Raw genomic sequence first — 251,386 nt, 5'->3', positions numbered from 1 at the left:
AGGCTGGCAGGGAACGATGGAGAGATTAGCAAAGAGGATGGTATTGTTACCAAAGCAAATAGCGTTGGGGCACGCGCCTAAAGCAGTCCAAGGCCCCAAGCTCCGGCGCCCCACCAAGCGGGGAGAGAGGAGGAAGAAAGAAGGATACCTGATCCTAGGGGACAAACAAAGTCAGGGTGGAAAGAGGACATAAGCTTGTAAAAAAATTGGAAAGAATTGAGTGAGATGAGGGAAGAGAGGTACCAATCAGGTCTGGCCAGTCTTTCTGGTGACAGCGATTCAGTTCCCGACTTTAGCTCTAAGTCAGATTCTTGGCCTCGAAAGCCTTCCGCTCCCCATTCCCACCCCCATCCACTGCCTCCATAACCCCCAGTTTTTTACAGAGGGGGAGTGGGTCGAATGTAAGGCTCAACTATCCAACACTAGGCGCCTGGGCTTAAACGCTGCTGGCCCATACTTCTGATGGCCCACGTCTCAGACAGTAGGAATTGCCTGGATTTGACAGCCTTCCATTGGACTCATGAACTATTAATCCTATGAATTAATGCACAAGTCCTGCCAAGAGAGACTTAATCAGAGAGAGATGATGTTTCTGAAAATTTATTACCTGAGCATTTGCTTTAATATTTAAATGCTATTTTTAGTCAAATGTAGATGGTTATTATAACGCTATTAATGGCCCAAGACTAGAATCAAATAAAAACTTGCCTGACGTACAGAACATTGCATGGTCTTCTGATCCCAGATGTCTGGTCTTACCTCACACTACTGCTCTCTTCCTACTCCACCTTTCAGCCGTTTACACTCTAACAACCCTGAACAGGTAGTTTCCCAACAGGTCCAACGTTCTCAAATCTTTTGCACATATTGTTTGCTCTTTGGGGAATCCCCACCCCATCTCTGCTTAAATGCTACTTCTTGGGGAAAACCCGTTTCGTCTTCCCCCAGAGAGGCTGGAGGACAGTCATTAACCTCTCATTCTTTGAGCTGCCTCCTTTAAAGCAATATGCTTCAATATTTTATGATTTTTTAATATGTTTCCCTACAAAGCTAAGTTTCTTGAGAGTAGAACAAGTCTTTGCATACCCAACACCTGGTATAAACTCTAGCACAAAGTAAGGGATCAAAAATGTTTTTGAAGGAGTGAAAAAAGTCATATGTTCTTAGCAGAATTGACTTTCTATGGCTGGTTATCTGATCAAATGAGCAAAGGGCTTTCCAGCTTTTCTTAGAGGGAAAAAGATGCCATTTTAGCATGTGTTCGGAAAAGATGAAAACGCTAATTCAAAAAGATACATGCACCCCAATGTTCATTGCAGCACTATTTACAATAGCCAAAGCATGGAAGCAGCCTAAATGTCCACTGACAGATACATGGATAAAGAAGATGTGGTATATACATATACAATGGAATACTACTCAGCCATAAAAAGGAATGAAATAAGGCCATTTGCAGCAACATGGATGGTCCTATAGATTATCAAACTAAGTGAAGTCAGACAAAGACAAATATCACTTATACGTGGAATCTAAAAAAATGATATAAATGAGCTTATTTACAAAACAGAAATAGACTCACAGACATAGAAAACAGCCTATGGTTACCAAAGGGGAAATGGGGGGAGGGATAAATTAGGATTTGAGAATTAACATATACACACTACTATATATAAAATAGATAACCAACAAGGACCTACTGTATGGCACAGGGAACTATATTCAATAACTTGTAATAACCTATAACAGAAAAGAATCTGAGAAAGAATATATATAGGGCTTCCCTGGTGGCGCAGAGGTTGAAAGTCCACCTGCCAATGCAAGGGACACGGGTTTGTGCCCCGGTCCGGGAAGATCCCACATGCCGCGGAGCGGCTGGGCCCGTGAGCCATGGCCGCTGAGCCTGCGCGTCCGGAGCCTGTGCTCTGTAATGGGAGAGGCCACAACAGTGAGAGTCCCACGTACCGCAAAAAAAAAAAAAAGAAGAATATATATATATATATATAACTGAATATACATATAAAACTGAATCACTTTGCTGTACACCTGAAACTAACACAACATTGTAAACCAACTATACGTCAATAAAAAGTTGTTTGTTTTCAAAAAAACAAGAGAGAAAGAAAAAGATGCCCTTTTATAGGTGTCCTGAAAGAAAGAAAGGAAAATGTCACATTTAACTAATGAAAGTACTCACCTGCAAGCCCTTTAATATTTCAGGCCCTTAAACAGGTTCCTAAATTACCCAGAGCAAAGTTAAAAACCAGTGAATTGTTTGTTACTAGACAACACATTTTTTAATTCAAGAGGCAAAAAAAAGTCTCTGTGTGTGTATGTGTTAGCCTCAGAACCCTCATCTAAGAGGTTCTGGTAGAACCTTAGTGATATTGCCAAGAAGTGAAGGTATGATTCCAAAGTTTGAACAATACTTTTGTGCATCACCAGAAAACTTGTTGATGGAACAAAGAAAATGTTAGTGGTATCACCAAAGTGCTCATGCTCAAACTGTAATAATCTATGAACCCTTACTTTCCTCTTCTGCTTTCTACTCCATCATGACTATCAATTTGTCTTGTCCACCTCCATTCTACAGCTATTTCGGAAGGTGCTTATGCACCAGTTTCAAGGAAGAAACTTTGAAGGTCAATATTTTCCCAGCCCAAGCTTGAACAACCTCACCCACTGCAACAAAGAGCCTTTGTAAACATGTGCCAATCAAGACACTGATACGGAAGAACTTTGTCTGACCTCCATCTATACATAGCTTTGCTTTAGCTGGACCTTTGGGGATAAGGGCTGGAGGAGAAGAAAATAAATGTCCTATGAAGGAAAGGAGACATCTGGGTCTGATTCAAACATCCAAGGAAATGGAAAAGATTTTCTCTCCTGAACAAAAGTTCTGAACTAATAATAATAATAATGATGGTAACGGGGTGTAATTCATTGTCTTTTTATGTAAGTCCATTTCCCTGTTCATGGGATTAGTCCTGTTGAATATGATGGTTCTCAGCCTTCTCCCTGCCATGCAGCCTGAAGGCCATCAGGGATTCCATTGCCATTGCTAAAGAAACGAAGAACCATAATTGAAATAGCTTTATAAGATTTTTAAATGCCCCCATATTTGTGATTTTTGTTATCCCTTATCTGGATTACAATAATAACTATTGATAGCAATACAATTATTAAAAAGGCCTCGGTACAAACTTCCAGTTATAAAATAAATAAGTCCTGGGGACGTAATGTACAGGATGGTGACTATAATTAATGATACTGTATTGTATATTTGAAAGTTGCTAAGAGAGTAGATCTTAAAAGTTCTCCTCACTATGTGTGGTGATGGATGTTAACTAGACTTAGTGTGGTGATCATTTTGCAATATATACATCAATCATGCTGTACATCTGAAACTAATATAATGTTATATGTCAATTATCTCATTTTAATATACATACATTTTATCTCATATATCTCTCATAATATACATACATATCTCATTTTAATATACATACATACATACATCTCATTTTAATTATACATACATACATACATCTCATTTTAATTATACATACATTTTAAAAGCCCTGTGCATTACAAGAATATGGGAAGCAGGGGCATATATATCCCACATCTTATGGAGTTATATGGAGAAGTGTACTTCAGTGGACAGAGAAGATGTCAAAGGAAAAAGAAGTAGGTTGAGCCACGAAGGCCTTTGAGAAGGAAGCAATGAACAGGAGAAGGCACCAGTCAGGGCCTCAGAAAGACCCCTTAAGTAAACCCCTTTGATTCCACCACTACCCCAGTTCATCCTAGACACTTTCACACCAGAGTGATTTTTCAAAAACACAGATCAGATCCTGTTTCTCCCTGCTTCCAATTCAGTGGGTATCCTTCACCTGAAGGATTAAGTCCAGACTCCTATGCACACACCCTTGGTAATTCAGATCTCACTCCTGCCGGTTTTATCAGCATCATCTCCCATCACTGTATTCAAGCATTTAACGGTCTAGCTATACTTTAACCTATTGGCAGTTCCCTAAAGAAGAATCCTATCTTAAACTTTGCATCTGTGTATTTGCCCTTTTTAAAAGGAAGCATTAAGAAGGGAATCAAATGTTAAATAGTTAGGGCTTGACTATAGAGGACTAGTCACTCACAAAATAGGATTATAAGGGAACCAGAAAGTTCCCTTGTGCAAAATTACCTCCACTCCTTCCCTATCACATTGCCTAAACTCCACCTGTACATATATATTTAAGGCAGAACACCTCTCTCTCCCCAAGGAGATCTACATTAAGTCATTATCATCTATTACACTTTAGAGCGTAACTATGAGACTATTTTCATTTGGATACCAGGTGTGAAAAAGTCACTGAGGAAATGCAAGCTTTGATGGGGATAAAATAAAGATAATTCTGAAATTAGAAGGAAGGCAGACCTGGACAGATTACCTTGGTTGATGACACTGGTCAAGAAAGGGACAATATAAGGGCATGTGGAACTAAGTATGGTAATGCCAGAGAAAGGAGGCCAAATTATGGAAGCAGGAATCAGAAATAAGTTGGTGCTGAAGGCAAACTTTACCCACTGTGATGGCTGATTTTATGGGTCAATTTGGCTGCACTAGAGTGCCCAGATATTTGGTCAAATATTATATTCTGGATGTTTCTGTGAGGATGCTTTCAGATGAGGTTAACATTTAAATCAGTGGACTCAGTAAAGCACAATGAGCTCCATTACATGGATGGGCCTCATCTAGTCAACTAAAAGTTTGAATAGAACAAAAGACTGACCTCCCCAGAGCTAGAAGGAATTCCCCAGCCAAACTGGACTTGGACTGCAACGTCAGCTCTTCCCTGTCTCCACCCTGACAGCCCATCCTGCAGATTTTGGACTTGGTAGCCCCCATGATTGCATGAGCGAATTCCTTAAAATGAATTTCTCTCTCCCTCTCTCCCCTCTACTAGTTCTGTTTCTCTAGAAAGCCTGACTAACACATCCATCGAAGGGTGATCTTATTGACTTCCTCAATGTGAATATATGTATTTATTTTAAATTTCTAGAGGATAGAGCTTTCAACGACAAATAATAGAAAGTTACTCAAACTAGCTGAAGAGGGGGTATTGGCTAATAAATTGGAAAGGACAGAGATACAAACAGCTTCAGATACATCTATATCCAGGCACACAAAAAATGTTGTCAGAACTCTCTTTGCTTCTCTCTCTGACCTCATGGACAGGGAAAAGACCCTAAAACAGCTCTGGAATCACATCTTTACAGCTTGCAGTCCAAGGGGAGAGAGACTATTCCTCCATCCTCACTTTTTATATTTAGGCAAGGATTCTGATGGGTCTAGTGAGTTGTATGCCCCACTCTGGTGGCAAAGGTAGGACACGGTGACTGGACAGTTCCACCAGAGCCACATAGAGTCAGGAATAGGTAGAAGTTCTTCAAAGGAAAGGGCTAAAAGAATGAAGGGACACCAAGAAAACACTAACAAAAGATGTTCACTCCTCAGGCTTGAGAACAAAGGGTGCTGACTCCAACTAGAATTAATACATTCCCCAATACTCGCCTCCAGGGTGGCTCCAAATTTCCCCAGTAGGCAGAACCTGGGGCAGAGTTTTCTACCTCTGCTAGAAAGAAACTCATTCTACTGCCAAGAAATTGTCAACAAATTGGAAACCGTGAGATTAACTGGTCCTATCTACTATTTCTATCCTGTAGGATGTGATCAGAGCCAAAATAGAGGTGGACCATTCAGGGAGCTGCCTAGAGTTGAAAGATGACTCCAAATGTAAGGAGACAGAAGAATACTGTTTTCTAGAGTTTCTTTCAAAAGTCGATTCTGCAGACTGCAAGCACCCTGTGGAATTATTATTGATAACTCTAATGTGGAGAAGCAGAGTATAAGGCTAGGGTTTCCCAAAGGGATGATGTAAATTCCCACTGGACTGGAGAGCAGCCAGCTTCATATTCCTGCATGAAAAAAATGTACACATATGCACACAGATGTGTACAAATGTACACATTTGGCCCATGATGGTCTGAAGCAAGTAAAAGATGGTCCACTAGGAAGCAGCACCTATGAAGACAAGGAAAGCTTTTCCCTTTCCTGAGGTAGGAATACTCAGGAAAGGTACGAGAGTTCAATTCCCTAATGGCAATGTGCACAGGCTCTGCACCCAGAATGTCAGGGTCCATGTTCCTGGCTTTTCCACTTAATTTCTATGGCAATGGAATATGTACTTCTCCTCTCTGTGCCTCATGGGGACAATAATAGTTACCCATCTCATAGGATTAAATGACTTCATAAATATAAGGTGCTGAGAACAGGGTCATAGTGAATGCTCAATGAAAGTCTATTTTTATATATTTTGCTCCTTATCATTCTGTATTAGGGCTTGGTGGGGCTCATGGCAGGCACCCCAAAATATGCCTCAACGTCATATTATTTTGAATTAAAGTTACTTAAGAAATGGCTGATACAAGAGGGACTCTGACCCTCCTGTCTCCCTGAAAGCAGGAAATAAATCTTCCATGTGACAGGTGCCCTCCCTGTACTGGGAGATATAGGAAGACATCCTTATCACCAGAGATAGGGAATTCAGGCCAAAAGACTACCTAAACAAACCTTGTTATTTCTTTCCTAACTCACTACCCAAGTCCAAACTGTTTAAATTCCTTACTAATTAGCACCCAAACCTAAATTTCTTTGTTCTGTCAATTCCTCTCAAATTAATTTTGTCTAAAAATATAAAAGCTAATGCTTTGGCCACTTCTTGGGTCCCATTACTATGAGACCTCTGTGTGCAAGAATTAAAATTTGTTTCTTTTTCTCCTGTTAATCTATTTTGTGTCAATTTTATTGTTAGTCCAGTCACAAGAACTCAAAAGGGGTAGAGGGGGAAATTACCCACTCCTTGACAGGCTTCACCCTAATTTTGTTTAGTAAAAAACCCTCCAGGTGCTTTGGCCAATAATCTCAGTTTCAAATACACATTGAAATGTCCCATAGTGGTTTTTTGTTTTGTTTTTTTAATTTCTATTGTTTAAGACAACCAGTTTTTGTTTTTGTTTTTTTAGTTTATTTATTTTGCCTGCGCTGGGTCTTCGTTGCGGCACGTGGGCTTCTCTACTTGTGGCACGCGGGCTTAGTTGTGTTATGTGGAATCTTATTTCCCTGACCAGGGGTCGAACCCGGGCCCCCTGTGTTGGGAGTGTGGAGTCTTAACTACTGGCCCACCAGGGAAGTTCCAACAAGCTCCCTTTTGTAGAAAATCTTTCCAATAACTTGGCCTCTCTGTTCTGTGACTTCCTCTTCCAGTAACTAAATCCCCCACTCACCTCAGCCACTTATTTCGTGGCCAGACCCAAGACTTGTCATTAACTGCATCTCCTCCACAATCTCAATTTCCTGTAGCTTCAGCAAGTTAATGTGCCTACCTTACGCAGTAATTCCCATAGTCTAACCTGAATTCATCTATAACGGCTCAGGAAACAAATTCTCCAACCGCAATGCCTGGTTCTGTGAACCAAAAGAAGAAAAATTAAAACTTCTCTCCCCAGCATTCACAACTGCTGGAGTTCTTTCTGTTTCCATCCCTATTTTAATCTCAGTACTTTCGGGGAACAGAATTCCAAAGATGCAATGTACCTATCTTTCCTTTCCTGATATTGCCTGTGAACTGTTGACTCTGAATTCCTATAGAAAAACAAGAGAGAAGGATAATTTGCTACTTGGGCTATCTGAAAAAGCTGTACACATATGGTAGAAAGATAACTGTCCAAATTTTTGGCACGGTACAGATTATAGATCTCTGAGTCAGGAGAAGCCAGTAGAAGGACCAAGCAGTTTCACATCTTTTTTTTCAGACAGATTTTGTATCATAAGGTAAAGCCTGAGCATACTAAGGCAGTTTTTCTCAATTCAGCCTGCTCTGTCTTGTAATCAATGGAAATTTTGTCTACATTCTAGAACTTGGTTCTTCATCAGTTTTCAGCATTATGATTTTTCTTTTTTTCTTTTTTTGGTCTTTCAGTGGGAAGTTATGTGATACTACATTGGGGGCTACTAGGCAGATACCATTTTAAAACTAAAAATTGTTTAGTGTTTTTTTTTAACAAGGTAAAAATTCAGTAAACATAGTTTCAAACATCTCATAAAAAGCTAAGCCATTTTAGAAAATCTTAAAAAGATTCTCCCTATTTACTTCTGTATTAAAAAAGTAAATAAATTAGATTGGGGGGATGTATTTGAAAATGCTTCACACATTATGCAAAGAAGGAACCATGAGAAATGAAGAACAAAAATAAAAATATCCCTGGATAAAATCCACGTGTACAGAAGATGATTCAGCATGTTATAAATAACTCATATGAGGTAAAGCAAACATGCAATATTTATATATCATTCTCTGAAGAAAGGGTATATTTTATTAATCCTCAAGTTCCTAAGCAGATTAATAATAAAAGCTTAGTATATATATCAACAAGTCCAACTGCTGGGCCCAAAGAAAACTCAAATTAATTTAAGGTGAGTTTGCTTCTTTTTCATCTGATTCATCATCCATAACCTAAAACAAAAGAACAAAGAGAATTTAAGAATTAAGGATTAGAAATTGCTATTTTCCTGATTTTAATATTACTTGCTTACCTGAAATACTCTAATCTATAACAATGCGTGTCAATCCAATAAGAATAAATCTACCAACAGCCCCCAAAGCACAAGGTTTGCATCATAACCTGATATTCTAAAAACATAAAAGCAAATTGAATATTAGCAAATTAATTAAAACACTGGTGTCTTTTCCTTGTCCCAAAGGAGGCTTCCAATAGCAGAGTCTCAGCTGGACAGAGAAGACTATAATGATAACTGGTATTTCCTAGCTGTATGACTAATATATATAACTGACATTCCTGCTTTTTTTTCCAAAAGCACCTTATTTCCTTAAATATATTCTAGGGAGCTATACCAAATTGTTACTGTAAAAATATATATTAGAAAAACGAATCACTAAAAGAGGTAAAGAAACAAAATATCATACTAGCAACTAATTATTTTGGTCTTACTGACATAAACGTTCATTTTAAACCTTAGAAGTATGTGAAGATTTTCATTTCAAGTAAGTTAAGAAAGATACTAATGAATACTTGAAGAAAAAAAAGAACAGATTAGTATCTTTTCATGAGTTAATATATTACTCAGATACTAAAAACCAACTCCTTTGGAAAGGAAAAGAGTTATATAAACCTAAGACTATTTTTTCTCCTCACCATATCTACTATAATTATATGCCAATTCAGGTTTATAATCCAACTGCCAATTCATCACCCACCCTGGACAAGTGAATAAAAACCTTCCTTTGTCAATCGACCAAAGTGTTAACTACTGTAATTTAAAAAAAAGGCATGTAGAGAGGCTTCCCTGGTGATGCAGTGGTTAAAAATCCGCCTGCCAATGCAGGGGACATGGGTTCGAGCCCTGGTCCGGGAAGATCCCACATGCCGTGGAGCAACTAAGCCCGTGCGCCACAACTATTGAGCCTGCACTCCAGAGCCCATGCTCTGCAGCAAGAGAAGCCACCGCAATGAGAAGCCCACACACCACAACGAAGAGAAGCCCCGCTCACCGCAACTAGAGAAAGCCTGTGCACAGCGAAGAAGACCCAATGCACCCAAAAATAAATAAATTTATTTTAAAAAAGGCATATAGAGGATAATGGAACAAAAATTAATTTTAAAAAATCCAGATGAATCTGGCTCTGATCTGAAACAATCAATGGAAAAACAATTCCCTCATAGTTTCTTCTGGGTTCAGTAAAAAATGGATATTTACTTCCAAGGAACTGATATTTTTATATCTAATCTCAGCAGCACCCAATCCAAAAAATTTTGTCAATCAACTTCTATTTTAGGAAAAAATATTATTTGGAATGTTTCTAAATATTTAATACAAACTATGTAAACAACATTTACAATACACAAGGCTAAGTGTTGAAGAACACAAAGACCTAGATACGATTACAAACCTCTCAAGGAGATTAACCGTGAACAGAAAACTGAAACAGAAACACAGAAGCTTTGCACAGAAGTACAGCTTAATTCCAAGTGAAAGACTGATAAGAATTTCAGAGAGGAGACGGCATGTATTGTACCAAAAGGACAGGTCTAAATACTACCCAGAGATGAGTGAGTCTCACAGGAGCTGAGAGGAGATGATGCCCTCTCCTTAAAGGCACAGAATTACCTGAAGAGTTTTTTCAAATTTCTAATTTCCACACGCTCTTTCCTTACTTGATAATCTCTCTCCATAAGGCCATGCCTCTTGTTTGAGAATTACTGCAGTGAACGTCACTATCACTGCTGAGAAAGTACTGTACTATATTCCTTAGATACCTTGGGGCGCAAAAAATGTTGACATCAGGCTATAGATAAAGCTCTATTACTCTACTCAGTAGTCTGTTTACTGTACAACAAAGTATGATTTCTTGATGAGCTTCCTGCCTGCACATTTAAGAACAAGAAGTGTTTAAATACGAAGTAGTGGAGCTCTTCCACTAAAGACTTCTAAACCTCATCTATAAAATTTCATCATGTTTTGAATCCCCTTTTCATAACTTTTCTAGAGCAGCAGTATGCCCTCTGAGTCTCAGTTTCCCATGTACAAAATGGAAATGAGTTACTTAGTATTAATACACTGTGTCATTAGAAGATAAATGAGGTAATACTTGTAAAAACGCTGGGCACATAGTAGGTAATTCATAATACTAAACTTAATTCTTAAATAAGGAGCCTGCAAGTCTGATAAAATGGTAACACAACGATATAACCCTGGAAGAAAATGTCAGGTCATGAATTTCTTTTCTTTTTAAAAAATTCATTTTAATATTAAATCTAAACTGTCATACAATATTGGCATACCTGTTCTACACCTTCTACTTCTGGAATATAAAACTGCAGCATGTTCTGAATTCCATTTTTCAGAGTAATGATTGAACTGGGGCAGCTGGTACAAGAACCTTGGAGTTTCAGCTGCACAATGCCATCTTCAAAGCCTTTATAGATTACATCTCCTCCATCTTCCTGCACAGTTGGCCTGCAGCCATAGAATATTTGTGATATATTTAAAATAATAGAAGTTTTTGTCAAAAAAATTTAATAAAACTTAGAGCTTAGATTTTCTATTAATAAATGCACAGTTAGAGCTACTTTTATAATCAAGAACAGTAACTGTAGCTAGTCTCATTTGTAATTTTTTTAACTTTCAGATAAAATGCCAAAATTCATTCATACAAATACTTTATCTGCTTATTACATTTTAATCTTGCTTATTAATAATCTTTCTTAAGCATTTAAGATTTCAAATTTCCTAAAAATTATACTGATTACCTAAGATATACTCATTCACTTCTTTTAAGTGAACAGAGTGAGACTGACATGTGCTGGCTTTTTTTTTTCTAGTTAAACTTTTCATTGAAATATAAATACAGTAAAATGCATAAATCATGTATGATCAGTTCAGTGAATTTTCACAAAGTGAACATACATTTGTTCTAGACCAAGAAACAGACACTACAACCCCAAAAGTCACCCTGTTCTTCCTTCTAATCACTCCTCCCAACCAATGGTAACCATTATCCTCCCTGCTATCACCCCTGATTAATTCTGCCTATTTTTTAACTTTATAATTTATAACTATAAATTCCGTTTAGAAAACACGAAGTATTAACTCTTTTTTAATCTGGCTTCTTTTGCTCTTTGTGAGATTCATCCACATTGTGGCATATAGTAATAGTTCATTCAATCTCACTGCTGCACAGTATTCCATTAAGTGAATACGCCAGAATTTATCCATTCTATTGCTGATGGACATTTGGGTTAACAGCAGTTTTTTGCTTTTACAAATCGTGCAGCTGTGGAGATTCTTGCAAATGTCCTTTGGTATACATATATATTACAGCTGGGAATGTACCTGAGAGTAGAACTGCTCATCAAGAATACGCATATGTCCAGATTTAGCAGATACTGCCAAATAGTTTCCCAAAGTTATATAAACTTATATTCCCACCAGCAGTACATGAGAATTTCTGTTGCTCCACACATCCTTACCACCAATTGGTGCTGTCAATCTTAATAATTTTAACCATTCCAGTGGATCTGCAGTGGTATTTCATTGTAGTTTTAATTTGAATATTCATAATGACTAATGCGGATGAGCACTTTTTCATGTTTAGTGGTCATTTGGTTATTGTCTGTTGTGAATTATTACTCCAGTGTTTTTGTGAAGCGACTGCTCCAGTCTCTATTTGTTTGTCTTTTTCTTAACAACTTGTAAGAGATTTTAAATATATTCTGCCATATATATATAAATATCTTCTAATCTGTGCTTTGCTTCTTCACTGTAAATGATGCCTTTTGATGAAGAAGTCACAATTTTATTATAGTCCAATTTATGTCTTTCCCTTAGTTTGTCTTGTCTTGTCAAATAAAATTTGCCTACCCAAAGGTCATGCAGATATTCTATTTTGAATTTCCTTTGTGATTTCTTTGTTGACCATGGGTCTTTTTGAAGACCATTGTTTAGTTTTCAAATACATAGAGATTCTGTATATACCTTTTTGGAAATTGACATCTAGCTTAATCTCACTGTAGAAAACAATATTCTCAATGATTTCAATCCTTAAAATATGTTCAGCGTTAAGACTCAGAATACAGCTTCTTTTAGTAAATCTTCCATGTACACTTGAAGAAAATAAATATTTTGTTCTTGTTGGGTGCAATGTCCTATGTGTGTCAATTTAGTCAACTTTGTTAATCATGTGTATAACTCATATGTTATGAGAGTCATTTTATATGTTTGCTCTATTTGTTATTGAGAGAGATGTGTTGGTCTCCCATTATAATTGTGGATTATCTAATTCTCCTTTTAGTTCTCTCAAATAGTCTTCATTTATTTTGAAACTGTTATTAGATGCATACAAGTTTAAAATTGGTATATATTCCTCATAGAAATTACCCTTTTATTATTATGAAAGATTTCTCTTTATTGCTAGTAATGTCTTTAGCTATAAAGTATATTTTGTCTGATATCTGTATAACTACATCAGCTTTCTCTTATTCATTTTTTGCATGCTATATATTTCTCTATCTTTTTACTTTCAACCTTTCTGTGTCCTTATATTTAAGGTGTATACCTCTTACAAGCAGCATGTAGGTTTTTTTTTAATAGCCGATCTGACAATCTTATTTTGTTAATCAACCCACGTACATTAAAATATAACTACTAATATGTTTGGGTTTATAGTACCATCTTATTATTTATCATTTTGCATTACTTTGGATTAAACAAGTATTGTTTTTTATATTTATTTACTTATTTGGTTGCGCTGGGTCTTAGTTGTGGCAGGTAGGCTCCTTAGTTGCAGCTCGCAGGCTCCTTAGTTGTGGCAGGCGGGCTCCTTAGATGTGGCTCACCAGCTCCTTGTTTGCAGCTTGCTGGCTCCTTAGTTGTGGCACGTGAACTTTTAGTTGTGGCATGAGAACTCTTAGTTGCGGCACGCATGTGGGATCTAGTTCCCTGACCGGGGATCAAACCCAGGCCTCCTGATTTGGAAGTGTGGAGTCTTAACCACTGTGCCACCAGGGAAGTCCCCGTATTGTTTTTTATTATTCCATTTTCCCCCTCTATTGGCTTGGTTATACACAGTCTTTTACTGTTGATTTAGTGTTTATTACACAAGATGCCCATTTGATTTCTTAAACTCTAATATAAATTAGTACTTTTATCAATTCCCAGATAATGCCAAGAATGAAGAATACTTACTCTTTTTTTTATTATTTTTTTAAAAGATTTTTTGATGTAGACCATTTTTAAAGTCTTTATTGTATTTGTTACATTATTGCTTCTGTTTTATGTTTTGGTTTTTTTGGCCCTGAGGCATGTGGGATCTTAGCTTACTGATCAGGGATCGAACCCACACCCCCTGAATTGGAAGGCGAAGTCTTAACCACTGGACTGCCAGGGAAGTCCCAAAGAACACTTACTCTTATACTTATCACCACCTTTTATATCTTTGTCATGTATTTTTGTTTTTAGTAGGTTAACCCTTCTTTTAAAAAATTTGTTTCGGCTGCGCCAGGTCTTAGTTGTGGCACACAGGATCTTCGTTGTGGCATGCGGACTCCTTAGTTGCAGCATGCATGTGGGATCTAGTTCCCTGACCAGGGATCGAACCTCAGGCCCCCTGCATTGGGAGCTTGGAGTCCTACCCACTGGACCACCAGGGAAGTCCCCTTTGTCATGCATTTTAATTCCAGATATATTAAAAACCCTATAGGACATTGTGAGACCCTTTTTGCCATATATTCTACGTCTCTCATACTTTTTTGCTGTATTTTCCATTCTCTTTTCTGTGCTTCAGCTGGATATTTTCTATTGACTTATATTCCAGTACACTAATCTTCTCTCCAACAGTATCCAATGTGATGTTCAACTAACCTAATGAGTTCTTAAGTTTAGCTATTATATATTTTAGTTCCAGAATTACTTTTTCTTTTTTTATAGATTCCAGTTTTCTGATGAAATTCTTCATCTCACTTTCTATTTTCTCAATCATTTTATTCAGTTATTTTAAAGATCATGTCTGATAACTCTCACATCTAGGTTATCTATGGATTTGTTTTATTTTCTCTTGGTCCAGTTTCCAAATTCCATGCCTAGTAATTTTTGGACAATGAATGATGAACAATGTACATGAAAAACTGAAGTGACTCAGGATTACATTACATCAGAAAGGATTCACCCTATCTTTTGGCAGTAGCTCAACCTGCTGTGGAATTAGGTTCACTCAATACTGGACTACAGTTTTGTAAGGCTTGGTCTACCTCTGGTTTGTCCACTTTCAAGGGGATAGTCCTCTCGAGAGTCCGACTAAAAGCCTGGGTGTTCCTTGAGGCCCCACACTCCTTGACAGATCCTAAACTCCAATTTTTGTCACCACCCCCAGCACCATAAAACTGCCAAAACTCTGCTCAGCTTTTCAACTGCTTTTTGTTTGACTTCTTAGTCTCTTCCCCTCCATAGCTAAGAACAAGTAAGTGCCATGTGGGGAGAACTTCTGAGTATTAAGGCTTATTTTTTTCTTTTCTCTGGGATCTTGCCCTTTAAAGTCAAAGCTTCATTGGAAACCCAGAATTTTAGTTTTTGTCTTCCCATCTCTACAAATTGGCTGAAAGCAACATAGTTTCTCTGATTCTTAGCGACTGCCCTTTGCCCAGCTCCTCATATTCTAACCTCACATCAAGAATCAGCGAATGCCCCGAGGGAAGTTTCAATGTGCTTCCCTTCTCTACAGGACGTTATTTGCTTTGGCAGCTATCTAATACTGTCCAACAACAAAAAAATTTTTTTGTGTATTTTATCTAGCTTTTTTGGGAATTGTCAGCAGGACCATTGGTCTGCTACAAGCAAAAGTGGAACCCTATGGTTCTCTACTCATTTAAATTTATTCTTTTGGGGTAGCAGCCTGAAAAGAGGTGCTCCTCTCCTCACAATTCTCCCAAACACTGTTAAGCCATTTTTTTCTTACTAAGAAATTTGGTATTATAACAATATCAAACCCAAATGGTGACCATGAAAGATAAATTATTATGTCTAGACAGAGTGTTATAAATTGTGAGTGAATATAGAGAATGTACAGGCTTTAAATTCAATTGTCATGGTTACCTAATTTTGGTTTACATTAACTCATACTTATTTTGTTAACTCTACTACAACCTCAGAGACAAACCAAAAGTATACTGCTACAATGAAAATTGGCTCTGTAGTATTGATATATCTGATCTCAGGTAGAAAGATGAGCACATACCGTATTCTAGTATCTAACAATTCCTTAATCATTGCCACAACTTCATCATCATCTTCAGATCCTAGAAACAATTACGAATAAAACATATCAACAGTAGAAATTTTATATCCATGCAAGTACAAACATTAAAACAGAGTGATTTTAACTTAGGGGAAATGTAAAGGTCATTCATTTGATTATCTGAAGAAAAATTAAGGAGCAATGATCAACATTTGGTGATAAATGTGAATACTGAATAATCTGATCTACTAATTATGTTAGGATTTGAATTTTTTGGCCAATATATTTGTAAACTTTCATCCTTCTCAAGAATTGAAAAGTAGCAGAGAAAAGATATTGTCTGAATTTTGATGAAAACTTTGAGACAAAACAGCACACCTGCTTTGTAAGTTAAGTTATACTTTCAATTTCTCAATTTAGTGGTTTTCAAAATGACAATCATACTAAATACAGATGTAAGCCTTATGGAAACTCTAAAATGTTTTACAAATCTGAGCAAAAACTTGGTTTTTTCATTTTGTTTCATTTTTGTTTTTCTTTTACTTTGTAAGGTCGTATACCGATCTTCACGTATGCCTATTTTTATGGGTTTTTTATTTTTTTGAAAAATTTCTTTACCATTGGGAAAATTAAAATGCAGCTAATTCAAATTACACTGTGACAAACACTAGAGTTCTGGCAACAATATAAGTATCAACATATTAATATTAAATTATATCAACTTTGAATTTTTTAATAAAAGAAATAAAATATAATAAAGTTAAAATTCTCTTACATCAGCAAACCTACATTCCATTCCACACCATCACTTCCACAGGCAACCACTATCATGACTTTAGTGTCTATCCTTCGAGTACATGTTAACATTTACAAGTCTATATTTATACACACTATACACACTGTTCTATACCTTGTTTTATTTCTATTTAATATAACTAAAAGGTTTTTCCGTATCAGCATATAAAGATATGCCTCAATTTAAAAATTAGGTGCATAGGGCTTTCCTGGTGGCGCAGTGGTTGAGAGTTCGCCTGCCCATGCAGGGGACACGGGTTCACGCCCCAGTCCGGGAAGATCCCACATGCCGCGGAGCGACTAGGCCCGTGAGCCATGGCCGCTGAGCCTGCGCGTCTGGAGCCTGTGCTCCACAACGGGAGAGGCCACAACAGTGAGAGGCCCGCGTACCGCAAAAAAAAAAAAAAAAAAAAAAAAAAAAATAGGTGCATAGTAATTTTTGTATGGCTTTGTCTTCATTTGGCTAGTTTTTATATTATTTCAGTTGTTTCTAGTTTGCTATTTCTAACAATCCTGCAGTATACATGCTTACGTAAAGTATATATCGGTGTATTTTTGCATATATATCTAAGAGATAAATTCCTAGTTCTGCTGGACTTCCTTAGTGGCACAAAGAATCTGCCTGTCGATGCAGGGGACATGGGTTCGAGCGCTGGTCTGGTAAGATCCCACATGCCTTGGAGCAACTAAGCCCGTGGGCCACAACTACTGAGCCTGTGCTCTACAGCCTGCAAGCCACAACTACTAAGCCTGCGTGCCACAACTACTGAAGCCCGCACACCTAGAGCCCATGCCCCACAACAAGAGAAGCCACCGCAGTGAGAAGCCCACACACCACAAGGAAGAGTAGCCCCCGCTCACCACAACAAAGACCTAACGCAGCCAAAAATAAAATGTAAATAAATAAATAAATTTATATAAAAAAAAAGAAAGTACTCTTTATATAAAAAAAAATTCCTAGTGCTGGGTCAATAGGCTTGTGTATTTTTAAGTTTTGGTAGATGTCAAATGGCTCTCAAAACGTTATATCAATTTTACATACATGTCCATCAAGAACACATATAATTTAAAATTTGTATTATTATTTAAAATTTGCATAAATGGTATATATGTAAGAACATATAAATAAACTCTTCAGTTTTCCTTTGTCACTTAATATTTTTTATATCTTTCCACATTGATATCTCCTAATCAAGTTCACTCCTTTTAACTGCTAACGTATTTTAAAAATATTTCAATGAACATGTTTCCACATGGTGCCTTGTGTACATTTATCACTCATTTAGAATATATATTATCTAGAAGTGAAACTGATTCATTTAAAGGTGATTATACAAATGTTTGTGTGTGTGTAGATATACGTATACATACACACACACACACACACACACACACACACACACACAGAAAACAGTATCTGTACGATATTGGAGAAAGGAAAAATTTCATCAACAACAAATATAATAATCACAGCTAGCATTTGAGATCCACGTGACGTTACTCTTCCAAGTGCTTTACATACAATAACTTATTAAAACAATGTACACAAAACAGAAACCACAAAGGATAAGATGAAAATATGCGACTCCATTAAAAAGAAAAACTTCTGTGCTTGCTTCAGCAGCACAAATACTAAAACTGAAATGATACAGAGAAGATTAGCATGGTCCCTTCGCAAAGATGATACACAAATTTGTGAAACGTTCCATATTTTAAAATAAGAAAAAATTTCTTTCTTGTTTTCTTACATGGGACTTTTGTTTGTTTTTAGTTTTGGCTGTGTTGGGTCTTCGTTGCTGTGCGCAGGCTTTCTCTAGTTGCGGTGAGCGGGGGGCTACTCTTCGTTGCAGTGCGCAGGCTTCTCATTGTTGTGGCTTCTCTTGCTGTGGAGCACAGGCTCTAGGCACATGGGCTTCAGTAGCTGTTGCACGCGGGCTCTAGAGTGGAGGCTCAGTACTTGTGGCGTACAGGCTTAGTTGCTCCATGGCATGTGGGATCTTCCCAGGCCAGGGATCAAACCCATGTCCCCTGCCTTGGCAGGCGGATTCTTAACCACTGCGTCACCAGGTAAGCCCAAGAAAAAATTTCTCAATGACAAAAGACAACTTAAATATAGTGAAAATATAAGGCATAGTTAGGGAGAAGTTATTTGCTATGAATATGCTTAATTTATATATAGTATATTCAGGATTTATACTCAGAATATTTTTTAAAAACTTGCTAGGGCTTCCCTGGTGGCGCAGTGGTTAAGAATCCGCCTGCCAATGAGGGTTCAAGCCCTGGTCCGGGAAGATCCCACATGCCGCGGAGCAGCTAAGCCCGTGCGCCACAACTACTGAGCCTGTGCTCTAGAGCCCGTGAGACACAACTACTGAGCCCCCGTGCCACAGCTTCTGAAGGCCACGCCCCTAGAGCCCATGCTCTGTAACGAGAAGCCACCGCAGTGAGAAGCCCGCGCACCGCAACAAAGAGTGGCTCCTGCGCACCGCAACTAGAGAAAGCCCGCGCACAGCAACGAAGACCCAACGCGGCCAAATATAAACAAATAAATAAATAAATTTATTAAAAAAAACAACTTGCTAAAGCCAATACAAAAAAGACACATAATTCAATTTTTTAAAAAATCAGCAAAGTTGATGAACAGGAAATTTACTGAAAAGGAAAATATTGGCCAGTCATATGAATATTGGCCATATGTTTGTATATATGAAAACCTTCAGGCTCAATATTAATCAAGGAAATGCAATTAAAACAAGACACCATTTTACCCCTAACATATTGGTTAAAAAAAAAAAGTAAACACAAAGTGATGATGAAGATATAAGAAAGTTGAAATTCTTATACACTGCTAATTTGCATGTAAATTAGAACAATTTACGATACAGCAATTCTGCTTTTAGGAATATACTCTAAAAGTACCCTAAAGCAGGTTTCCACAAATGCACAAAGAGACTTGTACAAGAACACCCAATGCAGCAATGTTTGTAACAGAAATTAGCACATACAATTTACTTGGATATAAGTAAAGGAAAAAATTAATTAACTGTAATTTAGTCATATAATGGAATACTATGCAGCACTTAAAATAAATAAATGGGTGTATTTCAAAATATGTGAAAAAAGGAAAGTTGCATATAACACAAGTTATTTAAAGTTTAAGAACAAAAACCAATACTATAAATTCCCTGCAGAGACTTACATGTGTAGTAAAAGTTTAAAAACAAACTAAATTTACATACATTTCTGTAATAGAAAGGGAAAAGGGATGGGAGTTCTGGGTCTTTGGCTATGTCTTTAATATTTTATTTAGAAATGAGTCTAAAGCAATTAAGGTAGAGAGTTAACCTTTGTTAAATCTGAGAAGAGGGCAAATTGGTGAGCATTATAATACTATTTTCTATATGCTTGAAAATTTTTATAATTGAAAATTTTAGTTTTGTATAATATATTCAATTTATACACAAGTTTTATAAAATGATGGATGAAACAACTACACATGAAATTTTGTCCCCTCTGAGATTGGTTCCAGAGCTAAATATAGTATAATGATAAAAATCTGTAGTCCCATGACTTCTGAAATCAAGACAAATGTGAAGAAAATAGAACAGTTTAAAAAAAAAAGATAAATACTAATTACCCAACACATTACCTGCTTCTCCTGAAGGTGTTTCCTCAGTAACTAAAGGTAAGCCAGATGCAAAGAAATCCATAATTGTAGCATAGATATCTGGTTTCAGTAAATTCCAGTCTAACTCTTCATTTTCCTGTAAATATTTGAAGGAAAACGTTACATTCTCAACCAAGGGCAAAGACAAATACAAAACAATACCTTTAAGAATCTTTCCCTATATATATTCTATAGCACTCATTTCTGGAAAATATATGTCAGTTACTGTTCCTAAAGGAGCTGGCTTATAATGACTTTCAGAAGATACAATCTTAGAACGTCCCCCAATTCATTCATTCATCAAATAAGTGTGCTGTATGTACATGCCCTATAGAGGGGATACCAAAATGACTAAAAGATATTTTTTCATGAGGTGAAGAGAGTTAAAATACTGAATGGATTCTGTGTTTAAAGAGGGTAATAAAGAGACTTCCCATTCTTTTAATAAAATAGGATATAACTGCTTGATGAACTATACAGGATATTTCACGACTATTCAAAAAAATTCAACTTACGTATATTACTTAATAGTATTGAAGAAACCCAATGACATAACTGTTGAACCATAAGTATAACGTGTCTTATCTACGGCTATTGTACTAGAGGACTTGTGGACTGTCAACTAGACTGGTATCCGTAAGAAAGAATCCATAACTATTTCACTTCTAATTCTGGCCAACTAGTTGATTCCATTAAAAAAAAAGAGACAGATAGTACCCAAATAGTACTAACATCTAAAATGAGAAAGGCAGAATGTTTTAATTTTTTAAAGGAGAGCTCTTTAGGCGAAAAACTATTAGAGGCAGTCTAGATTCTCAGGAGGCTGTTAGCTAGGGTCTATGCTTAAATACTACTAAAAAGTACGTCTTCGTATACAAACGGGTCTATTTTTGTCACGGATTAAGAACCAATTTAGAGACAGTACACAGAAGGTAAAACAGGCACTACTACGAATACAAAAACAAAATTAGTGAGACGTCTTAGTGATTGGTAACGAGTACTATTTCTAGGTAACATTTTAATAAATTATTTGGAAGATGGATCAGAAGGCTACCTTAGAGCTTCAGTAAGTAGTGGGCTCTACTGAATAGGGAAATATTGGTATTAAAAGAAAATAAATATTATGAAGTTATCTGAATGAGAAAAAGGCAGCATATAAGCTGCAAATATACATTTAGGAAAAAAAAAAACCGATGCATAAAGAAGCCTGTGAATTATCAATTACAAGTTAGAAAGGGAAACAGGCAATCACTGAAGCTATCAGGTAAATGGGATAGTCCATGATGAGGAAGGTAATTGGAAGAAAGCACATCAATCTACCAGTCTATCTATTAAATATCAATGTGTGCCCTAACTTGGAATATTATTTATTGGTTATATCATTTCATTAAGAAAAAATAATGGAGCTGGAGAAATTTCAAAAAGGGTAACTAAATTACAAAGGGAAAGGGAAATAAAAGATGATTTACCAAAATTAAATCAAGAAAAAAAAACCCTTTGTAAGCTATAATCACGTTTTCATCCCCCCCCAAAAATTTATATAACATAGGCTATATGTAAAAGAAATAAAAACTTCTTAAAATACATAATTTCCTATTTGTAAAATGAAGACAAGAAAAACTAGTTATAAGAATTAAATTTTTAAAAAGTAAAAATAAAGGGCTTCCCTGGTGGCGCAGTGGTTGACAGTCTGCCTGCCGATGCAGGGGACACGGGTTCGTGTCCCAGTCTGGGAAGATCCCACATGCCGCGGAGCGGCTGGGCCCGTGAGCCATGGCCGCTGAGCCTGCGCGTCCGGAGCCTGTGCTCCGCAAGGGGAGAGGCCACAACAGTGAGAGGCCCGCGTACAGCAAAAAAAAAAAAAAAGTAAAAATAAAAACCACGGTAAATTAACTATACTTCAATTTAAAAATGGTTTAAAAAGAAGAATTAAATTAGATAATGTATGTAAAGCACTAGTGCCACATCAAACATGTTGGCAATGCTAGTCCTTTTTTCTCCTTCAAAAAACATCAAAGAAAGAAAATTGGGGGGGCTTCCCTGGTGGCGCAGTGGTTGAGAATCTGCCTGCCAATGCAGGAGACACGGGTTCGAGCCCTGGTCTGGGAAGGTCCCACATGCCGTGGAGCAACTAGGCCCGTGAGCCACAGCTACTGAGCCTGCGCGTCTGGAGCCCGTGCTCTGCAACAAGAGAGGCCGCGACAGTGAGAGGCCCGCACACCGCGATGAAGAGTAGCCCCCGCTCGCCGCAACTAGAGAAAGCCCTCGCACAGAAACGAAGACCCAACACAGCCAAAAATAAAAATAAAATAAAATAAAAAAAGAAGAAAAATTGAAGAATAACAAAGATAGGTCAAATGTCTATAAACAAGTAAAAACTAGAGATTGGTGAGCACACATTTGCTCACCACAATCCTACATTTGGGGGAAACCACTTGAAACCTGAAAATTCAATTTAGGAAATTTTACATCATTGTTTCCTTCTACAAAAATTTCTTTGAATGCATACTATGTGCTAAGCATTGTTGTAGGTGAGCTTAACAAGATGGACTATCTTTATCTTCATGGAGTTTACATTCTAGTGCCGGAAAGAGAGGTAATAAAAATAAACAATATCATTAAGAGATAAGTGTAATGAAGAAAATAAGGTAATAAGTGCCTGGGGGGAGTTCCCACTTTCAGTTATATGGTCAAGAAAGGGTTTTCTGAGAATTTAGAAAAAATAACACGTTAAACAACCAGGAAGAACATTTTATAATCCGGATATTTGTGTGAACAACCATAGCCACTGGGATTGCCAGCATGGAAGAAAATCCTAATTCTCCTCCTCATATAAACAGCTGCAAGAGAGTACTAGACTAGATGTAACATGTTGATAACTCAGTATGTCCCCTTTCGTGGTGCAGCAAGAACTCAAGAGTAATCCTTTCAAACTGCTTAAGAGGAGCTAACTGAATACTTTTGATTTTGATGCAAAATTGGGCAAGTGATTAAGTTCAGTGCATACATATCAATTACAAATGTAAAAGAATAAGTATAGTTCAAATTTATATGGTTCATTTCTCATTAATCTAGTAGACTTAAAAATGAAACAGTCTTTTCTAGCAAATATGACCTTAGATGTTGGATGGGTAGCATATTGAGCTCGATTTTTTGACATCAGGAGGTTATCCAAGTGTTGCAGGAGTACACAATCCACTGCTCTTGTCTGTGAAGCTCTGAAGTGTTACTGCAGGATGGTAGGCTGGCAGAATATGCCAGATGCCATTTTATAAACGCTCACTTTGGAAGGAGACGTAATCATTCTGTAGGCCAAATATATATATATATTTGATCATTTATTTGCTTCTCTTTTTACTCTATCAATGTAAATTAAGAATTAGTAAAAATTATACTTGGAAGCCTAAATTTTAGTCCTGCCAAGGTTGAGTCTTGGTCCTGCTGGAGGCCACCTATACAGTCTTGGACACTGCATTTAACTCTCTGAAGCTCAAGTTTTTCTCTTTTGAAAAATGAGGGATCTGGACTACAGTTAATTTCAACTTGAAAATTCTATTAAATAATTAACTTGAGAAATGTGAGAAGTAAAATTAATTGGAGATTTTTACTAACCGTATGTGTAGAACACATCAAGAATGGATATTCTGGAGAGGGGCACTGGACTCAGAAAAAACTAAAAGTATGTCACATCTTATTTTACATAATCCTATGCTTACCTTTGTGACAGTGATGAAATCGGGTCCAAAGAAGACACTTTTTACTCCTTCAATCCTAAATAACTGCCTGTGAAAAAATTTTAAAAAAGAGATAATAAAATGTTTTATTATGGAAAAGTCTACAACAGAAGTCCCCAACCTTTTTGGCACCAGGGACCAGTTTCGTGGAAGTCAATTTTTCCACAGACGGGGGGAAGGGGGTGGGAGATGGTTCCAGCAGTAATGCGAGTGATGGTGGGGAAGGTTCAGGTGGTAATGTGAGTGATGGGGAGCGATGGGGAACGGCAAGTGAAGCTTCCCTCGGTTGCCCACAGCTCACCTCCTGCTGTGCGGCCTGGTTCCTAACAGGCTGCGGACCCGGGGTTGGGAACCCCTGGTCTACAATATACATAAAAGTAGAGAGAAATGTAAAAGAACTTCCACACAGTCATCACCAGTTTTAACAATTAGCATATCATGGCCAATCTTGTTTCATCCTCTTACCCTACAATCCAGCGATCCCACTCCTAGTTATTTACCCAAGAGAAATGAAAATGGATGCTCCATAAAGACTTGCACGTGAATCACTTCTTTTTTGCGGTACGCGGGCCTCTCACTGTTGTGGCCTCTCCCGTTGCGGAGCACAGGCTCCGGATGCGCAGGCTCAGCGGCCATGGCTCACGGGCCCAGCCGCTCCGCGGCATGTGGGATCTTCCCGGGCCGGGGCATGAACCCGTGTCCCCTGCATCGGCAGGCGGACTCTCAACCACTGCACCACCAGGGAAGCCCTGAATCTCTTTTTTTAAATTTATTTATTTACTTTTGCCGCTTCGGGTCTTCGGTGCTGCACGCAGGTCCTCTAGAGTTGCAGTGAGCGGGGGCCACTCTTTACCACGGAGCTCAGGTTTCTCATTGCAGTGGCCTCTCCTGCCACGGAGCACGGGCTCTAGGCACGCGGGTTTCAGCACTTGTGGCATGCGGGCTCAGTAGTTGTGGCTCACAAGCGCTAGAGCGCAGGCTCAGTAGTTGTGGCACACAGCTTAGTTGCAGCGCGGCATGTGGGATCTTCCCAGACCCGAACCCGTGCCTCCTGCACTGGCAGGCGGATTCCTGACCACTGCACCACGAGGGAAGCCCTGCACATGAATCTTTACAGCAGCTTTATTTACAATACCAAAACCAAAAAAATCTGGAAATGTCCATCTACTGAGGAATGACTGAACAAACTGGGAATACCCATACAATGTAGTATTACTTGGCAATAAAGAGAAATGAACTATAGATCCACACAAGGACAAGAATGACTCTCAAAATCATTATACTAAATGAAAGAAGCCAAACACAAAAGACTATCTGGTTCCATTCATATGAAACTCTAGAAAAGGCAAAACTGTAGTGGTGTAAAGAATATCAATAGCTGCCAGAGTGACAGATGTGTTAACTAACCTTTCTGTGTAATCATTTCACAATGTATATGTATATCAAATCATCATGTTGTATACCTTAAACTTAAACAATACTTTATGTCAATTACATCTCACAGAAGCTGGAAAAAACGTTTTTTAATAAAAATTTAAAAATTAAAAGTCATTGCCATAAAAAAAGTTAGCAGGGTGTGGAGGTGAAGCAAGAAGAGACTGAAAGCAAAGGGAAATGAGGGATCTTTTACAGTGATAAAAATGCTTTATATTTTTATTTTCTTGGTGGTTACACAATTATATATACTTATCAAAACTCACTTAGAATTGGTGAATTTTATTGCACGTAAATTATACTTCAGTAAAGCTAATTTTTTAGAATCCTATGAGAGAATGAGGGGCAGATTATAATTTGAAAAAGTCCTTCAAGGAATTTTGAATTACAGCTTCCTTCCCCAGTCACTGACATATGTACCACACCTAGCAGACTCTCTAAAGCAGTTTCTTTTTTCCCAACCTTAGCAACAAAAGCTGACATACTCCAAAGAAGGTTACAGTTTCCTTTTCTTTGTCTACCAGTGCCAAGAATGCTATCAAAATTACGGCTTTGAAATTATTTAGGAATTTGTCTGAAACTACGTCATCTAAGTCTTTACACAACCACTTCGTGTTGAATTTGCAAGTGGCCACAAGATTTTTGGCTGCAGCTTATGATCCATAAACCAAAGCACAGACCTTTAAGTAGGACCCTTGATTAGCACTATCAGCAAAGCTTTTTTTTTTTCCCAAATGAAAGGACTGTGCAAAGGAATACACCTGATCTATGGTCCATATCATGGAGACTGCTTTAGGAAAGAGTTCACAGGTTCTGTCCCTAAAAGAAAGAAAAAGCGGAAACAGGAGTTTCAAACATTAGTAGACATGCTTTGTTATTTAGGTTACTCTCCTTGGGACAATTTCAACTTGTCAATGTCCAAAATAAAATATGAAAACACTATCCCAAATGTAGTCTAACTTTGTTCAGAGTACAAAGACTATTACCTCTCTTAGGCTGGACACTAGGACTCTGTTAAAGTTCGACTGACTTTTTTAAGCATTGCATCATATCCAACATGACTAACTGAAAGGTCAGGTTCTTCTATCCCATAATTGTGCTATTCATTTAAAAAATTTAAACACACGGCTTAATATTTATTTCTGTTGGACTTTTATCTTATTTGCTTTAAGCCTAATAAAACTTTCAAAAATGTCTCTGAATTTTGCTATCCAACAGATAAGCAAATCCTCTCATCTGAAAAACTGATAATTATATCTTTATTAATGTTGCTGATTTTAAAAAAGTCCTGAATAAACATGCCAACTACAGGGATTCAGAGCCCTTTTACATGTCCCCGAAGACAGGTTTACCCTCTGCTTACATTTCTTTGTCTTGTCTACAAGGACAGGAAGAAACATGTCAAATGCCTCCCTGAAGTAAGATACATTACTCTTTATTCATTCATTCAACTAGTATTTGAATACTTGCTGAGTAGCAGACACTGTACTAAGCACTACGGATACAACAACAAGCAGAACAGACTGGTTTCCATCCTCATGAAGCTTACGTTCTACCTTACAGTAAAAACATTCTCTGCTAAACAACAAAAACAAGGCTGACTGAAGATAATAAATTCTGTAAACCGGAGAAATGGGGATTTTTGCCAGCTGAACATGTGACAGAAATAATCTCCAACTAATCTGTAACTGAATCAGTTTGGGCTTTTTTATTTTTACATTTTTTAAAATACAAAATATGTGAGTTTGTACGTGATGTAAACATTTCAAACTATACATAGAGAGTGAAAATGCCTCTTGACCACCCTCCCCAAATCCACTGTTATCAGTTTTGTGTACATTCTTCCAGACCTCTTTATCAGTGCATTTTTGTTGTTTTGTGTTTTTTGTTTTCATACACATAATAATCATAATGTATTCATTGTTCTGCAACTTGCTTTCTTCAATAACAAGTATGTCTTAGAGGTCATTCAGTAAATATGAGTCCGCCTCATCCTTTTTATTGTTTTATTGTTTGTCCATGCAGACTATGGACGAACAAAGTTTATCTAACTCTTCCTACCGATGAATATTTAGGTTGTTTTCTAACTTATTACCATTACCAACAAGGCTACAATGAACATATTTGCACACTCCTTATGTATATATGTGGCTGTTCTCTAAGGTAGTGTTTTTCAGAACCACCAGTGAGTCGTAAAATCAATTATATAGTGACCACGATTTTATCTAATAAAATAAAACAGAACAGAACAGAATAATATAAAAAGCACAAGAAAGGAAATGTAAGACTGCTTTAGGGACTTCCCTGGTGGCGCAGTGGTTAAGAATCCGCCTGCCAATGCAGGAACACAGGTTTGATCCCTGGTCCGGGAAGATCCCACATGCTGTGGAGCAACTAAGCCAGTGTGCTACAACTACTGAGCCTGCGTTCTAGAGTCTGCAAGCCACAACTACTGAGTCCGCGTGCCACAACTACTGAAGCCTGCGCGCCTAGAGCCTGTGCTCTGCAATAAGAGAAGCCACCACAATAAGAAGCCTGTGCACCGCAAAAAAGAGTAGCCCCACTCGCCGTAACTAGCGAAAGCCCGCGTGCAGCAACGAAGACCCAATGCAGACAAAAACAAATAAATAAAAAATAAATTTATAGGGCTTCCCTGGTGGCACAGTGGTTGAGAGTCCGCCTGCCGATGCAGGGGACACGGGTTCGTGCCCCGGAGCGGCTGGGCCCGTGAGCCATGGTCGCTGAGCCTGCGTGTCCGGAGCCTGTGCTCCGCAACAGGAGAGGCCACAACAGTGAGAGGCCCATGTATCGCAAAAAAAGATATATAATAAATAAATAAATAAATTTATTAAAAAAAGAATGTTTTATACCTTATAAAGGCGAAAATTGCCCCATCAAACACTTGTTTCATAGCTATATATACATACGTATATGTACATATTTAGGTATATCTGTGTATGTATATGTGTGTATGTATATAGCGAGTCATAATATAAGATGTTTAATAGCTGATTCACTTTGTTATAAAGCAGAAACTAACACACCATTGTAAAGCAATTATACTCCAATAGAGATGTTAAAAAAAAGTTTATTACTGTGGCTTGTATTAAAAAGTATAAAAAACAAATGCTCTAAGATATATTCCAAGAAGTGGTATGTTTAGGTCGAAGGAAATGTGCATATTTATTAATTAGAAACTTTAAAAACGATTCCTGAGATAAGCATATTCCTGGTTCCCCTAAATGAGACACATTAAATGGCTGTATGTATACAGAAATAGTTATCTAAGTTTTATTTTCCCAATATCCTTGGCAATCAGTATCAGTCTTAGGTTACCAAAAATTTCAGTTGATGTGATTGACCTAACATTTCTTATTATAAATAACTTCTCTAGCTATCAGTTAAAAAGGGGTTTTATAATTTTATTGTTTGTGCTTTATCATTAGACATACATTTAATATGTCTTTAGTGAATTTAAAAGCTGTCACCACTGAATGTAAATTGGTGCAGCCACTGTGGAAAACGGTATGGAGGTTCCTTAAAAAACTAAAAATAGAGCTATCATATGATCCAACAATCCCACTCCTGGGTATATATCCAGAAAAAATGAAAACTCTAATTCCAAAAGATACACACACCCCAGTATTCACAGCAGCACTATTTACAATAGCCAAGTAATGGAAATAACCCAAGTGCCCATCAACAGACAACTGACTTAAGAAGATGTGGTAACATGTACAATGGAATACTACTTAGTCATTAAAAAGAATGAAATAATGACATTTACAGCAACACGGATGGACCTAGAGAATATTATACTTAATGAAGTAAGTCAAACAGAGAAAGACAAATACTGTATGATATCACTTATATGTGGAAACTAAAAAATAATGCAAATAAATCTATATACAAAACAGAAGCAGACTCAAAGACACAGAAAACAAACTTACGGTTACCAAAGGGGAAAGAGAGGGAGGGACAAATTAGGAGTATGGGATTAACAGATAAGGACTACCTAAAATAGATAAGCAACAAGGATCTACTACATAGCACAGGGAATTATATTCCGTATCTTTTAATAACTATAATAGAATATAATCTGGAAAGAAAAATAACTGAATCACTTTGCCATCCACCTCAAGCTAACACAATACTGCAAATCAACTATACTTCAATAAAAAATAAATAAAAATAAAAACTGTCACCACTCACTAGTTTATTAAAAAATCATGCCACATCTATAACTATTATCATTTATAGTTCTGAGAGGAATATTTTAGAAACTATTCCATTTTGAAACATCTAGAAATCCAGCTATCCTTGAGAATAAAATGATCATGTTATTATTGTTTTCTAAAAACAGGGTTTTAAAGATTTAGAATGGATATCTGCCTCATTTTTTTTTTTTGCCACATGGCACGTGGGATCTTAGTTCCCCAACCAGGGCTCGAACCCACACCTCCTGCATTGGAAGCGTGGTGTTTTAACCACGGGACCACCAGTTAAGTCCTGCCATATTATCATTTTGATAGATTTTTTAAAAGGAAAAATATAAATTCTTATTTAGTCATGCTGCAGATCTCTTAAGTACATCCCTTTTCAGGAGAAGGGTTTCCTAATATCAACTCTTATTTTTCTTTCTCTCTCACCTGAAAAGAAAATAATCTCTATACTGAAAAGATGCAATGCACATAAAAGTAAAATAGCTAAAAAAGGCTACCTTAACCCCCGAAGTCAGTTATTTATGTTTCTTGGTAAAAGCAAATTAAAAATAGTACTATACCTAGCCAGAGGGGAGCGAAATGCTGTAGCTGATGTAGGAAAATCCATGGTCCTTGTCTCAAGAACTGGTTTTCCTGGAATAAACTTTAAACTGTTGGGATTTGGGGTATCTTGTGTTTGAATAAACATGTATCTCACTAAAAGAGAAAAAAGAAAGAATGTTATTCTAGAAAAAAAATGTTAACAAGTTTATGGACTATGAAGTGCTCATTTTCAGAGAACCAAAAGAAATACAGAAAATTAGAAAAAAAGAATATAAAGCTTTATTGCCCAAGCTTACAGAATAAGAATTGTTAAGCAACAAATTTATCAAAATATTTAGGATAACTTCACTGAATTTTATATTAATACTGATTATTTAGATAGTTTTGTTACTCAACAGATTCTAGCAATATCCTACACGTAAGTAGGAAGGCATATCATAATTCAGGAGTCTTAGATGGATTCTATTTGGTAACTCAATACCAAATTAGCTATAATAATAAATCATCATCACTTTCCAAAGTGCTAACATTTTTTAAAATAAATATATTTATAATAACAACAAATGATATTTATTTTATGCTTACTTATTACAGAGACAGGGCTGAGTGCTTTATATATATTTAAGCCTTTAACAATCCTATGAAGAATGTATTATTGTTCCCATTTTACAAACGAAGAAACTGAGGCTTAGAGATAAGTAACTTGTTAAGTCACTAAGAGTTAAGTAACTTGTCCAAAGGTATAGAATTAGTGACATTATAAATTATCATGTAGGTAGGAATCTATGTGAATTACTTTCTAGAATATTTTAAAACTATCATTAGAGGGCTTCCCTGGTGGCGCAGTGGTTGAGAGTCCGCCTGCCGACGCAGGGGACACGGGTTTGTGCCCCGGAGCAGCTGGGCCCGTGAGCCATGGCCGCTAAGCCTGCGCATCCGGAGCCTGTGCTCCGCAACGGGAGAGGCCACAACAGTGAGAGGCCCGCGTACCGCAAAAAAATAAATAAATAAAATTTTAAAAGAAAATTATCTTTAGAGATTCTTTTCTTCTCTGTTCCTTCTAGGGCCATGATCAGATTGAGAATAAAAGAATCTTTAATTTCCTACCTTGCTATTATGATAACAGCTCATAGGACAAAAAGATAATACTGAGGTTTTAACAGTTTAAAACTATTAAACAGGCTCTGGTTACTTATTATGAAAATAAACCTTCTGACTTAAAAAAAACAAACAAATAGCACCACCCAATTCTCTTCTTAGAGCAGTATATGGAAATAAGTTAATTTATTGAGTAATTATCATGTGCTGGGCATGGTGCTAAGCACTTTATGTGAATTATATCATTTAATCTTTACATCCTGCCAAGGAGGCACTGTTTTTATCCTAATTTATAAATGAGGAAACTAAAGCTCAAAGTCACTCGGCTAGTTAAGTGACAGAGTCAGGATTCAAGCCTGGCCAATTTTCCAGCACTGACTTGTTTAACCACTGTGCATACTACCACTCCGTAAGTATTAGTGCCAAGCATAAAAGAAAAATATACTTAAGATCAGTCTTTCTATCCTATCATAATCCTCATATCACATATCTTAAGAAAGAGTAAAATATCAAAAAACAACAGTTTTATTTTAAATTAGAAAGAGATTAAATTTGGCAAAACATATGGTTGGTATAAAAATGCTTTTCTTAACTGTTAAAAGAGAAGATTCTAATTTGACAGCTGAGATTGTTTTTGCACCTCGCCATGCAGTTCCAGCTAACTGATATTGAGTCATTTCCTTGGTAAAGTAGAAATTGAAACTAAACTCCCATACGTTTTGCTTAAGTCACTGTCCTGTAAAGATATTAGTTGGTGACTTGGTGACCAGGCAAATCCTAAAAAAGAAAAAAATGAAAAATGATAACCTCAGTGTTGAAGTACTTGATTTAAAATATTTATACTTCCAACCAATAAATTCCTCTGACAATCTGCACTACAAGGGAACAATTTTTCAGATGGAACATTATATAAAGTGCTGCCGCCACTTTCTGTAAATATACAGAAAACAAGGTTCTTTTAACCCTGGCTCTGACCAATCATCTCTGTGGCCTTTCTTAATAATTTATTGGTAACCAAAATCTCTGTACATATTAGACACTCCACCAATATTTGAAGAATTAAATCTGGCTTTATTCTACTCAGTCCATTTGTATAAAACTATACGTGCAGAAAGAAAAATTTTTAGAATCACTTGAAGAACTATAAATGTAAAAAATTATTTAAGCGAGTATAATCTACATATGTCTGAAATAGAAAATACGATAATATATGATATCACTACATAAATTTTAACAATGAACAAAGGTACTTCAAAAAAAGTAATTTGACTAGGTATTAACAAAATCATTCCAGTCATAGCCTAAACTGGGTTAAATTAGGTATTTCAAAAATGACTCTCAGATCCATCATCCAGAAAGATCCTCTGAAAGTGTCATAATGGTTACAACAGGAGAGAAAGACTCTTGTAAAATAATCTTTCCTATTATGCTTGGTATAATAGGTAACAGATAAAAAGGTAGGCATAAGCTCCCCCTCAAATATAAATTAATGGTGCTTGAAGTCAATATCAAAGACTAAAATCAGCAGGTTTCCAATTTGAAAAGCCTAGATGACCACATAATTCAGTTCTACAAAATTTAAAAGTCTAATTAAAGTAGCTTAAGATGCTGAGTTGCTCAATATTTATGCCTAAATTCTTCTGTGACTCAAGGAGACAGGAACTGGCACTCCTGTTCTTGCCCCAGGATACAGAAGAGGTAAGGTCTCTACCCTGATCCAACTCATGGCATTAGCCAGAGTTAGCCACCTTCCAGAGTAGCATGGCCACAAGGAGGAGTTCAAGGTAGTGATGGAAATGGAGATGGGCCAAGAGCTGAATCCCAATTCTTACAGCTCCATAAGCACATATAGGTAGGCATTCACAGACAGACAGACACACATACACGCACCCTCCCCCGACAAGGTTCCCTAACCACGTGACAGTGGTCATATTGCAAAAATTTTCAAATCCTATCTTCATACTTATTTCCAATATTAAAGAAAATAAAAGCATGTAACATCAACAAGACTGTCAACAAAACCATAGTGATTAATGTTGACAAAAAAAGAAAAACTACATTCAAAGTACTATGTCCTAAGGCCTGGGTGAAAGCTAGAAACTTACTGATTTTAGAGGTATTCTTATCAAAATAAAGAGGGCAATAGCTTAAAATACATATGATTCTTTGAAACACAAACCCATTTGTAACTTCTTTCTATATTTTTGTTTCAGAAATCATTTATTGAGCAACTCTTATGTTCCAGAAGATGTGTTACACAAGAAACTGAGATTTCATAGAAGTACTGGACACTGTATTCAGGATTCTTGAAATTTAAGGTCAAATGATATGTGTAAGCAAATAATTATAGCAAAGTGTAATTTATGGCAGAAAAAAATGTTATATTCTTTTTATAGGCATCTGAATAGAAAATTTACAAATTCTCATTGTTCATGACCCACAAAATTTCATTCAGGCAGTTTGCTCTAAAAGAGATGAAATTTTACCTGTGTTACATGAGGTTGCAGGGAGTGGGAAAAGTGGTCTCCAGACAAACTGATGCAGAGGCTGTTTCTTAATGGTATATGGATTCATCATATGACAGAATCTACATTTAAAAACAAATAAAAATGACATTTTAAGAGATAATCTCTTAAGCTCAAGTTTCTACTTCTCATATATAAAACAACCATAATGAAAATAATAACAAAGATGAATTTTCATTTTCCATCCACATTATTTCCACTCCCTCACACAAGCAATATCTACAAACAATTTAAAAACAAGAGCTCAAGGGGAGATTTACAGCCTTTATAACTGAGTGTATATAGAATATACAATACCTGGTGTAAAGAAACAGAAATGCATCTACATTAGTGATTTATAACCTGGAGTTCCAGACTCTTAGGTATGCATGAAGGAGGCAAAGAGCTACAACTGTTTTTCCCATTTTAGATTTAAAAACAACTAAGTGATAGAGTCACATGGTTCAAAATTCAAAGGGAAGAAAAATACAGTGAAAAGTCTTCCTCCTTTTCTGTCTCTACCACCATGTTTCCATGGAAAGACACAACCTATGCTATTTGTTTTGAAAGGCATTTCAATACCTCCAAAAGTCTAATTGAAAATATACTATTCTCCACCAAACTGCTAAAGAAGTCAACAGTCTATACGTGCTTTCTGACTGGAAACATATTGATGCTGCTTTGTAACTTTGGTTATTTTACTCTGAATATAATCAGAATGAAATAACCAAAGTTACAAAACTTCCGAAGTGTTGACTAGCTTTTTTTTTTTTTTCATGGATTTGACTAATTAAAAACAAAGGGAGAAGGGAAAACCAAATACTACTAGAAAAGTAAACAAAAGGAGATGTTACTAGTGAAAAATTTTAGAAATCTGACGCAAGTTACATGAAAACGCAGTTTACTTTAAAATACTATTGCCATGCATTCCAATTTTCATTTCACAGGAGTCACTGAGGAATTTTAAGCATATTTATGATCACTTTTTGTTTTTTACGTTTCTCTGATTATTTTCAACCTGCAAACTCATAAAGAGGAGGGACTGTCTTCATTGCTGTCCCTAGCCACTAGCATGATGACCTACCTCAGCTCCTCATTTCTAAAATGAAGTTAATATTCACCGCTAACTCATAAAGACTGGGGCAAACACGGATCCAGATAGTCCTTGTAAAGTGCTTACAACAGTGCTAGGCCATGTACCATGTGTTCAATAAATGTTAGCTACCGCTATTATTAGTATGCGATAGGTGCCCAACAATGATTCATTAAATGGAATTCAGGTTTGGGGTGAAAGCATTTTTATCTATAGCACACTGCCTAAATCTTGGATACCTTGCAATATGGAAGTACACCGAGGACGGAACTACACCTGGAATACGGAAATTTCCTTTCAGCCCACGGAAAAGGCAGAATGGAGATGGGTTTTTGTATATTCTGACGGAGGTGGGTTTACAGTAATAAAATAGTAAAGGTGAGTTACATTATTCCAGGAAGACACCTACTCAAAAATAAGAGAGGGAGACAGGAGGTGACTAACAAAAAATCCTTCTGCAAACCTAATTATTTTAGGAAACGCATTTCAACTTCAAGAGCATCATTAGCACTAAAACCCCTGACAAACACTCAGGAGGTCAACCCTTGTTAGGCCCTCTTCTCCTTTTGTTCCATAAGAGAAACCAGGGTACAACAACCTACTGAACGTCCTCAGTGCCTTTCACCTAACCAGTGTTAACAGATGTCCCTGGGAAGCCAAACGCAAAGACAGGGCAAATGGAAAGAGGAAAGACAAGGGAACGGAGTGGGTTTGGTGGGTGGGGCGCGGAAATCTGGAGTTCCAGCACTTAGATGCTGTGTGACTTCAGAAAGGTCACGTTCCCCTTCTAGGTAGGCCTCACTAAGAAAATGAGTGACATTCTGACGTTCTGATTTTGTGTTTAAAAGGCAGAGCGAATGCACGGGGTGGAGCGGCTGGAGGGGCCCCGATTTAAAAACAGCTCCTCTGTGGGGTCCCTACAGCCGGTCTCTGAGAGTCTCCCCACCACAGGGACTCAGGCACCGGGTCTCGGAGCCTGGGACAAGGCCGGCAGGGCCCGCCAGAACCGGGTCGCAGAGCTGCCTCACCGAGAGCTGCCCACCGCAGGGTTTAAACCCCCAACTTCGGCGATGGGGGTGGACCCAAAGGCAAGGTCAGGGGCACTTCTCCCCACCTGGTGTAAGAGAGGGCGGGCGCGGAGGCGACCGCTCTGCTGGCTAAGCCCAGCGGTACCGCTATACGCAGCCCCGGGCTCACCACTTACCGCCTCCGCAGCCCAGCGGCAGCCGCCGCAGCTCCCCAGCCCAGGAGGGCCGCCGCCGCCATCTTGGTCCGAGTGCGCAGGTGTGGGATAGGCCGCTCCACTCCCCCACAGCCTTCGCAGCGGCGCTCAAGCCCCGCGCAGGCGCAGGCCGGCCGGGATCTGGCAAGGCACCGTAGATAGCGCACCCTACCGGCCGCGCGCGGCTCTGCTGCGGATGAGCGGGGCGGGCTTGCGTCGGCTGTTTGAAATCATTACCTACCTACTTCCCGAGGCTGGGAAACGGGGAAAAAAGAAATCCTTGCGAAGCTTGCGCAGGCGTCCTCAAGCAAGCACGAGGGACTCCGCACGCATGCGCGGAACAGTACATTGCTTTTCCCACTTGATAGGTGCTGGGTTTGCACAGCCTGATCCTGCGGAACATCCTAGACCCGCCTATTGCCTCTGGTAGGAACCCGCTTGCCATTCAGGCCCAGTTCAGTGACTGTCTCAAAAGATGCCCTGAAGCACATACCCTGGGAAGGTTCTCGCCTTTCTCTAGCGAGCTGCCTGCTCTTCTCCCATGGGGCCCCTGTGGACCTGGGTTAGGCTGGGTTTGTGGACTCGGTCATGTTGGACCAACAAGCACAGAGAACTCACCTCGTGTGGAGCTGCCTTTTGCTGTATAAGCATGAGTATTGAGTGATTTCCAGAGCAAAGTACAAAAGTTCGTTAGCTATTCTCCAGGATCTTACTGGGGTAAAAAGCTTTCTCTAGGACAGCTGTTCTCAAAATGTGGACTGAGGGCAGCAACCGCATGGGAACACGTGGGAAGTGCAAATTATCACACAGCACGTTAGACCTACTGAATCACAATCTCTGGAGCTAGGGTCCAGTAATCTGCTTTAACAAACCCTCCAGGTGATTCTGATGCAGGCTAACATTTGAGAAGCACTGTTCTAGAAGATATGCACAGAGGACTGGTTTCTGTAAGGGAAACAACACACCTGTTGTCGGACAAGTTGAGACTACATGGAAGGGGAGGCCTCTAAGGGGGTGGGCGGGGCTTCAGGCTGTGGCTGCTCTGGGGCTGGACACGTGAGCCTCCTCTGAGTGCATCTTACATTCTCAAGGCTGCGTGTTGGCTTCTGTCTTTGCTGACCCATTCTAGACCTCAGTGTCATCCATGGCTTTCCCCTTTAATCTCTTCTAGACCTTGAATCAAGTGTGCAATGTGGCTCTTCCACCCAAGAACATACCCCAGTTAGGAACCATCTTGCTGTCTTCAACTTCTCCCTCTCTTATCTGTTCCTTCCCATAAGAAAAATCCTGCCTTGCCCCAAACCACCTTAAAACCACCGCTTTTTCTTCCCCCGGCAAAGTCGAATGGCATAAAAGAGTTGTCTACACTTTCAGTCTCTAGTTTTTCACCTCCCACTCTTCAAACCACTGAAAGCAGCCTTCTGTGTCCCACTGGTGTGGGGAGGGGAGCTGATCTAGTCAAGACCACCCACATCATCCATGTTGCTGAACCTGAAGGATCCTTCTTGGGTTTTACCTTTCTTGACCTCTGGAACGTGGAATGCTAAGGGTCTCTCCCTCCCTTTCGTAATCTGATTCCTTGGCTTCCCTGGCACCACAACTGCCAATTTTTCCTATTATTTTTCTGGTTACTCCTTCTCCTTTCTCCTTTGCAGAATTTCATCTGCCCGCCGCTTAAGTGTTGGTGCTTTGGGGGACCTCATTCCAGGTAGTACTCTTAAGATTTGTGTGTGTGTGTGTGATTAATTGACAAACTTCAATTAATTGACAAACTTCAGGGAGTTATGCCAATTAGCATTTCAGTCAGCCACCAAAATATGTTTCTCTCCCTTGCAAAAACTGGATTAAAAAAATTTGGGAGGGGGTCTTCCCTGGTGGTGCAGTGGTTAAGAATCCGCCTGCCAAGGCAGGGGACACAGGTTCGAGCCCTGGTCCGGGAAGATCCACATGCTGCGGAGCAACTAAGCCCGTGCGCCACAAGTAGTGAAGCCTGTGCGCTATAATTACTGAAGCCTGCACTCCTAGAGCCTGTGCTCCGCAACAAGAGAAGCCACCGCAATGAGAAGACTGCGCACCACAACGAAGAGTAGCCCCCGCTCGCCGCAACTAGAGAAAGCCCACGCGCAGCAACGAAGACCCAACGCGGCCAAAATAAATAAATAAAATAATGCTTTTTTTTTGCCAATTATTGGTCATTTACATTAAGTGGAAAACAAAACTGGTTAGAAACAGCACCTACAGTATGATTCCATTTACGTAAAATAGTTTGTGTCTCTGAGTATGTGCTTGTATGTGTGAGCATAAAGTGTCTGGAAGGCTGACTGCCAGCCTCCTTTCTCTTTCCCCTCCTCTGGCTGTTTTCAGTTCCTTAAATATGTTGAATTATTTCCCACCTAAGGGCCTTTGTATAAATTGTTCCCCCTTCAGGGAATAGTGCAGAAAGCCACAGGCAACCCCAGGCAAGGAAAAGGACCACTGCTTCATGATCCCAAGCCCCTTCCTTGCAAGAGGCAGGTGTAGAAAGAGGAGGAGACTGGTCTTTGAGCCTAACCAAGGGAAAGGAAGAAAGCTCTAAGGCAGATACAAGATGGAAGTTTGAAAGACTTGGCTAGATTTTTTTAATACTTGACAGTAAGATAGAAAATAAGATAGTTTTTAAAGATGAAAGTAACCAGAAAGCAATGGGATTTGCTGAATTTCAATCAAGGAGTGAGGCAGGAAGAACAAAGAGATGACATTTAAGCCCTTTTTCTGATTGTATCTTACTGAACTCATTCTGTTCAAAATACTGGTTGTATATATATATTTTTAACCATTCCCTTTACTACTACTCCAAAGATATCCAGTTCCTCCTCATTCTTAGCAGATTTGACTTCACAGAGAAAAAGATAGAGGCCTTGGTGGTAGCAGTGGTGGCAACTGACTCTCTAAACTATTAAAGCCTTGCACAAGCTCACATACTTATCTCTTTCTGCTGAAGGCATCCAGAATATTCCACTTCAGGAGCTTTGTTTGGAACTACCCTTATCTACCTAAAAGTAGAGCCTCCCAAAAGATTTCAAGTGTTATAAATCCTCTCCCCAGGAGTCTAGCAACCAGGAAAGATGGACTCTTATCACTGAAGAGGAGAGTTGGCTCAGGGATAAGAAATCACCTAAGCAGACATTCTCACAAAGCTATCACATCTCTATTCTCATAAGAAACCATTTATCTTTTCCTAAAAATCATTTGTTTTCTCATAGGTGTCCTTCTCCCCTTCTCCTTCCCCTTCTCCTTCCCTTTGATGGAAGAAATGTTCACATACTGAGGTATGGGGAAGTTATTCTGGCTTATACATGATTTGGCTTGAACTTTATGCTAACTAAAATAGTCTGTCTTATCACCTGTCAACCATATATTGTACACGTACTTTAACCATTGAAAGAATGTTGCCCACCATCCAGTTATATAAAGGGTTAAGTCACAGTCCGTTGCTGTGGCTCACAGTGGGAGCCCTGAAGGGAATTCAGGGGGAAAAAACCAGCCCAGGATAAGGCATTCTGCGTTTTGAATAAACTGGCCCCTAGATAGTTATGATGCAGACCTCAGGAAGAATTTCAATGACCCTAGATTCTTGCATCTTCCCATACATAGAAGGTCAACTAAAATCATTAACTTGAGATCGCTGTTCTTTGTGATTAGCAGTCATCTTTTATCAGGATCTATGCTTGACCAGCCAAAAACATCAGGTATCTCTGGGCTCCTCCCCTACCTCTTCAGAACAGTCTTCTCAGAGCTACTGAGAGGCTGTTTCTCAAGCTATAGTCCTGAGTTTGGCTTGAATAAAACTCTCTTCTATTCTTATTTAGATTGTTTATTGATTATTTTGTTTGTTTGTTTGTTTTTGTTTTTCAGTACTCGGGCCTCTCACTGCCGTGGCCTCTCCCGCTGCGGAGCACAGGCTCCGGACGCGCGGGCTCAGCGGCCATGGCTCACGGGCCCATACGCTCCGCGGCATGTGGGATCCTCCCAGACCGGGGCATGAACCCGCGTCCCCTGCATCGGCAGGCGAACTCTCAACTACTGCGCCACCAGGGAAGCCCTGCTTATTGATTATTTGCAGCAGCACGTTATTAAGATGATATTGGGTTGGACAAAAAATTCGTTCGGGTTTTTCATGAAGCCCGGGTTACGGAAAAACCCGAACGAACTTTTTGGCCAACCCAATATATATAAGCCCCAAATTCTAACTGCCACCATGAGTTATATTTTTCTGTGAATGCCCATGTAAGTATGTGAATAAAAATCTCTTTCCTCTGTAATAAGCTAAAGGGGAAAAGAATTTGAAAAAGAAGAGATACAGGTATATGTATAACTGAATCACTTTGCTATACACCTGAAACTTACACAACGTTGTTAATCAACTATGTTCCAATAAAAAAAAAAACACCTCTTTTCTCTTGCTAATCTATCATTTGGAAGTTTAATTTGCCAGCCCTCAAGAGTTGAACCTAAGAGTGTAGAGAGAAAGCTTTCCTCTCCAACACTGCACTAATCCTACCTCCTTCTTCCCATAGCAGAAGAGGCATGTTTCTTGCTCAAAGCCAGTACCTCCACCTGTGTTCTCAGTCCATCTGCTTCCTTACTCCCCCTCCCAGTCCTTAGGGACTTCACCCAGTTTATTAGTTTTTTAAGTAAAATTTTTGTTCAGAATATATTAGATTTACACAAAATTTGCAAAGATAGTACAGATTGTTTCTGTTTATCCCTTACCCAGTTTTCCCTGTTGATAGCATCTTACATTACCATTATACATTTGCCACAGCTAAGGAACCAGCATTAACCAAACTCCACAGTTTCGCGTTATTCTCTTGGTTAAACTGGGGTTATGGGTTAGGGGGAGGAAGACCATAGAAGGAGGTGCCGTTCTCATCACATCATAGGGTTCGTGTTATCAACATGACCTATCCCTGTTGCTATTAACCTTGATCATCTGGCTGAGGCAGTGTTTGTCAGGTTTTTCCACTGTGAAGTTACTACCTTCTCCTTCCCCTTCCATACACTACTCTTTTTTTTTTTTTGCAGTACACGGGCCTCTCACTGCCGTGGCCTCTCCCATCGCGGAGCACAGGCTCCGGACGCGCAGGCTCAGCGGTCACGGCTCACGGGCCCAGCCACTCCGTGGCACGTGGGATCCTCCCGGACCGGGGCACGAACCCGCATCCCCTGCATTGGCAGGCGGACTCTCAACCACTGTGCCACCAGGGAAGCCCCATACACTACTCTTTGAACGCACAACCCACACTTAAGTTTTGTGGAATTAAGCTCCACTTGGGGAGATGGGAGAGCTAAATAAATTAACTGAAATTCTTCTGTATATGTCTTTTCTTCATTTATTTATTCAGTCATTTTTTATATCAGCATGGGCTCATGGATATTTACTTTATACTTTGTTGTAACCTAATACTATGTTATTTATTTCATTGCTTAAGTTGTTTCAGCTTTGAGCATTGGAAGTTCATTCAGGTTGGGTCTGTGCCCCTGTGATTTTATTTATTATTATTTTTAGCACTCCTTTACTTTCCAGCACTACAGATGCTCCTGCTTCATTTTGTATATTTCCTGCTCCAGCCCTAGAATCTGCAACTTCTCCATGGAGCCCTGCTTCCATGGAGAAATTCCATTAGAGAATGGTTTTTAGAAACGAAGATCTGGGTGCTGGGTGTGCTTACTGTCCATTTACTTTTCATTTTGTTATTCCTTCATCTTCATCTGCTCCCTCTCTACAGATTGTTTCTCCTTAGCTGCTGGCATACAGACATATTCAAGTGTTTCCCTCATTAATCCTTCTTTATCCATGTTCCCCACTGGCAAGCTCCCTAGATCTCTCTTCATTTCTGTTCGAGCTCTTAGCATGGTCACATTTTATATGAATTTGAAAGTGCTATATGAAAGATTAGTAAAGTCTCAACTTGTGTGCAAAATATAAAATAAACACAAATATAAAAAACTGTCAGGTAAAGCACAATTTCAGGTGGGCTGAGGGAATTGTGATATTACCACATGTTGGTGCCACTAAAGCTGGTGAATCAAACAGAAATAGCTAACACTGATTGAGCACTTAAAGTGGGCCATTTTCTAAGCACACCTCATAGCAATCTATATCATGGGCATTTAATGTTATCCCCATTTTACAGATGAAGAAACTGAGTCCCTTAGAAGTTCAGTAATGTTTCAAGATTACACAGCTAGGAAATGATGGACAAGGGATCAATTTCCTATGCAATGTATTTCCATTTTATTGTAATTATATTCATTGGAATCCAGCCTTTTCTATATACATTTTACAATGGAGATTTATTCGTCAATTTTTAGTTCATTTCAAATTTTACCAACGGTTTCTACTACTGAGTTCTCTTGTGTCCACTATACCTACTAAATTCAAATTTCCCGAATCAAAATTTTGATTTAAAGTGTCAAGATTTCAGTCTTTCATCAATTTTTGATGTGCAGTTTTAGCTGTTTTGAATTTTACTTGAATATGTCTACCAGTAGTATTCATTATAAACTGAGAAAAGGCTGACAGTTTATGTTTAATTTTTGATTACTCTAAGAGAAAATTGTGATCCATTCCTCTCAGATAACGTAAGGTTTCTCTAAAGAGTGAAAAATAAAATATGTCCTTGAGGTCAAAAGGTCCTGCTCAAAAACAGGATGAGGCATGGGAGATCTGGTAGAACTACTAATTTCACAATACCTGACTTTAAGAATTCCACATATAGCAATGGCATTGGTCCCAAATCTCAGCACTGGACTACTGGGCTGCCTTCTGAAGGGAATACTTGGAGTCCTTTGGGCCTCTGGGCTAAGCTTACATAAAAGCAGGTTGAAGAAGTACTTGGTCTCCTTCCTTGTAGGCTGACATACTTCAATATGAGGAAAGATAAACTCAAGGAAAAAACATATGATGTAAGGGGAAAGATCTTTATCTTCAAATACAGAGAAACAGGTCTAAACCATTTATTCTTGGCTTTTCCCTGGGTCTCGCTCTGGTTCCTTCCACTTGGTTCTAACCTAGGGGACAACCCAAGGGTACCTCCTCCCTGGCTGGTCTCTTACCAACCAGTCTCAGGGCTGGCAAAAGTGAGTCATCAAAGGCTGTATGCAGAGAGACCACCCCAGGGGAGCTGGAGCTTCTAATTCTGGCTCTCCCTACAATTAAGGCAGAGGTAAGTCACCACAGGTAAGCTCTGTCCACCTCTGCAGAAGGCTTCTCCTGCATCTCAGTGGGAGTGATGCATCTGAAAGGGTTTCCCCCAGAACAGTCTGAGTCACGGATAAGGAAGACTACTTTTGGCTAATGAGAACTTGAAATAGAAAAAACATAAGAACTTCACATTGTAGAACTAGGTAGGGCACATATTTAAAGATAGATAGATGAATCAGATCTTAAATAAATCTTCAGAAAAAGTAGGCAACTCTGGCTTTATTCATGCATCTTATACTAGAGCTCTTTGGATCCCTGGATCTTCTTTGAACACCATGTCTGTGAACTCAGCCCATTACCAATTCTCCCTGAATCACGGATGTCAAGCTCATTAAAGCTTTGTTATTTTCTCAGATTTGGAAAGGACATAGGCAGGCAGGTTTCCCCACAGTATGGATTTAAAAATTTTTAGGTATAATCCACTTCCACTAAAGATTTCTCTCTTTAGTTTCTTATGGTCTCTCTTTAGGGATTTTTTTTTTTTTTGGAAGACTGCATATTAATGCAGGTCACATTCAGATAACACATTTTAGAAGTTCACAGGAAACTTTACATTGCAGGGAGCTCTGTGATTTTCCCAGCTCAGTCCTTATAGCTCCATTATCTTGTATTATTTCATTTATGCCTCCACAAACATCTAGATGAAAAGCAGGTCTCAGGAAGTAACAATGCCAGCATTGGAAACCAACCAACAAAACAACCAACCAATCAACCAACCAACCAAGAGTTGCTCTTTGAAACTTAAAAATGTAGAGCTAGGCTTGGTACTAAGTGAAAGGTGCTTATGGAGTCCTTCAATCCTAGGAAGATCTGACTTAAGAAATAATACAAAGTGTAAATCATTTATTTTAATTAGGTCCATTTTAATAAAGTGTACAGGAGTTTACAACTCAAACAAGTATTCATAAAAACTATCAGATACATAAGATAGCTCACACAAAGGGTGCAATAACATAAACCCAAGAGTCTGCAAAAAAGAGGTATTGCAAGAACTGTTAAGATTAACTCTATAAATGTTTTTTCCCTTTCTCATGTTCACAGACCTTGAGATTGTATGCACATATTGTTTCCTGAGGTCTGATGACCTCAACACTCCTTACAGCTGGGTCGACCTCCTCATTCAGTCAACTCAAAATATAGTCAGTAGGAGTTCGTTCACCTCTTCTGCTTGGAACGAGCACGGTCCTTGGCCTTTATTCCATTCCTATCCCCTAACAAATGACGTTAAATATTCCCTCTTTCAAAGTAACATATTGCAGGCCTTGTAGTATTCTGCTCACTACTGCCCTCCCAATACCACACATGAGAGTTTAGGTCAAACCCTACTGAGTTTTATCCTTGTGGATGAGAAGAGCGTGCTTACTGTGGAAATGAGTCTAAGGCAATGGCTGCTTTCTCTCACCGTTGTCCAGTACAACTCCAGTTCTAACTCGGTAGGCTAACGGAACTGAATTTACTCATTTCAAATACCTACTGTCACCTCTTGGTATTCTTTGGATGCCTTCATTAGGAGGTCTTCAACACCATGGCAGAAAGCATGAGGATACACACACACACTCCAATCACACTCCTCAAACAGGAGTCTTTGGTGGACTCAGATACAACTGACTCGCCATTTCAGAGTGGGAGGGTGATATTGTCTTCTCTCACTCCCAAAATCTCACTTTAACTGACATTGGTAAAAAAACCACTTCTGTAATTCCTTACCAAAAGGAATCACATAGATCCCTCTAACACGTATATATGGTTCTATTAAATGCAATGTAGATGACATTGACTTAATTTCAAGAAAAAAACATTGTTATTATAAACTCAAAACACTGTTTCACTCATACTGAGATTGCAGAGAAGTAACTCAGACTAAATTTCTTATGGAATTACAAGTTACAGGAATACTGGACTAAGCCACCAGTGTGCTGGTTAACATTTAGCCTCTTTTTTTTGGCTTGTGGGATCTTAGTTCCCTGACCAGGGATCGAACCTGGGCCCACGGGAGTGAAAGCACAGAGTCTTAACCACTGGACCACCAGGGAATTTCCCCATTTAGCCCTTTTTACAAGCTACCCCGGAGTCCCTTCAAACATAAACTTGCCCCTGCATTCTAGGGCACTCTGGGCCTGTGTTAGATCAAGGCAGAGAGCATGAGGTTTCTGGGCTGTCTCCAGAGTGAGGCTGGGCTTCTGCCAACCTTCCTTCATCCTTTCTTCTAGTCCCTAAGAAAAGGGGAAGGTGAGCCATTTCACTCTTATTTGGAATTATTCCAGTGTGGTGAGATTATCACAGGCTAGGCTAAAATTTAAGAAAAAACTGTTTACAGTAACAAGGGAGGCAAATAAAAATTAGCATGATCATTCATTCAGTCATACCTCTCACTCCCCACTTATTGGTACGATTATAATAGGGGAATGTCAAGTGAGGAAATGAACAAGGAAGGTGAGCCAGGAAGACTTGCAGGGGTAGAGAAAAAGCAGGAAAGACCTGTGGCTGGCAGTTTAAAGATGGGATCTGGGCATCACATGTGGGAGGCCTGTTTCCTAATAAAGGTCAAGGTGCAAATGAGGCTGGTAGGACCAGGAAGTCAGAGAGCAAGATGGCGTCCTGGCAATCAAGACACTGCCAGTGTGGATTCCCACATCGAAGCTGAGCAGCTAGTTGTTTTCACAGCCTAGCAAATTTATCTTGTAGCAAAAGAACACAAAAACAATTCCCAGCCAGATACTTTTTATTTTCAAGCATTTTGAAATCCTCCTTAAGTGAACTTCACAAGTTTGCAAGTGTTCTGGTGGTTAAAACAAACAAAACCAACCAACAAACAAGTAGTCGACAGTCACCGGAAAAAGCAAGAATTTAAATTTACATGATTACATTTAAAATCTTCATGTTTACTCCAGAAAGCAGGATTGGAGGATTAGAACTCAGGGATGGCTGTGGGCATTTACAAGGAGCTCTTGCCTCCTTACAAGCTGTGGTCTCTTCAGAGGCTCTCCTATGTACCTTTCATCAGAATAATCTGGGTTCCAAATTTCTCATAGAAAACTGCATCTGTGTGACCAGCAGCAATTCCGAACTTGACTGGCCTGTGTTCTCCAATTTTAATTCCAAACACACAGCAGAGAATAACATCTTTCTTTATTAAAGGGACCCAAGGGACTCCATTTTAGGTAGTATCCTTCCTGCTAAAGAGTGAGTTGGATCTCACCTTTCTCTAGTTTCCTATAATAAAATTTCCTATTTGATAGGATGCATACATACTATATAACCTATGTTTTGACAACTTCCTTAGGGAAGCAAATACAGCATGATCGAATTTCTATTGTCAGAATCACTCTGGTGATTACACCTATTTTAAAGAAAACTGAAATCCGCTACTTTTTGAGTCAGCGAAATGTCCACCAAATAGTTGAAAACATTGATGTACGTGTATTCTAAAACTTACTAAATAATGGGTCAATAAGATACTGGTGTTTTTCTTGACAGTTCACAAAGGTTGCCAGGTTAAACTCAGACCTAACATGGGCGAGTGAATACATATATACCAGTCCACACATATGAAATTTTCAACTCAACAATGAGTGGGCCCAAAACGAAATGGAGTTTGTGACCTAGATTTCTTTGGGTCCTGCTCTGCATCTGCTTCAAGCGTCAGATTTTGTTCATTCCATTTTCCAATCTAACCAGGATTTGGAGCTAAAGGGTTATCTGTGTGTGAACCCAAGAAACAGACATGCTAAATATTTTTCACCACACGTAAGATAACTTCATGAATTCAATAGTGCCTGTTAGTCCATTAGTGTGGATCCTTTAAGAGTTCATTAGTGCATGCCGCGGGTCAATGCTTTATGTCTAAATGTACCCTGGCTCATTGTGCTCCACTGAAATGAAAGGTCACAGGTTCCTGCATTCTGTATATGTGTAAAGCAAGTAACACGTAAAACAAACTAAAACAAGTAATGCAGTATTTTGTTGACTATATGTTTTCTTTTTCTCCTTAGTGTTAACCTAAGGCAGTAGTTGTTGGAAACATGCATTCGCTACTAATTCAAAGCGCCCTGAGCACTCCTGATTCCCTTAAAACGAAAATTTTCCAGATTTCCAGATTCAGGATGGACTCTGGCAAGAACATTTTATCTTTATTATTTTTTAATTTTTTGGCCACGCCGTGCAGCATGCGGGATCTTAGTTCCCTGACCAGGGATTGAACCCATGCCTCCTGCACTGGGAGTGTGGAGTCCTAACCGCTGGACCGCCAGGGAAGCCCCAAGAACATTGTGTCTTTACATGATGCATTTACTCTATATGATCCAGAGAAGATCAGCGCAGAGTTCACTAGTTATTAACTAATAATTAATGTAATCCGATAGTCCTAAAATTTTCATGCATCATTCAGTAAGAACACCACAAAAGTAATCTGCAAGTGTTTATATTCATTTCTTGTTCACAAAAGGTATTTAGAGTCTCCAGCCATCATAGGTCTCCAGTGAGAATAAAAAAGGATTACAAGCACAGCTTGACAAATGATTCAATTATGTAATAAAATGACCAAGATTTTATTGATTTTCACCTTGAGAACTAAAATGATCGGAAGGGGAGTGATCAAATAACCAAAGGAAAAGTCATTTTGCAGGGCTGTTACAGAGGTAATCCTGAACACCTCTGGTGAATTAGAATGACCTTCTGCTTTAAGAGTTTCTGGGGTGAGAACTCTCCTTGAATATTCCCATCCTTTTCACTCCTGCACGTGAAGGCTTTAATTGATAAAGGCAAGGGAAGAGCTTGGGGTGCTAAGTTCCACACCTGTTAGCCAAAACTATTCAAATAGAAAGATGATTCTACATCCACTGTTACACAGAAAATTCAGAAATGATCATTGGGAGAAAAGCCCAACGAACATTTAACATCCATAAAAGTGAAGGACCAGCACTGCTGAAACCTCAGTTGGAAAATCATTGCTAGGAGCCCTGATCCAGTACCTATTATTTACATTTATCTTTTAACCTGGACAGCTGAAATAGGTGGAGACTAAACTAGAAAATGTCTTGAAAAGTGTCTGTTCATATTTTACTGCCAAGATCCCTGAACTTCAAATTTAAAAGTGTGACACTTAACTGCAGTTGAGTTTGGCATTCAGGCTTGATTCTTGGACAAATTTCCCATAATCCTTAATTCATTAATCTGGGTTGGTAAGCAACTCTCCCAACATCTCCAGCTAATGGAGAAATCACTAACATTTACTACAAGTCACAGGAAGCTTTCAAGTTGAAATAGGAAATTGAACATCTTCAGCAGAAGTCTTCCCACTGAGACATAAGTTTCATTTTAAGGCACTAATAATAAAGGGTATGAAAACAGCCAAGAATAAGTCAGATCTTTCCAGAAACACAAGACATTTCAAAAACACAAGTGAGGCACCTATCTGACCTACTTTAGCATCCAAGGGGACAGAGAGAACTGAAAGGTTTTCATGGCTGGCTGGTTCAGCTCTTTTCCTTTCTCCCAAACTTATTTACATGTCTCAGATTTCTATTTCCTCAAGAAGCAGTAGACAAAGGTGACAAGGATGTGGAAAAACAAACAAGCAAATCTAGTTTGTAGCCTAGTCTCATGATTAATTAATTTCCTATTGACAGCATGGAGTGCTCAGACCTAAGGTTTTTAAGTACTTTTTAAAATTACTTAGACCACAAACCCAGTGTTTGGAACTGTAACATTGTGCTCTTTTCTATTGTTCTGAGGGGGAACTGTATAAGGATAATTAATTTTTCAAGGCTGTGTAAATGGAATTTGTTCACAGCAAATTCTAGAGGGAAAAAAAAATCTACTTAGAAACTTCAGTTCCAACAGGATTTTCCTATACATTCCAATGAATTCAATTTTGCCATGAGAAAAGAACTCAATAAAAACAGGGTTCAAGTCAGTTAGGTCAGGAGACCAATGTCAGCAAATGAGTGATTGTGGAGGTACGCGAGGTGGGACAGGGTTTAGCTAAAGGAAGAATGTTTCCTGTGCACACAGACATGCACACACATAGCTGTGCGCTCACACGAATTTTTCAAGTGTGCACATGGGGAAGGCTCAACACTATTAGACATGAGCATAGATATCTGTTTGCATTTCTGCAAAGGAAAGGATCTGACACACGTCACACACCCACAGACACTCATGCACGAGGACCAGTGTGGCTTGCACAGACTCAGATCCAGAGAATCCTTCTAGAGCTGCCGGCTTCACAGGAATGATTAGTATCTGCGGGATTACACTTCCTTTTGATGTGCAGAATTTTTATCTGGTTTTCTTTCCTGAAATATACCCTTTTCAAGAGTACGAAACCAAGTCCGGGAAGAACTCATCTTGATTCCTTGATAGACATGACTCAGAACAGGAACTACAGGAGTCAAACTAGCAATAACATGGCCCCTTTGGGAAGTTATTTCTGGATTTACTGGGAAGTAGTTCTAGACTTAAACAGTTTCTAGGCAAACAACAAAAAGCAGAGCTCTGGGTGGAGGTGGAGATGGAAATGCCTATAAGTCCAGAAATCAATATAAACAAAAGAATTGAGCATAACTTAAAGGAGTTTCAACTAAGTTATCACCTCGACTGAGTTTGCTGACTGAAGAATTCCTGCTGACTCATGGAACTGAAAGATAATAATTGATATGTCAATATTTCTTCTTAGGAAGGCTCAGCTGGGAGTGATGTGGTGGGTACTAAGGGTGGGGTAGAGACAGAGGCCTAAGGCTCAGGTATGGCTCCTAAGGTTTCTGCTTGCCTGATTTCGAAGGAAAGGGTGCTAAAGCAAAAGGATCAGCAGCTGGCAGCTCCGTAGTCCTGGAGGAAAGGGATGTGATGGAAACAGAGCCAGCTATCGACTGCTTATTGGTTTGCGAAACAATTTTGTAGGCAGCGATGGGCTGGGCCTCTGGACTTGGCTCATCTTCTGGGCTATAGTGACGGGAATATTTGGATAAAGACTGGGGGCGGAATGGTTTGCCAGCCACGGGGCCTGAGACAGATTCTTTCTGGGGCTGAGGTCCTTTGTTTCTGTCATTAGGATGGGCGCCAGATTCCAGAGAGGTGCCCCTGGGAGAGACGCTGTCAAGATGGTCTGCTGCTTGTACAGGATGGGAGGGGTGGTTAGACGGTTGGGCAAAACCAGCCATGGAATACTGAGCTCGGACAGAGGGATGCACGGCTCGATCAAGGCCCGGGAGCAGAGGGATGTCATTGGTCTGACGGAGGAGACCGGGCTGCGCAGGAGACTCCGGGGAGGCGCTCTGGGCAACGGTTAACTCCTCCATGCTTTTCTTCTTAGTGAAAGGAGCTCTCAAGAACACGTCCGCCTCCTCTGGCTGGGAAGGAGCCACGCTGCCCTTGCAGACAAATGGGGCTTTGGTGAAAATGTCCACGTCATCCGCGGGAACCCTCGAGCTCCTGAAGGGAGCAGTGGCGAAAACATCTGGCTCACCGAGTCCATCAGCGGTTGGCTGCGTGAGGGCTCCGAACTGGTTCTTTCTTCCACCTTGCGCTGCCTTGGCTTGCTCAGGAGAGACTTCTGGCTGACTGAAGGGAGTGGTTCCTCCCAGCTTCCCCTGCGGAGGCCTGCAGCTCTCATCCTCTTCTGACGACTCCAAGAGGAGAGGTCGAGACCCACTGCAGTCCAGCATGTCCCCCTCGAGGTCGGTCCCTTCCTCTTCACTGCTGTGGAACGAGCTGTTGCTGGAAGGGCCATCTCGGGCCAAGTAGTCATATTCTAAATTGTTCTGAGTTTTCATTCCAGGTACTCTGGAGGGGTCTGGATACAGGGGAAGGTCTTTAAAACCCGTTGATTCTTTAAAGTGCTCTACAGTTATTACAGGATAGGGATTGGGCTCTCTCTGGATACCTAGAAAAGCACAAAACGCAGAATTAATGCAGAGGTCCATTCAACTCTCCTTGGAACATTTAATGGTCAACCCGTGGCAGAAACATTGTGGAACCAAATAATAGATGTTGAAAATGGAAAAGGAAAAACAGAAAAAGAAAAGTCAGGCAAGGAAACTGCACACAAACTGGAACACAACCAATCACGGTCTCACATTTCGGAACACGATAGGCACGATGTGCAGGAAAGGAGATGAAGATGTTAGGCACAAAGACATTCAGCGTAACTATGCAATGCTCCTACGCACGGGGCCAGGCACTGACACCTGCTCTACCTGGTGCTGGCTCAGGATGGAATGAAAACAAACCCAGTCACTCATCTCCACATCCACCATGACAGTTCTGGCTGATGCAGAAATACTGTCTGGGGACAAACTCAAATCAGATGCGATATGTGGTCATCTGCTCCACACTGCCTGTAACTGAGGATGGAACCTCCCCGCCCCCCCCCCCCCCCGCCAAAGCAGGAGAACGTGGCTGCTTGATAAATGCAAAATTACTTGATGATTTACATCATAAGCACTATTCAAAGAGCACAAGAGTGCCTCAAATATGAATACTGAAGGCACTTTCTAAGGGGAGGAGACATAATCAAAATCATATTAAATCAATCACCTTCAGCTAGAGTTGCCCTGGAATTTTGTTTTCAGTCTTCTAAGTTAGCAAAGATCTCCTCTGCTTAAATGAATCCATCATAAAGTTCTTTAAGCAGAAGGAGTAAAATGCACAGGTAATTACAGAAGTATTTGCAAACTCTAATAAACGAATCTATTTTTATCTAGGTAGAGGTGCCTCAGGGTGCTCTGGCTTTTAAAATCAAATAGACAATTATCAGAATGCAAGAGAGCTTACCTTCCAAGAAATATTAGCAGGTTGGAAGTATGTCATTGGGCACATGTTAGCAAGAGGGCAGGAAAAAGGCATATGTAACTAAGCGAGAAGAATCCAGAGAAAAGCGTGGCTGGGGGTAGAGATATCATGTCATCATGGGTTTCCCAACCCACCAGGGTAAGAAATTACAGGTACCATGATTTGGACTCTTATAGATGACTCAGAACCTCTGTACAGCGGAAATTCAATCATCCCCTCCCCACGTTACCCTCTCCCCTTCTAAGCAAACCATTAGGTAGTAGAAACTTCTGCTAACAATTTTCCCCTGCTAAAGTTTCTGCTTGAATTAATCACACAGAACACAGCAGAAGCAGCATCAAAATCAATTTATTGGGAAACCAGTTACTTAGAGGCATTACATTGTAAAGAGATGTAGAGAGAGATCTGAACATTTTAGAAGACACTGTACAAAAATACTATGTTTCTCTGAATCCTGTAACTTTTTAGCAGTGCTTCTTTTTAAACAGTTCTGACCTTAAATATTGTTTTCAGAAACAAAAAAGGTGGGTCCCCCCCACCCCGCCACCATTTTTATTTCTCTTTCTAGAACTCTGAATGTATTTGGTGAATTCCAAATTACAGAGTCTTTAAGTTAAATTCTGTACTGGTGCCAAATGGCTTTCTGAATAGTATATGAAGAGGATAAATGTTTCCTTGCATTATAACTTTAGTATGTGCACCCATATGGTGATAGGAAAGCGTTAGTCAGGGGACAGGAAATAAACGGAACACCTTCTCCTTTGCAATATATGTGGAAAGACATAATTCTAATCTCTCAGGCAAGTATATCGATGTGAGATCTGTCACAGTGATTCCCAGATGATGATGTCTGTGGGGAAATTCAAATGAAATGGGGCAGAGAAGTTTTCCAAGATAAGATTTGCTGAGCAAAGTGGTACGAATGGCCCCCAAAACTCCTTGAACCGCTTTCTAACACAGTTATCAGTTGGACAGTTTTTAGTTCCCAAAATTAAGTCATGACTTCTCATCTTCCAAAACCACCCTAGAAGCTGATGTGGTTCTGTGGGAGAGCAAAATATCTCTTAGGAGAAAACTGGCAAATTGAGTCATGACCAACTCTGGCCACCATGGGAACCAATAATGAAAATGAGCACTCGTTTGACTGAAGCTAGTGCTCTGGGGAAATTTAAATGGAACGTAGTCAAATCAAATTGTGTGCATAGACCTCCAAAAAGCAGCTACCTATAGAATGCAGGGCATCTCGGATGCCTGCAGTGTTAGAGTACATTGTGAGAGCTGTAAAGTACCAAGTAGGGGTACCCACGTGTAGAGTCAGACAGGCTAGAAGGGCATTCCTAACCTATCTAAATTACTTACGTTAAAAGTGAGTTCTTGGTCAACTGTAAATCTGCCAACTCAGAGCATATTCTATGACCTTCATGATGAATAGGAAAAATCACACCTAAAATTGCGACAACTTTTAAAAATTTATATAGTCACAAAAATACTATAATATCAAGTTTGAAAGGAGAACTAGTCTCCAGTCCTTCAAAACAAGGCCAGACCTATTCCATCTCTCTCTTTGAACATGAATCTGCTCTATAGGATTGGAAAAGCACCTTTAAAGGATTTTCCCTTGAAGGCCAGATCTCTTAACCTTTCCATTCTTTTTAGAGGAGGTGCAGTATGACCAAGGCTGAGAGCAACCACCCTTTGTAACCCTCCAAGCCTGGCGTTCTGGAGAACAAAGACACGCAGTGGGTATGGGGCACGCAGACATCCACATTCCCTCAAGGAATTCTGGTGGTGGCAGCACAAGAAACAAAGCAGTCAAGAGAAGGACAGAGTCTAAATAACTGTAAACAGAAGATAGACATTAAATATTGTTGGCAGTTAGAGGGTTTTTTTTTTTGAATATGCGTGTGTTATTGCAGGGAGGGAAAGCATGTATTTTCAGGGTGAACAGTCCTTGTATATGAATATAGCCTTGTACTGTCAGAAAAACATGTTGGAAGCAGTCTGCCTACTAGCAATGAAAGATTTATACTAATTTAACCTCAGTGCCTTGGCCCAGTTCCTTTGGAAACCAACGGCATGCAGAGCAGATGCCCTGTGACCAGAAAACTCAATAAAGCTAGCCAGTTGTTCTTGGGGTAGGGGTGGGGAGTGATGGGGGGGCGTTGGGGGTCTCCCTTATCAAGCATAAGGGTCTTCCTTATCAGGAAGCTTAAGGTAGGGCATTTTGTTCTAATTTCCTCAAATTAAGTCATGTCTCTTTTCATTTTGCTTTAGCACACTAAATTAAGCAAGAAGTCAAAACACACTTCTTTTTCTTGCTCTGATGTAGGACTGTGTGCCAGGTTAAGGTTAAGCACACTTTTTGACACTTCCACTAGGAATAACTCCGTTTTAGTCTATTTTGAGGCTGCAAATTAATGTCGATTTCAGTAAGAGCTTATATGCTTCAGAAAGAAGGCATCCTCAAACGTATCTGATGCTTTGGCAACTATCCTCACCAATTCCCTATTAATTTCCAAAGCAACCCAAAGTGCTGAATAATTTAGAATAGGTTTACCCTGGAAATTTTATCTGATGGACAGTGAGGGCCGTGTTTCCTAAAAAAGAATGAAAATCTGAAGACTTAAATTGCAGGCTGGATATTCCTGAGTGCAATATATCATGTGTGACCAGAATTTTACTTTCTCCCATACTATAAAGAGAAATAACAGTTATAGGGAGTGTCAAAGACATAATTCTTGCCCCAAACTGAAGGTGAAATCTTGGAGTATTGGGAAACCTTCTCGTATAGTTAGCAACTAGAAAGCAAAATACCCTTTACAAGAACTTCAGAAATGTAGCACCAAATGAAATTCACACTCTCAGAGCTGAATCAGGGAATCAGGAGATGTACATCAAACTAATAATTTCCATGACCTTTTGCTTAGATAATAAAATTAAGCACTGGGTTCTACCATATGCTGTGGAGTTGCATTAAAACCCACGCCTGGCGAATAAGATATCTGATGGGGGACAACACTGGCTAGAGACGCTGGGTCTCTCAAGCCAACAGAGCAATTAAACGAGAGAGATTTCTCCCTGGGCATAAAACTGCCGTTGCCAACATAAAATGTTTAATTAAATTGGCCTGGGTACATTAAAGATTAAATTAGAGGAGGGTAGCTGCAAATCTGTGCTCCCTTTTACAGCTCCATGTCTGGTCATATCAAATGCAGGCTCACAGGGGTTTTACTCTCTATGACCGCAGATGAAGTCGGGGTAGCCATGACTCATTAAAATGTCCTCTGCACGTCTCTCATACGTGTCTGCACTTTCCTTGTGCACAGGTGCTTATGGTCACTCAACAATGTGTTTAAATCCTTTTTGCAAAAGTGGGTTTTCAGATCAGGAAAAGAGCAGCTACTGTAAGTTATTTATTTATAGCTCTGAACATCATGCTCCTGTTTTAACAGATAAAAGTCTTTATTTTCCTGTATGTTTACATAAGAAACTTGTTTACAGACTTGTTTTTTATACAATACTTGTGTAGCAAAGTTCAAATTTCACATTTTTGTGTATAAGATAGCTTCATGTACCTCTGTTTGCTTTGTCTTCTTGGGAGGACAGGATAAAGGTCTGTGGTGAATACACATCCGTGTGATGATGTGTCGCGTGTGCGACAGGGCAGAGAATACTCCTAGGGCAAGACTACATCAGAGTGGGAACCAGGAAGATATCTTCCATTCTAGCAACTACCATGCTGCTGCACAGATCAGCATTGTCCAAAGAACCTCTCTCCCCCATCACAGTGAAAGGAAACCCAAGAGAAACAAAATAGTATCTTGTTACAGATTATTTGAAATGGAGGCCATCTGGGATTCATTCTGACTCAAGAAATCCAAGCACATCCAACTCTAGGAACATTACTAGTGGGGAAAAGGAAAAGGCTAATAACTTTGTGCTGGTAAAATTACAGTCTCTTGAGAGGAATAAAAGATGGCTTTGTAATATGTGGAGCGTTTCAGTAAAGGTACCATTTTAAGTATCCATCTAATAGTTTCTCTGTTCTGCCTGGCAGCCTCTAATCTGCTTAATTCAGTACTTTGGGCAATCCTGTCATTTTTATCCCCAAAGTCTAAGTTCATGGCTACAGAATCCTGAATCTTACAGACTGAGAAAGCTAAGACTCCTGGAACTATAGACAAACATCGGCATGGGAGACTTTATTTTGGCCGAAGTTCTCTACAATGTGCATCTGTTCAGCTGAATTCATATGCCTCCATACCTCTGGGCTGACGTCAACCCCAAAAGTCTCCTCCTTCCCCCAGCACTACTGAAGGCAGAACTGTTCCTGACCTGGGCGGTCGGGGGGGAGAGGTTGTGTTGCTTTGAATCATTTATCTCAGGAGACCCCGAAAAAAGGATTAGAAACAAAGCTAATATTTCATCTTGAGAAAAACAGGTTCTTTTCCTGGATTTGTTCCCCTATAATTACTAGCAATCCAAGTTCTATAATTCTAATTTGGGAAGAGCCAAGTCCAGTATCAAATGACACTGAACAAAGTGACAACCTCTTTCAGAGGTATTTTAAAACCCCTATCTTTCAATTTTCCAAACCATACTAAAGACAGGCGAAATCGTATAAGTTCCCTTATTCAGAATATTAAGGAAGTTAAGACTGATTGCTGTCACATTCCATTATAAGGCCCTCTCTGGGAATCTTCAGTGAATTATTCATTCTTCTTACTACCTTCAATAGTAACCACTCTTCAGCTTAGGCGAGTGATTTTGCTTTTTGGAAACATCTAAATGTTATTTAGAACCAAGAGTGGTAGGAAAAGATCAAGAAAGAGAGCATACTACTTTCAGATGCTGAAAGCGATACTAATTAGATAATACAACTGATTTCCTTATATTTTATTATCTTTCTTGATAGTATTGAATATTTCTAAGGAGAGAAGTTTCAAAAATAACATAAATGGTGGCAGCATCATTTGAATAAGTATGTTTCCCAAGTAAAACCAGATGCCTTTGAAGGGAACACTCAATTAGGTATCACAACTCTGATACGTCTGCTAAAGAAATCATTAATTATAATCACATTTAGAAGTGTCCATTTAAAGCTTATCTCCTCTGAGGGCTGTGCTTTTAAAAACACTGGGACTCGAATTTGGTGATCTAGTTATCTGAATGCTGTAAAGGGAAAAAAATCCAATTTGTGATGTTTTCTGGTACAGGTACTACTTTTGCACAGTCGGAATAAAAGCAAATCAGAAACATATGCTTACAGTTATTTGTCCATTTTTAAATGGCAGGTCCTCGATTATACAGTTTAAAAAAATTGAAATCTTCTGATACTGTTTTGTTGGAATAGGTAGATACGTGTGTGTAATATTAAAAAAAAGGGAAATCTATGTCCAACACTCTGTGATGATTTATGGGTCTCTTCAGATAACCAAGAGAGAGAGCAACCCGGGTTAGTGAAAGCCCATTGTAATTCTCTAAAATGTAAATACTGCTACAGTAATAGTAAGAGCTACAGAAGATAACTGAAGAACATCAGGATTATATAACTCCTTCATAGTCCTCCTGAAGCATCATAATAAATACTTAGAACCCTAGAATTCTATAACCTTAAAAACCATCTAGTCCAAACCCATCATTGTCAGTAAGGAGCAGCCCTAAGAAGTGAAGCCCCTGCTGAAGCCCCACTAGGCCAGGGACTGGCAAAGGTCAGGACAAGCTCCCAGGTGGCCTGTCCTGCCCGGGTCTCTTCTCCCACCACCTGCTTTAGGTCCCACATCTGTGAAATGAAGTGGATGGACTAGAATAATCTCTAAGGTCCCTCTTGTAGCTCAGTCTACAGTTTCAAAGTTCTATCAATTATTAGCATACTATACTCATCTCAAATAAACCCTTTTAGCTCAAGGATGATGCTATAAACTAAAGAGGTCCCTTTTATCAAGTCACTCACATGTCTTCTTTAGCAGAAAAATAGTTCTCTCCTTTGAAGCCCTACTCCTAAAGAATAAACTCAAGATAATTTCATGTCATTAACCCCTCAGGCTTCCTCCACCCAGTCTCTCTCGTTTCTAGTCTATTCATTTTCATTAACATTCTCCATTAAGCTTTATTGAGCCAAATGACTAGATAATATATCTCAATGTGATTACGGGTAATACATGAAAGGAATAATTTAGAGACACTTACCTAATTTCTAAACTGTACTCTTCGTGGTTTCAATTAAATTGAGAAACTAGATATTTCAATATATTTCTAACATGTATATATGAAAAAAAATCAAACTGGAAAACATAAGCATAAAACATTATTCTTATTTAAAAATAAACATCTCTTTCATTAGTTTATATATTCTTTCTATGTCTGGGAAAAAGAATACCATTTTGACCGTCAGTAATATTCCTGTCCATAAAGGGGCAAACCAAGTCCCATTTTCGCTGCTCTCCAATCATGGAGAGCTCTTCGAGGATATCTTTTTTTTTTTGCGGTACGCGGGCCTCTCACTGTTGTGGCCTCTCCCGTTGCGGAGCACAGGCTCTGGACGCGCAGGCTCAGCGGCCATGGCTCACGGGCCCAGCCGCTCCGCAGCACGTGGGATCTTCCCGGACCGGGGCACGAACCCGTGTCCCCTGCATTGGCAGGCGGACTCTCAACCACTGCGCCACCAGGGAAGCCCGAGGATATCTTTTTTAACCCTCAGCAGGTAGGTTGTGCCTCCCTCAATTTTGGAAATGACCCATTATCCTAACAGAGGCCTGTACTTAGTGTGTCTAGTTTCAGCTGACACGGAAGTACTTAAAGTCAGAAGGAAGACTGAAAGGTTCCGACTTTTCCTCTGATACCTTTCAAAGGCTGTTCTCACATTGCTGGGGTCAAAGCTTGACCTCCAAGGTACAGGGTTTTGCAGGCGGTTGTTGCTGTTCAGCTTTCTTTTTTTCCCCCTTAAAGAGCAAACGTGAAGAAGAAGAAACCAAAGTGCTAGACAGGGAAATGAGCAAATGGACCTGGAATTTTATTGGTACAAATCTGATCAACTAAGAGGTTCCCTTCTGACCATGAAAATGGCACTCAAGGAAGAGAACCAAATGGGGTTCTCTGTGCCTACCTCTTTCAAAAGGGTGATTTTATAAAACTGCTTTGCATGTAAGGAAAAAAATATACTTCGGTGAGTAAGGACATATACAGAGGGTGACCATGAGTCATGTTGTCACATCAGTGCAGGGGCCTTTATTTATTTTATGAACAATATTCTAAGGTTAGTGAGAAACTATGGTTTGTTTTGTTTTTTTAAATCTAGGATGCCAAGGAAAACCAACTGAACATATTTCATTGGCTGCATCCTTCAATTCAAACATCAGAGAGAAAGAAAGGTAAGTAGCCCAAGTCAAACTGTGCCTAGTGTGTCAGCATACTTATTTCTGATTATCTGAAAATAAACAACATGCTTATTCTACAAAGACAGAGGACCTGCTGAAAGCTTATAGCAACACACAAGTCTACTCAAAATGATTCCATATGTTACACTGTAGGATTGCTGCGTAGTTAGTTATACAAGGGAAAGAGATCAAAACCCTGTACAGACACCTGATATCGGACTTGAAACGCCAAGTGGAAACAGAACTATTCAGCGTCTTCATTTATACACAATTTACAATATTTGATTCAAAATAAAAATCACAAGAAAAATACATCTGTTTCTGCTACAATTCCTTCCCCTCCCCCATCCACCCCCCCATGAAAAGTCTTCTAATAAAAGGTATCATATTACCACCACTGTCTGGTTTTGGTCTAATTCTGAGATCCCGGCTTGGGACAGTTAACACGAAAAGGAATGGCAATACTTGGAGTTTATATAATGTACACATTTTATCCAAGGATCTCAAGTACTTGCAGTCATGTCTCCAGATCTGAGAAATCACGGTTCAATGGAAGCCAGAGTGCTGGACGAATGCTGGGCAGGTTGCATGGGGTGTGAAATCCCTTGGCTAAGTCTACGATCAAACAAGGTCAAAGTTGGTTGGCTAGAGCTGGGCTCAATTTCTCTTTCCAAACATACACCATCAGTCAGTTTTACCCTCTCTTAAACCACGCACCCAATCTCCAGGTTACTACCTCGAGTTAAGACCAACTGAAGAAGCCATGTCCTCATGATAATGCAGCAGCATAAAAAGCAAAAACAGAGAAACACATTCATCAGCAACTGGCCAAAGGAGATGGGGTTGGGAGGATTGATTTGGGAGGCCATTCCTAGCAAGAATGAGACAAAGGTGTCAATTCACTAGTTTCAGTTACAGTTAAGCTTTTGGTGGAGTCGATTCCAGCAGAGGTGAAGCTCATGGCATCTAGCATTTGATTTAAGATAATGCTATTGAAGAAGGGTAATGAGAAAACACAGCAAACTAACAGAGAGGAGCTGGCCAAGGAGTATCTGGAGGGCCAAAGTGATTTTCTTTCCTTATCATCTCTATGGGAGAAGGCAAGGGGTAGTAGGAGATTAGGGCTAGAAGCCCCTTATTTGCAGATTAAAAAAAAATCATTTTCTTTTAACTCTGTAATGAAAATGTATATTACGGTATGAAGGTTACAGAACTGCATCTGCTACTGGGTCACGGCTACAGGTCTATGAGCTGATCCACCAGCAGTAAAGACCTGGCTAGGTTGGGAAGACTGGACTCAGAGCTCCCACTGCTGTTTCTAGAGTGCCCACCTGGAAGTGGAGAGATAGGAATTCAGTACAAAACACAGAGGGTTAGGGTTTAGATGTGCAGAACAAGCAAAGGAGAAACAAAACAAACCAAAACACCCTAGAGAAACAACAATTTACATTTTGCAAACTCTTAGATGTTAATTTTTAAACATATAAATTAGCGATCCACCACCTCCCACCAAACGTTCAAGCACTGTGTGCATACCCTACTGTAGGCAGGAGACCTTGCAAAGAGGATGCTATTTCCAAATGAATATCTATTCTGCCTGAGAACTGCTGGCTGTACACTAACTTCCTGATAACATCAACTCATTTCCCTGTAAAGTAAAAATCCGTAACTTCTGATTTGGGGAGGAATTGGTTATTAAGACTACTGTAATAAAAACATGCTTTAAAAATATATAGATGGGGGGTGGGATAGGGAGGGTGGGAGGGAGATGCAAGAGGGAGGGGATATGGGAATATGTGTATAAGTATAGCTGATTCACTTTGTTATACAGCAGAAACTAACACAACACTGTAAAGCAATTATACTCCAATAAAGATGTTAAAAAAAAAACAAAACAGCTTTGGGTTTTTGAGTGTAGAAAATAAATAAATAAATGTAAATAACACCTATATATATATATATATGTATATGTATGTGTGTATATGTGTGTATATATATATATGTGTGTGTGTATATATATATATATATATACATATATATATATGTATATATATATGGTCTTAGGGCAATTCAGTGTTTTACGGCATGGTCAAATGATTTTAAAACAACAAAGAAGAAAAAGCATGCTCCACAAATGTCCAAAAGATGCAAATGATATCAAAGTACCATTGTTAATCTGTTTGGGAAGAATATTTATTACAGATTGTTCTAATCATGATAAGAAATATCCTGTGCGTTGTTTTTTTTTTATATATATATCTTCAGGTTTCCATTGACCGAAGATCACTTTATTTTTAGCTTGACACTTTGTAAAAACCAGCTTTTAGTCAAACTATTACTTTTAGTCAAATATTACTTTTCTTCTCTCTAAATAAACACCATGGTCATGCTTTAAGATACCTATATTAGTACCTTTACCTGTGTCTCCATCTATCTACACTGGTCCAGCCCATAATGATTGTTATTACCCCCAATTTCCTTCATTAAATGTTGATGCTTCCTCCCCCACACACACCTTGTAGATTAGGTACATTACTATTTTGAAGAGAGCTGATGTCAAACTCTTCTCTTTTCCCCATCCTCTCTTTCTTACCTTGTGGGTTTTTGGTTATCAATACAGGAATAGGGTCAAACTCATCTTCTGCCACCTTGTCCGAGCCCTCAGGGACATCAAAACCTGAGATGAGATTACTATCTTCTGCAGCTTAATACAGAATGCAAGTACACAAGCAGAAACAACAGAGGTAGAGATTAGCAAATGAGAGAATACATAATAGGCACACAGTTCCCAACTGTACAATCACTGTTGTTTTTAAAGATGAAAATGCTTATTTTCCTGAGTTGAAATAAAAGTAGTAAAGCTGGAAAACTTGGGGAAATAGAAAAAACTGCTTCAGAGCTGGCCGTGTTAAGACTTCCATAAACGAGAAGGGAGAAGTGTTATAGGAAGAATTCTCCCTGCCTTTATAAGGCCATTAATGTAGTTATTGTGAGATATCTCTTCACCGTCAGTAATTCACAAAGGCACGGGATTTAGTCATTTATCTTCTTTATTGAGCAAACAGAGGCCGGACTAACAATATTCAGAAACACTCAAAAAACAAGGGCAGCGTGGAGATAATCAGTCACCCTTTAAGAAGTAACCAGTGTATACAAGGCAAACAGAATACTTCTGAAAGAACTCACTGCCCTGTGACTGGGAAAAAAGACATTCAAACACTGACGCCCCAGTAATGTTGGGGCAGAAGATCACATGCACTGAGATTTCAAGCTGAAGTTTACTAGAAGTTCTTCTCCATTCTATAAGCAAGTGCTAGCTGAGCACCTATTTTGCAAGTGATGTTTCTCTGTAATTACTCATTGCTGCTGACACACTCCTGTCAGACATAATTGGCTAAATAGGTAACTTCTTTCTACATGCTCTATAAAAACATGGTCATTTTAATGCTATTAAGGGTAAAAACAAAAACTCAGCTATTACCATTGCAAACCAAAGGCTAATTATTTTTTAGTCATCTCAGGGAGGCTTCCTTCCTAAATTTCCCTCAGAAAGGACTTACAAGCGGTTCCTTTAATAGGTATTTGCTCCTTCCAGAAAACCACGTTCACTATCTAGGCCCAGAAAGTTTAGTGAATGCCTGCCTACGGTAAGCCAGGCATAGTGCCTGTCACTTTCACGAACTACTCACTGAATAGCACTCAATTCAAGCTACCTCTGTCCCTCAGAATTTCAAACCAGTATTAACCCAAGACTAAGAAATGGAAACAGTAGATTAGAAAGAGAAACCCAGTAATTAATCATGACTCAAAGGTTAACTAAAATTCAAAACTTTTACGAGTTCAATCTTTGAGACTGACTTTTGAAGAATGATGCTTTTTTCTTTATTGTAGTGATCACTATCAAAAAACTTTAAATCTGATTTAATGAAAGTTTTAAGTTCTAAGGCCAACAAGTATCTAATTATAGTCAGTTAGTGGACAGTCAACTCAACCCTGAGCTGACTGCAAAGGTATGTAGCTCTGTCTTTAATAGAAAGCATGGAATATCTGCATTCCAGGTGACTGCCAGAAAGCAACATCTCCACAGTCTGTTGTCCCAGCCTTATTCAATATTCTTACTGAGAGGAACTTTAACACAGGGGCTAAGGGTACAAACTCAAGTTTTCCACTTAAGGAGGTGGTTAAAAAACTTCACTAGCAAAGACTTTTGTCAAGGAAAATTCTCAGGAGTTGCTCAGTTCTTCTCCTCTAAGGATACATGTGGGCCCAAGAAGAGGAAAGCATTTACCTTTATGGGCAGGAGCAGAGATCGCTATGGGGGCAAATTCTTCCAGAAGGTCAGTAGTAGGGTTAGAAAGCAGAGAGCAATCAATCAGGGAATCTTCCCCGGTGAGAGAATCTGAGTCCAGATTAACAGCATCCCAGGTCAGTGATGGCATTAAATGGCACACACAACAATATCACGAGGTTAGGTCTTAGCCTTTAAGTTACTGCGTTTATTGGGTTGGCCAAAAAGTTCGTTCAGGTTTTCCGTAAGCGCATACAAAAACCCGAACGAACTTTTTGGCCAATCCAATACATTATACCTACCAGCCAAGGCGGGAGAAGGAAAACCAAAAGAAACCCATTAAGCACCCTGTATTTTCATCTAGAGAAACATGTATTTCTAAACTTCTCTTAACAGATATATATAAATATGGAAGAATTTTTTTGCTCAGAGGTTGCTGGTTAAGCAAGTAAATGGTTTGGATGTCAATAAAACTTTGGCAACTCAGTTCTCAGCAAATGCCATTTGGGAAAAAGGACTTTGCAACTGAAGAGTTTCACTTAAACTTTCCCTAAACATTCACTGAAAAAAGTTGCTATAAGATGAGGTATCCAAGCTGACAAGAAGGGGGTGGTCCCTGGCTTATTATTAGCAGAATATGGCATGATTAGGCAGTACTTTTTTAGAACTCAACCCAATCCCCATTCAAAATAGAATGATCTTGTCTCTTATTAGTATTCTTTAAATCTGAATTGCTCCTTGGAACACATGATTTTGCTTTCAGTTAAGGAACAGAAGGAAGATTAAATTCAGAGTTCAAGTATTTCAACACATAAATTGTTTTCTGGGAGAGTTTTCTAGGAGAAAGCAGCCAAGTAAGCACAAGGAAAAAGAACCATATTGTCTTCTGTGTCATTTTTTTTTTTAACCTGGATGAGTTTATTCTCATATTTCCTAGACTTCTAATTGTTTCTGTTCCAAGTGAGCAAAGTGGACACTTTTATCAAGGTAATTATGGACTCAATAAAAATGGAGGTTATCAAATCTGTATTTAAGGAATTGTAGTTAAGGAATGGATCCAGGGAAGATTTCAACTTTGCCTACAATTTAATAGCAAATCACCTAGATGTGATTAAAGCTCTGTGCTGGGAATAGAATGTTAACACACATAACACGAGCCCCCATGGACATCACTGACATTGTTAGATCCAAAAGACTGCTCAGTACCCAGGAGGAGTTAAGGGCATCCTTACAACTCAGCAGAGTTCTTTAATTAAGGAAGTAGAGGGAACCCGCCACCAGTGACAAAAATCTTCAATAAAGACAGACTGAAATCAAAGAAAGCCCAGGTATCGCTCTACAAAGAACATGGCTCCAAAAAGGTACTCTACTCTTTAGTGAGGAAACACGTTGCTCAACATCTAAAGCGGGGGCTGTAATGCAGAGCACCCATTCCAGGAGGAACTAGCCAGGCTGTGAAATAAGCCCAGGACCATCTGCCGCAGGTGGAAAGCCTGACTCAGAGGGCTCCCCGAACTGACCAGTTCCTGCAGCCCCAGAGACTCCTGACTGACCTGTGCGGTTTGAGGTCACAGATTCCGTCTGAGAGGGGAGGCGCTGGGCCGCCGGGGGCTCCAGTCCTGGTATCAGACTCTCAACAGCAACATCAGCTTTTTCTTTTGTAACAGAGCATTAAGAGAGGAGAGGAAAGGGTAAGGGAAAGGTAATCAGAAGGTTCCTTGGATGATTCTGTGAAGGCTTTCTTCTGCATGTCTCTAAAATGCCCACCTCAGGTAAGATGGAAAGCACAGTAAGTTGCTTTCTTTCTGCTGCTTCGAGTGTCTGGGCTTCACTGACAGAGCAGGCACGTGCAAGGTGAACCACGGTGGCTAGTCTCGGTGATTCTCAGTTTTTACAGATAAATGCTGAATGCGAGCTATTCAAGCAGACCTCTTACGTGTCAGAAGACATAGGCTCAAAGGCACCTTAATGTCTTCTGGTAATCGTGCTTTTCTTAAGGGATAAACTTGGGGCCAAACATGCTCTGTGCCTTGCAAAGGCCACTAGTCCACCTCAAATCCCCTGCCGTGCTGTAGCTGGAGGTACTCTTTACCATGTGACATGCCCCAGCTGGAGGAACATCTCTCTGAAGGGTCACAGCATTTCTGAGTTCTAGGACTTTGTGCTCCTGTAGTACAGGGGCCCCGGACATTTTATAGGTCTTGCCTGCCTTGCGGCTGGAGCACAAGAAAATGTCAAAGCAAGCAGATCAAGCCCCTGCCCCGGATTCTACTCATAGGGCCTCGACGTGGGGCAAATGTTTTCTCAGTTACTGACACTTGGCACATACGGAGGCCTTCTAAAGGTGAAGTCCACCTGGAAACCAACTTTTCTCATGAAGCTTCTGTAACGAAATGTGAATTTTCCCACATTCCCCTTAGTTCACAAGAGATTCACTCTAGAAATCTCAGTGTTTCAAGAATAAATAACAGCGCTGTGCTGCTGAAAGGCAGAGATAACACTTCGTTTGGGGCGATAACAAGGGAGATTAAACAGCCCTGGCTTCTGGGTTAGCACAAGGCATCACTCCAACACCAGGAGGCTTCGTGGCATTTCCACTCCTCAGCAGGGCTATACTCAGTAGGGATCTGTTAACCAGTTAGTTGCCATTTTTGAAACAGACACACATATCATGCATGACTGAAGAAACAGAGATGATGACTTTACCAATTACAGCATCAGAAGTGCTACCAAAAGGATCTGTCATAGGCAAGAGGTCAGGGAGCAGAAGAGAAGTGTCAGGAGATTTGAGTCCCTCGATTAGTTTTTCTAGGTTGGGCAGAGAAGTAAAGAGAAAGCAAAAATGCAATGAGATATTCAAGTAAGCCGATCATTTACCATTTTCTATACAAACACATTTTAGGGGTCAAAATTTGACATAGATTCAGCATAAAAACAAATACTGCTAGTATCTTGTTACAAATAGGCTCTCCAAGTTTAAAAATGATTATTTCCCCAAATGAAGTAGTCACTTTGTAAGGCATTCAAGATGCTGCCCTAAGTTTGTTCTTAAATTTGTGGTATAATTTATACTGAATAAAAGCCACCAATTTTAAGTGTACAATTTGATGTATTTTGACAAATGTACACATAAGGCACCACGGAAATAATGAGGTAGAACATTTCCATCACCCCAAAAAGGACCCTTGTGCCCCTCTCTAGTCAATGCCTTCCTCTTACCCCTAGACGCTGGCAGCAACTCATCTGCTTTCTGTCCTTATAGCTTTGCTTTTTCTACCATTTCCTACATAGTATGTAGTCTTTTCTGATGTCCTTCATTTAGCATAACGTTCCTGAGATTCCTCCATGTTGTGGCATACATCAGTAGTTTGTTTTATTGCTGAGTAGTGTTTCACTGTATGAATGGACCACATTTTGTTGACTCATTCATCAGCTGATGGATATTTGGTTATTTCCAGCTTTTAGCTATTAAAAATAAAGCTTCCATAAACATATGCATATAAGTCTTTGTGTATTCATATCTCTTCCTGGGCTTAGTTTTGAATCTCTCTCTCTCTTTTTTTTTTTTGTCTTGCATTTAGAAATGGTTTATGACTCACCAAGAGAAGCAATGAAACCACACCTAAGTTAACTTTAACAATCATTTATTGTCTGCCAACCGAGAGCTTGTGACACCCCTGGTATACTCTTATTATTAAACTGTCAAATTTCACAAAATTCACCCAAGCCTGCAGATGGATTACTTTTGATGTCTTTTGGCTAAAAAAAAACAAAAGGACATGAGAAGCCACCAGATTTGTCACACCTGATAACTTAATGTGTGATAACATGGACACATTAAGGACCCTTCCAAGACAACTCTTTAGCCCGACCCATCAACAGCTCTACCTGTAACCTATTAAAAGTAGAGCATTAGAATAAAGTTTCTCAAGTAATTAAACAAAAAAGCAGAGCATTAACTTGACACAAAGTAATGAATCATAGACTCTTACAGAAAGAAGGGAATTAAGAGCTCATACTTCCTTTTACTTACAAAGAGACTGAGACCACATACATTCTATAATTTGCCCAGTTAAAGGCCTGTCAACAATGTTTTTTCTATCACAAAAATAAACTGCCTTTAAGATAAAGCTAGAATTAAAATGTCTGAGAAAAAGAAATGCAAAGTTCAAGTATGTGTGTATAACATTTTAATGAATCTGTATTCTTCTAGGCTATCAGGAATCAAGATAAGCAAAGATGAAATAGATATTCACTGAGGGACAGAAACCAAATTTTAGGTGGTCTGTAATCTAGGTGATCTATAACTACACAGATGAAACAAAATAATGGATTTTAGCGTCTTGGCAAGATAATTTGCTTTGGTACAGTTAACATACTGCAGAAAAAGCCATTTTTATACGTGAAACCAATTTACCATCTTTGAAATGTATAATATGTGGCTATCTTTGAATTAAATACCAATATGCTACATATCTCATTTATACCTAATTTTTATTGAAGGAAGGAAGGAAGGAAGGAAGGAAGGAAGGAAGGAAGCAGCCTCTCATCAGCAGGGAAAAAAAAACAGGGTTCTAACCAAGTATACAAGTGTAATAACATCAGCACTAATCTTGAACTGTACATGACATGATAAGAAAAGATGTTTAAAATATCTTGGACAATTTTCAGCATACTGGCAAAAGTAAGATGGTTTTCCCCAAAAGTCTGATTTTTCATTATTCTGAACACTAGCTTTTGTTTTATTCCCCCCACCCCGAAAGGTTCTCTCACTTAAAAAAAAAAAAAAAAAAAGTAATGATCTTCTATCACTTTTAGCACTCAGATATTTGCAATCTTGTGAAGCAATGGATAAAAAGTAAAGGCCCCAACATTACTTGTTTTTCATACAGCAGTTTGTCTTGGCCTCTCCAGTGACTGGGTGTAACCCTGGGGCAGTTCCTGAAACAGATCTCCTTATCTGTAAAATACAGGCACCTCCCCCTAACCTTTTTGTATTAGTCACTCAAACATCATCTCTAAGCCTTTCTCCACCCTCCCTGCCACATTAGGAACTTTCTGGAACACTGTGCTTTCGCTTCTCTGGCAGCCCTGAAGGCAGGGAAGGTTTCTTCTTAATTTCTGTGTCCCCAGTTCCTGGTTCCTTCTCGTCCTCTGTCAAATCTCTGCCTTTTGGCTTCACTGGGGAGGTGGGGAGAACAGCGGATCAATGGTAAAAAAGCAGGTCCTTCAACAAGAATCTGATTTTTAAAATTAGCCATTAGCAAAAAGCATGAGGGTAAAAGGGTACGTGTGTGCATGCGTGCGTACCTGTGTTGTATCATAAGATGGAATGGGGTGGGGTTGGGGTAAACTGCCACACTCTTTTCTGACCAAACCTTGAAGTAACAGGCTGTTCACACAGATAATCTGGATGGTCAGTGCTGCTTAGGAATATTCAAATCTTAGAACTGTGGGAGGGAGGAGCAGGGGTCAGAGTAACATCAGGCAGAAAAACAGGAGTGAGTCCAGGGCCGCTGCATAAGTCACGTCGGCAGCCTGTGCAAAAATGGTTTCTTTCACTCCACAGGCTCTTGCGGCTGTCGGTTACTCAGTACTGACTCCCAGGTGCTATTATAACAATGGTTGTCACTTGCATTTGTAGAGTTCAATGTCAAACATTTTCATTCACTATTCACAAAAAAACCTGGGTTTGGGAATACTGATACAGTTGAGAGTGGACATCAGAAAACGTGAGAATGCGTGACTTGCCCAAAGTCACAGGTGGGACATGGTAGAGCCTGGACTTGACTTCAACGTTTCCTCCACAGGGTGTGCTTAGCTCCATAACCAGAGGAGAAAGTGTTTTCACACAGACATGGTCCCATGCACAATGGTCAAGTTATAAAAGATATGTTAACACTGGAAGGAACTTTAGATCTTATCCAATTAGCCTTCTCATTTGCAGATGAGGAAACAGCTCCAGAGAGGTGAAGTAACTTGCCTAAGATCTTACAGCAAGTAAGCCACAGAGCTAGCTAGGACTAGGACCCAGAGCTTTATGTATAGAGATTCAATCTCCTGGTTTAACTAAGGCTTTGATTGCTTTAAAGTGTACAGACTCTTAGAAGATAAATTTTAAGCTATTACTGGTCATTTTTGGTCACTGTAAATGAAGAACATGAGGACAGATTGTAATGGGAGGGAAAGATTGTAATGGAAGGTACAGGAGGCTGACAGTCTCTAAATCACAGCCTGGAGGCCTCCCAGGTGCATCAAGGTCTGGCTTTGATATCCTTCCTTTTATGAATTCTGGCCTCTCTCTCACATTTTTATAAAAACTCTCTGAGGCCATGTATCATGATGCCGGGGTGGGAAAGAGCAGAGAAGAGGCGGTGAATTTAGGAAACTATGCAGGAAGTGTTCTTTACAATCCAAAACCTTGATCAAGTTCTACACGTATGACGAGACTTGTTGCTACATAATGAACAAAGACTTTTAAAATTTTACTTGAATCATGGGAAATGGCTTCTCTGGATGCGAAAACAAAACATATCTTCTAGGACAGTTCATACCTGAAATGTACAAAGACACACACTAATTCTCAATTATACAGAGTGACAGACGAACGAAAACCAGAAATAATTCATAAATTGTATTTTGCAATGATTTAATCCTCCTGAGAAACATTTAATCTTTTATTGTGATGCTATACATTTTCATTTGGGGTCTGCAAAATCCTCCCAAATGAATAAGCAACATGAAAGAGTCAAAGGGCCTGAGTTTAAGTTAGTTAAGTTACCTAACTTTTCTAAGCATCAGTTTCTCACCTGTAAACAGAGGATAGGAACTACTTTAAAGGGCTTTTAGGATTAAATGGGCATAGTTATCAGAATTAGTGTGTGTACATGTGCATATAAATTGAAGTACTTAGGCCATAAAAGAGGATTAACATCTCCTTTAAGTAAGAGGACTAGATAGGTCAGCCGGCCACAGATGCTTGAGACTAGGTAGTGAAGGCAGGTGAAGTTCTAGATTTTACTCAAATGCCTTGGTATGAGAACAGAATAAGCAAAATTCCTTGAATAAAGTGAAGTGGGAGGTGGAGGCAGCATGGTCTAGTAGAGGAAGAAAAGGTACTGAAAGCCAGGGGACCTGGGTTCTGCACTAAGTCTATGTGGCACTTTGGGCAAATCACTGTTTCTCTCTGGATCTAAGTTTTCTTATTGATAAAATGAAGATAAATGTAAAGGTGCTGTCCACCTCTAAAAGTTCAATCATCCAGTGTGAGGAGAAAAACAGGAAGTACGAACTGGCGGCTTAGAAGATGGACTGCTTAGCGATGACACTGGAACTCTGAACTGGTACTGATGGCAGGGAAGAACACCTGGAGGGCTCCTCAGTGACATGGGCAGGAGCTAAAATGCGTGGCCTCAAGGTGACAGGTTTTGGGAAATGCAGAGAGCTGTTCAACGTGCAAACTCAGCCCAGACATGAGTGGCCAGGAGAACAGGGTGACGAGGTGGGGGAATATCGAAGCTTGCTCCTCATTTGAAAAAAGAACAAACTGCAATTGTTTTCTACCTTAGTGTAAAAATAATACATGTTTATTGTATAAAATCTGGGAAATACAGACAAGCTAAAGGATAAAAGTAGGAAGAGCTTCAAGATGGCGGAAGAGTAAGACGCGGAGATCACCTTCCTCCCCCCAGATACATCAGAAATACATCTACACCAGAAATACATCTACACATGGAACAGCTCCTACACAACACCCACTGAACGCTGGCGAAAGACCTCAGACCTCCCAAAAGGAAAGAAACCCCCCAGGTACCTGGGTAGGGCAAAAGAAAAAAGAATAAACAGAGATAAAAGGATAGGGACGGGACCTGAACCAGTGGGAGGGAGCTGTGAAGGAGGAAAAGTTTCCACACACTAGAAGCCCCTTCGCGGGCGGCGACTGCGGGTGGCGGAGGGGGGAAGCTTCGGAGCCGCGGAGGAGAGCACAGCAACAGGGGTGCGGAGGGCAAAGCGGAGAGATTCCCGAACACATGATCAGTGCTGACCAGCACTCAGCAGCCCGAGAGGCTTGTCTGCTCACCCGCTGGGGCGGGTGGGGGCTGGGAGCTGAGGCTCGGGCTTCAGTCGGAGCGCAGGGAGAGGAATGGGGTTGGCGGTGTGAACACAGCCTGCAGGGGGTTAGTGCGCCATGGCTGGCCGAGAGGGAGTCTGGGAAAAAGTCTAGAGCTGCCGAAGAGGCAAGAGACTTCTTCTTGCCTCTGAGTTTCCTGGTGCGCGAGGAGAGGGGATTAAGACCGCTGCTTAAAGGAGCTCCAGAGACGGGCGCGAGCCACGGCTAAAAGCGTGGACCCCAGAGACGGGCATGGGACGCTAAGGCCGCTGCTGCCGCCACCAAGAAGCCTGTGTGCAAGCACAGGTCACTATCCACACCCCGCTTCCGGGGAGCCTGTGCAGCCCGCCACTGCCAGGGTCCCGGGATCCAGGGACAACTTCCCCGGCAGAACACACGGCGTGCCGCAGGCTGGTGCAACGTCACGCTGGCCTCTGCCGCCGCAGGCCCGCCGCGCATCCGTACCCCTCCCTCCCCCCGGCCTGAGTGAGCCAGAGCCCCCGAATCAGCTGCTTCCTTAACCCCGTCCTATCTGAGCGAAGAACAGACGCCCTCAGGCGACCTACACGCAGAGGCGGGTCCAAATCCAAAGCTGAACCCCAGGAACTGTGCGAACAAAGAAGAGAAAGGGAAATCTCTCCCAGCAGCCTCAGGAGCAGCGGATTAAATCTCTACAGTTAACTTGATGTACTCTGCATCTGTGGAATACCTGAATAGACAACGAATCATCCCAAATTGAGGAGGTAGACTTTGGGAGCAAAGATATATACATTTTTTTCCCTTTTTCTCTTTTCGGGAGTGTCTATGTGTATGCTTCTGTGTGTGATTTTGTCTATATAGCTTTGCTTTTACCATTTGTCCTAGGGTTCTGTCTGTCCGATTTTTTTTTTTACTGTTTAAAATTTTTTTGCTTAATAAGTATTTTTTATTTTAATAATATTATTTTATTTTATTTTACCTCTTTCTTTCTTTCTCTCTCTCTCTCTCTCTCTCTCTCTCTCTCTCTCTCTCTTTCTTTCTATTTTTTTCTCCCTTTCTGAGCCATGTGGATGAGAGGCTCTTGGTGCTGCAGCCAGGAGTCAGTCCTGTGCCACTGAGGTGGGAGAACCAAGTTCAGGACACTGGTCCACAAGAGACCTCCCAGCTTCATGTAATATCAAATGGCAAAAATCTCCCAGAGATCTACATCTCAACGCCAAGACCCAGCTCCACTCACCGACCAGCAAGTTACAGCGCTGGACACCCTATGCCAAACGACTAGCAAGACAGGAACGTAACCCCATCCATTAGCAGAGAGGCTGCCTAAAATCATAATAAGCCCACAGACACCCCAAAACACACCACCAGACGTGGACCTGCCCACCAGAAAGACAAGATCCAGCCTCATCCACCAGAACACAGGCACTAGTCCCCTCCACCAGGAAGCCTACACAACCCACTGATCCAACCTTAGCCACTGGGGACAGTCACCAATAACAACAGGAACTACGAACCTGCAGCCTGTGAAAAGGAGACCCCAAACACAGTAAGTTAAGCAAAATGAAAAGACAGAGAAACACACAGCAGGTGAAGGAGTAAGGCAAAAACGCACCAGACCTAACAAATGAAGAGGAAATAGGCAGTTTTCCTGAAAAAGAATTCAGAATAATGATAATAAAGATGATCCAAAATCTTGGAAATAGAAGAGAGAAAATAAAAGAAACGTTTAACAAGGACCTAGAAGAACTAAAGAGCAAACAAACAGTGATGAAGAACACAATAAATGAAATTAAAAATTCTCTAGAAGGGATCAATAGCAGAATAACTGAGGCAGAAGAACGGATAAGTGACCTGGAAGATAAAATAGTGGAAACAGGGCTTCCCTGGTGGCACAGTGGTTGAGAGTCTGCCTGCTGATGCAAGGGATGCGGGTTCGTGCCCTGGTCTGGGAAGATCCCACATGCAGTGGAGTGGCTGGGCCCGTGAGCCATGGCCGTTGAGCCTGCGCGTCCGGAGCCTGTGCTCCGCAACGGGAGAGGCCACAACAGTGAGAGGCCCGCGTACCGCAAAACAAACAAACAAAAAATAGTGGAAATAACTACTGCAGAGCAGAATAAAGAAAAAAGAATGAAGAGAATTGAGGACAGTCTCACAGACCTCTGGAACAACATTAAACGCAACAACCTTCGAATTATAGGGGTCCCAGAAGAAGAAGAGAAAAAGAAAGGGACTGAGAAAATATTTGAAGAGATTATAGTTGAAAACTTCCCTAATATGGGAAAGGAAATAGTTAATCAAGTCCAGGAAGCACAGAGAGTCCCATACAAGATAAATCCAAGGAGAAAGACACCAAGACACATATTAATCAAACTATCAAAAATTAAATACAAAGAACAAATATTAAAAGCAGCAAGGGAAAAACAACAAATAACACACAATGGAATCCCCATAAGGTTAACAGCTGATATTTCAGCAGAAACTCTGCAAGCCAGAAGGGAGTGGCAGGACATATTTAAAGTGATGAAGGAGAAACACCTACAGCCAAGATTACTCTACCCAGCAAGGATCTCATTCAGATTTGATGGAGAAATTAAAACCTTTACAGACAAGCAAAAGCTAAGAGAATTCAGCACCACCAAACCAGCTTTACAACAACTGCTAAAGGAACTTCTCTAGGCAAGAAACACAAGAAAAGGAAAAGACCTACAATAACAAACCCAAAACAATTAAGAAAATGAAAATAGGAACAAACATATCGATAATTACCTTAAATGTAAATGGATTAAATGCTCCCACCAAATGACATACACTGGCTGAATGGATACAAAAACAAGACCTATATATATGCTGTCTACAAGAGACCCACGTCAGACCTAGGGACACATACACACTGAAAGTGAGGGGATGGAAAAAGATATTCCATGCAAATGGAAATCAAAAGAAAGCTGGATAGCAATTCTCATATCAGACAAAATAGACTTTAAAATAAAGACTATTACAAGAGACAAAGAAGGACACTACACAATGATCAAGGGATCAATCCAAGAAGATATAACAATTGTAAATATTTATGCACCCAACATAGGAGCACCTCAATACATAAGGCAAATACTAACAGCCATAAAAGGGGAAATTGACAGTAACACATTCATAGTAGGGGACTTTAACACCCCACATTCACCAATGGACAGAAAGATCATCCAAAATGAAAATAAATAAGGAAACACAAGCTTTAAATGATACATTAAACAAGATGGACTTAATTGATACTTATAGGAAATTCAATCCAAAAACAACCGAATATACATTCTTCTCAAGTGCTCATGGAACATTCTCCAGGATAGATCATATCTTGGGTCACAAATCAAGCCTTGGTAAATTTAAGAAAAATGAACTCATATCAGGTATCTTTTCCGACCACAATGCTATGAGACTAGATATCAATTACAGGAAAAAATCTGTAAAAAATACAACACATGGAAGCTAAACAATACACCACTTAATAACCAAGAGATAACTTAAGAAATCAAAGAGGAAATCAAAATATACCTAGAGGGCTTCCCTGGTGGCGCAGTGGTTGAGAGTCTGCCTGCTGATGCAGGGGACATGGGTTCGTGCCCCAGTCCGGGTAGATCCCGTATGCCGCGGAGCGGCTGGGCCCGTGAGCCATGGCCGCTGGGCCTGCACGTCCGGAGCCTGTGCTCCTCAACGGGAGAGGCCACAACAGTGAGAGGCCCGTGGACCGCAAAAAAAAAAAAAAAAAAAAAAAAAAAGAACCTAGAAACAAATAACAATGAAAACACGACGACCCAAAACTTATCGGATGCAGCAAAAGCAGTGCTAAGAGGGAAGTTTATAGCAATACAATCCTACCTTAAGAAACAAGAAACATCTCAAATAAACCACCTCCTAACCTTACACCTAAAGCAATTAGAGAAAGAAGAACAAAAAAACCCCAAAGTTAGCAGAAGGAAAGAAATCATAAAGATCAGATCCGAAATAAATGAAAAAGAAATGAAGGAAATGATAGCAAAGATCAATAAAACTAAAAGCTGGTCATTTGAGAAGATAAACAAAATTGATAAACCATTAGCCAGACTCATCAAGAAAAAAAGGGAGAAGACTCAAATCAATAGAATTAGAAATGAAAAAGGAGTAGTAACAACTGACACTGAAGAAATACAAAAGATCATGAGAGATTACTACAAGCAACTGTATGCCAATAAAATGGACAACCTGGAAGAAATGGACAAATTCTTAGAAATGTACAACCTTCTGAGACTGAACCAGGAAGAAACAGAAAATATGAACAAACCAATCACAAGCACTGAAACTGAAACTGTGATTAAAAATCTTCCAACAAACAAAAGCCCAGGACAAGATGGCTTCAGAGGCGAATTCTATCGAACATTAGGGAAGAGCTAACACCTATCCTTCTCAAACTCTTCCAAAATATAGCAGAGGGAGGAACACTCCCAAATTCATGCTATGAAACCACCATCACCCTGATACCAAAACCAGACAAAGATGTCACAAAGAAAGAATACTACAGGCCAATATCACTGATGAACATAGATGCAAAAATCCTCAACAAAATACTAGCAAACAGAATCCAAGAGCACATTAAAAGGATCATACACCATGATCAAGTGGGGTTCATCCCAGGAATGCAAGGATTCTTCAATATACGCAAATCAATCAATGTGATACACCATATTAACAAATTGAAGGAGAAAAACCATATGATCGTCTCAATAGATGCAGAGAAAGCTTTCGACAAAATTCAACACCCATTTATGATAAAAACCCTCCAGAACGTAGGCACAGACAGAAACTCCCTCAACATAATAAAGGCCATATATGACAAACCCACAGCCAACATCGTCCTCAATGGTGAAAAACTGAAACCATTTCCACTAAGATCAGGAAGAAGACAAGGTTGCCCACTCTCACCACTATTATTCCACATCGTTTTGGAAGTTTTAGCCACAGCAATCAGATAAGAAAAAGAAATAAAAGGAATCCAAATCAGAAAAGAAGAAGTAAAGCTGTCACTGCTTGCAGATGACAGGATACTATACATAGAGAATCCTAAAGATGCTACCAGAAAACTACTACAGCTAATCAATGAATTAGGTAAAGTAGCAAGATACAAAATTAATGCACAGAAATCTCTGGCATTCCTATACACTAATGATGAAAAATCTGAAAGTGAAATTAGGAAAACACTCCCATTTACCACTGCAACAAAAAGAATAAAATATCTAGGGATATACCTACCTAAGGAGAGAAAAGACCTGTATGCAGAAAATTAGAAGACACAGATGAAAGAAATTAAAGATGATACAAATAGATGGAGAGGTAGACCATGTTCTTGGATTGGAAGAATCAACATTGTGAAAATGACTCTACTACCCAAAGCAATCTACAGATTCAATGCAATCCCTATCAAACTACAAGTGGCATTTTTCACAGAACTAGAACAAAAAATTTCACAGTTTATATGGAAACACAAAAGACCCCAAATAGCTAAAGCAATCTTGAGAAGGAAAAATGGAGCTGGAGGAAGCAGGCTCCCTGAATTCAGACTATACTACAAAGCTACAGTAATCAAGACAATATGGTCCTGGCACAAAAACAGAAACATAGATCAATGGAACAGGATAGAAAGCCCAGAGATAAACCCACGCACATATGGTCACCTTATCTTTGATAAAGGAGGCAGGAATGTACAGTGGAGAAAGGACAGCCTCTTCAATAAGTGGTACTGGGAAAACTGGACAGCTACATGTAAAAGTATGAAATTAGAACACTCCCTAACACCATACACAAAAGTAAACTCAAAATGGATTAAAGACCTAAATTTAAGGCCAGACACTATCAAAATCTTAGAGGAAAACATAGGCAGAACACTCTACGACATAAATCACAGCAAGATCCTTTTTGACCCACCTCGTAGAGAAATGGAAATAAAAACAAAAATAAACAAATGGGACCTAATGAAACTTCAAAGCTTTTGCACAGCAAACGAAACCATAAAGAAGATGAAAAGACAACCCTCAGAATGGGAGAAAATATTTGCAAATGAAGCAACTGACAAAGGATTAATCTCCAAAATTTACAAGCAGCTCATGCAGCTCAATATCAAAAAAACAATCAACCCAATCCAAAAATGGGCAGAAGACCTAAATAGACATTTCTCCAAAGAAGATATACAGTCTGCCAATAAACACATGAAAGAATCTCAACATCATTAATCATTAGAGAAATGCAAAGCAAAATGAGGTATCATCTCACACCGGTCAGAATGGCCATCATCAAAAATCTACTAACAATAAATGCTGGAGTGGGTGTGGAGAAAAGGGAACCCTCTTGCACTGCTGGTGGGAATGTGAATTGGTACAGCCACTATGGAGAACAGTATGGAGGTTCCTTAAAAAACTAAAAATAGAACTACCATACGACCCAGCAATCCCACTACTGGGCATATACCCTGAGAAAAGCATAATTCAAAAAGAGTCATGTACCAAAATATTCACTGCAGCTCTATTTACAATAGCCAGGACATGGAAGCAACCTAAGTGTCCATCAACAGATGAATGGATAAAGAAGATGTGGGCACTATATACAATGGAATATTACTCAGCCATAAAAAGAAACGAAATTGAGTTATTTGTAGTGAGGTGGATGGACCTAGAGTCTGTCATACAGAGTGAAGTAAGTCAGAAAGAGAGAAACAAATACCGTATGCTAATACATATATATGGAATCTAAAAAAAAAAAAAAAGAAAGAAAAAAAAAGGTCAGAAGAACCTAGGGGCAAGATGCGAATAAAGATGCTGACCTACTAGAGAATGGACTTGAGGATACGAGGAGGGGGAAGGGTAAGCTGGGACAAAGTGAGAGAGTGGCATGGACACATATACACTACCAAACGTAAAATAGGTAGCTAGTGGGAAGCAGCCGCATAGCACAGGGAGATCAGCTCGGTGCTTTGTGACCACCTAGAGCGGTGGGATAGGGAGGGTGGGAGGGAGGGAGATGCAAGAGATATGGGGACATATGTATATGTATAACTGATTCACTCTGTTATAAAGCAGAAACTAACACACCATTGTAAATCAATTATACTGCAATAAAGATGTTAAAAAATTTTACTCCAATAAAGATGTTAAAAAGTAAAAAAAGGATAAAAATAAAACTACCCATAATTTCCCTTGTAGAGACAGTCACTATTGAGTTTTTAACAAATGCTCTTCCAACCTTTTCCTATAAACTCTGAACGTTCAATAAATATTTAAGCACACTCATGTGCTCTTCAGACAATGTATTAGAAAAGAATTGCTAAGTCAATAAGGAAGTAAAATCTTAAAGGCCACGCTGTCCTCCCTGAAAGCTGTACTAACTGCTACTCCCACTAGCAGGATCTCAGTGTGTCCATTTTCTGATACCTTCACCAAGCCTGAGGTGGTAGCTTTTTTTCATCTTTACCAATCTGACAGCAGAAGCTGCAGCACCTCACTGCTTTATAATTGGTACTTCTTGGATTCATCATGATGGTGAACCCTTAGAAAAATATTATTTCCTGATAATTCATCTTTTGTCCTTTGTGAATTGTCTGCTCCTATTTTTCTGTTGGTGTGATTTTCTTATCACATTCCCAGTACTATAATCAGTTCTTTCTCAAGTCTCTAGGGTTCCCAAATAAAACTGAGTCAGGTTAAGAGCTTGGAAAAGCGCTGAAATCATGGTTAAAAGACTGAGAAGGTGGACCCCTGAAGAAAAATGGATGCAGAATTAGTTAGCCTGGACCGTGGAAACCGAGAGTGCTTTTAAAGGAGAGGATTGTTAGTACTTTGAAATGAAGGGGGGAATGAAAGGGTCTTCTCTTCTGAGCACCTCCCCTCTCCTTAAACATAAGTCAAATGGCGTGAGGGATTAGGGGAAGAGAGGAGGGGGCAGCTGCTAGAGCTGGAGACAGGGATTAATCCATTTCAGATTCTCATACCGCTCCTCTCAAGACTTAGTAACTGAAAATATAAATCACAGAAAAGGGTACAAATCCTTCATAAACCAGTCTAAGGCCAGACAGTCAGAACCACTTCTTGGCAGGAGACCAGGATATACTGCAAGTTGTGAGCTTTTTCTCTTTTAAAATATCAAAGATGAGGGTAGGTATCTATTTATACAGGCTAGTAGGACTAAGGGCTTGCTCAAGGCCCATTGCAACCCTAGGTAGGACTACGGCTATGAGGACTAAAGCAGACTGAACTTACAGACATGGAAGAGCCAGATGCAAGCCCCATCGAAAAAGATGATTTGGCTGCTACAGCTTTGTGGTTTTGGAAATTTACGTCTTGTCTAACTTGGGGTGTAAGCCCTGATGTCTTGTAATGAGAGATGCTGTTTTTAGAATTTTGTTGCTCTAGCTCCTATCACTGAGAAACCAGACACTAAACCATCTGTGACATCTGCAAGCTGGAATCAAAAGTCAACCACCATGACCCATTCCGAGTCCATGTTAGAGAACTGAATCCGTGGGAGGAAAAACTTTCCAGAGTAAAGACACATACTCTGATCAACCTTGGACTTTTAAAATATCACAAGACAGCAACTGGAAGTGAGGGAGATGCCAAGCAAATAGCTCTGAGAGGAATGCCTATCTTGACAACAAAGCACTGAGAAAACACAGCTCCTCTTGCTTACTTTTCAAGAGAACACGGCTTATGGCAATAAGCCAAGAAGTACTTTTTTAAAAACAGTTGTTAATTCTAGGAAGGGCACTTACGGGGCAACTAATGCATTCTTGCTCAGTCTTGTGGAACACTGATGTTGAAAGGTCAGTATTAAGGGGTTGCTATAAAAATCTTTTCCTCAAACTCTGAGAACTGCTGGCGGGAATGTAAAAGGGTATAGTCACTGTGGAAAACAGTATGGCAGTTCCTCAAAAAATTAAAAATAGAGTTAGGTTCTAGTAATTCTATTTCTGGGTATGTACCTCAAAGAGTCTTGAGTTTTGAAGAGAGATTTGCACACTCACGTTCAAAGAAGCATTATTCACAGTACCCAAAAGATAGAAGCAACCCATGTGTTAACTGACAGATGGATAAACAAAACACAACAGAATATTACTCAGCTTTAAAAAGAAGTTCTGACATATGCTACAACATGTACGAACCATGAGGACATTATGTTAAGTGAAAAGAGCCAGTCACAAAAGAACAAATATTGTGTAATTCCACTTATATGAGGCACCTACAGTAGTCAAATTCATAGAGACAGAAAGTAGAATGGTGGTCACCAGGGGTTGGGGGGAGAGAGGAACGGAGAGGTACTGTTTAATAGGCAGAGTTTCGATTTTGCAAAATGAAAACAAGTTCTGTGGATGGATGGTGGTGATGGCTGTAAACAATATAAATGTACCTGATGCCACTGAACTGTCCACTTTAAAATGGAAAATTTTGCGTTACATATACTTTACCACAATTTTTTAAAATGCTTAAATCTTTCCACCAATTTTCAGAGAAAATTCCTCAATCTTCTCTACCATTTTTTTAAACCTTTGATACCACCTATAGCTTATCTGTTCCCTAATACAAATAAAAGGCCAAATAAATGAACACATAGCGTATGAGCATCAGTGAAATACTTTGAGGCTCCCTAGAGCCAGGCTTCGTGTGGCAGCTTTATGAGCACACAAATGCTCGGCTGTGATTTTTTTATGCCAGATTTTCTAAGAAAATTTGTTTTACAATGCTTTGGAAAATAAAAATACTCCTTAAAAAAGAAAGAAAAACACCTCCAATTATCCAGTGTCCCTTCACTTAGAGTTTAACAATGGCTGATATCAAGGAGTTCTACTTTGATGGCTCTGAGTTGTGCAAAGGTCATAGGTCATAAGAGCCAGTTTTATGTCTGTAAGACAAAAATACCATTGCTAAGACTTCTTGATAACTAGGACTGCGCCCCTGGGAATAAGGGCCTGGAACCAAAGCTGTTATAGCACTTCCTATCTTTATACTAATTCAGAGTTCCCAAAGCAATTTCAAATACATGATTTCATCTGAGCCACACAAGCCAGTCCGTAGGTAGGTTCTACTATGGCCAATGCTGAGGAGGGGGAGAACACAGAGTTTGAGTGATTTGACCAAAATCACTTAGCTACTAAGTGGCTAGAACCAAGCTCTTACAAGTTCAAATCCATTCTTGTATCTCCCTAACCCTTAAATTTAGCTCTCTAGTCAAAGGATTTATTGAGCTGGGATCTGTCCCCAGACGACCCCTCGCTGTGTGGGTGCTGTGAGCCACCAGGAAGAAGGAGCACAGTCACAGCAGCACTAAGGCCTCACTTCCTTACTCACGAAGAGAGAGACTACTGGACATACCCACCGGTCAGTATTATTTCTGGTTCAAAGGAAATCATATGTGAAAACATTTAAAAAGCATAAAATAAAATGTTAAGTCACAAAAGGCATAGTTGTCAGGAGACTAAGGTTCCATGATTCTCACCATCAGGAAGGCTGAGTGTGGGAGGGAAGCATGTATGTAAACCCACCCAACCAACCAACACACCTGACCGGTGTCCACCACCGGTGGAGGGAGTGACAAACTGCTTGCTTTGAGGGGCAGGAGACAAACCTGCAGTCTGCCAAGGTACCAGAGACCGTAGACTCTCGGCCCTTTCCTCACTCGGGCATTTCAAGATGCTGAGGAAGGATACAGGGATAAAGGAGCTATATAACAATGTGCTACAGGCTGGGCATATAACAGAAATAAGGTAATCAAAGACACAGTGGTCACATGCCATACTTAGCCCAGATTCTGGAGAGCATCATGAAAGGAGGAGCTGAACAATCTGCTGAGCTTACCTACTACTTTCATCCCAGGGTTTGCCAGCTTCCTGACATGTGGGCTGTGCCTCTGTTTATGCCTCCTCAAGAGTGGGAAGGAGGCCTGGCTAGGGGTTGGCGGACTCCGAGACGGAAGGCTATGGAGATAGTAGTCTGGTGTTTGGTAGCTGGGGACGGAAATGGAGGGTAATGGGGCTGCCAAAAGCCTTTCGGCCTCAGGTTTCATTTACTTCATTCATCTAATCTGCAAATACTCACTGAGTGCCAGCTACACCCCGCAGTGTTCTCAGCATTAACGGTACGCTGGTAAATAAGACAGACAAGGTCCCTCCCTCAGGACACTGGCATTCTGGTGGAGAAAGAGGAATGAACAAGTAGAAACAGACAATGTCATGATAAATGCTAGGAAGAAAAAAGCCACGGGGTGTGAGTGACAGTGCCCGTGGGACCACGTCGGGCCTCTCCAAGAAGACAGCAATTAAGCAGAGACCCAAATGTCGAATGACAAGAAGGAAAAGCTTTCCAGGCAGAGTACCAGAAAGTGCAAAGGCCCTGATGTGGGAATAAGCTTAGCTTAGCTTATTGGAGGAAAGACTGAAGGGAAGAATGCTATGAGCTCAGGTTAGAAGGGTAGCCAAGGGCCAGACTTGTCAGCGTCTTGTCGGTATGGTAAGAAGCCTGGATTTTTTGCTCAGTGATTTGAGAATTCACTGGACTGCAAAGGAGTGACATGTCTGATTTATGCTTTCATCCTCTGGCTTGTGCCAAGAGGTCACCCTTCCAGTTCTGCAGTCCATGGGCTATCTGGGTAAGAGCAAGGCATGGACCCAAAGGGGTACCAAAGGGAGAAGGCCTCAATAATCCCTTTTTCCTTGTCTGATACTATGACTGCCACAAAAGGGAGGAAAAAGAAGCCAGTGGGCCCTAGCTCGAGTTTACAGCCCATCCTTTCTAGCCTTCTGCTTGAAACTGGCCTGTCTTGGCCCTGCCGGGCATGCCTGATGAATGCAACAGAGAAAAGGACCTCTGTTGATTCTTTCTTCTCTTTTCTTCAACTACCCTATCCTGAATCATTCCCTAGTGACTTTAGATATTTTTGACCTACCTCCAGGTCCAGCAAGCTACAAAGTTACACAATACCACCCGATCAGGGCAAATTTCTTCTTCCTCTTAGAAGGGTCAACAAACTACTTAAAGAAATAAAAACCATCTTGGGAACCTAGCTGTGGTCTGTCTTAGTAAGTAGAGGATATGCACATCACAATCACTTCCGATCTTAAGGCAATCAATCAAATAAATCCCTCTGATATTTTGGGAGAGAAGAAAAACCAAGCAGATTCTTTTAGTTTAAGACTTTTAGTTTAAGAAATCGACAGGGGTAAGAATGGGAGAAAAGAAAAAACTATCAGCAGCAAAATGACTGTCAGCTGTTTCTAAGGAGCTGGATCTATTTGCTTTTTCAAAGAGACTGAAAAAGAAGAGAAAGGGTGGCTTCTGTTCCTCACATTCTGCTCCCCTTCCCCCAAAAGGATGGGGAGGGGAGCGCGAAGAGAAATCTTTGGCATTCACGAACACCAAATGGAAAGCATCCAATGATATTGTTTCAAAAGCTATTTCAATCAGACCACACTAACCGTTTCTTATTCTTACTTTTTTAGACTGCTTACTTAAAAATCGGTACAGAGCAGACAGTAGGGGAGATTAGAATTACTTATTTCGATGACGAAGAGTCAAGCCCAGATAGTGGAAGGTAGTGGAACCGAGGTCTCCTGACTCACACTCCCTATCAAATTTTATTATGTATTTGTATCTTTTAAAAATAAAAGCACATTATAGCAAAATAGGAACAGGAGGTCACTCATAATCCAATCATTATACTACACCATTAGCATTTTGTTCCTTCTATCATAGGCTTATAGGTTCCCCCCCCCTTGTTGTAATCACACTGAACTAATGCTCTTTGCGATACACAGGCCCTTTATATTACCATTAACACAGTCAAGGATATGAAACTTGAGACTGATATGATGTGGAATACAACTTGGTATAATCTGAGCTGAATTTATTATCTTTGCTAAGGACTAGTGACCCCACAAGAGAATTTTGCCCCTCTTATTGAGACAGTAAAAATATACAACAGCACCTATTAACAGGTATTGGAATTCAGGTCCTTTTCCTGGAGTGTTTAAAACAGAACTCTCAAGAAGCCCTGGGATGTAACTTAACTTCAGATCAGTTTTATTTACCTACCTGGTGCATCAGGTACTTGAAGAGGAATGAAAGGATCAGATACACTTAGAAGAGGAAGGCTAGAATCCACAGTCTGCCCACCCTTCCTTTTTTCAGCTGGAATTGGTTGGAGGGGAAGGAAGGATCAAGAAGAGAGAGAAAAAAAGAGAAAAGCAGAAAACATCAAGTAAATCCAGATGTACTTACCATCTATTAACCCAACTCAAATTATAGAGTAAGTCTAAATTTAGAGGCAGAATAAAGAAATATGAGTGGATATAATTCAATGTAATAGCAAAGTATGTCTAAGATGTACAATCTGGTCCTTGCAACGTAGTCTGAGATGCAATTAATGGTAAAAGTAGGCTAGTCGTACATCTGAAATTCCACGTCTTCCTTGGATACTGCAGTCTATAGTGATCTCTTTCAGAATTCCTACTGCAATTACTACTATCCTTATCACACATTTTGGTAGGTAAACAAACTTTGTCTATTTTGTAACTTAGAATATGTGTATAGGTACTTCCTATGTGCCCATTTCCCTCTTGAGGTCCTTTAGGCACTGAGTCCTATTCTATCACCATATGTCAAATGTAGTGCTAGGTAGACAGAAAGAGACAGAAGCAGATTTCTTCCTATTGGAAGGTTAGATAAACCCTAACCTTTGGACTACATCTACCATACTATTGGCATTCATCCTATATTTGGCAAACTTATAGATTTACAGAAATCTATACACCCTATGGAATATCAGAGCCTGAAGGGATCTCAGCACTTTCTACCATAATTTTCTTATTTTCCAGAAAAAAAAAGTGAAGCCCAGAAGTTAAGAGACTAGACAGAGGTCCACCAGCAGACCCAGGATCAAAACACAGGTCTCCTGGCTCCATCTTTACCATTCTTTACCATTTTAATAATGAGTTAGTTCCTGAATTAAAATCTAATTTAGCCTTTTATAAAGTGGATTAAAAAGAACCTTTTAATTTTCAAGTAATTGTAGAATCATAGGAAGTTGCAGTACATAGAACTCTGTGAACCCTTCAACCAGCTTCCTCCAGTGGTGAGTTCTTATACAACCATAGTTCAATATCACTGACATCAGGGCAATTCTGTTAACTAAACTCTATTCAGTTTTCACATGTACTCACATTTGTGTGTGTGTGTTTATAGTTCCTTGCCATTTGATAGTACGTATAAATTAGCCTAAGTACCAAAACAATGATACACAACTATTCCATCAAACAAAAGAACTTCCTTGTACTCCTTTATAGTCACACCCACTCCTTACTCCTGTCCCAGTCTCTAAAATTTTGTCATTTTAAGAATATCATTCAAGTGGGCTTTTAACTAAGCTTCTTTAAAGGTCTGTGGAGGAAGAGAAGGGTTAAAATCACTGCTCTTAGTCTCTGAAATATTTTAAAATGAGATACAATGAAATATATTAAAAGAAAAAGAACAAATTATGAAATTGAATGTATAGTATAATTCATGTTTGAAAAAAGTATGTACAAAGAAATAAAACTATGGACATAAATATTGTTAAATGTTAGTAATGCTTTCCTCTTGGAATGGGGTCATGAGTTTTTCAATCTTGCTTCCTTGGGGTTTTAGCAAATTAATGTATATAATTTATCAACAGAAAAATACAGTAAGTCCCCTACATATGACCTTCAAGTTGAGAATGTTCAAAGATGTGAACATGCGTTCCTATGTCCAATCACGTAAGTTAGTTCACGCGTCTGGTGTACATTGTCACGTGCAGCTTGCCCTCATCTCCTATTGCTAACGATCCTTCAGCTCTACCATCTCCCACCTCCTCTCCCTCCTCCAGTCAGTAACTCTTCTTGCCTGTTCACTAGATGCCAGCCCCTGTATGCCAGCTGTTGTCCTGTACTACTGTACTTTTCAGGGTACTGTATTGTAAGATTAAAAATGTTTTCTTTATTTTTTGTGTTTGTTTTTTATGTATCATTTGTGTGAAAAGTATTATAAACCTATTACAGTACAGTATTATATAGCTGACTGTGCTAGTTGGGTACCTAGGCCAACTTTGGTGGACTTACGAACAAATTGGACTTATGAACAAACCGGATTTACGAATGTGCTCTTGGAACGGACCTCGTTCATATGTAAGGGACTTACTGTATTTTAAATAAAGAGGCACAATGTCAAATTTTAATTGTCTGCCTGTTCCTCCTCTAATGTATGAACACAGTTTAGCAACATTTTTGCAGCTTTTACCATAAAAATGTTAAGGATAACCCTTGTGTCACCCTCCCCAGCTCATCACCAAATTTCCTGCTTCTCTCCTCTCTTGGTTGGTTAGAAGGTTTCAAATCAGTGAACGGTCTGAGCTTGATTAGAAACCTTGGAGAAAATGGTGCCACCCTGAACTTCATACAGTGAGGACACACTAATTTCTGAGATTTAGATATAATTTTATTTCATTTGTGAAGAATGAAGATTCCTCTTCATTCACACCACAAATGCAAACGAAGGGAAAATACCAAACGTTCATAGAAAAGTGCTGGATAAATTGAGGAAAACACGAAGATGTTTTGTAATGCCTGTAAAAGCTTAGTGTCACTGATTTATAAGATTTCTGAGATGTGGTTATAACTACAGCTTCTGTGCTGGGCTGCCCAGGGACAAATTTCTACTCTGTCATTCCCCACCTATGACCTTGGGCAGGTCACTTAGCCTCTCATGGGCTGTTGTGAGGGATCACTGGAGATAATGTGCATAAAAGCACCTACCCAGTGGGCTTAGCACGCAGCATGTACTCAACATATGTTTGCAGGTATTACTGTCCTAACTACTCAAATATGTGTTTTCTAATGGCTGGGCCATTAAAAAAAAATACTGCCATTTACAACCTTCAAAGTTAAGCATTAAGGGGAGAAGAGGCAAAAATAAAAGCAAAAAACAACTCTTTAAAAAATAGTTCATACAGACAAAAAACAAAACATAAAATGTATGATAAGAAAGAATTAGGCATTAAAACTGGAAGTGGATGGAAAATGATTAGGGACTTCTGTTATTAACATTGGTGAATCCAAGCTCCTATCCTTTGGCAAAAAGCGACTCCTTTCCTTCATTCAACAAATGTGTACTGAGCCAAGCACTGTACTAAATGCTGGGATTCAGCATGAAAGAAGACCCTCCTAGGGCTTATTCCATGACCCCCTTTCCAGGGAAACTATATCCTACCCAGCACCATAACTAGTCATCATTGTGACATTTTATCTCAAGGACAATGACCAATGCTTTATACATTTGGTATATTTAGTCAACTATTTGGCATATCCAACTTTAAGCACTTTCAACCAGACCAAAATACCAATAAATTTAAAAATTAGGGCTTCCCTGGTGGCTCAGTGGTTGAGAGTCCACCTGCCAATGCAGGGGACACGGGTTCGTGCCCTGGTCTGGGAGGGTCCCACATGCCGCGGAGCGGCTGGGCCTGTGAGCCATGGCTGTTGAGCCTGCATGTCCAGAGCCTGTGCTCCGCGACGGGAGAGGCCACAACAGTGAGGGGGCCGCGTACCGCAAAAAAAAAAAAAAAAAATTTAAAAATTATATAGACCAGACAACAAGGCTAAAAATAAAAAATAACACACAAAAAATTTTCACTATTTAATATTAAAAAACACACCTTCCAAATAATTCCAATGCCTGTTCCAAAATATTAACAATGAGAACATCATATGAAGACTTATGGGATATGGTTAAAACATGAGTTTTTTCTTACAAGGGAAACACACAGCTATTAGAAAGCACTCTCAGTAACAGTGTAATCCTCAAAGGCTGGGGTGGGGTGGGCAACTGGAGCAAGAAAGAGGCAAGAGAATAGTAGATTCTCTGTGAAAAAGTCTTCCTGGAAATTATAATTAGCCTCCCTCCCCACTCTCATGCCAGATGAAAATCACTGTTATATTGAGAGAAAAACTCTAAATACTTTTTTTTTAAGAATTAAAAAAAAATTTACTATGTGTTCTTCTTGAAATCAGCAAAAGTGAACCTAAGAAAAATAGGGAACTGTAATCAAAAAGATAAAGGCAAAAGATAAAGAATTAGACGACAGAAAAAGAGTAGTTCTATAGAGTTGTCTTTGAAAGGTAATAAAATAGCAAATCTCTAACTAGAGTTACCAAGAAAAAGAGAAACACAAATACATACAATAAAATTGATGTATGCAAAGAAAATATTACAAAAGATTTAAATGTATTCTTCTATTTTATTTAAAAAAATTTGAAACTATAGATGATTTTCTAGGACATTATTATTAAATTTGCCTTATTATGAGGCAGAAAACCTGAGAGAGGAAGTTCTAGAGCCAGAGGGTCGGTGTCCCAGCTCTGCCACTTACTAGCTATGTGACCCTGGGAAAGAGACTAGCCTGTGCTCAGCTACCTCAACCATAACTGATGTGGGGATGATGTGGCAACCTCGGAGGGTTGCTGAGAGGGTCAGATGAGATAATACTTGCATAGGACAAATGACAAACTGGGAGAAAAGTTTACAATATGACACATGAAGAGCTCTTACATATTAATAAGAACAAAATAAACACAGCACATTAAAAAAAAAAAAAGGACATGAACAACACAAATCCCAAAAGAAATAAAAATGGCCAGTAAACAATGTCCTCTGTCTACAGCCTCTGAGCTGGTCTGTCTGGGAAAAACAGGTGAAAATTACTCATTCACTGTTGACTGAAATAAAATTTGTATAGCATTCTTGGAGGGCAATTTGGAAATATGCACCAAAAGCCTTAATTACACATATCTTTTGATTTAGCAAATAATCCCCTAAAAGCTATCTTAAAGAAATTTTAAAGGATATGAATAAAAATTTGGCTTCAAGAATGTTTATGTGGTGAAAATTAGTAACAACCTAAGTATTAATCAAAGGGGATGTAATACAATGTTATTGTTCTTCCATTAAAAATCATGTTGTAGATTAGTATTTCTTGAAATGGAAACTACTAACTCCCATAGAACGTTTACAGAATGAATAACAAACTCCTGCATAATACCCAAGAGAAAAAACTGCAGAGGCCATATTATCACAATGCAATGAAAATATATCCTAAATAACTCTAGGGTAAAGAAATCAAAACTTAAAAATTAAAATTTAAAAACAGCCAGAAAAGAATGAGAATAAGAGAGCATTACAGGGACTTCCCTGGTGGTCCAGTGGTTAAGAATCCACCTCCCAATACAGGGGACACGGGTTGGATCCCTGGTCGGGGAACTAAGATCCCACATGCCGTGGGGCAACGAAGCCCATGAGCTGCAACTACTGAGCATGTGGGCCCTAACTACAAAGCCCGCATGCTGAAACTACAGAGCCCACGTGCTCTGGAGCCCTGCGCCACAACTACAGAGCCCACACGCCGCAACTACTGAGCCCACGCACCACAACTAGAGAGAAGCCTGTACACCATAGTGAGGAGCCCACGCACCACAGCGGAGGATCCCACATGCTGCAAGGAAGATTCCGAGTACCACAACTAAGACCCGACGCAGCCAAAAATAAAATAAATAAATAAATAAATAAATAAATAAATAAATAAATAGAGCGTTACATAGCAAATGTTATGGAATAACAGCCAAAGTTCTAATCAGAAATAAATTTACGAGGTTAGAAAAATACTGATACACCCAAAGAAAGCAGGAAGAATACGAAAAATTAAAAGCAGAAATTAATCAATATAATTAAAAAGATCAATTTTGAAGGATATCAAATTCCATATCCTACAAAGAACATATTCAAAACCTCACATCCATTGCTGAGGAATTTATAACAGTAAAACACTGACATCAAATTAATGTTTAAAAAAGAGGTACCTGGTTAAATACATTAGGATGCATCCACATAAAGGAATTTAATATAGATATTTTAAAAGTTATATTCGAGGAGCTTCTTTAATGATATGGGGGAAAGATGCCAAATTTTGTAAGCAAAAATACTTAGGCTTTAAAATATGACTATAAAAATGTACCTTAGAGTCATAAACTGAGGCTGAAAATTGTGCACAAAATTGTGGACACATGTATTTTTGTGAAAGAGAAGATCTGTAACTTCCCTTAGATTCACAAAGATATCTGTGACCCTAAAAAGGTTAAATGCCACTAACAGACATCCAAATGGTATTGCTATGCTAATTTCTCAGGGGTGAGGTCATGGGGCTCTTAACTTTCTTCTCCATGCTCTTCTATAAATTACTAAATATGTATATTATTTATTAATAAAAGGGAAAATTAGGTTTTTATAATTACTTCTAGAATTTTTTTAAACGTCTCATTTAAAAAGGTATCTCGCTTCCGCCACAGCAGCCATTAAAGAGCAGCAGCCATGGCTCTGCGCTACCCCATGGCTCTGCGCTACCCCATGGCTGTGGGCCTCAACAGGAGCCACAAGGTGGCCGAGAACGTGAGCAAGCCGAGGCACAGCCGCTGCCACGGGCCCCTCACCAAGCACACCGAGTTTGTGCAGGACATGATCCAGGAGGTGTGCGGCTTCGCCTCTTATGAACGGCGGGCCATGGAGCTGCTCAAGGTCTCCAAGGACAAGCGGGCCTTCAAGTTCATCAAGAAAAGGGTGGGGGGACACATCTGTGCCAAGAGGAAGAGAGAGGAGCTGAGCAATGTCCTGGCCGCCATGAGGAAGGCAGCAGCCAAGAAGGACTGAGCCCTTCCCCTCTGTGCACAATAAAACTTCTTCAGAAAAAAATAAAAATAAAAAGATATCTCCCTGTCCCCAGAAGCACACACACACATGCACAAAAACACAGCATAGAAGAGACTCAGATATAGGATAGAGCATCTAATTCTTAGAACTCTTCAAGTCACTCCAAAGAACCTAAGCAATTACAAGAGATTAACAGAGTGATGTTCCTGAAATTTAGAAATATTTGCTGAAAAACATGTATGTGGACTTGAGAGAACAAATCCTGTATATTACTGCCAGATCACCCTGCCATTCTAATTCAAAGTGATTCTAGATCTTTTTTTATCCCGATCTTTTTATAGGAAATCTTCAGAATGAAGAAAACTATGTTACCACCAGGATCTGGGGCTCACTGCCATGCTAGGGTTATCTGTGGACTGGAAACCAGTGGGAAGGTCACAACAGTGAGTCTTGAGTTTCAGGTGTTCGCCATACTAACCAGTTCCAGCAGAAAATGAGGAAGCGGCAAAAGTATCACCTTGGGCTGGTTGAAAGCCTGGGATCAAACTCTCAGCTGAGCCTCCAAGCTTCTCAGGATGTTTGCCTGGAGGGACAAAATACCACTCGGTTCATCCCAGCAGAACCCCATGATGCACACACAGGCCAGGGGTGAAGGGCACCCTCCAAACCGACATCTAGACTTGACTCATTTTACTGCATTATGGCAACACCTTGGCTATTCAAAGGTCCTTGTCTGGTCACTGCAGTAACTGAGAAACAGCTGAGGAAAGAAAGGAAGTCTAAAGCTCTAAAGCTTGAGGACATTACTCAAAGCACAATGCCTCCAGCCTTCACTCTGAATCGATTTATCTCTACATCATTCTAATGAGTTTGATGATCTGTTTTCCATGTTGAAAGTAGTTATGAGAGCAAAAGAAAAGACAGATGGCAGTAGTGAGATGCTATGAGGGACAGGCACAATGACGATGGCTTAATGTAAAAGCCAACAGTTGAACAACAACAACAGTGACAGGAAATTACTAAAAATAGATACAAGAATTTTAAAACTTGGGAGTCACTTAATCAGGTGCAAAATACTAGTTTTCAATAGCACATGAAGGCATTTCTGTTTACAGTCTAGAACAATAACTGGCATACGTAACAATGAAACAAATTGACAATAAATGTCAAAGAAAGTTAAATCTTATGCCCTATGAAGAAAAAAAGGCAAGAAGTGTATCGATTTTTAAAAGATGTCTATAAAATTATAAAGCTAAAATGTTTGGTCAAAGTTCGTATCATTCACTCCGTTCTGATCATTCCTTTACCCTGTGCTTTTGTCTAGACTGAGGTACTTTTTTTGAACTGTATCATACTGTAGAATTTTCCCAGGGTGTGTGCTGTTGTTTTCCAAGGTGTATGTGTGTCTGTGAGTGGGTATCTTGCCTTCCAAATTAGACTGTGGATTTGAGGGTAGAAATGGTACCTTCTGTTTATTTGATCTCCGCTCCAGGGTCAGTCAACAGTAATAGAGAATTCTGATCATGAAGATTCAGTGTCTACATGAGGGCACACTCTTGTGGGTAAGCAGCTACGACTTTCTGGGATAATAAACCCACTTAGGACAAGGTACCATCACATTCCTCCAAGGAGTGAACATGCTTGACACTATCATCCTGGTCTATGCTACCAAATCTTTCCTAAAAGTTTCCCACTCTCCTTGCTGCCACCCACAACAGACCAGGATTTCCTAAGGATGAAGAGACTTCGGTGCCCTAGTAATAATACAAGCTGATTTGTGCATATACTTCAAAATCAAGTCTTTGAAGGAAAGAAAGACCCAAGCCTACATTTTCACATGCGTACCCCTCTAGAGTTAATCACAAAAAGACACCAATTACTCACCTTCCCCCAGCTTGGCAAAGTCCTTGTTCAGCAGTTCTTCAGCTGTGAGTTTGGAGAAATTGTCGTCGTCAAAGGGATTCCATGTAGAACCTTCTGAAGGATTATAAACGTTTTGCTGGGAGGCCCGAGGGGAGCCTGAAGGAGTGGTGGTTGCAGACCTAGGTAGGTTCCCACCCCCACGAAATAAAAAGACATATAAAGGTTGAAAAGGGTCAACCTATTTTCTCTTTGTTTCAAGAGCAAATTATTTTATAAGTCAAACCATTATTTTCTACAGTATGTTTCTAAAAGGGCTTCCCGTAGCAAAGGAACAGTTTCCAAAGATGCCCTTTCCACTGTGTGAAACAAACATCTCCCTTTCTTTTGTGATTCACTGTCTCCCACTACATCTTTAACCTCTTGCTTAGATTTTTGGTCTCATCTGCAAGTTCTTTCAATTCAGGATCCCAAAGCCACCTGTTCTTAGGCTCGTGCATCCTGTGGTGACCACTGTAACATTCACAACAGCTCCAGAGGGGCTGACGCCTATTCCGGCTGCCTCGCATCTGTCAGGATCCAGCATCAGTGGACACCATCAGAGTTAAAGAGCAACAAAGACATTTACCACCATCTTGAGCCCCTGGGTATCATCACCTGATTTTCTTCTAAAATCCCTCTTGATGCCCTTTGCATTTAGCTAATGACTCAATTTAAAGATTTTTAACTTCCGTATATGGTTCCAAGAAAGCTGAGAGCCTGACACTGCCATTTACGCAACAAACACTCACTGCAATCTACTTGATGTCAGGCACAGAGCCTGTCACCGGATTTACAAAGGTTGATTAAGCCACGGTGCTTGCTGTGGATGAACTTGCAGGCTAGGTCCGCTAAACATACAAATAAATAATGATAGTACAGTGTGATACATGCTCAAAAAAGGGTTCAGACAAAATTATATATGATACCAGAGGAAGGGTCAAAGAAAATATAACCTCCAACATGGATCTTGATGAATAAATAAGCATTTCCTAAGTGGACCAGGAGGAGAGTGGCAGTTCCACCAATGTGATATAATAGTCCTTGGTCTGTTAACCAGTCGGTTCAGATATTATTCTACACGCAATGGGGAGCCAATGAAATGTTATCAGCATGGAGAGATTTGATCAGATCAAGAATTTAGAAAACACATGATACAGTATGGGATGGAAGACAGACTGGAAACTGTGAGGCAAGTAGGAAATTATTTCTTAAGATCAGTCTGATCTACAGGAAAATTCAGTTTCTCAATAAACACAGACACTCACCCCTACATATACATCTACACACAACTACATACACATGCAAAAATCACACAGCAATGTTCCCCAGCAGCCCTTGCCCACAAAAGCAGTACATACTTGGACTTATTGAGACTGGCCTCAGCTGCAGCTGCTTGGAGCAGCTGGGTTGATTTGCTGGCAGGGACCCCAAAGACTGCGCTGTGGGTCACGTCGCTGAGAATCCGCCTGTGCCCAGCACGCTGGGCCTTGGGGGACGATGGAGGAGTGAGAGATCCGAGTTTCTGCCCCTGGATGGTAGGAGGTGGGGTTGTCTGAACCTTTGGCTGTTGTCTTATGGGGGCTTGAATCTGCTAGGAAGAGAGACAAAAGCGTTAAAAAAAAAAAAAAAAAGGGAAAGGAAAAACAAATAAGCAGACGAGCATAACAAAAATGCCATGTGAGAGCTAACATATGGCTCAAATGGCTCAGTTTATCAAGAACACCCAGAAGGAAAAAAACAAGGCTTTGACGATCTGAGCTGCAGCCTTGAGACTGATACCAGCATGGTACTTACCTGGTGCTAATATATAAATTTCAATCTTCATCGGCAATAATATACAGGGTAACCATATGTAACTCGACCCAGATCAAAGACTGCAGAAGCTATTCCTAGCTTTAAAGACCTAGAGAGTTTCCTAAAGGACCACTTTCTGCTTCAGGAACTCATTCAGAATGGCTCCAAAGGGCAGCCTTTAGGCATTCTACTGGCACAGTTACAAGCCAATGAAGGCACCCCTCTAGCTAAAACACATCTGAGCTGAGTGACTTCTGCTAAGAGATCCCTTTCTGACAGAGCTCAGACTACTAGTTAAATGAGACAGAATCTCACTGTGATTAACAAATGGCAGCACTTTTTTGCTTTTGTTGTTAACACTCTATTTCATTGATAGGATGGGTCTTACAGGATTCTGTTTCTGTGGCAACCCCTGAGAAAATGTACAGCATTGGAGCAGTGGGATTATCCTGTTCCCATCTTCAGTTTGGAAACGGCACTGAAGAACCATGTAGAGAATACAGTAAAGGAGAAGAAAAAAATGTAAAAGCCCTTGATGATGACTGATCTAATAATACGAGGCCTCTTGACATATGGGTCTTTTTCAGAAGGAAGGCAGGACACACTGTCACCACAGAAAAACAAACTGGTGGGAACATCCTTGTGGCCACACAGCGAGTCTTTAAGCATAAGTCTTGATCTACAAAGTTCTATGGCAAGAAAATGAACAAAAATTAATATTAAGAAGGCCACCTAACCCTTTCTTAACTGTCAATCCAGAAATAAAGGAACTCAGAATATTAAATGCCTCAGGTATTGAACTATCCCTTCCCTCCAGTCCTTCATCTCAGATTGGAGCTGCCCCTCCACGCTGCAAATTGGTTCTCACATTCTGTGTCTTCAAAGATGAAGCGATTTAGGAAACTAGAGTGTCCAGCTACTTGGGTCAGGATGCTGACAGCCTGGGAGCTTCTGTACCTATATTGACTCAGACTTTAATTTTATTGAGGCAGGCTACGTACATGTGAGAGTACACAACCACTCACCAATCGAATGAATGATACAATATAAGGTTCTAATTCCGATCAAATTAAAGTCAAAGGGTAAAGCAGCTGACTGCATCTCTGAGTGAGAAGCAAAGTGCTCTGGGAAGAAGACCAGAGTTCCAGCTCCACAACTTCCTCAGGGGTGCAGAAGTGCATCTGCAACAGCCAGCCTAAAGCCAGTACCCATAGGGGCGAGAAGGGATTTAAGGACAGAACTAGATTTGCTTATTTCTTGCAGTTTAAGACATTCACTACACTGAAAAGGGTACTTAACTGTTGAGGCCCTTTATTTTGAAGAGTCCAGACTACCTGGAGAACATTTTCCCTTCCTTCTGCCTATTCTCTGTATGCAGCACACCGAAGAACAGATGCTTCCATCATGAGGACACCTTGTTTTATCACAGCTACCAATTCAAACTGGCTGCCACCCATTCAGCCACTCCCCACAACAACCCTGTCAAGCAGATTTATTTCCAATCAGAAACTCAGAATGAAGAGTCAAAAAAGACCTTAGAGAACATGGATTCCAACTCCCTCATTTTAGAAGAGACCAGACCAAGGCCCCCTAAGGCTAAGTGCTCACTCAAGGTCACACGGTCAATTGAGGGCAGAATCCATGTCTCTTGACTATCGCCCAGGACGCTTTTCTGCACCATGATGTCTCCTCATCCAAAAATGGGATTGGGAAGGGGGAGGAGGGAGAAACAGACCACAGGGGGAGAAGAAGCAAGGTAGACTCAAATGCCTATCTTGCCAAAGATTTTTTAAAAAAACAAAATATATAACTATAAAAGGAGTATAATAACATCAAGAAATGTAAGGATATAGACTAGGGGAGAAAAACCACCCGGACTTCCATTCCACTACTCTAATACAACTGTTCTTATCTTTCTGGTATCTTATATTTAAGTCTATTTCAAGTACATACTCGTCCCATAATCTTATCTCTCCTCTAACACTACCTCATGAGAGTTTCCATACTATTGTACAGACTTTTATGACCATGATTTTTAAAAATTAATTTATTTTTATTGAAATATAGTTGATTGTTTTTGTTTTCTTTTAATATTTATTTATTTTTGGCTGTGTCAGGTCTTAGTTGCGGCATGTGGGATTTTTCATTGTGGTGCACGGGCTCTTCGTTGCGCCGTGCAGGTTTCTCTCTAGTTGTATTGTGCAGGCTTCTCTCTAGTTGTGCGCATGGGCTTCAGGGTGCATGGGCTCAGTAGTTGCGGCACGCAGGCTCTCTAGTTATGGCGTGTGGGCTCCAGAGCTCGCAGGCTCTCTAGTTGTGGCGTGCTGGCTCAGTAGTTGTGGCACGTAGGGTTAGTTGCCCCGTGGCATGTGCGATCTTAGTTCCCCGACCAGGGATTGAACCCACGTCCTCTGCATTGGAAGGCGGATTGTTAACCACTGGCCCACCAGGGAAGTCCCTATAACCATGATTTTTTTTTTTTTTTTTTTTGCTTTACGCGGGCCTCTCACTGTTGTGGCCTCTCCCGTTGCGGAGCACAGGCTCCGGACGGGCAGGTTCAGCGGCCACGGCTCATGGGCCCAGCCGCTCCACGGCATATGGGATCTTCCCAGACCGGGGCACGAACCCATGTCCCCTGCATCAGCAGGCGGACTCTCAACCACTGCGCCACCAGGGAAGCCCTATAACCATGATTTTTAATGGCTGCACAGGTGAGTTGTTGGAACGAGTTAGGTTGCTTCCATGCTTGTGGCTATTATTAAGACTGCAATAAACATCTGTGGGGTATGGCCATCCTCCCTTTGCAGATTGCTGTGAGATGGCTGCAGGGTATACTTTACATTCAATTACTTGCTTCTCTAGCAAAGTCCTACAAAGGGTCACCGGAGAAAGGGAAGGGTCAAAGCTGGGAGGTTCTCTGGCTCCTGGCTGAAGCACGTTCTGTTCTCGTTCCTTCTCTGTGCCCTCAACCACCTACCCCTGAACAAAGTGCTCAAAGTATTTTTTCATTCAAGGAACGTGGAGAAGGATCACAGTTCATTCCCAAGGAAGTGGATACTTTTGTCCAGGGTCAGCAGAGGGGGACCCCATAAGAAGGGTATAGTCAGTGGTAGATGATCGCGTCCTCACCCTGAACGATCATTGTTTTTATCCTTGAACACAGATCAGGATTCTTCAGTTCATGCCCCAGCTCTGGTGCTATCAGTCTGTGTGTCTTGGGCGATCCCTTTCTAGCCTGGGCCTCAGTTTCTAATTCCATTAAATGAGGACTGGACAAAATAAGATTTCAACTAGCTACGGGATACAATAATTTTTTTAAAACTCTTTTTCCATTAACAAGAGGAACTTTGTCGCTTGTTAAAAATACAGAGAGTAGCTGTCTACCAAACGCCTGCAGGAAGACCAAGCTGTTTCAGAAACGAAGGTGTAAAGACACTGAACACACATTTAGCTGAGACTTAAAGAAGACAATCTATTTACGGCACTGCTTCCCTTTGAAGGGATGTAGCTTTTCTGGTTTAAGATGAGTGACAAAACTCTATTAGAAATCAATCCTCAGAAAGATAGTTTCTTACTTTTCCTTCGTTCTTCTAGTGGTTGGGCTTCCCTGGGAATAAGAGAGTAGCTGTGATACTCTGTCAGCTGGGTATGTAAAATGCCTTTTTCTATCATTATAAAATTTTCTATTGCTGTCACTCTGTGAGTACTCATTAAAGGCACTCATTAAAGGTCAAAGTATGACGTGCCTGAGGATGTACCTGTAGAGGTCAATCAGAAGAGCATGTAGAGGTCTTGATTCTATACTCAGCCAGTATCTAGAAATGAACATGCCGAATTTCTAAACTGACAAGATGGCTCAAACAACAGTCAGATGCTCTGGTGCCCAGAGGGGGATCAGGCCACGACAAATGGTCTCAGCAAGCGGGCCCTGGAAGGGTGCTGCATAGTAGACTTATTTAGGTGGCCAGTAATATCGTCCAAGACAAAGAATAAACACAAGACTGTCAGGACTCAGGGTACAGGTGGAGGCCTACACGAACCTCCCGAGACTGGGAAGGCCACAGTGGTCAAACTGCCCCCCTGAAGACGGGAAAGGGATTAGCTCTAACCCTACCTAGGGCTTTGACTGCTTGACACTGGCACTGACAGAGACAATGAACAGCTCTTTCTGCCAGCCTAATATTAGAGTGAGAAATAAGAAAGTTCATCGTCTATTAATCCCATACTCCTAATTTATGCCTCCCCGCTCCCTTCCCCTTCGGTAACCATGTTTGTTTTCTATGGCTGTGAGTCTATTTGTGTCTTGTAAACAAGTTCATTTGTCCATCAGCAACCTAGAATCATTTTTCTAAAACCTTAAGCTTCTAGAGTATACCTCATCCTTTTCCTGGATGTATCGGGAAAAGATCAAATATCTTCACCACCAGGGCGGGGAGCAGCCGTGCCACACCAGCTGCTGCGGCCTCTTTCCCACCCTTTCCCTAGCCCTCACTGCGTGCTCCTCTTCTGGTTGATTCTCACCGCTGGCTCCTGGGCAGGGGCTGGCTGGGGGGCTGTGGCTGGCTGTGCCTGGGCCTGCTGTAGGGCTACCACTGCGGTCTTCTGCTGCAAGGCAGCCTGCTGAGTCAGCAGCTGTTGTTGATGCAGGGTTGTGGCCAGCTGCTGCTGCTGGTAGAAGCTCTGTATCAGCTGCTGTTGAGAGCTTCCTTGGGCTACCACGGGGAACTGAGCGATCGCTGGTTGCTGGGCTGCAGGGTGTACTGCCTGAAACTGAGCAGGAGAAAGTGGCAAGGAATGAAGAGGTGAATAAAAGCCTGTCTCAGAACCATATTCCACAAAGGATGAATGTCTCAGTAACAACTAAGACCGGTGCTGAAGCCAAAGGCAAGGGCAGGTAGGGCGTCTTTTACCTTGGCCTGAAAACTCACGAGGGGAACCTCAGGGCATGACATAAACACAGCAGCACGTTACACTGACAGGCTCCAGCCACTGCACTACCTGCCTCCTGCAGTGCAGACTGGCTTCCGAGGGGTTTCTGTGCCTGGCCTGAGGGCATCCATCTGACTGCACATCTTGTGACTCCACATGCTGGAGCGTAACAGAAGCTACTAAAGGATCTGCTAACCGCAGAAGTTATCCCTCTCGTAAAGGGATTTGGAAATAACCAGGATTAAAATTCTTCCCTACATGAACAGGATGAAGCAATGATGACACTAAGGAGAATAACCTAAATGTTAACTCAGTTATTAAGTCCTCTCAAGCCTTTCTGAAAATCATTTCCCAATAGCTCTCTTTATTATACTCCCATCTTTAAACATTCAAAATATTCAATATACTCTACCACTTAATGATATTTTATCTTATACTGGTAGCATGGTTTCAAGTTATATTCTTTTATAAACTTCCTGAAGACAGGAATACTTCTCTACTCCTCACTGCTAAGGACTCTGTGTAAGGCACAAAAACACAGCTGAAAAAAGGGCCTACTGATGAACAAAAGTCAAGATCTTGTCTGTGAAAGCCCAAATACTGTCACTTAGTTGTGACGTTAACTGGGAGGATATTGTTTGCCTACTGGGGCAAAGTTAAAGCGTTAGCAAAAAAAGCAGATATCAATAAATAGCTGGCTACTTATAATAGCAAAATGCTAGAAACAACCAAATGTCTGTCAACAGGGGACTGATTGGAATAAACTATGCTATATATCCTTTAAAGGGAACACTCTCAAGTTGTAAATAGGAATGAAGGATGCCTCCATATATGGGATGGAGGGAATAGAATTTTGCAGATTTAAGTTTGAAATTATGTAAATGTTTTACACTTTCACAAAACAAAATTAAACCAAAATTTAAAAAGCAATAACTAAACCGCAAAACAAAGCAAATAAACCTGTGTATCAGATTAATAGCCAAACTCCTAGAAAATAATGTGCTAAACATTCTAGGTGTAAGAATGGCAAAGAAGGGCCTCCCTGGTGGTGCAGTGGTTGAGAGTCCGCCTGCCGATGCAGGGGACACAGATTCATGCCCCAGTCCGGGAAGATCCCACATGACGCAGAGCGGCTGGGCCCGTGAGCCATGGCCGCTGAGCCTGCGCGTCCGGAGCCTGTGCTCCGCAATGGGAGAGGCCACAGCAGTGAGAGGCCCGCATACCGCAAAAAAACAAAAAAACAAAAAACCCAAAAAACAAGAATGGCAAAGAAATCTTAAACTGTTTTCGGTAATCATATTGGTATTGTTATCTTGAAACTATAAATCAATTAAGAATTATGTTAATGTTGTTAGGAATCAAGATTTCCAGATGAGAAAGATACAAATATAAAATCCAAGAAGTTAAACAAAAATCCTACAATTACAAATCTGCTTTAGAAATATAAATTTGAATTCATGGTGTATATTCTATTAAAATATATATATATATATATGTGTCCTAACTATTCACTGAAAAGGCCTAAAAATAATAACCAACCCATTAGCAAATGGGTATCCCTAGTAGCAAGACTGTGGTCTCTAAATATCATTTCCATTAAAGGGAAACAGCTCCTTGGAGAAATGGCTGATTCCAGGTCAAGGGCAGAATGATTCTGGAACAGCTTGTTACACCAAATAGCAAGGACACATTAAAGGCTACTGGAGTCACAGCCAAAGGACCCAGGAGCCAATCTGAAGAGACTTCCACTGGCCAAAACTGAGACAACTGGGACAAATTTTTTTAACAGCAATGTGTGGAAACATATCAAATATATTAAGATGCATGAACTCATAATTATACTAAGAACAAAACAGAATCTTCATTGTTCACTTCTGGATGGTACTATGAACAAACTCATTATTCTGAAAACTGGTAAACACAGGGAAAGAGTCATGCATTATTTCTGCCTTTTCTGTACAAACAGTACCTCAGGGTAATCAAATACTTGCTGAAAAAGTTCTTTACAGGGGGCTTCCCTGGTAGTCTAGTGGTTAAGACTCCGCGCTTCCAATGCAGGGGGTGCGAGTTCGACCCCAAGTTCTTTACAGAAAAATCCAGCCCCTAAATGAAGATGGAATGCTAGAATATCACCGCTTTGCCACCCCTAATGAATTAATGGACTTAGGAAACAAACTGAAGGGGAATATTAAGTGACTGGATCAGACAGACAACGCCAAACCCACAGATTGATCTTAATATTAATAAAAGAGGGGACAAGCAGACTTTATCCACAGTTTCGCTTTCTGCAGTTTCAGTTACCCGTGATGAACAGTGATATGAAAATATTAAATGGGGGGCTTCCCTGGTGGCGCAGTGGTTGAGAGTCCGCCTGCCGATGCAGGGGACGCGGGTTCGTGCCCCGGTCTAGGAAGATCCCACATGCCGCGGAGCGGCTGGGCCCGTGAGCCATGCCACTGAGCCTGCATGTCTGGAGCCTGTGCTCCGCAACAGGAGAGGCCACAACAGTGAGAGGCCCGCGTACCACAAAAAAAAAGGAAAGAAAACAAAAAAAGAAAATATTAAATGGAAAAGTCCAGAAATAAACAATTCATAAGTTTTAAACTGCATGTTGTTCTGAGCAGTGTGACGAAACCTTGCACCGTCCCATTTCGTCCTGGCTGGGATCCCCAACCATTGACACCATCTGCTCCTGACATGCAACCATTGACACTGTCATGGCTCCATGGTTCTGGATCCCAAGAAGCAGATGATCCTCCTTCCGACATATGGTTAGAAGGTCAATAGTAGCCTAACGCTATGTCACAATGCTCACGACATTCATCTTACTTCATCTCATCAAGTAGGCATTTTATCATCTCACATCATCACAAGAATATTTTGTGAGAGACACTACATTCACATAAGTTTTATTACAGTATATTGCTATAATTGATGTATTTTATTATTAGCTATTCTTGTTACTCTCTTACTGTGCCTAATTTATAAACTAAACTTTACCATGGGTATGTACGTATAGGAAAAAACATAGTATATATAGGGTCCGGTACTAGCTGTGGTTTCAGACATCCACTGGGGGTCTTGGAATGTATCCCCCACAGACAAGGTGAGACTACTGTATGTCTTGTCATGTTGAGACTACTGTATGTCTCCTGATGTGATGCAACTGGAAGAACAAAGGACTATCAACCTGAATCAAATACTGAGAGGCCTCAAGAAACTACCCATTTACACAGAGGGTGGTGGAACATATTAAACACCACCACAGGGATGCAATCAACCAAATCCAGAATGTGGGAAATTCTACAGGACAAACGACCCAGTTTCTTTAAAAAAAAAAAAAAAAAAAAGTGGCAAAGGGGAAAAAAAGAGGAGGAAGCCACCTATGGCTAAAAGGGGGACTTAAAAGATATATTGATCATTATAAAATGAATATATTCAGAGCAAAAAAATGTGAAAAAATATACAAAGCAATTTAAATTATGACACACCAGAAAGAGTTAAACACTACTGGATATTTGATGATAATAAGAAATAATTGTTTTTCTGCTTCAATTTGATGATGGTGTCATGTCAGAAAAAGAAAAACAAAAAAGAGTCATGTACCAAAATGTTCACTGCAGCTCTATTTACAATAGCCAGGACATGGAAGCAACCTGTGTCCATTGACAGATGAATGGATAAAGATGTGGCACATATATACGATGGAATATTACTCAGCCATAAAAAGAAACAAAATTGAGATATTTGTAGTGAGGTGGATGGACCTAGAGTCTGTCATACAGAGTGAAGTAAGTCAGAAAGAGAAAAACAAATACCATATGCTAACACATATATATGGAATCTAAGAAAAAAAAAAAAAAGGTCATGAAGAACCTAGGGGTAAGACGGGAATAAAGACACAGACCTACTAGAGAATGGACTCGAGGACACTGGGAAGGGGAGGGGGAAGGGTAAGCTGTGACAAAGTGAGAGAGTGGCATGGACATATATACACTACCAAACGTAAAATAGATAGCTAGTGGGAAGCAGCCGCATAGCACCGGGAGATCAGCTCGGTGGTTTGTGACCATCTAGAGGGGTGGGATAGGGAGGGTGGGAGGGAGGGAGATGCAAGAGGAAAGAGATATGGGGACATATGTATAACTGATTCACTTTGTTATACAGCAGAAACTAACACACTATTGTAAAGCAAATATACTCCAATAAAGATGTTATAAATAAATAAATAAATAAATAAAAATTAAAAAAAGAGTCCTTAAAAACCAGCTTCCTTGCTGAGGTTCCCTGGTGAGGTGCAGAATTCCCCATGGCCTGAGAAGAAGCAGGGGAGGGCTGTGAGTGATGCAGTGAGGGCTCCACTGTGTCAGGTTTCGTGTCTGCCATCTGTGAGTACAACGCTGTGCCGGGTCATGGCTCTCTGTCTTCCCAGGGCTTCCCAAGGAAGACACCTGCACGTAGTGGACCTTTTCACAGGGATGACTCACATATGCCAAGCGAGGGTCACATTCACCGCCTTACCTGCTGAGCCTGGGCCTGCTGCTGCTGCTGCTGGTAGAATGTGCCCGCTGGCTGCTGTGCAGGAGGCGGTGCCGCCTGCTGCTGCTGCTGCTGCTGCTGCTGCTGCTGAAGGAAGAGCTGCTGCTGGTGCTGGGGTGTGGCCTGGGCCTGGGTGGGCAGACCCTGGGCCTGCGTGGAAGGCGGCTGCTGTGGGGTGGGCGGAGCCTGGGGCTGCTTGGGCTGAGACTGCGGTAGGGGTTGGCTGGGTGGAGGCTGGGGTTTTGGTTGAGGAACGCTGGCTAAAAGGCCAGGCTGATTGCTGGATCCTGCAAGGAGAATAAGCTCCATATAAGGGCTCAAAACTCTTCCAAACGAACGCGGCTTTCTTTCTTGCCAAAGCAATAAAGAGGGGGTGATCAGTGGACAGATAATCCCAAGATCCATGGGCTTCTCACTGTCCTTGCACCTGGAAGGCCCTTCCTTCTTCTTGCCATACTTACGTGCTTCATATTTTTCAAAACAAGGTCCAGTAACAGTGTTCAATGATTGTCTCCTTCAAAAAGTCCTCCCTTGCTCACCATCCCATTTAGTCAATTACTCCTTTAGTCAGCACCCTGAGGATCTACATATTCAACTGGACTTTGATGCTACTGTACATAAACACAATCTTTGCATTTGTGGCACACTGCAGGACAAAAGCATTCTTTGATGGTTTACATGTATGTTACACAACCCCAGTCTGGATGCCTGATTGTAAGTAAATGACCACCAAATTCACCAACAGCAGCTTCCTGGTAGGGGGAGTGATGGCTGTGTTCAGTTACTTGATAATTTGGATCAATCCTCTTTACGAAAGGAAACTCAGTCCACTCATTAGAGATGGAAAAACAAAACATGAAGAGGTGACAGATACTTCAAGAGACAGAGCATTAAAGAAATAATTCCTCTGTGTCCAAAAAGATTTTTTTTTTTAATGCAAAGAGAAGTATATGAAATAGAGAGGGAGGCAGGGGACGAATGGACCACGTCATAAAATCAGGGCCAAGACTAGAAAAAATAGAGACAACAGGCTTCAGTGGCCTTGGAGATCCACTGGAGAATTCAATGTGAGGCCTTCCTTTTGGCCAGCCATTACCCGTACAACTTCAACGGCAGCTCATCTCCAGTTCCTTGAGGAAAACCATTACTCCTTACATGTCTCTAGATTCCATTCCAGGAAAAACCAGGCTTTCCAAGACTTCTCTACAGTCCAGGATGACAAAGAGGTGTACCAAGTTTCAAACCGACCTAGTTACTGACCTGTGGCCTGAGGTGGGGGCTGAACTGTGGCCCTCTTTCGAGGTGTCAGGGCTGGCTGGATGGGAAGGATTCCTGGGTTGGGCTGAGTCTGCCCAGCTTTAGGCCTCTGGCGGGGTGCTATTGAAGTCTCTGTGGTGGGAATGGGATCTGTCAGTCTAGAAAGAGAAAAGGTGAAAAAAAACCTGCCTGTTAAAGGGTGAGAAAACGAAGAGGGGGTAGACAGAGTGCATGATGGGTAAGCTTTCACCTCCACATTCATCCAAACCTTCCATATCCACTTAATCAACATTTCCCAGAGGGTATTCCACAGGATGTTATGTGTTACTAGACGTTATGAAAAAAAAAAGGTGGGCAAATAAGTTTTAACACACTGATCAAAATATCAAAATAGCAGATTCCTTTCTAGAAAAACTTTTCACTTGTGAACGTGCAAGGAATACCTCAAAGACAGCATTATATAGAATGCAACGTTTCTCAAACTTTTTTGATCTTGGGACCATTTTGCCTAATACTTCTTAGGATTTCCTAGAGTCTACTTTGATGATAATGCAAAGAGGGGTTTAAAGCAGGTGGTTTTCAGATGTACAGGGACTCAAACTTGATTCGAACTAGCTGTCAAAATGGTCTCTCTATAATAAGAAGCATCAAATGAGTTAATCCAATAACGCAACTAGAAGGAATAAGTAAATAACCCAAGATAAAGGATATGGGGAGTGTGACAGGAACTCTATTTCCTCCAATACACATATTTGCTTTTTTCTATGGTAATAACAATTTTTAGCTGGACATCGGGTCACCCAGAGTAAAAATCACATTGCCCAGTCTCGCTTGTAATCAGGTATGGCCATGTGTCTAAGTTCTGGCCTACATGGGATACAAACAGATTGTTATGTAGCAGTTTCTAGAAACCTTAAGAAACTCTGTGCATGCTCTTTGTCTCTCTTCTTCTTTGGCAATTCCTTGATCCTGCTGCTTGGAAGAGGGATGCTGCCATATCGGTCCATGAGGGCATGGCCACAACCATAGGGATGGTGGAGTGATGAGCTTAAAGCAGCCTGAGTACCTGAGGGCTTTGTGGAACAGAACTCCGTATCAGCCCTGGATTACTTGCCTCCAGATGTTGTTTACTTGAGAGAAAAAAAAAATCTATCTTATATAAGCCACTGTCATTTGCACTTTCTAGAACTCACAGCCAAATCTAATCTAAATGAGTACAGAGTGTAGTCTGCTTGCTCCTTGTGATGGTGCTACAGCCCAGGTGGTAGCTTCCCTTGATTTCGAGCAGTGCAGGAAGCTGGCTACTAGCTAACTTAGATCAGAGTGGCTATCCTTTGAAAACACACTTTAGGGAGTAATAGCTGAGGTGAAGGCCAAAATAAACAAGCTTCGTGAATATTTCCACAATATATCTGGCACAGCCTCCATAAAATGCAAAATAGGAAGCAGAGCAGCTGGCCCCGTGTCCTTCCTCATGACATGTCTCCAAGGCAAGCCCATTCTGGACCCTGAGGCTTTTCACTGGCATCCTGCTCTCATGCTGGGTGGAAAGCTGGTAATATAAAAGCTATCACATCGGAGAGGCTGTGACCTGGGGAAGGGAGGTGGGAAGGAAAACAGGACAGATGCTGGGAAAGAGGAGAAAGGGGTAAGAAAGATCAAGCCAAGGGTGAGGGAGGTAAACAGACTTCTGTAGAAAACCAAACGCCAAGAACTTCCACACTGGTCTCCTAAGGGTAACATTTTTAGAATCAATGGGATTTGGAGTCAAAGAAAACCATACTTGAACTCTAGCTCCCCAGTAACTAACTGTGATAACAGGCATGCCACTGAACCTCTTTTAGCCTGGGGTCCCTTATGTATAAAATGGAGACAATAATACCTACTTTATGAGGCAGATGTGAACATCAATGTATGAATAACTGTAAAACCATTTTATAAACTGAAGCGTGCTCAAAATGTTAGTTTGTATGGACCTCAGTATATTGTAAGAAAATACAGATCTTGAAGCCAGCAGATCTGGCTCTAAGTTGCCCTATCTGTGTGATCCTGGGCAAACCACTTAACGTGCAGAGTAGAAAGAGTGAGGATGCTGGAGTTCTGGTTCTTCTGCTAATCACATACTGACTAACTACCCTGAGCAGCTGACTTACAATTCTGAGTCTCTGTTTCCTCATCTGTGAAGTGAGAACAGCAACAACCTCACAGATTTGTTTTAAGGCGGGGGGGGGGAAAGGTCATCTTATTTATGTAAAGTACCTAGTATGGTAGCTGGTATATGTGATGCCTCAATGAATAGTGGTTACTTTAAAAATAGAGTTTGAGGACAATTCCCTGGTGATCCAGTGGTTAGGACTCTGCACTTTCACAGAGGGCGAGGGTTCAATCCCTGTTTGGGGAACTAAGATCCCACAAGACGCGTGACGGGGCCAAGAAAAAAAAAAAAAGGAGTTTGAAAGAAAAACCCACCTCTCAGGACTGGGGAGCAAATGTGATCACACAAATGAAATCACTGCAGAGTATATACAGAACAGCTTAGATCCAAATCTCTTGGCTGTAAGGTCTGTATATTCTTGCAGCATTACTGAGGTCCACAGGAACTAACAGATGGGCACCATAGAGTTTATATAAGTTACACAGTCACAGGAGTGTTTGATGTTCTCATCTGCCTCATGATGTAGGTATTATTTTCTCCATTTTACACAACACAGTACCACTCAAACGTCAGCAGGTATTATAATTTTTATAAATGTTTATGCTTTGTGGGAATGGATCTTTGCTTAGCCTCTATACATACCAAGTCTGGGCCTAGTACAAGATGGCCATAAGCCCAAAAGATTAAGCTAATTAAATCAGCCCCAAAAGCAATTCCTAGAGGTGATCATGGCAGACTTACTAACATATAAACAGAATGCAAAGTAACATCATGGACGTAGTTTGCTAAGTTTGTTAAAAACCAAAGTCTTATTACTTTAGAGTCACATCTGGAATAGACACACAACAGGCATTCTATAAATATTCAAGAATTTTCTAAAACAGAAGTTATTTTACTATTCTATTAAAATTCATATATTCCCATCTAGGGTGCTTTGTTGATATAATTTGCACTAAGGCTTCCTTGGCATGGGAGTGTGGTAGAAAAGTAGGGTATAAACAACTCTGGGACTACCCTGAGAATTTGCCATTTGGAAGACATGGCAGCCATGAGGATGCGCCTTGCAGACCTTCGGCTACAAGGGTGTAAGAGACCAAGTGGCTCAGCTATTGTGCTCCTGAAATCCACTGCCCTGTGTGCCCCGAGGCCACGCTTCCCAGAGGCTGCTCTCAGCCATAATGTCCCAGCCACAAGGATATTAAGGCAGGCCGGTTCCTAAAAGACAGGACTCCTGGACAATGCACCTTCCTTACCTTGTGTGGCAGGCAGTCCAGGTCACTTGGAGCCAACCTTCTCCTCCCTGCTCTGGGTCAGACTTCCATGCTTTCTGATGGCTCTCCCAGCTTCCTCGGCACCCACTCTATTTTCTCGCACAGGGGCATTTCCCCAAATAAAACCCTAGCTTCTTGACTCCTCTCTTGACCTGCTACTTGGAAGAACCTCCGTTATTTAGAATGTGATTACCTAAGATCCATAGGCTCTTTTGCTGTTCATGGACTCAATGCTTTGACCTGTACTTTCCTAATGTGGCTGGAGCCACAGAAAGTAAGATTTCCTGGAGATTAATGTGGTGGACTAGGCTATGCAAAGGCCAGGACACATGTTTAGCAACATTGTACTGGCAATGCTTAAGGTCTGCTGTCACCGCACCTCTGAATGCCCTGCACCTATTCCCAAGCAAAGGGAGTAGCTCTGGGGTTCTCGATTCTCTTTCAGATGTAGATCTCTGTATCTTACTATATTCCAACTTGCACTCCCAAAGAACAGTTTCTGCCTGGGGGAGACAGAGCTTCCTTTCCTGTTCTGTGCAGCCTCTGGCCATGGCAGCGTTAAAAATCAAGAACCATAAGGTCCCCTCTCTTGCTACTACAGCAACTTTCTTACCTGGCCTTTGGCTGGGTCTTTTTTGCAGCTGCCTCACTGGCTTTCACTGGTTCAGGGAGCTTTGCAGGAATGGGAGAGTTCTATAGAATTGAAAGAAAATTTTAATAGGACACCAGAGATTTTTTAAATAATTGAGATGTAACTGACATACATTATATTAGTTTCAGGTGTACAATATGATTGATTTGATATTTGTAAATATTGCAAAATGATCACCACAATAAGTCTAGTTAACATCTATCACCATACGCAGTTATAGAATTTTTTTTCTTGTGATGAGAACTTTTAAGATCTACTCTCTCAGCAACCTTCAAATATGCAATACAGTATTACTAAGTATAGTCACCATGCTGTATATTACATCCCCATGACTTATTTATTTTATACCTAGAGATTTGTACCTTTTGACTCCCTTCTCCCACTTCACCCAATTCCCAAAACTCACCCCACAGATTTCTTTGAAAAAGAATAACCAGCATGATTGGGCCAATGGAAATACACATTAGGGTCTTCCGGAGTGGTTTTCAGACCCTGATCTCTGGTCTGGGAAGGGAAGAAGTTAACCTAAGTATATCCCACTGGACTCAGCCCCAGTCAGGGAGGCAAAGGATCTGAGAAGGGGACAGAGCAGCCTGGGTACAGCACACTCCACCCCTGTCATTCTCAACCTCTGGGCCAGGCAAGAAGAGCACTGGGGCTTGATCTCAGCTCCCTCCCCCTCCTACAGCACAGCTTAGAAGTGATGTTATGAAAGGAGTGAAAAGAGGTCTGTAAGCTATACTTAAGCTCTCAGCTAGATCTTAGAGACGTTGGTGCTGACTAGTGGGCCAAGCCAGGGTGCATCTAGCCTTCAGTGAGAACGCTGGGAGAAACCCACAGCCGCGGTGTGTGTGGTTGCTGAGCCAGACCCTCTTCCCAGCACGTGAGGCACTGCTCAACCCACAAGGCAGGCGGAGCTCCTCGGGCTTGGATTCTGCACCATGCGTCTAACAGCGCCTCCTGTGGTTAGGGAGCCACAAGACAACGGCTGACCACCACTGAGCAAGTGCCAAACGGCTTGAGACTGGTGACGCTTACTTTTTAAAAGTTACCAACCTGAATGCTTCCAATCCTATTTCACGTTATTTAACTTCATGAATGGGAAAGTGGGACAGCAAAAGGGATCACGTTATCTTAGGTTACTGCACAGTATCCTTCGTTTTAATCTGGGAAACCCGAACCATGGAACACTAATAATGAAAGTGGCTTTTAGGAGGCACCTCCATTTCCTTCATGTTTTCAGGTGGGGGGGGGAGGGGATTTTGGCTAGAAAATTTCTCCTAGCTTCTCTCCCACCCTCCAAGCATTCCTCTCCCAAGGGAAAGGGGGAACTTACTTGACTGATAAGACTGGGAGAGAAAAGTGAGCTGGTCTGGCTTGCCCTCGGCCCCCCTCCTCTATGGACGAGCCTGTCCCTCAGGAACCAGGTGGAGCTAATGTTAGGGAGCCTGACTGGTCAAGCCACATTCCCTGACTCAGTCTTCTTAGTAATAAAGCCAATATGCCGAGCTCCCTCTGAACGATTCCCACATCTGATTCCAAATGTGGGAGTGAGAGAGAAGTGTTACTTATCAGCACCCTCAAGCTCCAGTAGTGACATCAGAAGTTCATTACTGGAGAAACTATAAGACAATTTGCAATTAGAAATTTTTTACTCCAGCATCCATTAGTAAAATATTCAAGAAAGTTGAATCATACTATGACATGAGAAATATGCCAAGACTACAAGAAGGGTGTTTGCAAGCACCGTACTCTGAAAACTGTCTGTAGAGTTTAGGATGACTGTGTAGAAAACATTCTGATGGCCTGACATATGTGGGGAGGGTAGGAAAAAAGGAGTGTGAGTTCCAGACTGGCCAGCAACAGAAGCAAAATCAAGAAAGGTCTGCTACAGCAAAGGAGGAAAGGGACAAGGGGCTTATGTTCCCCTAGGCACAGTGGCAAGTCCAGGGCCTTGCCTTAGGGAAACGGGCTGCCCAACCTCCCTCTCAGGGAACTAGGACAGCTAACAAGGTAAAGTTGGTCAATCTTTACCCAAAGCGTTCAAGTCAATCTTTACCCAAAGCGTTCAACTCAATCCCCAGGGGTGTGTGTGTGTGTGTGTGTGTGTGTGTGTGTGTGTGTGTGTGTGTGTGTGTGTGTGTGTGTGTGTGTGTGTGTGTGTGTGTGTGTGTGTGTGTGTGTGTGTGTGTGTGTGTGTGTGTGTAAAATTGCCTCAGTTTTATAATTAAATTCTATGGAAAAATTGGATTCCCTTTATAGCAACTCCTTCATAGTTAGCCTTGTTTGAATGCCCCCTACTAGATAAAGCAAGGGACGCCTTATTCATTTAAACAACTGATTGATACCCCAGGAATGCTAAATGACAATTCAATCATGTTTACTTCCCCTAAAAAGTACCTTTCACATACCTGTACATTTGGAATTGGGCATTCTTTCTTGAGTAGTTTAAATGAGAAGTAGGAGACCTGGTAAATATCTGGCCTTTTGTCAGGGTCTGGTTCCAACATATACCCTAAGATAAACATATATGAATTATTTAATAATACCCAAAGAGTTATTACATTAGCTAAGAAGCATAATTTCTCTATTACCGAAATTCTTTTTAAAATTTTTATTTCTCATAAAAGTCAGACAGTACGATTAGCCCTTTTCTTCCCCTCTCAGAAAGGGAAGCTCTAACTTTCCTAAAATTTTAAATATCTGCAAGAAAATAACAAAGTTTTTGAATTGTAACAAAGATACTTTAAGTTCACATTCTGTGATCTGCACAACAGGGACTCAAGTTCTCAGTGTGGAACTTAACACATTCATTTTCTGGTACCTAGGAAGTTCTGGCCTCCTCCTTTCATACTATCAGCTAGACAAATGATTATTCTTGATAATTATAACCAAAACTCAAATTTCATGAATTTACTTATTATTCTTTTGTTGGAGGTACTAGCTGGTTTCCAATCTAAAAGAAATGACAAGATAACAAATACATCTCTACTTTTACTGTGATCTACAGATCATGTGTCTGTTTCCAGGTCCTTTAAGCTTCTGCTCCTTCTGAAGCTGGAAAAATCCCCAGGGGAAAAAATCCTTGAGAAGACATACAAACACATATACATGTAAACAGCAATGTAAGGCAATTTATTGCTTAAGTAATCAAATGAATGGTTTGGACCCTAAGTTGAGAAAAGACTGATGAGGTTGCAGCCTTATGAAGGCCTTTGCAGAAGAGGCAGGAGCAGAGCTGGTCCTTGAAGGCAGGAAAAAATTTAGTCAGTCAGGGCAAAAGCAGAGAAAAAGACATTCCAGGTAAGAAAACAGTCTGAGCAAAGATGGACTTGGAGAAAGGCAACAGAACACTTTGTTGCAAGGAACAGAGGAACCAAGAGGACAGGGCAGAGGTCTCCTTGTCAGAGAATAAAGGGAAATAAGGTGGGGAGGATGAATCCAGAATACATGGGACCATTGGCAAGCCATGAGGTTTACTGAATAGGGACATGATAGGGTGGTATTTTGTAAGATTAATCTCATAGTGAGGGTGTGTTGGACAGACAGGCCAGTCCACCAGTACAGGCATGAGCCGACAGGGTCGGTATATATTATGGTGACAGTGATGAGAACAGAGAGAATGTCAAGCAAACAGGAGAAACTTCAAAGAAAGCATTAATGCTGCTTAGGAAACGACTGACTCTATTCTGTCTTGCTAGCCAGATCCAAAGAAAACGTTAAATTTCAGTCATCTGGGCTTGAATGGCGACACCACTGATAGAAACTGAAAGGAGGAGAGGGGAAACTTGTACTGGGAGTGAAAGGGGCATGTGTGTGTGTGTGTGTGTGTGTGTGTGTGCGGGGGGATAACAAGAAATGCATTTTCAGACCTGTGAGTTAGGGTGACAGTGGACTCTTCCAACAGTTTGTAAAGTGAAACAGATCAGAGTTTAGGAAAGATGCCATGTTACACACATTCATAAAGAGCTGTTTTTCGTAATATGAATTTGCTGCACAAAAGTAAAAAAAAAAAAAATTTTTTTTTGCAAAAATTCCTACCATTCTAGCAATAAGTTTGGCGATTTCCCCATATTTCCTTGCAATCTCATTTACATAGCTGCAATTTTAGTACAGATATCAATATAATGCTTTACCTCTGAAAACATCCAACAACCATTAAACACGATATTCCATTCCTTTAAATACTGCTCCCGCTTCTGTATTAATAAACGGAAGAGGCGGATTGATAAAACTCGTGTAAACTAGTATAATGGAATGGGTCGTCACTTAAAAGCTACTACTATGTTAACTTGGGTACATTACCTATACTTTTTGAGGCTCCGTTTCCTCATTTGTATAATAGGGATAATTATATTTACTATATAGCAGTGGTCCCTAACCTTTTTGGCACCAGGGACCGGTTTCATGGAAGACAACTTTTCCATGGAAGGGGGGCGGGGTGGGGGGGAATGGTTCAGGCGGTAATGAGAGCGACGGGGAACTGCAGATGAAGCTTCGCTCGCTTGCCCGCCGCTCACCTGCTGTGTGGCCGGGTTCCTAAGAGGCCATGGATGGGTACCGGTCCACGGCCCAGGGGGTTGGGGACCCCTGCTATATAGGGTTTTAAGAATTAAATGAGGTACAAGTAGGCCTTCAACAAATGTCAGATGCTCCGCACCGCATTTGCTTCTTCTATTTTCTCCAAGTGTATCCCCACCTAGGACCCAAAGTGCATTACTCAGGATTTACAATCTGTGATTGTTAAAATGTGGATACTAAACATCTTGACCAAAGTAAAAAGATAATAAAAATCTCTGTTTCTTCCGCATTCCAATACAGCGGGTTGAGCAAAAATTACTTATTCTGCCATCTGGTTAATGAACATTAGTACATATGCTTACTATGATGATACAAAAGAGTGGGGAATCTTAAAAACATTTTAAAGCATTGAGTTTAAATGCTTTTTATCAAAATCCAGTGATTAACCTAAATGAGAGGAAAAAACCTAGTTCCATAGAGTTATATAGTCTTAATTATGTATTCACTTCAGCCAACGCACTGCAATCATTTTAATTTGAGTTGCTTCCAGTTTTGCAAAGATGAATTTCTTATCGCTTGATATGAGTCAGCTGGACTCCTTTGGTACCAGAGCTTTCATACAGACTGCAAGAGAACAGGGCAGTACTGTAATGCTCAAAGCCCAGTTAAGATTTCTGCTTGGGTGGCCAGCCCAGGTGTGAAACCAAGTTTAGATTTCTGGCAAAAAGACTCACCACTCTAACTAGACACCGTTACATGGTCTTTGAGTGACCAACAGTTATCAACTGATTTCTTTATTTTTGCATCCCACTCATCACTCCTGGGATCTAATCCCTTTATCCTCCAATCCATTCCTAGAGATTAGAAATAAAAATGTGAAACTAGAAACTTTAAATACTTACGAATTAGGCAATGCATATCTTGGGAATATCGAGAGTTATCGGGAATTGTGAAGTTTCCATCACAAATTGCCACTTGACTCTCTCCAAATGGCAGAGTGAAGTAGCATAATTTATACAACAAACATCCAAGAGCCTAAAAAAGTAAAAAAAAGCAGATTGCTACTAGTGATTTATTTATCATAGCTGCAAATGGGTCTGCTGAGAGATACTGGCACTACCCACATTTACAGCAAATCTAAACACTCTGTACTATTAACCCATTAGAAACTTGAATTTAGAACCCAACATCACTATATATCTGCTAAGTTATATTATTTCTATCCTCATTACCAAATTGTGCTCCAATAAAGAACAAGTATTCAGCTGGTTTTGCTCTTAAGAACTAGTAACACATATGTGAGAACCACTTAAATAATGGGCAGGTCACCTGAATAACTTTCACAGAGGTCTAAACTCATTTTCTTTGACATGCTTCGAGAAGCAGTGGCTCATCACCTCGAGTCAAGAATAACCCTGAGGGATAAGTAGACAATGATATGGTACAGTGGCCACTCTTGCTATGGCACTGTCTGATTAAACTTGGGAGTTTCCGGCCGAGACTGCTGACATCTGAGATGTGGATAGGTTAGTTGACACCTACCCAAATGTCTGCCTTCGTAGTGATGATTTTGCCACTGTACAGGTTAACCATTTCTGGTGCTCGATAGGACAGCGTTGTGTATCTACAATCAAGAGATTCATTTTTTGTTAAATATGTCAATGCTATAATTAAAAACCAGGGGTAGCAGAATTACCTTAAAAATATACATATATATATGGATATATAAGTAGAGTCTAGTTCCCTGGGAGCACCCTGGAGAAGACAGTATGGAATATTAGTGCAGGTGAAATGAAGAGCAGTCCTTGGCACACACCCACGGCCCTCTGGCTGCAGTCCTTCCAATCTAAGAGCAGGTGGGGACGCAGACACTAAGGCATTAAATAAACTCTAAAAGCAACTTTTCTTGCTCCTCAAATAACAAAATCTTCTCCTGTAAATCCCTGTTGTCTGATAGTATATTTGGCTGATTTTTTTTTTTTTAATAGTAATCCCTTTAGATGTGGCTCGACACAGAGATGTAATACTGGCTGGAACACTCAGGAGGATAAAGTGGGCCCTGGCTAGGCTGGGAGGTGGACGGATCTTTGCTGCCAGCATAAGGCTGAAACAACAGTTTTCCTCTTATCTCTGGCTCAAGAAAAGAGAAGGATAAGCTCATCTTCAAAGTGAGAGTCTTAGTGTTACCAAGCCTGTGATTTGCGCTGCTGGAGTCTCTAGAGCCCAGAGGGCTCTGCGGTTTAGGTGCCCATCAGGGCCTTGGACCCTAAGTCTTCCTGCCCCAGGCTCGGTTGCCAGGCGTGAAGCAGGAACGGAGAGAGAGGATCAGGATATGTGTGCACTCTAGACTGCTGATTTATGAACAGTGATAGTGAGTGCTGGTGCCTGTGAAAAATCCAACACTCTGGACAACAGGGGAAAATGGGTCAGGTTCTTACCGGAATCACAAATCTAAAGAAGCTTTTTTCTCGTGGAAATCAGTGATTCACTATCTGCAGAGACTTAAACAGCCCTACGCACCACTAATTCCACTAGATTGCAGGTGAGCTCCTTATGAGCAGGAAGGAATACACAGCCATTTAGGTTTCAGTAAAAAGCACAACCAACTGACTGGTAATGTCACAGCTGTCGTGATCCCACTTAAAACATCACAGTACTTCTAAGGTGTGTGTGCCTTTTTAAGGGCTATGTGATGTAAATCAAAAGATCTATGCATAATGACCATAGGACCATTGATAAAGTGCTGTAAGATTCCTTCACTTTACTCCACTGCTCAATGGTCATGAACCCCTTCCCCATCCTCCACTTAAAATCCAACAACCCAACTGCCAACGAGGGGCAACTGACAAGCACCACTGTCTTCTCACCCTGACCTTCTCAATCATAAGCTGAAGGTAAAACTGCTGATCCGATAATGGATAAAATTCCAAGAAAGGAGGAAAAGCTTACTTCTTAATCTCATCTTCTACTGCATTGACTCCTTCAGTTTGTGGATTCTGGAATTTGTTGGTAGCACTTCCAAAGTCACACAGGACGTAGTGGCCTCGGTCATGCAAGAGAATATTTTCAACCTGAAAAACATCGCCCAGCCGCCCATTCCAAGATACCATTTAGTAATGTGTTTGAAAATTTGGTTTGCATACACATCAATAAGATACTTTATTTCTGATAATCTCATTAATGTGCATAGGAAAGTTATTCTCCTCTAAGTATGTCAACAAGGGTCATTCCAAGTGGAACAAAAAAAAGATGCATGGCAATAGGGTGAAAAAAGGAAATTCCACGGTGGGGAAGCAAGAGTCCCATTTTCCCAGACTGCTCGTCACATTTCTCAGCTCTGCAGAAATGGTCCTTATACTGTCAAAGCTTTCCTCAGGCCCCCACTCAGACAAATACCACTCCTTCCCTACGTTCCATCAGTACTCTGTTCTTCCTGATGTCAGGGATTTCATTTGGGCCTTATAAACACATATATCAATTTCTTTACTACGATAGGTTAGGATTTTCTGAATTAATAAATATTTGCTATATTTTGCTTACTTCTCAAAGTGATTAAAGGCCTGTGGGCAAATGCACAGTTCTCCTGTTAAAGTATCATCCTTATATACATATATATGTGTGTGTATATATATATATATATATATATATATATATTTTTTTTTTTTCCCCCCAGTATGTGGGCCTCTCACTGTTGTGGCCTCTCCCGTTGTGGAGCACAGGCTCCGGACGCGCAGGCTCAGCGGCCACGGCTCACAGGCCCAGCCGCTCCGCGGCATGTGGGATCTTCCCAGACCAGGGCACGAACCCGCGTCCCCTGCATCGGCAGGCGGACTCACAACCACTGCGCCACCAGGGAAGCCCATCCTTATATTTTTATAGATGAATTCTTTGGGCAGTGAGTTAGGAGTTCTGGGTAGGAGGGAGCTTCTGAAGACCAGAACCTAGTGAAATCCTTCGTATCAAAGATCACTGCCAAAGAAATAACAACTCCAAAACAGTGGGCACTACTGTACTCAAGATGTATTAATTTTTGGTATAGGTGAATTGAGCTGACTGCTTTGCTGGAGGACAGACCTGGCTATGCATGGGCAGTAAACATCTTGTTAGGTCAGTAAGTCTGTAGTCTCCATTGTCTTTTGTCTTCAGCCTTCCAAAGACTGATCACCTTCGGAAAACAAAGGTAAGAGTAGACTATAAACTCCTTAAGGACAAGCACAGGTATTTGTAGTCTTCTCTACCAATGCCTAACATAGTGCTTAGAACAGAAAATGTTGGTTAAATGGAATAAACTAAAAAAGAGAAACGCATACAACACCCTGTGTGTGTGTGTGTGTGTGTGTGTGTATGTCAGTCTGTCAGAAATAAGATAGGAGCCACCAAATACCCAGGCCCCTACTATTACTGCTAGTCCTTTAAAAACTATCTTGTCATCTTATGATAGTTTAAAAACTATCTTGACATCTTATGATGTCTCTTGTTTCTATACTTTAATTCTTCTAAAATTATAAAAATGTTTATTTTATAGTCTGTATCTGCTAAATCCAATACCTAAAGTCTTTGTTGCAAACTGACTCTGTAGTTTATTGTTTCTTACTCCTACTGAGTGTCACTCATGGTATTGTTGTGAGGGGTTTTGTCATTGTTGTTGTTAACTCATGTTCCTTGGAATTTATCTGTGGGAAGCCTTGGAGGCCTGAGTTTAAAGTCTATTATTCTTCCAGAGATAATTCACTTATGCACCTGGGGCACTAATAACCTATAATCACTTTAATTTACAATTTTGACCTTGGGAGTTTTAGCCACACAGGCAGTGTGAACTATGACCGTAAACTTGCGTGGATATGCTCTTGTGAATAAGAATTCTTAGGGGAGACTTGTTCCTCAAAGACAAGGCTGAGTCAGGTAAATATTTCCACCATCTACAGCTTTTTACAATGCTCATGAGTTTAATCTATGTACACCAAGTGAAACAGTCAAGCTATCCTGAACGTATACTCACTTTAGGAATCTAAAATAATTCTAACAAGGCAACACTAATATTTCCAATCGAATTTAGAGGTTATAAAAAGAACTGCTACCATTTACTGAGCTTTTTCTAATACAAGTACTACTGTCTCAGCACTTTACATGGATTATCTCATTCAATCCTCATAGTAACAATGTAATAATAATCCCTGTTATACAGACAGAGAAAGTGAGGCTCACAGTGATTAAGGAAGGAAGTGAACCTAGGCAATCCAGCTCTAGAGAAGGACAGGGAATTGTCTTTCTGCCAGGGCAGGAAGCAGGTTGGAAGCAGAACAATTACTCAAGCCCCCCATCCCCATCCTCCTACCCTGGTAGGGATGACTACACTCACCCAATGTACTGGATACAAGCTTAAGGCCAGGGGTATCTTAGTTCTTTATGTTCAGAAATGTCCCTATAATAGGAACCTAGTCAATGAGGAACCAAGTGTCTAAATACTAGTCAGGCTGATTTGCTCAATGTCTGCTAAGCATTCCCCATATTGACTAGTTTGTCTTTTTATTCAATTATTGCTCCCTCCACTAGTCAACTCCTAGCCAGTCTTCAAGGCCTTGCTCAAGCCATAACTCCTCAGTAAAACTTTCCATGGCCACCCTACAAAAATCTACACAACTTACCACTGCTAGGAAGGGGTGACAAAGACCTTCTGTCCAAACCAAGCCATGCCCACTGGTTACTTACCCTCTAGTCTATGGCTGTTTTTAAGCTCCAACAGCGGACTCAAGCAGTTGAAACAGAGCCTATATAGCTGACAAGGCTAAAATATTTATTCTTTGGCCCTTTGCAGAGAAGTTTGCCAGCCTCTGGTCTATAATTATATTATGCTCATGTGTCCCCTACAATACCTGGCCAGTATTTCACACACATAAGGGACCCCTAAATCCCTTATTCAGTATCTTTCAGCAACAATCTTCCTTGCTGGCCTCATACATCCTACAGGGTGCCTGTGAAACCATGCTTCTCCTGTTGTATGTGTTCAGGCCCTTCCTGAATCAGATTCTCTCCTTCTAATGTTGGAATGTACAACCTAGAAAACTGAAAAGCGAATTCATATCAAAACACAAACAAGGTAGTTCTAGGGACCAAAATCACTGTTGGGGAAGGGAGGAAAACTAAGTAGACAAAGGACAGAATAAAAGATGATGCACATTGGGGTTCCCCCCCCCCTTAAAAACTAGGTTTGTATTTCTGGTTAGTTCCAGACTGACAGAACTCAGGAATTATACTATATCTAACCTGGTCCCCAGTTGGCCTCCCTCCCTCCCACAAAGATAACATTGTACAAAACTATATTTATAGGAAAACCAGTTAAAAATTAAGGGTGTGTACAAAACTAGACAAGAGAGCCAGAGATACCAATGTAGGGAAAGCCTGAGCAATATCAAAGAACTATCAATGCAAAGAAGAACCATAATCCCTGCTTTGGTTACCGTGCAAGTCTACTGGGAGGATCAGTTGAGATTAGGAAGGTGAGATCGCTTGGCAGCAGCCACTTTAGCAGTAGCTGCAAGCTCCGCCCTCTCTCTATCCGTCCCTGTGTAACACCAGTTAAGACCTCCGGGCTCCAGCTGGCTGCTGCCTGCATCACCGCCAGCACCATCATCAACAAAACACTTAACACAGAGCATGACATGTGGCAACCACACTGCACCTGGGGTTCAGAAGACCTCAGGGACTATTTTAGATGTCTGGCCTTGGACCAATGTCTTTGGGCTTGTTTCTCACCTGTAAAGTAAAGCTGATAATAATTCTATCACTGTTCTTATGAAGCAAGTAAGAGAATGAATTGTAAACCTCCCTATACACATGTAAGATAGGTATTGTTATCGTTCCTTTATTAAAGAAATACATTTGAACTACTACCTCCTATTACGTGCCAAGTACTTTTCTTAGTGAACAAATCAAAGTTCATCCTCTTGTGGAGCTTAGGGTTTTTGTTGTTGTTTTTTTTTTGGCCACATTGCATGGCATGCGGGTTCAAACCTGTGGCCCTGCAGTGGAAACATGGATTCTTAACCACTGGACCGCCAGGAGGTCCCTTATTTTATTTTTTAATTTTAATTTAATTTTATTTTTGGCCATGCTACAGGGCTTGGGGGATCTTAGTTTGCTGACCAGGGATCGAATCCGTGTCCCCTGCAGTGGAAGCGCAGAGTCTTAACCACTGGACCACCAGGGAAGTCCCTCTCATGGAGCTTAGAGTCCAGTTGATGATTTTTTTAAAAAAAATAATATTAAGTATAACTGCCCGGTAGTGATAAATATTGTGGAAAAAACTCCAGCAGATTAAATGTATGTAAAGTAAAGAAGGATGATACTATAAACAGCACAGTCACCCTGATGAGGGGAGCAGCCATGGACCACGTGGGGGACAAGCATTCCCAGTAGAGAGCGGCCAGCATAAAGGCGCAGAGGTGGGAGCACACATGAGGTGTCTGAGGCACAGAGGCAGGCCTTTGTGGCTGGAGCAGCACCATCCTGGGCACCGGAAAACTGAAAACATGGGACCGGACATATTATGGGCTAGCACTCTTACGAATGAGGAGACGAGATAATGCTGGGCCTTGGAGGAAGTGCAGGACTTAGATAAGTGGAACTAGGAACAGGAAGGCACAGGGGCAGGATGATATAAACAACAATGGTATCAGCAACTAACAGAGCTTAATATAGGCTCAACCCTGCCCCATGTACGCTTCTACCTACAGTATTGAACGAAATTCTTACACAGCCTCACTGTCCCTCTTAACACACGAGAGAACGGAGTCCAGTCACCTAACATGTCTGAGGTCACAAGGCTGCGAGGGCGGGATTCGGGCTCAGGCTGCCACACCGCTGGGACTTCACCCTCCCCTGTTGCACTGATGTGAGAGAAAGGAAACAATGAGGGCAGGTACCATCGTCCACCTGTGAGATGACCAGGGCCGAAAGGGATTCTAAGAGCTTAGGAAGGTCGAGAACCAACTGGGTCTTCATACATCAGCTTCTGGAAGCTTCAGAGAACCTGCACAGTGACTTCGTTTTTGGCCAAGCCCTTCAGGAAGTCAGCCTGACGCTGGTTACCATCACTTACAACCGCCCACCTTTCAGCTCATTGAGAGTTTAACATTGCTGACCTTATTCCCAACCTGTCAGCCTAAGAGCGTTATTAAAGTCGTCACTCCCAAATTCTGCTCACAGCTTTAGCTAAGAGGTCTGGAAAGCCACGTCCTCCTGACCTCTTCATCTTGACAATATTCCAAGCAGATACGACATCCAGGCATTTCAGCCACAGAGTTTAATTTTTTACCACTGGAAATTGTGGAGGATTAGATGCATGCAGGTTTTCCAACCTGTGGCTCCAAAAACAGGACAAGAATCTTCATCTTATTCTACTTCATGAGATCTACATCTCCTTTCTGACAACTGAGGAGACATTCAGGACTTTTTCAATCTAGAATGTACTTATTAAGTCTTAACCCTTTCTTCCCCTTTCTTAAATGTTAGGACAAACATCATGGTAAAATACAGCAAAACCAAACAAACAGAAACCAAACTGAGAGTAAACAACCTTGGCCTTTGTTCTGGTTTGATCACTGAAATCACTGTTCAGGCCACGGCCTTTCTGGGCAGAGGCTTCGCCGTTGGTAAAAAGAAAGGGCTGCCTAACGTGACTGTCCCAGGTCTACGACACCCCATGATCTGCAGGAATGACCTCTATCATTCTTCAGCGAGACGGCAATTAAACAATGGGGGAAATAATGAAAATGTTAAAACTATGTACTGGAGGAGAGACTTTCAATAAAGACCAGAACTTCTGTCATGGTTATTTTTAGAACATAAGCTGCTTAAGGACAGGGACCGCTTTCAGCTTATTTCCCCTCTGGAACTTGCAAGAAAGACCACACACGTGGTAGGGAGGGCAAGAGGGTCCTTTCTCAGTTCCGCGTGTGACCAAGCTGGCCGCTGCAGAGGGTGACACTGGCTCAACACGGGGCCCTACAGCCAGCCTGGCCTGTGCTCCCTCCTGTGCCCCACAGACCACTCCTGAGGCGCCTGGTCGCCCAGGGAGACGTCGCTCATAGGGGAGCAACCGGGAGACCAGCCACCAGCACGTTATCTGGCCAAGAGGACAACAAAGGACTTCTTGGCCCTGGCTACGGCTAGCACTGTGCTGGCTGGTTCCAGCCACGACAGGGAGCTCTGAGCGGCCAAGGCCCTGTGATGCAATGACAGAGCCAGGGCAAACAGGAAGCACACGGGGACTTTTCACGCCTGCCGAGGAAGTTGGCAGTGCGGCAGGCGATGTGACTGCCCACCAAGCACACAGTAGTAGAAGTCAACAGGATCTAACATGCTAACAAAAGCCTCCAGATGGCAATGAGTGTAAGATTTGGGGAATTTGGGAAAGCTTCAGCAAAACCACCGGGAGTCAACGCCTAAAATCAACAGCAACAGGACTCCTCTAGAACAATCACAGTCAAGGCCTCCTCCCAGGGGCCCCTATTTATACTCCTTATTTCCAAGGCCAAGGAGAAAGGGAAACAAAGTCTCCTGAACAACTACTGGCGAACCAGCAGCACACCTGATGGTCTTCAATACTGACTGAACACAACTACCGTGTGCCCAGCCCTGGGGGACGGAGGGGCAAAGGGCAGGGGCTGAGGAAGAGAGCGTGGCAGCCACTCGCTTGTGCCCCGGCCTTACCCTCAGATTCCAGTTTGCTCCGAGTTTCTCTGCTGAGACATCTCACAGGCTGTTCAGAGCAGTGAAAGAAGAGGCTCTGGCTGCTTGAGACCAACCCCCGACCGTGTCCCCAGGCAAGACACTGAGCTCTGTGCCTCAGGTTCCCATCATGGGTGACGCTTCTCCACCGCCTCACAGCAGCACTAATAAGCTGGGAATGGGTAAACTGGGCAGGTGCTATTTACAGGTATGAAATGATTATCATTTAGGCCCCGTTTAATCCAACAAATGTTGAAAAAAGTTACAATAAAGGAAGATTTTGTTTACCATGGGAGTAGCACTCTCTAAAAGGATGCTCAATGGCCCTCTTGGTCTCCTCCCTTGCTCTCACCTCCCTGGGTGCCCGCTCAGGACCTTCTACGCCAAGGATGCGCCTGCACACTGACATGCATGTTCTCCTTTAGCCTCAGCCTGACCCTAACAAGGCTGGCGTTGTTGTCTCCACCTTACAGACGAGGAAGCTGAGGCTCTGAGGCTAAGTGATAAGAGGAGCAAGCAAGGAGCCTGAGGAGCCCGGAGATCACGCTGCACAGGGGTCATGGGAAGAGACAGTCACAGAGGAGGCAAATGCCATAGGCAGGAGAACGAGACAGGGAGAGCAATGTGCCCTGCGCATCTGGCAACGCGAAGGACGCTCATCACTCACAGAGCTTACAGTTCAGTCGGTACAAGTTACTGTGCTATACAATCTGAGTTCCGCTATGAAACCGAACCCCATCTGACCTGGGGGGAGAATGGGGCTCTGGAGAAACCTGAGCTCATACGGGTCACAGAAGCAGTGCTGGTTCAGCTGGGCCACACTTCTCCCCCTTTCCTTTGCCCCTCATGAACTCTTCTCCAAGGCAGGTGGCAGGGAGAAAGGTCAGGTCCTAAAATGTTGGTACCACTGCCTATTTTGAAATACATGCTAACATGCCCAAGAATTTCACTCATGGTTAAGGCAACCAGAAATAAACTGTCAAAACCTGAAACTAATACAACATTGTAAATCAACTATATTTCAATAAAAAAAATAAAGTGTCATTATATTCTTAGAGCAGTGGCCTGCAGTCACTCTAGCCTGGTCTGTAACTGGCCAGGTGCCAAGCCCTTACCTATCCCCTCATCTTCAAATGCCTTCTTGTTCCCTTCTCTCGGCAGTTCTCGGGCTCTGCTCTCTGCCTGAAATGCCCTTCATCCTCTCTGTGACCACCTATATCCCACCAGTCCTTCAAAATCCGACTTTTCCAGAAGGCTCCAATCACCATTGCCAGATCCCACTATCTGACCACATATTAGGCCACTTGAATCTCTTCCATTCATCACTTTGTTCTATAAAGTTCTGTATTTCACTTATTTAGGTTTCAATTCCAAATCTTTCATTTACATTCTCTCACCAATCCTTTAACATGATGAGCATAGGAACCATGTTGTATCTGCACTGTCCCCACACAACTAGGTACTTATACGATGTGAGGCTCATAATATTCACTGAGATGTATCCTCCTCGCTCCACTCAGAAAAGGGGCTGACTGTGCGCAGAGGCACGCTGGAGAAGGCTGTCTAAGGCTGTTGGAGCCTTCACACTCACTAGGGTGGGAAAATAAAACAGGACAATGACAAGTGTTAGGTCAGTGTGAAGAAATCGGAAACCGCATATGTTGCTGGTGGGATGTAAAATAATGCAGCCACTTTGGAAAACGGTGTGGCAGTTCCTCAAAAAATTAGAGTTACCGTATGACCCAGCAATTCCACTCCTAAGTATGTACCCAAGCGAACTGAAAACATATGCCCACATGAAAACTAGTATATGAATCTTCATAGTAGCCTTATTCATAATAGCCAAAGTAGAAACAACTCAAACGTCCACCAACTGCTGAATAACCAAAATGTGATATATCCACAAAATGGAATGTTATAACAAAAAGGAATGAAGTCCTGATATATGCTACAACATAGACGAACCTTGAAAACACTATGCTTATGAAAGAGGTCACATACTGTACAAGTCCATTTAGATGAAATGTCCAGAATAAGCAACAGAAAGTAGATTAGTGGTTGCCAGGGGCTGGGACAAGGGGAGAATGAGGAGTGACCCCTAATGAATACAGGATTTTTGGGGGGATGATGAAATTTTCTGGAATTAGACAGTGGTTATGGTTGCACAGCCTTGTAAATATACTAAAATCCACCAAATTGTACATTTTAAAAGAGTGAATTTTATGGTATCTTAATTAAAGAAACAAACAAACAAATAAACTAAAAAACACCCTCAGAACAGAAACGCTAGTATGTAGCTATGATCCTCAAACTTTAGAATATACAAAAACCACCTGGGGTGCCTAAGATAAAAACTCCTGGGCTTCCCTGGTACCATCACAAAAATTATAGCCCAAAAGATTCAGCGGGGAACCCAGTAGCCTGCATTTAACAAGCACACTAGAGGACAGTGATGCAAATATTAGCCGTGAAGCATGTTTCTCGAAACGTAAGTATAATGAAAAGAAACTGTAACTTAGAATCAGAAGAGCTGGATTCAAATTCTGTTTCTTCCTAGTTATATGACCTTAGTCAAATCACATAACCTCTCAGCTCCTGAGTTTCCCCAAACATAAAATGCAAAGAAGAGGGCTTCCCTGGTGGCACAGTGGTTGAGAGTCCGCCTGCCGATGCAGGGGACGCGGGTTCGTGCCCCGGTCTGGGAAGATCCCACATGCCGCGGAGCGGCTGGGCCCGTGAGCCACGGCCGCTGAGCCTGCGCGTCCGGAGCCTGTGCTCCGCAACAGGAGAGGCCAGAGGCCCGCGTATCGCAAAAAAAAAAAAAATGCAAAGAAGAATGTCTCCCTCCCAAGAGACAGTGCACATAAAGTGTCTAATAGAATACCTGGCACATTGTCAGTGCTCCAGAGACGCTAGTGAATACTAACTGGGTGCCAATTCCATTCAACGAACATTGTCAAGTGACTACAGTACGAAAGGCCCAGTGCAAGGGGATGGTAATTAGTAGGACAAATTTTTTAAATCACCAATTAATGGATTTTACAAAGTATGAAATAGACTTTAAAGATCAAGCACCACTTTTTATAAATTTCAAATTAGCATATTACTTTTTCTGACCCTGGAAAAGTGAATTTGGGAGTTTATCAGGAAAAACAAAAAAGATGTGTTCAGGCATTTGATGATTATAAAGAATTTCTGAAAGCTACTTTATAAAGAATTTCTGAAAGCTACTTAATAAAATTGATAGCTATATTGTACTGTACTGTTCTGCTATTTAAGTTTTTCTTTGTACTTTCTCTCCCCAAGCAGAATGTAAGCTTAGAATCTGGTACCATGCCTTACGCTTTTCTCACATCCCCATAACATCTACCCCATTCCTGGGACAGACAGAAAATACTCCATAAGAATGCACTTAATGGTGATCTGTTACCTTCAGGTCACGGTGGATAATAGGAGTTTTGCACTGATGCAGGCGGGCAACAGCTTCACAGGTGTCACAAAATATCTGGAGTACTTCATTCTCTGTAAAACCTGTTTGCAGGCGCTGGTTCATCAGGTTGACCACCTGGCCTCCTGAGAGGGGTGCAGAGCAGAGGAAAGGTTATTAACATTCAGACCCATCACTTATCCACGAGAATGAAAAGCTGTCCACACAGGAGCAACCTGGACTCAGCCCATCACTGGCTGAGCCACGACTAAACCCCGGTATCTTGATTCCCAGCCCGGGACTTGTTTTCTATGGCGTCAAAACAGTTTCTTCATTATATAAAGCAGCCCAGATGTGAGCTGCCCTCATTCTGTCTTCAAGATTAGTAGCAGAACTGACAATATGGTCCTGGCTCTAGTTGCCTGGTTATACTGTCCCTGTTGTGCATTGGATGAGGCCACAGGTTCAATCCGCTGTATCTTTCAGTAAGAATCAGATTGCACAACAGACCCCGGGTGGAGGAAGAAGGCAGTTTGACAGTCTGTATTTTAGAAACAGCTTGGTCTCTCTGGCTTTACTGCTTGCTGCCTGGTCTGCAGAAATGCTACACCAACATTTAATCTCTAGGACCGAAAGACTGACGACCTCGCTTAGAAAATTATCCAGCTCCCTGGACTCTCCTACTGCCTCGTCTCTAAACATTTTACTGTCCAAAAAGGAAGAGGAGGAGGAGACAAACTGTCAAGTTCAAATGTGGTAGTATTTTTTTTTTTTTTGCGGTACGCGGGCCTCTCACTGCTGTGGCCTCTCCCGTTGCGGAGCACAGGCTCCGGACGCGCAGGCTCAGCGGCCATGGCTCACGGGCCCAGCCGCTCCGCGGCATGTGGGGTCTTCCCGGACCGGGTCACGAACCCGCGTCCTCTGCATCGGCAGGCCGACTCTCAACCACTGCGCCACCAGGGAAGCCCCGAAATGTGGTAGTATTTTACAAAATTAGGTTAGCAGCTGTTACCGCGAAGGCTGAAACTATCGGTTAACATCACATTTTAAGCATTACTAACATATTTAATTTATGGACAGTATCTGTAAAGGCAAGGAACGTGTTAGTGGAACTAAGGGTGCTTACAAAACTGGGCACCAAACAGTGAGACAATGACCCAAGAATGTAAGTGACAGCTGCTTAGACCAAAAAAGCCAAACCTCCGAACAATAGCTGTATGAAATGCAGTCAACTCCGAATAAATTCATGCTACAGTCTGGGTTTCCCAAGATAAATACTGCTTGAAACTCTGAGCTTTCAACTACTTGACTCTACTGTTAATGGCAGCAACATTTGAATGTAGCCTTCCTGGCAATCACAGATCTCCAGCAAGAAGAGCAGGGTCATTTCCGTTAGACGGAAAGGATTCTTTTACCCCCTAATGCAAGGATGGTGGTGTGGGTGGAGAAGAGAACACACGAGTGAGGGAAGCTGAACTGTTCCCTTAGTCTATCTGGAGTTGGGTCTTTATTATGTGCCTTCATCATTTGTTTTAAAGCATCACAAAGAACATATTCATTCTCATTCTCATACATTCGCATTCATATACAAGCACCAAACCTTCCCAAACCTAACAAAAGTAGAGTTCTGTATTATCTACCACTCTGAATTATTTGTGCCACTGATACTCGCCATTGTAAGAATAACCAAGAAGTGACAGAAGGCTCTGTATCTTTTAGCCTCTTCGTTTTCCAATCTTTAAAACTGGAACAACATATGTTAGAGTACAGTGCACATTAACTGAAATGACCCCACACCCCTGACAATCAAAGTGCTAGAGAAACGAGAGCTTAACGTATGGCGCATATACTTACCCCTGCAGAAGTCCATCAGAATGAGCACTTCCCACACGTCACCGCTACTCACATTGTTGATACTGGAGTCAATGTAACCCACGATGTTCTTGTGCCCCGACAGGTCCCTCTGTAAAGAAGAGTTGAGAAATAAATTATCCGTTACAGACACCAGTAGAGATAGAACGAGCCAGGCTTTTCCATTAGCCCAGATAACTTAAATACACAGAGACAACACTAACAGTGAAGAGAGACAAGACTAAGGGGCAGGGTCAAGGGCAGGTTTCCGCTGGTCTATGAGATTCACGGTCAGCTCTTCAATAGCAATTCTGCAACCCTTCTAAACCATAACGCTCTCCTGAACTAAATTCTAGAACCAAATGCACACACGGTGCCTACTTGCTCACGGCATCAGCGCTCCACATAAACCAGAAGCAAAGACTCCCATCTCCGGAAACACTGCAGAGGGGCTAACAGGAGAGCGACAGCATGAACTATTGAAATATGTGAATTTTTAATTCAGAAAAATGAAACTGATTTTTTTCCTGGTTGTAGGAACACAAGTGAACTCAACTTGACTTTTAAACTATTCGTACTGTTTTTCTCCCTCTAGGAAATATATGAAAAGCATAACTGCTTTTTAAAGTTTTGAAGGGACTACAATGGCATCCAGACCTAAGCATTTTGCTCACAATTAAGTCTTTCAAGCCAACCAACTGGGATATAAGATGGGTTATGTTTCCAGCTCTCCGGTTGGAACTGCATCTCTCAGAGCTGCTTGTGGAATTAATTTTTCAACAAATACTTATTGAGCACCTCCCATGTGTCAGGACCCATTTAGACACTGGAAGTTGCCTCATCCCTCAGTCTGGTTATTTCAACATCCACAGAGGCAAATCTTTGTAATGATGATGTTCAAAATCTAAGGTCATTAGTGAGCAAAAACCAAGCAAGTTGGGCAACGGGATTTATGCACAAAGTAAGGTTTTATTTTATTTTTTTAATACATTTATTTATTTATTTATTTTTGGCTGCATTTGGCTTTGTTGCTGCACGTGGGCTTTCTCTAGTTGCAGTGAGTGGGGGCTACTCTTCGTTGCGGTGCACGGGCTTCTCATTGCGGTGGCTTCTCTTGTTGCAGAGCATGGGCTCTGGCGCGCAGGCTTCAGTAGTTGTAGCACGCGGGCTCAGTAGTTGCAGCACGTGGGCCCTAGAGTACGTGGGCTCAGTAGTTGTGGCGCACGGGCTCAGGTGCTCCACGGCAGGTGGGATCTTCCCAGACCAGGCCTCGAACCCGTGTCCCCTGCATTGGCAGGCGGATTCTCAACCACTGCGTCACCAGGGAAGTCCCAAGGTTTTATTTTTTAACTAGTTTTAATAAATTGTTTTACTTTGTTTAATAAAAGAAATGGGAGGACGGAGGTGGGAAACGTGGTTCTGTAAGAGTCAGCACACAAATGCGGCAACTTGAGCCACCACCACACTAACTGGAGACTCAGTGTTCAAAGTGATACGGTCTCTTTTAATCTCAAAGTACATACCCAAACAAGAGGAAGCCTCACAGTATCAAACCAACACACCTGAAATCTGAGCATCCAAGTTAAAATTCCTTAGCACTTTCCTCTGAGTGAAGGATTAAGAATGACTATTGCCTCAGAAAGGTAGACCAAAGGTAAAGACGTGATTGCTTCTACTGGCGACTGGGAAGTCGCTGGAGATCTAGGCAAGAACAGTTTTGGAAAAGGAATAAAGTGAAGTAAGAACGGAGCTGGACTTGCGAAGAATGGGAGTGGAATACGCAGAGCCAGTGGCTACGGGAGATTCTTTCAGGACATTTTGAGCTTAAAAGAGGAGAAGCACTGAGGGAAAGAAGTTTTAGGATGGGAGAGGATTGAGCACTGGAGAGTGAAAGGAGCCAGGGCAAAAAGGTGCTTTAAGATACAGGAGAGGATGAGGATAACTGAGCGAACAAAGTCCTGCAGGTAGAAAAGGGAAGGAATTAGGAGCACTGTTAAAGGGACTGATCTTTCAAAGACATTTCTTTCCTGGCAAGCAGGAAGGAAATAAGGATGGTCATGCATATTGGTTTAAGGCTGGGGGGAAAAAAAGGGAATTTGAGGAAGTTCAGATCTATTGTTCTGTTTTTGGTAGAGTACAAGATCATCTTCAAAGTGTTAGGGAATGAGAAAGAAGCTTGATGAGAGAAATAAAAGGCTTAGAGCAACTGTTTTGGATAACAGACAAGGGAGATGATGAGGCAGAAAAGCAGCCTCTAGAATTCAAGTTTCTCTAAACAGAAAGTGATTTCAGGGCTCATGTTTTAGAGGACTATCCTTCTGCTTTTCAGTCTCATCAGCTCTTCTAGAATTTGTTTCCATTTACACAGTCCTAGAAGTAGGAAGAAGTGGAGAGAATTTCTTTGAAACCAAAATGCAGCAGCAGACCATGTCCTCCAAATGTCCACAAGAAGGAATGAAAGACTAATGTTTCTACATTTAGCTGTTTGAAAAAGAATCAGCAATGTTGCCTCTGAGTTTGTCTCATCCCAAGAGGAATAAATAAGAATCTGGAAGGAAAATAAGAAGCAACTGATAGAGCCAAGAGGAGGTCAAGAGCTATTAGAGGACCCAAACTGGATAATTAACATCTGCAGATGGCATCCTAGAACACTCTGCCAAGATGCTGGCTGATCAGTCCACGCCCAAATTCCTGTTCATTGTGTCTTCCGCAGAGATCCTGAGATATGTCCAAGCAGAAAAGACCGCCTCTTTGGAGGGAGACGATGGCATTTTACTTTTAACAACTTGATGACACAGCGACGTCTCTGATTTTAGGATGCCACTGGTTTAGAACTGATAGAGAAGATCTGTTTGAATGGCTGTGAAATGTAGAAAAGGTCAAGAGAAAATCTTACTACAAGCTGAGACAGACTCACATTCATGGGCAGTGTGACAGCACTTCTCAGCAGCAACATACCAAAGGATGTCCAAGCTTTCCCTGGCTTTAGTTAAAAGACCAGCCCCAGGCTTACAGAACAGAATGAATGGACGTAGAGGTCTGGGATGGAACCCGCATAGAGGCACCTCAGTTACTACCGGTTTACTCAGGAAAAGGCAGGATATAAGGAAGATGCTCTGATGCCCTTGGCTACAAGTATTATTTGGAGATTGAGATAAAAGTCTACATGATGAGTATAAGTCAAACTCTGATTTTCAGGGGCGTGGGGAATGTTCAGTTAAACTATGGATTAGATCAGTTTATATTACATTAAATCATGGAAGCAGTGATAAGTCTAAAGACTTGTATTGTCATTTTAAACTTTATTTTAAAATTAACATTAAACCACATGGATAAACATGTTATTAGAAGACCTGCTTTACTGAATAGATATTTAAAGTGTTTGTAGTTAGCTTATTAACTTTCATAGTCAAATGCTTGAAGTGATGAAAAACTTTTTTCACAAACACATACAAAAAGTACCATTTGAAAATGAGGCCTTCTACCCAGATCCCACAGATGACCACACATTTCAAGTTCATCTGTGGTCCTAATTCATGGTGCTTGTAGCACAGAACAGTATTCTATCCCGAGCTTCAAAATTCCTGCAGCAGGAAATTCCTACCTAAGAATCTTAAAGCCTTATAAGAAAGCAGAGGACTCAATTCCTAAGTACATCTATAAAAGCCTTTATAGTTATGTTCAAGAAAACAAAGAAGATAGCGTTCTAAGTAGCACATCAATAATGTCACTCACCTTAAAATAGTAAAATGAGTTATAGTATGTAACTAATTTTCTTATATATCTTTTGCTCAGGTCACCCTTCCTTGGAATGTCAGCATGACAAATTCCTGCAAATTCCTGATGCTGACAGTGTCTGCATTTGCATACAGTAAGCTTCCAAAGAGGTATATTTACCTGTTTTGACCCTCCGAATAGTCGATGGTTTCTGAGTTTATGACTCGGCACTATTGTTGCCAACTTCTAGAATCACACTATGATTCCACAGACACTTTTATCCGAAGTGCAGCTTCTTATTAACTTAAGGATGAAGGAAAGCAGTTCTAAGGCCTGGAATTAGTTTCTCTCACCCAAAGTTGCTTTGTAAAAGTCTTTGGCCTTACTATTCCCCACCTGCCTTCTCTAAAATTGCCTAAATTTTAGGAAAATTTCCTTTGTAACTCTAAATTTCCTTTGTAACTCTCCTTTATAAGTCTACATTTCCTTTGTAACTCTTTATAATTCACAAACAAACAAAAACGATATCAAGTCCAGTGCAGTAGTGAAGAGAAACGCTTTGAGATCTAGACTGGCCCTGGAGTTCTACCGAAGGCAACATATCTGGGGCCCTTATGGGTTTCTGTTACATAAGTCCCAGATATAATCCTGCCTACAATCACATTTATTCTCCCTTTTCCAAGTCTTACTCATTAATTAATCCTCTACTTACTGAATAGATCTTTAAAGTCATTTAGAGTCTGATTCTAGAGGCATGTTGCTCAAACTTTAATAAGCATTGAATCACCTAGGGATTCTGTTTAAAAACAGATTCTAATCTAGTAGCTCTGGGATAGAGCCTGGGGTACTCCTGGGCAGTGGCAGTTAACGTACCAAAGATTTAGAGGAGTGCTACTCAAAATGTGTTCCACAAACATTTTCTAGGTAGAAGCCAGTCCACAAGGAAATAAGGAGCTTACTCCGGGATGTAAATCAATCAGGTCACTAAGATGACTTTTTCCTTTTCCTAGTGAGACTTTACCTATGAGGGAAGTAGTTCATTGACTTACATTCTGGCACAAGATCTTTAGTGTAGCACCTGTACATTTATGGCCAATTGATTTTTGACAAGGGTGCCAAGACAATTCAATGAGGAAGAGAAGAGTCTTCTCAAAAAATGGTGCTGGGACAACTGGATATCTATATGCAAAAGAATGAAGTTGGATTCCTACTTCACATCACAAACTGAAATTAACTCAAAATGGAACCGAGCAGAACCCTGTAGGCCCCACCAACTACAAAATTGAGCAGTTAATGAGTAGGACAACAGAGTCATAGAGTCAGTGTCTGATGCACATTCCTGAGTTGTTTACAGATACTACAACTGCCACCAGAGGAACAAAGCTAACTGCATGATAACCAGGCTGTAGCCATGACACAAGCTGTACCACCTTGAGCAGTACTGAATCTGTGGCTAGCACACTTCCGAGAACTGGCCTCAAAGAGAATGGGATTAACATTACTGCTCATAATAATCTATATCTCTGTGGGCATCAAAATAATTGTAGTTTGTTCTGCCTGTAATATGTAAGTGGCCAACTAAAATTGTCAGCAAAGAGATGCTACAGACCCATGTTGACATCTTCCACTCTGAGAATACGGCACCCTATGTCAGCATGAAGAAGTTACAGAAGATAGACCTTCACCCCTAATCCCACAGAAATGGAATGATGTTAGACAGTGGGGATTTGAAAGCAGCTCTTTTGCCCCTTTCCTGTTTGTCCATTTCTGTTCCCCTCCAACCTTGAAAGAACCTAATTAACCTGTTGATTCTTTTCCTAGATAAAAAGAAGTAAGAATGAAGAATTAAGAATGACCAGCTCTTTACCCCCAACAGTCCCCTTAGCAATCCTGCAGGCAGACGGGCAAGATAACATCTGAAGAGAGAGTCAGCCAGCCTACATGCAATGGAGAATGATGCAGAACCCAACCTCCTGCCTCGATGATTCACTGAGATTCTTCCCCTCACCATTTTCTCTTTAAAAACCCTCATGGGGACTTCCCTGGTGGCGCAGTGGTTAAGAATCCACCTGCCAGTGCAGGGGACACGGGTTCGAGCCCTGGACCGGGAAGATCCCACATGCTGCGGAGCAACTAAGCCCACGTGCCACAACTTCTGAGCCTGTGCTCTAGAGTCCGCGAGCCACAACTACTGAGCCTGCGTGCTGCAACTACTGAAGCCCATGTGCCTAGAGCCCATGCTCCGCAACAAAAGAAGCCACCGCAATGAGAAGCCCATGCACCGCAATGAAGAGTAGCCCCCGCTCACTGCAACAAGAGAAAGCCCGCGCTCAGCGACAAAGACCCAACGCAGCCAAAAAAAAAAAAAAAACTGCCATGACTGAGCAGAATCTTCGGAGTTGCCCTCGGGACATGAGTCCACCTTCCCCCCAGATTGCTGGCTTTTTCTGATTAAAGCACCTTCCCTTTCTATTGACACTTGCCTCTTGATTATTGGCTTTTGAGCAGTGAGCAGCTGAACTTGAGTTCAGTAACAAAAATGGACCACAAATCTAAAAACTCGTCAAAGAAAATACATATGCAAATCTTCATGATGTTGGATTAGGCAATGGTTCTTAGATATGACACCTAAAGCACAAGCAGTCAAAGAAAAAATAAACTTCACTTCATCAAAATTAAAAACTTCTGTGCTTCAAAGGACACTATCAAGAAAGTGAAAAGAAACTGCAAAGAATGATCTACAAATCATACATCTGATAAGAATCCAGTATCCATGGGAATTCCCTGGAGGTCCAGTGGTTAGGATTCCGTGCTTCCACTGCAGGGGGCATGGGTTCGATCCCTGGTCAGGGAACCAAAATCCCACAAGCCACGTGGCACGGCCAAAAAAAAGAATCCAATGTCCAGTTATAAAGAACTCTTAAAACTCAACAATAAAAAGACAACCCAATGTAAAAATTGGTAAAGGATCAGAACAGACATTTTTCCAAAGAGCATATGATAAACACATGGAAAGATGCTCAACACCATTAATCACCAGGAAAATGCAAATCAAAACCATAATGAGATTATCACTTCATAACCACTGGAATGGCTATAATCAAAAAAAGAAACAATAAAAAACGTCAGCAAGTATACAGAGATTGGAATCTTCATACACAGCTGGTAGGAATGTAAATAGTGCAGCTTCTATAGAAAATAGTTCGGCATTTTCTCAAAAAGTAGTTACCATCTTACCTTGCAATTTCACCCCTAAATATATACCCAAGAGAAATGAAACATTATGTTCACAAAAGTTTGTACACAGATGTCTATAACAGCATTATTCATAATAGCCAAAGAGTGAAAAAAAAACCCCAAATGTCCATGAGGATAAACAAAATGCGGTATATCCAGACAATGGAACATTATGCAGCCATGAAAAGGAGTAAGTACTCATACATGCTACAACATGGATAAACCTCGAAAATATTATGCTAAGTGAAAGATGTCAGACACAAGAGCTTACTGTATGAGCCCATTTATAAGAAATGTCCAGAATAGGCAACAGAAAGCAGATTAATGGTTGCCAGGGACTGGGGCAAGGGAGAAGGGGGAGTGACTGCTAATGGGTGTGAGGTTTCATTTTGGGGTGATGAAAGAAATATTCTGGAATTTGATAAATGATGATGGGTGGATGACCTTGTGAATAAAAAAATCACTGAATTATGTTTAAATTATATTTACATTTAAAAGGATGAATCTTATCTCAATTTATGAAGAAAAGTAGTATGACAAGCTGGGGGGAAAATAACATAAACAAACACACAAGGGGGAAAAAGAAAAAGAAAACAAGATCCTTTGAGTAGCATTGATCTAGAGCAGCCAGGGAGCCCATGTGTGAGTCCCTGCTATAGCCTTTTGACAAGAAGTTTGCTTAGATTAATGTCATTTCCTTGGGCCCTCAGCCCATCTGCAGGCAGCGCTTTCTGTTGATCTCCTTTACATCCAGCTAAAAACTTCCACCTCCTGATTCTAGACTGCCCTCTTCAGAAAAAAATAAGCCTAGTCTATTTTTTCACTTTCCAAACAACTGAAATACTATTATTTAGACTCTAAGTTCTTTCTTCTCTGGGTTAAACATACCCACTTTCTTTGACATGGTTTTTAGTCACACCACCATTTTGGTTGCTCCCACGTTTAAACGCTTTGCTTTGTCGATGTCCTTTTTGTAAGAATGGCCCCAGAAAATGAATGAAATACTCTAGGCCTGGTCTGACTCCTGCAAAGTAGATCAGCACTATCACCTTCTATTAATTCAGCTAAAAATTACATTCTTTTTTCTTTTGGCAGCCACATCATACTACACACTCATATCAAGTTAACTGACCACTAAAATGCTTAAGTCTTTTTCTACTTGTGCTGCTTTTAATCTCTACCTTCCCAGAACTGTGCTTGTAAAGTTGATTAGAAGAAAATAAAAATCCACGCATGTGACCTTACCTTGCTATTTCATCTCATTAGAATCAGTCCATTGCTCTAATTTTAAGGATCATTTTGGATCCTGATTCTATCATCCAATGCAGTTGTTATATCTTCCAACTTTATATTAGGCACATAAGAGATAAATGTGTCTTCTATTTCTTTAACCAAGTTGCTTATTAAATGTAAAATAACATAAAGTTAACAGTAAGCGGCAGTGCTTTTTTCTTAGAAAGTTCCCTCCAAATTAATAGCAAATCATTGATCAGAAACCATTATAAACAGTAGCAATTACACCTAGCATCCAGCCTAGACTCTCCATCTTGCTCACAGATCTCTGGTGAGTACCCTTACCCAAATGATACAGTCCATAGTCACTGGATCTACAGTCCACAGTCACTGGATCTATGGCGCTCCCCTGAGCTCCCTATCCACAAAACTGCCCAAGAGAGGACATGATGTTGATAGAACATGGCTTGTTCCTACTCAACCTGAAGTCTCTTTGGATCCCTGCTCACTCATCTAAGTGACTATAAAACAGCTTAAAATTTAATTAAAAAAATAAGTAACATATTAACATTCGAAAAGCAAAACATAGTAGACAAGTATTTCCAACTCCAGTCCTCATCCCCTATAGGGAACCCTCCCTCTTTCTTCCCCTTCTGCCTTTCCTCTTTCTCTCTCTCATCCTGCCAATGCTTTTTCAAGCAAATTCAAATAATATGTATTATATATACACATAACTCTTACAATCTCTGAGAGGTAGGGCTGGGGTTATGGCCTCTATTTGACAGAAGTCTGAGCCTAGCATGGGGTACAAACATTGCACAGGGACTTCTGATTAAAAATAGTAGCAAATTGTTTTTAAAAAGTAAGTCTAGGGCTTCCCTGGTGGCGCAGTGGTTCAGAGTCCGCCTGCCGATGCAGGGGACACGGGTTCGTGCCCCGGTCCGGGAAGATCCCACATGCTGCGGAGCGGCTGGGCCCGTGAGCCATGGCCGCTGAGCCTGCGCGTCCGGAGCCTGTGCTCCGCAACGGGAGAGGCCACAACAGTGAGAGGCCCGCGTACCGCAAAAAAAAAAAAAAAAAAAAAAAGTAAGTTGAATACATGCATTTATCTCTGCTTCCTTCAAAAGCCTTACTAAATGATGTAAAGTGTTTATTTTTTAAAAGGCATAAACAGAAAACTTCTGCTTCCGGGAAGATGAAATAGATGTACTTTTCCCTATTCCTCCTGCTAAGTACACCTGAATACTTTGTACATTATACATAAAAGAGACATAATAATGAGTATCTGAAATGTGAGTAGAAGAAGGCAGACTGGCTAGGAACTTTGGGACCCAAGGAACAACATGGTGGTGAGCTGTCTGGGTTTTCTTTTTGCCTCATGTTTCCCAGACCAAAAACTGAAGAAGCCAGCAAACTGAAAACACCAATGGGTGCAGACAAAAACACAAAAAAGCCCAACGAAAGCCTGCTCTCTCCAGTCAGACCCAGAAAAGGGGCAACCCAGTAAGACAGAACCCATAGAAAATAACTGCTCTATTCCAGCCAAAAACCACAGAAAAAACCTGCAGCTCCACCCCAGTCACGGCAGCAAAGGCCAAGTGGAGAGCCTAGACTTCCATTCTCATGAGTCTGCAACAAATCACTCCAACCTACACTTCAGGGTGGGGAACGTCAGAGACGGCTGAGTAGGGAGTCAAGACCTTCATCTCTGAGGTGCCGTGAGAGGAGGTCAAGTGGAGAGTCAAGACTTCCACAACCACCAAGTGGTAACAAGGCCAACTCCCACCACCATGGTGTCAACTGAAGCCACGTGGGGAGCAGTAGCAAGGCACTCCTACTTCCCAGCCAGGGAAGGATCAGTGGAAGCCTAACGGGAAACTGGAATTTTCACCCCAATCCAGTAATAATGAGAAGGTGAACTTTCACCTTCTGGGGTAAAAACAGAGGCCCTATGGAAACCTGAACTTCTATCCCCACCTAGTAGTAACAAGAGGGCATTCCCCAAACCCATCAATCCCCTGCCAGAGCAGAAAACAGTTAAAACAGAAGGTTTACATAAGATCCAGAATCTATAACACAATATGAAAGTGTTGATGTAGTTCATCAGACCAAGAACTAGGAAGAACTCAAACTACATGGAAAAAACCCCAGCAATCGATAGATGCCAAAATGAAGATGACGAGAAAGACAGAATCATCCAGCTATGATTTTAAAGCAGTCGTGACAAAAAATGCTTAAACCAGCAATTACAGTGATGCTTGAAATAAATGAACAAATAGAAAGCCTCAGCAAAGAAACAGGAAGTGTCATCAAAAACCCAGAAAACCTAAAGAAGAACCAAATGGAAATTTTTGAACTGAAAATACAATAACGGAAGTAAAAAGTACAATGGATGGGCTCATCAGCAGAATGGAAGGGACAAAGGAAAGAACCAGTGAACTGAAAGACAAAACAATAGGAATTACCCAGTATGAACCAAAGACAGCAAACAGGTTAAAGGGAAAAAAAAAGGACAAAATTAATATGCATAAGTCCATACTGATATAAATAAATGATTGAATAAATAAATAAGTGAGGGAGAAGTGCAATCACGTTAGAGAAGGAAGTTAAAGGCAAACAGATCAGAAAGGAAAAAATAAAACTGCCTCTATTTGCAGATGACATGGTGGTTTATATAGAACATCCTAAAGAATTGAGAAAAAAATTCCCAGAACTAGTAAACAAGGTCAGCAAGGTTATAAGATACAAAATAAACACAGAAAAATCACATGATTTTCTACATCCCAGCAATAAAAGTATGGGCACCAAAATTAATTACCCAATACCATTTATAATCACTCAAAACAAAAACAAAAACCTAGATATAAATCTAAGAACATGTACAAGGCCATTATGCTGAAAACTACACAATGCTGATGAAAGAAATCAAAGATGTAAATAAATGCAGAGAGGTGCCATGTTCATTTATTGGAAGACTAAACAGAGAAAAGAGGCCATTTCTCCCCAAACTGATATAACAGTTCAATGAAATTCCTACCAAAATTATAGCAAGACATTCTGTAGATATAGATAAGTTTATTCTAAAATTTATATGAAAAGACAAAAGAACTAGAATAGTTAAAAAAACAATTTTGGGAGAAAAAGAAGTAGGAGGAATCAGCCTGATTTCAAGACATTATAAAGCTACAGTAATCAAGGCTGTGTGGTGTTGGCAGAGGGATAGACACATAGATTAATGGGACAGAACAGAGAATAGAGAAAGGTCTGGAGATCAACCGTCACAAATAGGCCCAACTGATTTTTGACAGAAATATTCAACGGAGGAAAGATAGCCTTTTCAACAAATGGACACCCACAAGAAACAAAATGTTCTTCAACCGAAGTCTCATGTCTTATATAAAGTTAACTCAAAATGGGTCACAGACTTAAATGCAAAATGTAAAACTTATAGAAAAAAAAATAAGAGAAAATCTTTGGAATGGAGAGCTAGGCAAAGAGTTTTTAGAAATGACACCAAAAACACAACTGACAAAAGGAAAAACTAATAAACTGGATATCATCAAAACCCAAAACAAAACAAAACAAAACAAAACCAACAAGAAGGTCTTAGAAATTAACCTGATATATAAAAAATTCAACAGGATGGTTGAATATAAAGCTGAGAAAATCTGCTGGAATGTAGAGGGAAAAGACAAAGACATGAAAAAAAAATGGAAGAAAACAAAAAATTAGAAAATCAGTTCAGGATAACTAACATCCAAATACTGATAATGAAGGAAGACAGAAAAGGAAATCATCAAATGAGACAAACTAAAATTCCCCCCACATAAGGATACGAGTTTCTAGATTAAATGAGACCACCAAACAACTAAAATAAATAAGAAATGCACACACCAAGGTATATATCATCAACAAATTTCATAACACTGTAAACAAAGAAGAATTTATAAACTTCTGGGGAGAAAAAATGGGTCGCAGCCAAAGGACCAGGTATTAGAATGACTTCGGACTTCCCAAAGCTCAACAATGAAAGCTAAAATACAGTACAGCAATGCTTTCATGTATCTAATGAACTGATTTCCAATCCAGAATTTTATATGCAAACTATCACATGTGTGAATGCAAAACGAAGACATTTCCAGACCTGCAAGTTCTCCAAAATTTACCTACCGCACATCAGGAAGCTCCTGGAGGACAAGTTCCACCAAAAGGAGAAAGCAGAGCAAAAAGAGGAGTCAACAAATCTAACGAGAAAGAGAAGCAACATGAATAGCTAGAAAATTCCACGATAAGAAGTAAATAAGGCCTAGAGAGCAACCAACCTATATTCCCTCAAGTCCAAAGACTGAGAGAGATTTCTTCAAGAAGATAAAACAGACAGAACACTAACTGTGTTCAAAAGTATTTTTAAAATGATTTAAACAACTTGGGGAGAGTTTGAAATTAAGTTGCACAAAAGTACACAGAAAACTAAGATTTAAAAAACCTAAAAGACAAGATGATTATTAATTCCAGTGAAAAGAGAATTATGTAAGAAAGGAATAGTAATCAGAGTCCACTTAGAAGATTTAGCAAAAATAACGTTTTCTTACATAATAATGTAAAAACTAATACTAATATAACTAACATACTGCCAAACATACTGCTATTGTGGCAGAATGAGAGATGAGAATAATGCAAGTATTTAGAGTGAAGGGCATGCAGGCGATGAAAGAGAGTTAACTTTTTACCTTCCATAGTATGTAACACCTAAAATGGAGGGGGGAAAAAAGAATTAGCAATATCAGCCTGCTATTTAGAAATATATCAAATGAATCCACTAAAAGTGGTGGCCTCTGGGACCTTGCAGTGGCATAGGAGCCCCCCTCAGGGAATTGCTTGATGTTTTTTTTGTAATAAGCTTAGTTCAACTATTTGGGTATTTAAGTTTTGAAAAAACAACTTAAAAAACAAAACTCTCGCAGCTAATACATGGCTGGGCCAGAACCTGAATCATGTAATTTAATTCCTAATCAGGTCCATTAATTTGTGAGCTCCAAAGGGGCCCGCATCCTCTTAGCTCCTTTACTCCAGCACCTGCCCAGCACAAAGAAAGCCCTCCAAAAATGTTTCTGAATGAGTGGGAGAAAGTTAAAGAGTGGGATTACTCTTCTAACACCAGAAAATGAATGAGAAACGCATTCCAGGCAGAGGAAAGAGCAGAAGCAAAGAGAGCAAATGGAGTGCGAGAGCTGAGCAAGGAAGAGGCAAGGTGGGAGGAGAAGGAGGAATAGCATCCCGAAAACACTGGGTGGAGGAAGGGAAATACAGTGAGCACAGCTGTTTGCAGCTGAGTGGCAGGGGAGAGGGAGGACGTTGGTGCCTTGCAGACAGTTCCACGTGGCCCTGGCTGTATGTATATAAGCCTTGGGGGTTTTTTGTCTGTTTTGCAATGATGACAGCAACACTTATTTCTACCAACAGTTCCTTCCCAAATAGTTGCAGCCTTCTGGAATCTACATAGTACCAGGCTCTCTAAAATCCTAAGTTGTACAACTTGTTACTCTAAGTAGCCACTGAAAGGGCAACCCCACCAGGGCAAGCAAAGCCTGGTGGAATCCCTACAATGCCACCCTCACCATTTTTTGGGCCTCTCTCTACTCTTAGCAGGAGCACTGGGAAAGAGGGGGCGGGGAGGGGGATGAATTGGGAGATTGGGATTGACATATATATATGCTAATATGTATAAAATAGATAACTCATAAGAACCTACTGTATAAATAAATAAAATTAAATTAAAAAAAACCCAAGAGTATTAAAATGTAGGGCACAAAGGTGAACCTCTAGGTGAACATCTGCATCTGCTATGACCATTATTCACACATTCATTTCATCCAAAGTTTAAGTATTTACTTTATGTCAGGTAGTGTACTGGAATACAAAGTTTCTGATTTTAAATAACTTACTTTCTAAAGGCAGCATCACTTATAAAGTAACAAGGTAAGCAATATAATTGGCATAAAGAAAAGTACTGTGGAAACACAAAGACTATCCAAATTTCTTAAATGTATAATGTCAAACAGAAGTGAAAGAAAGAGACAACTCCAACAAATTCCCATATACCCATCACCCTGCTTATACAGTAATCAACTCATCGCCAATCTTGTTTCTCTTCTAAATCCACTCGTTTAATTTCAAGAAATCATATTATTTCATCCACAAATATTTCATCATATATCTAACAGATAGGGTCTCTTTCTTTAAACACAATATGAACCTAAATCTTGAAAACTTATTAAGTTTTTAAGATGTGAGATATAATTAATATATAATAAAATGCACAGATCTTAAGGTGTCCAACTGAGTTCAGACAATGGTGTAGCCATAATCACTACCTAAAACAAGATACAGAACAATTTCCATGGCCTAGGAAGTTCCCACATACCCCTTTCTAGTGAATTTTCCACACCCAGATGACCACTTTCTGATCTCTATTACCACAGATCACTTTTGCTTGTTCTTAGACTTTTATAAATGGGATCACAGAGTATTGTGTGAGTAAGCAGTTTCTAGGCAAAAAAAAAAAAAAAAAAAAAAAAAAGGGAAAAGCATTCCGGGGGAAAGAACTACGTTTACGTAATATAAAGGTATGGAAGGATATGTTCACGGAATGCTGAAGGGCTTGAGAGGGTTGAAAACTAGGACTGGTAGCTGATAGATGATACGATGGAAAGAGGAGGTTTGTTGGGAAGCTAGGATCTCCATAGTTAATTCTGGGAACGAAGTTGTTAAGTAAATTTTTCCCAATGCCTCAAACTATTTCTCTGACCTGAAAATTGGTCGGTTCTCTCACTATGCTCCTTTCTCCTCAACTCTCTAGCTAAGAGTGACCAAGGCAGGAGCAGAGCCCTACACCCCATGGCTGTTCCCTCCCATTTTGTGCAAGGCCTCTCTGCCATCTCAGGGAAGGGAAGAAGCCCCCCACTGGCTTTCTCATGAGAGGCCACAGTCCCTCTCCCCATTTTAAACAAGCAGTCCCAAGTCTGAGGGGCAGCCTTACCATTATCTGTATTTCTCTCTTGCACACCTGGAGATCATGCTCATTGTTGACAAACATGCGTTTCAAGGCACATTTCATCCCATTGCTTGTCCTCACCAGAAACACGATAGCAAATCCACCTGTGAGAGAAACACACATACAAGCTCTTTTGAGTCATGTTTAAAAAGTCAATCAAATGACCATGGTGGCTGTAGTTTGCTGATGTCACTGTTAATGGTACTGATGTCATCATCAGCTAGGCCTAGGGCTGGCCTGGCATAGAAAGCATTCTTAAGATTCTGGGGACTCAAAGGTATCACATGTGGGATTGGGTAGCAAGTCAGAAAAATTGTTCCTCCAGCTTGCAAGGCAGAAATCGAGGCACATGTAGAGAACAAATGTATGGACACCAGCGGGGAAATGGGCGAGGGAGGTGGTGGTGGGATGAATTGGGAGATTGGGATTGACATATATACACTAATATGTATAAAGTAGATAACTAATAAGAACCTGCTGTATAAAAAATAAATAAATAAAATTCAAAAAAAAAGGATATGAGGTCATTTAAGTAAAGAAAGAAAAATTGTTCCTAAACGTCTATCTAAAAAAAACCAGGAAGAACAGTAATTATCTTCCAAAGAAACTACAGATAAACAGATGAATGAACGGATGAAAAAAAGAACCAACTACATTCCAACTGCTATCCTAGGCACTTTGAGCTCTTGTTTAATTCATACCACAATCCTGTGAGGCTGGGTGATATTTTTTCCCTTAAGACAACAATTACTAGCTGAAGAAAACAGAGGCTCAAAGAGATTAGATTCAACCAAGGACTTCTTTAAAAAAACGTAAGTCCAACACTTAAAGAGAGGCTCGGAAATTATTTCAATAATTGCTCTATGAATAGTTGGCAATTAATTTCAAGAATCTCCTTCTCTTCCTTTTTTCTCATCCTTCCTCACCCCACCCCCCAACTCAAATCAACAATACACTCTGAGGATTCCTCCTGCCCTCCCTACCTCATGGGCTGTTGAGAAGACACAGACATGGTTAGGAAAGTACTATTCTACACAGCAGACACCAGGCAAGTATGACGATTACTGGGCAGAGTTTTTAATGTCTGCAGTAACCCTTCTCTAAAAGACAGTGCATAATTCATTAAAAGAAGTTACTATAACTCCAAAAGAAATTCTTCAGTGCTCTGAATTGGTTATGCCTTAGCGTCCCACAAATTCTTAGAGCTCCTAACCTTGACCTCACTCCCCAAACACTGTATGAGGCATTCAGTGCCACTGTTAAGAGGGGTTTGGGTAGATAATGTGCAGCAAAGCTATCAAAGTTGAAGGCTTTGGGATAAGCAGCAGTTATATCAGACACTTAGTCCATCTGCCTGCTCACACACCTGCATAATTTAGCTTGAACTATCCTGCACACTGACCCTGGGTAGTGAAAAAAATTGCTAGGCTATTCTTTGCACGGAGGTGATGTCTAATTGGATGGAGCCGAACACAGAGACAAGTCAGCAGTACAGGAAGTTGAGCTGAGGTCATGGCATAGTACTGGGGCAAGCAGCCACGTGCAAAATTGATACAAGGTAATTAGCAGTGATTATAGAGACCTCAGACCTGAGATATAAGACTTGGGTCCCAATCATTCCACTCTAAATCCTCTGAGACCCAGCAGCCCTCCAGTACCTGTCTGTTGATGTTCAAGATATTTCCTGTTGTATCTTTAAAATAACTGTTCTTTTTCAAATTAACTTGAGTCAGATTCTGTACCATGCAACCAAAGAGAGCTTTAATCATAAAGCACTGTTGCACGTTTTCATAAAATACACACATAATTCTGTGTTAAAAAAATTGTTTAATGGGCTCAAATGTTCCAAAAGTGCATTTTGATAATGATTTATCAAAGACTGCATGCTTGTGTATTTCCTGTCCTTGTGCTCTTCAGTACTCAGATAAACAGTAAAGTTCACCATACAATCTTTCATTTCAGCTGTCATGTCTCTAAGTTTTGTACCTCAATAACATTTTCTTGTAATACTTTAAAGTCCACTCATACTGCTCAGCTGTCAATTTAACTCTACAATTTTGAGTATTTACTATAGAAGATTTTAAAAATTCTAGCGTGCATTGACAAGTAGAGGTCTAATTACACATGCAAAAAAAACCTCCTCAATTCTAAGATGCATATTTTTTACATTTTAATTTTTAGGATATCAGAATTTTCTTGTAATAAATATGTACATTTAATGCAGTAGTATTTGTCTTCCTTTCCCCCCTGCCAAAAGCCATTAAATTCATGATGTGTCTTAGCAATTAAAATTGGGGAAAATGAAAAAAAATAAAATAAAATTGGGGAAAATGATAGTATAAATTATAAAATTTCTATGTATAGTCATAATTGTTTTGTGAATAATACAAGAGGGTTTTCATTTTACAGATATTTTGAATTAAAAAAAAAATCACAGAACTACAGACTTTGCACCAGTAGTGTTTCGAGAGAGCCTTAGTCCAAGCAGTTTGCTTTATGGGGGGAGGAAACAAGTGAGGCTTAGGATCCCATGGCTAGTTATGGGCAGAACCTGGACCAGTTTCACCGTCCTGATTATCTAAAAAATGTTCTTTCCACTTCACTTATCTTAGTGAAAACTATGCAATACTCATTTAGAGAATAAGGACACACCTGACAGTCCTGCAGAACAAAAGCTGGGAATGACTAGTTCCTGCAGTTCTGTGATGCATGGCACCACTAAAGAATGAGGCAAGTCTTTAGAAGCAGGTTGGTGATGCGGCAACTTGAGATAACTGCCACCAGATGGGAGCAGTCAGCTTTCTTTGCCAGGTAGCAAGATGACCTTTCCAGACCAGACTGAAGAAACGGGTCAGAGGCCTACCACATGATCCAGTCAAGGACAACTGGTTGAGGAGAGCCAGCCCAGATCCTCAAAGCCTATGACCAACATAGATCTAAAGGCAACGCAATGAACCACTATGCTTCACATAGACAGAACCACGTTTTAGGCATCTATGCCTATAAAAGGGCTTATTTGCAGGTGAGAAGCATTTAAATCAGGGTTTCTTGATCATGAGATCAAAAATTGAAGCCTGAAAGGATTTGTCCCTTTAAAGATGTTAACCACTTACACCGTGTAGTTGACCAAACAGAGTGTAAATTTAAGGTAGAGGGCACAGAGCACAACTCAAGACACTTCTCCATCACAGGCCCACATCCACCAAACAGATCAGGGTAATAAGATTCTCAGCCGCAGCTAAAGAGGGTGCGGGGATTACAGAAGGCAGCTATAAGACTTCAAGAGAGGTGCTTACCTTAATGGCTTTTTTGTTTGTTTTTTCTTTTTATTTGCGGTACGCAGGCCTCTCACTGTTTTGGCCTCTCCCGTTGCGGAGCACAGGCTCCGGACGCGCAGGCTCAGCGGCCATGGCTCATGGGCCTAGCCACTCTGCAGCATGTGGGATCTTCCCGGACCGGGTCACGAACCCGTGTCCCCTGCATCGGCAGGCGGACTCTCAACCACTGCACCACCAGGGAAGCCCGAGGTGCTTACCTCAGGTTGAGGTGCATCCCTAGATCTTGATTAAATGGAAAAATCTAAAGCTGAGCTGGGGCGAGGTTGGACAGAGGTAAGAAAAGCTAACATTCAGCAGAGCCTGTGCCAGTCTGCCCACGGGAGCCTGTGCCAATCTCGCTGCCTACTGGCATTGTCTGAAACTAAGATAATCTCCATGATTACACTGAAATCCATTTGTGGGAAAATTCATGAATTTATTGAATCATAAAGGGAAAAAGGATCTGATCCATTATGTGAGGTAAGTGAAAGAGGCAGGATAATTTTGACACAGACACACTTTTACCTATTAACTTTAAATATAGAAATATTTTTTGGGCTTTCCTGGTGGCGCAGTGGTTAAGAATCCACCTGCCAATTCAGGGGACACGGGTTCAAGCCCTGCTCCGGGAAGATCTCACATGCTGCGGAGCAACTAAGCCCATGCGCCACAACTACTGAGCCTGCGCTCTAGAGCCCACACGCCACAACTACTGAAGCCCACACGCCTAGAGCCCGTGCTGCACAACAAGAGAAGTCACCGCAATGAGAAGCCCGTGCACCGCAATGAAGAGTAGCCCCTGCTTGCCACAACTAGAGAAAGCCCACGTGCAGCAATGAAGACCCAACGCAGCCAAAAATAAATAAATTAAAAAAAAAATTTTTTTACTTCCACAAAGAAACATGCTTTCTCCCACTTTCCCTAAAATACATAGCACTCTTGGTCTAACTTTCTCCCTCTAATTTTTGATGATGTGGATGGGTACTTACCACTCACTGTGAATTTAGAGATTTTGTCTGCTTGGTTCCCCTCTGTATCTTCGTGCCCTAGAGTAGTGCCTGACACATAACGAGGCCTCAAAAATGAACTAACTCTCCTCTTAATGTTACTACAGGAAAGGCTGCAGAGACTGGTGGAGACAGTGGCAAACCCAAGCACATGGCCCATGGAAAGGAACAGCTACCGTACAACTCAAGGTAATTACTGCCACATAGGGATACAGACCCCGTTTTATCATCAACACTTGGTATTACTGGTCTTCTTATTTTAGCCATTCTAGTGAGTGTGTAGTGATATTTAATTGTGTTTTTTTAATGTTCCCATATCTATTTTTTTTACATCTTTATTGGAGTATAATTGCTTTACAATGGTGTGCTAGTTTCTGCTTCATAACAAAGTGAATCAGTCACACACACACATGTTCCCATATCCCTTCCCCCTCGCGTCTCCCTCCCTCCCACCCTCCCTATCTCACCCCTCTAGGTGGTCACAAAGCACCGAGCTGATCTCCCCCTGCTATGCGGCTGCTTCCCACTAGCTATTTTACGTTTGGTAGTGTATATATGTCCATGCCACTCTCTCACTTTGTCACAGCTTACCCTTCCCCCTCCCCATATCCTCAAGTCCATTCTCTAGTAGGTCTGTGTCTTTATTCCTGTCTTACCCCTGGGTTCTGCATGACATTTTTTTTCTTAGATTCCATATATATGTATTAGCATACGGTATTTGTCTTTCTCTTTCTGACTTACTTCACTCTGTATGACAGACTCTAGGTCCATCCACCTCACTACAAATAACTCAATTTCGTTTCTTTTTATGGCTGAGTAATATTCCATTGTATATATGTGCCACATCTTCTTTATCCGTTCATCCGATGATGGACACTTAGGTTGTTTCCATCTCCTGGCTATTGTAAATAGAGCTGCAGTGAACATTTTGGTACATGACTCTTTTTGAATTATGGTTTTCTCAGGGTATATGCCCAGTACTGGGATTGCTGGGTCATATGGTAGTTCTACTTGTAGTTTTTTAAGGATCCTCCATACTGTTCTCCATAGTGGCTGTACCAATTCACATTCCCACCAGCAGTGCAAGAGTGTTCCCTTTTCTCCACATCCTCTCCAGCATCTATTGTTTATAGATTTTTTGATGATGGCCATTCTGACTGGTGTGAGATGATATCTCATTGTATTTTTTTTTTTTTTTTTTTTTTGCGGTACGTGGGCCTCTCACTGTTGTGGCCTCTCCCGTTGAGGAGCACAGGCTCTGGACACGCAGGCCCAGCGGCCATGGCTCACAGGCCCAGCCACTCTGCGGCATGTGGGATCTTCCCAGACCGGGGCACGAACCCATGTCCCCTGCATCGGCAGGCGGACTCTCAACCACTGCACCACCAGGGAAGCCCTCATTGTAGTTTTGACTTGCATTTCTCTAATGATTAATGATGTTGAGCATTCTTTCATGTGTTTGTTGTCAGACTGTATATCTCCTTTGGAGAAATGTCTATTTAGGTCTTCTGCCCATTTTCGGATTGGGTTGTTTTTTTGTTATTGAGCTGCTTGTAAATTTTGGAGATTAATCCTTTGTCAGTTGCTTCATTTGCAAATATTTTCTCCCATTCTGAGGGTTGTCTTTTGGTCTTGTTTATGGTTTCCTTTGCTGTGCAAAAGCTTTGAAGTTTCATTCGGTCCCATTTGTTTATTTTTGTTTTTATTTCCATTTCTCTAGGAGGTGGGTCAAAAAGGATCTTGCTGTGATTTATGTCATAGAGTGTTCTGCCTATGTTTTTCCTCTAAGAGTTTGATAGTTTCTGGCCTTACATTTAGGTCTTTAATCCATTTTGAGCTTATTTTTGTGTATGGTGTTAGGGAGTGTTCTAATCTCATACTTTTACATGTACCTGTCCAGTTTTCCCAGCACCACTTATTGAAGAGGCTGTCCTTTCTCTCACTGTACAGTCCTGCCTCCTTTATCAAAGATAAGGTGTCCATATGTGTGTGGGTTTATCTCTGGGCTTTCTATCCTGTTCCATTGATCTATCTTTCTGTTTTTGTGCCAGTACCATACTGTCTTGATTATTGTAGCTTTGTAGTATAGTCTGAAGTCAGGGAGCCTGATTCCTCCAGGTCCGTTTTTCATTCTCAAGATTGCTTTGGCTATTCGGGGTCTTTTGTGTTTCCATACAAATTGTGAAATTTTTGGTTCTAGGTCTGTGAAAAATGCCAGTGGTAGTTTTTAATTGTGGTTTTAATTTGCATTTCCCAATAGATCCTTCATCGTTTAAACTCTTAGGATTACCTGCTTTCCACTTTACTGATAAAAGCCTTTAGTAAGCATAGGATCATGGAGTCACCAATGAAATTACTGAGATAACTTGGACTTCTACCTCTCAAGCAAAGATGACAGAAATGCCTAGTTCTATCCTAGGAGAAAAAGGCAGGTAAGAATTTGTAATACACGGGGTGGGGGGGAGGGTGTTATATAATTTCTAAAATCTCAACTCTGACATCAGCAAGAGATCATGGTCATCAACATCATTATCTTGACTGAAATCTTTTAAACACAACCTCTTCAAGGAGCCTGGCCATAAATATTCAACACTGGCAATGGGGCTTTTGAAGTAAGTGTAGTACCTCTCCTGGCTTAATCTCAAATATGGAATCATGCTAGCTGGTACCAGGCCTTGGGGGCTGTTCTGAATGAATCAAGACACCAGTGACTCCACTTAGCAAGGACGAGTGAGGGATCGGGAGGGAAGGTGATAGGGAAGAGAAGGAAAACACCAAACTGATGATCTGAGCAGTGACATTCACGGAGATGGGAAACAGGGGGGCAGACAATGAGAATGATGAGACCAGGAGACAAAGCCCATCCTGGTGCTGAAACAGGGTTTCTGGATTTGCTGCCAAAGAGGTTTTGGTGGATATTTAAAAATCGGGCCTAGAGTCAGGGCACTAAAACCTGCTGCTTGCTTATTTCCTGCAGGTAAAAGGGACTTCATTTCCTATCATAAGCCCCATCTACACCTTTAGGAATAGCTTCCACTTTGTGAGATAAGAGCAGACAAACTAAAGTGAGGAAACAAAACGAAGTGAGGAAAACTTCACACTCTGCTCGTGTCCTCCACTTCTCCATCCTACAAATTCTGTATTTCTCTTTCAAAATAAGGTTTCCTCTGATGAATGCTGTTTACTTAATGCAGTTTCTCTTGGAATTACTTGAGGAAGAGAAAACTAGAATAAAACAGCCTCCTGAAGCTTAACTAAAGAATCAGAGAGAGAACCCAGTTAAAGTGGGATGTATCCGGGAGATGTAAAAGAAAGGGCAACACTGGACGAGTTGCTGGATCTCTTTGGTGTCCATTTCCTCAACTGCAGAAATTAAGGCAAAATGAGTGGTATTTAAATGAACGGTTTGCTCAGAGACATAGGATTACAGGAGGTGCTGCAGTGGTCCCACGAGGGAAAGTGGCTCCACTTAAGAGTAGGGCTCTGCACACAGCTTCCTTTTATCTGCTTATTATTCATTCTGAAAAAGATGCTAGAAAAAAGGGGGGAAACTCTGCTTTAAAAGAGAAAAAAACCCAAAGAATGTTCTGTAGCCCTATGTAAAAGTATTTTATGAAGAAAAAAGGACTACAGCACTGAAAGTCACGCAGACGGCCCTTACCTACTAGCCTACCACAGACACAAATGTGTGCAGGCAGCCTGGGGGGCGGGGGGAGGCGGGGCCACCACGTCCACTTTACACTGAGACCGTGGAGTATTCCTTTAGAGTCCAACAGATGAGGTTCAAACCCCAGCTCAGGAAAGCCATGATCTCACTGAGGCCCTGTCCTCTCACCTGTCAAGGGCAGCTGAGAGCTACCTCTTAGCTTTGGGGAGGATTAAACGACAGGCAAAGCACCGAGCACATAGGTGGTATGTGATGAATATAGGTTCCCTCCTTACCTCCTCCCCACCAAAGTTCTTTGTATTTGTGTGATAGACATCTGACTTACCATAAAGTTCTAAATCTGGAGTATCTTCTTGAGATAAAGGGCATAAACTCAAATACCTACAGGGGCCAGACAGATCATCTAAGGGAGGGAAACAGTGCAGGTATAACAAAGTGTACAGAGGGAGTCTAATGATGGGAGATCACGGGGAGTGGTGAGACCGTGCAAACCAGAAAGCGCACGCCCAGCTCACGGGGCAGCCGCTCCTCAGTGAAGGCCAGTTGCTGCCATGGAGGAACGTGGGCTGAGGGTTGCCAAGTTTTTTGATTTCCAAGTGAAGCTAGATTTTTAGGAGAAATCTCCCACTTTTTAAATCCCAGCTATAACTTTAGAAAAGCTCTTCACCCCTGTGCAAGTTAAGGAAACCTATTTCCAGGCTTGGACTGAATGAGACAGCCCTGCCTCAACCTTTATGAGAGCCTTGTGAAGTAGCAGGACATGTACGACAATCTCTACTTGACTAGCTGGGAAACTGAGGCATGGAGAAAAGCCCAAGGGGCCTCCCTAGTACCGCCACCTAGAGGCAGGGCCAGGACTGAAAAACAGGCATACCAATTCCTGGCCCTGACCTTGGTCCACTCTCCCATGCTGCCGTCCCTCCCTCCTTCCCTGCAGCGGACCCTACAAGACACCTCCATTATCAGGGAAGGTTAGGGAAAAGACATGGTGAAAGCCAAGGGGCCTATCCAAAGCTTGGCCTCCCTCAGTGGCCCGGTGAGAGGGAGAACTTGAGTGCACTGTCTGCAGTGTTTGTCAGCTCCCACGGGGAGTGACGACGAAGAGGCTGACAAACATCCATCCACAATTTATTCAAGACAACTTGGCCAGAAGTTTCAGAAGGAACAAAAATGTTCTAAACTCTAGAACAGATGGCAAGGAGCACAGCAAAGATTCTGCAGGAGAAAAGGTCAATTTGAAGCATTTGTCAACACTGATTTCAGTGGGGACTTGGGGTTTGTTTTTTAACATCAATCTCTCCTCACTTGCCTCAAATTAAAAATCATCATGTGCCAACTCTTTCTGGGGAACATGTCAAAGCAGTCCTATCCCCAGGCAGGAAGAACACCCAGATGGGAGATGACTTGAGGTACTCAACTTCCTCTCTCTCCATCGGGAGCTGTGGGCACAGAGTCAGCCACTGGCAAACTCTGGCAGTGATACAGAAACATCAACGGAACCCAATGAAGGCCACAGCCCCGGTTGAACACGGGACAGCTGGCAGGTGGCTCTTCCTTTCTAGGACTGCAACAACTAGGGAACATCTCCAGTTCATCTCCATTCTCTTTTGGCATGAGTCTTTAAAAATAATAATAATAATAATAATAATAATAGACATTTCCAGAGAAGGCACCTGCCTACCTGGAACAAAGGTTAGCGTTTAAGAAATCAAGTTGGCTCACACACACCAGAGGCTTGTGAATTACTGCACATAGAACCAGAGCACATTGGACCTGGCCTGTCATCAGCTGAGACCGACCAGAAGAGGGCCTTTCCCAGAGCCACCGGGCCCACCTTGTCTGAACTGTTTCCATGGGCTTGGCTGTCTAGCAAACGTAGAGAGAAATGATGAGAGACATCAGCAGGGCCATATCCTTTGTTCACTGACATCCCCAGATCACACTGAGCCAACTTTCTCTTCTCTATTATTACAAGCCAGGGTGATCTTATAAAAACAGAAATTGAATATCATTCTCCTGTTTGAAACTCCTCAGTGGCTTCTGGCTCCTCAGAAGGAAACTCCAAATGCGGGCACGGCCTGCAAGGCACCGCATGATAGGATGTGATCTCTCTCTCTCTCCAACCTCATTCTCACCACAGCCTCTCACTGCTCACTCTGTTCCAGCCACAATCGCCTTCTTTCTTCTTGATGTTGCTTGTGCCCCACGCTACCTAAAGATTGCTGTGCATGCCTCTCCTTTTGCCCTATTCACCTCATTCTTGGCCTGGCCAGCTTCTACGAGTCAGCCCTCAAGTTTCAGGCTACGTGTTACCGCCTTGGTTGGGCCTCCCCTGACTGCCCCTGGCCCCCACCCCCACTTCCGATCAGGTTACATCCTTGTTTCGCACAGCACCCTCCTCTTTTCCTTCGGAATGTAGCAGGAGTATAGTTAAATACTTAGGTAGGTAATTCCTGGTTTGATGCCTTCTTTCCCTGAACCCTGTAAACTGCACAAGGGCAAGGACAACGAATAACTCACTGTGGCCTGTGTCATGCAGCACAGTGGCCCCTGCATAAAAGATCCTCAAGTGCTTGCCTAGCACCCTAAGGAAACCAAAAAAAAAAAAAAAAATCCCACATCACACCAAACCAAACCAAACCAAACCACACTATATACAGTGCGAGCTTTTCAGAAGGTCAGACTCTAGTATGGGGTAGAAGGGACACTAATTGAAGAGGCAGCCCACCCCACAGAGAAAAACCCTGAGCGTGTGGCTCAGTACGGCCGAGGGTCGTCTGAGACTAAGCCAACTGGACCACGTACTGGGGCACCACGCACGAGCTGCATCTTCACAGAAATCTCTGTGCTGTCGCAGAGTGGTACTTGTTCTGCCTGTGACCCCGTCTTTTAAAAAGAACACTTGAGCTGGAAATGAAACCCTCTTCAGTTGAGAAGGAAAAGAAATCAAACTCCCCCTTGCTCGGTGCTGCCTCATCCCTCACGCGAAGAAGCAGAGAGCCTCTCGGGCGTGAACTGTCTCAACCCCACCCCCGGCCCAAGCCACGGGTGCCAGCAATCTTCTAGTAAGTGGTGTGCAAACCAAGAGAGCAGCTGGGGTCAGCCAGAGGGCACGACATCCGTGCCCGGGTTCGTCACCGCCCGCCACAGACACTCAAGCTCCGGCTCGAATCATTTCCACCAACGTTTGATGTGTGTTACTGGTCCACAGTCTCCAAAGGAGAACTGGGGTTCTGGCAAAGCCAAAACTTGGCTGACGGTCTCTCAGGTTCCAAGTGCTAATTCCAGAACATTCCACTTTAACTTTATGCTTCAAAGCGTACTTCATGTTCTGCACTTTGCGCTTTTGTAGTAAGATCAGGTTAACTAGCTCTGTTCCAGAAACAGCATCCTGTTCCGGAAAAAGCATCCTGTTCCAGAAAGAGCGTTTTCTACTGTGGTGATTTGAGCTCAGAAGCCAGGTTAAGCTGTGTCTTCTGTTCTCCTGGGACATGCACTGACATCAAAGGTACATGATATAAAAGTTTTCAATTCTTTATGTTTCACTAGAACTGATCTCCAGACACATCTGCTTTATCCAGGTCATCCTAATCTGCCTCGACCTCCTAGTTATGTGGGAGATGAGCCCTCATCCTGGGAAGCAGGGTGATGTTTTCTCAGCTCCCAACAGCTAATCACAGAGCATTCCAACCTAACTTCACACTAAAGCCTTTCCTCTGAGGTTCAGGATATCTGACTGTACTACCCATCACCGTCATGCACCCACCCCTAGGTCGTGGCTCCTTACCCAGTACTTGTGCACCAGTTCACAATCTCCTCTTCACCCCAACTCTCACCATCACCCAAGTTGATTTCCCCAAGTCTTAACAATTCTATCCCCTAAACCTCTCTGGAATCCATACTTCTCTTCCATCCCTGATGCTCCTTCATATACTTCTCTTTTTTTACTGGAACTAAAATAGAATCCTAAGTTTCCATGCCTTGGATCTCTTTCCATTCTAAAATTCATATCTAAAAACTCCTCTTAAAAGCATTCATTAACTCCCCAAAGCCAGAATAAAGACCAAATTCCTTAACACAGCAGTATGTTAAGAACCTTTATATTTTCCCCCATTTTATTGTGAGAAATTTCAAACACATAGCAAAATTGAAAAGACCATACTGCAAACATCCATATACTCACCACCTAGAGTCTACAATTATTAACATTTTGCTACAGTTGTTTTATCACATATTTATCATCCATCTACACAAACATCAACTCATCTTATTTTTGATGCATTTCCAAGTAAGGTGCAGACCTCGGTGCACCTCACCCTAAACACGTCAGCATGCATCTCTTTAACTCGTATTCAGAATTCATGGTTCTTTTGTGGAGGTCGAGTAGAAATAAAATCTAGTTACAGTGAAATGTATAAATCTCAAGTGTATTATTGGATGAGTTTTGATAAACGCATACACTCGTGTAACCCAAACCCCTATCAAGATATAAAACCTTTCCATAACCCAGAAAGTTCCCTCATACCCCTTTCCAGACAATCCCACTCTCATATCCCCCCTAGAGACAACCTCTGTTTTGATTTTTTAAATCTATTTCTAGTTTTGCCAACTTTAAAACTTCGTATAAATGCAACCATACAGTATGTGCTTTTTTGTGTAAGGATCTTTCCCTCATCATAATAGTTTATACTGTGGAGTGTGTCAGTAGTTTGTCACTTTTACTGCTGACCTGTTTATCCTCTCTCTTACAGATAAGACATTTGGGTTATTTCAGATTTGGAACTATTATGAACAAAGCTCTCTACGCGTTCTTGTACAAGTCTTTTTGTGTTCCATGTTTTTATTTCTCTTGGGTAAATACCTATTACTCAAGAATGTGAGTGCTAGGCCACTGTATAGGTATACGTTTAATTTTACAAGAAACTGCCAGACCTTTTCCCAAAGTGGCTGTATCATTTCACACTCCCACCAACAACATATGCTCTAGACCTTTATTTATATTTATTTATTTATTTATTTTTTGCAGTACGCGGGCCTCTCACTGTTGTGGCCTCTCCCGCTGTGGAGCACAGGCTCCGGACGCGCAGGCTCAGCGGCCATGGCCCACGGGCCCAGCCGCTCCGCGGCATGTGGGATCCTCCCGGAATGGGGCACGAACCTGTGTCCCCTGCATCGGCAGGCAGACTCTCAACCACTGCGCCACCAGGGAAGCCCTGCTCTAGACCTTTATCATCTGATACTTCCCTGTCCTCACCCAGCTCTATCTCCCCATGCTCCCTCCTCTACCACCAAGCTTTCAGAACTTTAACCTTTTTGCTGCATTTCATTCCCTCTGCCTCGAAGACCCTGACCCAATCCTCTGCTAGATAAAAGGAGTTGAAGATTGTTAAAATAACACCTCTTTCATGAAGTCTTTTTTCCCTTTCCCTGATAATCGCCCCCAGGCTTTCACATTATCACACATTTGGCCTGCACCTCTATTGCTGCACTCATCACAGTGCACTGTGACTCCCCCCCCCATATGTTCATCTCCCCCTGCTACACAGGCTAAAGGAAAGAGGAAACCACTTTTTTCTGCCTTGGTAGAAATACTTGTTATGTTATCATAATACTTTATTATATACTATATGATACTCTATATTTTTTGCATAAAGTATACTATGTATACTTCGATGTTATCATTAAACACCAGTTTAAGGACTTTGAATACTATGAAACCGTAAGGACAACATTCTACATTGCTCTCTGAGTCACCAAAGAAAATTAAAATGGCAAGAGGAGCTTCTTATTTCTCTTGGAGTCCTCAGGACTAGCACGGTGTTTGGTACATAGTAGATGATTAATAGATGTTTCCTAAACTAATAGCAATCCAGTAATGTTGCTCCCCTGCTCAGAATACTCCTCTTGCCTCGACCACCTACAAGATAAAATCCCACCCCTAATGTGGCATGCAAGTCGCAACAGAATCTGGAGCCCACACTGGCCTGGCCAGTGTCCTTCGGTGTCTCGGTGCTTTTTGCTTGTATTCTCTATCTGGAATGGCTGCCTTCTCTTTAAATAGTAAATGAGTAACTGCAAGTCCAAGTGTAGCTCAAACCAGGCCTCCTATGTGAACTCTGACCTAACAGAATGCCCATCCCTACTTTATTTTCTAACCCTGATAATTATCCCACTGGTCTGCATAGCAGTCTTTCCTGAGGACTATATTCTCTCAGAGGGCAAAGATTTTACTTTATTTTTATTCTTTGTAGGAAACACATTAGTCTAGCTTGCCTTACCCTTCGCCCCATGCTGAAATAATGATGAGATGCATTACATCAAGTGGCTCCCTTCTCCTGGCCATTGCTACTGGGACCAGGAGTGGGTAGCTGGCACACATTCTCTCTTGAGAACCCTAGTAACAACTCAGGAACCGGAGTCAGACAGTGTTGGACAGCCATGCAGACCAGGCTGGTAGCTACTGTCAGTCACATCCATGCTCACAAAAAAGCAGAGAAGAGTGTTTTGCAAAAAAAGGCAAGATATCAGAGCAGACACTTGGAAGAAGCTGCAATTTGAGACTATGAGGCTCCAAGGGGAGAGAGATGGACAGAAGAGATACCTGATGACTTTGCAAGACTCACAAAATCTAGCTTCACCTCCTGCTGTTGGGTTCTGGAAGGTTCCCCTATATTTATTCAGTGCATTCCTTTTGACTTACTCTAACTTGAATTAAATTTCTGTTCCTTGAAACCCGATGACCCTAAGACACCTTGCACCAGTATGTTTATAAAATACATGAGCTCTGATATGATCTAAATTTTAATAGTTTTAACCATAAGCCTCGTTTAACAGAAAGCATCCAGAACAGTGTTAAAACAGCATATTAAAAATTGCACTTGAAGAGTGGGAATTTTTTTTTTTTTTTTTTACATCTTTATTGGGGTATAATTGCTTTACAATGGTGTGTTAGTTTCTGCTTTATAACAAAGTGAATCAGTCATACATAAACATATGTTCCCATATGTCTTCCCTGTTGCGTCTCCCTCCCTCCCACCCTCCCCATCCCACCCCTCCAGGCTGTCACAAAGCACCGAGCCAATATCCCTGTGCCATGCAGCTGCTTCCCACTAGCTATCTACCTTACTGCGTTTGTTAGTGTGTATATGCCCATGACTCTCTCTCGCCCTGTCACAGCTCACCCTTCCCCCTCTCCATAACCTCAAGTCCGTTCTCTAAGAGGTCTGCGTCTTTATTCCTGCTTTACCCCTAGGTTTTTCATGACATTTTTTTTCTTAAATTCCATATATATGTGTTAGCATACGGTATTTGTCTCTCTCTTTCTGACTTACTTCACTCTGTATGACAGACTCTAGGTCTATCCACCTCATTACAAATAGCTCAATTTCGTTTCTTTTTATGGCTGAGTAATATTCCATTGTATATATGTGCCACATCTTCTTTATCCATTCATCCGATGACGGGCATTTAGGTTGTTTCCATCTCCGGGCTATTGTAAATAGAGCTGCAATGAACATTTTGGTACATGTCTCTTTTTGAATTATGGTTTTCTCAGGGTATATGCCCAGTAGTGGGATTGCTGGGTCATATGGTAGTTCTATTTGTAGCTTTTTAAGGAACCTCCATACTGTTCTCCACAGTGGCTGTATCAATTTACATTCCCACCAACAGTGTAAGAGGGTTCCCTTTTCTCCACACCCTCTCCAGCATTTATTGTTTCTAGATTTTTTGATGATGGCCATTCTGACTGGTGTGAGATGATATCTCATTGTCGTTTTGATTTGCATTTCTCTAATGATTAGTGATGTTGAGCATTCTTTCATGTGTTTGTTGGCAGTCTGTATATCTTCTTTGGAGAAATGTCTATTTAGGTCTTCTGCTCATTTTTGGATTGGGTTGTTTGTTTTCTTGTTATTGAGCTGCATGAGCTGCTTGTAAATTTTGGAGATTAATCCTTTGTCGGTTGCTTCATTTGCAAATATTTTCTCCCATTCTGAGGGTTGTCTTTTGGTCTTGTTTATGGTTTCCTTTGCTGTGCAAAAGCTTTGAAGTTTCATTAGGTCCCATTTGTTTATTTTTGTTTTTATTTCCATTACTCTAGGAGGTGGGTCAGAAAGGATCTTGCTTTGATTTATGTCATAGAGTGTTCTGCCTATGTTTTCCTCTAAGAGTTTGATAGTTTCTAGCCTTACATTTAGGTCTTTAATCCATTTTGAGCTTATTTTTGTGTATGGTGTTAGGGAGTGATAGTGGGAATTTTTAAGTTAAAAATTAGATTTACATTAAAATAGAACCTGCATTAATATACAAAGATCTAAGGAAAATCTAAGGACTGATTTACCTGAGGATGATGGGACTGCAGTTGATTACTTTCTTCCTTATCCTTTTCTTTCTTTTCCAAATTTTCTATAATGACCATATATTATCTTTCTTAAATTATAAAAAACAGACAAACAAAAAAACCCCTCCTTTTGTTGTTTATTTATAAAGAAAAACCTGTCCTCCAAACCCTGGGAGGCGTATTGAGAAGGTAAGTCTCCAAAAAGGACCAGGAAGGAGCACAGCAAGGTGGACCAATGCACAAAATTCCATGCAGAGAAAAGTTCCCCTGCCTTTGGTGTAAAACCAGGGCTGGGACTGGGGTGAGGGGAGTAAGGCACATGTCTGGAGCACAAAATTTATGGGAGTGCCCCAAAACTCAGTAATCAAGATAAATAATATTTTAATGTATTTTAAAATGAAAATTAATACCAAAAATCCATGATGAACAAGTATCATTTTTAAAATAAAGACAGGGCTTCCCTGGTAGCACAGTGGTTAGGATCTGCCTACGAATGCAGGGGACATGGGTTTGAGTCCTGGTCCGGGAAGATCCCACATGCTGCAGAGCAACAAAGCCCGTGCGCCACAACTACTGAGCCTGCGCTCTAGAGTCCGTGTGCTGCAACTATTGAGCCCACGTGCCACAACTACTGAAGCCCGCGCACCTAGAGCCCGTGCTCTGCAACAAGAGAAGCCACCACAATGAGAAGCCCGCACACTGCAATGAAGAGTAGCCCCCGCTCGCCGCAACTAGAGAGAGCCCAAGCGCAGCAACGAAGACCCAATGCAGCCAAAAATAAGTAAAATTTAAAAATAAATAAAATAAAATAAAGACAGGATCAGTACTGGTTTTTCGTTTTGCCTCAGGCTCCAATATGGCTGATCTTGTCTTTATTTAAAATTCTGATATTTTGTTCACTGTGGGTTTTTTGCATTAATTTGTTTCTATGCTTACTGTAATCCTGACTGGCTAATTTCCTGGGAAATTTTCCCAGCCCTCCAACACGGTCAGGGCAGTGAGGTGGAGCAGTGCCTGTGCAGCCTGATGGCAGCACTAAGCAGGTACAAATGGAGAAAGATGATGGCCTTGAGAGGTAAGTGGTCCTGAGAGGGGTCTAGAAAGCCCCACGTACACTCCCAGGTTTCCCCAGACCATGACTCTAGCCGAACCTCTCTTTTCAGTGACTTTCCATGATTAAAATATATGATATACAATGACTGACACCCACCAACTATAAAAGGAGCATTAGTCCTTAATAGAATACTATTTTTATTTTTATTTTTGTGGTACGCGGGCCTCTCACTGTTGTGGCCTCTCCCATTGCGGAGCACAGGCTCCGGACGCGCAGGCCCAGCGGCCATGGCTCACGGGCCCAGCCGCTCTGCGGCATGTGGGATCTTCCCAGTCCGGGGCACAAGCCCGTGTCCCCTGCATCAGCAGGCAGACTCTCAACCACTGCGCCACCAGGGAAGCCCTAGAATACTATTTTTAAATATTTATATGTTAACAACTATGCTTGAGTTTCATGGCGGTATAAACACGATATACACACAAACACAAAAGCAAGTGGATACCAGTTGAATTATAATAATCAGCTCAATTAACCATGCTTATGAGACGTTCTTCAAGGCCTGAGTTCACCTCGTGACTGACATAGGCACATATGCCTAGAAAACAAAGGCCTCTGAGCTTAAGAGGTCAAGTCAATGATCACAGAAGCATCACCACCCTGGACTGCATGCTGAAAAATTGCTCTGTTGTTAACACTAAAGTAATCAGAATACAAAGAGAAAGAAACATACAATATAACACTCCACAATATTAGGGCCACATGGCCTGTGCTCCATCCACCTTCACTTCTTCCAGCTACTTGATAGCACATCTGTTTAGGATACGTCCAAAAATAGCACTATCAAGATTCAGCTCTGTGCCGAGCATTTTCACATGCATCCTCTAACTGCATCCTCGTGACAATCCTGTGAGGCAAGTATTAGTATACCCGTCATCCGATGGGGAACCCCTGGTTCACTCCGTAAGCAGCAGAACCCCAATAACCTGGGCCCGTGTCCAGTGCCCTGGATCTGTGCCTAGCAGGCTCATTTCCTAAAGCCCACCTACACAACATTCTTCTAAGGCTCCTCTAGCACATTCTACTGTGATTTTCTCATCGAATTACCCATCGTCCATTCAGAGACTCAAGTCCCATTTTACCAATAAGAAACGTGAGCCAGAGCAAAGCAGAGAATTCACTGAACTTTCCATCACTGACCTCTGGCACCACGCATTTAGGAGTGGGCTGCTGTGCTGTCCTGAGGAACCAGGCTACGCTGTAAAATGTACTCCCCCACCACGAGGGGGCAAAATGGTGCCCCAACACTCTTCCTACTGGGTTCCATTCTAGGTAACCCCCCCTCACCACCCCGTGACAGGGAGAGCTGAGTGACAATATGGGAGAGCGCCAAGTAACTACTGGGGCATCAGTTTTCAGCACATCTTCTACCTTCCAGCAAAGTGGAGGAGATCATTTCCCAGACCTGCCTGCAGGACCAGACTGTGGGAGGAATTTCAGCTACAAAGCTTGAGTTACAGTTCCTCCTTGCTGGCCCTACCGTATTCTCTTGCCCTCTGCAGTCACCCGAACAGTAGGAGGCAGGCTGCAATCTACACTGCGGCAGAAAGGAGGGCAGGTACTGATCCCCACCACATCTGTCCCCACAGGAGGCGTAAAGGACCCAGACCAAGTAGCCGCACATTTCAATGGGGCTTACATTTTAGGTCAGGGAGGCAGTGGGGATGGAGGAGACGGTATTCTTATTCTTAAATTCAAATTCTTGTCACCGTCCTTGGTTATCTCTTTCACCTTCATCTTCACTAAGGGGAACCGGGGAAATGGGTCTGAGCCGGAGGGGAAAGCCTGTGTGGAGGAGGAGGAAGGAGAACTCACTGCACTTGCATCCCACTCCCAGGGCTGTAAAAGGGAACACGGAACCTTACCTCTTGGCTTTCTAGCAGTAATTAATTACGGCAAGTCAAGGGTTTTGGATGAAGTGAAAACTAGTTAGCATTAGACAAAATCAGACCATACAGGCTATGTTAGCAAGAGTATGTGATGGAAGTGTGGGAACTTTTCAGTTTTCAGTGAAATTTTGAACACAAAGATGCCTTTAGGCTTTTCTCTGGATGCTGAATATTAAAGAGATGCTGTCTGGTGTGAGCCTGCTTCATTGCAATTAGTGATTCAATCCTAAAGAAACCTGAGAGTCCAATGCTAAGCACATCAACAACCTGGCTCAGACAAGAGGACAAATGCACTGAGATCCTGTTCCCGGGTGTAACACCTTCCTCCCAAATGCCCACGGATCTGTGTAGCACAACTACCCACTTTTGTTTCTAAAATTATTCTCAGGGTCAAAAGCATCGTTTAAGGAAAATCTCAACACCAAAAGCCGTCACCTCCTCTCTTCCACCACCCCAACCTACCAACAGTTCCCAAGTCCTGAAAAGTCCTGAATCCACCCTGTGTCCCTCAACTTTCACACCCCTCTCTCTTCTAAGTTCTCTATATCAACCCCACCTTTGCCTCCATCCCCCTTCCTGTCTCTGGAGACAGCCACTCCCCCTTTAAGAACTTTATTCCAGAAATTATCCCTCCTCTCTTGTATTTTCAGTTGTTTCTCTCTACCGCCTCACTCCCTCCAGTATTTAAACATGCTCCAAGTCTCTCTGATCTTAGAAAGAAAAAAGAGGAAAAACAACTCTTCACCCTTTTCTTGATCCAACTGGCTACTACCCCTTTCCTCTTCTCCACAACCAGACATTGTTAATTGCCTATATTCTTCTCTCCCTCCACAGTCTACCTCCCAGTCATTCAGAAACCTCCTGTAATCTGGTTTCTGCCCTCTCCAACGCCTGCTCTGCACCTCAGTCCAGTACACTATTTTTCAGACGTTATCCCACCTGACTGCCATGCATACTTTTCACTGGTGACAGTCTTGAATCCAAAGCTTTCCCTTTGGGCTTCCAAAGAAAAGGACACTGCATGCTCAGTTCTCCTACTCTCTGTCTATTTCTTGATCTCCTTTAGAGTTCTTCATCCTCTCCCTGCTCCTTAAATGCTAGTGTTTCTTCAGGGTTCAGTCCTGAGTCACCCCCCACCTTATCTTTTGAACATTTTCCTTTTGCATCTGTTCACTCTATAAATGCTCCCTAAGCAAGTTCACCCATTAAGCATTTCAGCATCCTTTAATTACATTCACAAGATTGTCAACTCTTCCCAGAGGTCCAGACCCATATATTGGACTTTCTCAATTAACTCGATAGACATTTCCACTTGTAATTTTCACATGCACTCCAAACTCAACATGCTTGAACTGAAATCAAGCCCCGTGTGTCCCCCGCCCCACCTGTCTCAAGCCACCTTTCCCATGTTGCCTATTATGGTGAATGTGACCATCACCTCCCCCACTCCCTATCTTCAACAACTCCTTCTCCCCAAAACCCAACTAACTACCAGAGCTCATTGATCTTTCTCCATTCTCTCTCAAATCTGCTTACTTCTTCCCATACTCACTGCCATTACCTTCGTTCAAGTCCTCCTCATTTTCCTCCTGGAATACAACAATTTCTTAGTGTACTTTCAGAATACAACTTCAGGGTGTCTGCTCACCTCAGCGATTCACCTCTCTCTGGACACTCCCTTTCCCCTACCAGTCATGTTTGATTAACTAATACCCTCACCCTCATCCTTGCTGGAATTGATGGGATCAGTAAGGATATCTGGCTCAAGCTTGGGCCAATCAGTTTCTCTCCCTCGGAAAAGTGGAATTTGGTGGAAGTCTGTGCATGCAACTTAAGCTGTAACAAGTGCAAGTGGGAGTGGTACGGTAGCCATGTTGAGCGACATGGATGAACAGAGAAGTCCACATGCAGAGAGGAAGAGAAAACCAAAGCAGGAGCAGAAAAAAAGCAGAGATACAAGAGAGACAGAGACAGAGGCCCCCCAGCCCACCCCCCAGAGCCTTGTTGTTCCTCATCTCAGACCCTGCCCAGGGTCAGCAGCACTCCTGCTCCCAGGTTCCTTGAGAGACGCCCCACCTTATCTTTGGAACATTTTCCTTTTGCATTTCAGCTACTTTAAGTAGATAACTATTATGTGCCTATAGAAAGTCTTGATCAACACATTTGGAGCAACTCACTTCTCCTCACTGGGTCTCAGCTTCCCCATCTGTAAAACTGGAAGACTGAATGAGACCAACTCTGTGAAGGCAGTAAGTATTAATACGCAACAGCTTTCAAGCAGAGTATGTGCTATTGCTGTATTCAGTCTACATGCAAAACGACAGTCACCACCTGCCCGAGGATAAGGACAGCCAAATGTATATTTTAGGATTGTGTTTTTTAATAATTAACTTTTTAAAAGGTGCTGAGTTTCAAAACAAATTAACAAAATAACCTATTTTTTACTCAAAGTGTTTTATTCATGTCAGTTCTCAACCCATTTACCATGAGTGTACATTTTTTAATTACTTCCTTTGTTAAAGCCCTGCTTAAAACATTTCGCTGCAGTTTAGTAGACCCCATTTGGCACTGCGCAGGTGGGCCGGTCCATTTTCAAACAAACCGTTCCTGAACATGTTTAGAGAATGACTTTCAATATTCATTCTTACATTACTGCAGAAAAAAACAGATTCGCTTTACAATGCTGCACTGAATGTAATGCACTAAGTGTTTTAAAAAAACGAAACCTTTTGTCCTCTCAGCAGGATCTGGATAAATTCATATGCCACTTATTAAGTATCCAATATACCAAGTACATATCACATCGCTGATAAAGTAGTTGGTAAATATAAGCTAAATGCTGATAAAGAGTCTGATTCAGTAGTCATGGGTGGGGTCCTGGGATCTTTTTCTTTTTTTTTTTTAAGTTTCCCGGTCAGTACAGATCATCTGCCAGTTTGGGGACCACTGTTCCAGGATCAGGGACATTTCAAATCTTTTTGAAGTAAAAAGTAAAAATAGCAGTATATTGAGAACACTTATAACAGAATCAGAGTATCTCTTTATATGAAAACCTGTGTGTGTGACTAAATTAAGTAAACCCTACCAGTGGCTTAGGGGTAAGAGAGGTGGTCAGGAAGTTTGACCATGCTGGCTGTCTTTGTCTAGGGGAGGAAGCTAATGACTTTGCAAATTCCTATTCTCTGAAAAGATCTGCCACTGGGGAAAACAAAATATACCATATTCCAAATTTTAAATGGCTATTCAAGATCTTACACAGAAACCTCTTTGCCAGATGTCGGCTGAATCTCAAGGGTGAATGGTAGGAAGGTTGGGAAAGAGACAAAGGTTATCCCAAGACTGTTTCAGAAACAGGGTCCAACAAGAAGGGGTGGCCAAAGGGAAAAGAAGACGCAGGCTCAGCGTGGAAACAAAACTTCCTGTTCCGAAGCCTTTGCAAACTCATGGAAAAAGAATGCTGATGTCTAGATCCTTAAAGCTCTTCCTGACTGAGGACTCTGCTGGAAGTTAAGACACCAGTGAGAGCACCACACAATGCCCAAAGGCTTATGTCCATGAGTTGTGCAGTTACACACCCACCTAATCATGTGTCACTGCCCCTGCCACAGAACTCCTGACAACATTTCAAATAAATCTCCATGTGAGAGATAGCAAGGGGCAACAGAAAGAACAAGCAGCCAGGAGTCAGGAGATCAAGTCTGGTCCAAGTTCCACAAAGGACAAGCTATGACCTTGAGTAAGTTGCTACACTGCTCTGGGCCTCCATTTCCTTATCTGTAAAATAAGTGTGGCACTGGATTAAAGGATCAGAGGAACTTCTGACCTTTGGAGCTGGGTGTCTGCCACATTTTGGTGATGCTTTAGGGACATGAAACACACCAAACAACTTCCTAAATTCTATGCAGGGATTTGAATGATCGAGTCTTTAAAAGACAACACTGCTTTCATACTGGAGGGTAGGGGATGAGCAGCAGAAGGAAATAAATTAAAAGAGCTGATGGGTGGGAGGAGTAAGAACTGGCCGAACATTATTTCTTCTGGGATGTTCACTCCAATCACTTGCTCATTTTCCTGATACAGGCACATTTTCAAAACCTGAAGACAAAGATTTTCTGTTAAAGATTCTCCTAAACACTGCTTAGAAAGGTTGGTATTTTCCTTGAGAGTCGCTCCTTGTATGTTTAGTGCACAGTGTGTCAGCATCCTTCTGGGTCTCAGCCTCATGGCTCACAGTGCGAAGACCCCTTTCCAGCTGAGCACAATACCCACAACAGTTCCAAAGACACACTCCCCTCACCTGCCACTTGCCTGCCAGCTGCAGGATTTTTTCATCTGATTCCCAGCCCTGAGTCCCTTCAGAGGCAACTATGCATCCGGTCCCTAAGCATAGTGGCTTACGTTTCAGTTCGACATTGACCTAGCCCCATTTTTTCATGGTTCCTGGATTTAATGTTTTCATCCATAGTACAATCTAGGCACTGAAAAAACAAAATGGATTTTTCACTCTTTGTCCTAATGGAAAAAAATGTCTCACTTGCATCTCCAGGTAGACTTGGAGTTTCTGGCCATGTTCTGACAGCCACCTTCACCTGACCACTCCTCCCCTAACACACGGAGCCTCTTCTACAGAATAATTCACCTTCTACCACTGCTCTCTATGCCAGTGGGTAACATCTGCTTAGGAACCCTCAAAAGCTGCTTCATCTCCCTCCTCCCACAATGTACCAACCTCCTTCAAGAAAGGCACTAGTGTTTCTAATGTCATTTACCTACCACACACACACACAAACACACACACACACACACACACACACACACACACACACACGCACACGCAGCTCCCTTAACGATCTAGCATGCTCCTTGAAATACACAATCAGGGAATCCTAACCAAGCAGGCGTGACTCCTCAACAGATGGCAGGCCTCATAATTGGGTCATTACACAATACCTCTTCTCTAACCAGCTTCTCCACACTTCCCTCAAAGACCCTGCGTTGATGAGCTTTACACTGTGGTAACTTCCATTGTAATTCGCTCTTGAAAACACACTAATACCATGTTTTGATAGAAGCAAAGAAAGTGGGTGGGAGAGAGAGGGAGAAGTAAGAGTCAGGAGGTTGCTGTTAGCTTCAGTTTTGAGTAGCGTGGACTTGAACAAGCAACCTTCTCTCTTGGTGCCTTGGTTTCCCACCCTGTCACGTAGACGCATGCCAATCCCTGGTTGCATCGGTTCCATTACAGGCCTCACATATAAATGTTATATCATGTGAAGACTTTTTTTTTTTTTTCCGCTGTACTGCACGGCATGCAGGATTTTAGCTCCCTGACCAGGGATCAATCCGTGCCCCCTGCAGTGGAAGCATAGAGTCTTAACCACTGGACCACCAGGGAAGTCCTTCATGTGATTCAATTTCTATAGGATACTCCAACACATTTAGCTGTCATGTCAGGCTCTCAACAACTCCTCACTGAGCTAAAGATTGCACAAGGTGGAGTCCACATGCACGCAGGCAGCTCCTGCTCTCAGTAAGATCCCAGGTTGGCAAGAAATCAGGTCTGGTCTTGCATCTCCCTCGACCTCCACCTCCAGGCACCCAGAGATCTCATTTACATCCCCTCCACCCCACTCCCAATGCAGTTTCCCACTCCTGGATTTATCTACGCTCCAAAAATCACTGCTGCCTTTGCCCAACAACAAAACTGCCATTCTTACCAATCTGTTAGTTTGGGGGAAGCTGGGGTCTCATGCCTGGTATTTGTATGGACAGTCTACAGTTTGCAAAAGTAATTCACATATGTGTTCTCATTTCCTCATTACAATAAACCTGAATTATCATTCATGCATTCAAAAACTGAAGCCCAGATAAGTATTACCAAAAAAGGAAAGTACATAAAAATTCAAGCTATCTCTTAATTTTAAAAGAAAAGACTATTCTATTAAAAGAAGAGACTAGTGATCTCCAATTGACATGATGTACAATGGGAGATATTTCTGAGCTGGAGGTCCATCCCTCCCTCCCTCCCTCCCTCCCACTTCTGGCTCCCCAAGGACCTTAGCTTAGCATTTATGCTTTGGTCACCCTGAGTTTTCCAAGTTCTGACACTGGCCTGGGACACCGGTTGTGCTGGCCCCTGGTCCTATTGGGCTGGCCTAGGGGCTCAGTGCGCACCCTCACCACACATCTCAGACTGTGACACCTTATGCTCCCTCTCTAGAGCCATGTCCCAAGTCCTATATGTCTCCTGGATTGTTATATCAAAGCCTTGATTTTCAAAACCTAATGAGAAGATCAGAAATCAAATTTAAGAGTCACTAATTCAAAAAGTAGGTTTGGATTAGATCAAAAGCTTTACATAGGATGTGGCATGTGGTACAAGGAAAAGGGCATGGCCTTCAGGTCGGAAGGTTTTGTGACTGAATTTCTAGCAACAAAACTGATGTGTTTATGTAACCTCGAGAAAGTCATTATTCATATTTTGCAGACCTGGAATCTTTCTCCCCCAAGGCTATTAGGAAGCATTAAAGAAAAAAATATTTGAAAAAGGGCCTAGTACAGAGCTGGGCACACACACGGTCCTCCTCCTTCCCTTCTCGGTGATTGGAGGGACGTGCTCCCTGCCCTCTGCTGCATTCACTGCCCTGAGGGGTCTGAGAAAAACTCCAGAAAATATGCAGCCCACAAAAACACTGTAAGATGAATCAGAGGACTGCAACTAATTAGGAAGCACAGCAAAGAGATCAGGGTGACCACCAGAAGGGCAGGTTTTGTCCAAGCACTGCGTTTCCAAAATAATCATTCTGCAGCTTTTCGGGCCTTTTCCAGGTGAGACACTTGAAAATGAACTGAGAACAAAGCAGTCAGCTGAAAAGCTGTGGGCCTATGAACCTAAGGCAAAATGTGTGGCTGAATACCAGGCTGGTAATGAGGCAGAAAGGCAGGCAGGAGACTTCTGGAAGCCAGGGGCTTTGAAAGCCACTCACCGCAGTGTTAACAGGAACCGTTTACACAGCTTGGAGGATCTGAAAGAGGGCCTGGCAATGATAATATTCACAAGGCTTTATAACGCCAAGGAAGTCGAGAAACCTGGTTCCAACCATGGTTTTGCATTAACCAACTATGTAGCCTTTATCTAAAATCTCTTCAAAGGCAGGGAAAGTATTTTTTCTTTGCATTTTCTGACTCACCTAGGATAACAAATAGTCAGTGCAGGGTAAGTGCTGGACTGAATGAAGGACCATCTGGCTTTGAGCTCGCTGGGCCTCAGTTTCCTCTCCAAGAGGGTGGGAAATATTATCTCCAGGGCCACTCGGGGCTCGCATCCATTCCATCATTCTCACACATAGACAGTTTCTCAATTCTAGTAGCACATTACAATCACCTTGGAAGTCCCAGACCCCACATCTGGAACCCACTAAGATTCAAAATCCTCGAGATGGTAGGTTTGTATTTTCTTTTCTTTTTTTTTTTTTTTTAATCTCCACAGGTTGACAGCTGGCGGTGAGACCCAATGCACCATACTTTCAAATGCAGCAATCTTTATGAGACGAGGGAATTGAGGCTGAGTCCTTCCATATCTCCTGCCTTTCTGCCAAAATCAGCAGTTTCCATTTTCTAAAGCAAGCCTACCTCATTCTAAAGATTTGCAAGGCTTTGGAGTTAGATCTGAGTTCAAAGCCCAGGTCAAACACTCCATAGTCATGCAACCTCAGGTCATTTATGAAATGAGGAACCATGGGCTGCTGCACAGAGTGTCCTGAATATTACATAAGATAGCATCCTGTAGCACCTGGCACACGTCTAACCTCAGAGACCGTCAACAAACTTCACCCCCATCTCCCCTCACCCCTTCCTTCCTAACTAATGTCCATTAGGTGGGTGTCTGACACCACCTGCAGCCCTCAGCAACACTGGCTACAGGAACTTCTGCTGATGTAAAATTTACTCCGTTTTCAGTGTCTGTCATGAGCAAGAGCCTCTCCATCCCCTAAATTAAGAGGGGAGACTAAACCCACCCTCTTCTTAACTAATGACTCTCTCTATATTTTGTTGTCAGCAGGATGGTTTCAGATGATGCAGGTGTCCAGAAATCCTGCCTTCTGGATGGTCAAAGCGAGATCTAGTCCTGGGTGCCTGTGGCATCTGAGCAAATATGAAACCATCCTTGGTGCTCAACCGTGTCATTTTGTGACTCCTCAGTTCTGCCATTTGTTTTATACTTGCTGCCACGGCTATGTGCTTTTGTTTTCCATGTAGGTTTCTGTGATGCTTCCATTAAACAGGCTGGTTTTATTGAGTTCTTCTACATTATTTTTATCAACTGGCACATCTGATCTCTGGATCAAGGTTTACTATTGTTAGGACTACCCTAGTACATTATGTGGGAGAATATTTCATAAAGAGCTAGATCTAGATCCTCCAACAGAATAAATGAAAGAACTGCTACCAAAAAGGCAGCCTGTGATTTTCAAAAGCACTTTCATTGCTTTTTAGATGCCTTTTAGAAAAGGTGGAATCAATCTTGACAGCCATATAAACAATATGCTCATATGGCACACGTGAAGGCAGTCTTCTTTCGTAGCCTCATCACAAAACCATCACTAGCGTCATATGGGGTTAAGGGTCAGAGTACAGATGAGAAACCAGGGTTTTCACTGAGAAAGCTCGGTCAGAGCCGGGGAGGGGGTCGGGGAGCACAGATGTGTCAGATTGGACAGGACTTGACTAGTCCTCAGACCAGGCAACAAGTTAACACTAGGCAGAGGTGCATCAGAATCAGGAAATAAACCAAATAGAGCCCAGACAAACAGCGGACTGTACACTGGACAGAGTGGAGAATACAATTATTGGACTGTGAAACTGGCTAGTCGTTAAAGAGATACAAAGTCATCAAAGAAGTACAAAGTCAAGGCTTAGAAAGAAGGTCAGAAGAAAAAAGAGACCTAGGGGATATGAACAGGAGAGATGCAATAAATATTCCAACTAAAAGAATGCAAAGGCCTGTTGGGTCTGAGAAGCTGAGATAAGCGTCCTTGAAGCAGAGAGCAATCCCTAGGCATGACCTGCCCCAAGCACTCAGGTACAGGTAACAGCTCCGGACTGGGTTGTTCGAGCACAGGAAGTTATAGCAGCTCCTGGTCTGTTTCAAGGAAGCTTCCATTTTACCCCACGGAAGAAAGCCAAGCAACATGATTAAAAGAAAACATGCTCCAAACGGTTCTAATAAAATAATCTACAGAAGCTAGCTCTGCCAGGCCAGGGGAGTGAGTCAAAAACCTCTCTATGACTCTGCTTAATGCGTGGGACAACCAACAACAAAGGTCAGCCATGCACATGAGCTGGGAGCTTCATTCCCCATTCTCTGAACTGAGCCAAAAACAAGCCTCTGTCCTCTTATACCAGAGAGTCATTCTCTGCAGTTTCCATGCTGGACAAGGTGTACTAACTTCCTGGTCACTTCAGGGCATACTGGAGCCTCTCAAACACTCAGTTTTAGATGGTCTTATCATAAAGCTCTATCAGTAGCAGCAGAAATGCTAAGGATTAAAGCAGAGGACATTAGAGTCTTAGAACAGGAAAGAGCACACATTCCAAGAAGACTGTATAGAGAAACTGCTGTATGCTCAGAGTCTGTATACCCACCCCCAGGTTACTATTCCGCAGTGCCTGTCCTTCCTGGAGGACAGAACCAGGGCAGGAGTGATTCAGCATAAGCCATCCCCACTAACCTTGCACACAGCCTACTTAACACAGCAGGCTTAGAGGGCTCAATACTTTAACCGGCAACACTAAGATTCTGCACATTGCAAATACAATGGCAAATCAAAAACAGTTTTTAGGTTTGCATGATTTCTCTATTTAGAAATCCCAATACCTAATGGGTCCTATGCTTAACCACCCATTAACAGGATAATACTGACAAGTTTTGACTTCTCTAAAGCTCCGTTTTCACAGTTGTAAAATGGGAATAATTATATCTATCCTAACAACCTTAAAGTTAGTGGGAAGATCAAATGAGATAAAGCATAAGAGATTTAACATAGTATAAAAAGTGTGACATCCTTTGCAATCCCTACACCTACCTCCCTGAAAAAAACACTTAGAATTTTGTTGGAGAGATAAGACATGAAACAATAAGGAAAAAATGTAAGTCTATGGAAAAACAAATGTTAGCTGAAATTGGTAGGAAAAGTTTCTTGAGACAAATGGAATTTTGGATAGATTCCAAACGACTGGTGATTTGGAAAGGCAAATCCATTTTGCAGGTCTAGATTTTATAGAGCATTTACTTAAGCTGTAGTTAGTATATTTATGGTTAGGAAGTTAACATTATTAATATCACTGCAATTTTATTACTCTCAATGACTTTGAGAAATAGGTAGATTTAAAGCATAAAGTGGATAAAGAACTCAATTCAAAAGGTCACAGCAGCAAAGCAAAAAATGAAATCCAATGTAGTACCCTATGTTACCTGGCTCAATTAGGGCATGAAATAACTGAAAATCAGTCAAAACTAGTAAGGTCTACTGATCGTCCACAACACACTTTGATCCCACCTAAGAGATTTTGTCACGTGCCACCAAGGTACAGAAGTATCACTCCTACAACTCACAGGGAATCAAGACAAGAGAAATAAGACCATGTTTAATAAAGAAGTCTCTGTAAATGACTTATACATCCCTTTTTCCTGAAACTAAGAGCATTAGAGTCAGTTCTGTATTTCAAACCACAACGACCAGATAGTCTCATGGAGCTTAAATAGGAAAGTTGGGGCAAGATGTCATCAAGGGATCTGCTGACAATTTTCCTAACATTTTATTAATAACTCCCAGTTACCTGCCCCTGGCTCTCCTATTCCATAGAGGGGTCAAAAAGAGAAGATGAGGAAGTAAGGCAGAGAAACTGATTCCTGGAATACACACACACATACACAGACACACACACACACACACAAAAGAGAACTTTCTTCAAATTCCCAGTTTCTCCAATCTCTAGACTAGGATCCAATTCTCAAGAAACAATCCACCAGGGTATTCCACCAATGATTTGGTCTTGTGTCCTGCCACTGGTTCCTACTGGGTAGTACCTAAACCCACTTCAAGATCTGTCACACCACTGCTTCTTAAGATAGGGTGATGTTGCCCCCCAGAGATGTGGAGACATTTTTGGTTGTCACAACTTAATGCCTCCTGACACCAGCTGGGTACAGGCCAGGGACATTGCTAATATCCTACAATGCACAGGACAGCATCCCCACAACAAAAATTATCCAGCCCTATATGTCAAGAGTGTCAAGGTTGAAAAACCCTGCTCTAGACAATGATCTATCACATAGCCCCAGGATCACACACAGCCATACCTGCTAACTCACAAATGTTGACAATGACTGTGACAGGCATGTGGTACCTATTTATAAGAACTGGACACAGCAAAGGAAACCATAAACAAAATGAAAAACCCACAGAATGTGAGAAAGTATTTGCAAATAAAGCAACTGACAGGGGATTAATCTCCAAAATATGTAAACAGCTCATGCAGCTCTATGTCAAAAATACAAGCAACCCAGTCAAAAAATTGCCAGAAGATCTAAATAGACATTTCTCCAAAGACGACATACAGATGGCCAACAAACACATGAAAAGATGTTCAACATCACTAATTATCAGAGAAATGCAAATCAAACCTACAATGAGGTATCACCTCACACCAGTCAGAATGACCACCATCAAAAAATCTACGAACAATAAATGTTGGAGAGGGTGTGGAGAAAAGGGAACCCTCTTGCACTGTTGGTGGGAATGTAAATTGATACAGCCACTATGGCGAACAGTACGGAGATTCCTTAAAAAACTAAAAATAGAACTACCATATGATCCAGCAATCCCACTCCTGGGCATATATCCAGAGAAAACCCTAATTAGAAAAGATACATGCACCCCAATGTTCATTGCAGCACTATTTACAATAGCCAAAACAGGGAAGCAACCTAAATGTCCAGCGACAGAGGAATGGATAAAGAAGATGTGGTACATATATACAATGGGATATTAGCTGTAAAAGAGAATGAAATAATGCTATTTGCAGCAACATGGATGGACCTAGAGATTATCATATTAACTGAAGTTAAGTCAGAGAAAGACAAATATCATATATCACTCATATGTGGAATCTGATTTTTAAAAATGATACAAATGAACTTATGTACAAAACAGAAACAGACTTACAGATATCGAAAACAAACTTATGGTTACCAAAGGGGAAACGTGGCGTGGCAAGCAGGGATAATTCAGGAGCTTGGGATGCACATACACACACTATTATATATAAGACAGATAACCAACAAGGACCTACTATAGCACAGGGAACTCTACTCAATATTCTGTGATAACCTATATGAGAAAAGAATCTGAAAAAGAATGAATATATGTATATGTATAACTGAATCACTTTGCTGTACACCTGAAACACAATATTGTAAATCAACTATAATCTAATAAAATTTTTAAAAAAGAACTGAACATATACCTTTTTTAAAAATCCACCATAGAATTTCTACAACATGTAACATAAATAGGTGTATTAAAGTGCTTTTAAGGATTATATGCACTTCTGAACGTGTCATGGGGACACACTTGACAGAATTTATTCTTCAAAAGTTTATATTTAATTATGGATAGCCTGTGTATTGCTCTCTCAAGAGTTGGAGTACTGGGGACTTCCCTGCTGGTCCAGTGGTTAAGAATCCGCCTTCCAATGCAGGGGACGCAGGTTCAATCCCTGGCAGGGGAACTAAGATACCACATGCTGTGGGGCAACTAAGTCCACGTGCCACAACTACTGAGCCTGCGTGCCACAACTAGAGAGCCCACACACTGCAACTAGAGAGAAGCCTGCGTGCCGCAACGAAGATCCCGCAACTAAGACCCAATGCAGCCGAAAGTTAAAAAAAATTAAATTAAAAAAAAAAGAGTTGGAATACTGTATTAATAAAGTGGTGTGTGTGAAAACAAATTGTGAACTGTTTATAATGAAAAACATTAATAAATTGTGATACTGTCTGATTAATAATGAGCATACAGGTACTTAACTTAGTAACAGCTCATTCATACTACATCACTAAGAATGAGTTGTTTTGAGTTTTTCACTTGGCCCTTTCAAAGAATGCCAACATATTTTAATTATTTTGACGAAATTCTTTTTCAAATGTATTCTATTTTGGAAGTTTAAGCCAATGAAGTTCAGCCAGAAAACAAAATAAGGAGAGAAATACTGAAAATGTTCAGACCAAATTTTCATTACTTACAGATGATGTAATTGTCTACTTAGAAAACTCAAGATAATTAGCTAAAAAATAACTAATAAAAGTTCAGTAAGAAAGCTAGTTATAAAGTCAACACACAAAAATTGAAGGCTTTCCGAAATTAAAAGGCTGACAATCCAAGAGCTTGACAGGAATGTAGAGCAACAAAAACTTTCATACAGTGATGGCAGGAATGTAAAATTGCTCAACAAATTTATAAGAAACTAATTTTCCAAAGTTAAACATACACTTACCATATGAACCAGCAATTCTGCTGCTAGAGAAGTGAAGCAAATATCTACATGCAGACTTGCACGAGAATGTTAACAGCCAAAACCAGAAAAATTCAACTGTCCTTTAAAAGATGAATGGATAAACAAATTATGGGCTATTTATAAAATGGAATACTATGCAGAAATAAGAAGGTATGAACTACCTTCATACTGATACAATCAACATGGATGAATCTCAAAAATATAATGTTGTGTAAAAGCAGCCAGGGAGAGAGGAAAAAAAAAAAAACAGTACATACTAAACACCCCAATTAAAATGCAGAGATTGTCAGACTGGACAAAAAATACAGATCCAACTATATGTTGCCTATAAGAAAGCCACTTTAACTGTAAAGATACAAATAGCTTAAAGTTAAAAGACGGAAAAAAATATATCATGCTAATACTAATGAAAAGAAAGTCAAAGTGACTATATTAATATAAGACAAAGTAGACTTCAGAGCAAAGAATATTACAGGGTCATTTCAATAAAGGGGTCAAATAAATAAATAAAGGGGTCAATTCATCAAGACGACATAACACTCTTAAATGTCTATATACATAATAACAGAGCTTTGAAATACATGAGGCAAAAACTGATAGAGCTGCAAGGAGAAATGGACAAACCCATAGTAATTATTGATGATTTTAATATTCCTTTCTCAATAATTGATAGAACAAGTAAACAGGAAATCAATAAAGAAATAGAAGACTTGAACACCACCAACCAACTTGACCTAATTGACATTTATAGAACACTCCATTTAACAACAGCAGAATACATTCTTTTCAAGTGTCCACAGAAGACCAAGATATGCCATGTTCTAAGCCATAAAACAATTCTTAATAAAATTAAAAGGATTTAAATCAAAGTATGTTCTCTGACTATAATGATCTTAAATGGACCTACATTAGAAATCAGTAACAGAAAGCTCTCTGGGGAAATCTGCAAATATTTGGAAACTAAATGAAACACTTCTAAATAACCCACTGGTCAAATGCAAAATCAAAAGGGAAATTAGAAAGTATTTTGAACCCAATGAGAATGAAAACATAACATGCTGCTAAAATTTCAATAGGTTGCTTTTGCTTTTGGATGAAATTATTCCCAATTTCATCAAGGAAAAAAAAGATGCACTGGCGTACTGGAACAGTCAAGATGAGGGTGGGGGCGGTTTGAAGGGGTGATGGAGAAGCCAGTTCTACCAGACACCAAAATTTAAAAACATATAATTTAGACATAAAATTATAAAATGTTTTGTTATAAAAACAAAGAGTAAAATGCAAAGACCTCAAGAACATGTAAGAATTCAATATCCATGGTCATACTTTGCTTTACTGTACTTAACAAATATTGCCTTTTTATAAAAATTGAAGGTTTGTGGCAACCCTGCGTCAAGGAAATCTATTGGCGCCATTTTTACAACAGCATTTGCTCACTTCATGTGTCTAAGTCACATTTTGGTAAATCTCACAATGTTTCAAGCTTTTTCATTATTATATTTGTTATGGTGATCTGTGATCAGTGATCTTTGATGTGACTACTATGACTTACTGAAGGCTCAGATGATGGTTAGCATTTTTTTTTAGTTATGAAGTGTTTTTTAATTAAGGTATATACATTTTTTAAGACATAATGCTACTACCGCACACTCAATAGACTACAGTATAGTTGTAAACATAACTTTTACATGCATTAGGAAACCAAAAAATTGGCGTGACTCCCTTTGTTGCAATATTTGCTTTATTGTGGTGTTCTGGAATTGAACCCGCGTTATCTGTGAGGTATGCCTGTATTGGAATTATCCAATAAAAATTGTTGGTACTGCTAACTAAGTCATTTGGGGAAAAAAAACTCACATCAATTCCCTCTATCATCTAAATACCAAAATAAACTCCAGGTTGGCTAATTAGGGGTCACAAACTCAAATGCCCATAAGGATCATGTAGGTAAAATTAAATGTTCACATCTAAATATGTGAGGCATGAGACAATTGGGAGTTGTGAGGAATGAGACAAATTAGAGGATACATGCCTTTCCTAAAAGGCATTTATGTTCCAATTGTTAAAAACACCATATTGGGGAAAAAAACCCCAAAAAACCCACCTCTTCAGCAGGTGGAATGTAGCCTATGAGATAAAAATGTTTGCAATTTCTGAGTTCAATGTAGAAACTAAAACTATAAAACTACTAAAAGAAAATTAAGGTAAGGAAGGTTTTCTACAAAAATGAAAGGAGTAACCAAAAATTTTACTGATTTTCCTTCATTAAAAGTTGAACTGTTAATAACCTATGTGCCAATATAAAATAAAAATTTGAAACTTCTGTGTGGTGAACAAAACCCACAAAAAAGTTAAAGACAACTGAAAAAGTTTTACCACAAAAAAAGTTACACAAAAGTCAGTACAGTCCTATCCTGAGATTCACCCATTTGGGTTATGAGAATCAGACTCATGTAACACCTCTTCTTCAAATTATGAGGACTGAATGTCTTAAGACAAGAGTTACCATGCTTGTGCACTGAATAGTTAATGTGCTAACGTTCTTCTCATAAAGAACCAATAGTTTGCTAGTTTTAAACCATAATAATCTCATGCATCGCATTCCCTAAAATGCATTTTTTTCTCATCGACTTCTTTAGCTTTTACTGCTGTTTACTTTTTTTAGCATTAAAGATTGAATTACATAAATGTTGATTTAAAAAAATTATAACATCAAATACTGGCCAGAATACAGTAGAAGGGGCACTAAAATATGGTGACAGAAGTGATAGAATTTGACAACATACACTGGAAGCCTTTAGAAAGTACACACCCATTAATCTAACAATTCTTCCGGAAGTGTATCCTCATAAAATGTGGAGGTATGTATATTTAAAGAGGCTTTATGCAGTGTTAATAACAACCAAAATTGGAAACCTATATATCCAACAATAGGGAACTAGATTAACTAGAATATGGTATATCCATGCACCCTCAAAAATGAATATCTATACTCATATATGGGAAAATATTCACACTATATTGCTGCATAAAAAAAGCAGTGTTCATAGTGACTACAGTTAAGACTACTGAACTGTATACTTCAAACAGTTAAGAGGTAAATTTTATGTTTTTTACTAGAATTTTTTTAATTGAAAAAAAGGGAAAAGCAGGCTTCATGTTCTCACACACAAATCTGGCATAAATACATATCACATAATATATATTTCTTATATTATAGAAATATATATTTCTAGTTATACATAGGAAAAGGCTAGAGCACTAAATACTAACACACCAAGAGTAGTTAAATCTATGGGTCCTAAGATATGGGCTGTTTTCTATATTTTTTCTTTCGTTTCTGAATATTTACAATTAATGTGGATTAGTTGTAGTAAAAGTTTTCAAGATAAGCTATTATTCACATCTTGCTGTTCCCAAAATGTATGCTAGATAAAATTTTACCTTTTATCCTTAACTAGAGAAATCATTACAAATACTAACCACTTGTTCCGTACTCAACACTGGGATGCGCTCGGAAGCTACGGGGCCTGCGTACGGCTACTTCCCTCACTCAATAAGCAGCTCCAGACTGAAATGCTTTTACTCTCTGTCAGCTTTCATGCTTTTGTCTTTTATTCAGTGGCTGCGGTCATCTCTCATTACTGTCGGGATGGTGTCTTTCTCCATTTTAATTTATTGGTTTTACAGGAGTAGTAAGCCAAAAGTATTAGGAACTCATTAATTTAAAAAAGAGAAAAAATAAAACGACTGAGGGAGATCATAGAGTCTGTCCTAAGGTACAAATGAGAGTGGGCTTTTCTGTGAGAGATTTCTGCCACCCAAAAGCTTTTCTTTGGGAAAGGGAGGTGGGGCAGTGGTATATTTCTAAATTCCAGTCTAAGCCATTCAACTGCTCTCCACCATGACACACATGCCCAATGACATCCACAGAACAGACACACGCCCCTGGACATCCAGGGGGCTCACACAAGAGCTAGTTCAAGCAGGAGCATCCTGTTGGCTGCGTAACTCCTGAGGGGTAAGAGCTGTACCTCCACAACATCCCCTGGCAACCAAGAAAAGTCCAAATCTGAGGGACAGTCTGGTTATTGTGGAGATAAATTTGAACTTATTCATGTGTTTACATATGGATGTATATCAAAATAATTGATTTAAAATTCACTGTTTTTCATAACTCAAAAAGAGTCATGTACCACAATGTTCGTTGCAGCTCTATTTACAATAGCCAGGACATGGAAGCAACCTAAGTGTCCATCAACAGATGAATGGATAAAGAAGATGTGGCACATATATACAATGGAATATTACTCAGCCATAAAAAGAAACAAAATTGAGTTATTTGTAGTGAGGTAGATGGACCTAGAGTCTGTCGTACAGAGTGAAGTAAGTCGGAAAGAGAAAAATAAATACCATATGTTAACACATATATATGAAATCTAAAACAAAATAAATAAATAAAACAAAAAATGGTTCTGAAGAACCTACGGGCAGGATAGGAATAAAGACACAGATGTAGGGAATGGACTTGAGGACACAGGGAGAGGGAAGGGTAAGCTGGGATGAAGTGTGAGAGTGGCATGGACATATATACACTACCAAATGTAAAATAGACAGCTAGTGGGAAGCAGCTGCATAGCACAGGGAGATCAGCTCGGTGCTTTGTGACCACCTAGAGGGGTGGGATAAGGAGGGTGGGAGGGAGACGCAAGAGGGAGGAGATATGGGGATATATGTATATGTATAGCTGATTCACTTTGTTATAAAGCAAAAACTAACACACCATTGTAAAGCAATCTGACTACAATAAAGATGTTCAAAAATAATAATAATAAAATAAAATAAAATTCAGTGTTTTTTATTTAACAGCATGACACCATAGCAAAGAGCTGTGCTTTCAGGGTTATGGCTATCAGGAATGTGCTGAGTAAGAGGGACATTACCATGTCCAATTACTATCATATCTGACCTCCTGATGTCTCATAAACAGAAGTCACTAGCTTTCCCCAGAAGGATGCTGGTGAGGTCAGAAACTTAGAAATGTTGAGAAACTGTGCTCTAAAAAAGGATAAGGTAACTTGTTTAATAAGGGGGAGGGGAGAGCAGTTTCCCCATACCCATACTGACCCAAAGACACCAACTTTCTTTGTTCCAACTTGCCATCTAACCTCTAGTTCAACTAAAAAACTGGGAAGCACTGTAATCAGAGACCAGAAGCAGACACATGGCTTTTAAGAATGCCTGCAGACTAGCACAGAGACAGCTAGCATGTAGCTTATCTAATGCTCCTGGTGTTAGATAAGAACTCATCCAAAGGGAAGTTCCACCATTCTGCCTCACCTTCCTACTCTGCACATTCTTACCTGTGTGCCTTTTCTCATGGCATCCCTACCAACCTATCAATCAAGGCTCATTTGCCCCAAAAAGGCTTCCTTGATTTTTTTTGCTTCACTCATTTCTCCTTTAACTTCTACAGCATCTAACTGTAAGAACTGGCAATTGATTATATTCCACCTGGTATTTTAAAAATTTCTTCAATTATGCATAATTCTGGACTCTAACATATAAAAACTGGCTTCTGTGACTCATACAACTGCAGCCTTGGCACAGCACAGGATACGTAACTGGGGCTCAGGGGACGGCTGTCTGATTAGATGGGCCTGGTAGCCAGAAGCAATGCTTGTTCACAAGTGATTCAACACAGAGGCAGTTTACTCTGGCCTCCAACTGACAGAACCTTAATCAGAAGCAAAGATAAGGGGTCAAAGACAAAAAGGAGCCATAGGCCAAAGACCCAAAAGGGCACTTGTGACCAGAATAAACTGGCTGGATGGATCTTTGGCCCTGGGTGACCAATCCAGGAGCCCAAAGGTTACAGGTTACAGCCAATCACTATTCTCAACAGTGTGACTAAAGTTAAATTAACATACTTAAAAACAACCTCAAAGACCATAGGCAGTGTAAAAAAAAATGTGGCTGATCTGCCTAATAGACTGTCTCACTTTCTCTTGCCTTCACTTTAGCCCCAAGGGGAGCAAAAATCTGTATTCACTTTAAGCATCCTTGCTTGTTGCCTCAAAAGACATGATGGGTGCTAAAATTAGTGAGTGAGAGTTTGATGAGGAACAGGATATTTATAGAGTCTCCAAGTATTTTCCTACAAAATACTTATTAATTACAAAGTAAAAAACAGTAACTTCACAGTGGAGAAGCCTGGCAGATACCATTTAACTAGGTGGTTAAAGTTAATCACCAGTGACAGGACAAACAGATGTCACATGCCTCTCGATACATCCACTGAGAAGAACACAACATCACTGTGGTAGTCCAGCCAAAACACACAACCTGTATCTAATCATAGGAAAATCAGAGTCACTAAATTAAGGGACATCTTACAAAAAGGAACTCGTCTGTACTCTTTAACATGTCAAGGTCATGAAAGGCAGAGCAAGATTAAGAGGCTGTTCCAGATTAAAGGAGATTTAAGAGACATGACAACTAAATACAATGTTTGACACTGGATTAGACCCTGGGCTGGGAAAAAATGTTTTTCTTTTGCTATAAAGGACACTGGTGGGGCAACTGGTAAAATGTGAATAAATACATCACAGTATTACATCAAAGTTAATCCCCTGATTTTGAAAACTGTACAGTGCTTTTGGGTTTTTTTTTTTTTAAAGGAAATAGACATTGAAGTACTTAGAGGAAAAGGGACATTATATCTGTAACTGTCAAATGGTTCAGGAAAAAAAATATGTATATATAGAAAGAATGAAAAGCAAATGTAGCAAAATGTTAGCCTTTGGTGACTCTGGGAAAGGGTTTACAGGAATTTTTGTACTGTTTTTGAACTGTTTCTGTAACTCTGAATTATTTCAAAATTTAAAATGTTAAAAAAAAAAAAGACAAGGTGAGTTAAAGCCCAGGCCTGCTGACTATGGAGGCCCAGGATTCTAAGACTGGCCTTTCTCCTTTGATGTGGCCTGCAATGATAAGCGTGGACTCAGGAGCCATGCAGATCTGGGTTCTAATCACTGACCCTTGATCAAACTAAGCTCACAATAAATGATATTTATTAGTCCAAAATTTTAAGAAACCAGAAGTATGGAAGGCTTTCATATTTATTTTATGAGAGCAAGTAAGCAATTTTATAGAGCGAGAAAGTACAGCCCTAACACCATTCAATACAGGAAAAAAAGAAAACTACAGATTTTTCCATTTAGGCATAAAGACGCAGAGATACTTAATAAAATACTAGCAAATTGAATCTGGCAGTATGTTAAAGGAATAACAGACCACTGCAAACTCAAGTTAGTTCAGAACGGTAAGGATGGATGAATGGATGAATATCAAGAAATCGATTAAAATAATTCATCAGTTATGGAAGTCAAAAAAGAAAAAAATTATAAATTCAATAAAGAGAGATTTTCAATAGCTGAACATCTTTTCCTGATTTTTAGGTGTTTATTTTTCCAGTGGGATATTTATAACTTTTCTAGTATAAAAGTAATTATGATTATTGAGAAATTTTTCAAATAATGCAAAATTGGGTAGAGTGGAAAGTTTCCTCAATAGCCCATGATAATGTGGAATAAGTCTTTCCAGTTTGTGAAAGTATATTTTAGGTAGAAAGATAGCCAGCCAGCGAGCAGAAAAGAGAGAAAATCGCATTCTAAGAACAAAAGGAGGGCTCTGCCCCACCAATTACTCTATTAGAACTGAGGGCTCTCAAAACATACACCACTGATAAAATGGATCCACATAGGAGTTTCCCTTTCTATTATCCTCCCCCTTTTCTGCCTAACCAGTCATCATTCATCCAGAAGGTAGCACATCTACCTGTGAGTCACTTCAAAGAAGTTCTCATTACATATAAAGAAGCTCTCCTTGCCACTCAGATACTATCTATCCTCAGTTATCAATGGTTTCTGTGTACAAAAATATGAGGATAAAAAGAAGACATTGTAAAAGAGAAAGCATTTAAGAATAAAATTTTAAAGATGGGGAAATTAGAAGAATTAAGGAGATCACATGAAGAAGAACGCAGGTTAAAATCATCATCATCACCACCTGCTTTGAGGACTAAAAAGATATTATTTACTGTACACTTGTATTTAAAATCTCTGGTGTTTTAGGGGGTTAGCAATAGTTTTTCAGAACTCAGACAACAGACAATATCACTCAAGAAATGGACAGAAGAGAAAGCCAGCAGGGAAGTGGAGCCTTACTCACTGATGCTACTTTCTATCTGTGGCAGGAAACTAAGTCATTTTCCAATAAAAAAGGGCACAGAATCCAACAGGAAGCACACCCTCTCCCGATTCCAAAGAACTTGCCCTGCAAAAGGTAAAGAGCCTTCTGAAACCAGGGAAGTTACAGAGTCTGATGTCATCCCTTCAGAACAACCAGAGCTCAAGGTTACAGTAACCTGACTCCCCAGTATTATTTTGACCAACTTCATAAAAACAAAAGCTGCCTTTGATGCACTTCAATGCCCAGCCACTTCAACAGAGAGTCGTATATTAAAAATTAATCAGGAGACTTCTCTGGTGGCACAGTGGTTAAGAAACCGCCTGCCAATGGAAGGGACATGGGTTCAATCCCTGGCCCAGGAAGATCCCACATGCTGTGGAGCAACTAAGCGGCTTGCACCACAACTAATAAGCCTGCACTCTAGAGCCTGAGAGCCACAACTACTGAGCCCACGTGCCACAACTACTGTAGCCTGTGCGCCTAGAGCCCGTGCTCTGCAACAAGACAAGTCACTGCAATGAGAAGCCTGCACACCGCAACAAAGAGTAGCCCCCACTTGCCACAACTAGAGAAAGCCCGCGCGCAGCAATGAAGGCCCAACGCAGCCAAAAATAAATAAATAAATTTACTGGAAGAAAAATTAATCAGGCTGGCAAGGAACATTCAGTGTCGGGCAGCTCTATGTATGAGATGGAGCTCTGGGTGGACTTAAACTGAATGCTCATCTTCTGTAGCCATGAACTTCTACAATCTAGATCATGAACTATTTCTTTTCCTAATATGTCTAATTCTGGTTGGTCAGCTCTGCTATGGCTGAGCGACCAACTTCCATTTGGCCTCACTACTATCTTGGTTCTTCTACTCTTCACCTTCTTCCCCAGGGCCTGCCACCTCCGAACACAGGTTGATAACCCACTTCTTCGCTTCCTGCCTTACTCCAGTACCCATGGACAAAATTCACATACTAGCAAAGCCCCAGCCATCACCTCTATTCTGAAATAGACATTGACAGGAGTGGGATTTCACTAGACAGGGGAGGAAGAGAGGGACATTCCAGACTAAGGCACAGACTCAAAAAGCATGATGAAGATGGATGCCTGAGGAAGGGGCAAGTGGTCCAGTGTGGGTGCAGCTTTCCAACATGTCTCTGTATCTAGGTTCTGCCTCTGCCGAGCTCCACACACCGACCGCACACTAGTCTCCCCACATGACGTTCTTCGGATACCTGAAACCTAACATTATGGCCAAAACCTTTCTCCTACTACACCCTAAATTTTGGCTAACAGAGCCACTATGCAGTCAGTCAAGCTTAAAACCTCTGTCATCTCACACTCTTCCCTCTCTGTCTAAACTCTCTGTCCAAACACATCAACAATTTGCATCAATACTATTCCAAAATGGTCCTGAATCCATTCCCCACTCTCCATTCCTACTACCACTAATTTTAGCTGTTATCTTTCACCTGGACTATTGCAGAACCCTGGTGTACGTGACCCAAACTCCCACTCTTCCCTCAGAGTCAGCTTAATCACTGCATCATTATGAAGCCTTCCCCACCCCCTGAAGTTTGTCCCCCCCATTCCTTGCTCTCATAGTGCTATGTACCTATCTTTACCAGTACAAAACCCCCACACAGTACGATCATTATTTAAAACATGTCTGTCTCCTCCACTTAAAAACAAAAACAAAATTCTCAAGGATAGGAACCATATTTGATAACTTTCCAAGCATCTTATACAGTATCTGAACATAACATTTCACAATAAAATGTTGGGGTTTTTTTGTTTGTTTGTTTTTTTTTGGCTGTGTTGGGTCTTCATTGCTGGGCTCAGGCTTTCTCCAGTTGCCATGTGCGCGGGCTACTCTTCATTGCAGTGTGCAGGCTTCCCACTGCAGTGGCTTCCGTGGGCTTCTCACCGCGGTGGCTTCTCTTGTTGCGGAGCACGGGCTCTAGGTGCGCAGGCTTCAGTAGTTGTGGCACATGGGTTCAGTAGTTGTGGTTCACGGGCTCTAGAGCACAGGCTCAGTAGCTGTGGTGCATGGGCTTAGTTGCTCCGCGGCATGTGGGATCTTCCTGGACCAGGGATTGAAGCCATGTCCCCTGCATTGGCAGGCAGATTCTTAACCACTGCGCCACCAGGGAAGTCCCTAAAATATTGTTAAATAAATGAAAATCCTAACAAGTGGCCTGCTCCAGCTTATCCTTCACCAAGTTTTCCTTCTTATGCTTTTTTTTCTAACTTTTTATTTTGAAATAATTATAGATTCATAGGAAGTTTGAAAAATAGTACAGAGAGGACCCATGTACCCTTCATCCAGTTTCCCCCAATGGTAACATCTTACATAACTCTAGTACCATATCAAAACCAGGAAACTGGGCTTCCCTGGTGGCGCAGTGGTTGAGAGTCCGCCTGCTGATGCAGGGGACATGGGTTCGTGCCCCGGTCTGGGAGGATCCCACATGCCGCAGAGCGGCTGGGCCCGTGAGCCATGGCCGCTGAGCCTGCGCATCCGGAGCCTGTGCTCTGCAACGGGAGAGGCCACAACATTGAGAGGCCCGCGTACCGCAAAAAAAAACAACAAAAAAACCAGGAAACTGACATTGGCACAATCTTCAGACCTTATTCAGATTTTACATATTTTATATGCACTTGTATGTATGTGTAGGCAGGTATAGTTCTATGCAAACTTATCACATGTACAGACTCGTGTACAACACCACAATCAAAACATAGAATTGTTCCATCACCACAAACATCCCTTGTACTGCCTCTTTACAGTTAACTCATCCTCTTCCCTACCTCTTCCCTACCCCCCCACCATCCTTAACTCTTGGCAACCACTAATGTGTTTCCTGCCTCTATAACAGACATGTTTAACAGTGCCCCACTGCCGCCAACAGAATAAAGTTCACAGATCTCAGCATGGCATTCAAGGCCTTTGTGATGTGGTTTGGATCTACTGCTCCAGCTCATTCCTCACCTCCACGCCCATCAACTCACTATTCCAGAATTACAAGACAACTCAGTGCTCTAGGAACGTACTTTGCACTTTCCTGCCTTTGCATCTTTACTTGCATTGTTCCTATGACTATTATATTCCCTCCCTGGTTTTTTAACTCAGAAAAACCATCTTCAAAAGGCTCAGCTCAGAAGTCATATTTATAAAAAGCTCTTCCTGACCTCTAACATCCCCAAGCAATTGGGTTTTCCCTCGTCTGTGATGCCTTTCTTACACCACTCAGATCACAGAACTGTCATGTACCCAGGTCTTCTCCATTTTACCATGATCCAACTGAACACAGGGATATGTATTATTCACTTCTGTCTTCACAAGACCCAGTGGTTTGGTTCAATAGCCTTTCACAAATCCTTCCTCTGTGTTACCGCTCACTAGCTGCACTTAGTGCTGGAAATGCAAAAATAAATATGCTCATAAGGGGTTTATGAGCTGGTACCTCAGTGCCTGTCTCACTGAAGATACACAACAGAAACTTCTTGAATGAAGGAAGGAATCCGGAAAATCTGTGGATTCCCTGAGAACATTTTTGAGACTCAATGATCTAGGGTACACATACACCATCCATGATCCTGATGCTGCTGAGTGACGTCAATCTTTGATTATTCAACAAACGCTCACTGAGTAACTACTAAATGTCAGGTAATTTTCTAGGTACTCGGACACAGCAGTGAACAACACTGACAAAAATCCCTGCCGTCATGGAGCTTGTGTTCAAGTGCAGGGAGATAAGAAAATATATACATAGATTTAAAAGTAAGTTAGATTAAGTGCTGTGGAGCTAAAAAAAAAAAAGGCAAGAAGGGTGATAGGGAGTTATATATGTTAGGGAGAAGGTGACATTTTAACAAAATCATGAAGGAGGTGAAGGATCATGCCATGGGGTTAGCTGGAGGAAGACTGTCTGAGGCAGAGGGAAAAGCAGGCAGGAGCACATCAGACATATTCAAGGACTAGCAAGAAGGCTGGTGAATGTTAAGAAATGAGCTCAGAGGACTTCCCTGGTGGTGCAGTGGTTAAGAATCCGCCTGCCAATGCAGGGGACATGAGTTCGATCTGTGGTCCAGGAAGATCCCACATGCCGCGGAGCAACTAAGCCCATGCGCCACAACTACTGAGCCTGCGCTCTAGAGCCCGTGCACCACAACTACTGAAGCCCGTGCACCTAGAGCCTGTGCTCTACAACAAGAGAAGCCACCGCAATGAGAAGCCCTCACACCATAATGAAGAGTAGCCCCAACTCGCCGCAACTAGAGAAAGCCTGCGCGCAGCAGCGAAGACCCAAGGCAGCCAAAAATAAATTAATTAATTTTTTAAATTAAAAAAAAAAAGAAATGAGCTCAGAAAGGTGGAGTGTTGTGGTGGGGGTAGGGTGGGGGGGTGAATCATATAGGGCCTTGAGGGACACAAGAAGGACTTTGCCTTGATTACTGTTGACACTTTAACTCTATCCTTTTCCATCTATCTGTCTTTACCATGTTATTTGGCTACTCTTTCCCACTCCCACAGTGCCCAAAATAGCGTTCAGGAGTAAAATAATTTATCAAGTACAGATAACAACTACTGCCAGCTAGGAAAAACCTACTGGGCATGGCCGTCAAGAAGTGGGAATGGATCATCAAAGCCTACTTCATTAGACTCATACTAAATCAACCCATTTCTAAACTAAGTATTTCTTTTTTAAAAAAATTGAGCAACAAAGACCCACCACAGCCAAAAATAAATAAATAAAATTTTAAAAATTACTTACACTTTAAAGAAAAAAAAATTGATTTTTCCCTGAATGATAAGAGTAATATAGGAGGGCTTCTCTGGTGGCGCAGTGGTTGAGAGTCCGCCTGCCGATGCAGGGGACACGGATTCGTGCCCCGGTCTGGGAAGATCCCACATGCCGTGGAGCGGCTGGGCCCGTGAGCCATGGCCGCTGAGCCTGCGCGTCCGGAGCCTGTGCTCTGCAATGGGAGAGGCCACAACAGTGAGAGGCCCACGTACCACCAAAAAAAAAAAAAAAAAAAAAGTAATATAGGAGAAGCTCTCTTTTCTTCAACCCAATCAATCAGGCCAGTGGTTGGAATCATCAAGGGTGTGGGTACAGCAGAGCCTAGCCATGACCACTCACCCTGAGTGTTTTACAGAAGGCACGGGGAGCCTGTGAATCTCATCACGTGGACTTGGTTAAGAGAATGTCTATCTTATATGACATCTGGGTAAGATGGTAACAGGAGGATAGGTGTCTCCTGCCCCCAGTTTCCTTTAAAATAAACTAAAGGAACATACAAATAGAGAAAAACCTGCATATGAGCTGAAAACTAAGAAGGATGCCATCACACCTGCCCAGAACTTTGAGGAATTTCTGCTAGATATTCTTTCTCTAAAGAAGCCATGTGTTCTTACAATAAATGTAGGACCAGCAGAATACACAAGAGGGAGAGGGCACACACAGAACTGCTATACCATAGGTCAAGGCCCACACCGAAGGGCCTCCCTCAGAGCCTTGGACAGGCATTATCCCACCCAACCCTTCTCCCAGGCCACCATGCCTGGCAGAGGGAGTGGCACTGAAGGGCTGGGTCCTGGCACAGGCAGCCCCAAAGTAAATTCAGTCAACCTAAAATTTCCCCTTGTTCCTTTACTTGGATATGGAAAAGTTAAGACAGATACTCACAGTTACCTCTGTAAGAATCCATCTCTCATGAGATTATAGTGAAGGCTGCAAAACTCTGTTCAGAATAAGATTTAAGAAATCAATGTAACTATGATACTCATGTTATTTAAAACGGGATTTCTAAACCAGGAAAGACTGAATGGAAATTAAAACTCCGAATGCCGACTGAAATAGTAATGGACAAAAGGAATACTAAATCGAGGGTTATAGAAATCAGATTAGTAAAATAAAACTTAAAATCCTCAAGAACTCAGAGGAGAAGTTAAAAAAGATAAAAATGAAGTAGGGATTAATTTTTAAAGTACAGGATAGAGGAAAAAGTATACCATGTTTATAGCTTGGGCTTACCAAAAAACTGCCAGAACCAATGAAGTCAGCAAAGTTGCAGGACACAAAATCAACACGCAAAAATCAGTCACATATCTATACACTAATAATAAACAATCCCAAAAGTATATTAAATAATCCCAAAAGTATATTAAAACAATCCCATTTATGATAGCAGCAAAAAGAATAAAATAATTAGGCATAAACTAAACCAAGGGAGTGAAAGACTTGGATGGCGAAAACTAGAGTACAAACAACTCTGAAAGAAATCAGAGAAGACACAAATAAATGGAAAGACATCCGTGTATGTGGATTGGAAGGCTTAATAATTGGACATCTTCTTAAGATGTCAATACTACCCAAAGCAACCTACAGATTTAATGCAATCTCTATCAAAATCCCAATAAAATAGAAATATCCATCCTACAATTTATAGGAAATCTCAAGAGATCCTGAATAGACAAAACAGTCTTCAAAAAGAACAAAGTTGGGGCTTCCCTGGTGGCGCAGTGGTTGGGAGTCCGCCTGCTGATGCAGGGGACACAGGTTTGTGCCCCGGTCCGGAAGGATCCCACGTGCCACGGAGCGGCTGGGCCCGTAAGCCATGGCAGCTAAGCCTGCACGTCCAGAGCCTGTGCTCCACAATGGGAGAGGCCACGGTGGTGAGCGGCCTGCGTACCGCAAAAAAAAAAAAAAAGAACAAAGTTGGAGGTCTCACTTTCTGATTTCAAATTTACTACAAAACTACGGTAATCAAAACAATGTGGTACTGGCATAAAGACAGATATATAGACCAGTGGATAGAATAGACAGCCCAGAAATAAACCCTCACATATATCGTCAAATAATTTTTCAACAAGGGTGTCAAGACAATTCAAGGGGGAAAGGGTAGTCTTTTCAACAAATGGTGTTGGGAAAAGTGGTATCCACATGACAAAAAATGAGGACCCTCACCTTACAACATATACAAAAATTAACTTAAAATAGAACAAAGATCTAAACATAAGAGCTAAAGCCAAAGGCTAAAACCAAAAGGCAACCCAAAGGATGGGAGAAAATATTTGTAAATCATATAACTGATAAGACATTAAAATCCAGAATATATAAAGTACTCCTACAATTCAACAACAGCAAAAAAAAAAACCCTATTTAAAAATGGACACAAGGCTTGAATAGCTCTGTCTCCAAAGAAGATACACAAATGGCTAACAAGCACATGGAAAGATCCTCAACATCACTAGTCTTTTGGGAAATGCAAATCAAAACCACAATGACATACCACTTCACACTCAGTAGGATGGCCATTATAAAACACACACACAGAGAAAGTATTGGCAAGGATGTGGAGAAACTGGAACCCTTGTGCATTGCTGGTAGGAATGCAAAATGATGCAGCTGCTATGGAAAATGGTATGGTGATTTCTCATAAAATTAAACATAGAATTATCATTTGATTCAGCAATCCACTTTTGAGTATTTACCCAAAAGAAGTGAAAGCAGGAAGCTGTATAGGTATTTGTGTACTCATTTCGTAACAGCTATTATTTTGGCAATTCATAATAGCCAAAAGGCAGAAGCAAGCTAAGTGTCCATCAACAGGTTAATGGATAAACAAAATGTGGTATATACACATACAATTAAATATTACTCAGCTTTAAAAAGGAAATTCTGATACCTGCTACAACTTGGATGAATCTTGGCTAAGTAAAATAAGCCAATCACAAACGTACAAAAAGGCCAATTTCATAGAGACAGAAAGTGGTTGCCAGGAGCTGGGGAGGGAAATAGGAAGTTAGTATTTAATGGGTAGAGAGTTTCAGTTGAGGAAAATGAAAAGTTGTGGAGCTGGATGCTAGTCATGATTATATAACAATGTGAATGTACCTAATGCCACAGAAGTGTATGTACACTTAAAAATGGTTTAAATGGTTAATTTTACAGCGTGTATTTTTCACCACAATAGGGAAAAAAGGCTTGGGTTTAGGGTCAGCAGCCCCTCTACCCAGGATTAGATAACTCTGTGGCCTCTGGCAAGTTGCTTAACCTCTCTCGGCTGTAAAATGAGGTAATAACAGTACATACCTACTTCACTGTTGAGGGCTGTTGGGATAAACGGGATGATTCCAGTAAAGCACTCACCACATAAGCACTAAAAGTTAGCTCTTAATATTATGATGAAGATGACTATGAGAATGGCACAGCTGACTACCAGGCATTGGATCAGGAAAGGACTGTAATTGTATTTTTGAATCACTATCATTTCTGTTTGGTATTTTATTGATAAAGTCCTTTCTATTCTCTTAATGGCCCCTGCTGGTTCACCATTCAACACTTCTAGGACTGAACTACATGCTGTATAATTTTTACCCAGCAAGTCTCAATGATGTCCAAGGAGACAGGACATTCCTTGGAAAAAGTAAGAACTACTATATTCATACCAAGGTAGAAGATATGACCCAGTTTATAAAAAGCACCTCAAGGATGATCTCCAAGCTCAGCAAAGCTTCCAGAGCCTTTCTGTCCTCCACCCTACCTATGATGTCAACTGTATAGATGTGCCAAGGTGTCTGTCAATCTCAAAGTGTTATTTGAGAAGTGCTGACTAGGCTTCTGGTCCTTCAGAAGTATTCTTATCCTTAGGTGAGATGTGCATTTTAACAAAGTAATTTAACCATTTATGATGGCTCAAGCTCTAAATCTGGGTGGAAACCAGGAAAATCCAATGAAAGTGGGTGATTCAAGGTCTCAGGAGGCCTATCTTCTCCCCAAGTCCAACGGCCCCCTGCAAGACAGGTGCTCTTGTCAAGGAAAAGGAGATGCAAGCATTTGAAGACACATGCTTTGTGCAGTCCCAACAGCTCCTAGAATCACATCCCAAAACATGTGGCCAAAGATCAAGAAGGTCACTGCAGGGCTCCAGCACCACCATCTGCTGAGTCAGCTCAGAAGACAAGCAACAAAGTTACTTGGTAAACATTAAGATTACTAAAATACACACCTCTGCTTCATTTACTGTCTGTGATGGGGACAGAACAGTACCAAAGGAAAGCAAGGCACTGGAGAGAAAACATCTGGCAAGGAAGGAGAGAGGGAAGAGGAGGGGCTCATGGAAGGAAAACATACGTGGCATCACACAGGGACGCATTTGACAGGTGTGAGATGAGGTTTAGTCAACTACCTCTGGTAAAGCCAGGCCTGGTCAGGCCACCTCAGTCCTTTCCCTGTGGAGCTAGCATTTCAAGCTAAGAGCTACCAGGGAGGGTGACAGCAATATTGCAGGTGCCCAGGTAAGGGTTTTAGCCAGGCTTTTCTCCACAGCACCTCACTTCCTTTCCCTGCCAGGAGAAAAAAGGTTTTCCTGTAACCCCAGCACCTTGTCTCCTCCACCCCTGTAATGACCTGAATGGTAGTCCATGTCATAACCTCAGAAACCTGTAAATGTGACCTTATTTGGAAAAAGGGTCTTTGCAGATGTAATTAATTTAAGGATCTCAAAATGAGGTCATCCTGCATTATACTAGTAGGCCCTAAATCCAATAACATACTAGTAGGCCCTAAATCTAATGACAATCCAATGACACTCACAGGAGAGACACAAAAAGAAGACGAGACGGTCACGTGAAGATGAGGGCAGAGATTGGAGTGATGTAGGCACAAGCCAAGAAACCCTTGAAGCCACCAGAGGCTGCAAGAGGCAAGGAAGGATTCTCCCCAAGAGCCATTGAAGGGAGTGTGGCCCTGTTGACACCCTAGTTTCAGACTCCTGGCCTCCAAAACTGTGAGCAGATGAATCTGTCATTGTAAGCCACCCAGTTTATGGTCATTTGTCAGACCAGACCTAAGAAAATAATACGACCCCCGCCATGGCAGGAAAAAAAACAAACACTTTGCTGTACTCCTTCATGGGCACTTTCAAAGACCTTCCTTCTGGGGAATCACCACTTACATAGTCTACCAAGGAAACCACATCCACTGGTGGTGTGCTTTTCATGGGGACCTGGACCTTGGCTTAGCCCACGTTTCAGAGGCTTCACAGAGAAAGGGGCTCTGTAGGCCAGAACAGTTCAGTCCTGCCGGGCATGCAGCCCACCTACCCCACCTCATCTCACGCTCTGATCCTTACGGAAGACACAGTGAACAGCTAGGTATGTCATTCTGCTTTTAAACCAATTCGAAAGGAAATACGACTGTCCCACCTACATGGCTCAAAAGATACGGACAGATCACAATAGAAGATATTTTAAGAACCAGCCTGGGGAGTTGCTTGGGGAGTTTCTTTTTTTTTTTTTAATAAATTTATTTATTTTTATTTATTTATTTATTTTTTGGCTGCGTTGGGTCTTCGTTGCTGCACGCGGGCTTTCTCTAGTTGCGGCGAGCAAGGGCTATTCTTTGTTGCAGCGTGCAGGCTTCTCATTGTGGTGGCTTCTCTTTGTTGCAGGGCAAGGGCTCTAGGTGCGTGGGCTTCAGTAGTTGTGGCACATGGGCTCAGGAGTTGTGGCTCGCGGGCTCTAGAGCACAGGCTCAGTAGCTGTGGTACACGGCCTTAGTCGCTGCGCGGCATGTGGGATCTTCCTGGACCAGGGCTCAAACCCGTGTCTCCCGCGTTGGCAGGAGGATTCTTAACCACTGTGCCACCAGGGAAGTCCCAGGAGTTTCTAAAGGAACCTGAAACACAGGATTTCCTCAGTGGACTATGGGGCAGGGACAGATGCCACAGCACCAGTCCTCTCCTCCTCACTGCTGCGTCTTATATTTCTCATTTTTTTTTTTTTTTTTTTTTTTTGTGGTACGTGGGCCTCTCACTGTTGTGGCCTCTCCCGTTGCAGAGAACAGGTTCCAGACGCACAGGCTCAGTGGCCATGGCTCACAGGCCCAGCCGCTCCGCGGCATGTGGGATCCTCCCGGACCGGGGCACAAACCTGCGTCCCCTGCATTGGCAGGCGGACTCTCAACCACTGCACCACCAGGGAAGCCCCTCTCTTCACTTATTTTTACCCTGTGTCTTTTAAACTATGAATTTGCCCTTATATGAAAGGCACTACACACACACACACACACACACACACACACACACACACACACAGAAATCAAGAAATTGTGACAGTCAACTCTGCTGCAACAGCTACACCCCCTATACTTTCTGCTAAATCACTTCTAGGACTTGACAACTGAGTGGTGGGTGTTCACCTCCTCAGTGCCTATACCTGTTCTGCTCTTCACAGTCTACACAGTGCTTTCAACAGTGCCCTCATGAGTAGGGTCTCAAAATATACTTGCTGAATGACCAGTCTGTATATCAAAAGGTTAAATACTACAATGGTAAATTTTGTTATGCACATTTTTTACCAAAATGAAAAAAAAGTTTTCATTTTGTTAAAAACCACAATGAGGTACTACTTTGTACCTACTAGGATGGCTATTATCAAAAATAAAAATAAGCTACCAAGGATGTGGAGAAACTGGAACCTTCATACCTTGCTGGTGGGAATGTAAAAATAGTACAGCCACAGTACACAATACACAGTACTGTTTTCTACAATACAGTGGAAAACAGTTTGGCAGTTCCTCAGAAAGCTAAACACAGAATTACCATATAACCCAGCAATTACACTCCTGGGAATATACTCAAAAAAACTCAAAAAGAATTTTGTTTTTCAAACCAAAACTTGTACACAAATGTTCATAACTACATTATTCACAATAGCCAAAGGTGGAAAACAACCCAAATATCCATCAATGGATGAATGGATAAACAAACTGTGGTATATCTATACGATGGAATATTATTCAGCCATAAAAAGGGATGGAGTACTGACATATGCCACAACATGAATAAACCTCAAAAATATTAAGCTAAGTGAAACAAACCAGTCACAAAAGGCAATCATATACTATATGATTCCATTTATATGAAATATCCAGAATAGGGAACTCCATAGAGACAGAAAGCAAATTGGTAGTTCCAGGGGCTGGGAAAGGAGGAAGTGGGAGTAACTGCTTAACAAGTACAGGTTTCCTCTTGGGAATGATGAAAATGTTTTAGAACAAGATAGAGGTGATGCCTGCACATTATGAATGTACTAAATGCAACTGGACTGTTCACTTTAAAACAATTAGGTGAATTTCACCTCAATTGAAAAAGGTAAAATAAATCCAACTTTGCCATTAGAATTCAAAGAATACATATAAAACATTTTTAATGACTTAACTGATCATCAGGGTCTAAATCAGGGTTTCTCAACCTGAGCACTACTGACTTCGAGCTGGATAATTAATTCTCTGTCGTGAGGGGCTGTCCTGTGCACTGTAGGGTGTTCAGCAGCATCCCTGGCCAATACCAATTTGATGCCAGTAACACACACACACACTCCTCACTGAGTTGTGACAACTAACACTATCTCCAGACACTGCCAAACATACCCTGGTGGGTGAAATCGCCCCCAATTAAGAGCCACTGGTCTAAATGAAAAAAGGGCTCTCCCAGCAATTACTAAGAATTTGTTCTTTTTCAACCCCTTGTCAACCTGGCAGTGTGACTCACTGTGTCCTGCCAACCCCACCAGCCACAAATGACCTATCTATGACTTCTGGCACCTGGTTATAATGTCCTTTCTTCTACTCCCAATTCCCCCAAACCACTCACAAGTGCCCTGGATAGGCTGCTTTCTGCCTGCCAGGCTAGAGATTATTCAGTACCATTCACGTTGTCCCCAGCGCATGGCTCCACGTCTCCATTAGCACCCAAGAGACGGAAGGACATCCTCAAGGTACAGGTCAAGGAAAAACCCAACCCACCAGTTTTACAAGTAGGGCAGACCCTTCCTGTACCTAGGCCCTGGTTCCCCGACCTCAGTAGTTAATTAAAGAACAACAAAAGTTCCCCCCTCCATCAGTTCAGCCCCAAACAGGGTGACAGCTGAAATGAGAGGCACAAGGTCCCTATTCCTAGAAGATATGACTAAACTTTCAAGAACTTCAAGGATCTCTAACTTTGGCGAACACAGTCAATTCAGGCTTCGTTGTTTTGACATTAATCTTTGAAAAAGCCCTCAAACCTTGAGAAGACAAATGGACTCTATTCCCATCTGAACCTATGTAGCCTTGGACAGGTCATTGAATCCTCTGGCCATAGTTTTCTCCTTTGCAAGATGTGTGGTTTAGGCTGTTTGAATTCTAAATTTAATGCATTCATTCAATACCTACTTCCTAAGTATCTACTTATTAAGATCATAGAGAAAGATAAGCAGAAACCTATCCATGCCCTCAAGGATTACAAGTTGGGTCAGAGGTAGGTGAAGAGTAGCTTAGAAGACAGAGAGAGAGAGAGAGAGAGAGAGAGAGAGAGAGAGAGAGAGAGAGAGAGAGAGACAGTAAGATGGAACAAAAACTAAAGAGGTATGTGCCAAGTGCTTTTGAGTATGTGAGAGAACAAACATCACGAACAAGCAATCGCACGTAAAGCAAGTCAACAGATACTGCCCACAGCACCCTATATCTGTGCAGCAGGGGAAGTGACGAGTTTGAAGTATTAGGGGTGTTGGAGGAGGCAGTGTTTAATGGAGACTTCCCAGCTAACTATGTGGGTTCTTGAATAACTGGAAATATGCAAGATACCATTTCTAACTCACAGATTGAGCAATTTTGCTGACACAGTCAGACCTTTTCCTTTATCTAAAGGCTGAGTAAAAACTCAGAGAAGTGGTCCTTCATCTCTCAGTAACCCCTGAGGTAAAGGGCTTCCATAAGAGTTAATCACTAGTTCAGTGTGACAAAAGACAGCCAAGAGGCAACCAACCTGACCAGGAGGGCCTAAAGGTTAAAGGTGAGCAGAAACCCCCAGCAACAAAATGCAAAAGGCAAATTCAAAACCACGTACTGAGAATGTCTGTACAGTGACCATGCAAGGTCTCTTGCCTCTTTCTTCTCAAAGCCAAGCCCCAAGGGAGAATTTAAAATATATATTTAGGGCTTCCCTGGTGGCGCAGTGGTTAAGAATCCACCTGCCAATGCAGGGGACACAGATTTGATCCCTGGTCCCGGAAGATCCCACATGCCGTGGAGCAACTAAGCCTGAGCACCACAACTACTGAGCCTGTGCTATAGAGCCCGTGAGCCACAACTACTGAGCCCGTGCGCCACAACTACTGAAGCCCGTGCAACTAGAGCCCGTGCTCCACAAGAGAAGCCACCGCAATGAGAAGCCTGTGCACCGCAACCAAGAGCAGCCCCCACTCGCCGCAACTAAAGAAAGCCCGTGCACAGCAACGAAGACCCAACGCAGCCAAAAATAAATAAATTTTAAAAATAAATAAATAATATATATATTTATGTATTTAAACATAAATAAACATGATATGTAAATATATAGGTAAATATAAGTAAAAGGAAAGTTTCTTCCTTCTAATAAGAGGAAACACAAAGCTGTCAAATACCGTAAATTATATAAATGTAACAATAACAATAACAACAATTTAGCTCCAAAATCTGGCCAAAGATGTGTCATCCAAATTGCCCTGGCCTGCTCTTGAGCCAGCCAACATCGCCTGCATCACCAGCCCGCTGATGCCAGATCTTCCTACACCTCAAGAACTTCAGGGCAGGAGGTCAGATTTTTCCTTGTTCTCCTAAGCGGATTCCAGAGCATTACTCCTTCCACCTTCCACCCTCATGTAAAGGTTCCTGTCCCTCTGAGCTTGAGCCACCTGGCTCGGGTGGCTTCCACCCTGCCTTGCCTTTGTCCCTCCACCCTCTGACTCATTTCCCAACACTCACTGAAGGCTCTGGCACCTGGCTTCCTCTCCACAACTCCTGCCATCCTCCTGGGAGGTTTCAAGATCCATGAGGATGATTTATTCCTATACTTCAGCCTCCAAATGCCTTCATTACAGTGACCTTTGGTCTTCTCAACCACCTACACACACGGCCACACCTTGGACCTTGTCAACACAAACCCTGAATGACAACTGTTCACTTTCTGACACACCTTCCAAGCCTCCAGCCTCTCAGGTCTTCACTCTGGGCTGAACTGTTCTTCAAATTCATGCATCACCTAGCTCTGACTCTTTTCCGTTTTCTCCCAATCAAACAACCCTCTCCTTAAACAGTCCTCTCTCCCCCATTCTGGCCCCACGGCGGACAACCTGGACCACTCCTTTGATTCCTCTGTACCCCTGGCCTCCCAAAACATCTAAACGCTGGATCAATGCTAAGTCCGCCTATTCTGCTCCAAGTCCCAGGTTCCTGAGTCCTACCAGAGAAAAATCACACAGGCTTGCAAAACTGCATCACTATCAATTCATGGTGTTCATCCTGCCTGAGTCCTATACCTGTCCTTGGACAGCTCCCTCTCCCATTCCTCTCAGTGATTAACCTAAACCCTCAGGAGTCTCCTCAGCCCCATACTCACCACTACCCTCAGCAGACAACCTTGCTTCCTCATTCCAGAAAAATGAGGGCATCTTCCATGTCTACCTTCAAATTCCTATCTCCCCCACACCTCCAGCTCTCCCAATACAAGCTTAACTCTATCCATAGTGATTCATTTTTCTCCTCCTATCTCAGAGGGTGAAATTTCCTTCTTCTTCTCCAAGGATCAGCCTTGATCCCATTCATTCATTCATTTACCCATTTAATCAACAAATATTTACTAAGTGGTCTAGGCCTGTGAACAAAACAGACAAGCTCAGGAAGCTTACATTCTAAAGAAGGGAGACAATACATAAACAAATAGGTTAATTATTGAGCATATCAGAAGCAGGGAGGAGACAAAGGGAGACTGTGGGAAGGAGAGCTTGCAGTGTTTATCAGAATGGTCAGAGAAGGACTCTCTGAGAAGGTGACATTTAAGCAAAACAGGCGAGGGAGAGCAAGCTTTGGGGCTACCTAGAGAAGAGTACTGCAGACAGAGGGGAAAGCCCAAAAACCCCAAGGGGGAGGTGTGAATCTCCCCTGCTTTAAGGAACCCCAAGGAGGCCAGTGTGGAGACAGTGCAATAACCAAAGAGGAACCTAGTAACACAGGACAGAAGAGAAGTCACTGTGAGCCAGAGCACAGTACTTTCTAGGCCCACACCAGAGTTTGCAGTTTAACTTTCAGGGAGATGGGGAGTCACTGGATGGTTCCCAACAGAGAAGTAACGGGAAATGAGTTGCCTTTAAAAGGATCCCTCTGGCCACTGCATTGAGGGCAGACTGAGGAAGCTTGGACAGAAGTAGAGAGACCAGTGAAGAGATAGCCAGTGTAATCCAGGCCAACAACAGCTGGGCCCAGGGAGACAGCAGAGGAGGAAGTTAGAAGTGGCTGGATTTGGGATCTATTGTGAATGTAGAGCAAAGAGGATTTTCCCAATCGGATGACTGGAGGAAAGGTTTTTGGCCTGAGTAACTGAAAGAACGGAGCTGCAATTCAAAAAGACGAAGGGTCCATCTCCTCCAGTCTCCTCAGGAGCCTTACAACTGCCCTCACTCTTGTTTTAAATCTCTTTCTTTCTCTGTCTGTCTTCTTATCAGCTACCATACAATCTCTCCTTTTCTTTTCTATTCACATTCCTTAAAGAAATAGTCGAGTCTTGGTTCTCCCATTCACCAGCTCACGACTCTTCTAAAACTGCTCTTGCAGAAGCCAGGGCCATCCCATTGCCCAAACCAGAGGCCTTTTTCCAGTCTTTACCCTACTTGACCAGTCAGAGGCATCTGACCCTCTTTACTCTGACTTACTAACTCTGCAGAGCACCACGTGTGTGAGACACTGCAGTCTACTGATTCTCCTCATACCTCTGGATAGTCTTCCCCTGTCTCCTTTAACGGCTTTCCTTACTAAACTAGCCCTTAAATGTTGCTAAAACTCAACTCCATCCTCAGCCCATTGCTCTTCTTACTCTTGACTTCTCAAACTCGAGTACAAGCATCTCTTCATGGACAGCCCCAAACAAATCCATTTCGCAACATTCAACTTCCCTAGGTACTCTTTACTAAAATGACTTGCCCGAGTTCCCCCAAGCCCTTATCTCACTTTCCCATAAATAAATAAGTAAATTTTGTAAAAGGCACACCCTTCACCCAATTCTCACTGCATCCCCCAGGGTGTAAAAAACACCAAAGCTCTGTGTATAAACCCATAGGGTTTCCTATATTTCTCTGACATATATATTTCTGCTAAGAATAAAGCACGGTGTTAGAAATGTGATATATTGGTGCATGTTGGGGTGTTCTGAATTCAGGTATATAATAGAGTGGAAGGAGGAAAGACAATTTTAACGGACCCTAAATGAGATGAGCTGAAGCCCCAGCAAGAAGTCTAGCTTAGCCCCCAGTCAACCTACAGAATCATGAGAAATAATAAACTGTTGTTGTTTTAAGCCACTGGGTTGTAGGGTAGTGTGTTCCACAGCAATAGGTAACCGAAACACACTACAAACTGATCAGGTTAAACTCATTATCCTCCCTCATTAAACCTGGGGCTTCCCTCTTTCAGTCTTTCCTCTCTTCCTGAATAATAAGCTCACTTAGTGTCACTTCTTTTTTTTTTTTTAAATTTCTTGGCTGCGCCGTGTGGCATGAAGGATCTTAGTTCTCCAACCAGGGATCAAACCTGCGCCCCCTGCAGTGGAAGCGTGGGATCTGAACCACTGGACCACCAGGGAAGTCCCAGTTAGTGTCACTTCTATCTCACGTACCTGGGCTCTCAAACTGGAAACCTAGAATCACTCTTGATTCCATCTCTCTCCTTCAACCTCTAAATCCAGTCAAGCACCAAGTCTTATGATATGACCTCTTAATATTCATCTGTACTCTCCTTTGTTTCTATCACCACTCTGCCACTTGAGCCCTCACTGACTTTCACCTGGATCATGGCAACAGCCTCCTCAATGCGCTAGACTCTGCTACCTCATGTCATCCTCCACAAATCTAACTACACTGCGAATCTGATCATGCTAGCCCCCTCTTAAAAGTCTGAATGGCTTCCTTATTGCTCGAAGATAAAGTTCAAACTCACAAGATCTCTGTGATCTAGGCCCTATCTTTCTTCTCAGGCCTTTCCAAGTATGACTGCAGACAAAATCATAAAGAAAAAGATTTACATACTTGGTTGCACAAAAATTTTAAATATCTGCAAAAACCCCACCTTAACAGAAGGTAAATGACAAAATAGAAAAAAAAAAAACCTGATCTGTGTACACACACACCCACAAAGTATTCATATGTTAAATAGGTAAAGCACTTCTATAAATCATTAAGATGAATGCCCTAACAGAAATGAATAAAGAAACAAAAAATTCACCACAGAAGAAATATAAAGGAAGGAAAGAAAGAAAGAAAGGAAGAAAGGAAGGAAGAAGGAAAAATGAAAAGGAAGTTAGGAAGAGAGGAAAGAAAGGAAGAAAAGGAAAGAAGAAAAGAAAGAAGAAGGAAAAAAAGAAAAGAAAGTTAGAAAGGAAGAAAGGAAGGAAGGAAAGAAAGAGAAAGAAAGAAAGAGGGAAAGGAAGAAAGAAAGAAAAGAGAAAAGGAGGAAGGAAGAAAGAGAGAAACGGAGGAAGGAAGAAAGAAAACATGTCCAACCTCATAAAAAGATAACACTTCTGGTGGAAGTATATATTGGTTTTATCTTTCTGGAGGCTATTTTATAATATGTACTGAAAGCTAAAATATGTATATCTTTTGATCCATCCATTTCACATTCAGAAATTTATTCTAAGGAAGTAATAGAACAAGTACCCAAAGGCTTTAAAAAATACTCGTTGCAGTTGTTTCGTAATAGCTATAAATAACCTAAATGACTAATAGGAGATTGGTTAAACAAATCACAAAACGTTCACACAATGGACTGAAACTGTTGATGCAGACGCTTAACACAAAAAGATAGTTAGGATATACTGCTATGTGAGAAAGCAAACTACAGACAAAGCATATTCTTATTCTTAAAAAATGCACAAGTCTGGAAGGTACACACCAAAATGTTAACAAAGGTAATTTATGCAATTATGGATGATATTTTCTCTTTTTGTCTGGCTTTATCTTCTAATTATTCTACTATACTATGGATTAATTTTTGTCATAAAATTTTTTTAAGACTTCTGGATTGCTTTCTTCCATATCTCCCAAAGATTATATATGGAGCTAGCATTCATTTCATTCTTTCCCGTCTTCCAGGTCCAACCCCAAATACCATCTGAGGGTCTCCAGCAGGGCGCTTATTAAGATATAAACAGATACAGCATTGAACAGTGGATTAAAATCCTGGAAACTTCTCTGTGGTTTCAAAGAAATCAAAACTGAATGACTAAAATAACATTATAACGGTGCCTAGAACATTGCCGTACACTGAACGTGTGGAGAAGGGACTGAGGAGACAGCAGGAGAAGGGATAGTAAGTGAAAAGGAAAATGGAAATGGGTTAAGGCACGGCACTGACACTCAACTTTACAGACAAAAGGCTTTAAACACATTTAATTAATAATAAATACCAAATGGTAATTCGTTATGTCTTCAGAACTCAACGTTTCTAGCAGAAGAGACATAAAAAACTGGTTTCTGTGCCAACAAGAGACATGAAGCCCATGCTCAGCAGTTCATGCACTTTAATCACGACAAGACCCTCAAATGCTCACTAAGAGCCTCTTTATTGTTAGACACGGGTCTAACAAGCTTAGTCATCTAGTTTCCAAGTCCACGGCAGATTAAAAGCAGCAAATTAGAGAGGCACTAATTCAGGAAGACACTCGGGTAGCAGTAAGAAGCGATGGCTGACGATCTCAAAAGAAGGGAATCATAATGCACAACATGAAATTCAAAAAGCATAGCAACCCAGGGCCATTTTATTCAGGAGCAAACTCTCTCACCCATAGCAAGCAAAGACCCTAACAGATCTGTAACAAAACAGTTAACATTCTAATAGTGCATTTGAGAAATAAGAGAACGGTAAGATGTTAGAGTTGAAAAGCAACTTCACCGTCATCTCGTCCTCATTTTACAGACAAGAACCTGATGATGGACAGAGCTGGGAAGGCTTTTGTCCAGAGTACAGGGCCTGGTGGTCACCAGACAGATTCAGATCAGGAGTACTTTCCACCTATATTATGCTGCCTCTGTGGCATATAATTTAGAAGACAGGAAATAATGTATTTCAGAAAATGCCCAATCCAAAATTGTACATTTTTCAAAACAGACCCCCAAGGGTCAGGAAAGCATGTGTTCCTATGATGAGTCATCTTGAATGGGCTCTCCATATGACCAGGCCATTCTTCTACTCATTCTTTGTCATTCCTTCTCTCCATAAACCTAGGGAATTCCTCCACCTCCTTCCTTACTCTCTTGAACCCCCCAACTCAACTCCCACCCCACAGCATTCAATAGAAAACAGAAGACATGAGGCAAGAACTCCCTCAACTTGCCAAACCTTACCAATTTCTTCTCCTCTGTTCCCATTCTTACTCCTCTTCCTTCCAGGTCAGTGCATAAAGTGCCCTTTCTCCTGTCCAAGGTCATCTCTCCCACCTGAGTTGATGACTCCACCCATGACCTGCCATCACCTCCTCAGCCCCATTCCAACAGTAATCCCCCCGTACTTCATCTCCAACTTCCTCCCGACTGGCCACTTCTTTTCTGCTTAATGTACTCAAGACTCTTCCACCATTTAAAAATAATAATAAATTCCTCCCTGACTCAGCACCCACCTCACTTCCCATTCACTCATTTCACTGCCACCCGGACTCCACTCCATGGCTCCACTTCCAATGCTCTTAACAAAGCTCATGAACGAACTCCACATTTCCAAATCCAAGAAACACTCTTCCACCCTCATCATGACCTTTCTGATTTCTTACACCTTGACACAGCCACACCCTCCTTCTTTTAAATCTACTTAGTATTCACTTTCCCCACTCACTCTCTCCTGATTCTCCAACCCCATCTTCAGCCATTCCTTCTGCCTCCTTCATGTGCTCACTCATTCATTCAACTGGCTTTCACTGAGCTCCGCAGATGTGCTGGGCACTACACGGGCACTGGGGATAGAGCAATGAACAAGTCAGCCAAGGCTCCGCTTTCATGGACGAGAAATTCTAGTGGGGGGAGATAAACAATGAGCAAGAAGAATCAGTTGACGCGTGCTACATGGCAAAATAAAACATGGTGGGTTCCTTATACTGGATAGTCAAAAAAGGCCTCTCTGAGGTGAGATTTCAGTGAGATCTGAATGGCAAGAAACAGCCAGCCATGGAAAGATCAGGAAAAACATTCCAAGCAAAGGGACCAGCCATGCCTAAGACAATAAAGAGGAGACACTGTTAAATGCTCAGAAAAGGTAAAGAGGAATCACTGCTGTGACTGAAAAGCATGCTGGCTGAGGTTAAGGGAGATGCAAGTTCTGGTAGCAGTTTGCAGGTCAGAGTGAGGAGGCATCCAAAGGACTGGTCACTTTGACAGCTGTGGTGAGTACTGAGGCTAGATAGGACAAAGGTTAGGTGGGATTAAGGTAGGTGGGTGGGGAGGGGGAAGGGATCCCAGATGCGGGGAACACTATCAGGAGAGCATGGGAAAGAGCTAAATCCACGGTTCACAGGAGATGAGGGGGGCACAGGCCTGAATGAAACAGGAGACCTGTGTTAGAGCACAAGGATCTGAAGGTGGATACACGGCTGGGGGCAGGAGTTCCTCAGGCAGAGAGGGCCATCATACTAACAGTGACTTGACAGGCTGGGGCAATTATCCTAACACAGGTGGCTTTCAAGCAGGGAAAAATAAAATAAAATAAAATCTGAATTCTCTCTCCTCCTTATTCATCCTGGGGTTTGTAATAGATACTGTGAAAGATATAGATATCTATCTATAAATATTATCTATTCATCTATCTGCAAGACTCTAGCTCCACCAGGTTTTACATACAGCAAACCAAATACTGCCTGATAAAAACAGAATTCAGGCACCTAAATACTAAGAGCTCCTGTTTGCAGACTACTAACTACACGCTGGGCACTAAGTTAAGTGCTTTGCATAATTTCATCTAGCCTCACAACCACCCAGAGTATTCTCTGTATTTTGCCAATGATAAGCCAGTATCTTAGTAAGTTGCCCAACATCACAGGGACCAGGCCAGGATTCAAGCCAAGGGATGCCCACCTCCAAGTCGCATGCTTTTAAACCACCACGTGTGATGCTAACCTTGAAAATCCTCTCCTAAGGAGAACATCATCGTGTTCCCTTTGACCTAGGGAGTCAGTACTGAACATCAGGTTTTCCCCAATCATTACTGAGTTACACCTTCCGGTCAAACCGAGATTTTCCCATAGCCAAAAAGCCAGACGGAATTATTTCTTCCAACACTGCCCACTCCCCCACCACCAAGATTCCCAGGCTTCTAAAAATAGTAAAGGACAAAGGTCTGAGGAACAGGGCTAGTCTATCCCCAGGGGAAATTAAACGAGTCTAACAAACCTGTAAGATAATCAGCACTTCCTGAACCAACAAAATTCACTGACCAGGGAAAATGATGGGTCGAGGGTACTATGGGAGACATGCCACCTCTGTAAAGCTGGAAGGGCCCAACTGATGAGGTCTGAGTCCTCTTCTCTCTTCCTGTCCCCGGGTAATAAAGTCTCCATTTTGTTCTCAAATTCACGCTCAGTACCAGAGGGACAATAATCTTTCTCTTACTCTAAAGGTCCCAGTACAATAGCTATAAGTCCTTAAAAACAGGCGCCAAGCAAATTACATGGCATTATACTGCTTTCCCCAGGATTCAAGTCCTAGATGAAAGGCATCATTATTTAAGATCATTATAATTACAAATGATAATCCAACATCAATGCTTCACTTGGCCTTCTATTATAATAATATAGGGATGCCATAAACTCTTTCATCCAACAACCTCTTGGCTCTTCAGAAATCATAAATAACAAAGCTTCCTTACTCTCTTGAACCCCCGCTGTGTGGCTATGTCAAGGTGTAATTGGCATTGCCTTCCATTGTCTGCCAAGGTTCACTCAGAGCCCAAGGAGAAAACTGATCAGCTCAAGCTGATTCACTCACAGCACATCTCAAATGAAACTCCAAATTTTTACTCTTTTAACTTTGTTCCAACTTGGGGAACTCACCCTCTGCCAAGGTAGAAGTCTCACTCATAAGAAGAACTCCTCCTTCTAACAACTGTCCATAACTCAATAGAAGAACTGAGATTGTTTATACATAATAGACTAAATGATAATAAAAATAACAGACCAATAATAATAAAGATAATAATGGAGGAAGAAAGTAAGCACAAAATCTTGCAGCCAGTATTGCCTTAACGTGCTGGTACTCATTATTCCTGATTCAAAATCACATAGAATGAAAAAGCTTTTTTGCTTTGGGTATAAACACAGAACATATGATTTATTTATGCAGGCAACACTGTTCCTTGAAAGAGACTAAAAATGTTGCAATACTTCAACTTTACTAAGAATATAACATGTGCAAAGGTGCTGAACTAGGTATGTTCCCTAAAACAAGGTTCCTCGAAGAAGGGGTTCCAGAGAAAAGACTCACAGTTGAGAACAATCCCACTCCAGGAAATCTTGCCTAACCATCTCAGTCCTCATTGCCCTCCTTCCCCTCAACCCCTCCACAATTTAGAGAGTACACCACACATGCCAGCATTTCAATAGCTATTGTCTTGTGGGGTGCACTTGCTTCCTGCGTGTTCGTCACGTCAAGTCAACTGGGAGGGCAGAAGCCAAGCTTTCCATTACTTCTCTCTGCCATAGCACCTCAAACAGAGCTGGTAAAGAATATGCTAGATGCTCAGTAAACCTTGCTCCCCCTGGCTGGACGGGCAAGCTGTCTCTTATGCTCTCTGCATTCTACCTCCAGCCTCTCACTTCATGATCACAGCATCCCTACAAAGGTAGGAAGGACGTTTTCTACAGCGAGGAAGCGAAGGCTCACAATAGTTAAATGACTTCCCCAAAGCCGACAAGTAGCAGATGTGAAAGAACTTGAACCCAAGACCCTTAGCTGCAAGTGCTAGACTCTTCCTTACACAAAGGATTACCAACATCTTCTCTCATAACATTCTGACCTTTAATATCCCTCCCCAACTGAACCTCGCTCTGCGTAATTCAAGTCAGAAAATGCTTCCACCACATTTTGGGGTTGCTCAGATCTGGGAATATGGGGAGAATTTTTTAAAGCTCATAATTCACATGCAGTCAGTGGAGAGTCCTGCTATAACTCCTCTCAGCCAGGACCCACACAGACTCGCCGTTCTATCCCCGTTGGTTTACCGGTTTACTCTGCAAGTAGCTGTTTTACACAGAAAATGACGTAGAGGTTTTTAACCATAATAGGTTAAGAAAGATTGCTGGCTTGCTGATTCTGAGAAAATAAATTTTAAAATTAAGTGATTTGCCTGAAGTCACACAGCAAATTAGACCCTTCTGAGCCACCTGACTCCTCTCTGTCCCCATACTGGCTGACACATCATGCTGTACCACATTGGCACTGCTGACATTTGGGTCTAGATGATTCTCTGTCGGGGGTGGGGAAATCGTGTACACTGTAGGACGTTTAGCAGGAGCCCTGGCCTAAACTCACTAGCTGCCAGTGTTACCCGATCCTGTGACGATCAAAAATGTCTCCAGATGTTGCTAAATGTCACCTGGGGATAATCGCCCCTGGTTGAGAACCACTGCCCTAGACCAGTGGTCTCCAAACAGAGGTACACAAAGCAATCCACTGGGTTTAGAAAGAAAATATGAGACTATTTTTATTAACTGTCATCTTAAAAAATAAGATTTTTATCTTTACTAATATTTAATATACGGTCCATCTCTAATGTTTCCATCAAGTCCAAATGTCAGTCACGTCTCAGACACATCTGATGGAATCCTGGGGGAAGAGCGGAAGCTCCGTAGCAAAGGCTGAGATGTACTGAGAGGTACTGCAGTCCATGTGCTTGGTGAAGTGCGTTTACTGATTACATTTGTTTTAAATGGATTAGCTCTCATAAAACAAACAAGGGGATTAAAAAGATTCCTGCAAAGAAAGCTTGGATAAAGATAACACAAGCATACGTGAGCAACAAGAGAATGGCAGGGCCTGATTTCTATCCCGGTGTCCTCTTCAACAGTCACACTACAACGCAGAAACAATCACAGTCTAATAAGATATGACAAGAAGTTCACCGAAACCTTGCTGAGATTCAAGTATGGATGTGCAACCACTATCATAAATGATGAACTTCACTATAAGTACACACTACGCCTTCAGATTATTAGCTAATGACAGCAGGCCATGAATATAATGTAAATAAACAAGGGAGAGCATGTCTGTAAACTGAGTGTTATTCTACCTAAAAAGTTTAAAAGACTATTGTTCTAAACCAACACTGCCCAAAGAACTTTCTCTGATGATGAAATTTTCTCCATCTGTGTTGTCCAAAATTGTAGGCCTTAGCCACACGTGGCTATTAATCAACTGAAATGTGGCTACTGTGTCTGACGAATTAAATTTTTATCTTTTATCAGATAAAATTTAAATTATCAGATAATTTAAATTTAAATACCCGTATGTGGCTAGTGGCTACTTTATTGGCCTGCACAGCACTGGACACTAGTAGATCACTACTGTCTCAAAACATACAGCTCTCAGCAAGCAGTGTACTTTCCTGCTTTTGTGTCTTGGGTTATTCTCTCTGCCTGGAATGTTCTCTTGACCCTGTCCATCTAGTACTAAGTTCTTATTTCAAAGACACATTTCAAGTATCACTTTCTTTAGCTTTCCCTGACTACTCCTCACCCCACAAGATTAATGGCTCCCTCATGTCTGTCCCCTAGCCCTTGTACATCCCTCATCACAGCACGTAGAGCTATTTGCTCGTATGTCTGAAGTTCTATGATAGTGAGCTCCTCAAGGCAGAGCCGTGTCTTATTTAATCACTGCACGACATCCAGCACAGGCACGGTTACTGAACACGGCAAAGAATGAACGAACAAACCTGGGTCTTCCAATCACACTGCAGTGCTACCGCCACCACACCAAACACACCAAAAGATGGCTCCAGAAAAGTATGCTGAGGGCTACGCTCTGCTACTTCAAGTGCTGGATGCTGCTTCACTAGACAATTTCATTTCTATCATTATCACTGTTCGGCTCTTTCAGATGCAGATGGCACAGGGATTTCTTAAGCAGCTCAGAAAGCATCTATCCTTTGAAGAGGACAAGATGAAGGTGGACGGTGGGGTGAGTCCCCTTTCTGTCTCAAGTGTCAACTTTCAAATACTGCAAGGTAAAATGACTGCTCTGATGCAGTAGTATGTTTTCATGTGCTCTTTATTAATATTTACCAAGCTCTTCCTGTGTACTCTACATGCAGTTTTAGCTACCGAGGTACAAGTGTATGCCTTCCCCCATACCCTCCCTCTCAAAACCCATATGAAACTGTTTCTCTCTCTTCATGACCTCTCATTAAATGAGTGTGACTTTGTTAGAAAGACCAAAGGAAAGGCTTTGACCACGCAATGACTTATTCTAGATTTCATTGCTGAATTCGAGATTTGGCTATATTTAGCAAAGCTATAACCGTCATCATGCCCGAAGCCAGGAAGAAGACACCATTCACAAGCCACCCCCTGAAAATCTGCAGTTGCCACTAAAAAACCAGACTTCCCAGCAGGCAAAGACATCTGAAGTGGGAGGGGTCAAACTGGTTGTTTGCATCAAGGGAAGACCTCACATGCTTATAGCCAACCTCCCTGCCTGGCGCTGAAGCTCTCCGTGGCCTTATTTCCTTTTCTTTTCTCTCCAGCATACCTTCTGCTTGGGCCAAACACCCTCATTATCTCCCCTGTCCACTCCTTCCTGTAACACTGGTCTTCTCACTCCCCCGGCTGCTTCTGCTTCAAGCTTCTTGCCTCTCCTCGAACCTTCGGGACCACTCCTTCCCCAGACACCAGCCACCTCCTCGCCCCCACTTCTGGCAAAGGGCTGAGGCACAGAGGGAAGCAGTGCACACTGGACAGCTAGCCAATGGTTACTCAGAAGGCCCAGGGCCACTGGGGAAAGCAAGCAGCCAGCACAGCCAGGGAGCAAATGTAAAAGAACTTCCTTCTACCATGCCATGTCCTTCTTTCCTTGACTCTGGAAGGGAAACTTCTACTAACCAAAATGATAACACCAGACTAGCCAGTTTTCCCAGAACTCACCATACTGTCTCCCCTCTCCGCACTTTTGCATGTGCTATTCTTTCTGCTTAGAAAGGCTTGAGTAACCCTCATCCGGAATATATGCTGGGTAATTTCCATTCCTGTTCAAACGACACTTCATCTGGAAACCCTCAGCCCCAGGCCCTTTATCATCTCATAACATCTTTTTACCGCCTACTCCACACCCAGGACCTTGCTAAGTGCTGCACACTTATCGTAGCGTTATTTGCTGGTCTATGAGCTTCTTAAGAGCCGGGCCCAAGTCCCATTCATCCCAGTAGCTCTGGAGCCTAATACAGCACCTGCCACAGAGAGGGCACCAACAAACGTTCACTAAACGAATACATGCATGTGTCATACTGATCCCACCAATACATATTTATGCCATACATACACACACACGCACACACATTTGTTAGGTTTAGGTGATTTCACACATATTTTTTAAGCCTCACTACTTTGCACTGTAGGTAGGAGAAACTGTCAGTTTACTGACATGGAGACTTACTGAGTAGTTCTCATTAGCCCTAGACCTGAATTCCTTTAGTGTAGGTCAGAAAACTTTCCTGAAGGGCCCCCTGCTCCACCTTATACAGAATGTTCAGGACTGCTGTCTTGGACACAGCAGGTAGTCAACATTTACGTATTGTCTGGAGCTTAGATGTAAGGCCTCATAGAGCTAAGGGGATATGACAGAAGCGTAGCCTCTCAGTCCTCCTTTGAGCATTGCTCCACTTTTCCCATTGAGCTCATTCTGGAAGCTTAAACCAGATCTTCCCTTGACATCACACGCCTGTTACTTCACACATGATTTAGCATCTCATCATGGCATCTTCACTGAGGAAGCTAGAGAGAAAATATCCTCCCCTGCACCAGCCTACACAAAGCCAGACCCCTCGTGACTTAGAACCTTCACTTCCCCCAGACAGACAAACCCTCACTGGACTAGTTAGGGAAACTGGGTGACTGGGGCTGATGCCGCTGACGGAAAGATGGCAGCCCAGGCACTCTCCTGCTTTACACTCCAGCACCTCCTCCTTGGGGTTCCTGCGATTCCTCACTGTAAAGTACAGACCAAACCCACGTGAAGGAAAAAGGGACGGTCAGTGAGACGAGGTGGTAACAGGGTCTGAGCTTGAAGCCCAGCACATCATCCCTCCCTGAACTGCCTGGCCACTGCCCTGGGCACTTTGATGCATGATTCTCGTCATCCTAAGACAACACTGGCTGGGACTGGTGGCTAGGTCGGCACCTGGGGACTCAAAGCGAAGAGGGTTCAGGAAGGAGCATGGCTACCCAAAACATCTGTTGACCCTTTAAGGAGCTGCTGATGCCTCTGCAAAGAACATTTGGCTGTGTCTACCCACACCGGGGGAAAGGAAAGCTGCAGACTGCTGCAGTCAAACTAGCCTTCACATTGCCCCCCATTCCTCCTGGCTGAGAAATAATGGCTACCAATTATTGAACATCTGAAAAATGTTAAATAATTTACATACATTGCCTCAGTTAATATTCAAGACCGCTCCGTCGTAGGGCAGTGGTTCTGAAACTTTAGCTTGCAGCAGAATCTCTCCAGGAACTTGTTAAAGCCCCACAACCAAATTTATGGGGTGAGGCCTGAACCTGCATTTCTAACAAGCTCCCACGTGATGCTGACGCTCCGGACCGAGGCTCCACACTTTGAGAGTGCCAGAGGGAAACAGAGATTCAAGAGAGGTCTGAAATGTCTTACCCAAGGTTTCACAGCTAGTAAAGAACAGATCCAGAATTTGAATCTAGATCTACCTGATTCCACAGACAGCCCTGGTAACCGTGCTGCTGTAGGGGTGAATGTTTGCCTTGTTTTCATAAATTCACTGACGGCTCCTTAAACGCAGGCATCACACTTTAAACCCCCCTATATCCTTCCCAGAACCTTGCAGTGCCTTTGTACTTGGTGGGTTCTTCACAAGTACTTTGTATACTGGATCCTACACAGCTACATACTTCTAAGAACCACATACTCAAATTCAGTTATAGTCAAAGAACATAAAGAGGGCGACACTGCCAGACCTAGCTGAGCCTTTGTCCGTGCTGTCACCGTACCTGGATAATTCCTGCTCGTCCTTCAGTCAGTCACTTCCTGCCGCAAGCAGTTCTTGGCTCTCTAAAATTGGAGGCCACTGCACCCTAAGCTTATCTCCATGATAGCACATATTGCTCTGTTTTAAGTGGCTGTTTTCCATCTCTCAAAGTAGTTTGTAAATTCCAGTATCTAGTTTTAAATCATATTCCCCAGAGCCCAGCACAGTGCCTGGCACATCACAGACACTCCATAACTGTTTGTTGAATGAATAAATGAATGAATACAGAGCTGCAAGCCCTCAGTTCCATTTAAAAATACCATCATGCATGATGTGCAGTTCTCAGGGATGAATTCTGGGGAAGAGAAGGGCAGCCTAGATAAAAAAGACCAATTTTGCCTTTTCTCCTCCCCGTCAACTCAGACTCCGAGAAAAGGCACTGCTTAGGGTAGCATCACCTCTAATGAGACAATAGCCTAGCTGAACAAAATGTTTCTGGGCTCTAAGTTCAGCAGAGGCTGTTGAGAGGGAAGGAAAGAGCTCTGGGCCCCCTCCTTCCTCTTGATTTCTCTCTCACACACACTCCTTCTCCATTTCTCCATCCCACTGCAGTCAAGGGCTTTGGCACAGGTATGAAACAGACAGACCAGACTCAAGGGTGTGGATCTGGCAGCGGGCACAGAAGCATCTCCCATCCTGCACCAAAGCCCACAAGGAAGGATCCAGAGGGACAGTGACTCAGGCCCCGGATTAAGTCCAGCTAGAGCAGTACTGAAAATGGAAAAGAGCAACAATTTCATAAGGACATCAACTGCCAGGTCTTTTTTAAACCAGTGTTTTTAAAAAGTCTTCAACCGTAACCCCAGAAAACTGGGCCCAGCTGAATCCCATGCTGACACAAGCTGAGAGCCAAACAGCTCCTCCTCCAAACCCACCACGAGCAACACTCACCGTGTCAGGCATGTCCCAAGCCCAGGTTGGGGCCCTTGCTCCAACCTTAGCTTGCAAGAAGGCTTCTTCTCCTGCTAATAAACTGTTCCCCCACCATGCTGCAGGAATAGAGGCCTCCCCTTCCCCCATCCCCTCTTGGCTGATAAAACAACCTACAGCAGGTTGGCCCCATCCAATTAGTTGGAATAGCTTCATGCCAAGGAAATTGCTGCTTTTATTAAAAATAAAAGCTCACTAGGCAGGCAATGGGCTGTGAAAATTATGAGTCTGGCATAATTATGAAGGTCAACGTTAAGGTTACCAAAAGAGACATGCAAAGATTACAGGACAGCCTGGGGGGTGAAGATATATATCTACATGTCTATAGATACACAGATGAACACGTGTGTAGGGAATTTACGCAGCAGATCTAAATAACATTAACATCCTCTCCAAAAGAGAAAAAGAAAAAATCAGAGGCCACTCTCAAGTAATTCTTTTGGCAAAACACAACCACACACACACACACACACCAAAAACCAAAAAACAAGAACAGGAGAAAGAGGGGCCTACTGGACTGATTTCAAAATAACCACATTCATTTCATGTAATTTGTTATCTTAGCTGCATCCTGGGGACCTGATTACAGTTGGGTCAGGAAACAAACCTAGTCAAATTCAACAAGAGCCTTGGCTCTTAGAAAAACACACTCTGATTCTCTGAAAATCCTCTCTTCCTTCCAGTGCCTGCTCAAGGGAGTGGGAAAGTTGGGTAGAAGAAACCCCTCTTAAAGGTCCTCCATCCCCACCGCTCAGCCCTCACATCAGTATTTCAAGTTTTAGGTGGATGACAAGCCCCACACCCTACATCTGATGTAAAGCTTTACACTTTCACCCATACGTTTTCTCGTCTGATCCTCATAATTCGGTGAGGCAGGCAAGAAGTGGCTTGTCAAATTTTTTTTTTAAATAAAAGGCCACCGAGGTAAACAATTTCTGGCAAATTCCCCCCACCCCATAAAGCCCTGTCACTTTGAAATCTCAGTTTCAAATTTCTCAAGGACAATGATTCACAGGGCAAGGGGAGGGGGAAGGGAGGGTCAACTGGTCAAAACCCATTCATACATTTAACGTCTTGCTGCATCAGCACAAGATTTTAATGTACGGCGCACTGAAAGAGTCCCACCATACCTTCCGCCAACACCTCGTCCACAGTGACCTGCTGTCGCCCAATGCCAAAGACCCTTCCGATGTAGCCACTGCCCAGGCCCGAGGTGCTGCCCCCTCCTCCGCTGGAGCCAGAGCCCAGGCCAGAGCCGCCCTGCTCTCGCCGGGAGTCGAAAAACTTCTTCATCTTGCGAAAAGGAAGCAGTAAAGCAAAATACCGACGGTTTCTAGATTTTTTTTTTTTTTTTTAACAAGAGATCCAAGGATTTCTTCTCGGATTTCAGCTAGGAGAGGAGCCACCCGAATCCGGCCGAGGGGGTGGGGGCTGAGGGAGGATGCCTATAGGAATATGCGTGTCAATCGCGCGGCGGTCCCCTCCTCCTCAAAAGAGCGATTCGTGTAAGTTTAAACCTGTGATGACAGAGGAAGAGAGAGAGGATGAATCAGTAACACACTTAAAAATTCAACTGCTGAGTCCTAGGGGGAGCAAAAGCCACCATCCTGGGGAAACGCTTCATGCATTTTCTTAGAAAAACCCTGCGGCTGAAAACGCGTTCCCGGCCCCACAACCCGGGACCCTGTGCCCCGGGGTCTGAAAAACGAGGGATTCGGGCCGCCTCGGGCAGCGCTGACCCAACCCGGCACTGCTTCCCCTCCTCCCCGGTCTCCCGGTCTCCCCGCCGCCCCGCGAGGCAGCATCCCAGCGGCACCCACTTGAGATGGCTTGGCGGCCGGCGCCCAGCTACCAGCGCCGCAACATTGTCACGGCCGCCGGGCCGGCCTGCGACAAGGAGAGAAGGCGGCGCTGCAGCGAGAGCCGGGGCCGCGTTCGGCGCCCGCCCGCCCGCCAGCTGATCCCCGGAGCGCCCGGCGGAGACTAACCCGCCACCCCTCCCCCGCGCGCGCTCCCGCTCGGCTCCATCCACCCAACCAGGAAGTGAACCGCCGCCGGAAGTGCCTCTCGGGGCGACCCGGCCAGGGGCCCAGGCCACCGGCGGCCGGCGCTCTGTCGCCACAGACGGGAAGGAGTTATCGGAGAGAAGGGGACTGGGGAAGGGGGATCTCAGTGCGGAGAGAGTTTTGGAAAAGAACGTTGAAATTGCCCGACCCGTAGGGCACTATGGGAAAGGTTGTTCGGCGCAGCCCAGCGACTGGACTGCAACTCCCAGGATGCCCCTGGAAGACCGAGCGAGGCGGCTGCGGTGGCCTCCTCGGCCACGGAGGTGGTTACTGGAGTGGTGCATTTGTGGGGATTCAGTTATTTAAACACATCCGGTAAAGAAACTGCCAGGGACCAGGGTTTCCACCCTGCTGCATGTCCCACCCTTCTGGAGCCATCTTATTTGCGACTTGACCTCCCTGCCCAAGGGATTCTGGGGATTGTGGTTTCCGAACGGATCGAGACTGACACCTGAAGGACGCGGCTTAGCCGCTTAGCTCTAGCTGGTCCTGCGGGGCTTACCGACGTCACCTGGGCAGAGGTGGAAGACCGGAGGTGATCGGGAAATTTTTGCTGGCAGTTGGTGCCAGGCCACACCCGAAAGCCAACCCTAACATAAATAAACCCAGAGCCCTTCCTCCTCCAACTTCAAAAGCTGCTTTTGCTCCCAGACGTTATTGAGAACCGGCTCACGGGTCAGCTCTGAGCTAGGCGCTGTGAGAACGCTTAATAAGACCGTATCTTTTCAGGAAGTCTACAGGCGAGACTCAAACTGAGAAACTTAAAGGGTGTGTGTGCGGGGCAAATCGTAGGGTACCAGGAGACCCAAACCCCAAACTTTGGGGCTCGTCTGTCGGTGACCTTTTCCACCTTTTCTGATGCTGTGGCTGTGCTGACCTTTGTTAAGCCACTCCCACACAAGAACTCTAGGCTGACCTTCTGCTATTTGTTTTCACTTCAAGATTCCCCTTTTGATGCTTATTTTATCCTGATACCGCCCGAGTGCCGAGAGTGGAGGTGGACGATGTGGTTTGCATCTGCAAAATGCAGAAGATTTGGGACCCCTCTTGGAACCTTCTTCCATCCCTAGATTTCCTGATAGATGATGCTGAAGGTAGTGCCAAGTCCCTGCCCATCCCCCCTCCCCAAATCCATGATGTTTCAAGTCCCTCAATATAGGTTATTTCTCACCTCCACCTGCTCTCCCTAATTCTGCGACAGCCTTCTTGGCTTGTAAATTAGTCCCAGAATTTTTTCAGCAGGATTTGAGAAGCGTAGAGAAAGGTGCTCCAGGGCGGAGGGGGGGTGGGGGGGATGGTTCTTGCTTTTTCTAAAATGACTATTGAACTGAGTTGTGACTGGCTTGACGGCAGTTTCTACTGCTTCTTCCTCTTCTTCCTCCTCCTTCTCTTTTTCTCCTCCCTCTTTTCCTTCTCCCTTTTCTCCTCCTCCTCTTCCTCTTTCTTCCTTGTGTTTCAAGTAGTATCACTGTAGTTAAACTATCAGTTAAAGTTCCTGTGTAGAGAAAGCATCTTTTCAGGGAGTCAGTGTTGTCACCTCGATTCACAAATCCATGCAGCCACCTCCAGGGCAGAATGCAGCACCTGCTGAAACATTCCCTCAAAGCAAGCCCACGGGGGGCATGTTCGCTGCACTTTCCTTAAAAGTCTAGATTTTTCTCCAAGGAAGTTTGGAATAGATCTTAAAATAGATGGGAAAGCATATTTGAAATTAGATTCATTGACCTCCATCTTTCTCTGCATCTATTGCTCTTGCCTGGCTTTTTTATTTTCTTTTTTTAATTTCTTTTATTTTTGTGGCTGCGTTGGGTCTTCGTTGCTGCGCGTGGGCTTTCTCTAGTTGTGGAGAGCGGGGACTACGCTTCGCTGCGGTGCGTGGCTTCTCTTGTTGCAGAGCACGGGCTCTAGGCACATGGGCTTCAGTAGTTGCAGCGCGGGGGCTCAGTAGTTACAGCGCACAGGCTCTAGAGCGCAGGCTAAGTAGTTGTGGCAGATGGGTTTAGTTGCGTCTCGGCATGTGGGATCTTCCCGGACCAGGGATCGAACCCGTGTCCCCTGCACTGGCAGGTGGATTCTTAACCACTGCACCACCAGGGAAGTCCCTTGCCTGGCTTTTTTAAAGAAGCCCTGTTGGATCCTGGAATCTGTTGCTATCTCAGTTTTTACTTCTCTAGACTTTCCTGATACCAGACTAGGCCTGACTTATGCAAATCCCAAGTCTTACTTCTGAGATACAAAAATGTGTTTTTATCCTATAAGATTAAGGTAGCTAACATGTATTTTTTGAGCACTCATGTGGACGCTTTGCTCAGAATCTGAGGGAGGAAGTTTTAAAAAGAAGAAGAAAAAGAAGGAAAAAACAGAAGACTGGACTTCTTGTCTTCCATTCTCTTAGAGACTAATGGCAGTTACAATGTCAAAACTACAGTTTTTAATGCTTTACAGATATTAAGTTAGTGAATCCTCACAACAACCCTATGAAATAAGGTACTATTATTATTTTCACTTTATAGATGGAGGAACTGAAGCATAGAGATAAGTGACTTGCCCAAAGTCACACAGATAGTAACTGGAAAAACCAGGACTCAAATCCAAGCATCTTAGCTTCAGAACCCAGTGCTTAACTAGCTACACCAAACTGCCTCCTCAAGGTAAGAAACATATCTATAAGCAGCACAGGACTGGGAGACAGGAAACCCCTGCCACTCCATAGCTGTGCCCCTAGACCACTTAGCTCTCTGGACCTATTTTCTCAGCCATAAAGCCATAGCTCTCTTACAACTCAGTAATTCTCTAGATCTTAGTGTAAAATAATCAGATCAACCACTGTAATCTCAAAACTCCTACCACACTTATTTCTGTATGATTTGTCCTCCCTGGCCTTGCAGCTTTTCAAGTATATTGTCACCTCAACCAACTACTCAGAATCAGGTAACAGTCTTCTACTTATCTCCTTGAACATCCAGTACAATAGTTTATATAGTCTGTCCTTACCAGTATTTAAATAAACCAAATAATTGACTTCAAATTAAATGTGACATAGAAAACAATTTGATTAGGGTGGAAAAGTTGTTTTGAGTTATTCTAGACCATTTTGAACTTGGTCAAGGAGATACTATGGAGAAATATCCAATTAAAGGGAAAGGGAAAGGAAAGTTACTATACATCTTCCACATGCCAATTACTGATTTAGGCACTTAACATAGTATCTTGTTTAACCCTCATGGATGCACCTGTGCAAAGTAGACACTATTATACTATTATCCCCAATTTTATAAATGAACAATGAAGATTTTGTTAGTAGCAGAGGGATGTGCATGGTTTGTTAGGTTCGGAGGAAATGATTTGACCTGTGATGTGACTAAACCATGTCACAGTAAACCTAGTTATGGCAAATGTGTGGTTCATCCGTAGAGGAAATCAAAGGGAAGGGGACCAACATTATTTAAGGACCTTAACTAAGGCCTGCACTGCATTGGATATTTAATCATATCATTCAGCCTTCACAATACACTTCTGAGGTGTGTGTTACTTTTATTTTATCAATGTGGAAACAGGCTGAGTGTGGTTAAAGTATGTCAACAGTTGCTACACACAGCCTGCAAAGGGCAGAACCAGAATCACAACCTGACCTCAAAACCCACTCATTTTCACTGTACCATATAGCCATTCTATATTGCAATCTTTTAGTCCAGTGGAACTTATTAGAAATGCAAATTATCAGGCCCCACCTAGATCTGTTGAATAGGAGGGAGGGGCAGAGGTGACAATCTCTTTTCACCAACCATCCAGGTGATTCTGATGCATTTTCAAGTTTGAGAGCCCCTGTTTAGCAGAAGGGACATAGTAACAACCATTTCTTTTCTTTAAAAAGATTTCTTGGATTTTTTTGGTTTTGTTTTGTTTTCTGGTTAGAAAAGTAATTATATAATCATTGAAGAAAGTATGAAGAAGTCAACTCAGAATAAAAATCACTCAGAGATAATTGCTATTGACTTTTTTTTTTTTTTTGCATTCACTGTTTTCATGAAGCTCAAATTTTCAAGGACCTCTCAACATTTTCCAGTCCAATGCCCTATTGTAACTCTAAATCCCCTTTCTCCCTTTAGTTGCCCTATAAATCTTTCAGCTACCCCTTCTGCTGTTCTGCTATTTACTGTTACTACAGCACTTTGAATGTACAGTTGGCCCTCTGTATCTGACGGTTGCACATCTGAGGATTAAACCAAGTACAGATGGAAAATATTCAGAAAAAAAAAAATTCCAGAAAGTTCCAAAAAGCAAAACTTGAATTTACCTTGGCCAGCAACTATTTACATAGCATTTACATTGTATTAGGTTTTATAATAATTTAGAGATGATTTAAAGTATCATCTCTTGTGCATAAGTTGTGTGCAAATACTGCGCCATTTTATGTAAGGGACTCGAGCATCAGCAGATTTTGGTATCTGAGAAGGGTCCTGGAACAAATCCCCCTCAGATCCTGAGGGACGACTATACCTTCATTTATAGCCCATATCAATTTGTACTGTCGTTACTGGTTTACATGTTTATCCCTTCAGGATTACACCACATTCATCTTTCTGTCCTTAGCAACTGACTCACACATACGTAGTGAGTGCTCAACAAATACTTTGAACAAATGAATTAGTAATTTAACGAAAAATCAAACAAAATTGCTGAAACATATTCAATGCTTCTTATCAGGGTCCTAATTAGATAGAATTCTAATAGTCTGATTAACCATAGAAATGTTCTCTTAGCAGAATTCCTTCATCAAAACTGTTGCTAGACCTGAAAGTCCAAGTTAGATACCAGTAAATCTCAATGGATGAATAAAGTGTATAGGATATTCAGTCCTCTTGGATAACACGAAAGGCAGGTGAAACATTCTAGGTCTCTCATATTTCCACCTTCTCCTGCAGTTCATTTTGATGTCATTAGTTAAACATCAATTTACCTTGAATTTTCATCCTTCTCCAGCAACTACCCCGTTTTTCTGTACCTCTTTCCTGCAAAAACACCTCAATACGATTGTCTATTCTTGCTGTCTCCAACAATTCTCCACATTAATATGTCCAATAGGCAGCTCTCAGTCCTCATCTTTTATTAAAACTCAATTTATTTAAACAACAACAGGAAGAAAACAGTTCACCTGTTTCTCCCACCATGCCCCCTCACCCCACCCCCACCTTTGGAAATCACCAATCTGTTCTCTGCATCTAAGAGATATATACATATATGTATAACAGAGATCACATGCTATTTGTCTTTCTCTGACTTATTTCACTTAGCATAATTCCCTTGAGGTCCATTCATATTGTCACATGTGGCAAGATTTCCTTTTTTTATGGCTGAATAATATTCCATTGTGTATATATATCATAGTTTCTTTATCCATTTATCCATCAGTGAACACTTAGGTTGTTAACATACCTTGGCTATTGTAAATAATGTTACAATGAACAGGGAGGTGCATATATCTTTTCAAATTAGTGTTTTCATTTTCTACAGATAAATACCAGGAAGTGGAATTGCTGGATCATATGGTAGTTCTATTTTTTATTTTTTTGAGGAAACTCCCTCTGTTTTCCATAGTGGCTATGCCAATTTACATTCCTGCCAACAGTGCACAAAGATACCCTTTTCTCCACATCCTCACCAACACTTGTTATTTCTAGTCTTTTTGATAATAGCCATTTTAACAGGTGTAAGGTGATATCTCATTGTGGTTTTGATTTGCCTTTCCCTGATGGTTGATGGTGTAGAACATCTTTTCATGTACCTATTGGCCATCCATATGTCTTCTTCGGAAAAATACGTCTTCATATCTTCTGCCCATTTTTAAATCAGATTGTTTTATGCTATTGAGTCATATGAGTTCTTTATATTTTTGGATATTAGCCCCTTATTAGATAGAAGATTTGCAAATATTTTCTCCCATTCAGTATGTTGCCTTTTTGTTTTGTTGATGGTTTCCTTGGCTGTATAGAAGCTTTTTAGTTTAATGTAGCCCCACTTGTTTATTTTTGCTTTTGTTGCTTTTGCTTTTGGAGTCAGATTCAAAAAAATCATGGCCAAGACCTATGTCAAGTAGCTTATGTTTTCTTCTAGGAGTCTTATGATTTCATGTCTTACTTTCAAATCTTTAATCCATTTTGAGATGATTTTTGTATATGGTATAAGATAGGGGTCCAGTTTCATTCTTTTGCAAGTGGCTGTCCATTTTCCCAACATTTTATTGAACAGACTGTTCTTTCCCCATTGTATGTTCTTGGCTCCTTTTCATACGTGCATGCGTTTATTTCTGGGCCCTGTATTCTATTTCATTGATCTATGTGTATGTATTCCAATACTATACTGTTTTAATTATTATAGCTTTGTAATATAGTTAAATCAAGGAGCATGAGGCCTCCAGCTTTGTTCATCTTTCTCAAGATTGTTTTGCCTATAAAGGGTCTTTTATGGTTCCATACAAATTTTAGGATTTTTCTGTTCTGTTTCTGTGAAATATGCCATTGGAATTTTGATAAGGATTGCACTGAATCTGTATATTGCTTTGGGCAGTGTGGACATTTTAATATTAATTCTTCCAATCCATGAGCATGGAATAGCTTTCCATTTATTTGTGCTATTGACATTTTGATCATTTCCTTTTAGCATTTTTCCATATATAAATTGTCTTGTTTTGTTTTGTTTTTTTACCATATTGGATCACAATACATATTTGGTACTTTTTTTTTCATTTAATAGTTTCCCATTTCATTACATGTTTTTCAGAAGCATTATTTTTAATGGCTGCTCTTAATAATATGTTCTTTGAATAATGTATTGTTTTATTTTAAAATTTTACTGTTATACATACAGTAAGTCCCCTACATACGAATGAGTTCCATTCTGAGAGCACATACATAAGTCCAATTTGTTCGTTAAGTCCAACAAAGTTAGCCTAGGCACCCAACTAACACAATTGGCTACGTAGTACTGTACTGTAATAGGTTTATAATAGTTTTCACACAAATAATACATAAAAAACAAACAAACACAAAAAATAAAGAAAACATTTTTAATCTTACTGTACTGTACTACTGTACCTTAAAAAGTAGAGTAGTACAGTACAACAGCTGGCATACAGGGGCTGGCATCAAGTGAAAAGGCAAGAAGAGTTACTGACTGGAGGAGGGAGAGGAGGTGGGAGATGGTAGAGCTGAAGGATCGTCAGCAATAGGAGATAGAGGGCAAGCTTCAATTTCATTCATGCCTGATGTTGATGGACTGCATGTTTGCATCTTTGAAAGTTCACAACTTGAAGGTTTGTATGCAGGGGACTTACTGTATATGATTAGAATGAATATCCTTATTTGTGCTTCTTTGACTTTTTTCCTAAGGCTATGTTTTTTTTTAATGGAATAACTGGGTCAAAAGGTATGAATGTTTTTACAGCTATAGAGCCAAAGTACCCTCTAGGAAAGTTAATACTGATTTGCTCCCCACTCAGTGATGCAGTTAACAAATGTTAAAGCGCCCACCATGAGCTACGCCTTGCCGCTCTGCGGCATGTGGGATCTTCTCTGAGCCTAGCCGCTCCGCAGCATGTGGGATCCTCCAGGACCGGGGCACGAACCCGTGTTCCCAGCATCGGCAGGCGGACTCTCAACCACTGTGCCACCAGGGAGGCCCTGGGCTATGCCTTTGAAAGTTTATTACAATGAACAAAATAGATATACTCCTTGTAACTCAAGAAATTTTTGGTCTTAAAAGAAGACGTTAAATCCTAAGTATTTCCGTACCCTTGTGAACACTGAGCTTGTACAGTGTAAAGAGAAATCTAGGACTTCCCTGGTGGTCCAATGGTTAAGACTCTGCACTCCCAATGAAGGGAGCATGGGTTCAATACCTGGTCAAGGAGCTAAGATCCCTTATGCCACACAGCATGGTCAAAATAAATAGATAAATAAAATACAGTAAAATAGCCCCCAGGCTTCCCTGGTGGCGCAGTGCTTGAGAGTCCGCCTGCCGATGCAGGGGACACGGGTTCATGCCCCAGTCCGGGAAGATCCCACATGCCGCGGAGCGCCTGGGCCTGTGAGCCATGGCCGCTGAGCCTGCACGTCCGGAGCCTGTGCTCCGCAACGGGAGAGGCCACAATGGTGAGAGGCCCGCGTACCGCAAAAAAAAAAAAAGAAAATAGCCCCCAGTCACTCTCTACTGGTGACCTGTCTTTAAAAAAAAAAAGAGAGAGAGAGAGATCTATTACATTTTTTTAAATTAATTTATTTATTTTTGGCTGCATTGGGTCTTCGTTGCTGCGTGCGGGCTTCCTCTAGTTGTGGCGAAGAGGGGGCTACTCTTCCTTGTGGTGTGTGGGCTTCTCATTGCGGTGGCTTCTCCTGTTGTGGAGCACAGGCTTCTAGGCGCGCGGGCTTCAGTAGTTGTGGCTCGTGGGCGCTAGAGCGCAGCCTCAGTAGTTGTGGCGCACAGGGCTTAGTTGCTCTGCAGCATGTGGGATCTTCCTGGACCAGGGCTCAAACCCATGTCCACTGCATTGGCAGGTGGATTCCTAACCACTGCACCACCAGGGAAGCCCCCTCTATTAAATTTTGATAAGTAGAGATGGTGCTCGTCGCTTTAATTGTCATTGTTTAAGTTAGTGAACATTTCTCGAAGACTCATTGAGAAAGACTGTCCTTGACCAAACTTGAATCAGCTCCTCTGTGTCCTTTTTTTTTTTTTTTTTCCGGTACACGGGCCTCTCACTGTTGTGGCCTCTCCCATTGTGGAGCACAGGCTCCGGACGCGCAGGCTCAGCGGCCATGGCTCACGGGCCCAGCTGCTCCGCGGCATGTGGGATCTTCCCGGACCGGGGCACGAACCTGTGTCCTTTGCATCGGCCGGCGGACTCTCAACCACTGCACCACCAGGGAAGCCCTGAGTCCTCTTTTTGACTAGACTTTGACCTTGGGCTCGGTTCTTGGCCCAGTTAGTCCAGTTTTAGCAAGAATTCTACTGGGCCAGTTTAGTGAAAATCCCTCACCCCTGATAGATGATCACTCTGGAAATCTGGTCACATTCCTTATCCTTCACTCTCAATATCTTATCACCTTGGGCCGCCTTAAGGCAAGAATCCTGTTGAGTCTGACCAGCAAGACTCCCCCTAGCCTTGATGTTTCCTCTTAGTAATTTTCCATCCACCCTGCCCTTTGGCTATAGATCTCTACTTATCCTGATTGGATTTGGATTTGAGCTTGGTCTCTCTTCCCTACCACCAAATCCTCATTGCAATAGTCCCTCCTGAATAAAGTCTTCTTTACTGTCTTTGACAAGTGTCATGAAATTTTTTTCTTTAACATTATGTTCAATCATTTATTCATTGATTGTTTTATTAAGTATCTATTTCATGTCAAAACTGTGTTAGGAACTGGAAATATAATGATAAATAGGTAGACATATTCCTTTCCTTACAGAGTTTATAGTCTAAAACTTATTGGATATGTATATTTCTTCATTTAAAAATCACATTGTTATACAGTTTTTCTGTTGGAGCATTCATTTTTAAGAACTGATTGAAAGTACTCTTTTATTTATTCAGTTGGTATATACTGAGCTCCTCGCATGTACTAGGCACTGTTCTAGGAATAGGCAATTTGATGTGGAACAAGATAAACAAGGTTTCTCCTTGTAAGAGAGCCTATGTTAGGGTCAGGGTAAGGAAAACACAGTAAATGAACAAACAAGTCAAGAAAAATGTTGGATAATGGTAAATACCATAATATAATTAGACTAGAGTGATATGATAGAAATTGTCTGAGTGACTACTTTAGATTAGATGTGCCGGTCTTTATATATTAATGTTATTAATTAAAACCCCTTGGGCTTCCCTGGTGGTGCAGTGGTTGAGAATCCACCTGCCAATGCAGGGGACACGGGTTCGATCCCTGGTCCAGGAAGATCCCACATGCCACAGAGTAATTAAGCCCGTGCGCCACAACTACTGAGCCTGCGTTCTAGAGCCCGTAGGCCACAACTACGGAGCCTGCGTACCGCAACTACTGAAGCCCACGTGCCTAGAGCCCATGCTCCGCACCAAGAGAAGCCACGGCAATGAGAAGCCCACGCACTGCAACGAAGAGTGGCCCCCGCTCACAGCAACTATAGAAAGCCCACGTGCAGCAACGAAGATCCAATGCAGCCAAAAAAATAAATAAATTAAAAAAAAAAAACACCCTTGTCACATAAATGGAAAACACTTTTCCCCAATTTGATCTTAGGCCTTTAAAAAAATTTTTTTAAAACATCTTTATTAGCGTAAAGTTGCTTTACAATGGTGTGTTAGTTTCTGCTTTATAACAAAGGACTCTAAAATTTTTTGATGAAAGGTTATTTTAAAAACATTTTTTCTAGTTATGATAATGCATGATCATTTGTAAAATTTGGAAATATAGAACAGCAGGAAGAAGAAAAGCAGAAGGAAGAAGAATAAAAATAATTGATCTCATTACTCATAAGTAAACCCCAGGACAGTTAGATGGATATCCTCCCTGTCATTTTCAGTATGCATGTATATTACCTATGTATGTGTGTGTGAATAGTTTTAGTTGATAGAGAAAATATTGCATTAAAACCGACTTCTTCCACTATGTGCAAGGAGCTCTGAGGTCTGCCAGGCACTGAGGATTTTAAAAAATGGTAAAATGATAAGCAAAAGTAGATATGAGACTTGCATATTTTCTACTTTTGTTTATATTTTGTTTTTCCTTTGGTTTTACCTTGGTTTATTTTATCTTTTTTTCTGCACCATGTGGCTTTTGGGATCTTAGTTCCCCAATCAGGGATCGAACCCAGGCCCATGGCAGTAAAAGTACCGAGTCTTAACCACTGGACTGCCAGGCAGGGAATTCCCTACCTTGGTTTATTGTATTATGTTTCTAATTATTTAGATAAATATTTGGTGTATTTGCTTTTTTCTTTCTTGTTTAAAAATAAAACCATTTAAAGCTAAGAGCTTCACCCTCAATAAATATAGCTTTTGCGTGTCACAGTGTTTTAATTTTTCTCTAATCATTATTTAAGACCTAAATACTCCAATTACATTTTACAATTTTTGGTCCCTCTTTGTCCCAAGGGTTATTTAAAGCCATGTTTACTTTTTTGTCTTATTTTTGTTTTGTTTTTAAGCACTTAGAATAATATGAATAGCAATTAAGAGTATGAGCTCTGGAGTCAGGCTACTGGATCTGAATCCCAGCCCTGTCATTTACTAACTGTATAAGTCAAGGTCCAATTAGAAAAACAGAAACACACTAAGTATTTCAAACAGAAGATATTAAATACAGGGAATTGGTTACAGAGGAGTTAGAAGACTAAAAGGAAAAAACAAGAAGCTAAGGTAACCAGAGATTAGTAACTGCAGGAAGAAGCTTCAACCTTTAGGACTGTGAGAACAAAAGGAAGAAATCAAGTTTCTAGAACCTAGGAGCTCAGAGGAGAGGCCCTGTAGGTTTGGTGCTCAGATCTTTAAGGAGAGGCTCGCTGCAGCTGGTGCTTGGATTTCAGAGGAGGAGAGGGTTCCCTGCCCCACCCCTGCTGAAGATTCCTCTGAGGGGCAAAGCAAGATTCATGCTAGGAGCGCCCAAAGAAGTTGGGAGCTAGAGCCAACTGTCTGCTGCTAATGGTGGAACAATATTGACAGTACTAGAAAACAGAAAGCACAAGCCTTCTTTCCTACTCTCTATCTACAATTTTCTTCCAGTGCCTCTTATTAGCAGACACAGGGAGCCAGTTCGCAAGGAAGTCTAGGAAATATGATTAGCAGAGTTCCAATCTCAGGGTCACAGCATAGAGACCTAGTTAAATAGCAAGTACACTAGTTGTGTGACTTTAGGCAAATTACTAAACTCCCCTGTGCTTCAGTTTCTTCATCTGTAAAATAGACATAATTATGGTATCTACCATCATTGGGCTGTTCGGAGGGTTAAAAGAGGTAATTCATGTAAAGCATTTAGACCAGAGACTAACACTTTATGTTAGTTCCTACTATTATGAAATTATTGTTTTGTCTTTCAATAATTTTTCACAGTTGAATTGTTTTGAAACCACAATTATAAAAATACATTGATGAAATTCTTTGTTCACCTTATTTTAATACCACCAGAGAGTTCTTTTATAACATGATCTTTGAGGGTTTTTTTGAGTCATCTCTCAGATAGAGATATGAGGCTGATATGCTTTTAAAGATTACCTGTGAATGTCTTCTGTTGCTTTTGAAAAATGATAGAGAAGATACCCAGGTTTCCTATGGAATTCCTGGACACAATTTTTTTTTAAAACATCTTTATTGGAGTATAACTGCTTTACAATGGTGTGTTAGTTTCTGCTGTATAACAAGTTGAATCAGCTATACGTATACATATATGTCCATATCCTCTCCCTCGTGCATCTCCCTCCTACCCTCCCTATCCCACCCCTCTAGATGGAAACAAAGCACCGAGCTGATCTCCCTGTGCTATGCGGCTGCTTCCCAGTAGCTAATATGATCTTGTTCTTATTTCATGAACATAATATCTCCTCGTGGATTAATGATTTTTTTAAAGTTTTCTTTTCCTTACATAGTCTGCTTCCTTCAAATTGTCTTTTATGGGACTTCCCGGGCAGTCCAGTGGTTAAGACTTTGCCTTCCAGTGCAGGGAGTGCAGGTTCGATCCCTGGTCAGGGAGCTAGGATCCCACCTGTCTCGTAACCAAAAAACCAAAACATGAAACAGAAGCAATATTGTAACAAATTCAATAAATACTTTAAAAACATGGTCCACATCACAAAAAAAGTTGCCTTTTACTCTTTATTTGGTTGACTTGGTCTCTTTACTTAATATTCAAGGCATTCCTTAACATTTGATAATCCTTGGTTGTGTATTCACATTTAAGACTGAGAATTTGAAAAGCTGATTGGAAACTGAGTGCTTAGATAGGATTTGTTGACTATAAGCCAAAAGGCAGGTGAATTTCTAAAACCCATTTCTCCAGAACTAGGCTGGTCAGATTTTCCCAGAGAAGATACTAATATCCTGCCTGGAGGGCAAAGACCTGGTCACCTGTGTTGGAGGACCCAGTTAGGGAAGAGACCTAGGGGAGCCAGCATGCAGCGTGCAACCATCCCCTAATCTTCTTAGCTTCGGTGCTATACTCTGGCTCTCAGCCTTACTCTGTGTTTACGCTTTTCAGAGACAAACCTCCAGTCTTTTGCCAGGGCTGGAGGGGATAGTCACCTGGCCACTCAGTGTGGGCGAGGGAATCAAACTGCTTCTTAAAGGTTCAGCCAATTCTTTCATAGGTACCTTTTGCAACAAATTCCTGAACCTTTTGACGACTCAGTGGTATATGTTGGCTTTGTTTTCAGCTTTCTCCACTGTGGCTTTCGATGCACCCTTCTCTGATCTGCTACATATTTACCACTCTTATTTGTTCTCCCTTTTCCAAAAGTCTAGTGCTATTGCCCCCTGTACTTTTTCTCTTGCCTTTGTGAGTTTATGCCCCTAAAGTCTCGTATTTTCTTTGACACAACTGTGTAGCTGTCAGATCTCCATTCTCTGGCCTTTGAGTCTATGATCTCATGTCTCTTCATTCTCATATCTTTTGTTCATTTCCTCCGTTTTCTAAGAAAGCTTCTAAAGTTTGCCCTCCATACCATTCAGCTTTTTCTTGCTTCTAATGTAGTTTTAAATTCTGTGTTTTCGTTTCCTTACAGATGCCATTTACCTTATCCACCTGTTGTTAACAGTCTTAATCTTTTCCTAAGTCATTTAAGGAATTTTAATGGGTTGTTGGGAGAAGCTAATGGACACCTAGCCAGATGCCTTCTTAAACTGGGACTCAACCATTTCATTTTGGAAATCTGTTGTATTCACTGAAATTGACACATTAAAGTATTGAACTAAGATGTACTTGCCATAATTGACATAAAATATAAATTGGGGTTCCCGAAATGTCCCTGTCCCAACCTTAGTGAATCATGTATTCTTTTTTTTTTTAATTAATTTATTTTTTGGGCTGCGTTGGGTTTTCGTTGCGGTGCGTGGGCTTCTCACTGCGGTGGCTTCTCTTGTTGCAGAGCCGGGCTCTAAGCCCACGGGCTTCAGTAGTTGTGGCCCACGGGGTCTAGAGCGCAGGCTCAGTAGTTGTGGTGCACGGGCTTAGTTGCCCCGCGGCATGCAGGATCTTCCCGGACCTGGGATCGAACCTGTGTCCCCTGCATTGGCAGGCGGATTCTTAACCACCAGGGAAGCCCCATGTATTCTTTTTTTAAAATTGTGAATGATATTTTATTTAGTCATTTCTGTTTACAGCTAAAACTCTGGGCATTAAAAATTAACATTCTTGCCCATGAGCTTCTTTTTTTTTTTTAATTTACTTATTTACTTATATTTATTTTTGGCTGCGTTGGGTCTTCATTGCTGCGCGCAGGCTATCTCTAGTTGCGGTGATCAGGGGCTACTCTTGGTTGTCGTGTGGGCTTCTCATTGCAGTGGCTCCTCTCGTTGAGGAGCATGGGCTCTAGGTGCGTGGGCTTCAGTAGTTGTGGCATGCAGGCTCAGAAGTTGTGGCTCGCGGGTTCCAGAGCGCAGGTTCAGTAGTTGTGGCGCACGGGCTTAGTTGCTCCGCAGCATGTGAGATCTTCCCAGACCAGGGATCAAACCTGTGTCCCCTGCATTGGCAGGCGGATTCTTAACCACTGCGCCACCAGGGAAGCCCAGGGTCATGACTATTAAATAAACTACTGAAGGCAGCAGTGACCTCAATTCATTAGAAACTTGAGTTTAAGTGCTTCTTGGCAAGTATTTTCCAAATAGTCCTGGTGGATTTCGTTTAACAAGAGGGCAGAGATTAGACCACAGTAGAAATCAACAACAGTCTTACAGCTGGGAGCATCTGTGAAATATCATGTGTTACTTGGGAATTATTACAGTGGTCTTCAAATGTTTTCACTGACATAATCACTAAGTTCATTTTTAAAAACCCCATGTTCCCTCATATCAACTTTTAAAGTTGACATATAAGAATTTTCATCCTAAGTCTAAATAATTGCAAAGGATATATTTTATAGCATCTCATAAATACTGTCATTTAAAAATAAAAGTGTTCCATCACTCTTTTCAATGTATGGAATGGAGACTAAATACCGTATATTTGATGAAATATAAATACCATCATCCATTTAAAAATACTTAAATTCTTCTCCAGCAGCTAGGAATTTCACACTGTTCTTTTTTCTTCTAGAACACATATTTCTAATTTCCCCACAGAAGTTTATCCCAAAGTAATATAATGATATGCTTGGATTTTCTTTCATTGATTGGATCATTTTATTTCTACACTACAAAATTGATTTTTAGTTTTTAATTTCCTATAAGTCTCTAAGTGTTTAAAAAATTTCTTCTTGTTGACAATTATTAGCTTTATACAATTAATTAAAACAACATAAATAATAAAACAATTTTGATAAATTGACAAAAAGTAAAACTATATTGGGAATGAATTTTTTAAAATTGAAGTATAGTTGATTTACAATGTTGTGTTAGTTTCAGGTGTACAGCAAAGTGATTCATATATATATATGATGAATCAATTTGCTGTATATATATATATATATATATATACTTTTAAAATATTTATTTATTTATTTTTGGCTGTGTTGGGTCTTCGTAGCTGTGCACGAGCTTTCTTTACTTGTGGTGAGTGGGGGCTACTCTTTGTTGTGGTGTGCAGGCTTCTCATTGTCGAGGCTTCTCTTGTTGCAGAGCATGGGCTCTAGGCACACAGGCTTCAGTAGTTGTGGCACATGGGCTCAGAAGTTGTGGCTTGCGGGCTCTAGAGCTCAGGCTCAGTAGTTGTGGTGCACGGGCTTAGTTGCTCCATAGCATGTGGGATCTTCCAAGGCCAGGGCTCGAACCCATGTCCCTTGCAATGGCAGGCAGATTCTTAACCACTGCACCACCAGGGAAGCCCTGTATATATTCTTTTTCAGATTCTTTCCATAAGTTATCACAAGATATTGAATATAGTTCCCTGTGTTATACAGTAGGTCCTTGTTGTTTATCTATTTTATATGTAGTTCTTTTTATCTGTTAACCCCGAACTCCTAATTTATCCCTCCCCCCAACCTTTCACTTTAGTAAGCTAAGTTTGTTTTCTATGTCTGACTCTGTTTCTGTTTTGTAAATAAGTTCATTTGTATCATTTTTTATAATTCCCCATATGTGATATCATATGATATTTGTCTTTCTCCATCTGACTTATTTCACTTAGTATGATAATCTCTAGGTCCATCCACGTTGCTGCAGATGGCATTATTTCATTCTTTTTTATGGCTGAGTAATATTCCATTGTACATATATACCACATCTTCTTTATCCATTAATCTGTGGATGGACACTTAGGTTGCTTCCAAGTCTTGGCTATTATAAATAGTGCTGCTACGAACATCGGGGTGCATGTATCTTTTAAAATTAGAGTTTTCATCTTTTCTGGATATATGCCTAGAACTGGGATTGCTAGATCATATGGCAACTTTACTTTTAGTGTTTTAAGGAACCTCCATATTGTTCTCCATAGTGGCTGCACCAATTTACAGGATATGCATTTCTTTACAAGATGAATGGGGCTTTTAACAATTCAGTTCATTAATTCCATCAATTCTATGTCTATTTTTTATTTTTATAGACGTAAGCACTGGGAAAAATTGTTCAATACATACACAGAACGGACTTGAAGAAGTCTTCTTTTGGCAACATCACTTATTTCTTTGCATGACTGAAATATAAGCCAAAGAAACAAACAAAGACACACAAAAACAAAGGGATCTAGTCTCAAAAATTACTTTTAACAATATATCAACTTTAACTTGATTGATCCTTTTAAAATTCTATCAAAGACAAAAAAAAAAAAAAAGAAAACTACCACTTGCAGAAATTTATTACCCAGTCATTAGAGCCATTCACTTCCTCAGTTTCTGGGAAATATATAAAAAAGGTCTTACCAAAATTAAACATATCATTGCTATTCCTTTCCTTAGTGGCACCTTTTTCAACCCAATATCTCCAAAAAGGGTTGAGGTAGAAAGATGGCACAGTAGAAGGACATGCTCTCACTCCCTCTTGTGTGAACACTGGAATCACAACTAGCAGCTGGACAATCATCGACAGGAAGACAATGAAACTCACCAAAAAATATACCCCACATCCAAAGAAAAAGGAGAAGCCACAATGAAATGGTAGGAGGGGCACAATCACAATAAAATCAAATCCCATAACTGCTGGGTGGGTGACTCACCAACTGGAGAACACTTATTCCACAGAAGTCCACCCACTGGAGTGAAGGTTCTGAGCCCCACGTCATGCTTCCCAACCTAGGGGTCCGGCAACGGGAGGAGGAATTCCTAGAAAATCAGACTTTGAAGCCTAGCGAGATTTGATTGCAGGACTTTGACAGGACTGTGGGAAACAGAGACTCCACTCTTGGAGGGCACATACAAAGTAGTGTGTGCATCGGGACCCAGGGGAAGGAGCAGTGACCCCATAGGAGACTGAACCAGACCTACCTGTTAGTGTTGGAGGGTCTCCTGCAGAGGCGGGGGGTGGCTATGTCTCACTGTGAGGACAAGGACACTGGCAGCAGAAATTCTGGGAAGTACTCCTTGGCATGAGCCCTCCCAGACTCTGCCATTAGCCCCACCAAAGAGCCCAGGTAGGCTCCAGTGTTGGGTCACCTCAGGCCAAACAACCAACAGGGAGGGAACTCAGCCCCACCCATCAGCAGACAAGCAGATTAAAGTTTTGCTGAGCTCTGCCCACCAGAGCAACAGCCAGCTATACCCACCACCAGTCCCTCCCATCAGGAAACTTGCACAAGCCTCTTAGATAGCCTCATCCACCAGAGGGCAGACAGCAGAAGCAAGAAGAACTACAATCCTGCAGCCTGTGGAACAAAAAACCACATTCACAGAAAGATAGACAAGATGAAAAGGCAGAGGGCTATGTACCAGATGAAGGAACAAGATAAAACCCCAGAAAAACAACTAAATGAAGTGGAGATAGGCAACCTTCCAGAAAAAGAATTCAGAATAATGATAGTGAATATGATCCAGGACCTCGGAAAAGGAATGGAGGCAAAGATCGAGAAGATGCAAGAAATGTCTAACAAAGACCTAGAAGAATTAAAGAACAAGCAAACAGAGATGAACAATACAATAACTGAAATGAAAAATATACTAGAAGGAATCAATAGCAGAATAACTGAGGCAGAAGAACGGATAAGTGACCTGGAAGACAGTATGGTGGAATTCACTGCTACAGAACAGATTAAAGAAAAAAGGATGAAAAGAAATGAAGACAGCCTAAGAGACATCTGGGACAACGTTAATGCAACAACATTCACATTATAGCAGTCCCAGAAGGAGAAGAGACAGAGAAAGGACCAGAGAAAATATTTGAGGAGATTATAGTTGAAAACTTCCCTAACATGGGAAAGGAAATAGCCACCCAAGTCCAGGAAGTGCAGCGAGTCCCATACAGGGTAAACCCAAGAAGAAACATGCCGAGACATAGTAATCAAACTGGCAAAAATTAAAGACAAAAATTTTTGAAAGCAGCAAGGGAAAAGTGACAAATAATATACAAGGGAACTCCCATAAGGTTGCCAGCTGATTTCTCAGCAGAAACTCTACAAGCCAGAAGGGAGTGGCATGATATACTTAAAGTGATGAAAGGGAAGAACCTACAACCAAGATTACACTACCCAGCAAGGATCTCATTCAGATTCAGTGGAGAAATCAAAAGCTTTACAGACAAGCAAAAGCTAAGAGAATTCAGCACCACCAAACCAGCTCTACAACAAATGCTAAAGGTACTTCTCTAAGTGGGAAGCACAAGAAAAGAAAAGGACCTACAAAACCAAACCCAAAACAATTAAGAAAATGGTCATAGGAACATACATATCGATAATTACCTTAAACATGAAAGGATTAAATGCTCCAACCAAAAGACACAGGCTTGCTGAATGGATACAAGACCCATCTATATGCTGTCTACAAGAGACCCACTTCAGACCTAGGGACACCTAAAGACTGAAAATGAGGGGATGGAAAAAGATATTCCATGCAAATGGAAATCAAAAGAAATCTGGAGTAGCAATACTCATATTAGATAAAATAGACTTTAAAATAAAGAATGTTACAAGAGACAAGGAAGGACACTGCATAATGATCAAGGGATCAAACCAAGAAGAAGATATAACAATTATAAATATATATGCACCCAACATAGGAGCACCACAATACATAAGGCAACTGCTAACAGCTATAAAAGAGGAAATCAACAGTAACACAATAATAGTGGGAGACTTTAACAGCTCACTTACAACAATGGACAAATCATCCAAAATGAAAATTAATAAGGAAACACAAGCTTTAAATGACACAATAGACCAGACAGATTTAATTGATGTTTATAGGACATTCCATCCCAAAACAGCAGATTACACTTTCTTCTCAAGTGCACACGAAACATTCTCCAGGATAGATCACACCTTGGGTCACAAATCAAGCCTCAGTAAATTTAAGAAAATTGAAATCATATCAAGCATCTTTTCTGACCACAACACTATGACATTAGAAACCAATTACATGGAAAAAACTTAAAAAACACAGACACATGGAGGCTAAACAATACATTACTAAATAACCAAGAAATCACTGAAGAAATCAAAGAGGAAATCAAAAAATACCTAGAGACAAATGACAATGAAAACACGATGATTGAAAACCTATGGGATGCAGCAAAAGCAGTTCTAAGAGGGAAGTTTATAGCTACACAAGCCTACCTCAAGAAACAAGAAAAATCTCAAATAAACAATCTAACCTTACACCTAAAGGAACTAGAGAAAGAAGAACAAACAAAACCCAAAGTTAGCAGAGGGAGAGAAATCATAAAGATCAGAGCAGAAATAAATGAAAAACAAACAAAGAAAACAATAGCAAAGATCAATAAAACTAAAAGCTGCTTCTTTGAGAAGATAAACAAAATTGATAAACCATTAACCAGATTCATCAAGAAAAAGAGGGAGAGGACTCAAATCAATAAAATTAGAAATGAAGAAGTTACAAGAGACAGCGCAGAAATACAAAGTATCCTAAGAGACTACTATGCCAATAAAATGGACAACTTGGAAGAAATGAACAAATTCTTAGAAAGGTATAACCTTCCAAGACGGAACCAGGAAGAAATAAAAACTATGAACAGACGAATCACAAATAATGAAAATGAAACTATGATTTAAAATCTTCCAACAAACAAAAGTCCAGGACCAGATGGCTTCACAGGTGAATTCTGTCAAACATTTAGAGAAGAGCTAACACCCATCCTTCTCAAACTCTTCCAAAAAATTGCAGAGGAAGGAACACTCCCAAATTCATTCTATGAAATCACCATCACCCTGATACCAAAACCAGACAGAGATACTAAAAAATAGAAAATTACAGACGAATATCACTGATGAATATAGATGCAGAAATCCTCAACAAAATACTAGCAAACAGAATCCAACAACACATTACAAGGATCATACACCATGATCAAGTGGGATTTATCCCAGGGATGCAAGGATTATTCAATATATGCAAATCAAACAATGTGATAAACCACATTAACAAATTGAAGAATAAAAACTATATGATCCTCTCAATAGATGCAGAAAATGCTTTTGACAAAATTCAACAGACATTTATGATAAAAACTCTCCAGAAAGTGGGCATAGAAGGAACCTATCTCAACATAATAAAGGCCATATATGACAAATCCACAGCAAACATCATTCTCAATGGTGAAAAACTGAAAGTATTTCCTCTAAGATCAGGAACAACACAAGGATGTCCACTCTCCCCACTATTATTCAACATAGTTTTGGAAGTCATAGCCACAGCAATCAGAGAAGAAAAAGAAATAAAAGGAATACAATTTGGAAAACAAGAAGTAAAGCTGTCACTGTTTGCAGATGACATGATACTATACATAGAGAATCCTAAAGATGCTACCAGAAAACTACTAGAGCTAATCAATGTTTGGTAAAGTAGCAGGATACAAAATTAATGCCCAGAAGTCTCTTGCATTCCTATACACTAATGATGAAAAATCTGAAAGAGAAATTAAGGAAACGCTCCCATTTACCATTGCAACAAAAAGAATAAAATACCGAGAAATAAACCTACCTAGGGAGACAAAAGACCTTTATGCAGAAAACTATAAGACACTTATGAAAGAAATTAAAGATGAAACAAACAGATGGAGAGATATACCATGTTCTTGGATTGGAAGAATCAATATTGTGAAAATGACTATACTACCCAAAACAATGTACAGATTCAATGCAATCCCTATCAAATTACCAATGGCATTTTTTACAGAACTAGAACAAAAAATCTTAAAATTTGTATGGAGACACAAAAGACCCCAAATAGCCAAAGCAGTCTTGAGGGAAAAGAACGGAGCTGGAGGAATCAGACTCCCTGACCTCAGACTATACTACAAACCTACAGTAATCAAGACAATATGATACTGGCACAAAAACAGAAATATAGATCAATGGAACAAGATAGAAAGCCCAGAGATAAACCCACACACCTATGGTCAACTAATCTATGACAAAGGAGGCAAGTATATACAATGGAGAAAAGACAGTCTCTTCAATAAGTGGTGCTGGGAAAACTGGACAGCTACATGTAAAAGAATGAAATTAGAACACTCCCTAACACCATACACAAAAATAAACTCAAAATGGAGGTGAGACCTAAATGTAAGACCAGACACTATAAAACTCTTAGAGGGAAACATAGGAAGAACACTCTTTGACATAAATCACATCAAGATCTCCTTTGATCCACCTCCTAGAGTAATGGAAATAAAAACAAAAATAAACAAATGGGACCTAATGAAACTTCAGAGCTTTTGCACAACAAAGGAAACCATAAGACGAAAAGACTACCCTCAGAATGGGAGAAAATATTTGCAAACGAATGAACTGACAAAGGATTAATCTCTAAAATATAGAAACAGCTCATGCAGCTCAATATTAGAAAACCAAACAACCTAATCCAAAAATGGGCAGAAGACCTAAATAGACTTTTCTCCAAAGAAGACGTACAGATGGCCAAGAGGCACATGAAAAGCTGCTCAACATCACTAATTATTAGAGAAATGCAAATCAAGACTACAATGAGGTATCACCTCACACCAGTTAGAATGGGCATCACCAGAAGATCTACAAACAAGAAATGCTGGAGAGGGTGTGGAGAAAAGGGAACCCTCTTGCCCTGTGGGTGGGAATATTTATTGATACAGGCACTATGGAGAAGAGTATGCAGATTCCTTAAAAAACTAAAAATAGAATTACCATATGACCCAGCAATCCCACTACTGGGCATATACCCAAAGAAAACCATAATTCAAAAAGACACATGTACTCCAATGTTCATTGCAGCACTATTTACAATAGCCAGGTCATGGAAGCAACCTAAGTGCCCATCGACAGATGAATGGGTAAAGAAGACGTGGTACATATATACAATGGAATATTACTCAGCCATAAAAAGGAATGAAATTGGGTCATTTGTAGAGACGTGGATGGACCTAGAGACTGTCATACATAATGAAGTAAGAAAGAGAAAAACAAAAATATCATATATTAATGCATATATGTGGAACCTAGAAAAATGGTACAGATGAACCGGTTTGCAGGGCAGAAATAGAGACACAGGTGCAGAGAACAAACATATGGACACCAAGGGGGGAAAGTGGTGATGGTGTTGGTGGTGGTGTGATGAATTGGGAGATGTGGATTGACATGTATACCCTGATATGTATAAAATGGATAACTAATAAGAACCTGCTGTATAAAAAAATAAATAAAAGAAAAAAAGGGTTGAGGTAACAGAAATAATGTAAATTTCAAAGCACCCTTTTCAATATAATATTTATTAATAAAATGCTATTTTTATAATGTGATTTAAATATATTTTTGCCAAAATTGTGGAGATAGATTTTACTCATTTAATTTGTGAATACATTTAATTTATGAGTACATCATGTAATCTAATTGGTAAAATCAGTCCTCTTGGTCAGAGAAACCATGTAAATCAGACTTAGTTTGTGAGAAAAGTCTGGCTTCTTTCCTCCCCCAACTTTACTTAATACATATACAGTATGTATTTATATGTTTCAAGAAAGATTATAAAGCATTGTGAAGTAAATTATAGATAGTATCTGGCAACATTACTGAAAGAATTTGAGATTAAAATAATGTATATCTAATATAATTGGCGTTTTTCCTTTTTATGTTATAAAACCAGATGAAAGGAATATGCTATTTCTTTATTACTATTTTGAAATAATGAACTAGCATGTGTAGCTGAAGTTACAGGTAAGTTACTTATTAAGCAAGGAGTGTGATAAAAGTCACTGCATGCTTTTTGTTAAAGATGTGTGCCATGTATCAAATACAAGTGTTTGGCTTTTCAGAATAAGAATCATGTACAAAAATCAGAAATAGCCCTGTTAATTCCTTAGATATTATGTTCAAACTTTCCTTGTGTATCTAATAAAAAAGAAAGATACTACTAAAACTAATTGGCCTCGCAGCTGGCATCTACTTTTATTTTTTGTTTTTATTAGGATTTAGAAAATACTAAATATTGAATTAGTTGAAATAAGATGAATATTGACTATAGCTGGAATAAATTTTTCATTATATGCTTTATAAAATAGATTGTAGCTTATTGATTCACACTGAATTTTAAACAAATTAAGTAAAATTTTCATCTAAAATCATATACAGTAGTCCCAGAAAACCCTCAAATTATGTTGAAGAGTCAGTGCCACAGGCTTGTTCTGCTTATTCAATTTGAACATGCTTTTCTCTCCAGCTAATGATATGGCCTAAGGATGAGTGTTAAGAATAGCCTAAAAGAATTGCTTGTATTTAAAAAGCTGCTTACACACTTCAATACTTTTCACCAATGCTGTCTTTGCTTTCCCCTCATGGAACTTCTAAAAAATGCTGCATCCTTTGACAATAGTTAAGGAATAGAAGAGGCAAAGTCATTAAATAAAAGTCCTAGATTCACACTGAGTTAGATACACCTCAACAAGAACCAAATATTCCATTTCGAACCCCTAGCTTCTCCTTTAACAGAAATAAGTATAAGCCTTAGCGTGTGCATTTAGTGACTTGATTTGTGATTAAGATGCTTCCCAGAGACCAATTATTTTGCATAGTCTTTTTGTTTGCCTGTCTGGAGGGTTTTGCACAGTGAGGTAAATGGTGACAGGTACGCCTTCCTTTTGTAAAGTGGGAGAAAGACTATTGTGAAAGGAAAGGTGGAAAAGAGCACATACCTTTACCACAGGCAGGTCAATTTTAGGACACAATTCATTTGAAAATGGAAAAGATCTTGAGTTAATTTTCCTAAAATTATATGCCCACATTCCCCTTGGCTTATAATTTATGCCTAATGTGTAGAAGTATAATGGACATTTTGTGGGTCAGCCTTTCTATAGGTGTACTCAATGATTTCTGTGTCTATTTTCAGAGAGGGGAAAAAAAATGCTTTCCACATTCAAATTGGTTGGACCTGGGAAAAGTTTTCATGGAAATGATTTTCTAGAAACTTTGAGATACAAGACAACATCAGCCCTTTCTCTTCTCATTCATTAATCTGTGAATTTAATATCTATTTTCTGCTATTCTCTTATAATAAAAAAACTAGGGGCTTCCCTGGTGACGCAGTGGTTAAGAATCCGCCTGCCAATGCAGGAGACATGGGTCGAGTCCTGGTCCGGGAAGATCCCACATGCCGCGGAGCGGTGCGCCACAGCTACTGAGCCTGCGCTCTAGAGCCTGCGAGCCACAACTACTGAAGCTTGCGCCTAGAGCCCGTGCTCCCCAGTAAGAGAAGCCACCGCAATGAGAAGCCCGCGCATGGCAACAAAGAGTAACCCCGCTTGCTGCAACAAGAGAAAGCCGGCGCACAGCAAAGATCGAATGCAGCCAAAAATAAATTAAATAAATAAATAAATAAATAAATTGATTTATTTAAAAAAAACTGTTCTCCAACTTGATAACACTATTGATAATTTTTTTAAAAATCACGTTGCAAAAACTGCACCACTCTAAAAATAAGCCATTTTTATTTTCCCATGTTCTTACTTTCCAGTCTTATTCTATACAAAGATATTCTTTTTTACATGGTGAAATCACAGCATATAGATTTGTATTCTGCTATTTCGTTTAGGGGTATGATGTGACTTCAAAATAAAATGGCACACGAGTCTCATGACTTTATAATCATGCTGATAATACATTATCACATATACATTCACATAAAGATAGGTAAAATTTTGTATGTTTTAAAGTATCTGTAAGCATTTTGTGGTATGTAAATGTCACCTCCACGTAAAAAACATTTGGATTTTTTAAAGCTGGCTCTTTCAAACTAGCAGAGTTCTCAACCAAGATAGAGAAGAGATTTATTTAAGGCTTAAAACCGAACAAAGTTGAGTTACCTATAATAGTCAAATCACAAAGACAGAAAGTAGCATGGTGGTTACCAGGAGCTGGGAGTAAGGGGGATTGGGGAGTCATTGTTTAATGGGAATTTCAGTTGGGGAAGATGAAAAAGTTCTGGAGATGTATGGTGGTGATGGTTGTATAAAAATGTGAATGTACTTAATGCCATTGAACTTAAAAATCATTAAAATGGGGCTTCCCTGGTGGCGCAGTGGTTGAGAGTCCGCCTGCCGATGCAGGGGACGCGGGTTCGTGCCCCGGTCCGGGAGGATCCCACATGCCGCGGAGCGGCTGGGCCCGTGAGCCACGGCCACTGAGCCTGCGCATCCGGAGCCTGTGCACCGCGGCGGGAGAGGCCACAACAGTGAGAGGCCCGCGTACCGCAAAAACAACAACAACAACAAAAAAAACTAAACTGTTAATTACTAAGTAATAACATTTACTGTCTCAAATTTGTTTTAAAATTAACAGATGTGGTTTGTAGATTCATGGGAAATGAAGAAGACTTTGGAATTGTGGGAGACCCAGAATTGGTAACTGGTTAACTTGTTCAAAGTCCGTCTTAGTCCATTTGGGCTACTATAACGAAATATCAGAGACTGGATGGCTTACAAACAACAGACATTTATTTCTCACAGTCCTGGAGACTGGAAGTCAGAGATCAGGGTGCCAGGGTGGTCGGGTGAGGACCTTGTTCCTGGTCGCAGGTCTCCTGTATCTTCAAATGGCAGAAGTGGGTAGGGAGCTTTGTGCAGCCTCTTTTATTCAATGTGTTGTTAAATACGTTGAGTTTTACTTTGTGATTCATTCTTGCTTTTTAAAACACTTAATTGTATTAACGGCTCAGATACATCTTACATGTCTATAACACTCACTGTTCATTTACTATATTTCAAGCTTTTGCAGGAGGAATAACCAAACCAGATTCTTGTGCAAATATGTTACTTAACATAACTTTATATTCTTTACATAACTGTTCTTTTGAAGCTTAAATAAGCTCTTTCTCAACAACCTATATTTTCATCCACATGGAATCGACTAACTATATGGAACAAACAAAATAAAATGAAAAATTATGGAGTCCTCTAAAGTCACACCATATACCTATATTTGGTTACACATAATGATGTTAGTGACATTATTGAGGAGGAAGGAAGAATACAACGCCGCAAATAAAAAACATGCCACCCCTGTAAAATTAAACGTACATATGCACAGAAAAATGTCTGGAGAGTCTACCAAAATTCTGTCAATGTTTATTTGTGGCTAATGAAGCTTCAGCAGATTTTTCTTATCTTCTTTGTGCTTTTCTGATTTGTTTCAATATTTTGCAATGAGCACATATCATTTTTACTAAAACAACCGAGTTATTTTTAAAAGCATGAACAAAACTTTTTCACATACAGAGGAACAATAATATTTGTCTTTTTTTTTCTACTATTTAATTAAATGTTTACACACATGAATAACATTTCTTTAGCATCTGAGCAATTTCCAGTAAGGTATATACATTTCAACATATGGGTTAAATATACACACTTATCAATAAATATATTTTCCAGGAAACTTGGGACTTCTAAAACTGGATAAAAATTCCTAGTGAAAAGTACCCTTAGGTGAGCTAGTCTTCTAATCTGCAGACCTTCCCAATGCATAACTTTCTGGATGATGTCATACAAACCTCTTCCTGCATCTGGGACTGTTTCCAGTGGCTACATGTGGGAGCTTCCCGTTTTTGTTCTAAGTGAGTGATGTTTACTGGAAATGGAGGTTCACTAACAAGATCTCAGTTCAGATAGCTTTGTGGGGACAGGAAAGAATGATTGTGAGATGGATTTGGCCAAAAACTTTTACTTTCTCCCTTGTCATTATCTTGTTTTGATAAGTTGACTTAGTTTTGTTTTGAAATTACCTCTTGTGAAAAACCTCAGAGGAATGATATGGGCTATTTTCCTCCTCCTCTTCCCCCTTTCCCTACCAAGGCTCCCAACTCAAACCTTTCCTCCCTGTCCCCCCATACATACCCGCATACTCACATCAACTACAGAGAGTGAGTGAAGACAGCCAAGAACCTGTAGACAGGATAGCTGGGCATTTTACTGCTCTCTGCTCTTAGATCTGGAAGGGACTTACAACAATATTTAGATGTGAACAAAAAAGGCAAAGGGATTTGTCAAGATGGCACAACTGATTAGTAGCAAAACAAAGTGGAAAACCTAGGTTTCATATCTCTTAGTTCAGGGCCTCCAAGTTAAAACCCATAAACATCGTTAACATTTTTTGGAATTGTGTATAAGGGCAACTTACAGACTTCCAGGTAAAAAATGCTGAATAACAAGAGTTGGTTATATTAAGAGGTGTTTTTATATTAAAGATCAGCTAAGTAAAATTAAAGAAAAAAGCTCCCAAGTATACTGAGTTCTTCCATATTTGCCGTTCCCCTTGATTGTAATTTTGTAATTATCAGAACTATCTACAGTGTTTTATTAAAACACTTCAAGGTGAAAAATTCTCAAGACCAAATTAATTAAAAATTTTAAAATAAATATATACCATGCCCTACGGTAGGGAGCTTGTTGCAAATTCGAACAAGGATGTGATGTCACAACTTCTGAAAGGTCAGGAATCTCATCATATATCTATCCTACCATCAAATTGTTATTCTTTGTGCTGGAATATTCGTGGACACAGTCATAAGTATCAGAAAAGCTAAAGCTCCCAATACACTCAAGTTATTCTAAAACTACAAGGTTCTGTTATTACTGTCATTTTAGTAAAGTTTGATGACTAACATCAAGTAAAGGATAGGATCTTCAGCTTGGGACCACTGCCAGTGGGTGATACGAAGAAAATAGAGCCTTTCCATTTTCTTTTGTTTCTGACTTTCATGGCAGAGACATTTCTTCTCCACATGGAAGGAGTAAGATGAAGAGGAATAGAGAAAAGAATGAACCTTGGTAAGGGAAGATGGAAGCCCAAGATGGAGTGATAGAATGTGAAAAAGCCCAGAACTGCTCCAGGTGAGTTCAAATCCCCAGCTTTGAGAAATAACGTCTTAGGGCCCCGAGGAAAACTTAGTATGGGATCACCAATTGTCAGTGATTTGGGGGACATCACAGAGAGTAGGAGAGTTATCAGAAGACTGGAGACAGTGGGATATCCTAATTTTCCAGAACGAGAGAGAAGGCAGAACCAGAAAATTTGTAGACCATTGTCTGTAACTTCAATTTCAGGCAAAACTCTAGAATGTGTGACTAGACGAACAGTTTCAGGTTCTAGGTGAAGTAATGGTTGACTCAGAATGAGCTCATTCAGAATCAGCCAAGGCTGATTATCTCCTTCCCTCTTTGACAAGGTTACCTGCCCAGCAGCTCGGGGAAAGCCCTTAGAGAGAGAGTATTTCATCATTGGTTGGACATTTAATGAGGTTTTTCATGATTTTCTTTTGGACCAGATGGGGAAATAACGAACTGGACTCTGGCATGTTGATGAATTAGTAACCAGTTGATTATATGCACAAGGTGCCGACTAACAAATTGATATCAAACTGTAAGAAAGTACAATATATAATGATGAGTCCAAGGGCTGTGTCCCTCTTCCCCTCATGAATGCTTTCAGAATAAATATACAGAAGGTGTGCTCATTAAATTTATTGGTAACCTGAAGTTGGAGGTCTAATGAATACTTGGATGACAAAATCAGAATTAGTGAGTTGAATCTAAAAGGAAGCAATTTGAAAATTATTAATATGAGGTCTGATGAACTAATTTGTATCCGTAAGAATGGGTTATACTTGCTTTAGCAGAAGCTAAGCGCCTTAGCCTAATTTGAGTCAGAAGTGTAACGTGGCTGCCAAAAAAACCCTAAAACTTCAGGCTGTGTCTAGGGGTGTGGTGGTAAAATGTTTCACAACTAGCTCTCTGCAGGAAGAAAACACCTTGATTCATGGCACCTGCCAATTTCTGTAGTGTAAATACTCCCACCATGGCCAGTTTCAAGTTACCAATGATGTCACTGAATCCAGTTTGGAAGAGATTTGCAGTAGCATACCAGTACATTACAGTATTTCCGCTACACAAATGCAGTCAAAGTAAATAACCTCAAAGGAAGAGATAATAGTAGTATGTAGTAAACTAATAAGGAAGTGATACATTTTAAGTATTTTTTACCTTTTAATATAACATGTAATTGTAAGTTTATGTAATTTAAATTTTAATTATGACTGCCTTTAACAATTGGCCTACAGAATTCTTGAAAATGTAACACCCCAGCTCTTGGAAATTTGTGCATCCAGGCTCCAGCCCAGGGTAACAACAACAAGAAAAAATGTGGTAACTGGAACAAGGGAGGCGATAGCCCTGTTGTTCTCTGTGATTGTCAGGCTACACCCAGATCACTTCATTCCAGAGCACATGACTTACAAGTCAAACTATTCTGAGATCAGAGCAGAGCAGCCAGGATGGCAGAAAACCAAAGTATTGGGCCTGTGGGGACAGAATTAGGGCTGAAGCTCAAAAGACCTGCATGTGCAGTCAGGGCGAGAGGGACAGGTGAATGCTGGTTTTCAAATATTTGAAGGACTATTGTGTGAGGAAGGTTTAGGCCTATAATCTATGGGTGGCAGAAAGATACAGGGAGACTGATTTCTGCTCAGGATGAGGAAGAACTTTCAAAGCTGTCACAAGTGGAACAGGCTGAAGGTAATCCTGCAGAATATGGGCAACAATATTTAGGAACAATGTAGAGGTGGTTCAAGCCACAGAGGAGGGAATAGGGTCTCTTTCAAGTCTATGAGTTCCTGTATTTTGATGCACTGCTCTTTCTAGGTACATGCCAATAGGCATCCCCTACTCCTGGCTTTGCTTGGCTCTTATTAATTAGAAGGGTAGTACAGTGCACGTGAAAAAACTTTTTTTTATTAGGGAAAATTTTCAAAATTAAAAAGTAGAAAGAATAATACAATGAATACATCATCAAGTTTCTATAATTATCAATTTGTATCTAATCTTGTATCATCTATACCCCTACCCTAGATCATTGTGAAACATATTCATGACTTCATATCACTGCATCTATAAAGACTTCAGCCTGTATCTCTAAAATACAAGTACTCTTTGAAAATATACCCACAATACTTTTATCACACTTAAGAAATTAATATTGATTCCCTAATATCATCTAACATCCAGTCAATGTTTAAACTTTCCCATTTGTCTCATACATTTTTTAATTTGAATTTGCTCAAATCAGGATAAGTCTAAGGTCCACCCATTGCAATTGGTTGATGTGTTTCTTAAATTTCTTTTAATCTATAGGTTTACCTTTTCATTATTTTTTCTCCCTGGCAATTTATTTGCTGAAGGTGCTGAGTCATCTGTCTTGTAGAATTTCTCAGATTGGATTTTTCCGACTATATTATTAGGATGTCTTTAACATGTTCCTCTGTCCCCTATATTTCCTGTGATCAGATCTATGTTTGATTTTGGGGGGCAGAATACTTCATGGGTGGTATTGTATATTTCTCATTAGGAAGCAAAGAATGTCTGGCTCTCTTTTTGCTGTGTCAGCAGCCACTGATAAGTGTCTAGGTCCGTTAATTAATTAGGAGTTGCAAATGGTGATATTCTATCATTCTTTCCCCATTTATTAGCCAAAATACTTCTCTAAAGAAGTACCCCTCATCAATTATTTGTACCCTGAAGTACAGATTATACAGGAAATGGTTATTCACTAATTTTCAAAATAAAGAATTGGTTCCCTAGCATCTGCCAAAGCTGGCCAGTGAGTGTTTGATTTTGTTTTGTTTTAAGTATCATCATGAACTCATGGTTTTTAATGTATTTCAATCCATTGCCATTATTATTATTATTAATATTCATTTGTGCCATATTTGGCCAGTGGGAGTTTATTCAGGTTGGCTTCTGAATCTTTTAAATATGATCCTAGTAATTTTCTTGATTTCTAGTATAACAGGATTCTTTATATTCCGGTCTCAGCTCATGAATTTTCGGCCTCAGATCTGGAATCAGCCATTACTCCAAGGGCCCTGATTCCTTTTAATGGGCAATGAGATTTAGAGACAATACTCTGAGCTCTAGGGTTGTCAGGCTACAGGGTTGATCATGGTTTCTGGGCCATTTCAGTAGAAAGTTAGGAAATACTCCTTTTCTTTAAGAGAAGGTCTGTCATGAGTTTATATGACATTTTCAAACAAGACGAAGTCTTAACCACTAGACGGCCAGAGAAGTCACAGGATGTTTCCTAACTTCACCAATGTTACATTTGTATTCTCTTTCTCTCTTACCAAAAATCCCAGTCCTCAAAGACATCAACACCATTATTTATTTGTTTTATTTTACAATAAACATGCAGCTGTCTTAGAAAACCTGTTCTAACACTTCCACCCATAATATGATTACTGGAATCCATTTAAGATTGCTGTGTAGTTATTTTTGTTTTTAAGGTATATAATAACAATGAAAATCAAATTAGTCACTTGAAATAGTTCCTTGAAATAGTGCCTTTCTGTGTTGCTACTTCTCCAAGTACATTTTAGTTCATTTGTTTCATTTTGATTTTAGTTTTTAAAAAATTTGTGAAAAATATTTTTTAATGAAATTATGTAAAATGTTTACCAGCTTCTGAAGTCAAGTCCTCAAACCAGGCATATTCATATGACAGTGGCTACTTCTCCAGTCCCCTCCACCTGACCCCTACCCCCAAAAGAGATAATCTTTTTTTTTTTTTTTTTTGGCTGCGTCAGGTCTTGGTTGTGGCACACAGTCTCTCTAGTTGTGATGCACGGGCTCAGTGGTTGCAGTGCACGGGCTTAGTTGCCCCGCAGCATGTGGGATCCTAGTTCCCCGACCAAGGATCGAACCAGTGTCCCCTACATTGGAAGGCAGATTCTTAACCACTGGACCAAAAGGGAAGCCCCAAGATAATCTTTTTTAAAAAACAAAATTTTATGGTTTATTCTTCCATTTAAAAAAGAAAAGCATAACTTCTGCTGCCTGTGTCCTTGCCCCTGCACTGAGCCACAGCCACTCCTGCCTCCACAGGAGACCCTCCTAAACTAGCAGATACAATTCAAGACTGAGTGGAAGATCAAGCGGCAACAAATCTGAACTTGAGCGGGGGCTTCTGGGAAGATGGCGGAAGAGTAAGACGCGGAGATCACCTTCCTCCCCACAGATACACCAGAAATACATCTACACGTGGAATAACTCCTACAGAACACCTACTGAACGCTGGCAGAAGACCTCAGACCTCCCAAAAGGCAAGAAACTCCCCACATAACTGGG

The 251,386-nt window shown here is 41.1% G+C and overlaps 3 protein-coding genes and 1 non-coding gene across 9 annotated transcripts; 2 read left to right on the top strand and 2 right to left on the bottom strand.

Moving 5' to 3' along the window:
- Window positions 1-8,410: 8,410 nt before the first annotated feature.
- On the bottom strand, window positions 8,411-36,287 carry NFU1 (NFU1 iron-sulfur cluster scaffold). 6 transcript variants are annotated; one of them, XM_060168596.1, is made up of 9 exons: window positions 36,162-36,177; window positions 33,847-33,947; window positions 31,954-32,137; window positions 30,280-30,415; window positions 24,045-24,111; window positions 20,311-20,425; window positions 15,867-15,927; window positions 10,921-11,095; window positions 8,411-8,573 (listed from the first exon to the last, which is right to left on the bottom strand). In XM_060168596.1, exons 3-9 carry the CDS (start codon window positions 32,006-32,008, stop codon window positions 8,529-8,531), a joined length of 654 nt encoding a protein of 217 aa, XP_060024579.1. In that variant the 5' UTR covers window positions 32,009-32,137; window positions 33,847-33,947; window positions 36,162-36,177; the 3' UTR covers window positions 8,411-8,528. The 6 variants fall into 6 exon arrangements, with proteins under 6 accessions (XP_060024579.1, XP_060024580.1, XP_060024577.1 ...); XM_060168597.1 differs by having other exon boundaries at window positions 32,001-32,137; window positions 36,162-36,176; XM_060168594.1 differs by lacking the exon at window positions 31,954-32,137 and having other exon boundaries at window positions 36,162-36,287.
- LOC132532026 (U6 spliceosomal RNA) lies at window positions 18,270-18,376 on the top strand. Its single transcript, XR_009544287.1, has one exon. It is a non-coding gene; the product is annotated as a U6 spliceosomal RNA (small nuclear RNA).
- Window positions 36,288-44,267: 7,980 nt separating the features above from the next.
- AAK1 (AP2 associated kinase 1) lies at window positions 44,268-218,376 on the bottom strand. The gene is made up of 22 exons (XM_060170090.1): window positions 218,233-218,376; window positions 217,543-217,929; window positions 144,997-145,115; window positions 129,774-129,882; window positions 127,923-128,065; window positions 117,713-117,834; window positions 116,306-116,387; window positions 115,666-115,798; window positions 112,654-112,757; window positions 110,204-110,283; window positions 106,168-106,322; window positions 104,890-105,194; window positions 99,961-100,209; window positions 95,004-95,233; window positions 93,628-93,785; window positions 92,222-92,326; window positions 85,069-85,164; window positions 66,586-66,687; window positions 65,433-65,534; window positions 63,880-63,990; window positions 62,185-62,295; window positions 44,268-51,307 (listed from the first exon to the last, which is right to left on the bottom strand). Exons 2-22 carry the CDS (start codon window positions 217,703-217,705, stop codon window positions 50,178-50,180), a joined length of 3,909 nt encoding a protein of 1,302 aa, XP_060026073.1. The 5' UTR covers window positions 217,706-217,929; window positions 218,233-218,376; the 3' UTR covers window positions 44,268-50,177.
- On the top strand, window positions 91,426-91,785 carry LOC132531968 (large ribosomal subunit protein eL36-like). The gene has a single exon (XM_060170091.1). The coding sequence runs from the start codon at window positions 91,426-91,428 to the stop codon at window positions 91,741-91,743; it is 318 nt and encodes a 105-aa protein (XP_060026074.1). The 3' UTR covers window positions 91,744-91,785.
- Window positions 218,377-251,386: the final 33,010 nt, after the last annotated feature.

Source organism: Lagenorhynchus albirostris, chromosome 13 (assembly GCF_949774975.1).
Source record: "Lagenorhynchus albirostris chromosome 13, mLagAlb1.1, whole genome shotgun sequence".
NCBI lineage: Eukaryota > Metazoa > Chordata > Mammalia > Artiodactyla > Delphinidae > Lagenorhynchus > Lagenorhynchus albirostris.
Note: the sequence above shows the minus strand (reverse complement) of the source record. Positions and strands in the feature narration are given on the sequence as shown.

Excerpts from the sequence above, each read along its gene's own strand:
- NFU1 (XM_060168594.1), bottom strand. The coding sequence starts at position 36,223 with ATGGCGGCGGCGGCCCTCCTGGGCTGGGGAGCTGCGGCGGCTGCCGCT. Across the intron at positions 20,426-24,044 it reads ATTTCATCACTGTCACAAAG|GAAAATGAAGAGTTAGACTG; the intron begins GTAAGCATAGGA and ends AAATATTTACAG. Across the intron at positions 15,928-20,310 it reads AACACCTTCAGGAGAAGCAG|GATCTGAAGATGATGATGAA; the intron begins GTAATGTGTTGG and ends AATTGTTTCTAG.
- LOC132531968 (XM_060170091.1), top strand. The coding sequence starts at position 91,426 with ATGGCTCTGCGCTACCCCATGGCTGTGGGCCTCAACAGGAGCCACAAG.
- AAK1 (XM_060170090.1), bottom strand. The coding sequence starts at position 217,705 with ATGAAGAAGTTTTTCGACTCCCGGCGAGAGCAGGGCGGCTCTGGCCTG. Across the intron at positions 85,165-92,221 it reads CTCATTTTCTGCTGGAACTG|CTGAAAAAAGGAAGGGTGGG; the intron begins GTTAGTATGGCG and ends AACCAATTCCAG. Across the intron at positions 51,308-62,184 it reads GATAACCAAAAACCCACAAG|GTATCCAGAGAGAGCCCAAT; the intron begins GTAAGAAAGAGA and ends GTGCTTTTCTAG.